The sequence below is a fragment of the Saccostrea cucullata genome, unplaced genomic scaffold, assembly GCF_032062105.1.
Source record: "Saccostrea cucullata isolate Sc308-1 unplaced genomic scaffold, CSIRO_AGI_Scuc_v1 ctg279, whole genome shotgun sequence".
NCBI classification, from domain to species: Eukaryota; Metazoa; Mollusca; class Bivalvia; order Ostreida; family Ostreidae; genus Saccostrea; species Saccostrea cuccullata.
In genome coordinates, this window is record NW_026933486.1 from 52,501 (window position 1) to 292,500 (window position 240,000).

The following is a 240,000-nucleotide window of genomic DNA, read 5'->3' on the forward strand; positions in this document are numbered from 1 at the left end:
TTATTAATTAACATTGTTCCGTGCAGCCATACAAAAAGGAAACTGTAAAAATCTATTCTTAAAGGATTTCCGCACTTACGGAAGGACCAGGACAAACGGGACCTATTCATACCAAGGGACATGCGCACTGACTGACTGAGGACCAGGACCAATTAACAAAGACATTTTCAATTTATTTCATTTTTGTACATTTTTTTTTTGGTTAAATTGTTTGTTAAAATTTCTGTTTACTTTGTTCTTTAATTTTTTTATTAAATTTTGTTAAAATTTTAAAGTTCATCTTTTGATTTTTGTAAGTTCATCAGGGTGTATAACCCACACCCTCACAAATGGTGGCAGCGGTGGGATACATCTGAGCTTGCATAAATCAAGAGTTTTTGTGTATTTCGAAATTTTGATTTTGATTTTGTTTATTTTGTATGTTTCAGTTCAAACTTTCACAATGTCGCACATGCCAAAGTGGATGTCCGAGCTTATCGAGAAAGGGTCAAGCGTCAAGGAGTGTTTAGAGATGTGGCGTCAGGAGCAGGAGGCAATGAGAGCTGAGAGAGATCAAGCTAGAGCTGAACGAGAGACAGTAAGAGCAGAAAAGGAAGCTGAACGAGAGCTTGAGAAAGTAAGGTTAGCTCATGAAAGAGAGGAGCGTCAGGCTAAGAGAGACAGGGATAAGTGGGAGGCTGAGAAAGAGATTAAGTTGAGAGAGTTAGCTCTTAAAGAGAAAGAGTTAGAGAAGAGTAAAATTGGTCCCTCCCCCCAAAGTATTCACACTCCTAGTGTAAAGTTGCCCAAATTTGAAGAAGGTCAAGACCCGGACGTTTTTCTAAAATCATTTGAGAAAATAGCGGGGTTACAAAAGTGGGATCAATCTCAATGGGCGGTTCGTTTAGTCCCAATGCTATCGGGTAAGGCTCTTGAAGCTTATTCTAGATTGTCAGATGAGGATAGCGATAATTACGATGCTATAAAAACTGCTATTCTTAAAAGGTATGAACTTACCTCAGAGGCCTATAGGGATAAGTTTAGGCAGTGTCGACAGTCTAGTGATGAATCGTTCAAAGATTTTGTGGTTAGGACAGAGAGGTTCTTTAATCATTGGTGTGAAAGGGAAGAAATTGGTTCAAACTTTCATAAGTTGTTTGATTTGATGTTGAGAGAACAGGTGATAAGAAGTTGTTCAAAAGAGTTGCAACTGTGGGTACTTGAACACAGTCCAAAGTCTATTAAAGAAGTTATAACTTTGTCAGAGTCATTTCAGGTTGCGCATAGAGGCAGTTATTCAGGCGTTGGTCGTGGTAATGCAGGGGAAAAACCGGGTGCAAGACCAAACAAGTTTGGTTCGGTTCAGTCCCAGAAAGGTAAGTTTATCTCGCCTTCAGATCAGAGGAGATGTTTTAAGTGTGACAAGGTCGGGCATATTGCTCCGAATTGTCCATTGCGTAAAGTTCAGTCAAAATCTCCTCTGAATCAGAAACCAGGTAACCACAAGTCTAATGAACAGTTTGGTTTGTGTCTTGATGAGACAATGACAGTATCTGAGGATTCTGATAGTGTTCATGAGAATAAAGTGGTGGTTAAGTTGTCTGGTGTATCGATTACTGATGATTCTGCTTTAGAATTAAGTTGTGAACAGGTTTAGATTTGGTGAGTGGAGAAGTCGGTGGACATGTTGTCTCAGTTTTAAGGGATACTGGTTGTTCAACGGTGTTTGTCAACAGTAAATTAGTTTCAGATGAGGATAAGACTGGGAAATCAAGGGTAATTACTCTAGCTGACGGTACAAGGACATCTTGCAATGAGGCAATAGTAAGTGTGAATACGCCATACATTTCAGGTAAGGTACACGCTTTATGTCTAGATTCTCCTTTTGCTGATGTTATTATTGGCAACAATGTGAGCATTGTAGTACCTAAGGAGGCAGACCCTTTACCCAGAAAGGAGAAGGTGGACACAGTCGAAGATGACACATGCGGAGCGGTCCAAACTAGATCAGAGCTAAGGAAACAAGAGAGGGCAGAAAAACCAAAACTGGATGATTTAAAAGCATCGAACACCGAGAATGAAGGTATGTGGTGTAACAGGGAGGAATTGATTGAGCATCAGAAAACTGATGAGATCTTGAAGTCAATTCTAGATATGGCACAAAATGGACCATATGAGGGTAAGTCATATTTCATCTTGAAAAATGATTTATTGTATAGAGTCTTTGAGAAGAATTCTGAAAAGGTCTTCCAGATTGTAGCTCCAAAGAAACTGCGCAATGGTATTATGTCATTGGCTCATGACACACCATTGGCTGGGCATCTTGGAAACAAGAAAACCAGAGAACGAATCCTGCAAAACTTCTTTTGGCCGGGTATGTATGTGGACATATCACGTTATTGTAAGTCATGCTCTATTTGTCAGAAGGGGATGCAGAAAGGGAGAACACCAAAAGCAAAACTGGTGCCAATTCCAAAGATAGACGTTCCATTTTCCAGAGTCGCCATCGACTTTGTGGGTCCATTACCAATGACAGAAAAGAAAAACAGATATATTTTGGTATGTATGGACTATGCTACTAGATTTCCGGAAGCATTTCCGATGAAAACTCAAGACGCAGAAAGTGTGGCAAATGCGCTTATGGAAATGTTCTCAAGAGTAGGCTTTCCTAAAGAACTTTTATCAGATCAGGGAACAAATTTCATGTCATCACTCATATCAAACCTGTGCAAAATGCTAAAAGTGCGTAAACTGTCAACTACTCCTTATCATCCTCAAGCTAACGGGCTAGTAGAACGATTTAATGGGACTCTTACGCAAATGTTGAAAGCATATGCAGTTGTAGAACCATTAAAATGGGATGTTCATTTACCATATGTACTCTTTGCCTACAGAGATGTCCCAAATGAAACGACAGGTTTTACTCCCTTCGAACTTCTTTATGCCAGACATGTCAGGGGTCCACTAGACATCTTAAAGGAGCAATGGGAAGAACCAACCGAGGAACAAGCATCAGTCCTTAGTTATCTCAGGGAGACACGGAAACGAATGGAGACGGTACGTAAGTTGGTAACAGAAGTGGAATCCCATGCAAAGAAGAAACAGAAGAGATATTATGACAAAAACGCCAGGAGCAGGAATTTTGAAGTAGGTCAGAAAGTTTTAGTGTTATTGCCAACCAGTACTTCGAAATTATTGGCGCAGTGGAAGGGTCCATATGAGGTGACAGAAAAGGTAAGTCCAGTTGATTTCAGAGTCAGGCTGTCCAAAAACAAAGAAACTGTTTATCACGTCAATATGCTGAAGGAATGGTTTGAGAGAGAGTCAGAGGAAAACAGGAAGTCTGAAATAATGGCATGCTTGAATGTTATTTCCAGTTTATCTAGCAATGATGTTCAGATAGAAGACGGTGTGGTATCGGATAAAGTCCCGGCCCTTCAGCAGACAGAATCGTCAGCCGACGTACTATATTCAAACGACCTCGCCACAGAGCAAAGGGATCAGATTCAGAGGTTAGTGGAAGAATTTGGTGATATTTTTACAGATGTTCCCAAGAAAACGCCTTTGACGAAACACTCAGTGAAAACGTCTACAGATGTGCCCATCCATATGAAACCATACCCAATTCCATATGCCTTACAAGACCAATTGAAGCTGGAGTTACAGCAAATGATGGATCTTGGTATCATTGAGGAAACAGACAGTCCATATTCAGCACCAGTCGTCCTCATTAAGAAGAGTGACAAATCATTGAGATTCTGCGTCGACTTCCGGGAGTTGAATAAGGTAACTGTATTTGACCCAAGACCAATGCCTCGAATAGATGACATTTTGATTAAGATCAGTAAAGCAAAATTCATAAGCAAATTGGACTTGACAAAAGGTTATTGGCAAGTGCCATTAGACGAGGATGCAAAACAGAAAAGTGCATTTGTAACTCCATTTGGACATTTCAGTTTTACAATCATGCCGTTCGGGATGGTAAATGCACCGGCCACCTTCGTTAGACTGGTAAGTAAAGTTCTTACAGGGCTGGAAAATTTCACAGAGGCTTTCATTGATGATATTGGTATCTATAGCAACAGCTGGGCCGAACACCTTGAGCATCTGAGAACAGTGTTTTCAGCGTTGAGGAAAGCGAACTTAGCAGCTCGACCTACAAAATGTGAGTTTGGTTTCAATGAACTTTGTTTTCTTGGTCACACTGTAGGAAGTGGAAAAATCAAGCCAACGATGTCAAAAGTAGAATCCATTCAGAACTTTCCCATTCCAACAACCAAGAAAAAGGTAAAGTCATTTTTAGGTATGATTGGGTTCTACCGGAAGTTCATTCCTAATTTTGCCACTTTAGCACTTCCGCTTACAGACCTGACGAGCAAGAAAACGCCTAGCAAAATCAAATGGACAAGCGAACTTGATCACTCTTTCCAAGAACTAAAAGGTACGTTACTTTCAGAACCAGTTCTTCGAAGTCCAGATTTCAATAGATCATTCATTTTGCGCACAGATGCAAGTGCATACGGAGCAGGCGCGGTGCTAGAGCAAGAGTTTGAAGACGGTAAGCATCCAATTTGTTTTCTTAGCAAAAAGTTCAGTCCTGCGGAGAGAAATTATGCTGTAGTAGAAAAAGAGTGCTTTGCTATTGTATGGGCGGTCCAGAGTCTCAGAGTCTATTTAGAAGGTAAACCATTCAAAATTGAGACTGATCATGCACCTTTGCAATGGTTACAAAGGTCAAAGTTATCAAATCAACGTTTGTTACGCTGGAGTCTTCTTTTGCAAGAGTTTGTGTTCTCGATTAGGTATATTCGTGGTACACAGAATACAGTAGCAGACTCACTATCAAGGTTATGTTCAGATGATGTGGTTGAGTAATTATCTGAGATTACTTTTGTTGCAGGTATATTGTATATATAATGCTTTGTTGTAAATAGTCTGAGTTTGTTTATTTTAATTTTCAGTTTGTAGGTTTGGTCGGACTAAATGGTCTTTAGTCTTATAAGGGGGAGGTATGTAACAAACTGAAATTTTTCATTACATTGTAAATAAATCCCCTGGGTTCACCCTTCCGGTAACTTGTGTAATAACCCTGTGGGGAGCCCCTAAATTCATTTAGTTCCCATAGTAACATAGCAGCCCTGTGGGGAGCTGCTCGTTTTACTTTAAATAGTAATGTTAAAGCATGCTCTGGGGAGTACCCGGGAAAAACATCAGCCGATAGACGTGTTCGTCTAGTGCTACCAGGGGGCCTGTCCATAGAAAACCACATGGGTCTTATGCCTTATTTTCATGCCTAAAGTCTCTCTACAGAGTGTTGCAGAGTATGTAAACTATCGGGTACTGAAATTCATTATTTGAGAGTAGCCATTTCCATGTTATGGTGTGTGACAGAGACCGTAGCGTGTGAGTGAACTATGGCGGCCCGTGCGACACATCTCTAAACCAGTTCTGTGAGTTACTATCATCGGGCGGTGACCCTCGTTGAACATTTCATTATCTGAATTAAAGTCTTTATATGAACGAAACATTGTGAAAGTTTGAGAATTATAACTATTGTGAATTTGGAAATAATTCTGAATATTTAGTTTCATTGAAAGACATTTCAAAGTGTTGAGCCTGGCGTCGGACCATTGTCTCTGGAACCCGAGAGGAACCCAGTGTGCCACGCAGCCCGTTATTAATTAACATTGTTCCGTGCAGCCATACAAAAAGGAAACTGTAAAAATCTATTCTTAAAGGATTTCCGCACTTACGGAAGGACCAGGACAAACGGGACCTATTCATACCAAGGGACATGCGCACTGACTGACTGAGGACCAGGACCAATTAACAAAGACATTTTCAATTTATTTCATTTTTGTACATTTTTTTTTTTTGGTTAAATTGTTTGTTAAAATTTCTGTTTACTTTGTTCTTTAATTTTTTTATAAAATTTTGTTTAAATTTTAAAGTTCATCTTTTGATTTTTGTAAGTTCATCAGGGTGTATAACCCACACCCTCACACCTATGTAAAACTCGGGTTGGCCATTTTGGCCCCACCCTTAACGCAGGGGTCATGATTTGAACAAACTTGAACCTACACTACCTGAGGATGATTCCACATGAGTTTCATCTTTCCTGGCCTAGTGGTTCGGGAGAAGAAGATTTTTTAAAAATGCCATTAATTTTTAACAAATTAATGATTATCTCCCTTTGGAAAAGGGCGTGGCCCTTCATTTGAACAAACTTGAATCCCCTTCACCCAAGGATACTTTGTGCCAAGTTTGGTTGAAATTGGCCCAGTTGTTCTTGAAAAGAAGATGAAAATGTGAAAAGTTTACAGACAGACAGACGGACAGACGGACGCCGGACAAAATGTGATCAGAAAAGCTCACTTCAGCCTTCAACTCAGGTGAGCTAAAAAGGCTTATGGTGGCAAAAATAAATGAGCAAGGCTTCAATCATTCATACAGTTTTTTGGGGGAGGGGGTAGAGAAAACTAGGAGGAAATTGAAAAATTTTAATCCATTGTCATTCCAAAGTTTATTGTTTAATTGTTCACCGTTTATGCTCTATTTTGCAGAAGAAACTGCATAAAACATACAACCCTTCTCTCACCTACCCTTGTAAATGAGATCAAAGGAATTAAATGTTACAGTTCTTAGGTCCCTGATCAATTGAAATATTACAAAACCACAAATATCACTTTCCTCTTGATGTTAAATGTATCTGTATTTCAGACAAATGCCTCAATAGCCTCATACAATGAAGAGCCCAAACCCTAGTCACCAAACAAGAACTGTTGAGTGAAGGGAAGTAACTCTCTATCAGACTCGTCATCAAGTGTCATCATCAATACACTAAACACAAGATTCATTTCTATGCTGCATCTTAGCTAGTCCAGTGTCCAATTCGTATCTCTCCCTTTGATAGACTAGATTTAGATGGTATAATAGTGTTGAAGGCATTTATAAAGAATCATTCTAGGCAAAAAAACCTGTTATATATATATATTCTTTTTCAAATAAAGACCCATGGGCAACATTGCTCACCTGAGCACTGTGGCTAGGATAGAAGCAAAAATCAATCAAGTATTGAAATCTTTAATGTATAAGTGGTCCTAACCTACCCCTAAAATAGGTGGGGGAAGATGTGATATGAATTAACTAGGAAGAAATTGAACATAATACATCATCATAGTAAATTTTATGAATTTTTGTTTGTTAACTATTTATGCTTTATTTTGCAAAAGAAACTACATAAATGTACAACCCTTCTCTTGTCTACCCTTGTAAATGTGATCAAAGGAATTAAATGCTACAGTTCCTGGACCACTGATTCATATATATTATTATAACAGTAACTTGATCCGAAGGGTCGTATCACATCGAGTTGACAGGCGCGGATCATCAGATCAAACGAGACGTGAAGCGTCGAGTTTGATCTGATGATTCGCCCCTGCGCCTGTCAACTAGACGTGATATGGCTCTTCGGATCAAGTTACTTATTTTATGATAAATTTATTATATACCCCCTTATGACTGGCTAAATATATCAAAATAATAAAATAAACCTATAGAGATAATATTAATCCATTAAAAAAGGCATAATAACAAGGGACTTTTTAATGCGCAAGAAAAATAACATCATTTTTCTGCGTACTGCCTCATCAAGCTTCAGAGAGTGGTGATATGGATTCAGAAAACAACATGTTGGTGATCCGGAAAATCAGATCACGACTCACGTGATAGTGTAAATTCAACAGTAAAATTGGGTGATACTCATTAGGTATATAATAAAATTAAATATTACTAAACCACAAATATCACTTTTCTCTTGAAGCTAAATGAATCTGTATTTCAGACAAATGCCTCAATAGCCTCATACAATGAAGAGCCCAAACCCTGGTCACCAAACAAGAACTGTTGAGTGAAGGGAAGTAACTCTCTATCAGACTCGTCATCAAGAGCCGTTATCACTCATAAGCTCCCTAGAAACAAGTCGAGTCGTCTATGGTTTCAAAGCAAAATAATCTAGCCGCTTTAGACTTATCTTTTGCAAGATATTTTTAATTGGTTTCGTAAATCTGAATTTAAAAAACAACTGTTTTGGCAATAAATACAACCATTCTAAAAATGCAGTGACGGATTTTATGTTAAAAAAGCAATGACTCCAGGATTATAGCAAACATCACAGAATCTGTTGTAACACAGAAAACATTTCCTAGGCTTAAAAACAATCAGAAATCATTAATAAACAACAAGATTGCCACTTTTCCTAAGGATTAAGAACAAAAGTAAAAAATTGTGAAAGTCCAAGGATGTGTCAATCAAACCCGCCAAAAAATTTAAAACTTTAATAACTTTTAAATAAAATAAGACTTTTAATTAATTTTTGTTTGAAATGCTATTAAAAATTCTTAGTCGTAATATTATTGAGAAAATAATAACTTCAAATCTGTGTACAATTACCTTTAAAGTTTTAAATTTTCGCGTTTTCAAAGATTATTTTAATTTAATTAGACTTGTGTATTTTCCTTCCATTATCTATCCTTTATGCATGAGCATTCTTGATATAAGAAACACTAAAGAAAGATAAAAGAAACACTAAAGAGAGATCAATTCATAACAATCCAATGTAAGGTTATCAGTCAGGCGGAAAAATCCTCAGTACTATTAATCACTTTTTATACGCGAGAACTTTATTTTTAGTGTAATTACGCGAGACGGTATGCTCGCAAAAAACTGATTCTCGCGTATAATAAAATTTCTTAAGATTATATACAGTACTTACCACAATTCGTGAAAATTTTGTTTCGCTTATAAAGAGTCAGTGACTATATCGCGAAAATAAGGTGTCGCGAAAATTAAGTGATCTACAGTATAAGCACGCTTTATCTGAGGACAAAAATAACGCACATGTCCTTTAGAAAAATATTATGCTTATTTTCTTTTCAAAACAATTACTTATTTTTTAATTGTCCTTTACCCTGAATTCGTCCATTGATCGAAAAATATTTTTTAACATTATAAAGACTTTAAGGACAGATGAAACAAACAAACTTTTGTCAAAAATTTTGAACATAGTAATTTGTGTCATGATTGAATGTATAAAATAATTAAATTTCACCGCGTAGTTTTTAAATTTTTATTCAAAATTGCACAAAAATGTAATTTGAAGTGGAAAATATTTGTATAGAATAATAAGGATGGTTTCAAAAGGATAGAATGTGAATGTCACAGAAGGTTTACAAATTATCTATATTCTAGACATTTATTATTTGCATCATTTGAAGTGAAATTTAGTCAAGAAATATATACCAATCCAGACATCCATTTTTTGTTTGTATCATCTGTCCTTAATATTAGAAAAAATTCACAGAGACTTTGCTCCAATTTCTACGTACGGCAAAGGTTTTAAATTACTGTTAACGAAATTCAATGACTTGAATGTAATAAAATTTACACACTGTAATATTCCTGCTACATCCAAACCGTGTTATCTGAAGAGATAAAACAGTATAAAAGGTTTTTTCCCTTAAATTTTAAATTTTCAGATTTATTTATTCAAAGAAATCAGATAAAATAAAAAAAAGTTTAAATGCTAAACTTTAAAAGTAGCATATACATGACTGTAATTGTTGGATTTAAAAAAAGAATAGTTCGTTATTATTCCAATCAGTTGTGTTTGGGAATTTTTTTTATCATATTTTAAGTAACTTCTTTTTTTTAACAAGTTTTATCTTTGTTTATTACAAAATATACACATATGTACATGTATACAAACGCTTTAATACAGGCAAAACTAAACTGCAATAATTATAACGGAAGCTAAGATAACTTTATTTCATGCACGATAGTTCAAAATATTTACAACTTTTATAATTATTCATACATTAAAGAACTCAAAGCAAATAAAACAAAGTACTCTTTTGAAATGGTGATAAAATAAAGAGAAGTAAATTTAAAAATAGGTAATTAGTTGAATATAGATAGACACATGTCTATTAAATAGATAATATATTCTCAATTAGCTATCAACTAAAAATATTGGTGTCTGCTACCTATTCCTACCTTTAAAAAAATCTCCCAATCCATCTATTCCCACTTGCAAATAACAATAAATGTTTTTATAATAATTTAATTACAGTTATTATTACATTCCATCTTGGATTTACCTTATTTTGTACATTTGAAGGCGGGAAATAAATAATAGAGAGGTTGAGATTTCAAACGTGTACGTGTACGGGTACGTCTAGTAGAGGAATAACCTAAATTCTGTGTGTATTACGTCATCACTTTTAGTGACGTCAAGATTGCTACACGTTCGTAAAACTTGTAAAATGGAATCTACACGTAAGTGAAAACGTGTAGCTTTAATAATAAAAATTATCCAATTTAAGTGTGAAAATGTGAATGTTATACATTATATAGGATGTTTAGTTTCATGAGCACTTATTTCCATCTGAAAACTTCTAAGTAGTTGAAACAGACACACCGATCGCGCTGTACATGTACACGTCACACGTCATAAAAATCTCAACAGACAAATTAAAAAACGTGTACGTGTACGTCTAAATGTTTACAAGTACACGTACGCGTACAAGTTAAAGATCTCAACCTCTCTAGTATTAGGAAAAAATGATTTATTGAATCAAATATATGCAATACAATACATATATAACAAATGCATAATATATTTAATTGTTTGCAAATCAAGGGTTACAAACCCCTCATATCTTGAATTTTAAACTTAAAATGAGAAGATTTATGAAATAATGCATTATAATGACTGAATTTTAGAAAATACAATGAATAAATAAACAGGAAAAATTATTTATTCCCTTTAAATATTAGTAAAAAGTCTTATTTAGAATTCAAAAAAAGCCAGTATTCATTAATCACTGTTATACAGCATTTATATGTTTTTAAGTTAATTATTTGTTTACTTAAAAATTCCACCTATCCCACATAAAATTTTACCTTTTCCTACCTGATTTTCAGAAAGTGGTTATAGGTAGAGTTTGTGTTTAATTTTACTGCGACTAATTCAAACAAAATATGTTGCGGTTAAAACTTCATTTTTCAAAAAAAAAATTACGATCAATTTAGAATGAACTTTTAAAAACGGAAGTTTACGTCATTGTGTGAGCTGTATCTTCCTGTCAATGACCTTCGGCAAGTCGATTTATTTAAGAGTTTAAAGCTGTGTTATTAATAAAAGATATTAGACGATATTCTGTTCCATATGTTAACAAGGATTTTTTCACGACAATAGGTTGATTTGGAGTGTTGTGTACGAGCCATTGTCTATTTCCTCGTCACCCTTGAGTCATAAGTATATACCAATTTGTTAAAATATTTATTTTGCTGATTTTTTAAGTTTTATTTTAGGCTGAAAGTTACGGAAGCCCAACAGTGCAAACCAAAAATAAATAAAGAAAAATGAAATTATTAGATAAAGAAAAACGAAATTATTAAATAAATCATTTCGTTTTTCTTTATTTAATAATTTCGTTTCATTTTATTTTATAATTTCGTTTTTCCTTATATATTAATTTCGTTTCTCTTTATATATTGATTTTGTTTTTCTTTATTTGATAATTTTGTTTTTCTTTATTTAATAATTTCGTTATCTTCATTCAATAATTTCGTTTTTCTCGCAAGGTCGTGCATTTGAACAGCCAACTTCTGCCAATATTCACCACTATAAGTTCAATAACCATATTTTATCAAGCTATTTTAACTCTGAAAGTGACAATAGGATGTAGAAAAAAGTTCTTATCGTCGTGTATCTACATTCCAAGGTATTTAGACCTGAAAAGCTTTTAAAAAGATGTTCGTTTTTCATTGTCTTAATATCTACGTTAATTATATTCCAATCAGTCAATTTGATCCTCGGTGCAGAAGCGAAGATGTACTTTTTGTGGATCCAATATTGCTTATACGAGTTTGGACAGATGATAGTCATAGTTATAGGATTGTGTGTGTTGTTCCTTTATCTACTGAAATGGACCATGTTCGATCAGGTCAGTTATTGACTAGTTTCACTTGGCACTTATTAATGATGTCTATGGAAACTTTGGAACTTTGGTCAATGTTATATTGCTTGTAAAGAAAGGATATAAATCAGATGTATTGTGTACCCCTACTTTAGAAAAATAGGTTCATGAAAAGAATACCCATGCCATGTTTTAATCCATCTTTCATACCATAGGTTTTCATATATTTCATTTTCTTTCTTTCCAGTTTGTTTATCCGTAGTTCAAAACCATAGCAGTTAGACTTAAAGCCTAACTCAACAATATATCAGACTTATTTAACACGATCTAATTTGTAGTAATGTATATGAATAAATAAAAAAGATCTTAGGGAGATATATTTTTTTACAATAAATGCTGTATTTACCAACATAAAAGTGATACATAAAAACAACAAAAGAATTTTTTTTTGGTTATTATTATGGTCAGTTTTGTGCTTTTACTGTTATTATAGGTATTGTTTAAAAATAATAAGATTCTGTTCATGTTCACTGTACACTGATACTTAGAAGTGAAAGACTTTCGTGGACTAAATGTATTGTATATAGGGTTATGTTTTTTTGTTTAAGAATTTATATGGTGTTCCTCGAATTCGCCCTGTTAAAATTCCCCCACTTGTGACAAGGACGAAAGGGGCGAAAATAAAACGGGGGCGAAAATGTCCCTGTATGCAGTATATGACTTTCTGACAATTTCCTTTACAGTTATTTCCAACGATGAGAAATGTCAACAAAACAACGTCATCAAAATACAAGTCTACTCTAGAAACAACAAACCTTGCCCGGGTAGCAAGACTTATCCTTGGTCCATGCACAGATCTGCTGCGTGATATTCTCAGAGTGAAAATCTCACCCTCAAATCTATCGAAAACTGTCAAAATCTGGATTGATGATCTCAAAAAGAACAAAATAAAGAATCCTCTAAATAAACAACAAATTGTTCTCATCTTTCCTATTCCAACCAAACAATATGGCGGGGATTATTCAGATTTTGATATTAGTTTCCTGTACATTCTTCTACGTAACGTGTGTAAAATAACTCCACACAATAATGGATGGGGAGAAGAACCCGATCCCACGGACAATAGTGTATCTGCCAACATTGAAAGAATCAGACTGACAAGAAACAGGTACTATGGACATGCAGCAGATTTCTCTCTTTCAGATGCAGATTTTAAACAGGAATGGCGAAACATTTACAATATTACCGTTGAGTTAGAACACCACTTTGGAACTTCCACTGTTTACCATGATGCTGTGAACGATATAAGAACATGTTCTATGGATCCAGAAATAGAAGCCAGATACATCGATAAACTTTTACTCATTGATGAATTGTGTGAAACGGTTAAAAGTCACACAGGTGAATTTACTTGCATGTCACCTGAATCACTCAGATCACCAATATCAATTTCTTGCGTCCTCTTCTTTCGATTTTTAAAATTTTTGTTCCTTTTACTTTTTTTCACCAGCAATACTTAACAGAACTCTGGTTTTGGTAGCTGTTTAGGCATGAGAGATGTGACCTAAAATATAAAAATAATCAAATACCAATTTTAGAAAATATCCTTTTTTACTCCTGAACATCATACAGACAATCTAATTTAATTACTACGATGAGCAGTCATACATAATTACATATCACTCAGATTTAAAGTTGAAATTAAAATTGACTTTTATGAGTTATTCAGATGTTTCAGTTGTTTGATAATTTAAATTAGATTGAATACTGACATCAACTATTTCAATCTTAACAATGAATTTAAAATTTTAATATCTCCAAATTTTTAATCTCCAATTTCAACATCAACTAGTCTCAGAAGGTCAAAACCTGAAAATCTTCCTCTTAAAATATTTTCTATTTATCATCTACTGAAAAAAAAATCAGGAATATGAAAGTTAGAAAAGAGAGGGTTCGTTTCACTTGCGTTTCAGACTACATGGGCTTGAGTCACCTAAGATGGAAATTTAAGTCTAATTTTGCAGCTCTGATCTTCAATTAACATAATGAATATAATGGTATTTCGACGAAATTTAATAACAAAAGTTACTTTTATTCATATATCGACTATATTGATCCCATTAAAATCAACATAAAAGGCACCATAAAATCGCTTTTATATTAGTCTTAATCAGTGAAATAGCCACTAACTTAAATCAAACTATTTGTTGGAACAAAAAAGTGAAATAGGAGATGTACAATGGTATTTTATAATTAAGACTCTCTGAAGGTTTCATCAAATTTCATCTAGTGATATAAGAGGAGTTCCTGATAAGAGATGGGTACATGTGTTCCCCCCAAAGCGTAAAGGCGGACGGACAAACGTACAGACAGACGGACGGACGAAAGGACATTCCCAATACTATATACCCTCCTGCTTTTTAAAGACCCTCTCTACACAAGTGCAAATATTTTTTGGACATGGAGAAAAATATATTATATAAGGGAGTTAATATTGAGCTTAATTATTTAATTTTCACCATATGGTGCGTGGCATTTACCCCCGGGAAAAATGTTCAAAACAACACTGTATAAGTGAATAGAAATCACTGTTAATTACTTCAATGGAGAAAATAGATGTTAACAACACGTTCAGTTAATTTATCTAGGCCGTTTAAAATGGTTAGACTACATGTACTTTAATTCATTACAAATTGAGTAATATAGTGTAAATTTTTATTTTTTAGAATTAATATCAAAGGGCAAATCACTCTAACTGCAGAAAAATACCTTAGAATCAGAACTATTTAGTGTGCAGTGTAGAGAGGGTTCTTAAGCGGGACTAAAATGAATTTCTGAATATATATTCAGTTTGTAATTTGAAGGAAATATGTACAACATTAAAATAATAACATGCCTTGGACATTATATTGCAAGTTAAAATAGTGAACCTCTCTCTCTCTCGCTCTCTCTCTCTCCGTCTCTCATTTTTTTTAAATTTTGCTTTTAATTCATAAGGTATCGTTCAAGCTTGGTATAATATATTTCAGGTCTTCATGAAGTACAATTAAAACAATGGAGAGAAGAAGATGAGGTTTACAGTAAAACTCACACTTTCCATGCCATGCTGAATAAAGTCAGAGGACAAACTTATATGACATTTGTTGGAGTCCCAGGGTCTGGAAAATCAGCAACGATTCATCACATAGCCCTGATCCTCCAGGAGGAAGGATATGAAGTTGTTCCTATTAAAGATATCAACAAGATTGAGGATTATTCTGACTTTCGTAAACCACAGGTTTTTGTCATTGATGATGTGGTAGGTGTGTTGGGTCTTCAAAAACAAAAGTTAGAGGCTTTAATTTACTATAAAAAACTTATTTCTGATCCCTTTAATAAAAGTACAAAGGTTTTGATGTCATGTCGGGAAGCAGTATTTAATGAATGTTACAAATCATTTTTCTTGAAAGAGGAATGTGTGATCAAAATGTGTAGTCTGAATGATGATGACAAAAAAAATATGCTTCAGACACACGGCTTAGATAAAGATTTGTTGGCCCCTACATTACTGAGAGAAGTATCTGCAATGTTTCCTCTGTTGTGTAAACTTTATTCAAAAGATGTGAAATTTAAACAAAATGTTGAAAGGTTCTTTACTTGTCCAACTGAGTACATTTTAGGGGAATTTGACAAAATGCTAGAACAAAATAAATTACAGTATGCTACGTTGGTCTTATGCCTGTTAAATGATAATAAATTATCCAAAAAAATATTAAAAGATACAGGGAATAAGGTTTTCTGCCAAATGAAATCAGACGTACTAGAAAGTTTAAAAGTTAAGAGTTGCACAGACGCGTTCAAATTTTATGATACATTATTAGTAATGGAGGGGACTTACACAAAAGTCTGCGGTACTGAGTATACATTTGTTCACGACTCAATGTTTGAAATCATAGCTTATCATTTTGGTTCCAAGTTCCCAGATCTCATTTTACAATTTATGAGTAGCAGTTATATTGCTAACTATGTAAAGCTCCAAAAAGATGAAATGATTAGATTAGAGAATGAAAATTATCAAGCGAGTGAAAATTTTGAAATCAATGGCGGGAGAAAACAGGAAATAAACGTCGCTTGTTCTCAAAATGGAGACAATGGAGCTTTTGATGGTGAAAACAGGGATGGCATGGAGACATTTGATCTCTATATAAGGTTAGGAGAGGATCTGTATTCCATGTTAGCAGAGCGTTTGTACAGGGATATAGAAAATATGGAGCTGTATGATGTTTTTATGAACAATATTTTAAAAGACCCCTGTGTTTGTCAGGCCTTTATTGAGGTGTTGGAGACAAAGTCTTACACAAAGTTAAGGTCTTTATTTCTGTCAGTGCAGAAGGATGTGTCTAAGGTAGTGAGTAAAGGGGAGCGTGTGAGTGAGGAGAGTGAGGAGAGGAATGACAGGAGATGGGAGTGGAGCAGACAGAAGGTCCTGGTGAATGAGAAGTGTGATAAAACAGAAATAACTTACAGTGTAAGGGTTATCAGTTGGGTAGTTTACTACGGACACAAAAAGATTTTACAATATATTTTAGAGCAAACTGAGTTACACAAAGAAACGCAGTCTGATCTCCTTTTGATTTTATTTAATCAGGATTTAATTTTTCCAACCAAACATGGGGAAAAGAACATTGAAGCAAACAATATAATAGAGAAATTTCAGTTCCACTGATAGCAGCGTGTAAAGGTGGATATATGAATATTGTGAAGGAGTTGCTCGGAGCAGGGGCAGATATTAATCATCAAGGTGTATCTAGTACACCAATGACAGCAGCATGTGTAGGTGGATATATAAGTTTGGTGAAGGAGCTGGTGAGGGCAGGTACTGATGCCAACATTTCAAGTCTTGGTGTTGAAGATACACCACTGACAGCAGCATGTAAGGGTGGATATATAGATATAATGAAGGAACTGGTAAAGTCAGGGCTAATGTCAACTTTAAAGGTACTAGTGTTTATGTTACACCACTGAAGCAGCATGTAACGGTGGATATAGAAATATAGTGAAGGAACTGGTTACGGTAGGGGCTGATATCAATCTACAAGGTAAGTATGATACACCACTGACAACAGCGGTTAAATATGGACATATTAGTATAGTAAAGAAATTACTTCAGAAAGGGTTAATGTTTATCAGTGTGTTGTCAACTACTCTGAAGATGTTTCTTATACACCCTTGACAGTAGCATGCAATGGTGGATATTTTATGTTACTGAAAAGCAAAGAAAAATTATCTTTCTTGAAATTATTACAGAACAGTGATTTAAAGGGCTGATGCCCTCCATTAACTGTAAAAAAGCAACCTTTTAATAAGCTAGGGTATTGATGGCCTTTCACCAGTAGCTAATGCCTCAGTTGTTTTAAAAAGAGTTACTGCCTATATTTTACGGATCTGATTTGAGTGTTTCAGTTTGGTGCAACAATATTTTCAAGAAGTGGTTTGAATCAGATGTAGATACTCACAAATTCCAAAGAACTTTTGGAAATTTTGAAATTACAAGATGTTACAGCTTAAAAACTTACGACGTTTCAACTTTATACACAAACATTCCTCACGATAAGTTAAAATCAAGGTTTTTTTTATATCATTGACAGCTACTTTTTCAATAAAAATAGAACTCGTTAATTTACATACATGGTCATTGGTCATTTGCAAAATTAATTTGTTAAAACACTATGATTGCAACACAAGTACTCTGAAGTTGACATCAAAACAATGCTTGAGTTTCTGATTGACAATATCTATGTCGTTTTTGAACACCAGATATTCCAACAATGTATTGGAATTGCTATGGGTACCAATTGCACTCCTTTATTAGCAGACTTATTTTTATATTCATATGAAGCAGAATTTGTGTAAACTCTTATGCATGAAAAGAAAAAAAACTCTTGCTGTGGCATCAACCCGACATTTACATGTGAATATATCGACGACGTATTGTATATTAACAATGGTAATTTCCATTCCTAGGTCGATACGATATATCCTAGTGAGCTTGAGATAAAAGATACCACAGAGTCTGAATCAATCGTCTGTTTCATACTTGGATATTTTACTTGAAAAAGACGTTAATAGTAATCTAATAACCAAGCTATAAGATACAAATGATGACTTGAACTTTGCTATCGTCAACTTTCCTTACTTATTCAGCAATATACCTTCATCACCTGTAAACGGAGTTTGTCTATCTCAGCTGATTCGATAGGTAAGCACATGCTCTACGTATGAACAATTTCTAAAACGAGGTAAATTATTAACAAGCAAGTTGATGAAACAAGAATATCAACAGTCTTATTTAAAGACATCATTTTGTAAGTTCTATGGTCGATACAGTGACCTTGTAACAATCACTATTGCACTTGCGTATATAATTTGTATTTCCCGCGTTTTGTCCCTATGCTTTTTATACCCATAAGTCCTTGCAAAATAGCTAGGCCGACCAGAACAATTGAGGCCTGGTCATTCCCGGCAGAGAAACGTAGCTGCAGACACGTTTTTTAAGCAGCTAGTATATGTTAATAGCCATACAAGCTTTATCTTGACACTGGCACGGAGACAGGTCCGTGGTAAGTATTTACTTATGATATTATGATATTATTTGTTTTGTATATAGTTTTTATTTTAAAGGCAAATTTATTATCGAGTACAATTTCGTTCTTATTTCTGAACTTGGCCAGCTCTCACCATTTTACCTGTTGTTCACTCAGGTGTGACGGTTAGCGAGAGTGTTCGAGTGGCTGTTGTATTATATCGATAACGTTTAAAGTTCTCATTGTTAAATGTTCGCTATTTCCTTGTACTCAGTTTTGTTACTTTGTGTAGAATATTTTGTCCATTTAAATTTTGGTTTAAATGTCTGGGCGAAAGTGAATGACCGGAAGTTGAAAGTAAGGTGCGCCATATTGGCAGTAATTTGTTTTGATTTATGTTAACTGGTAACCATTATACTTAATACTTTTTTGATTATTTTTATTTTGAGAATGAATAGCCAAACATATATAGTGGTATTGCCAAACATGTGTAGTGAAACATGTGATTTATAAATATGCATCATTGTAGCGTCATGGATATTGGTATGACCTGTGCTTGATACATATACTGAGCTGAGGGGATCATTGTGACGGCAAAAGGTTCCAGGGACTAAGGCCCGGAAGAATGCTGTGCGTGGATCCAAATATTTGTTGGTGAACGGATAACAGATAAGTCTATCCAAGAAACTTTGAGTTAGCGCTATATAAGAAAAGGCAAACTTTTGATTTCATACCTGCATCGAGGATGAGGATGATGTTGATGATGATGATCGTGATGATGACGGGGATAATCTATGATCTGTGATCATGTTTGGCATTAATAACTGAATTAGATACCCGGGGTGATTGGCTGATTAATGAATTTGTTAATTGGGTAATTGTTGATTACCAATTTTTTTTTCTTTGTTTAAATTGTTTAATAAGAGGGTGTGAATTTGTGTGTGGTAAGTTTGTGTGAGATCTTTGTTATTATTATTATTTTTTTTTTTTGTAAATAAATTTATTAAACTTATTGAACTTATGTGATTCTTGGAGATAGCCAGCTTGACCACGTGACAGACCTTGTCAGCAACTACAATTTTTCTTTTAGTCAAATGCTGACTGACGTTTTTCATACTAACTGTTAGTCCATTATTAATACACTGATTGACAATAAATTTTTCTGTTATTTCTGATTTTTACAAGGAGCATACGGTTAGTGCGACCGGTCGGCAGGGGGTGCTCACTCCTCCATGGTACCTGATCCAACCTCTAATGTTTTGGAGATCCATGTTTGCTCTGCTCCTACTTTGTATTGTTTATGGAGATTGAATATTATTATTGAATAATATCCATATCCTTCTTGATAAACGTGATGATAAACTGATGATAAACGTGATGACTTTAACTTTTCTATCGTCAACTTCCCTTACTTATGCAGCAATATACCTTCATCACCTGCATACGGAGTATAAATATCTCAGTTGATTCGATACGCAAGAGCATGCTCTACGTATGAACAATTTCTTAAACGAGGTAAATTATTGACAAGCAAGTTGATGAAACAAGAATATCAAAGTCTCGTTTAAAGTCATCATTTCGTAAATTCTATGGTCGATACAATGTCCTTGTAGGCAAATACAATTTATCATTGAATGGAATGCTGACTGACGTTTTTCATACCAATTGTTAGTCCATTATTTATACACTGAATTGACCACGGATTTTTTCCGTTATTTCCTGATTATGACAACGACCACACGGCGGGTGTGACCGGTCAGCAGGGGATGCTCACTCCTCCATGGAACCTGATCCCACCTCTGATGTTTCAGAGGTCTGTGTTTGCTCTGCTCTTATTTTGTATATTTGTTTAATGGACGTTGAGATTGAATACTGTTCGTTATTTCCATATCCTTCTTGATAAAGTTCCTCTGCCTAGAGTTTAGAGGTCTTGTTTGAATGTCTCAGTTGGTAAAGAGCCCCTCTGTAGAGATTAGGTATCAATCAGCTCAACATCTGCTAGAATTTAGAAAATATTACAGAAATCCAAATTGAAAATCTGGTCATTTTTTATGTGTTTTCTTAAAAAATGGCAGGGAAACTGAGTAAAACAGAGAGACAAATGAGGATATAATCTTTGCTTTCTTTTAATAGCTAAAATAAATCAAAGAAGTGATCGTACTTCTCAAAATAAAGACCCCATTGCAAACACGAATTACAAAATAAGTTTACGAATTTTTTACAAGCCATGTTTACAAATGACTATTCTAAAACTTTACGATTCCTTGATCTGAAGGCAGCGTGTGTCTGGGAAAATAATACTTCCCATTCTTTATCTGTTTAAATCATAAATAAAATTAATCAATACCATCTTAAAGCAATATCAAACGTTGCTAAAAATGGATCCATGTCATACAAAAATTTTAATTTGCACAAAAGAAATCTTAAAGTAGTGTAGATTTTAACAATAAACGCTTTGAATAAGCTCACTCAGGTAGAACATGTAACTTGGGTCGAACACGTTATCGGGAGTTGATCAAATGCATTCCACAGAATAACAGGAAAGGTATATCTGAAGACTAAGTTTAAAAACCAAGGTTCCTCCCAACAGAAAGAGAGGTTAAACACTAACGTACTGACTGCTTTGGAAATATTGAATATTAAGACATCCCAATCAATAGAAGAGACACTGAATGTTGAAAAATATCAGGTAGGTCCATACTACATTTCAAATTCACAAGGAAAATTAAATAGAAACTTGTACAAGGCAGTTTCTGTTTCATCGTATACAATGGATAACGCGTGGGTTATTTGTTTTGTGTAAATACATCTTATAAATACCGAAAAAAAAGACCTACATCTCTTCTGACTCCGAAGCGGTGAAAATCTAATCCCCCATACGTTGAAAACGACTCCCCAATCCTTCTTAGCGACTCCCCGCGTTACCCGTTGTATACGGTGTGTTTGCTGAATGTAAGCGTTCCATGTCATTAGAAGTGGAGTCTATTCTCTTTGGTAAATTGAGCGGTCCACGAATTCCTGTAAAATATCTCTTTATGTAAATTGCATGGGCCTAAACACGGCTTTGTTGACTTGTGAAAAGAACGGAAAATATCACACTTTTCTGTTTGACAATTATGAAAAATATCTAGAAAAAATACTTAAAAATATCAAACAGTAATCAAACCTAGATTAAATTTTATTATGATTAAATTAAAACCGTTATTTTCAAAATGATGGGATATAAAAATATACGAGGGGTTATCAAAAAGTTCGTAGACTAGCACCATACCATTAAAACCGCTTTAGTTACATCAGTGAGTTTAGCATCATCTCTCCTATCTAAAGAATAATACATGAATCATAGATTTTAATTTTCAAAAAATCAGTCATGTTTTTGTAAGCGGTGATATGTCCAGTCGGTGCAACCTCCAACACGATGTTTTTCCGACCTATGTGTGACTGAGAAAAACTCCATGATATGATCATTTGACATCCAGAAATCCCATTGATTCAGGTGTGTGTTGGGACACAATTGTTCAATAAGATAAAAAAAATTACTTCATTCTTAAAGTTGATGCACATGAACAAAATTTACCCGATTTCATCGAAATATTTACAAATCGGGGGCATATAAAAATTAAATGGAAATGTGAAAAGGAGGAGGAATGTATAAAAATTTATTGATGTATGCATATCCCATGTTTTATACTGATTTAGATAGATAATCGAGCGAAGTTTGAGCGTGGTGAGGCGGATGACTAGAAAGAGTTGCAAGCCTTCTCTCTTTATATGTATCAGTGGAAAACGGCACTTTTAAAAACATCTTGTAGAGACGAAAGAGATGCATTTTTGATAACATATAGTGCATATTAGAATAGAAAAAGAGGAAAGAGATGACTTGAATCCTGATTTAAAAAGAAAAAAAAATGGAAAAGGGGGGGGGGGTCCATACCCCAAGTGCCTATGGTCAACTCGGGGCAAATATTTTGGTATGTCGCCCTCGAAGCCATGTGATATATGTATAATAAACTCTGATATAAAGTAAACTATATAAGACAAGCCAAAAATTGTATGTAACACAAATAAAGAGGCTATAACCATTTTATGATATCTAAAGTATCGCTTACTAAATAGACAGTACAAATACTAAACAAAAACCCTAACAAATATTTGTCAAAACTCAACAAAAAAAAAGCGACGTCGGCCGTCCGCACGGGGCAGCGTCCGATTAGAAAATTAGTTTTTATATGGTTGAAACAATATTTGTTAAAACAACTCAAAATTATTGAAATATATTTAGTAAATTATATTTATTTATATACGATTTTTCAATGGTGTGTACAAATTCGAAGGCACTTCAAGAATTTAAAAACACATGTAATTTTCTGAAAATGGAGATTTCTATTTATGGCGTTGTTATAAATCTAGCGCAGCATCGGCTGTGTAGTTTATGTATTCAACCTGTTTTTCAGATGACGCTCGTAAATTTTTGTGCATTGTTTTAAATTTTAAAAATTAAACAAATTATAATATATACTTAATCATTATTGCTAACAATTGGATATGTGCGATGCGCCTTAAAAAGAACTGAGTCCATGAAAATGTGCTAAGTTAAAATCCAAATATTTGACGATATAATTAAATTAGCTTAACGTCAGACTGGTCCGTGCTCACAATCTGTGATCTTTAAAGATCTTTAAAGACCCCGATTTTTACAAAAAAAAAGTTTCCTAAATAAATATTTACCCATTCTGACTTTGTTTTTCATAACAAATATTTTCATATACAATAGATGCATAAAGAACCATTTATTTTTACAAACGTCATTGTCCACGAACTTTTTGGACAACTCTCGTGAGTGATGACGAAGAAGCAGACATTGTCAAACAATGACGTAGTCGTACGTCATGAAACTAAACGGTGATAGCGGCGGGTGATCATATAATGTCGTTTTTATTTTATTTTAATATAGCAAATACTGAACGTATCAAGCTAAAGAGTCATAGCTGCCTTACTGACGACACGGCCGACTGAAGTTACCTGTTTCTGTTTATAGATGATTGTACCTTTTCATATATGTATCAAGATCACACTGCATGTATGTAATCCATTGTGAACCAGTTATATTTTCATAGTTGCAATTTTGTTACATCACAATAATCTTACTTGTTCAATTCTCTCATTCTAAAAGAGATTTTTTTTTTAAATATATTGAAAATAAAACAAGATAGCAGGTATGAGTTGGGGTCATTAAAAAAGTTCAGGACTGTTTTTTCCTGAGATACTTTCAAACTGTAAATTAATGTATTATATAATAATCTCTTACATTATTTATGCATGTATAATAAAATATTAAAAGAAAAACATAAGAAAAATTCACAGAGAAAAAAAATAAAACCATACGTAAGACACACGCACACTCTGATATTCGAACCCACGATCATTATATCTACGAGGGCTGTTCAAAAAATAATGTCCTCGGTGCTCAGAAAGAAGCAAACGACGCTTTTCAATGATTTAGTCTTCATGATTTTACTTATTAATCTCTTTTAATTCAAACAAATGTCTCTACATTTTTGTATCCAATTTCGGATTGTTTTTAGAACTCATTTTTGGGTTTAACCCTTAGAATACTGGAAAATGGCAGACCCAATGTTTGACTTGTTTTTTTCCTTTCTGAAAGGTGTTTTTTTTCTAGTTTGGAAATAGAAACAAGTCAAAAGGTCAAAGATCTGGCAAATATTGTTAATGTCAAAAAATATTAACTCTCTGTTTATCCCGAAAACCCCTTTACTCTTTAGGGCATGCGGGTATGGACGCTGTCGTGAATTCAATGTAGTGGATTCCTGATTCCTGATTCTGGGTCCTTCCTCTTATAAACCTTTCGATTTTTTGCAAAAAATTGCTTTCTAGACTCTTCAAGATATCAAACCGTCTCCCTGAATACGAATTTGAACAAATATACCACTAATATTTAACAAAATTGCATATAAATCTGTCTTTGTGCTCTTGCATACCTTTGCTCTTGTCAGACCTTTACCGTTTTTATCAAGTACATCTTACGGTAAATTTAGTTTTGATGGTTTTAAGCAAAAGATTCATGTTCCAATATCTATTTGAATGTAAAACAAACGTGGATAACTACAATTACTGATATTTTAAAATAATTGTTTAGACTATCGTACACGCTGTCGTTTTCACTCATTTTTCAAAATATACGGTGACCTTTGAGTACTAAGCTTTTTTTACTGTCAAACGTTTCATAAAAACAGTATAAACTACTCCCAATATTATGTCTATAAAATTTGCTATGTGTCTTAAAGTCAATCATACATCATCAAATATTATTTGTTGAAATTTGGCAAACAGTACATAAATTGTTATAATTTTTGTTGGCAAGGACAGTACCCATCTTTGATGCCTATTATATATTTTTTTCACTGAAATCCACCTTCTCATTTGTCTATAATACAGGTATCGGTTGCTGTAAATGTCACATATTCCAGTGAATATTTCTTAGGGATTTTTAACAAGTTTCACAACAGCTTTAATGTAGCTTTTATTTTCACTCTAGTTTACTGATTCTTTACCATTCATTTGTAATGCAGTGTCTCGAATAGCCCTTGTTTCCCAGCTTCTCGCGATGAAACTATGTGATGAAAAGTGGTCACATAAACTGTTATAAATTCAGTAATTGAAAATCCGAAACTACATTAATACAGTGTGTAAATAATAGCAAAAAAATTTGTATGAAAAAGTAAGAAACTAAATACTGAAATCTGAGTACAGAGAAGTTGAAGTCATCAGGTTTATCATAAAGTTTGTTTATAAATTTCAATTAAAGTTTGATAACATAGATATGTTGAGAATTGTGCTGTGCTCAAAAGTTAAAAAGCAATGAACATACATGTATTGCTAGACTTATCCTTTTGTTTTCACCACAAAGGACGTGATAAAAAGAAAAAAGTACTTGACGATATGTTACGGTTCCAGACAGCTGATAAGGCTTGTAATTAAATCTTGTCTTAAACTCCACATATGTAAATCAAACTTATAATCCTGGATAAATTGATACCGGATTTCGGGTATTCTCTTCAACCTGATTAAAGCAAATACAATTAATCATTGAGTCAAAAATTGACTTCCGTGTTTCATACTAATTGTTTACCCAATATGTACACATTGAAGTGTCGACGGATTTTCCCGTTATTTGCTCATCTTGACGAGAATCACACTGCGGGTCAGCAGGGGATGTTCATTCCTTCATGGCAAGTAAATTTGGGAGTTTCATTTTTATGACCAAAAAAAGCTGTCAATGAGATCAAGCAACATTGACTTTAATCTATCGAAGGAACATTCATTTTATTTATTTTTATTTTCCTAAAGAACAATCTCGGTATAATTGATCAAGGCCTATATGTATATAACATATTAATATGGAAGACCAGTCTGATTCAAGATTTTTGTCTGCTTTCTGACTAGATAAAATATTTAAAGTACATTAGCGTACCTAAATAGATCTTATATATTTAGATGTAAGATATTTAGAAGATCATATTTTCTTTCCATATCACAACTTTGAATAGAACTGCTGATCTGAGTTCGAAATCTAGCATTGACTATATTTTTGCGGAATGGCGGTGAAAAGACAAATATTGTCCACCATAGAATATTGATCGGGGGTCATTTTTCGACATCGAAAAACGACTCTCGGTCATTATTCGACGTCGAAAAATGACCCTTTTGTCCGTAGAAAAAGTGACATCACCATAAAATTTTCATAACCAACGAGAAGTAAAATGACCCCCGTAGAATAATGACTCCCTTGTGGATTAAAGTTAAAAAAAATTAGGGGACAAAAAGGGACCTTTTGGCCCAAATACTCACCTGAACTTAATAGGGCATAGATTGGTGATATCTTGATCTCATTAAATTTCACAATTATTGTTATTTTAAGGTCAATGCATTGATTCTGAATCTAATGGAGTAAAATATTTATCGAGCCCAAAGCAGGCACGTAGAAAAGGGGGGCAATGAAAAAAGTTGAGGTCTAACCTCCACCCCCACCCCTACCCCATCCCCCCTCCCACGAAATAGGATTTTAGACTATGTGCAACTTTCCCTATTTTCTTTCATTTTTTGTCAACATTTCAGGTACGTGAAAAAATATTTCTCTGCAGATATTAACCCTGTATATTGTTTCTCTAGCCCTATTAATAAAAAAACATATAATAGTATTAAAACATCAACTTAAAACTGAGTTAAGTGTCTGACAAACAGATTCCAAGCACAAGTGAATGGTGCCAATTAAAAGCCTAACAAATGATGAGATTTCAACAGAAAAATTTTTAATTGCAGGAAAAAATGCACATGATAACAAACAATGGTACAAATGGTACCATAACATATACAATCTGCATGTACAATGACAAATTGGCAAATTATACAAACTGTCAGGTTCAAACATGCTAGCAGCAATGAATGACGAATGACCGTTCAAACCATGTACAAATGGAGGATGGTACAAAGAATGTGAAATTACTTTAAGGTCAAATAAAAATGTAGTTATTCAAACAAGTACAAATGATATTTTAGAAAATCTTTTATGTTCAATTTTTGGGAAAAATTCACGATAAACATTATGATTACAAAGTTCATACCTACCACATACCTTATTGCAGAAGTGTGTCTTGAACCTACTCTAGAATAATATTTCTTTAAGGTCCTAGCTACTGGGTTCTAATTTATGGAATTCATCACTTATTTTAAAATGTTCAAGAAGAGAGCATTACATACTCGTATAGTAGAAAATACTAGTAGGTATTTATACAATATACAGTTAGTTTCTTTTGACTAATCGATATCTCACACTTACACAATGTAATTTGGGCATTGAAAATAGAAATACATAATTTTTTTCTTTACCATACCTTTGATCAGGTCTGGGGGGCCTCCGTTTTTGGAGGATCGCTAAATTCAATATGGCAGCCACATTTTTTACCATATATGGAAACCACAATGCAATGTCGGATAGTTTATCTTCTGTTTTAAGAGGATATCACAGGTAATATTCAAACGCCTCGTGCCTACCTTTAATCAAAAAGTGCAAGCACGAGAGTACAATTAAATAAAAGTTCAAACATTAAACTATCGATTGTATGTGGCGATTTGAGATTCTATGTCTAGAATTTTTACAAAACGCTTTCAAAGTTGGCACTTCTTGCGATTCATTTCTACTTAATATTTCTTGTTATTGTCCCCCGCTTTCGCGAAAGCGAGGGGACATTAAATCTCATTCGTCTGTCCGTCTGTCCGTCAGTCTGTCAATCTGTCAGTCTGTCCGTCTGTCCGTCCGTCACAAAAACTTTAACCTTGCCCATAACTTTTGATTTAGTGGTGCTATGACTTTCATATTTCACAGATGTATTTCTTGTGATAAGACCTTTCTTTGGGTATCACCAAATTTGACCTTTTGACCTTGACCTTGGAGTTTGACCCACTTTTACACAAAAAAATTCATAATTTTACTTTGGCCATAACTTTTAAATCGTAGACACTAGGACTTTTATATTTCACATATGTATTCTTTGTGACAAGACCTTTCATTGGATACCAACAACTTTGAACTTTTGACCTTGACCTTGGAGATTTCCGAACTTATGAAAAAAACTTTAACAATGACCATAACATTTGAACAGTATGGGCTAGGGCTTTCATACTTCATATATGTAATCCTTGTGAGAAGGTCTTTCATTGGATACCAAGAACTTTTACCCTTTTACCTTGACCTTGGAAATTGACCTTCTTTTAAAAAACTATGACCTTTGCCACAACTCTTGAACAGTAGATACTTGGATTTTATTATTTCACATATTTATTCTTTGTGACAAGACCTTTCATTTGATATCAACAACTTTGACCTTTTGAAGTTGACCTTGGAGAATTTTTGTACTTATGAAAAAAACTTTAACCTTTACCTTAACATTTGAATGACAAGGGCTAGGGCTTTCATACTTCACATATGTAATCCTTGTGAGAAGAATGTTCATCATTTACCAAACACTTTAACCCTTTGGCCTTGACCTTGGAGTGCAGTGATGATTTCTAAATAAATGGTAGGGTGTTCATGATACACACAATATATCATTACAAATGACATCTCGCCCACAGAGACACCCAAAGCGGGGGACCACAATTCATTGAATTTGCTTGTTTTGTTTAATTTTTATGTTTTTTCCCTATACCCTTTTCCCTCTAAGACAAATAAACAGGCACTTAAATGGTTAAACAATACATACCGGTACATGATATTATTTTCATTTAATTCAAAAGTAGAGAAAAGGGAAACACAAAAGAAAACGTACTGTAAAGAAAAGATACACTCTGCCTGATAATTTCAGCAAATAAAACAATTTGAAGATAAAACTAGAGGTACTGTGAGCAATGAGCTCACTAAATAATACCCTCCGCCTCCCATATGTGTATAAATGACAGAGTCCATGTTTTTCTATGGGAAACTCAAAATATTTGTCGGATCAAAAAGTAAAATAGGAGGTGCACAATGGCAATATGTAATAAAGATTCTGTGAAAGTTTCATCAAATTTCATTCATTGGTATAAGAGGAGTTGCGGATAAGAGATGGGTACCCCAAAGCGTAACAGACGGACGGACGGACGGACGGACGGACAGACGGAATTAACGATTACTATATACCCTCCCGCTTTTCAAGCGGGGGTATAATAAGTATTATTTAGAGAAATCAAGAATAAGCACCGCCACCCACTTTAAAGCTGTGCAGCATCCAAATTCCTATATAAGGCCTCTATGGGGAGTATGCATCCGCAGCATATATATTTCCACGGACAACGTAAGTTTCAGTCAGATTAGTTTTGTCAACGTGATAGACGTGATTGAATTTTATTCAGTCTTAACTGATAAAAATGACGGTTTAACCGTGCTGTAGATGGAGATTGATCCTAATTTATTTCAGGGTTCTTTTAAAAATCTCAGTTTAATTAGATACAGATACAGAAAGTTCTTCGATGGGCTTTGATGTCACAGATTTTTATTGTGTTATTGAAATGCGACATTAAAAACAAAGTAAGAGATGTATGCACTGCTGTCTTCAGAGATAAAGATTTTTGAAAGATGATTAAAAAGGGGGTTAATAAGGTACTTGAATCAGTTTGCACGAGAAGAGAGGAAAATGGAGGGGTGCGGATTTCACCTAATGTATCCTGCATCCATGAACCCATGGGCTTTACTTTTATTTGAAAGGGACACAATAAAAGCAGGGAAAGCAAACATGTTTGCAGGAACTTATCCAACATATGATTTTTTCCGTAACTTTCAATTTTCGTTATCGTTTGGATCGAAATATAATGTGTGGATTCTGTTAGGAATAATATTAAAAAAAAATGATTGAGCAATTTTGACATAATACATAACTTGGAAAATATTTCTCCAAAATTTATAAAAAAAAAAAAAAGGGGGGGGGGGGGAATCAGCATTTGATTCATATTTGTACGTGCTTTTGATAAATTGAATCAGATTCATTTTTTGACCGTGCTGTATTTTATATGGCTAATACAACAGTATACAAGGCTAATACAAAACGGAATGTAGCTCTGCTCTCTGAGTCCCGTTGCAAACTTATACCTAGATTTAACCACCATCAAGGCTCCATCATCGTATGAAATTTAACATTTTATTTGTTTTGGTTGAAAAATCAGCGTAGACTGCCCTTTGTATTGAAAAGCCCAGTAGGTGGCGACACCTCTATCCTCTGTTTTTAGGGGATAAAAACTATCCTCCAAAAACAGAGGCCGTCTAGACCTGTTGATGTAGCAAAATAGATTTAAAGATAAATAGGGACAATTTTATTCGTGATGGGAGTTTCCATAATACTTATATATCATGCAATAATTTTTGAAGATTTTAATTGCAGACAAGGCTGTAGAAGCTGTTCATGTACCTCAGTTATGATCTGACCCTGTCATAATATTTTGCCAAGTCACTGAATTAAAAAAGCATCTTTTTTTAATATTCGATTTGTATTTTTGAAAGAGAAAGTTTTTTTTTAATCGGAGGAGTATTTGGGGGTTACATATGACTTATAAGTTTGTAATTGTGTAAAATAAAAATGCATAACTTGAAAACGTTGACTTATTTTTGATGCACCAGTTTATTCCTTCCATTGTGAATAATATCATTTTTTACACTTACCTCAAAGATTGTTACAAACCAGCATGTATTTTGTATAAAAGTCAGGGAAATTGCAGTATTATATGTAAGTAATAATGCAGAAATCTTAAATACCTATGTTATCTTAAACCCTATTTCTAGTTTTTTTCTGCAAGAAAGGCATTATGTAATTCCATTAAAAGACAATTCTAGTTTATGTGTTAATTGTTTTAAGAAATGAATTTCAATTTTTGAAGATTCATGAGGTTATGAACTACGACGCTTCACGCCGGTGTAAAGACGAATAATGACCCCCATCGAATAATGGGGGGGGGTCATTTTTCAACGACAAAAAATGACCCCCACCCGTAGAAAAAATCATTTTTTGTAGAAAAAGGGTCCTAGGGGGTCATTATTTTATATGTTAGTCCTATAAAATATTGACCCCCATTGAAAAATGACCCCCTTTAAAGTGATACAAAATATACACGCTTTGATATCTTTTTTACAGCGAAACTAATTTTTACATTTTCTGTAACCAGAAAAAAATACAAAAAGTCGTATGAAATAATTAAGAAATTCACGTAGTCTTTCAATGCTAAAATTGTGTTGAAAAGAGATTCTTTAATTCTTTAATTGTCAAGTAAATAAAATTTCTTTTTAATATTCCTCCTTATAATGTTTGCTTAAAGAATGATATTCCACTTGTTTTTAGAATCAAACCATGCAAAAATTAGAATTGAATACTCTTTAATATAAAGAATTAAATTTTTCGGCATTTTTACTTTGAGTTTGTTTAAGTTTAATTCAATCATGCCAACATAATCTTAATCTTAATTCAATTCATATATTTTTTGGTTTATAATGCTTAATGGCAATATATTTCTGGAATAAGAGAAAATATGTAGGCACCTTTTATTTACTAGATCTAGACCTGAACTTGACAAACCAAAGACTATCTAGTGTAATGAAATTAGAATGACTTGTACATACAACTTTCGTAATAATTTGAATGGTATGTAACCATTTTGAAGGAATGAATAAATGAATAAGAAATCTTTAGTTGCAAGCTATATGGTGTAATATCTTGTTGAAATGTGTCTAAGTCAAAGATGTACGTGTTGTAGATCGTATGATCGTGTGTACATTTTTGTGATATCTATAATGAAATGATGTGCATTCCTTTTAACAATTATTTGTTACCTATTCATATTCTTGGTGTTTGATTAGAATTTTTCTATTAAATATGATCTTTTTGAAGTAAAAGTACAATTTCTGATAAATAATTAATCTGAAAGTAACCCAAAACAGTCATTTAATTATTTTATACCGTGTAAGTGCAAAAAGGTCAAGAATATGAGTATCGGTAAATAGCCTATCTTTCATTAGTTAGAGGGGAAAGGTATATATTTTAATCCTTTTTGTAATCATTTGGTTATGTCCTTTCCTTCATCATATTGAAGATTGAAAACTTTGTGACAAAGACTTCAAAAAAAAATTTACAAATATAGGGTGAATAATTGACTAAAAATAATAGAGTTCATTTGACTATTTTTTTTTTAATGGTGGACTTATCTTTTATGTTAATTAAAAAAAAAGAAATTTATTATTTGATAAAATATTGTTTAATATTATTCTGTTTAAAAAGTTTATAAACGACGATGTTTGAAGAAGTATTGTTGTGATTTTTCATATTCCCTTGACAAGTACCCCTAAAAATATTTGAAGATGTGAAGTCGCAGTATGTAAATACCATACCAAGTTTCACAGCCTGTTCTAGATGAAGGATATGGAAATAACGAACAGTATTCAATCTCAACGTCCATTAAACAAATATACAAAATAAGAGCAGAGCAAACACGAACCTCCGAAACATCAGAGGTGGGATCAGGTGCCATGGAGGAGTGAGCATCCCCTGCCGACCGGTCACACCCGCCGTGTGCTCGTTGTCATAATCAGGAAATAACGGAAAAAATCCGTGGTCAATTCAGTGTATAAATAATGGACTAACAATTGGTATGAAAAACGTCAGTCAGCATTTCATTCAATGATAAATTGTATTTGCTGACAAGGTCATTGTATCGACCATAGAATTTACGAAATGATGACTTTAAACGAGACTGTTGATATTCTTGTTTCATCAACTTGCTTGTCAATAATTTACCTCGTTTAAGAAATTGGTCATACGTAGAGCATGCTCTTGCGTATCGAATCAACTGAGATATAAATACTCCGTATGCAGGTGATGAAGGTATATTGCTGCATAAGTAAGGGAAGTTGACGATAGAAAAGTTAAAGTCATCACGTTTATCATATAGCTTGGTTGTTAGATTACCATTTGTGTCTTTTTCAAGTAAAATATCCAAGTATGAAGCAGAAGTGTCGGACTCTGTGGTATCTTTTATCTCAAGCTCACCAGGATATATCGTATCGATGTAGGAATGGAAATTATCATTATTAATTGACAATACGTCGTCGATGTATCTAAATGTCGAGTTGATGTCCACAGCAAGTGTTTTTTTCTTTTCACGCAAAAGATTTTGCATAAATTCTGCTTCATATGAATATAAAAATAAGTCTGCTAATAACGGAGCGCAATTTGTACCCATGGGAATTCCAATAGATTGTTGGAATACCTGGTCTCCAAAAACCACATAGATATTGTCAATCAGAAACTCAAGCATCTTCTTGATGTCAACTTCAGAGTACTTATGTGTGCAATCAGAATCTGTTTTAACAAAATAATTTTTCAAATGACCAATGACGAGGTAAGTAAACTTACGAGTTCCTTTTTTTGTTGAAGAAGCAGCTGTCAATGATATCAAAAAGCCTGGATTTTAATTTGTCGTGCGGAATTGTTGTGTATAAAGTTGAAAAGTCGTAAGTTTTTATGCTGTTGATTTTTGTAAAGTCTTGTGATTTCAAATTTTCCAAAAGTTCTTTAGAATTTTTAAGTGTCCACATCTGATTTACACCACTTCTTGAATATATAGTTGTACAGTACTCTTGAAGTTTTTCCTTCACTACTGTCAATATTTTAGTGAGAAGTAACGAAAGAGGCTTGGTTGAACATTTACTGGAACCTGCAATGTATCTTTGTTTGTAAGGATTCTTATGAAGTTTCGGAATCCAATATACATAAGGTAGTTCAAATTCATTTTGGCTCTGTGGAATATTAAAAGTATTCAAAACTGACAGGTGATTTTGAAGAATTTCTTCCTTAGAAAGAGTAGTATATGTATAAGTAGGATTACCACTTGTAGAATTAAATCCAAGTTCTTCTAAAATGCAATTTATATAATGAGCCTTACAAACGAAGACAATGTTGTTACCTGCTTTGTCGGCAGGAACCAGTACGTACTGATCGTGTAATCTATCTAATTCTTTTTTCACTTCTGGTTTATTGAACACAGAAGGATAGATGGTTTTCATTTTGCCCCTCAGTCTTTTAATACGTGACTTTAACATGGATCTGATACATTTAATCCATTCTGACAAAATGTCAATGTCTTCTTTTTCATATCTAGCCCATCGTCTGGCGTAATTTTCAACAGAATCCATAATATTTATGAAATTCCGACGCCAGTTGAAGGATCCGGGTTCCCTATATTTAGGACCTTTTAAAATAAGTGATCTAAGGTCCTCATTACGAACTATATTTACGTCACATGTAATAACGTGTCCAGCAGGACTATAGTTATAGGGCGAAGAAAAACATGAACACGAAAGGGGATTATTTTTCAGATAGTCTATATCCAGGCCATGTAAAGTGTAAAGATAAAAAAAAAACAAGGAAACATATCATGATATCTTAACTGATTGATAAGCAAGTACTAATTAATCATTTTGAAAAGTTTGAAAATCTTTTGACAAAGTCTTTTCCGATATAGGTTCTACCTTAATTCTTGTTTTACTCCAACCTTTTACTCAGTTCTGAGAAATTTTTTTTTTTGAGAATTCAATATGAAAATCAGAACAAACATTTTCATTGTTGTAGCTTCTTCTTTATAATGTATATAAATATGAAAAGTTAATTGAAGACCATTTCTTTTTATGTCCCCGTAAACGAAGATTCGGGGTATATAGTTTTATCGTGTTTGTCTGTATGTCCGTCTGTCTATCTGGCGGTTTGTTTGTCCGCAAAAACCTTAACCTTTACCATAACTTTTCATTTATTTGAGCTATGACTTTCACATTTAATATGTATATTCCTTGTGACAAGGCCTTACTTTGGGTACCACCAAATTTGACCTTTTGACCTTTACCTTTAAGTTTGTCCCATTTTACACAAAAATGCCAAATTTTTACTTTGGCCATAACTTTTAAACTGTAGATACTAGTACTATCATACTTCAAATATTTAGTTTTTTGGCATAACCTTTAATTGGATACTAAAAACCTTGACCTTTTGACCTAGACCTTGGAGTTTTCCCTACTTATGATTTTTCTTTTTACCTTGGCGACTTTTGAACGGTAAGGGCAAAGGTATTCATACTTGACATATGTAATCCTTGTTACATAAAACATTTTCTAAAGAAATCATCAACTTTGACCTTTGAGTTTGACCTACCTTTCAAAAACTAATCCTTAGCCATTACTTTTGAACAAGTGGTGCTAGGGCTTTCCTATTTTGCAGTTGTATTTCTTGTGAGAAGACCCTACTTTGGGTAACAATATATTTAAGAAAAATTTGATATTTGCTTTGTTGCAATACAGGGGCATAGCTGTTTCACAAACATATCTTTTTATATAATATGAGGATTTGCGGATAAGAAATGGAAACCCAACGCGTAACAGACGGACGAACGGACATCCCGATCACTACATACCCTCCCGTTTTTCAAGCGGAGGATATAATAATATATAATACTGCTGATTTTTTCTGTCAGTTCGATGATTTCCACCATCAAGAACAATGTTTACCTAACCCTTAAAGGTACTTGGACACAGATTTGAAGTTATTTTCTCTATAATATTACGACTTATATATTTTAATAGCATTTCACACAAAAATTAATTAAAAATCTTATTTCGTTTAAAAGATATTGAAATTTCAAATTTTTAGGCGGGTTTGATTGACATATCCTTGCACTTTCACAAATTTAATTTTATTCTTAATCATTAGGAAAAGAGGCAATCTCGTTTTGTATAACTGAAAAATATTAATACTATAATCCAGAAAATTCAGAGTAGACACGTTCGAAAGCAAAACAAACACACAATATATTGTCAGTCTGTGCAGTTGTGGTAAGCAGACTGTGACGATTGAACTTACCCGGTGAATTCTCAATATAAACAATAACAGAACTCGAGCCCTGTTTACAAAAACTGTGTACATAACACGAGTGTGCTCGATTTGCAAAACTGTGTACGCATCTCTTAGATCGGAATGACGATACTTGTGAAGGTCTTTTGCCTTCTAACATTTCTACTCTGAATAAAATTATTTTTCTTGACAAAAGTTTAAATATTTCTCATTAAAACACATAAAAATTGCCACTATATAATTCGAGATATTATACAGAAAAAAATGAGAAAATATTAACTTCAAATCTGTGTCCAAGTACCTTTATGGCTTGATAAATCTTTTACTCCTTTAGAATCAGAATCATTGCATTTACCTTAAAATATAGCTATAATTGTATAATGTTATGAGATTAACATATCATCAGTTTATTCCCAATAAGCCCAGGTGAGCATTTTGGCCAATATGTTTCATTATCAAATTTTTTATTGCCCCCTAAAAATTTTAGCTTTAATCTACAGGGGGGTCATTTTTCTACGGGGGTCATTTTTCTTCAAGTGGGTTCTGCAAATTTTTAGGGAAGTGACACTTTTTCTACGGGCAAAAGGGTCAATTTTCTACGTCGAAAAATGACCGGGGTCATTTTTCGCTGTCGAAAAATGACCCCCGGTCATTATTCGTTTGGGGTCATTATTCGTCTTTACACCGGCATATTTCATGAAGCGCGTTAGCGCTTCATGATAAATATGCCGGCGTGAAGCGTTGTAGTTCATATACCTCATGAATCTTCAAAAAATTAAATTCATTTCTTATATTTACATTATTTTTCTGATGACTTGCAATAAATTTACACCGTTCAACTGTCATTTTTAAAACAAAACAGTGTGCACTATATTTTTTGACTTTTTGAAGTCAAGAGCGGTATCATGAAGTAACAATGGAGATATTCATGCTTATTCGTGATAGAAATCTAATGTAGTTCATGAGAAAATATACTGCATTTTATTTTGTAAAGAATCATTGGGGGAAATTATTGGAAATGTAAATATTAAACTTTGTTTTGTAATCATTTTTCAGAAAAGCAATAAAAGATTGTTATGGCCTCCTCGTCTTACGCCTCTACAGAGGAGACGACAAATGCCTGTAGAGCCTGTCGACTTCTCTTGGGTCCATGTACAGATGAGTTACGTGATGTTTTACTTCACCATGTACCACCGCCAACATTTCAACACGTCATTATAAACAAAAAGAGTAATCTTCCCCGTCTGACAGCTCAACAGATGAATCTTATTTTACCCAGAGGTAGTAGTTATACAGGAAACTGTGGTGATATGGACATTTCCTTATTGTACATACTACTGAGGAATATTTGTGGTATACCACCTCACAGCAAGGGCTGGGGATTTGATCCAGACCCTACAGATCGATCTCTCTCTGCCAACATTGAGAGAATCCGTATTGCAAGAAATCAATCTGTACATTCTTCTAGTCCCGTCCTCTCCAACGCTGAATTCAACACAATATGGTCCACTGTCAGATCAGCAGTTGTGGACCTTGATTCTTTCCTTAACAACGGGAACAAGTTTGAAAGAGATGTCGACTTTTTGAGACATGAGACAATGGACCCCGTCCATGACCGCCATTACATAGAAGAACTGAGGAAACAGGCTGAAAAAGATGCAGAAACTAGAGAAATTGTTGAAGGCCTGAAACGTAAATTTACATGTCCTCCACACAACGTCTCACATGAAACATTAGAGAACAAACATAATACAATATTTAAACATTTAAAACTAGGCAACAAAATAGGATCAAATATATGTACAATAGATACATGTAATATTATAATTATTATATCATTGCATAAATAATGCCTTGATCAGTATTTACTTAGTCTAATAAGAACATACATGTATATGTATATCAAGGTATTTATGAGATCAGGGAAAATATTAATTTTTCTGCTTTTTCATATATCTAGGGGTGAAAATTTCTAACTTTTCATTTGAAAGTAGTCATTTCGAGGTCCATCGGATGAGACGTTAAATGGTGCCCCGTGTCAAGGATTACAACCCCCTTGGCACGCAAAAGATCGTTTCCCTGATTTTCGAAAAAGAGAGGGCTCATTGGGGGCCGTTGTAACGTTGAATTTTGACCCGTGTTGAAAATTGACCCGGGGGTCATTTTTCAACGTTGAATAGTGAGACCAAAGGTGTTGAATTTAGACCCTAGTCCGTTGAAATCTGAGCCGGGTCGTGGAATTTTGATCATGAAACCGGTTCAAAGTTCAACAGCATAAAAACACATATTTATGACTTGGTTTTCACAACTGTGATTTAATTCCTAGGAACGAGGGAGAGGTTGGGGGGCTAAGGATGCTTACCCCCTTTTTTAGCAAAGATAAACACATATAGTCATTGAACAATGTAAAATTGGCTTAGTTTCTCCCCCCCCCCCTGCTTTCAACAGGCACGTTACAGTGTAGTCAAAAAAAGAAGAGTAAGTGGTAGTGTTAAAAAAAAATTGGATCCTACCCCCCCCCCCACCCTCTCCCATAGGATTTTCGGGTTTGGACTACTAGTTTGGATTATGGACAATTTTTTTCTTGTCATTTTTTTCAGATTTGAATTACTCTTTCTTTTTCAGTTAGACCCCCAGCACTTTCAATTTGCTTCCGACACCAATGTAATCAATGCACACTTTTTAATGTAATTCAGTTATATTCTAGGTATAAAATATTAACAAAAATATCTTATAATTTAAAGTTACATGTAGCTTAAAATCACAATATTTCGCGTAATATTTATTTAAAAAGTACATTTATCTATGTATATCCTGGATATTAGAAAACATAGTTACACAATATACAATTTAGTTCATTTATTTGTTTATTTAATTTTTTTTTTGCTGACAACACTTCATTTATTCTGATTTTAAAATTCCTAATATTAGTTTTTGGAAAATGGTGAGAATTTAACGCATGAAGCACGTACGTTTAAAGCTTATTTAGTTAAGCACATCATTGATAACTTATAATGTCCAACATGAAAAACGGATTTTTTCAAAATAAAAGGTTTAGTGATCTTTTTCGCATAGTTATTCAAGCAGTTCAAGAACGTTTTTCAACATTGGCTATTTTCCCTTTCCATTTTTTGTTTGCTTGTGTGTTTATTGCGATTCGTTTTTTTTTTTTTGTTTATGTTTTTGGTCACAATATTTCAGAGGGTTTTGACAATACCCCCGCCTCCGAGAAAAACTTAAGAATTCCCCCACCCCCCTCTCTCTCTGTTTCTATTCCCCCACCCCCCTCTCTCTCTGTTTCTATTCCCCCACCCCCCTCTCTCTCTGTTTCTATCCCCCCACCCCCCTCTCTCTCTGTTTCTATTCCCCCACCCCCCTCTCTCTCTGTTTCTATTCCCCCACCCCCCTCTCTCTCTCTGTTTCTTTGAAGAGGAATTCGCTTTTTAGTTGTTTAGATCAAAAGAAGTTGCAGGGACGGCGTTTTTTTTATTGTTGATATTAAACATGATGGGAAGAGCAGCTTCTAGTCCATCCCAGACTCTAACTTAGTTCTCGTCCTCAAGTTAATGCTCCGAAAAGGCTGTATCATTTCCGGAATTTTTGGTAATTTTCAACTTTTCATTTCCAACATTTTTAAGTTGTCATTTCCGACATTTTTTTGTTTTCATTCCCGACATTTTCAAATATAAACGTAGTACAAATAGTAACAAATTTGATAACTTTACTTATGAAAATTTTTAAGGAATAAATAATAAATAAATAAATCATTGAAATCTAATTTTGTAAATCTATCAGTGACTTGGAGATAAGAGTGGTGCTGTTACTGACATTTAATTTCGTGCACATTATATATGGTAAAAAAGTTTTATGCTCATTAAACTCTTTTACCTTGACTTAGTGCTACATGTATGCATATATGTAATATGTTGACGGTGCGACCGTTAGAGCGAGCGCAAACTCTTCCCTTGTTTTGATTTAGATCGGGCTCGTCAAACTTTGTGAAACCGCACGTGCGATTTGGAGCGTCTAGACTCTGACGTCAGATGACGTCGTATGTGAGTTTCAATTCCAAGAAAAAAGCCTTAACAGCGCTGAAAGATAATGAAGAACGTTTCGTTTTCTATTTATCTTCAATATATATCCATTAAATCAAGGCGGGTAAACTTTTTGTTGAACATTTGCCGGGATTCTCGCGAGAACGTAGCTAAAACAAGTGATGAATTGTGGGTCGAAATTACGGCATCAAAAAATTCTATCGAATGAATGTGCAATAGTCCGAATTTTTTTTCTCCGCACAGGCGTTGCTTTAAGAGCTCGCAATGACGAGCGCTATAAAATATTTTTTAAATTAATATTTTTGCATAAATACTTTTATATTCCATTTTCTTTTACTGAAAAAACATTGAATTGCCGCACAGGTAAATTCCGGAAATAAAAAAAAATTATGTCGGAAATAAGAACAACAAATGTCGAAATGAAATTTAAAAATGTTATGCATATTTCCGGAAATTAAATGAAATGCAGCGCCCGAAAACGGTCGGTTTTTAGGCCGAGGCAGGCTGCTGACAGATAAGTTTGGTACAGGGATTTCACCAACCTAGTTTAAAGTCAGCATTACTTTCATGTTATGGTCGCTATATTCATCTTTTCACAAATATAACCTAACATTGGATTCATTTTAAGCGATGTGTTTTATTCTAATTTTTAGGCTTTTAATTTTGTTAATTTTTATACTGAATTTGACTAGATGGGATGTTCTGCCTACCTGGCCCTGGAATCATGAAACAGACTTAGACTTAAGTCAAAATTTCAATTATCTATAAAATCTTTAAAACTTGTTAAAGGAAACTCATAATTTGCATGCAACAGCAGGCTGATGATACAAAATCGGAAAGCATTTTCATTTTGGGCTGCATGACCTCTAAAAAATTTCAGCATCTAACTAAAGGCATTTTTTGACTTAAGCTTAAGATGCTTCATGATCCCGGGGCCTGATCACTATAATACGGCTCACTTTCCCGACGGTTTCTAGACACCAGATTTCCAGGATTTTTGTTTTATGCCCTATTCATGGTTTTGTACTTGTAGTTATTTATGGATGTGGATTTTAGAAAGAAGATAACTGAAATCGTGTATCAAAATGTACATATATACATGGGATGATAGATTTATTTCTATTATTCTTGAAAAGGGGGAAATTTGAAACCGAAATATAAATATAGAGATACTGATAAATCCCGTAAAACAACTTCCCAGTTCAAAAAATGTTCAAACTCTGAGGTGGGGTCAATATTCAACAGGGTCCATTTTCAACTCGTTGAAGTCGGGGATAAGAAAAAAATATCAAGCTGTTGAAAAATGACCCCGGGTATGAATTCAACGACTTTTGGTCTCAATTTTCAACGTTGAAAAAACACCCTTGTTCAATATTCAACGTTGAAAAATGACCCCTGGGTCAATTTTCAACTGGGGTCAATATTCAACGTTACACCGTCAGTGAAACCCAAAACTTAAAAAAACTGGTCACATGATCTACTTTTAATCGCCGATATATGGCTGAAATATTGCCGATTCGGCGTAAAACATTAATCAATCAATAAATCAATCTTAAAGTAGGAACAATTAAACAAACACTTGAACTCATCATGTCTGTGCCTGTCTCCATGAAAAGTCACGAGATTATTGCTGTGAAACAAATGAAGTTAACAAACATTATTTAAGGTCAAGATCTAGTAAATAACTTTAGACTAATTTTTGGGTGCTAGATCCATTATGACGTCATAGTCAATTTCAACTTTCTTTTTCCCGTATTTTACCGGTTTAGCAGAATTATGAAGAAAATACGGTATTTTCATGACATTCATTTTGAAATAATATGAAAAGTAAACCGGATACCTATATTAAATTTGATATTGATTTAAAGAAGAGGCCATGAACATACTAATTACCGTTTTCTTAGAGACTGTAGGCAATCTGGGTACATTTCCTTTGTCGAATATGAAAAATACTCCCAAATTCATGACTGGTTTTCTTATTTTTTCGTTGAAAAAGACAGTTTGAAATACAGTTTTTCATCTTGTTTACCTACAAATTATAGCCCGAAACACCTTATTTGACCAAGCTAAAGTTGTATAGGATCAGTAAAGGAATTTATTTCTCAAGTTTGATAAATCTGTAGGCACCTTTCATTTACTAGATCTTGACCTTAAGATCAAAAGTTACGAAACAAAACTAACTAGGAACAGAGTAAACACGGACCTCCAAAACATCAGGCCGATCGGTCACACCCGCTAATACTCCTTGTTATCATCGGGAAATAACTGAAAAAATTTCGTCAATTCAATGCTTTAATAATGGAATAAGTTGTCAAATGATCAAGACAGGGAGCACACGGCGGGTGTGACCGGTCAGCAGGGGATTCTCACTCCCTCATGACATCTGATCCCACCTCTGATGTTCTGGACGTCCGTGTTTGCTCTGCTCCTATTTTGTATTGTTTCATGGACTTTGATATTGAATGTTCTTCGTTTACTTCATATCCTTGATTGTAAATTATTTTGGCTCGGCCAAGTGTTTCCCTCCATCCTATCCATCCATCCCTTTCCGGCGACCGAAATTCCTCCAACTTATTATCATCGATCTTCGAATTTGCTTATTGTGTCTTATTAGCATTGATTATCAATTTTCTCGAATAAAAATATTCCTAAACAACAATCTGTTCACTATTACTGATCACAAATGACCTTTCACAAAATATTCCATTAGAAATAAAATTCTTATCTTGATGAATTCGAAGCGTAACCGCCGTTCAAGCTGATTTACACTTTACGTCATTTTTCAAAATCTGCGACAGACGGTTAGTGCAATAATTTATTTCCGAAAATATTCAATTGTCTGTCACAAATGTATATACAGGTATATGGGCAGCGGAAAAGGCAAAAATTACAATAATAAGAAAACAAACAATTATTTTATTTCAATGACCATAATAACTGAACAAATGATATACAATGCATACTCAATAGACCTTTTCGCAGAACAAATATACATAAAAGCAAAACCAACGAACACGTACGTAACAAACATACATGAATGCAAAACCGACGACCATCTTTGCAGTACAAACGTACATAAAAACACGACAAACGAAAAGAACTTAACCAATGTGCACGCGGTAAATGTAGTCTTCCCGACTCTGGGTGGTCCCGTTTTTAGCTCACCTGAGCCGAAGGGTCAAGTGAGCTTTTCTGATTAAAATTTGTCCGTCGTCTGTCGTTGTCGTCGTTGTCGTTGTTGTCGTAAACTTTTCACATTTTCATCTTCTTCTCAAGAACCACTGGGCCGATTTCAACCAAACTTGGCACAAAGTATCCTTGGGTGAAGGGGATTCAAGTTTGTTCAAATGAAGGGCCACGCCATTTTTTCCAAGTGGAGATAATCATAAATTTGTAAAAAATTAATTGCATTTTTAAAAAATCTTCTTCTCCAAAACCGATGGGCCAGGAAAGATGAAACTCATGTGGAAGCATCCTCAGGTAGTGTAGATTCAAGTTTGTTCAAATTATGACCCCCGGGGCAAGAGTGGGGCCAAAATGGCCGACCCAAGTTTTACATAGGAATATATAGGAACTTTTTTTAAAAATTTTCTTCTCAAAAACCACTAGGACAGGAAAGATGAAACTCATGTAGAAGCATTCTCAGGTAGTGTAGATTCAAGTTTGTTCAAATCATGACCCCCAGGGCAAGGGCGGGGCCAAAATGGCCAACCCAAGTTTTACATAGGAATATATAGGAAAAATCTTTAAAAATCTTCTTCTCCAGAACCACTGGGCCAGGAAAGATGAAACTCATGTGGAGTCATTCTCAGGTAGTGTAAAATCAAGTTTGTTCAAATCATGACCCCCAGGGCAAGGGCGGGGCCAAAATGGCCAACCCAAGTTTTACATAGGAATATATAGGAAAAATCTTTTAAAATCTTCTTCTCCAGAACCACTGGGCCAGGAAAAATGAAACTCATGTGCAATCATCCTCAGATAGTGTAGATTCAAGTGTGTTCAAATCATGACCCCCGGGGTAAGGGTGGGGCCGGAATGGCCGACCCTAGTTTTACATAGGAATATATAGGAAAAATTTTTTTTTAATCTTCTTCTCAAAAACCACTACGACAGGAAAGATTGCCAACCCAAGTTTTACATAGGAATATATAGGGAAAATCTTTAAAAATCTTCTTCTCCAGAACCACTGGGCCAATGGCCGACCCTAGTTTTACATAGGAATATATAGGAAAATTTTTTTGAAATCTTCTTCTCAGAAACCACTACCACAGGAAAGATGAAACTCATGTCTAATCATCCTAAGGTAGTGTAGATTCAAGATTGTTCAAATCATGACCCCCGTGGCTAGGGTGAGGCCAAAATGACTGACCCAAGTTTTACATAGGGATATATAGGGAAACCTTTTAAAATCTTCTTTTCAAGTACTTCAAAGCTATGATGAGTGATATTTATATGGAATCATCCTCACACACACGCAATTTTCGAGTTTGGGCTATATCATTTAAATTTCCTTTTTGTTTTTGCTTGTTAAGTTTTTAAAACTTTTTTTTCAGCTAGATTGAATTTTTTTCTTTAGTTACCCCCTACTTTTAAAAACGATGCTACGTCAATGTATAACAATGCAGTACTTTCAATTTGCATTATTTTACCGTAAGTACAATGTTAGATTTAGCTATTTTTATGAAGATTTTGATAAAAATCTTTTTTGAAATCAAAGCATTTTGATGTTATGAATTTTTATAGAATTTAATTGTTTATTTTTTATTTACACCACCAATTTTCAGTTTTTCACTGAAATACTCATTCAATCTTTTTGAGAAGAAATATCTTCTCAATATCAATACCTTAAATATCTTTAAAGATACATGGACACAGATTTGAAGTTAATTTATTTCGTCTTAAAGTTATTGAAACAAAATTGCCTCTTTTGCTAAGTATTAAAAATAAAATTAAAATTTGTGAAAGTGCAAAGATGTGTCTATCAAACCCGTCTAAAAATTTGAAGTTTCAATATCTTTTAGATAAAATAAGTTTTTTAATATATTTTTTGTGTGAAATGCTATTAAAATAATAAGTCGTAATATTATACAGAAAATATTAACTTCAAATCTGTGCCCATGCACCTTTACTATTTACGACACTTACGTCTCTCTGTATCGATGTCCGTTTTTTGGTTTTCATATTTATAACGGAGTACTACATTTACCGCTTTTTGAAGGTGATACAGCTGATTCAGAAATAAACACCCAAATTTGTTTAAGTTTTTACATAATATTGAATTCATTTAAAAAGAAAATGTGCCTGAGAAGTTTGAAGAGTTCCTGTGCACCGACAAAAAAGAAATTAAAAAAATATTCGATACCGTCGGGAACCGGGAGTCGAGAAGGCTAGATTTACAACGTGCACGTTGGTTATGTTTTTTTTCGTTTGTCGTGTTTTTATGTACGTGTGTACTACAAAGATGGTCATTGGCTTTGCATTCATATATGTTTGTTACGTACGTTTTTTATGTTTTAATGTATACTTGTTCCGCGAAAAGGTCTGTTGATTATGCATTGTATATCATTTGTTCAGTTTTTATATTCATTGAAATGAATTAATTGTTTGTTTTCTCATTATGGTAATTTTTGCCCTTTCCGCTGCCCATACAGGTAATAAATAACAAATTTATAAACTTCTATGGAAATTGAACTGAAGTGGGTCAATACCTGATCAAATCTTCTAAGAAGACATTCGGCTCTCACAGGATTTGATCACGTGACCGACCCAATCAATTTCCATAATTTATAAACTTGTTATTTATTTCTTAAAATAAAAGCTCCGTTATTTGAATGTTAGATAATGACATATTGCTTGGTGACTTTGCAAACTGGTGTTGATAAAGAAGCCGATCAATAGACAACTAAAAATCTGATTTAATTTAATTTTTCAGATGAATTAAAGAAACTACAGCATGTCATCCCTCAGAATATTAAGGGTGTGTACAAATCTAGTATTTTGTTGTTTCATATGTTTGATAAATTGAATTTAAAAATATTTAAAATTTATATTTATTACATCTTGCATTTTAATTTCTGTCAAAAATTGTCATCTTCGTCTCCATATGAGTGAAAAATTCTCGAGTGGGACATTAAATAATATACACATATTTTCATATCATCTACACTTTTTTGCGTTTCATATTTCGGTGCTTGAATGATAGCTATTTAACAACAACTAAATCGTATGACAATCTGGATTACTAATGCTTTTCCATGGTAAACTTTTCTTATCAATAATCAAGAGAAGTAGTTTTGGAATTCAACATCATCCGCATATGGCAGCTTTTGTCTCCTAATGATTCCATTCGTAAAAACCATTAAGCACCGAGTACGATTGATTTTAAAATCTAGGCAAGCCACTTATAAAGACGTTGGGATTCACGGTTTACAACAATCAACAATTTCCTTATTAACAAAAGGTTAAGATAACGAACAAAAATTAATCGTATAATTCTAGTAAACAAAAAGAATAATGAACAGTTAATTTAGAATAGGAGGTGAACAAAATTATGTTATTTAAAAATTATACATCAAATAAATTTCATCAATACCCAGGTTGTAATTTGACATAAATCCATAGAATTACATCATTATAAACATTAAGCTGCAAATACACGTGTAAATTGAACAGTGAGAACATCTCTCTCTCTCTCTCTCTCTCTCTCTCTCTCTCTCTCTCTCCTATTATGTTTTGTTAAAATGCATGTATGTACTTTTGATTTGTGTAAAAGGACATTTTTTAATAAACCCATTAGAGTACAGTGACCATGAATGTCCGTGACCTTTTCGTCTACTTGAACGTATCTGTTTGCTTTTTCTTCACTGGTATCATTCAAGCTTGGTATAATAAATTTCAGATCTTCATGAAATACAATTACTACAATGGAGAGAAGAAGATGAGGTTTACAGTGAAAGTCACACTTTCCAGGAAATGCTAAACAAAGTCCGGGGACAACCTTATATGACATTTGTTGGAGTCCCAGGATCCGGGAAATCAGCAACGATTCATCACATAGCCCTGATACTCCAGGAGAAAGGTTACGAAATTGTACCAATAATTGATATTAGGAAAATTGAAGATTATTTTGATTCAAATAATCCTCAGGTATTTGTTATCGATGATGTGGTAGGTGTGTTGGGTCTTCAAAAACAAAAGTTGGAGACTTTAGTTGACTATGAAAAAATTATTTCAGATCCTTCCAGACACACAAAGGTACTGATGTCATGCAGAGAAGTAGTGTTTAATGAATGTTACAAGTCATTTTTCTCAAATAAGGAAAATGTAATCAAAATGTTAAGTTCAGAAAATGCATTGAATGATGATGACAAAAAAGCCATTCTTCAGAAGCACGGCTTGGATAAAGATTTATTGTCCCCTACATTACTGAGAGAAGCATCGGCGATGTTTCCTCTATTGTGTAAACTCTACTCAAAAGAGGAGAAATTTAGAAACGATGTTGAAAGATTTTTTACCTGTCCAGCTGGATACATTTTAGAGGAATTCGATAAAATGAAGGAACAAAATAGATTACAATATGCTACGTTGATATTATGCCTGTTAAATGACAATAAATTATCAACAGAAATATTAAAAGACACAGGGAATAAGGTTTTCTGTGAAATTAAATCAAAAGCATTAGAAAATTGTAAAGTTAAGAGTAATACCGACGCTTTTGAATTTGTTGATGCATTGTCAGTAATGGAGGGGACATACACAAAACTCTGTGGTTCTGAGTATACCTTTATTCATGACTCCATGTTTGAAATCATTGCCCATCATTTCGGCTCTCAGTTCCCAAATATCATGTTACAATTTATGAGTAGCAGTTATATTGCTAACTATGTAAAACTTCAAAAAGATGAAATGCTTAAATTAGAGAATGAAAATAAGCATGTGAGGGAAACTATTGTAGTCAATAGTGGGGGTAAAAATGAAATAAACACTGCTTGTGACAGTTTAAGAAACGGGAAGAAAGAGGCTTTGAGTGCTGAAAATAGTGATAGAATGGAGTCATTTGATCTCTGTATAAGGATAGGGGAGGATCAGTACTCTATGTTAGCAGAGCGTTTGTACAGGGATATAGAAAATATGGAGCTGTATGATGTTTTTATGAACAATATTTTGAAACACCCAAATGTTTGTCAGGCTTTTATTGAGGTGTTAAAGACAAAGTCCTACATAGAATTAAAGTCTTTATTTCTGTCAGTACAGAAAGATGTGTCGAAGGTAGTGAGTAAAGGAGAGCGTGTGAGGGAGGAGAGTGTGGAGAGGAGCAGGGAGTGGGACAGACAAGAGGTGTTGGTGAATGAGGAGTATGATGGTAAAGAAAAAACATACTGTGTGAGGGTTATCAGTTGGGTGGTTTACTACGGACACAATCAGATCCTACAATATATTTTAAAACAAACTGAATTACACAAAGAGACGCAGACTGAACTTTTTTTGAATTTTTTTAATCAGGATTTCATTTATTCAACAAAAGATGGGGAAAAGAACATTGAAGCAAACAATAAAGTGGATAAATTACGGTCATTTACATACCTGGACATTGATGGGTCTATTTCTGAACAGCAGCGCTTACTTCTGCTGAGTTGTTACAATGGGACAGTAGAAACTGTGAGAATATTTATTAAATATCTAAAAAGAAATACAATTTACACGACCTATCCAGATATAGATTTAAAGTTTGTGTTAGGTGACACAGCACTTCAAGCTGCTTGTATTGATGGACTTCTGAGTGTAGTGAAAGAGCTGATAGAGGCAGGGGCTGATCTTAATTCAGAAAGTAAATTTGAATTTGATACTCCACTGACAGCAGCATGTAAAGGTGGATATATGAATATTGTGAAGGAGTTGCTCGGAGCAGGGGCTGATATTAATCATCAAGGTTTTTCTAGTACACCACTGACAGCAGCATGTAAGAATGGATATATACGTTTAGTGAAGGAGCTGGTGAGGACAGGGGCTGATGTTAACATTCAAAGTCGTTGTATTGAAGATACACCAATGACAGCAGCATGTAAGGGTGGATATATAAATATAGTGAAGGAACTGGTAAAGGCAGGGGCTGGTGTCAATTTTAAAAGTACTCATGTTAGTGATACTCCACTGAGATCAGCATGTAAGGGTGGATATATAAATATAGTGGAGGAACTGGTAAGGGTAGGGGCTGATGTCAATCTACAAGGTAAGTATGATACACCACTTACAGCAGCGGTTAAATATGGACATATTAGTATAGTGAAGAATTTACTCCAAAAAGGGGTTAATGTTAATCAATGTGTTGTCAACTACTCTACAGGGGTTTCTGATACACCGCTGACAGTAGCATGCAATGGTGGATATAAAACTATAGTGAAGGAGTTGCTCGGGGCAGGGGCTGATGTAAATCAACAAGATGCTGATGATACACCACTATCAGCAGCGATTAAGGGGGGATGTATGAGTGTTGTGAAACAGCTGCTCAAGGCAGGGGCTGGTGTCAATCTGCGAGGTAAATCTAATAATTCACCACTGATATTTGCGTGTAATGATGGTAATATGAATGTAGTGAAGAAGTTGCTTGAATCAGGGGCTGATGTTAATCTAATAGGAAGGGATTGTACAGCACTGACGGCTGCATGTTGGGGTGGACATATAAATTTGGTGAAAAAACTCTTGGAGGCAGGGTCTTATGTCAATCCACAAAATACAAAAGCAATGCCTCTAAATGCAGCAATTGAGGGTGGAAATATGAGTATAGTGAAGGACTTGCTAAGAGCGGGAGCTGATGTCAATCCACAAGATACGTATGATTATACACCACTGACAACAGCATGTAGAATTGGACAAAGCAGTTTTGTAAAGGAGTTGCTAGATGCAGGGGCTGACGTTAATCTAGTAAGTAAACATGAAACACCACTGATAGCAGCATGTTTTGGTGGAAATTTGAGTATTGTTATGGAGCTGTTAAAGGCTGGAGCTGATGCCAATTTACAAGTTAGCGCATATACATCACTGACAGCAGCATGTTGCAGTGGACATGAAAATGTAGTAGAAGAGCTGCTAAAAGCAGGGGCTGATGTCAATTTACACGGTAAATATTATGAACTAATGAAAAGGACAGTATGCAGTGATGGAACGATGTCGGGGGTGTCCTGTTTTGAAGTTTTTACACCACTGACACTAGCATGTGATAGTGGATATCTGAATGTAGTTAAAACGCTTCTTAAGGCAAGAGCTGATATTAATCCTTTCGGTGAATATTTAACACCGTTAACAGCAGCAATTAAGAGTGAACATTTTAGTGTAGTGAAGGAGTTGCTTAAGGCAGGAGCTGATGTCAGTCTACAAGATGAGATTGATACACCACTGACTGCAGCATGCCGTCATGGACATGTGAGTGTAGTTAAAGAGTTACTACAGAAAGGGGCTGATGTCAATCTACAAGGTAAATATGCTACACCTCTAACAGCAGCATGTATAAAGGGACATACAAATATCGTTATAGAGCTGCTGAAGGCAGGGGCTGATGTCAATCTTCAAGAAAAATATTATACACCACTGACAGCAGCATGTAAGAATGGATTTATGAATATCGCCAAAAAGCTCCTAGAGGCAGGGAGTGATGTCAATATCCAGGATAAGGGAGGAAATACCCCTCTCAATAACGCGTTGATATGCATTAATAAAACTTACATTCCTGTTATAATACAAATGTTTAATTATTATGGTGCAGACTTAACTATTAATAATAACATAGGTATATCAGCATTCTATATTGCTTTAATTAGAAAGAAAATTGGTTCTGTCAAACAATTATTAGGAACCAAGAATGAAAGTCAGTTAGACAGACTGAAGTTACATTTGTTCGAGTGTTTGGTAAGCATAAGAAACAGTGATGTGATGACTGATAGTAAGGATGACGTGGTGGTGACACGGAGACAAGTGTGGCGTATGAAGAAATGGGGAGATTTATATGAGGCAATCATAGGAAGTGATTGTAAGGGTTTAAAGCATCTTGTATATTTGGGTCTGGATGTCAATCAGTGGATAGAGCTGTATGATAGTAATGAGTCTGACGTAAGACCTCTGCTGTTTACACTGATTGATGAGTATGATTTTGACAAAAGATTGGTGGATAAGGTAAGGTTCCTCCTGGAGGCGGGGTTGGATGTCAATGTCAGGGTGAGGTACAGAGAGTATGATTCTGTGTTAGACAGAGAGGGGGTGTCTGTTCTAGAGAGGATACGACGACTGGTGAGAAAGTTTAGAAAGGATAAGAGGAAAAGAGAAGTGTTTAAGTACACAAGAGTGATCAAGGAGTTGAAGAAACATGTAAGGCGATACTCTGTGTAGAAAATTTACAAAACTCCATATACTTCTAGTATAAAGTCTTAATTACTATGAACGTACACATTACCCTAACCCTAATGTAAAACTCTGAAGGGTATATTTTTGATAGGATTCAAATAACATATATCGGTGTATAAAACTGAGAACTATATACTACGACGTAATTGGGCTAAAATAATATATTCTGTTGATTCATGCTATTTGATTAGACTGGTAAACTTCAGTACACTAATATTAATAAACATGTATTTGAGTATTTAGATTTGTGAATGATATAGATTTATATTTGCTGTTTATCGTATTTTAATGTACATAAATATTTACATAAGAAATTTTAGTTTGCATGTTGTACATGTTGTTCAATGTTCATCCAATGTTTAACAAATTTTAATAAAATTAATCAATATAGTATAACCATTTGTTCAATTCTACTTGGCACTGGGTGAATACTTTGGTGTCACGTGTGTTTCCAATATTTACATTTGCAAATGTTTTCCTTTATATAACACTACTGAAAGCAAGCGTTTTTATGACTGTATAAAACAGGTACGGGGTAGAGAGGTCATAGATGCTCGTATGGATAAACGTTTGACGTAATTTCTCAGTGACGTCATAAAGGGTCGAAGCGTTACATACATGCGGTTTGGTTTGAAAAATAATGCATTTCACACGTTAAAAGTCACAATCAGGTAAATTTAAAGTATAAATAAGTCACAAATGTAAATATAAGTAATAAGGTATCATTTTTTTGTTTTATTGGGATGTAAAACGGGTTGGCACATGATCAAATCTTCCCTAAAGCCTGGGATTTGATCACGTGACCGAAATGTTTTACATCCAAATACTAGTAAAACTCAAAAAAAATGATACCTTATTTCTTAATCATTAATATCCCCGAAATCTTTATATACCAAAAAAATGAGATGGACCAATGAAATGCTTGTGTCATTTTTTCTAATTTTTTTTTTTTAATTAAGAATTAATTTTTTTTTCTAATTATTCGTATTTGAAAGTTTAAAATTTTATTTTAAACACTTTGTTTTATATATGTAAACTTTTGTATTATTCAAACCTTGAATTTGTTTTTTTTTTTTTTGTGTGTGTGTGTTTTTATGTGTTTTTTTGTTGCTGTTACTGTTATCTGCATTGAATATAAACGAGGGAAGTTCAAAAATTTTTACGGACATTGTCAATTTTTGATGCTTTTTATTTATCTCTTTTTTAAAATCAAAATAAGTACCTTATCAATGAAGCAAACTTGGCGACATATAAATCTTAAAAACATACCCCAAAAATCGAGTTCCTTGAAAAAGGTACCCCTAAAGTATTTATTCTGTATGGCCCAATATCCATACATCAAAAAATTTTCTTTCATCAAACATTTATTAGTATTTCGTTTACAACTAGTCTGGAATCATTTTTACACCAAGTTACATAGTTTCTATCTCTTTCCTTGATAGCACTAAGTCCAATAATTTGATAAGATTTTTACCAATACCTTGAACTGAGTATATCGACAAAATTATGAGGGGTCGCCCCCAACCCTTTCCCCCTCCCTGGGTCCTACAGCCATGCATAATTTCTAGTAATTGTTCTGACACATTTTTTTAATTATTAATATTCTGTTAAATTTAATAGTGATGTGCTATGAAGAGATCGAAGCATTTCCTTGAAGCCGTTTGATAAGGATATGGAGATAACGAACAGTATTCAATCTCAGAGTCCATAAAACAATACAAAATAGGAGCAGAGCAAACACGGACCTCCCGAAACATCAGAGGTGGGATTGGGTGCCATGGAGGAGTGAGCATCCCCTGCTGACCAGTCACATCCGGTATGTGCTCCATGTCAATATCATGAAATAAAACAAGAGACCCATGGGCCACATCGCTCACCTGAGAATCTTCTGTCATATTGTTCTTTACCAGATTTCCCCCTTGTAATACATATTGTGACCCCACCCTACCCCAATGATCATAATTTACACAATTTAAAATCTACACTACCCAGGGTGCTTCCACATAAGTTTCAGCTTTTCTGGTCCAGTGGTTCTTGAGAAGAAGATTTTCAAAGATTTTTCCTATATATTTCTATGTAAAATTTTGATTCCCCACTGTGGCCCCGCCCTATCCGCGGGGGTCATGATTTGAACAATTTAGAATCTACACTACCCAAGGGTGCTTCCACATAAGTTTCAGCGTTTCTGGTCCAGTGGTTCTTGAGAAGATTTTCAAAGAGTTTTCCTTTATATTTCTATGTAAAACTTTGATTCCCCATTGTGGCCCCGCCCTAACCCCGGGGGTCATGATTTGAACAATTTAGAATCTACACTATACCAGGATGCTTTCACATCAATTTCAGCTTTTCTGGCCCAGTGGTTATTGAGAAGAAGATTTTCAAAGATTTTTCCTATATATTTCTATATAAAATTTTGATTCCCCATTGTGGCCCCGCCCTTCCCCAGGGGTCATTATTTGAACAATTTAGAATCTACATTATACCAGAATGCTTCCACATAAGTTTCAGCTTTTCTGGCCCAGTGGTTCTTGAGAAGAAGATTTTCAAAGAATTTACCTATATATTTCTATGTAAAACATTGATTCTCTATTGTGGCCCCGCCCTACCCCCGGGGGTCATGATTTGAACAATTTAGAATCTACACTACCCTAGGGTGCTTTCACACCAGTTTCAGCTTTTCTGGCCCAGTGGTTCTTGAGAAGAAGATTGTCAAAGATTTTTCCTAAATATTTCTATGTAAAACATTGATTCCCCATTGTGGCCCCGCCCAACCCCCGGGGGTCATGATTTGAACAATTTGGAATCTAAACTACCCCACGATGCTTCCACATGAGTTTCAGCTTTTCTGGCCCAGTGGTTCTTGAGAAAAAGATTGTCAAAGATTTTTCCTAAATATTTCTATGTAAAACTTTGATTCCCCATTGTGGCCCCGCCCTACCCCCGGGGGTCATGATTTGAACAATTTAGAATCTACGCTATCCCAGGGTGCTTCCACATAAGTTTCAGCCTTATTGGCCCAGTGGTTCTTAAGAAGATTTATTAATGGCCCCATCCTATTTTTGTCTTTTCTTGATTATCTCCCCTTGTGAAGAGATTTGGCCCTTTTTTTACCAATTTAAATTCCCCTTTACCCAAGGATGCATTGTACTAAGTTTGGTCAAAATTGGCTCAGTGGTTTTTGAGAAGAAGTCGAAAATGTGAAAAGTTTACAGACGGACGGACAGACAGACAGACGGACTAAGTTTCGGAATCCAATATATATAAGGTAGTTCAAATTCATTTTGGCTCTGTGGAATAATGAATATTAAAAATATTTAAAACTGACATGATTTTGAAGAATTTCTTCCTTAGAAAAGGAAGTATGGGTATAAGAAGAGTACCACTTGTAGAATCAAATCCAAGCTCTTCTAAAATAATGAAACTTACGAACGAAGACCATGTTGTTACCTGCTTTGTCGACAGGGACCATTTAATACATACTGATCATGTAATCTAATTTTTTTTCACTTCTGGATTATTGAACACAGAAGGATAGACGGTTTACATATTGCCCCTCGATCTTTTAATACGCGACTTTAACATGGATCTGATTCATTTAATCCATTCTGACAAGGTGTAAACGTCTTCTTTTTCATTGACTAATAATATGTAAATGAAAAAGGCCATCCATAACTTTCAGGGATGCAATTCAAGATTAAAATCTGAACTGAATATCCACTCGGAATGTTCCGTCGACCTGACTAATACATAGGGCCCAGGGCGGGTGTGTGTTCCGTCGACCTGCCTAATACATAGGGCCCAGGGCGGGCGTGTGTTCCGTCAACCTGCCTAATACATAGGGCCCAGGGCGGGTGTGTGTTCCATCGACCTGATTAATACATAGGGCCCAGAACGAGCATGTGTTCCGTCGACCTGCCTAATATGTAGGGCCCAGGGCGGGTGTGTGTTCCATCGACCTGACTAATACATAGGGCCCATGGCGGGTTTGTGTTCTGTCGACCTGACCAATACATAAGGCCCAGGGCGAGCGTGTGTTCCGTCAACCTGACTAATACATAGGGCCCAGGGCGGGTGTGTGTTCCGTCGACCTGACTAATACAAAGGGCCCAGGGCGGGTGTGTGTTCCATCGACCTGACTAATACATAAGGCCCAGGACTGGTGTGTGTTCCGTCGACCTGATTAATACATAGGACCCAGGACGGGTGTGTATTCCGTCGACCTGACTAATATATAGGGCCCAGGGCGGGTGTGTGTTCCGTCGACATGACTAATATATAGGGCCCAGGGCGGGTGTGTGTTCATTCAACCTGACTTATACATAGGGCCCAGGGCAGAGGTGACCGATCGGGAGGGGAAGCTTACTCCTACAATGCATCTTATCCAATCTATAGAATTTTAAGGAGCAATGTTTACGTCCTCTTCACAAATCTGTATTGTTTGGAGATTTTTTATCCCGCAATGAACACCTTTGTTCACTTTTATCAAATCACAATGAAATCTCAGAAAGATTTTTTATCAACCCTCAAAGCACAATGCCCGGAGGAATGAATACAGATAGCATTATTTTACACAAATAATCTAAAAATTCAACCCTTGCAACAAGCTGCCATATCATTGTTTCACAAACACATCTAGTTAAAAAGGTTTTTAATACATGTATATATATTTCTACTAGGGATGTCAACGAATATTCGAATATTCGAATATTCATTCGATGAGTTGATATTCGAATATAAATTTATGATTCGAATATTCGTTTTTAAGTGTACGAGCATTAAAAGAGAGAAAAACCTGGCAAGTTTTATTAGAAATTGAATCAAGTTTGTACAAAATAAAAAAAAAAATCACACTCCTCTTGGATTACCTTTAAGGTGTGAAGAGTGTATCTATTAGAGTAATTTATTTATTTGTTCACTTAATTAGTAATATAAAAGTTTCCAGTACTTACAATCAGCTTGTATTGTTGTAAGGACATAGTTTTACAGTAAACACACAGACCCCCTTTTTATGTAAATATCATTAAAAATCATTATCAGGAAATCATAATTAATTTAGCAAAAAATTGCTTTAATATTTCACCGTTAGATAATTGTTCTGCTTGGTATATATTTTTAGAAGTTATCAGTGTAGAATTTAAAAAGACGATCAATTAATCTGGAACATACTAAAGAATCTTTTTAATTTTGTAAAAACAATCATTACTTTTGGGATGTATACTAATCAATATTTTTAAAAAAAATATAATTGCAGTGTATTTTCCTAACTCTACATGAGTTTTTATTCCAAAATATGGCAAAAATTCTAAACTACCTGACAGGAGAGTGAAGATACGATATATCTAATAATACAAGATGTATTTATTTTATCGAATATTCGAATATATTCGAATACTCCGATCGAATATTCGAATATCAATTATTGACAATTTTGACATCCCTAATTTCTACGTAAAAGTTTATTGCCTATTGAGCTTTATGGTCAGATAAGCTGAAAAAGTGTTTTGGCATACAAAACAAAATTTAGGGTTTTTTTAAATTTATTTTTTTCATTTGTACATATTTCTATATCCTTGATGGGTACAGCATCTAAAAATAAAAACAGAAACACAAGTCAGTATGGATGAACAACGTACAAAAAATACATGTCATTATAAAAAAGCAAAATATTTTAAAGGTTGTTTTACTTGTTGAAAGGTTTTGGTACAACAACAAATACTTGAAGAACAGTCATGGCATTATTTTCTTATTAAGAACAGATCTACTAAAACCAGGGAAAATCAAAGAAAGTTCCAAGAAGCAGTTAAATAACCATACTTAATTCTCTTGAAAGCTAAAAAAATGTGAGTGCTTCAGTTTATGGGAATTTATTGCAACGTCAATAAGATAGTTTGATCAATTTTAATGAGATTGAAAGCAACTCGAGAATAATGACGGTATGAAAATTCTAAGCCTTGGTTTCCACAAATGTAATTACATAGTCTTTCCCATAATGCATATTTCATTAAAAAAAATACTTTTTACCACTTAAAACATAATCCAAATTGTTATCATCATGACACAGAAAAAATACAAAAAGAAATTTTTATAAATTGAGTTCAATATTGTTGACTTGATAGAATCAGTTTATTTAATTAATAAAATGCTTTCTTAATGGTTGTTAGTTGGGGAATGAATGTCGCAGCTGTTGCAGAAAAATACATAACCCTCGGAAGTGGGTTATGTAAAATATTTTCTGCAATAGCTCCGACATTCATTCCCGTACTAACATCCAAAGAAAGACATTTTTATAATTCTGTAAATGATACATCCGTCTCTGTACATTTCATCGATGGAACAGCCATTGATCAAAAAATCAATAGAGTTGATATGCTTATAGTGTTGTTCATGCACTGATTAACAGTAATGGGTTTCTTAAGAAATAAAGGAGATATTCAGTGGATGTAAATATTATATTATATTCCAACTTTCTACATGGAATTGGCATTCAACGTCAACGTTTCTATTTTTTTTTTTACAATCTATCTAATAATATTCATTTCAGGCTGGCAGTGTCAAAAAGGCTTATGGTGGCAAAAATAAATGAGCACGGCTTAAATCATTCATACAGTTTTATTGGGGAGGGAGTAGAGAGAACTAGAAGGAAATTGAAAAATTTTAATCCATTGTCATTCCAAAGTTTATTGTTTAAATGTTTACCATTTATGCTCTTTTTTGCAGAAGAAACTGCAAAAAACATACCACCCTCCTCCAATCTACCCTTGTAAATGAGATCAAAGGAATTAAATTCTACAGTTCTTAGGTCATTGATCAATTGAAATATTACTAAACCACAAATATCACTTTTCTCTTGATGCTAAATGTATCTGTATTTCAGACAAATGCCTCAATAGCCTCATACAATGAAGAGCCCAAACCCTGGTCACCGAACAAGAACTGTTGAGTGAAGGGAAGCAACTCTCTATCAGACTCGTCATCAAGTGTCATCATCAATACACTAAATACAAGATTTATTTCTATGCTGCATTTTAGCTAGTCCAGTGTCCAATTTGTATCTCTCACTTTGGTAGATTAGATTTAGATGGTATAATAGTGTTGAAGGCATTTATAAAGAATCATTCTAGGCAACAAATCTTCGTATATATTTTCTTTAAAAAAAAAAGACCCATGGGCAACATTGCTCACCTGAGCACTGTGGCTAGGAAAGAAGCAAAAATCAATCAAGTATTAAAATCTTTAATGTATATTAAAATCTTTAATGCATATTAAAATCTTTAATGTATAAGTGGTCCTAACCTACCCCTAAAATAGGTGGGGGAAGATGTGATTTGAATTAACTAGGAAGAAATTGAACATAATACATCGTCATATCAAATTTTATGAATTTTTGTTTGTTAACTATGTATGCTTTATTTTGCAAAAGAAACTACATAAACGTACAAACCTTCTCTTGTCTACCCTTGTAAATGTGATCAAAGGAATTAAAAGCTACAATTCTTGGACCACTGATCCATATATATTATTATAACAGTAACTTGATCCGATGGGTCGTATCACATAGAGTTGACAGGCGCGGATCATCAGATCTAACAAGACGTGAAGCGTCGAGTTTGATCTGATGATTCGCCCCTGCGCCTGTCAACGAGACGTGATGCGGCTCTTCGGATCAAGTTACTGATATAATGATAAATTTATTATATACCCCCTTATAACTGGCTAAATATATCAAAATAATAAAATAAACCTTTAGAGATAAATTGGATAATATTAATCCATTAAAAAAGGCATAATAACAATGGACTTTTTAATGCGCAAGAAAAATAACATCATATTTCTGCCTACTGCCTCATCAAGCTTCAGAGAGTGGTGATATGGATTCAGAAAACAACATGTTGGTGATCCGGAAAATCAGATCACGACTCACGTGATAGTGTAAATTCAACAGTAAAATTGGGTGATACTCATTAGGTATATAATAAAATGAAATATTACAAAACCACAAATATCACTTTCCTCTTGATGTTAAATGTATCTGTATTTCAGACAAATGCCTCAATAGCCTCATACAATGAAGAGCCCAAACCCTGGTCACCAAACAAGAACTGTTGAGTGAAGGGAAGTAACTCTCTATCAGACTCGTCATCAAGTGTCATCATCAATACACTAAATACAAGATTTATTTCTATGCTGCATCTTAGCTAGTCCAGTGTCCAATTCGTATCTTCACATCTCTCGCCCCGGTAGACTAGATTTAGATGGTATAATAGTACTGTAGGCATTTATAAAGTTATCATTCTTGGCAACAAAAACTATGTACCAAAAAGAAAACAATTAAGTGGACAAAGAAGAAGGGTATAACAAGCTTCTGTGTCAGGCATTTTGAGTGGATGTCCTAGACCTTCAAAGCTTGAACTAAATCAGCCAAGGCTGAGAAAGGGGGATACATTGCAAATCCAACCTTAGCTAGCAAATATGCCAAAGCTGTTAAGACTTACGACTCTGACTCTTTTTCCCATGGCTGATGATGGCAGATTCTTCCTGAACTTAGCTCGTACAGCTCCGCTGTTTCCGTGAGATCGGATGACTTTACCCCAGATGACTCTGATACGGCTAGCTTTGTCGTGTCCAGGACATGCTGTCTTCCTGTAAACGTTAGAGATAAAAGGATCCTACAGACCAATTCTAATGAGATAATACTAGTGCTCTTATTATGCTACGTTTTCTGACCAAAAAGAACAAAACGTCTCAATGCCACTTTGCTTTAATATTTAAAATGAAAATCAATGTTCAGTCAATTTAAACATTTTCACAAGTTCAAATTTTGAGTTATTTCAGACAAATGCCTCAATTAGCCTCACATTAGCAGAGAACTCCTCTCTCAACAGACACAACAAGAACTGTTCTGTCCGTGAGTGAATCCCAAATGTCAGACTCGTCATCGATGTCATCATCAATACTCAATAAATATTAGTCTCCCCCCCCCCCCCCCTGAAAAAGTGTCCGCACCAAAAATATTGCAGAATATTTGTTAAGAGTTTTCTTTAAATCATATCAATATGATTTTCTCAGATATAATCATACTTTTTGAATGCTCTAACTCAATCTCAGTCAGAACTAACAAAACTACACACTCTGATCGAAGATTTTTCTTTTTACACTTGATTTTTATTTATCAATTCACCAAAATGAGAATGAAATGTAAATTTTTAAGCTTTAAACTCTGAGCAGAAAACGTTCATTTCAGAATCTAAACCCTTCGTTTCAGATCTGTACTCAGGATAATATAGAACTCTGTATTCCTTACCTATTAGCCGTGTACACGTACGCACAACTTTTGTCATAGCAGAATGGTGTGTCTTCCTTACAAGTGACTCCGTCGATTTTCAAAATATTGCAAAATATTTGTAAAGAGTTTTCTTTAAATCGTATCAATGATTTTCTCATATATAATTATACTTTTCAAAATGCTGATCAAAGATTTTACTCTTGATTTTCATTTATCAATTCACCAAAATAAGAATGAAATGTAATTTTTTAAGCTCTAGACTTTGAGAAGAAAACATATTCATTTCAGAATCTAAACCTTCCTTTTCATATCTGTACTCAGGATAATATAGAACTCTACATTCCATACACCTCAGTTTTTAACCCCAGTCACATTTCCAAAAACGACCAACGGCCGACGGTTTTTGAAGCACAACTTTGGGTAACAGTCGGCAGTTCATCGGCCGTTGTCTTGCTCGATTTTGACCTCTTTTTTTGTCGGCCGACCAATTTTGTGTCCATCGGTCCATTGAGTCATAATTTTTTCAGCGTCGGTGGGCGATTTCTTCAATTAAAGCAATCCGTCGACCAACCTTCGACCATTGCCCGACCATCGGCGGTCAGTCATCCGTCGTATGACAATAAGGGTGTCCAAAATTTCGGCCGACGGTAAAATCAAACTGTAGCTCACAGCTCGATGATCGGGCGGTGATTGTCCGACTTGTGAATATCTAACCTTTTTAGGATAACGTTAAATAACACAAACAAAATTTTGATGCATAGATTGATATATTCATGTGGCAAGGCACTTTGAAAAAATTACGCACTTTAAAAAAAATTTCAAAGTGCGTTAAAATTGGGACAAAATCAACGCACTTTGAAAAATTTTCAAAGTGCGTTATATTTGGGACCAACTCAACGCACTTTGAAAATTTTTTTCAAAGTGCGGTAAGAGTTTACATCATTATATTTTACCATGGAGACACTTAAACGCACTTTGAAAAAATATGCAAAGACAAAAATTCCGAAATCAGATTTTAGTAATGGAAAGATTTTATTTGTAATTTGTCTTTCAAAAAACTTTTGCATTGATTTACTCCCGTCAAGAAGAGGAAAAGACGGATAGAAGATCTATCAGTCCAAATCTTTATCATTCCAATACATAGGCGTCGGTACATGTTACAACTAAAACGGGGAAAGGGGAGTAATAAACCAAAAATAGGGTAAGGCGCATTTTCAATGCTTATATGATGTATATCTTTCCAAAATAAGTGGAGGGCTTAGCCTCCCCCCCCCCCCCTCTCCTTGCCCTTTACCCGGTTCTGATGCCTATGCTATACCCAAAACATGTATATATGTATTTACATAACTGTATGACGTTGAAAACTTTAAATAAATGAGTTAACTTAAAAGAGATGAAAACTATAAATTCTAGGTGTAGCAAAACGTATGAGAGAGAAAGAACTTGCAAAGTTTTAAAAAATCAAATTGTCACATTTTTCTACAGTTAAATTCAATGCTTTAAGTAATTCACTTTTAGCCCTCCCCCCTTTTTTTTATACATCTACTTATTACAGACTAAAAACGAAATTATGATATTAAACAATCATCTCTCTATTTTTCTAAAAGACCCATTTCCCTTTTATATATAACATATATCAAAACCTAAAATATTTAAATATTTAATATCTGATCATGTCCTGAAGTGACCTCATCATAAAAAAAGTTATCCAACCAGGGTCAATTATATATCATACCAATTATTTGTAAGAACATTGATCAAGTTTTTTTTTCAAAGTGCGTTAATAAGGTCGATATTAACGCACTTTGAAAAGAAATTTATTGTTTTCAAATTGCGTTAGCTTGGTCCCAAATTTAACGTACTTTGAAAAAAATTTTCAAAGTGCGTTGTCACCTATCTGAATATAGATCTATGAAAAATATTGCTGATTTCGAAAGAAAGAGTTTTTGTGTTATTTATCCAAGTCATCCGTGTTCCAAGGAATATTAATGTGACTGCTCCGTGTTGCCCGAAGACCAAGAAGTTTCAAGGTTTTATTTAAGACAAAAACCCCAACTGGGGTATATGAATACAAATGATACAAGATATACTTGTAAATGTAAAACAAGAATGCACGAAGGAATGAGTGGCACTAATGTTACATGTATTTAAAGTACGCAGAGTGTACACGGCGCGGATCTAAGAAGTCAGATTTTAATTAGATTGTATTAATACCAAAACTACTATGTTACAAATGTTTTAATACATATATTTTAGTTAGGCCTTCTATAGATAGTTTTCGATGGACCGAAATTTAGCAAAAGTTACCTCCCCAGAGGCGTAGTCACAAACTTAAAAGTGGGGGGGCTCCAGTCCAAAAATTCTTTGACAAGCAAAAAAAAAAAAAAAAAAAAAAAAAGAAAAAAAAAAAAAAAATAAAAAAACAAAAAAAAAAAAAAAAAATAAAAAAATAAAAAAAAAATAAAAAAAAAATGAAAGTTCCCCAAACTCGAAAATCCTATTTCGTGTGTGTGTGTGTGTGTGGGGGGGGGGGGGGGGGGGGGGGTAGTGGCCAACTTCTTTTTCAAAGGCAAGTTACTTTCAATTTCAATATTTCAATTTTTCTACACAATTTTATTATACAACTATGTATTAATATTATTTCAAAATACCTGTGATTTTCTTCTTCATTAAAAAGTGGGGGGAGGGGGGCACAGACATACTCTTGCCCCCCCAGATCTGAAAGTGGGGGGGCTAGTGCCCCCGCTGCCCCCCCTGTGACTACGCCTATGCTCCCGTTGGCCGCCATACTGGAGGTCCAAATGCTCATTGTTCAACCTATTTAAATTTTTATATTTTTATATTTGCGATTTTGAATTAGGAATCATTATATTTAGACTGAAGTATTTAAAGTTTTTGAAGCCACCTTTATTTTCAAAAAAATATTTGATAAAGATTTTCCAACAAACTAGAGGTACTGTGAGCGATGAGCTCACTAAATGATACCCCCGCCTCCCATATGTTTATAACTGGTGAAAAAGTCTATGTTTTCCTGTGGCCGGGAAACCCAAAATATGTGTCGGATCAAAAAGTAAAATAAGAGGTGCACAATGGCAATATGTAATAAAGATTCTGTGAAAGTTGCATCAAATTTCATTCAGTGGTATGAGAGGAGTTGCGGATAAGAGATGGGTACCCCAAAGCGTAACAGACGGACGGACAGACAGACGGACAGACGGACGGACGGACGGACGTACAGACGGACGGAATTAACGATTACTATATACCCTCCCGCTTTTCAAGCGGGGGGTATAAAAATATTTCTGCTATATTTTCTTAAACTTGGTAAGACAAAGAGGAAAACTCACCAAGTCAACCTCCAATATGGCGACCAACAGGAGGTATAACTTTTGCTAAATTTAGGTCCATCGAAAACTATCTATACTTTATTATTATTTGAACTATACATGTGAATTGTAAATTACACTCATTCTTTCATGCATTCTTGTTGATATGTTCTTGTATTATTTGTATTCATAAACCCCAGTTGGGGTCTTTGTCTTAAATAAAAACTTGAAACTAATGGGGCTAATAAAAGCAAAAGAAAGTTATATGAAGTATCCAAATCGGTTATTCCTAATTCTAAAAATATATTATATTAGGATTCTTCTCTTTTTATGCCCCCGTAAACGAAGTGTCGGGGGTATATAGTTTTTGTCGTGCCCGTCCGTCTAGCTGTCTGTTTGTCCGCAAAAACTTGAACCTTGCATGCTCATAACTTCTGATTTAGTGGAGCTATGACTTTTGATCATAATTCACATGTATATTCCTTGAGACAAGATCTTTCTTTGGGTACCACCAAATTTGACCTTTTGACAATGACCTTGGAGTTTGACCCACTTTTACACAAAAATTCCAAACTTTGACTCTGGCCATATCTTTTAAACGGTAGATACTAGGACATTTATACTTCACATATGTATTCTTTGTGGAAAGACCTTTCATTGGATACCAACAACCTTGACCTTTTGACCTTGGAGATTTCTGTACTTATGAAAAAACTTTAATCTTGGCCATAACTTTTGAACGGTAAGGGATAGCGCTTTCATACTTCACATATGTAATCCTTGTGAGAAGATGCTTTATTGGATACCAAGAACTTTGACCCTTTGATCTTGGAGTTTGGCCTACTTTAAAAAAGCAAACCTTGACTAGAACTTTTAGAGGGTTAAGACTAGTATTTCATACTTTACATATTTAATGCTTGTGACAAGATCTTTCATTTGATAGCAAGACCTTTTACCCTATGACCTTGACCTTGGAGTTTGACCTACTTATTTAATTTTTTAACCTTGGCCATAACTTATGAACGTTTACGACTTGGGCTTCCATACTTCACATACGTATTCCTTGTGGCAAGACCTTTCATTGGATACCAATTACCTTGACCTTTTGACTTTGGAGATCTTTGTACTTATGAAAAAACTTTAACCTTGGCCATAACTTTTGAATGCTAAGGGCTAATGATCTCATACTATACATATTTATCCTTGTGAAAAGACTCTTTATTGGAGACCAATATATCCAAACTGATGAAATTTTTTTACCCTGGCCTGATTTCATATTTCAGAGCTGTATTTCCAGTGAGTTTGCATTTAAGAAAAGTTTAATCTTCGCTAATTTGTTGCCATACGGGGGCATCAGTGTTTCACAAACACACCTTGTTCATTTAAAAATCATAGAAATAGTCCATAGATATGGTAATAGACTGATATTTAAAATATGTGAAATTGTAGCAAAGTATGGTATTTCAAAGTTAATTTACAACGTGTATATATTATTTCCCAAACTCAATATTTTAAATCAAAGTAGACCTTAGATCATTCTTTACGTAATAATAAATTTAATTTAATCTTAAACTTGGTCTTGAGAGAAACGAGCATCTAAAAATGGCTAAAAAAAATCACACCCATTGAATTACGGTCTTTAAATAGATGTGTAAAAAAATTTTAAAAATTCATTTGAATTAAGTTTTTCCTCATTGTGTAAATTGGACCATGACTTTGAAAATAAAACAAAATTTATAAATGAACTAATTATAATGACAGAAGCAGGTAACTTTTTGAATTGATGAATTTCATTTTGTATAGATTTTCCATTAATTTTTATGTGATTTTCGACAAATATGCAAATGAGCTGTTCGACATTTTTTGTGGATATTCTGACTTCTACCAATATGTAGAAAATTTTGAGCCACTAAAAACTCCCAAGTTGCAACCTTCCATAATTGGAATGATTTTGTTAATTTTGCATGTTTTTCTAGCAGACTGGCTCTTAAATAAACAAAGAAAATACTACAATTTCAATGATTTATATTTTTTATTATAGTTTACTGGTACACTTGTGTACAACATATTATGAACAATTTTTACCCTGTTCAAAAAAAAAAAAAGAAACATTTTGCAAGAGTTGTCTCTCTTTCCATACATAATGCTTTAACAGAAATGTCATTATACATTAACAAAACAATTATCAAAAACAATATAATGTAGTAAAAAAAAAAAACATATTTTACCCTTCCTAGGGTTAATGAAATTGGAAATATTTAAAATCTCAAATAATTTGATGAAAAGTTAAAGCCACCAGCAACATGTTGCTATATTTTGGAGAAATTTTCCTTTGACAGAACTGAGGAGATTTTTGCTGCCTTTTTTTTCAAAGTAGATTTATTTTTAACCAGATGTACACATATTTTCATTTCAGTAAGAGTAATCAAAATACTTCAAATTAACATACATTTCGGGGAAGGGAGGATTGCCAAAAATTATCAATTCTGTTTACATCATTTGGAAGGTAATGAAAATGTGTAGTACTGTGTCCTTATTTGATGATTTAAGAATTCATAATAAAAAAATTGTTGTACAGTATGAAATTAAAATTAATTTAACAAGTCCTTTATATTTTTAAAACATAAAAACAGAAAGCTGCAAAAGAAAATTTCAAATGAAAAGCCATGTCCAGAGTTAATTTGTCCAAAACAAAATTTACAACCCTCATAACTGACAAGAAGTTTAATAAAACATGAAGTCTTAAGTCAGCTGGGATTTTCTTGTACAATCTAAACTCAAAAGGAACAGTTGATAACTGTAAACCATGTATAAAGGTACAGATGAAATGTCATCATATATCAAGGTTTCTCTGTCAAAATTTCCAAAAATGACCCCATTCCAAAGCTAAGACATGAGAATCCCTTGTTATTTAAAAACAGAAATTCCAGGCATTATAGACAGAAACAAGATTTGTCTAGATACAAACAGGTAATATAGAGGGCTTGTAAATTGTAAACGAAGAGTAGAAATAATTACAGGTGTGTAGATTTGTGAGGTGTATAAAAAGAGCACTTAATTAGAGACACCTATGTACTGTATGTATTGTGTGTAGGGTCTCAGTTCTGTCCCATTACAAGATTAATTTGACAACAATCAGTTTGTAGAATATCTACAAAGAAACAATCTCCCATACACTAACAAGATCATTATGAATACAGATTGCACTCTTACAGGTAAAAGTCCTTATTTATGGACAGTCATTCTTTAACATAACATATAATACCTTACACAATCCAAACACACGCATACAACATCCAAACTAACTATCAAGTATCCATTTATACCACTTGCAAAACTGACAATCAAGTATCCAAAGTATCCATATATACAAAAAATTATCTATACAGCCGAACAAGTATCCACACATATACATCCAACTCTTTAGACAGCTGATCAATTATCCATACATACAACAATCACATCTTATACAGACTCCATTCACTCTCCTTTTATTCTCAGACTGGCACAATGCTTGATTGGACATCTGATTGAAGTTATTCACTTGCTTCATAGAAAAATGCAATGTCTGAAGTGTTTTTTTTTCTCAGGTCTACACCAAGACAGTGGGAATCTTTGGTAAACTTTCTCCTTTAATGGCCCTATCTTTTATCACAGAATGCAGTCTCAAGCATAGTATTGTGTCATATAGGTTTTTGTGTCAATTTCACATATCAGTTGGGTAGTTTTTATGGAGTACAATTTGTGCCCATTGTCATACCAAGTATTTCCACCCAAACACACCTGAGTAACAGCACCAGTTGGTCAGTGACTTGAAGTATGTATCACAGGTTTCTTTGTATCAATGAAATGTTTTATCCAATCACAGGTAGACTTCCATGACTGCAATGCTTTTCTCCACCAATCAGAATGACTCATTGTTCCACACAGAATACAAGATCCTGTGAGTTGTTTGTAGTCAAACAGAGGAAGTGAGGTATTTTTAGAACTCCTGACTGAGTTCAGGGTCCGTTATAGGAATACTGCTGCATGTGATGATGCGGATTATGATGACTCTGTGAAACGGACGAAATGTCTGTGTAAAAGTCTATACTCTGGCTATTTTTAGATAGCATTTCACGACTCGACACTATAAGATGGGGGCTAGGCACGCCCGCATATAAGTTTTTGTGTTGTGGTCCATGTATGGGGTTCACGTGAATGTTTGTTTTGACATCATTCGTGTGTGGGACCCCCAGATAGGGCTCGGGGTCCTGCGTTGGAACTCTGTTGAAATGAGGTCCGTTCACAACTGACCCCTGGTGGTACTGAGCTCGTCGTCTACGTTGGAAGAAAAGGAACGCAATGACTATAACGACGAGAAGAATCCCGCCCGGTACACCCACAACCAGAGGAATATTCAGGTTACTGCGGTCAATCGTGTAGGCATACTGGTTATGAGGATGATCTACAAATAGAATAAAGGACTGTGTCTTCAGATTTGTTAAATATGAAAATTGCTCAGCATTTTAATTCTGAAGTTTAGTTGGAGTTTTGTATTAAGCAGACCTCAGAAGGTTCATGCTTACTCAATTGAACAATAAGTTTGTACTCACTATATTAGATCAGATTTGTACTTACAAGAATACATTTGATTTGTACTTTCTATACTAGATTTATACTTACTAGATTGAACAATAAGATGTGCACTCCGCCAACTGAAGCCCATGGTGTTGGCAGCCAGACAGATGTACATTCCTCCGTCGGCCTCCGTCACGTGATGAATTACAAATTTGTTGAGGTACGTGCCATCGGATCCGCTCCCGATTTCACTCGTCTTCAGGATGATGAAGGGTTGCCCCTTTAGCTTTATAGAGTTGTTGGACATGAATTTAGGGTCGTCAACTCTCTTCAGCCACTGTTAAGGAAAATAATTTAAAAATTAGAGATAGACCAAATTATTAATATAAAATTATTGATATAAAATTGTACTATGATCAGAGGTTCAGAAATGTAGTTATTCTGGCAGACATTGCTCCATCTTATTTTATTAAAAGCATCATGTATATATTACTCACTACTTTATGTTTTAATCATAATTCCTCTGTCATAAAATTCAGTCTTAATTAACATTTAAAAATAACAACATATGATTATCTCTTATTTCATATTTTGACAAAATTAAACTATATTTTTGAGATGTATTTTGATCTTAAACATCTGTCTTGTTTTAAGACCTAGAGATATAGAAAATGAATTTATCTAAAACACAATAATGCCTGCAATAAAAGTATCATCTCTCCTAATCTAAACTACATCAGAAAATGTATGTTTATAATTAAACACAGAACAGATATTTTAACCTTTCGCTTCACCCTGCCCATCTGTTTGTGAGAGTGATCCCTTCTCTACGCTGCTCTGTTTTTACAGTTGTTAATTAGCTAGGATCACATTTCCCCATTATAAAGGTAAAAACAAATGGACATTCCATTAAGAAGTTTTCCTAAAGCTAAGTTTTAGATGTTCACGCTGAAAATGCAACACGGTTCAACAGATGGTTCGGTGTGGAAAATCTCTCTTGTAATTAATGTATCCCAGATCAACTCCGCCAGAGAATTTATGAATTTGATTTTAATTTTATCGTAATTGTAGTTGTCAACATTTCAAATTTTCAGAGCCCCGTTAAATGTGTATAGCCTGTTGACAAAGTAATGGAAGACCTAGCCGGCCTTTGATCAAAACACAAGGCATCAGTCCCGGCTTCAAGGCAATACAACTAAAAATAAGCTCAATTTCTATCCCGGTCTCACTTTTCCACCATATATATTACTCTTGTAAAAGTAAGACAGATCAAAATTGAGCTCTTTGAGGTCTTATAGCCCCGGAACCTGACCTAAACACCAAATTTCAGAGTGGTACACCAGTCAATATCTGAACACTGTTCTAATTTCGTACACTGATTGAGAGTCGTACACTGGTCAATATCTGAACACTGTTCTAGTTTCCTACACTGATTGAGAGTCGTACACTAGTCAATATCTGAATTTGTACATGGATTGAGAGCCGTACCTGAATATGTGGTTCCATCTCGCTGTTGATTCGACACTGTAGCTGAGCGCTCTCTCCAATCATCACCGTCGTGTTGAGGGGGTGGGGCGCCAGTAACTCGGGCTTGGCCATTATCTTATCTGTAAACATCAGTAATGCAGCTTTATATGACTTGGCTGAGTATAGTCAGGTAATGGACCCTAGGATAGCCTTCTCAAAGTCTCAGGATATAAATTTGGCAAACCAATTATCAAATTTTCGTTAAACTAGCTTGTGACCAACTTTCCTCACCATTAAAATTGACTTCTGTTAGTATCGTATTTATAGCACGCTATGTTCACATATTCTATTTTTAAAATGTAATATATTTTTAAAATAGTGTTAAAAACAATGAAATGTCCATTTGGTTCCAACTTCTGTATATCAATTATGCTTAGTGATTTTGGTGGCCCCTAAAGATGAATTCTAAACAAGTTTTTCTGCATTGTTTTTTTTTTTTGTACAAATCTTTTACAATTGAAGGGCAGTTTTCATTGAATTAATTTGAATATAAAATCAATCCATCACGCAGTATAAAACAAATCCGCCCGCAGGCAGAAATCCGTTTTTTTTTGTGATGGCTTGAGGCCACTACACATCACCCACTGCCAAGTTATTTGGAGTGAACAGAATTTCTATTACTCAAACCCATTATTTCGGGCTTCAAAATAATTTCTCAATTAATGCATTTTCTTAACCAGATTTCCGCTTAATTCTGAATATTTCACAATTTCTCATCTTTCAACTATCTTCAATTTGACACTGTTTTCAGACAAGAAACACAAGGTTTAATGGAACACTAAACAGGAATATAATACAAACCAATAAAGAATCAAATAAAACAAGAATAATTACAATGAAGTACCTTTATATAATATCAACCTGATGGCCATATCAAATATTATTGTAGGAATTTTTTAAAATTATTTTTTGCACAAAAAAGATTTCACCTCTCTTTCATCAAAAACAATACATTCAGCATTGGAGAATTTGGTATGGTTTAAATTCATTAACATTTGTGAGGATATTCTTACCAATGACTTCTATATGGTAGGTAAAGTTGATGGACCCGAGACGATTCCTGACCACACAGGTATAGAGTCCAGAGTCTGTCTGCTGTAAATCCGGCAGCCGTAGGATCCAGGAGGATTTCCGTCCGACGTCGTGGTGGTAAAGCTCGTGGTGGTCCTTCATCCACGTAATCTGGGGGCGCGGGTTTCCCGTGGCTTTACATCGGAGTCGCAGAGAACTGTTAACCGGCCTTGTAATCTTCTGCCTCTTCATCTTCTCAGGGTTGGTAAACCGAGGGGACGCTACAGAAAGACGAAAGTCAACTTGATGAAAACAATCATGGAAGCACTACAAGTTACCTGCATTTACCTATAAATTTCATATCATGTATATGAAGGAATTGGCTTTATGTTTTGTTTATTAAGCTGTAAGCTTCTAACACTCAGACAGGAATTCACAAGTTAACCAGGTGAAATAAACATTAGATAAAAATGTACATTTTAGTTGTAGTTTTAGTTTAGCATCATTGACCCTTCAATGAGGGAAGAGGGCAGAAAAAAATATTTTCTTAATCTTTACCCCCCCACCCCCACCCCCTGGATTTGGATTTAGCATTATGGTAAGATTTCTCCAATGACAGAGAGCCAAAGGGAACTGCTTGGGTCTGGAGGTTTCTGTTCTGGGGTACAGAAGCTTTGGGGATGGGGGGGTGGGGGTTAGTAATTGGGTCTTGTGACTCTTGTCAGCTGTGTCTGAGAACCATAGTATGACTGTGGTCCTTTTAAGTCCTGGAATCTCAGGGACAATGGCAGACAGCCTACCTCCTTCCTTGGTCAGGTCCTCTTCGTGAGACTTGGCGTAAACTTGCGTTCCATCCACAGATACCACGTCTTTTTCTTCATCTTAAAAATAACGTAAAAAGAGAAATAATGATCATAATCTGCTGCAAGACAGCCCTACTGATAATGTACGCTCCATTGATATTGGGTTGGGTTTCATAAACTGATAAACGAGAAATGTTTGGGAAAATAAAGCTGTCATTAGTTCAATGTACCTACACTGGGAAACATCCATTAAAACTCAATATTTACAACATTTCCGCAGAGCAGTGTATAAAAATGCACAAAAAAGCACGCCAACACAGCATCCTGGCATGTGCTTTTTACCCTCACGAAATGCATCACAAAAAACGTTTGGCAGACCTTTTTTTTTTTAATTTTTCCTGTTAAAATTTTAATTCAAAAAGTACACCAGCTTCCTGCCTGGCTCAGCTGGGCTTCCTCCATTATTCCCTCCCCAGGGACGCAACAACAATGTGCTGAGTGTGACGTCCCACAGCGAGGATAAAAGCTTTAAAACACTTAAAACTTTTTTTATCAACTAATTTTGAAATCAGATGATAATTTGTCGGTGCATAGCTCTAATCTAGTGACGACAGGAGGCCAGATAGGCAGCCGGTCGTGGAAGCAAGGAATTCTGGTCTTTCTGCCAACGGCCAGTAATTCCATGAAGAAATGGCGGGTCTTACGAGGAAACAACCATTAGGGTGCTGGGTTTTAAAAATTAACAGTTATTGGTGTGTCAGTGTGATTCTGAGTATAGACAGACTTTGTGGCACTTTTTTACTTGTCTGAAAATTTGGGTAGATTAAAAAAGAACTAGAAAAAATTACAAAAAAAAGGAACAAAGCAAAATTTCATCAAAATACAAAAAAAATATCTTGAAAAAAATAAGTCATGGAATTTAGGTCATATAAAATTTATTATAACTCCAAATGTCTTATCTACAAAATAAATTCTGAAAAATCTTGCTTTGCAACACTGGATTGAAAGAATTTTTTTTAATTCAAATTAAATTAAAATCTAAATTCTGAAAATAAATATACACAAGTACACACAGGCAAGCTAAAGAGTCCATGGGCCTATCATAATTAATGTAATTAATATCAGATGATTGTAATAAAGCTTATAACCATTTAACTGCTATCAATCAAATCTCTGGAGGGGGGCAGAAAGAGACACAATAGAGAAGTTGTTCTGAGAGGGAGGGATCAGTAGATAATGACAAAGAAAGTGTTTAATTAACCCTAAATGGGTCTCCCACACTGCTCATACCGACTCAACAGGACAGTACAAAAAGATCAAGTGTCAATTCATAAGAAACAATGATAACACTTTTTAAAAAAAACTGACTATTTTATGCAAAAAGAAAAGTAAAACATTAGCATTAAATTCATTCATCTTGTACTAGATGATGAATCCAGCTGAATTAGAATATTTTCATTGATATATATGGGAGTGATGGATGTTTTATTAACGTACATGCTATTATCAAATTTAAGGTAATTAGCCCTGAACTCCAGCGTGGATTTCCCTCCTTCTCGTTAATATCTTACTGATCAGAGAGGACTGTATAAAATTCAGCGTAACTTAATATCCTTGATTTTCAAAACAAACACGCACAACCCTCACTACTGAACACAGGTTTAAATTTTCTCTTGTGCGCTTTTTCTCTTTTTCTTATCAAACGTCTATCCACTTTCTTGTAAATCTCCCCTCAGCACCCCCCTCTGGTTTGGGTGGGCCACGAGATGATGTTTCAACCCGAACTTTTCTCCTATTACATGGGTACATTTTGAACATTAAAAAAAACCTTCACTTCCATTTTTATTTCTACCCTAAAATAAGCTGCATATGTATAGGATATAAAATATAACACATTATATCTCCTCTTTAAAAACTATTACACATTAAATATTCTTCACAGAGTTCTTTTACAATCCTTACAAGGGATCAGATTTCCTGTACATAAATCAAAAAAAAAGTCTTTAAAGGAAAATGAAATTCTACACAATTGGCCTTTTAAGCTTCTGATAATCTCTCGCACATTAAGGCTGTTGGATAAATCTGATCACAGCGTTGTTAACAGATCTTCATAACATTGTTAACATCACTAGAAGCAGTAAAAATGTGACTATTATCACCCTCGGAATCAGCCAGTCATATTTGCATACTCTACGCTCTCACAAAGACTGGACCACGGAATATGGAGAAATATGACCGAGCTATATCAGACTTCACTAGTCGAGATACGCACTCGTAGATAATCATCGACTCTGTACCCAAACAAAATACACCTATGAAATCGGAGAGAAAAGAAAAAAACTGGAGGAATCTTAATACCCTCATGAAATATTCACCGATCCTAAGGCGTAGTGACAGTCATGATTTACTTGACAATATTAGAACTCAGATGCTTGTCTTGTAACAACTTATTAAAAAGTCCCATGATGCTACTGAATGGTAGACATGTTGTTTAGGGTTTACTTCATTTATCTCCAAGCTCCTTCTAATTAAATCTAATAACATCGACCGCAGGCCCCTATATACAAAATATCAGGTCAAAAATATTAATTAAACACATTCTTTATAAAAAGTATTAGGGAAGAATGAAAATTTATAACAAGCTGAACTCAAAAACATATAATTAAAGTCAATTTATACTTTCAAGAAAATTCTTCACTGGTAATCTAATGAATATACGAGGGCTCGAAACCAGAAACTGAGAAATTGAATGTATGTGCAACAAGCACCTGCAAAACGTAGAAATTTCAGGAGAAACTAGGTTAATATCGACAGAATTGACAATTTATGCATCATATAGCAAAATAGAAAAAAGAAAACAAAGCCTGGCAGAGATGATGCAGTCCTGAACATTACAAGATAGGCTCAAGTCCAAGGCTGGATTTGTCGAGACGATGCGAGGATAATTATTGCATAATACACATCAACTATTAAATAACAAAGATGGTGTCACTAATAACTGTAAAATGCAGCAACTACTGAACGAGATTCTATCTCTGCAGTAAAACCATATATAGTGTGAGATGTGGAGTACAAACGACCTAGATGACATTAATTACTGTTAATTGAACATCAGAAAAATGATCTTAATGTATCTTTGTCTAAATCTGTGAGGGATTTAATCCCCCTACTGTTGTGTCACAAATTTTAAAGTTGGTGTCAAAAGCACAAAAAATCCAATGCTAAAATGGTATTTTTATTGAAGTTTTGGTTGAACAGTGAATTTTTAAGTGTGATAATTGTTATTGTGTGAAAGGAAAGTCTAATCCGGGTGATTTTTACTTTAGATTTGTATCCAAATTACGAGATTTACTTTGACAAGAAGAGCTCAGACCTGGACAGTAATAGGACGTCAGATTTTGTTCCGTTTCTTTGGCCCAGGTATGGATGATAATTAACGCTGGACTTGTAAATCCCCCGACTTACGCAGCCCTGACAATAAAACCAGGGTCAACAGGTCTCAGAACCTGACCCCTTGTGACTAACATAGTCAAATTCATTCAACATCTAACGCTGGAATTTCAGATGAATTTTTTTTCGTCATTCCTGAGGATTTTTTTTTTGTGGATTAATCATCAGATCAGAGAGAATTGTGAATTGGATATCCCTGATTGGTGTTGCTGTCTCTCAGCAGCTTACTGGGATATCAGCTCTGGTAGCTACGGAAAACTCAACTCCCCCTTCTCCGTACAATGTACATATGTCATCACCCCGAGGAATCCAATTTTCCGACTCCTTTTTGTATTTATATACATCCCTGATTAATGATGATTGTGATAGAAATCAGATCTCTGAGCCCGACAAATCTCAGGCCACCATTTCTCTACTCAAGTGGCTCTCAGAACCTTCCTTTTTTTCTAATGGTGTTGTTTTAGCTTTCACAATGACAATTCGTAAGAATGTGTACCACACTCTGAATGGGCTTGAATGACATGCCCTGTAGGTATGGGATAAAACTCTGCGGATTTTATCAGCCAGTTTCACTCAATAGTGCCAAAGAAATATTAAAAGTCAATATTTTGATAAGATGGCAGAACTGGGGACAAAGAGAGCTGAGCCTTTTGTGGTGGACTGAGGGCCAGAAGCCCTCAATGGAAAAGAATGTTTATTTATAATTATCCTTCTAAATCTGGCAGTCCATTGGACACAGACCAGGGGCTTCATTTCCTCCTCCTCCCCGCCATGTGTTTATAGAGAGACTTCACATTGACACCGTGTAAAATAAGATGACATGCATTTACATTTTCTCCGACCCTCTACCCCCCCCCCCCCCCAATACCACTGCACCTTCAATGAATAATTATTAAGTCTTCACAATGCCACCAAAATTTCTCATCACAGACAAATCAATACAGTGCGTAGCTTTTTTTTTACTAACTACCTCCATTATTTTTAATCTTGGTGTGAGGAATTTAGTTAAGGGCCACACTGTTGACAATGGGACCCAGTTTTCCAATCAAAGAAATGAGATTAGGCATTGATACAATGGGAGAAAGACTTGTTGATGCTGGACTCTCAAACTCTGTGGTTCAAGGAATGAAAAGGGGGCTAGTCAATATAAAGTTAATAATAAAAGAATAAGATTAGCAGCCACTTCTGATCTGGGCTGTGACACCTTATCATGATCATGTCTGGGCCTAAGAAAACACAGGTCTTAAATATGAGTTAGTTACCACATTTAGAAAACATTTATTGTACAAAAGACTCATGATGCACTTAAAAACTTTTTTTTTTTACATAATTAAAGAATATACATTAATATTATTTTGAAGTTTTCCAATATAAAGATATTAAAATTTCTTCTAAAATTAACAAAAATTATGAATCTAATTCAAATTTATATGCAGGTATACTTGACAGGTTTGATTTTAAAGCTAACAAAATTGACACCTAAATGTGACAATGCTAATTCATACTGAAAAAAGTTATGGCATTTAGATCTTTAATATCTCATGCTGTAAATCATGACATCCAAATAAATTAAGTTTTGAGAGGTGCGAGCAACACGGCTGCCATTTTATCACAAAAATAACGGCAAAAACAAAGGGTGTCGCAGGCGACTGACGATAACAGCTTATCAAGTGTGTTTGACTTTCTCAACTCGCGGACCCCTAAACGTCAACTCCACGTCTCAAAATGTACAAATAATTGTCCTTCAATTGAATGTGCAAATGTTCATTTTTGTTAAATTAGCAACTAGATGTTTGAAAAATACTTAATTTGGGCTGAGGAACAGAAATAGATTTGAGTTTTCGTCTTTCTGGCCCCTGACGTCGCAGGTATTGAGTGAGTCGTGTACGACAATCCTGGAATCCAGTGTCGCGAGAGGAAGATTTTGTTTACACACAAAAAACGGGGGATTTTCTTAAATCCAGCTTCATCTGTTACCAAATTTTTTTAAAATCCATGAAGAAATATTACTTTTTTCACAGAGTAATGAGTTAAGTATTTATAGCAATATTTTATTTTTAAAATCATTCGCAGGGTGGTTTTTCAGGGACCAATTAAAACATAGATGCAAATTCAAAATCAGCATTTTACTTAGTCAACTAAAAGATCAATAATAAAAGTTTAAAAACAAACTGATAAATTTATAAGAAAATAAGCTTGAACCTATTAATACAAAAAAACTAAATTTTTATGAAAATAAGCTTGAACCTTTAAATACAAAAAAAATGTCATTCTACATGATTGGCCTTCCTAACTGTTAACCATTACAATTCAGTCAAGGATAAACTGCTATCAGTTATGACAGAATTATGATGGGTCTCTGTTAATGACCCTGACATCCCAGCTGGCCAATAAAATCTCACCACAGTCCAGTCAGACTGATCAGACCAGACTAAAATGACCACCGAGAGAGAGGCCATAAATCTCGTAAATTATCACCTCTACAGCGGGTCAGCTAAGGAGAGAGGGGGGGGTTAAGTCAGGAAACTGTTAATGCCAACAAGACATTGGGAGCAGGGTTAAACCAAGGAAACTGTAAAACATTAACAAGACAGCAATAACAATAAATGATGCTCAGTGGTGGATCCAAAAATCTTGAAAAGGGGGGCCCAACCACTCTTGGGTCAGGGTAGGGGTCCACCGCCACACCATAAAAAACATTAATTTATCAAATCTTGTGTATATTTTCTTAATCCGCGAGTAGTTCTGATAGAGCAACCTTGGATAGGAATAGCTCCAAATGATGCTTCAATAGAGCAACTCTTGGAGATTTGGAGATTAAGTAATACCATTCATGGGGGCTAATTGAATGTGTAACAAAATGTCTTAATTAGAGCATTACTTTATCTAATAAAGTCTTTCAGTCTAAAAATTTCTTTTGGCTCTACTAATGTAGTAAATTTTGCTTCTCATTCATCAAAGAGCTCTCTCTATTTCTTTCTAGTATCAATATAAAGTTATTATGAACAGCTAGATTGACAAGAAATAAGTTTTTATCATTTTCGAACCCTAGGGTGCTCCCCTCCCACTTCCCCTGCACCAAACTCCACCCCTCAAATAAAGAAGACCCCTTCACTAAATGTGACCTCATTTCTATAATTTTCTAATCTTTATCCAAACTCCCGTATTTGTTTAATAAACAGGGAAATGGTAACACAATAACACTCCATCTGAATCAACAGACCCAGGATACAAGAATAATTACCCCCCAATCCCTCCACAAACCCCTCACGTCAAAAATCCGCATCAGCAGAATCTTATATCTAAAATAATGTTTGTTTTTCAGCCTAAAATTAGTCTCGTTAAAACGTTAACAATTTGTGAGAATAACGAGGCCCCATTTACTCCATTACTGTGATGGGGATGGATGAGGAATACGAGGGAGATGGACAGGAACTGACCGAGTCCAGAGGAAGGGCCGAGAATCGGGTCAAGTCTGAAATAATTGGTTCCAAATGCTCCAATCAGAGACTTGTAGACCGAACCTGGAAATATGTTCAGTGACTGTTTATGACACAAGAAATCTGCAATTTCCTTTCCATATGTAGTCCAGCAATTGATTTTCCATCTTCTACCATAATAACCTTAAAACCTTTCCTCAAGTCCTATTATCCGATGAACAAGTTGATTCCAGTCGATTTTTACAGGAAATGGACATACTGATGATGGGAATTTTCTCTGTGTGTGTAAGCCAATTAGGAACAAGAAAATGCGGACAAGAAATGTTTATCACCCGGCTTATAGCATCTTATTGCCACCACAAGCAGATTCAGTCCAATTTACCAATCTTTTCATTAATAAGAAAACCAAGAGGATTTCCCCTGGAAGACTCCGGTCAGAAGACTGATTCACTGTCACGTTTATACAATGACTAACACTCAGTTACTGCAAAGGATAGTTCTGGTCACTAACAGGTGTTAAAAATTAAATTCAAGTTTTCAATATGCAAAATATTTGACATTTTTACAAAAGCTAAGTGTGTGAATGTGTGCTGGGAGGGGGTGTCCAAATTTAATATGTACAATTTTCTCTTTTGTTTCAAAAAAACCTCAGACAAAAATAAAACCCAAGAACATATAGATTTTGAGGCATCAGCTTAGCTTACAAACCTAGGATTTCATTTTTACAAGACTAATTAGTAAAGGGAACCTTATTAGTCATTTCCAGATGAAGACTGAGACATTCCTGATAGATCAATTTCATCTGTTGTCCATTATAAAAATGGCCATCTAACTTATAGCTCTATATCCCCCATCCATCACTGCCCAGACAAACCCAGAACCACATCAGTTTTCTGAAGAACACTTCCTTTCTTTGTCAAACACATCAATAGAAAAACAAGACAGATGGACCCTAACAAAGATTTTGATACACACAGAATCCAGTTTTGCATAAGGCAGACTTTAAGATAATGGAGGTCATTTCCCCTTATTCACAAAGCACATTGGCTTATAAACATAAAATCCAAATTGATTCTTTTTGACATTCAATGAAGTCATCAAGTGAATTTCTGCCAATGAAGTTATCTATATGATCCTACAAGAGGTTGTTCCCCCTTTTAATTTAACATATAGGAGTTAGCTCCCTTCAATAAAAAATGTTAACTTACCAACAACGATTAGTGTATAGTTAACACTGATGCTGCCGAATCCGTTGGTCGCTTTACAGACGTATCTCCCAGCATTCTCTACTTCTATCTGTTTAATCCGTAAAGACCCGTCCTTTAGCACTTTATGATTTTCCCATAATTCATTTATACTTTCACCGTCTTTCTTCCATTCTATAAATGGAAACGGATCTCCTTCCACTTGACACAGTAATTTTTTCGTATGATTCACTTTCGCTATTTGTCTCCCTTTGCCGTCACCGACATATTTTGGAGGACCTGGAAAAATCAAAACAAAACATTTATAATCGAGATATTAGTCATAATACGCAGCATACCATGTCTTCTATAATGTCTACCTCAAGGCTTTATAAATGGCAGAAACTGGGTCAAACAGAATTAATAATTCTTGTACCATAAACCAAATCATTAGTGAAGAACAGGACAACTGACTTTCCTGTGATTATAAATCTGTGTTTTTGTATTGATTATAAAATATTTCTTCTCTTACTCACAAAAAAAGTCAACTTATTCATTTATGTAATGTCTGTTACATACGTAAACTCAAGGAAAGCTGATAATCTGATTGAGAAATGACAACAAAATAATTAGCCAGGCAGAAAAAGACCTAGCAGAAGAGGCCTATCATAGAGATGTCATGTGATACTTGATGACAATGTACATAAGCTTTTCTATCAATACGAGGACCAGGTCTTGTTCATTTTTGGGGGATGTTTTACAGAAGGTTAATGGTTTGAGTTACAACATTTCCCCATGTTTTTGTTATTGGACAATAGCAGGTGCCCCTTATTCAATCTCTAACAGACACCAGTCTTCATTTCTGTTTAATACCACACAACACATGTACACCTCCATTGTACTTTTATCAATTTAAAACTTTTTTTGTTACATTTTTTGCTCCGATACCGTAACACAGGCTATCTCTCTCATCAGTGTGCACACGTCTTACTCTAATTCTTTTCATTTTTACTCTCGAATTCCCAAGTTTTAGGATTTGGAGCCAAACCAGGCTTCGACGGTGTTAGTTTTTTGTATATGCTGGAGCCTTAAGTGGCCAGAAATGCCGATAATGTGTAAATAGCCAATTATCCTTTTCAAAAACTAAAATTAAAAAGTTGTGTAACATGATGGAGCATGTGCTATCTGAGAATTACAACACTTGAGAAGCTGCTAGTCCTTGTCAGGTGGTGTAATGGAAACATCCCTCCCGCTTCATAAAGCGCCGCTCACAAATCATAATTCTCACCAATAAATCCGAGGGGGATGGCAAATGCAGTTTTAATGTATCAAAAGTTTAACAGGTTTAAGTGCAGGCAGCAGGCATGGAATGCTAGCCTGGCTTCCAAGGAAAACAGATTTCCTTCACCCATGTCACGTCCCTGCCAAAGATAAAATGGTCGACCTTGTCAAGTATAATGGATCTGTCAAATGAAAAGCTTTAACATTCTAATACACAAAACCAATCAGTGACTGAAGTCATCCACTCTAAATGGGCCCTGTTCTGCAATTCATTGCTGCTGTTTTAATATTCAAACCTTTAGAAAGCTATTTACTGCTGATAGCTAATAGAGAATATTTCTAATTTATTCAAGGGTTTAATAGAGTTGCAGTGATTATCGGCCTGCCAATATTGCATGTTCTCAGCATGTAGACCTTTCTGGCATTTATACACAGCCTTAGCACCAGCTGTTCTGGGGGACCAGTCATTATTCCGGCTATGTTACCAGCTGTTCAGGGGACCAGTTGTTATTTTGGCTATGTTGCCAGGGCTGTCAGGGAAACTACTCCAATCAGTTTTAAGAATTTCTTGTAACTATTAAGATCTTAATGCAGTGGTAATGATTATAATGGGTAACTTGTGTTTTAGTTTTAATGGGGACAAGTCGCGGAATAAGGCTGGGAAGGCGGAAGATTTTTACATTGTCTGATGGAGAGAGGAGGGGAGGATATTCCAGGGAATTACGTTCATACAACTAATGGTGTCTCAACAATTGTCTGAGTTTAGTTTTGAAAAGCATAAATGCATTTCAATTAATGCCTTCTTTATTGCTGATTTACAACTGAATGACGGAAATATCTAATTTATGATAAAATGTGATGGACAACAAAAAGAATTTTAAAAAATTTTTGAAAAAAAATATTTTAAAAAGGTAAATCTTCAATTGTTAAGATACGTAAAGCTTAGATAAAGAAGAAAAATAGGGAAGAAAACAGTTATCATTCAATAATTTAATGATTTCAGAAAACTTCCTGCCTCACACAGAACAAGGAGGAAAAAAAATCACTTAGGATATCAAAGATGGCAGAACTTGATACCTTACTCAGAGCAGTTATTGTTTGGAGTTTCTAGACTTGAGCTAATGGCTCCTAAATGATATTTAGTAATTAATACCACACATCTCCCCACTTCATACAGATAGCCCCCCCATCAAAGTAAATCTGGGCTGTTATTATTTGATTGGGGGACCCCTCACCAGCGCTTTCTCTGCTGATAAAGATGCCTCCTATACTGTTAACAGAGCAGTGCTTTCTATGATAAAAAGATGTACAGATTCTTCCACTAAGTTTTCATATAAATTGCTTTCTAATAGTAAATATGTGTAACTACTGTTTGGGATGTGAGCATGGTTTCTCCAGAATTTTGATAAGATTTTATGGTTACACAGCGCTGTTTCTGGGGGGAACGTGATATTGCTGCCTTACATGACCAGCGGCCATTACGGACTTGAGTCATTTACTAATTGGGGTCCAGTGACTGGTCAATGAGTGGTCACCGTGAGTAATTAACCCTTATAAGCCTCCAATATTTCCTCTGTTTAATTAATCCCCTGGTCTCAGATTCCCTTCCCTGATGTACTAGCTGCCAGGAATTATGTCAATATACTTTTCTCAGTAGTTTTATGAACCAGCAAGAATTAAAAACCTATCTTTCCTTTAACATACTAATGCTGACTAGTAAATTCTTCCATGTGAAAAACCCTTTTCAATTGTAAAATGATACCTTTGGAGAATGATAATATTTTGCAGCTGCATTTATATACTACTATTAGATTATAAAAATTGCAGATTTATTTTTTCCTGCACATTAATTTTACTGTAAACAGTGTCACATTTTAAGATTCCTATCTTGGTGTAGCGATACATGTCTGTTCCCATAATTCCCTGGTGTCTATACCCCGTACCCAGTATTTATCACAATTATACACCAGTCTACAGCCCTAGCTTTGATATGGCTTTCCTGGCATATTGAGCTACTTTTTTCTTCATCAGAGTCTGCAGCTAAGTATGTGTAACTGTGGGTATCCCCCTAATTCGATTACCCAAGCCTCCTATCCCCTTAATTCATAGCTATATCAACGTAATTCAATTACCAGAAGAACCGTAATTTTTTTCTTCGTTTTTTACTGCTACATTTATCACAACATAACATTCAGATCATAAACATGCTAATCAAATTTCTTGCGATTCGATTACTGGAAATTATTTCTGTACCAGGCAGACATTTCAAGAAAATTAAATGAAAACAATAGCTTCTAAAAAACATCACAGGAAAAATCGGGAGAAAATTGGTAATAGTGCAGAATGGCACAGCTATATAACAATGCCGATTATTTGTCTAAATTATTTGTCTGCACTTTGATTATTGCTATATACCCACACATTTCATTCTGCTAAAGTTAGATCATAAAATACCAGTTATCTGTAAACTTTGGCATCTCTTAGTACTAAATGCTACACCAACACAAAACCAAACATCCCTTAGAACAACATAATAACAAAAAAACATGACAAGTTACACAAGAACTGCATTTATAGCTCGTTAAAAACACCACTTATTAATAGAGCCTAAACAGAGCCATTTATCCCCAATACCAATATTTTTATGAAATAAAAATGTCTCAAGAACTTAAAAATAACACTGGGGACCTGTGCTGGCCATAAATAATGCATTAATCAGCTTCCTGAGAAGTAAAAACCCCAAACAATTAACGGGATGTAGCTGTGTTTGCTTCACCCCCCACTGCTCCGCGAAAGCTCTACAACATCCAGAGTGTATAAATTTGTCAGTTTCTGTTTCCCTGTACAGATCTTGATGTTTAACCCTCGTCTGTCATTCCAGGCCAGGTCTCGGGAGTTCTGTTTCTGACCAACCAATGACAAACGGCCTTAGCAATCGCAGGGTGATGAAAAAGATCGACCAACGAGGAGGTGATGAAAAAAGTTCTTGTAACTCGTGAACAAAAGCATGGTCCTCCTAAAGATCAGAGGAATTCATGTAGAAAAACACACACCTAGCCGGAGAATCAACGCTTCTCGCAGGTGCTTAAACTTAAACACCTAGATGAATGAGCTAAAACACCAAAGGCCAATTCCTGGAGAAATTACAGTAATTTTCTACCTTAATAAGATAATTTTTACATCAAGAATTGCGTGAAGATAAATGCGCATTTCCAGGCCGTTACACACATTCTGTTTAACTCTGTGGTAGTCTTTGCTAGAGCAAGCATTTCATCCCATGTTTGTCACAGTATGACCTTGACCTTTGACCTTGGTTCCCATCACCATACTGCTTATTCCCACCCAGGTAGAAACTGACAATGGGGCGCGATCACGACTCACTGTCACTACAATTACACCATCTGCTAAGCATCCAGAATTCCTTCTCTTTTTTTAAATTTCATTTGTCATCCATCAAATAACTTGTTTGAAAAAAAATAGACCAGGCGGAATTGATAATCCTATTTCCACAGCTGCAAAAGTTGCATTTTAATTAAAAGAAATAAATTAACAAGCCTAAAATAATTAACTTTTATATACTGCCCACATCTGAGAAAATATAAAATTTTCAGATTAACTTTTTTGAGAAATTAAAAATAAATTAATTTCTACATCCTGCATGGTGACTCATAAGTACTAATTAGTCACTAAATTATACCCACATTTCTCATTAGCAGGATTAGTTCTAACATTTACCATTATATTTGAAAAATCTAAATTGTTTGGTTATGAGTGTAGAATTTAAGAGCTTTAATTTTGTAATTAATTTGTTTCAGTTGTTGATGAGAATATCCAAAAAGGGGGCTAAATATTGTCAAGTTTTAGAGAAAAAAATACATGTACATCTTACTGAACAAATACCCTCAATGAAATTTTGACCAAGAGTCCTCTCTCTCTATTTTTTTAATTAGTTAAGAAACACTTCAAGGAGACCATGCAAGCTAGATTTAGAACAGCAAACCATAAATTACCCATTGAAACAGGAAGATGGGAAGGTATTGAAAGAATTAATAGAATATGTCTTTTATGTAAAAATGATCTTGGTGATGAATTCCACTATATTTTATGTTGTGAAAAATTAAAAGATGAAAGAAAATTGTACATTCCGAAATATTATTTTACAAGACCAAATATTATCAAATTTAATGAATTGTTTTCTTCAAAAAATGTTGGACTATTGAGTAAACTCTGTTCTTTTATTAAAATTTTAAACGAGAGAGTCAAACCTCCAGGTTAACATCAGTGTAAACATATATGGAAATACTTGATTATAAGCACACTTTGTATATCATATATATGCTCACGCATGTATGTATATATGTTATGATAATATGTATTGATCTCTGTGTTGTTAAATAACAACCAAAGAGATGTTAATAAACTGGTAAACTGGTTATTTGCCTAAGGACAGTAAGTTTTTTTATTGAAGGATTTTTTTCTGTAGATAAATAGATCCACTTTTCAGATTTTAAAATATTTTATTTATAAGCAACAAACTTTAACATTTCTTTTTACCTGAAAAATAAAGTTTAAAACAAGATGTTCATTGTTTTATGAAACATACTGTTCTGAAAGTGTTTTCACTAGTCATTAGTAAAAAGACAAGAGATGGGCACACAATATTTCTCCCGTGTATAATTGTAACAAACAAGAGATGAGATATATAGGTGTTGATGCAGTGTAAATCAGCTGTAATGGGTGTCGCCCCGCGCTGTCCTACAAACGGAGCAACAGTAGCCCCCAGACACCACAAACATTCCTCTGTCGTCCATAATCATTACGTCTTTTTAATTTGATTAGACATCATCATAAATATCCCCCTGCCACATCTTAAATCTACTGCAGGCCAGTGTACAACTTTTCTCATTCTCTCATATATCTTACATAATTCTCTACAAAAAAACACAGCTCTGGATTTATCAACTTTTTCGCGGCAAACTTTCAGTGATTCATGACTCAAAAAGATACAATTTTCCTATCTAATATTTGCTTGAGAACATTTTGAATGCTGTACAATTATATACAATTGACAATTTTTTGGAGGATTTTTTTGCTCTGGGTTCGAGACCTGACAGATACACCATAGATACGGTTCCTAAATATCCCCCCACCACTGGTTCCGATCAGGAACATCTGCCATCAGAACAAGAAATGAAACATCTGTCCCAACCTAAGAATGTTTACATTAACTACAATATTGCCTCCATTTATTACAATCTGACATATCCAGTTTATATATACTTTTTATCTACGGCAACTTTACGCGGCATAGCTGACGATCTATGTAGATATCCCAGGACCCCTTTTATTCGGACATAAGGCGACCATAATTTGATTTTTAGTTTTACGGATTTTTTTTCAAGAAAGGTCAAGTTGGAGGACGAAAAAAAAAAAAAAAAAAAAAAGACAAAAATCATGCTAGCAACGACCTTTTTCACAAATAAAAAGTCACACATTTCACTGTAGCATAAAACAAAACAAAAAAACAACTTACAAGATATGTTTTTTTTAATATTAATACACATTACATGTATAAATGTTGTTATTTATAAAAATTACAACTTTTAATTCAAACATTGTTTAATATGAGTACCATGTAATATTTGAAATTATAAAAATTTAATTATGTTCTTCACTGTATAGTTTGCACATTCATTTGAGTGTCATTTGAATAATATTCAGGGTAAATATCGAAGTTTAACTAGGCAATTAAACGAATTAATAATATTCTGCAGACGGTCTGAGTTTCCAGCTTTTAACTGATGGATGAATGGATTTTTCTCATTATGAGGAGCAAGAGAATTGTTTCCTGGATTTAATAAAGATCTGAAATTGAAGAATTGGAAACCTGTTAGCCAAACTTAAAACTTAACACATTTTTTTTATGAATTTGATGGATTCTGAATGTGCATTCTTTTTTTTTTTACTCTTAGTACATATGATATCAATAATCAAAGCATTAAGTCCTGTTCCAATCTGCTAATATTATATTTTGAAATTATTGTTTAGCTACATAAATTCGAAGAAGTCTTCATAGAGGTACTGTCAAGTTGCTCTGCAGTTTCAAGGGCTTTTATATGCTGGTGTTGATGTAGGATTTGCTAAACTGAATCTCATAATCCGCGGTGTTCCCTCTGCAGACTCTTTATTAGTTACCTGTACTTGCTTTCATTTCCTCTTTAAATTAATAATAAAGTACTGGTCCTGATCACCGTATTATTTATGGAGGAATTGTTTTGTTTTAGGCGCATATAAACTTGTTTGCAGCAAAGTATCAAGTAAATTCAATCGTTATTTACCGTCCTTTTTTGCAAAATTTCCACAATCTCTGTCTTTGATAAAAAACACTTTTTATGAGGAATGAGCAATTCTGCATTACATCTGGTAGCAGTTGACACCTTGATTATCACCTGTTATCAGTGGCAATAAGGGATCATGACCGCCATTTTTTTTTTGACTTGTCGGTATTTTACAAATAAATTTTAGCAATTAAAAAAATAGAGAGAGACATGCAATGGGGAGGGTTCAGAATTGGTAGACTCTCGATAAAATCAAAGTTGACAGCTCACCTTCTTCTACCATTCTGCACATGTGTTTTTTTTACGTTTCTGAAATTTTGAAAAGAAAAATTCCGATTTTAATTATTTTACTGCTAAGCTGGTTCTCAAGAATATTCTGTGAATTGAAATAATTAATATTATTTATAATATTCAATAGATGTTTTTATATGGTCTTCAAAGAATTTTTATATAATGTTCCTTCACACAATGTCATTATAATTCCACAATCTTATGGTAATTAATAAATGTGTGATTCAAAGAATAAAATTCAGATTTATGCATGTTTTAAGGCAGCGTCAAAAGAATATAATTAACCACAAAATGCAAATTTCCAAGATATACATGATTCATGTTGAAATCTCTGACATTTTCCTTCTCTGCTTTGCCTATTTCCGACCAAAGTCAAATTTTTCATCTGCCAAATCAAAAAGAAGGCCTGACGTCTCCTTAGATTTTAATCTTATACATTAAGACAAATATCCATGCAAATTAATATTGCAGAAATTATTATTCCTAGTCAGGCCTCTTAGAAAATTAAGGTGGCATAGGACAGGAAGTTTGAATCATCTGTTACCATGGTAACTAATGAATTTACTCATCACTTGACCAGCGGTCACCTGAGAAATCTAAGGTGACAATTATCGTTTGTTCTCTTCATCCCCTTCATAAACTCTGGACAGGATTACAAGAAATCCTGATGAAAAATTAATCTGCCTGTCGCTGTCCGCTGGTGAAAGCTTGAACCTTGTAAATGGCCGTCAGGGGGAGAACATTGTTATAAATATGTGTAAAAATCTCTGGCCTTTATATCAACCAACAAAAAACCTCCTCACAGATCTAGTGCAAGTCAATTAAATAGAAGAATATATGTACAGCTAATTATTCACAATTTAGCACAACTAAGGCTTGAAAGGGAAAATCTGTGTACAGAACAAATATTTGGACATAAAAGTTCTCCTAATTTTATGACAGAATTTGTTTTATTTTGACATAATCCATTGACCAGTCAGATATTATAAATGACATATCTCCACAAACGTTAATACAAAGAAACTACGCCCCAACCTTTAAACTTTCACCACAGTTGTATAAATATAATGCACTGAACAAACTACAGTGAACGACAAAAAAAAGGAGGAAAATCTTACTCTCGGAGCCTATGGGCTGTAGTAGGTGCTTAAATGAATGATAGTCACATTAAAAGGAGTCATTACCATCTACCACAAAAATATCAACCATTTACAAGCTTTCTCTTTTCTTTCTTTTTTTTTTTTTGTAAGAAATTCTGAATTGTTTCATAAATTCAATGAAAGCTGAATTAGGCTTTCTATATAAATAAAACTGTGAAAAATGTTTTTTCGTGATTCTTTTTAAAACTCTCTCTTTTGTAGTAGGATTTTTAACGGAAAATTGAACCTTGACTTTGTAAGAATGTGCTTTACGACCTGCACTGATCTATGCCATGTTATCTTATTTTGATGTTACCCTAATCTTTTACTTGAAATAAACTTGATCAAGACAACTTGTTTGACCAATCATTCGAAAAAACAGAACTAAATACAGAGATTGTCTGATGAAGAAAAAGACAACAAAAGTATGCACTTATTCTACTTTCCCTCCGACAAGTAGAAAAAAAAATTGTCCTAGGCTTGAGAGCTGCTAGAAATGGAGGCTGGAGTGTCCATTATGTTTCATTACCTCGAGAGCTCTGTGAGAGCCTGAAGTATTGACAGCACCAGAGAGAAAGTCTCAAGTACTCCTAACGCTGATTCTAAAGTGTTCATAATGCAATAAGGATATACCGCAACAGTCATCTCAGTATTTTACAAGCTTCAAATGTACTTCAAATTGATTTCCTAGTACTTCCTAAATGCTTAATGTAAAAGATGTATTGGTGCTGACTTTCCTTATACTATTCTATGGATGTGAGTAATACTTATAAAAAAATCTCTTAATTTTGTCTTCCTGTACAAATTATCCATGCTGGTATTTTTTATCCCAAAGTTTGGTGGCCCTGTCCCTGTTATCGCGAGGCTTTACAGCTCGTGGCAGATTCATGACTTTTTCCGAAGATTTTTAAAGTAAAATATGTGGTGGTTAAGTGCCGCATTTGACAGTACCAAGACGCAGATTGCTCGCCATGACAAAACACAGTGTCCAGAACTGCCCTGAGAAGCTTTACATTGTATAGCTATGATATTATATCAGTAAAACACTCGAAAGAGCCAGATCTGCACTCTGTCACTGCCGATTTAATTGGCTAAATATGAAATATAGACTAACCAGCTGCTAATTACTACAACTAAAAAAAACACGGATGTTAAAGTGATCGAGGAATATGGGAAAATATTTACCATCTAAACAGCCTGAAAATTCTGACCAAAAATTGCACACAACAAAGTTAAACTAACAAAACTTTCTTTTTGATAAATTAGTCTTTCTACTTTACTTTCATCCAAGTTTCTACTAAAAAAATTATCTGATGTTTAAACTTAATTTATGGTCATTTAATAATTTTACTAAATGACATAAAACATGTCCACAAAAATCTGTGTTCCTTGTCATTTGTCAAAATTTATCAGCAGAACCTTTTGAGATGGAATGAAAATGCTTGTTATTTCTGTATATTACAATCTACAACACATTTAAGGGCAGTATCTATCTTATCAAAGTAAAGCAATAATGAAATTTTTTTTAAAAAATTCATGTTTCTTCAGTTGTATAGTATAGCCTTGGGCAATATTTATTAATCATCCAAATATTTTGAATTGTGTCTCAAATGTACTTATCAGAAAATGACTTATTAAAACATATCAAAAATTTAAAACGAAATTCACAAATACTAACACAAGATTTTTTTCATCTTTTTTAGAATTCAAAGTTTTTTGGATGCCTTGAAATACTACAACAATGGCAATGGTATTAAATGATTGTCATGTCAAACTTAATTAACTTATATCTTGAGGGCATTATACACCGATCACATGTCATGAAGTTTCACAGTTTTACTGAAAACTACAGGAAAAGAAAAATTCAATCTGACACAAATTAAAGTAATTATAGCCTATTTATTCACATGTCAGGGAGGAAATCACACCGAACGATCAGTATCAGCTAAAAAATATATATTGATTTTGTGGCATGAAAATTTATACTCTGATTTTAGACTTTTAATTTAAAACTCTTAATTATAAGAGGGTATAGCAATGACACACACAACCTCCAAGGTCACAGTTTCAGGCCCCTATATTCTCTACCTTTCATCCACCAACTGACATGTTAAGGCACTTTTTTTCTTTCATATTTTTCAATGAATAATTTTCCCTAATCGCATTAAATATTCTAATACTAGGTTTTGCATATTTTTTCATTTGGTATTCACAGAGAACAAGTCCTCCAATTTAATCCTGTATCTTGAGTTTGCAGGGACAAAAATTTGCCTCAAACAGTTAAAACTTGTACTCTTTGGAACCACATTGATTTTGTTTAAAAGTTAATTCAAAAAGTTAATCTCATTTACTGCACTAACAACAGGCATTCAGGGGAAACTCAACAGCGTATGAAGCGACAACGGGATAGAACGAGAATCAATAGCACTGCCCGAAAGAGAGGGACCAAATACAATTAAAAACAGTCCCCCCAACAAAAACTAGCCCAGGGTCATCTAGTGAACTCATCTCACTACAAATTAACAAATTCCCAGAGAAAAAAAAACCAAATCAAATAAACACAAACTGCCCTCGTTCCTAAAGCTGAAAGAAGTTATAACTTACAGCACAAAATCTCATTTACCAATAACACAGTCTACTTAAATTTTGGTTTCTTCAATTATTTAATATTTGTTATATTACGGTTGGATTCCTAACAAAAAATCTAGAGCAATCCCCCTGGTTTCTCTCATTAAATCCCCCATCTGCTATTTACAACATTCTGGGCCTATCACAAAATACCTGTAGGATGCAAGAACTGAAAAAGGTAAAAATTATACCTAGAATAAATTGTGATGTCCCTTGATATACCTTTAGATATTCGCTGAATTAATTAGAACCTGTTGGAGAATGCACACCTGTGATGTGGGTCCAATTGATAATTTAAGAACAAATGGCGGAAATTAGATCGTAAATTAAAGCAAGGAAAAGACCAGGAAAGGTCAAGCGAGGTCAGGCACGCTCAAACAAGAAGAAATGGTATACTTTTTTTACCTGCGAAATTGACACGTTTTTATCATGACGAATGCCTATCTAATGTCAACAAACTAACAACTATCATTCATTACTGCAATTAAAACAATACAATTTTAGGGGATCGCAAAATTAAATGAACAGTCGGGGGACATATTCCAGGGACAACTTACCTAGTGCAGAGATCGTCACCACAGTGGATACCAAGACAGCCAAAATCAGCATCCTCTCGAATTTATCTAAAACAGAAACACAAATTTTATAACTTAATATTGCTTTCAAGGAATATTGTGTAGCAAAATATACTACTAATAAATAGACAATTCTACAAGTAAACACACTATCTAGAACGTGTGACCACCTTGTCCGCGCGGTACTCATGCCCGGAAGCTGAGTATTTCCCGCCAAATTGTCAGCGGGTGTTGATAGAAAACTTTTTTTTTTTATTTTTGACTAATGTCATCATCGTGTTATTCTAAACTTCAACATTTCCACTCAAACTGACAAAAACAAACGTTATGGCCACAATGCGTTAATTCAGCACTTTAATGGATTATTGTAATATATTATAACGGACGCTAAACGTTATCGCTGTGTTCAGAACTATGTTCGCTACATTAAACGAACATTATTTCCGTCAAATCGATTTTCCCTTCTGCAAATTAAAAATCGGCATTTGATTCTAGCGATGTAAATTCACATGTCAAAAATCTGCCCAAGGCAAAATAAGTCAACATTTTTGTGTAAAAAGAAATCTGCGACAAAATGAAGCAGCAACTGCATTTTTAATAATACCATGATTGAGTTTTGAATGTGGTGAATTTGACGGACTTTGAATTTGACTGACCAGGTTTAATTATTATTGCCAATCACGGCCGTGCCGCGGACAATAATGTACCTGTATTATTCGCCATCCTCCAATGACGTTGTATCGCCGTCCGTGCCTTTCTAGAGTCTGTTCACTTGTTATTATCATATAAATTAGATTTTGGCCAACAGAATATTTGGATTGATTGACCCTCTAATGGAAAAATTCGCTCGTCTAATCAAAATATATACATGTTAAAAGATACTACAGAAAGAGAAAGAAAGAAAGAGATTCGAATACTCAAGAAATCAGCATGGAACATATATTCTTTCGTTCAAATCGATAAAAATATTTTCTTGGCGGCGAAAAACTTACTTGAATTTGAACACTTGTCGATTTCCATGGTAAATCTGACATAAGGAGGGATCATATTAGAAGATAAATCAAAGCCAGGGTTTCATCACTATCCCAAACAGTGTCAATTTCCACATGCTTCCCTAAACTCGATAAGACATAAATCGTGTTCCTGCACCCGTTAAAATCCGACAAATGTCACCTATAATTTTCCTCTAACACCAAATTAACAGACTGTTGATAAACAATAAAAACTCTCCACCTCAGTTCTCCATCAAGATTTAACTGCCAATGTCGCGTGCGGCTTCAGTCTATCTCATTCACAAGGGGGAGGTACTTCTGTTGAATCCAGCATCGGTGTTAAAAGGAAATCTTCACAAAAGAGTTATGATAACCCACTATCAAACACTGTTATTTGGTTGGAAACGTTTACCATTTATAATTATTCTTTTTTTTTCTTTAAGCGTTCTAAGCTGTCGATTTCCAGCGTTTCGCTTCCTAGTCACTTGACAAATAACATTCAGAATGTCGCTAACCGTCACTCAAAAGAAACGAATTTTTCTTAGTTGTACAGAGCGAAAAAGTGGGCGGGCCCAAATGCAATGTGTACACATGCTCCCCGTGAGAAGAATACTCCCTCCCAAATGAATATTAAATCTTTATGTTTATGTTACGGATATGGACTGTTATTTTGTACCCAGTGTATCAATAGGAAGTTTATCTACAATTCTGTCGAGTGTAAATGTAAAGATGTTTTTTTCAGTGCGCTCTTTGACACCCGTTGTTCCGTGAACCTATTGTCCATTACGGTGTTTATCTACATTGCCCTCTGATCCTAGGTCGTTATTTTTGTAAACATTATTAAGATGGCCCCGATTACTTCATTAGTTAATCTGATTAGAAGGGCATTTGATATACCCACGTCGAAGGCTTGTTCCATGTTTTACGTGCTGTGCAAGTTTATTTTAAGCTCCAAAATGATAATAAATAGTAGGCCACTGGGTGCGAGAGAGACTCAGAGAGAAAGGGGGAGAGTGTGGAAGGGCTGAGGGTTCCAGTATAACTGAGAGGGAACAACTTTACAAAATACAGAGAATAAATAGTTCTGGTAAACTTTAAAAAAGTTAAACAAGAAGAGATGGCAAATTAAACCACAGTCCAGAAAAAGTTAAAGAATAGCATCTAATTCCTTATTTGACTGCGGCTCAATATATACCCAATTATTACTTAACCCCTGAAAGTGGCATTTCCTCTAGTAGATTACAGAAAGGCGTTTCGTCAACACTTCAAATGAATTTCAGAGTAAATATTGTCCTTTCCTCGCAGACCAGTATCAAAGCTTGGTAAACCCTGTTACATCACACTCACTGTATATACACAGTGACCATTCTCTGGGATTGACCACGGATTCCTTCACAGACCAGCTCCTGATGACTATTCTTGTAGGGAAAAACAGTCCGCGTCTATTTTTGGACACAACAGTTGTTTGAGAGACTTTAAAAATTTTAAGAATTAAGAAAAATATTGAACATGTTGCTGCTTTTATTGACAGAATGGAGAAGTGGTCAATTAGAGAATGGTTTTCAATGACAGGAGCAAGAAAACTTACCTATGTCGGTAAATCCTAAATGTCAATACAAGACAATCAGGGCAGACTCCAGAAGTCCCTTCAACTTATGTTAGTCATCTGTTATTATTAAGTTTTTAATATCTAGATATTTTCTAAGTAAATGTGCATTTAATCTTTTTCCTGTTTGACAAATTGCATTACATGATCGTTGGACAAATTCATGCCAAAAACATGTCCAAAATGATGTAAAAATAATTTCAGTGCGCGCCTGTGGGATGTCAAAAGATTAACTTGTTATATCAGGTATAGAGTTTTTACGACAAAGGAAACAAATCTATTATCTCCACTGACAAATAACATCATATTTTGACAGATAAAACGAATTACAAAGTCTTCTGGGTATTTTCATCTACAACTAAAGCCAGGCCAGTGCTCGCTGAACTTGATTGGTTGTCACATCAGCCCAGCCCGGGGGACATGATGATCCGAATGACAACAGGGACAACAAAGTTCGGGGAAGTCTTATGTAACACGAACGTAAATATTGATACAATTAATTGATTTACTCGGGTTCGGAAACAATACAGAGAAAACAGGAAATGCTTCTTGTTTTGAATAAAGGGAGATAACGCGATCAACGCTTCCAGATAAAGGGAGATTATCTAACGACACAATCGCCTATCACAGTAATAATACTCTTTTATATACACAACAACTTTAAGGGATAATCTAACATGTTTCTTTTATCAAAAGAAAGAGAGTTTTAGAGAGAGTAGATTTAGTTTTGGTGAAATAATAGTAAAGATTCTTTTATGGATGTCAAATATTTTCGCTCGTGTGTAGAAGTTTATCAGGAAATGTTTTCGCGTGGTTGTATCGTGACCTTTGTTTGACACAACAGGACAGTTATTCTAAATTACGCTAACATGAAATAAATGTGATTTTCATGTTCATCGTTCGCTAACAAGCGGAGTTTGACATTAAACACGTCTGTTGGTAGTAGTCAGGGCGAGCGACTAGCGCCAAGCTTTTTTTAAATGATAAAAACATACAAAAAATCCTAGAAATATTGTTATAAGATAAATATGTACAGATGTATGTAGATTTTCTAAGTCATGTGACTTCAGTGCATGTATAAAAATATAAAATATAAAACAATATGACAGACCAATACTTATTTAAATATAAACCCTCCATTTAGATGTAGTATTCATTAATGCTGGATATTTCCAATTTATTATTTTTTATTTATTTTATTTTTTTCGAGTACAGATGTACACGAATTGAATTCTTCTGTGATACTGCCCATGCGTGCTCTTATAACATTCTTAAACTGGTAAAGTGTGTTTCTGACCGTTTTATACCCTTACATTATCAGAATTAATCAATTACAATCAATTCACTTCATCATTGCCTATACCATTATAACTTGTCATTCCTAATAGCCCAGTTAGCTTTTTTAAAACCCTATTTAACATTTTAGTTTATCAATGACACATCTATAGAACTGTCAAAATTTAACTGAAACCTAAATTGGCATTTTTTTCTTTTTTAAACGCAAATAAAAGCCACAAAACTATTGATAAATATATACACTAACCGTTATCGTGCTTATAATCCATGATCTGCTTTCTAAGTATAGTGTATTCAGACCCAAAGAAATAAAACTAATAAAGGCAGTGCCCGGGTACCTGTGTGTTTTTTATCTCCCCTTGACCCCCATCAAAGTGACATTAGTCAAATATGAACATGTCATCTAAAAATCGAATTTCAATAGACGCTGATTAAAAACTGTTCTGGTGTCATATACCGTTATACCAATCAAGGCTGGTTATAGCGTAATTAACCTTCGTTCATTAACACCCTATCTCCATTGGCGTAATTAGGTGACCAGTTGTTATATACCGTTATTTCCCAGGTATAACGGTTTTCTTTAACGGAAATTAATCATAAGTGTGAAAAACTACAGAAATTTATTGGAGAATTTTACCGATCTGTTTCATTTTTCTCCTATAAGGAAGTCTGCATCTATTTCAATTTTAATTTGAAATAATAATTTAGAGAGAAGTTTTTACTCACCACTTTCATCATTTTATATTTCTATTAAAGTTAAGAGTTCGTATATTTTTTAAAAAATTGTGACAAGAGACATCTTTTCCTTTCTCCTGTCATTTATAAAAAAAAAATTCAATTAACCTGGGACAGGATTTAATTTTTTCAATAAATCAAAATCCTAAGAAATCTGTGTAGTTTTTTGGCTTACGACAGGTAATTTCCGCGTACCAGCGTACCAGAGGATGAAGGATATAAATCTAGCTCTGTCGTAACTCACGCTTCGCCCCCCGCCTATCAAGACCTGTTTGTTTAGCTTTTAAGTTCGCGGACTTTTTACAAAGGTTTACAGTCTCTAATAGCTCCATTAAGATAGCTCTATAGAAGCATGTTTACCTTGCGGACAGCCGATCCAATATAGCCAGAATTTACTCCGTTACAATGTGTAGAAGACTCTCAATACACTCTACCTATTGCAAACTTCCTGGCACCCTATAAGTCACTGTTTTCCCGAACAGCTGCGCGGTCTGTCCGTTAGATATATTGGTACAGGTATTTTTTCAACAGGTGAGTTGAACGGAATTCCTGATAAAACGATTTCAAAACTGAAGTTCCATTCACATTCGCTAGGGCCTGCTCACGTATTAAATATCCATTATACAAATAAAGAACAAACAAAATTAATTATGTCACCCCAAGGTTGTTTCTCCGTGAAAAATAAAATCCCTGGGCACAATCAAGTCTAAAGTTAAAATCTCCATAGACTCCGGGATTTCTTCTTCTTGGTCAACTGAAAAATAGCAAAGTCCAGAGCGATGACAACAAAGCTCTCATGGCCGTTAGAAGTTTCCACGTGATAACCAAATACCAAGTTAGTTTAGATGTGGCCAGGACTAGCGGCTTTACCAGTGAAGAAAATTATCAATAGCTGGCCTAGATTAGCTATCGGGACCCTATCTACCCCAGCCTGCCGTGTAATGTAGAGGACCGTCAATACATGCACGTCATTTCCAGGCGCAATATTTTTTCGACGGGTGATAAATTAAAAAAATTGGAGATAAGTTTCAAGGTTTTTATTTATAGCAAAGCCAAGGTGTTTTGACTGAGATCCGTATTTTGCAAACAGTCCATGGTCTTCGGACTTTTGCGGAATTCGTATTCCAACGGCTAGACGGCATCAGGCCTGTGACATCCCACTTATCAACAGTACACAGTGTTTCACGTTTTTTCTTCATTATTAAACTCTTCAGTCTTTGCTTTATTAAAATATTTCCGTCTGTTACATCATAGAGTTGTTTAATATTATCCTTTCCTAGACAATGTTCCCTTCTTAATACCTGTGGTATCAGAGCAGGCGCCTCGGTACCCAGACACAAGGCATCAACTTTTTCTTTAAAAATTAATACGTCCCTGTTTAACTTACAATTTTTTAAATAAAAGAGAGAAGGGGGCCGTGGGAGGAATACACATCATACCGATGTATCAGGGCAGAGTAAGAAGTAATTACATACATGTTATGATGAAGGAGGGAACGATCTCAACAGAGGTACACGGGGGTGACTCTAATAACATAGCAAGGCTTTAAATAATATACATTACATGTGCCTGTTTTGAGATCCGCGCCTCGTACGAAGCTGATAATTAATTTATCTGCTTTGAGATCCGCTCGCCTGCATGGAGATAAATGCAGATATTGCTTTGACAACGATATTTCATAAATGTCATAAATGTGCTTTCAGTCCCTTGCCCAAAATGGATTTAACATGAAGTACTTTGTTAAAACTGAGCTCGTCATTCAACACTACTGGATTGAGTCATCATTTTATTATCACAATATAATGTAATATATAGACATATTGACACATTCAAATCATCAACATATCTAATGTAAACAATTTTAAATATGCTATCTCCTACAAAGAGATACTTATTCAATGAATTGATATCATCATACACTTTCTAATGTCCTTAAAGTGTCTACTAGTTCTAAGAAAGTCGAAGCTGTAGGGGGTTATGGGTTCGAAAACATTCTACCGCAATTTATTAAAGCCCTGCATTCCTAAAGGTAAAAAGTACAAAAACCAAATTATCGCCCTGCTTAGATGATATATCTCATTTACATTCGTTCTTATTCGGGTGTGATCGACTGAGGTGACATCTCATTAATAATCGTATATACTCGGGTGTGATCGAGAGAGGTGACATTTCAATGTTATTTGTTAATACTCGGGTGTGATCGAGTGAGGAGACTTTTCAATGTTATTTGTTAATACTCGGGTGTGGTCGAGTGAAGAGACTTTTCAATGTTATTTGTAATACTCGGGAGTGATAGAGTGAAGAGACTTTTCAATGTTATTTGTAATGCTCGGGAGTGATAGAGTGAAGAGACTTTTCAATGTTATTTGTAATACTCGGGAGTAATAGAGTGAAGACTGAAGAGACTTTTCAATGTTATTTGTAATACTCGGGTGTGATCGAGTGAAGAGACTTTTCAATGTTATTTGTAATACTCGGGAGTGATAGAGTGAAGAGACTTTTCAATGTTATTTGTAATACTCGGGTGTGATCGAGTGAAGAGACTTTTCAATGTTATTTGTTAATACTCGAGTGTGATCGAGTGAGGTGACATTTCAGTATCATTTGTTAATACTCGGGTGTGATCGAGTGAGGTGACATTTCAATGTTATTTGTTAATACTCGGGTGTGATCGAGTGAAGTGACATTTCATTGTTATTTGTTAATACTCGGGTGTTATCAAGTGAGGAGACATTTCAATGTTATTTGTTTATACTCGGGCGTGATCGAGTGAGGTGAGTATAAACAAATGATATTGAAATGTCATTGTTATTTGTTAATACTCGGGTGTGATCGAGTGAGGTGACATTTCAATATCATTTGTTTATACTCGGGTGTGATCGAGTGAGGTGACATTTCAATATCATTTGTTTATACTCGGGTGTGATCGAGAGAGTTGACATTTCACTCTTAGAGAATCAGATATACCCTGGTAACACCAGGCTTCTGCAAGATATCCAAATCTTACAGGAGTACAAGATTGCGGTTAAAAACAAATACTAAGCCGTACAGGAAATAGGTGAACTAACAACAGTTGAAGATCATTGGAAAGTGATAAAAGAGACCATCACAACAAGCTGCTATGAAATACTAGAAGTAAAGAACCGTTATAAAGAGTGGATCACAATTGACACACTTAGGAAAGTAGAGGATAGCACCTAAAGCAGAACAAACTGCAAAAGCAGGAAACATGAAATACCTGTATGACATCACCAAGAAACTAGCTGGGAAGCGAATAGATAAGAACGACCAGTGAAAGACAAAGCAGGGAAACAACTAGTAGGGGAGGAAGAACAAAGAAAGAGATGGAAAGATGAAACATATGGAGATAGCAAACAGCACAAGATAAAAAGTCCATAAAACAATACAAAACAGGAGCAGAGCAATCATGGACCTCCAAAACATCAGAGGTTGGATCACCTGCCGACCGGTCCCCACCGCCGTGTGCTCCTTGTCATGATCGGGAAATAACGGGAAAATCCGTCGTCAATTCAGTGTACATGTATAAATAATGGGAGTAACAATTAGTATGAAAACGTCAGTCATCATTTGACTCAATGATGAATTGTGTTTGATGACAAGGTATTTGTATCAACCATAGAACTCACGAAATGATGAATTTAAACGAGACTGCTGGTATTCTTGTTTCATCAACTTGTTTGTCAATAATTTACCACTTTTTAAAAATTGTTCGTGTGTATCGAATCAAATGAGATATACCGAGGTATAAATTCTGTATGTAGGTGATGAAGATATACTGCTGAATAATAAGGGAAGTTGACGATAGAAAAATTGAAGTCATCACAATTATCATAGAGTTTGGTTGTTAGATTACCATTGATGTCTTTTTCAAGTAAAATATCCAAATACGGAACAGATGTGTCAGACTCTGTGGTGTCTTTTATCTCAAGCCCACCACGAATCGATATGTCATATCGACTTAAGAATGGAAATTATCATTGTTAATTGACAAATACGTCGTTGATTTTATCTAAATGTTGAGTTGAAAGCCACAACAAGTGTTTTCCTCTTTTGAAAAATTATTGAATAGGCCAGTTGCATCTAACCTCCCAAAAATACACCAGCAAAAATAGCAATAAACAGATGAGGAATGGCAAGTCATCAGGGCCTGATATCACCCCTTTCGAGGCACTTAAAGCTGATTTTGACAAGTCAGCTGTCTTTTTTTTTTTTTAAAATATGGGAGGTAAAAAGCTTCCAGATAAATATTGAAAGAAGGATACCCCATTAAACTTCCAAAAAAGGAGACCCCAGCGATTGTGCCAACTATAGTGGAATAACACTGTTGGATGTTCCAGTAAAGGTATTTAACAGGATCAGACTGAACAGAATGAAAGAAGAAGTGGATGATAAGCTACGTGACCAACAAGCTGGATTTCGTAAAAATAGATCTTGTACAGACCAGATAGCAACATAGCTTCATAGATTTTGAGAAAGCCTTTGACAGCATTGACAGAGAGACAATATGGAAGCTTCTGCAACATTATGGTAAATTGGTTAATATCATCCGCAACTCTTATGAACACCATGTCGCAGAAGTTTCCATTGTAAACTGGTATAAATTTCAACCGCAACTCTTATGAACACCTGACATGCAGGGTCATACGTGGAGGACAAGTGACAGAGTCATTCGAAGTAAGAACAGGAGTTCGTCAGGGATGTCTACTGTCACCATTTCTGTTTCTTCTTGCAATAGACTGGATAATGAAATCATCCACAGAAACAGAGAAATGAATATAGTGGACACCATGGTTACATAGTGACAACAAAACAATTTTAACATTTTCATACAAAACTGCAGTATAGTTCGAATTATTTTGCCACTTCAAATGGAAAAGTTTTGGATGATCTAATTTCAGGCACAGAAGGGCTAATAGATTATACAAGGTTTGTTAGGAATGTTTTGTTGTGGTAGTAGTAAAATAATATGTAAGGAATACAGGTTCCCTATATTTTGAGATGACAGCTTAAGAATATGCGCTCCTCAGCTAGGAAGAATAATTTCTAAAAGCCTTATCTGGTTTTAAAATCTCAAAGAAAGCTTGAAAAATGATATCTTTTCTTGCAACATTTTCCATTTCATATATCTCATTATGATTAAAGGTTCTTTGAAGATCTTATACAGTTTTAAAGGAATATAATTTTATATTAGCAAACGTATTATTATATTTTTTTCTAAATACAAAGCAGATTTATTCAAAATCACATACAGGAGAAAATACGTGAGTTTCTGATTGACAATCTGAATTACCGAAAGGATTTATTATAAATTTCCTGATGACTTCAACTTTTCAATCGGCAACCTCCCTAACCTGTATACATAGCAATATATATAATAGTACCCCCATCATCTATATTTTGGGATATATTTCTCTCAGTTGATTTGATACAAATGAACATGTTCTATGTAGAACCAATTTCTAAAACCAGGCAATTGACAAAAGTTGATGAAGCAAGATTATCATCAGTCCCGTTTAAAGTCATAACTTGGAAGTTCTATGGTAGAATAATTGCCTTGTCAGCAAATGCAGTAGTATCATTAAGTCAAATGCAGACTAATTTTTTTTCATTCTAATTGTTTAACCATATATTTACACGTTAGTCAACATTTGACCGAAAGAAAGATTGTAAACTTGCGAAATGATGACCTCAAATAAGGCGGTCGCTTAAACTTTAAAAAATTTTGAATCCATTTGAAAGTGGAAATGCTTTTTGAAAAATTGAAATGCATAAAATGAAAATTGTTGCACGAAAATGTTTCATTTTCAAGCTCCATTTTAAGACTTTCTAAATGAACTAATATGAAAAGCCATCCTTCCTGGCTGAAGAGGGGGTATCCTTAAACATACGAAGACAGCTCACTCTTTTGTGCCCAATGAATATATACTTTTTTAAATGGATTGCTCTCTGGTCTCGTCGATCCAGCCAAAATTCTCTTAGACAACTGAGGCACTCTGTAAGTCTGGTTAAAGTCATACTCACACTTAGGTCTCAAGTGACTGGACCAACAAGAATTTGAATTTTGAGAACGTTAAAAATGTTTCTATTTGAAACCACCTGGGGCTCTATTCATCTTTTTTTTTCACACGAAGGGCCACCAAGATTGCAAACCTATTACATAAGCTTATATCATGGAAGGATTGCCACGCCACCGAAGACATACAAGATAAACAGTAGCCCTGGCTGAGGCCAAGCTAGGTCACAAATATTTAATGTGATATTCTAATTGTACCAACTCCGCCATTAACGCGTCACTTCCTGTCAGAGTTACGTAAACAATCAGCGTCTAATTCAGGCTACTTTGACTTCAAGATAGATTGTATTTATGAAAATCGCCCATTTCCAATTACTGATAACACATGTTGCCAAAAAAAAAACTGCAACATAACACGAGCAAGTTTGAAACCTTGCAAACAAGAGATTTTTTGTATTCGGTAAATGTATTAATAGATATTCCCCATTTAAGGAATTGAGAATTTCAGGCTTTAAAGACTTCCTCATGTAACGTGCTTAAAGTTACATTACATAATTTAACCATGGCTATCACTTTTAGGATAAGTTTAGTAACATAACCAATATCATTTTTTCTCAAAGAACGCCGGCTCAAGGTTGTGGTCATTATACTTTACAAAATTATAAGTGTTGTGTTAAGGGATTTAGATTTCTTCTTTGTGGCAAAGATCACTAAAACGTTTGTTGAATTCAGTTTGAAAGAAGCGACACGTACCTACTCATGTTGGGCGACAACGAAAAAATGATGAAAACGAGGCAGTTCGGAAACTCCTCATTGGGAATGACTAGGATTAAACACCTGGAACAGAGAGCGGACCGGATGGACCAGAGTTAGACTTCCCCGGAAGTCATAGGTACTATTCTGTATCGAGACGTACAAAACAAAACCCTGACATGACCGACAAACATCTACCACTATACACTATAGTAGTACTATATCTATGTGTATATGTATGAAGACTGATAATACACACAGTGGAGATGATTTTAATCAAACAATCTCTGTCATTCGAATGTTTATATTGACCGATAATCCCCCTGTATGGAAATGTATGGAATGCAAATCCTATACACGAACACGCCACTTTGTTTCCATTGCAGGGCGTGCTTTTTGTTTCCATGCCAGAACGTGCGGATGTTCTCGATGATTACTTGCCGCTTTTGTTTGGCCTCCAATCAAATCTGTCATATTTATTGATAACTGCTTAGATTAGAGTCTGTCCACTGACCACTTATAGCAACACTAGAACAAACGTTCGTGGGACTTAGGTTCTCCTATGGATTACGTACCATGCACCCTGGAGTCTAATCTCGTGTTGTCTCGCGTTATCTCATTTCAAATTTGTTATCACCAAATTTTGACGCGCAATACAGAAGTGTCAACCAATTTTCACTTAGATTTATTTATTTTTTTATTTGCTGATTAAACATGTCAAAGTTGTGTATACTTGTCACTCATATGACGTCACATCAGACAATTTGTCGTCTGCTCACCTGCGCCAAATTCAGCAAGGTCACCAGTATCAACAATATGAAACGTACACGGTGGCCATTTTTAAAACTTTACTTCAAATAATAATTTACAATAAAATTCACTGCCTTGCATTACTTTTCCTATCAACTTTGACACATAATTAATTGGCTGGGATGTCGTGCATTTCAAGCATGTCACAATTTGTGACTTCAAAGCCAAAACTGACATATGAAATACCAATCTCAACAAAGCGATGTTGTGCGACTAGCATTTAAACGTTCTCCCTCTCTGTTTATAATGATTCTCTGCGTCCGTAGCCAAAAATTAATCAACTAAAAGGGAAACTTGTAGTGTTTACCTGGCTGACGCTGGTCCCTCTAAATCAGATTAATAAGGGTGTAGCAGGTTATGGGGACGTGATGAATTCATTTTACATAGCATACAGGTAACACCGCGGGCACCTGTTGCCAGGACGGCGGAATTTTTAATATTTACTAACATTGTACATAAGAATTTACTGAGAAGCATAATGTAAGACAAACGTTATTTTGGCTAATGCCTAAATACTGAAGCTAGACATACTTCGATATTTTCTTTTTTTTTTTTCTGGTCTATTTAATAAAACAAATTGATTCTAAAACATTGTATCATTTATTTAAAGGAATATGATGGAATGTAAAAATTACACTACTCAATATTTTCCATTTGTATTGCATGTTTTTTACCCATTTTTGTCGTATAGTTTTTTTATTTTACTGTATTCAGTATTTACTTGTATATACTTTGAATTTTTAATATTCCATTTGCGTTGTATCATTTTCAGATTTGTATTAAAATAAATAAAAATAATTAAAAAATTAAATAATAAAAAATTTAAACTCTAATTATTCTGTTATTTCTATTTGTTTACATAATTTTCTTCTATTATTTCCATTTCTGTAGTTTAATCTTCATTTTCCCTTTTGAATTCTATAATTTTCTAGATGGAAAAGATGCAATAAATACATGCAAAGTAATACCATACAAGTAGGAAAATTATATAAAAAAGTATACCATTCGAATGGAAAATTATTCAAAACAAATTGAAAATTATAATATACAAATGGAACATTGTAATACAAATGGTAAAAAAAGAGCCATAAACTTTCATATAAAATAGTAAAGAAAGCAAAACTTATGCGAACATAATGCAGCTAAAATATACTTATACAGAGATTTTTTCTTCAGGAGGTTAAAAGATTCACATTTTCACATAGTCTAATTTTGTAAAAATTAGACTATTAGACTAAATCAGAACAACAACTACGCCACTTTATGATCAAGGATGTTACCTGCAAAACAAAAAGAATGACTGATTGATTGATTGATTGATTGATTGATTGATTGATTGGAAATAAAGAAATTGAGGCTTAAAAACAAAAAAGAAAAGAAATAACGAACAGTAAAAGTCTAATGAAACAATTCAAATCAGGAGCAGACCAATCACGTACCTCTAAAACCAATGATAGGATGAGGGGCTATGGAGGAGTGAGCATCCCCTGACAGCCGATCACATTCGCCATGTGCTACTTGTCATAATAGATCAAACTGAAAAATTCGTAGATTTAGCTATATGTAGTAAAACGTCAGCCAGCATTCGACTTTATGATATATTGTATATACTTGATGACAATGATATTTTATTGACCATAGAGTTTGCGAAATGTTGACATCGAGATTGTTGATATCCTAGATTCATCCATTGGTTTATCCCTAATTAGTTTCTTTATAAAAATGGTCCTAGACGTAGGTAGAATATAATCTTGCGTATGAAATCAGAATATCGGCAGTCTAGTTTAAAGTCATCAATTCTAAAGTTCTATGGTCGATACAATGACCTTGTCGGCAAATACAATTTATCATTGAGTCAAATGCTGACTGACGTTTTCTTTTTCATAATAATTTTAGTCCATTATTTATACACTGAATTGACGACGAATTTTTCCGTTATTTCCCGATCATGACAAGGAGCACACGGCGGATGTGACCGGTCGGCAAAGGATGCTCACTACTCCATGGAACCTGATCCCACCTCTGATGTTTTGGAGGTCTGTGTTTGCTCTGCTCCTATTTTGTTTTGCTTTATGGACTTTAGATTTTGAATACTGTTCGTTATCTCCATTATTATGTTTTATCAACTCATTAACTACTTATGATAAGCATTGTTGTAAGATTACCAACGCCCTTTACTAGCAAAATATCCAAATATAAAATGTTTCAGACTCTGTGGTATCTTTTATTTTAAGATCATTGGGATATATCTTGTTGACATATGATGAAAATATTGATAATTGATGATACGTCATATTGTTAATTGATAATACGTGGTTGATATACTAGTATCTACATGTTGAGTTGAAGACAACAGCAAGTGTTTTCTTTTTTACGTATGTCTTTGAATATATTCTGCACATAAGGATACAAAAAATAGGCCTGCTTATATTACGGAGAACAAAGAAACTACATAGATATCTTCAACAGAAATTCAAGCATCATTTTTACATAAATCCCAAGTACTTCTTTGTACAATCAAATGAATATTTTTTTTCAAAATTATTTAGGAAATGACTAATAAAAAGGGAAATTTACGAGCTGCATTTTTATTTGAAATAGCGGCTGTCAAAGATGTCAACATCGTTGGAAACCTATGGTGTCGGTCTCACGAGATCGACCGAGGGTTTCCGAAGATGAGATGTCAAAGCCTGGGCTAATTTATCGTGGGAATAGTATATAGAGTTGATAATGAATAGTCCCATGTTTTGATGTATTGGTTTTGGTAAGAGTTTTTAATTTCAAATTTTCTAAACGGTCCTTGTTTTAAATGCCTAGGATCCATATCTGATTTACAGTAGTCTTGAAGTTTCTCCTTCACTGCTGTTAATATACGTATTTTGAGGAGCAAAGAAAGAGGCTTGGTAGAACATTTACTGCATGGATGTTAAAATGCATTCCTCGTAAAAATACAATGTACATGTATTAGTGAGCTGACATTCTTCGGATTAGATAGAATGTTCTATCGTTAAAATGATATTGTCCTACGGACCCGGTTTAACGAAGACCGTGTATTCGTAATGTAGCAGAAAGAAACACGGGCGATAACTGCATAGTGCATTTACTAGGAACAATCTTGAGAGTTCCGAATGTAAACATGGAGGTAATTTGAATCGAGAGAATAACGTTGAGAAAATGAATGGGATTTTCGTATTTATATGGATTGTTTTTTTGGGATAAAAGGCATAAGCAATCTCAAAAAGGTTTGTTATGATTAATTTGCAAGTTATTTTCAGTGCAAATCCGTTTGTATCCTTCAAAATCGTTTCGGTGCGATTCTGCAATTTTTTGCTACATTACGAGTATATAGGCGGTATTCTAACTGTGGTGAGGGCTTGTACCGAGACACAGTTAGATTATTCTAACTATCTTCGGATAAAAAAAGAGCTAAGCTAGAAGACAGGTACATGTACTATGCTCCAGTCGGTCCTTGTATAAATATCATGAAATATTTAAAACATTAAACAACAAACAAACAAACCCACTGGGATTGAACTCTCTGGGATTGTAACAAAGTAATAAAGTAAATCGAGCTTTTAATTTTAAATGTTTTCTTAAAAGAATTTCACATTCAATTGCTTTCATTTATAAGTATCTAGAAAATAACTAAGTAAATCAAGTACATTTTGAAAGTGTTTTATTTAAAAGAAAATGAAATTGTATTCAATTGCTTTCCTTTATTTTTGTGCAGAAAGAAAAATAGATTCCATGAGAATTGTAAAGTAGGAAAACGGGGTGGCCATATTGCATTATCAAAGTTATTTATGAATGATGAAAGCCAAACATTTCATTGATATTAAATTATCTAGACAAGTAGATTGAAACCTCTAAACATAAGTACGATTCACCCGATTTAAATAAATTCTGAATCCAATAAATTCAATCTTTTGATACGACTGGGAACCCCGGAAGGCATCAGAGAGAATCATTTGTTTCAATTCTATGACGAGTCGGATTAACAGTGGAAATAATAGAATAAAAGTGAAATTAAACATCCAAGGTTTGAAACGCATCGGCGGAGGAAATCACGCGATATCTACATTAGAAATGATTCTGCTTCCTGATAAATCTCCGCCGTACAAAATAAACCCATTGTTGATCTATCAAAATGATTCGATTTTGTTTTATATTCACATATCTACTTATGGTACAAAGGGCGCCTTGAAGTCTACATAAAAACCTTTTTCCCATGTAAGGTATTGATAGAGGGCAATGGGTATTATGAAATAGAAATTTCTCTTCATCTTAAGCGCAATAAGGCTCTTTATGTTTAGTTATTGAAATCTGTAAATTCATATCTACTAAGCAGCGAAGATCCGTATTGATAAGAAACCAAAGCATACTAAACAAAACGATGCTGAAAAGCAGTTCAATGTAAATGCTTTATAAGAAATATACCAATTATTGGAAATGTCTATCTTTAAGGAAATACTAAATTCAAGATAAAGCACTTTTTTCGTGTTGACATTACAAATCAAATCCTTTTAGAGTAATATTTTTTTTTAATTAATGTAAAAAAAAAATCAATTCAAGATTTTAAAAGGCTTAAAATTTTTTCAAAATTCATTATTTTGTTGAAGGAAAAGATATAATTTGGTCAAAGCAAGAGGCAATATTGATTCTGTAAATTTTTAAAGGTAGCAAGGTTTCAGCTAAACTTTATTGCGACTATATAGTGAGAAAATTGAGATTTAACGAAAATTTTTACCGATTCCTTTGATAAACAGTGTGATTTGGGGTTCAAACACAACAACACACGCACACACTCAAATAAACTGGATTTGGATGAGTTCAATTCAATTTGTTCTTTTGATTTTGTCATCTTTTTCCAGTTTTAAAATTGATCTTATGAAACAATTTTTGTCTTAAAACTAAATAAAGTTTCCGAATCATGGATGTACGTGTGACTTTTATTCTGAGGGAGGACATTATCAAATCAAAGATATGAAAATGACATTAAAATATGTGGAATATTACTTAAAATAGCTGTTAACGGAAGTCACATGCATGGCTGATAGTTGTTTCACAGACTAGCAGTACCAAAGTGCAATGAGGTCGTGTTTATATTAGATACGACAAAACCAAGTCTGTTAGATGTAGATTTTTTCATTTAATGAGCGTCAACTCCTCCAGTCTGCTTTAACGGTATCTGGAAAACAAATATCCTAATATCAGCATAATTTTCTTCTCCATTAGTGACGGCAAGCGTCACGTGGTGCGCGGCTCGAGCTCTCCATGACAACAATAACAGACTCACGCAGCAGGTATGATTCAAAATGGCGTCCATTCGAATCCCACCCATCGCTCCCTAATGGAGGCTGCAGTTTTGCACCGATATCTACAAGAATTAAGCTAAAAAAGAGATGGAATTTGACGGATTCAATGAAAGGTTTTTCCTACTTTACCAGCGTGGCCTCTGTATATCATACCTGAAAACAGAATGTTATCAACGGAAATTCCGGGAAAAAAGAAAACGTTTGAAACATGATTCATATTTTGAAAGGTTTTCTTTAATTTTATTTAGTCATTAACCAATTTTTATCCATTCATAATTATTCGTTTTCTTTTCAGTCAAGGACTATTAATTCAAGATTCCATTCTGGTTGGTAAATTTTAGAGACAAACATTCATTTTTAATATCTCTGGTTTGGCATGTCAAAAATCGCTCAGTTTCCTTGATTTCATTGTTCTTTCCTCTCTCTGCTGTTTCTGGGGTCGTTCTTTGTTCCGGACCCAGCTTTATATATATAGTTCTGATGGACTTTTGAGCTTCAATACTGTTCATCATCTTATTACTGGTATTTCATCTCAAGTCCTTACTTACAGAAAAATAACAAAGCCTATCTGCAAAACACATCTAGTACAGCAATATCCGAAATAGTATTTATGGAGGTCTTCCAAAATGTTTTTTTTTAACCTTCCATGGGAACCAATTGTGTCCCCCTATAGGCAAACCTGTTTTTGTTCCTCCATGAAGAAATGAAAATAATCAGTTTCTTGCGAAAGACACCAACTGACATAACCGTTTCTATCGTCATCCCCTCGTACTAATGTAGCAATATACCTTTATAACCTGTACATGGGGCTTGTGTCACCCATTAACTTCCAAGTTGATTCGATTTAAACGTAGCAAACTATGGACAAAAAATATTTGATGAAACAAGAAGACTAGTATCAGCAGTCTCGTTTAAAGTCATCATTTCGTTAAGTTCTATGGTCGATACAATGTCCTTGTCAACAAATACAACTTATCATTGAGTCGAATGTTGACCGACGCTTCCATACTATTTATTAGGTCATTGCTTACACATTTAATTGTCTAAGAATTTTTTCGTTTTCTCAACAATGACAAGAACACGGCGGACATGGCCTGTCGGAGCTGGATGCTTACTCCTCAATGACACCTGATTCCACATCTGATTTCTTTAAAAGTTCCGTGTTTGCTTTGCTCTCGCTGTGTATTGTTTTGATGAACCTTTGAGTTGGATTACCGTTTGTTTTCTTCATATCTACTTCTATATATCGCTTACCTTTAATATCATGACCAATATATTTAAATATTTTCAGTCATGCGATGATTCATTGTATTTCATTAAACCTTAAAATGAAACGACAGAAATTGAAACCTGTTTCATTTTTTGACGTCTAACAATAAAAAGGCATTGATGGCAAAGAAGTATCCTTTTTTTACTAATATTAAATAAAACGAAAACTAATTAAATTTCTATAGCCAATTTCACTCACACAATTATTACAACTATATACATTGACATGCTAGAACATATTAAGAATATTAACTATCGGTATTTCTAAACGGATAGAAGCTCTTGCCAAACAAGATAGGGATACAAGGGTATAAACAACCTCGTTATAAATCAGTCGAAAAATCTGTGGTTGCATGATACAATGACAAATTTTGCAAATACAATCAAAATTTAGAATCCCAACCACCGATATCTTGGATACCATGGATGAAATATGTAGAAATAACGAACGGTATATTTAAACAATAAAATACTTTCTTTGGTTGTTAGTAAGGTAGTAAGCGTTGCAGCTCTTGCATAAAAAATACATATCCTTTTTCTGACGTAGCTGCGACGTTATTACCTTACTAACAACCGAAGAAAGACATTTACTTTTTTATATTTATATCTGTATAGATAATCGTTAAAAGTAGGATTAAAAAAGATTAATTATTGTATTATTGAAATGTACGTTGTAGTACGTTTCATTGATAGAACAGCCATAGATCATAATTATCTATACAGTTGATAGCCTATTCGCCATTCATGAACTGATAAACGTCAATGGTTTTGCAAAGAAATAAAGGATGATAAATATTCAGTGAATGTATATATTTTGGCATTGCCATAACGATCAAGATATTTTCGAAATGTTGACTTTAAATGAGAATAAATCTGTTTAATCAACTTATTAGTCACTAGCTTGCCTCGTTTTTTTTAAATTGTTCGTATCAAATCAACTGAGAGACATAATCTCCATATGCTGGTGAAATGGGTATTTTGCTACATACAAAATGGAAGTTGACGATAGATAAGATCTGGATGTTAAGCTACCAATGACGTTTTTTTCTTTTAAAATACTCAAATAAAGAGGTGCATGTGTCAGACTCTGTGGTAATTTTTATTTCTAGTTTTCTGAGATACTGTATATGGAGTCGACATATGCATATGATTAATTATTGTTTTGATACGTCATCGATATAACAAAATAAATAGTTTAAGGTCACAGCAAATGTTATCTCCTCATGTAGAGAAAAATCCACTGTAAGAGTAAGTACATGCATGACATATATTCACAAACAAACTGGACAAATGTGAAAAATTATGCAAAAACTTTGAACACGTATACGACTTATATTCACAATTATTGTGGTGTCGTAAAGACTAGAGTTGAACTGAATTTGAATGGTCAAATTAATTTTAAAGTATCGTGCAGGTACAAACGTTTATTTTTAATTCAAAATGGAAAAATATCTAAAATAATTAAACTCTCAATCTTTATTAAGTGTAAGATAAAGATACCATAAATTCCATACATATTCGGGAAAAGTAACCACATTGCTCTAACGCGAATATATTTTATACATATTCGCGTAGTCATCACGCCAATATTGGCTAAATTAATCCACCGCGTATAATTGCATTGTGGAGTGTGCATAAGTGTACACTGCTCAGATATCTTGTTATGTACAGGTGTGATATGTCGGTGTTAAAAGTGATCAAACATTCGTATGATGCCACCCCCCGTTATCTGGAGGTCGTGACCCCGCGTGGATCACATTCCTCGTCAGCAAATATTGACTAGTCAATGGAATGTGTACATCATTGTCAACTGATGGTAAAATACGTGGGCGGATCTAAAAATACAAGTACAAAACAAGCAGTTAATCACCTTTAACTTTCGACCGTTTATTGCAGAAATAGACGAAGAAATCGCCATAATGTAAAAGGAAAAGTTAGTAGAAAATTGAGACACTGGTTTGTAATACATACAATGTACAGTATTAAGTTCATAAAACAATAAAAGAAATTGAAATACATAATCTCTTGATCATTTTTTATCTGTAAAGAAATGGTGTTTGTTAGTATTCCATAAAATGTAAATATAAAAGATAAAACAGTATATTGGATTATTTATTCAAATTTATTACAGTAGTTGCTCTATGATATGTGAATCACACGTTCCGTATTGTCGATTTACCGATACAATCGCTTTATGTGTTTCCTGATATGAATTGTACTGTAACTTTGTAAATAACTTGCTATAAAATGTTTTATACGAGTTACACTGTGTATTGTCCATGTGTTGTTATGTGTAGGACCTATTGATTCTTGCTTGAGCTCACAGCAGAGAATGTATCTGAAGCACCCTCTTTTAAAATTTTTAACGATTGTTTATACATATGTTGAACAAAACTTCATATCGTCAGTAAATGCTGTGCAAAGCAGGCAATAGTATGCTCTGAAATTATTAAATAAAGATGGATATAAGTAAAATACGATATATAATTTCAATGTGAAAAGTGTATTTTGTATCTCTTGGTTAAATTTAAGAAATAATCAATAACACTTAACAGACACGCCCAGTAGATTGTGGCAAAGATATAATCAACCATTCATGTTCAGCTCCTGCATCATTCAAATAATTATACGTTTAAGGATAGGTACAAGAAGAAGTCCCATATTATAGAAAAAAAGAATAGAGAGGCCATAGATACAATCACTAGTTTGGGTGCTGATGATGGCACTTGAGTTTAAGATGGTGGTGCGGGGTGGACAAGAAACCATAACATGGTCCCTGGACAGAAATGGAAACCAGACCACCTTCAAGTGCACACTTGCGATTGACGAAAAACAAGATCATTTCTCCCGACCAACTCTTAATGATCACTTCTTTTTTTCAGACAAATAAATGTAAACAAAGATCAAACTTCAATTTAGTTCCATTAACCGGTCTCCTAGACGGGGGACCTTCTCAAGTGCGATCGAAATACGACGCAGACGACTGAGAGAAAGCGCGGGATCCCTGTCAAGTGTCATTGACAGAAAAAAGACGGATAGAAATGATAAACCTCGAGGAGCAACCCGATCTACTGCTCTTGTGTACAGAGGAAATTCCAGACCCATTTGTTGAGAGGATATATATTCTAAAGAACTCTTGGAGACTCACAATGAAATACTTATCTCCTAGGTTCTATAATTACAAAGCTATCGATATAGACCCTCCAATATGATATTCCTTAATTTACACGTTCTCAAATCACAGTGAAAAGACTTTGATATGAAAATGGTTTTCAGAATGCATCAATATGCTTATAATTCAAACTCACAGAGGATCAAATTCACTACAAAAAGTGACAGAGATTGGTTTGAGGAGTGACACCCCCTTCTTCCCGCGCGTTCTTTTATTCGGTAGCTGTCGATCTGCCATTTGTTTTCGCCTCTTAGCAGACATGTATCAAGAAGAAGATGAAACATAAGAGCCAATTACAGCTATATAATAAGTTAAAAGAGGGATTGATTAGACAGGCCCGCCTGCTTTTTGTTAAGTCGGGGTTTGTTTTAGTCGAAGTAGCCAGGTGCAGGAATCCTATAACGAGCGGGGTATAACAGAATCAAAATTCTCATTTTCCCAATCAAAATGTTTGCAGAGTATCAAGGTCTGCAGTTTCCAGGATATAGTTACTCCTCAATGGCAGCTTCGTAAATGTTTTTTTTTTCTTTTTTTTTTTTTTTTGCTCTCCATTCTAACTTTACTTCCAATATTTTCAGGGTATATATGTATGGTCGAGATAATGACCTTGTCAACAAAAACAATTTATCATTAAGTCAAATGCTGAATAGTTATGCCATTATTTACACGCTGAATAGTCGACGGATTTTTACAATTATTTACCGATCATGATAAGGAGCACACGGCAAGTGTGACCGGTCGGCAGAGGATTCTCACTTCTCCGTGGTACCTGATCCCACCTCTGATGTTTTAGGGGGTCTGCTCCAAAATTTGTTTTGTTTGAATGGACTTTTTTTAAGCCTAAATACTGTTTTTATCACCATATATCGTGCCTGAATTTAGGTTTACATGAAGAGATTGGTGTTTTGGTTTGACACCCGTCTTCCTCAATTTACGACAAAATTAATTTGTTGGAGATGTAAATAAAGATAAATGTGTTCTTAATAAGCTATACAAAATTGCAAAAATCACATTTTAAAAACATTCTGCAAGTATGCCATAAATAAATACAGCTGTTTGAAAATAGAAATGCTTTTATTGTTGTGTGCTAATTGCAAATGGGAAACAGGACCCCGCTTTGTAATACTGTCTTTTTTATAAATATAGAAAATTTGGGTGTTATGACTATTTTTTCAGTCATAACACAACATTTTCTATTTTAATAAAAAAGAATATGGGAAGACAATAACCTTTGCTTTCTTTAGTTATAGGTCTTTGGACGGTTTACATTTGACCATTCTTGAAAAAACACTAATTTGCATGTAATAGAATAGCGTAATATTTCTTAATTTCGAATATAAATTAAGACAGTTAAAAATCTTAAAGAGTAAAGCAAGTACAAATATACTTATTCAATCAATATGACTCAAGATTTTACTTTATAACGCAGATTCTGACAGGGGTTATTTGGCTAAAATCCCCATCCCTTTTTTTCAATGATGATTGTCTAATATATGGTAGGGACCTGGCTGATGGAGTCTGAAGTTGGGTGGTAGTTTTGGTGTCGGTAAAGTTGTTAGTTATCGCAGTTTCCTATCATTTTTGAGGAGTGCCATGTTGTTTATTTTAGGATAGATTTCACCGATTTCTTAGTCTCCCAAACTCTTGTCACAAATTCTGAAATTAGCCAATTATAATCCGTCAAGGCAGTGAAGTCTCATGCTGAGATGAATTCTCGCAAATCCTCGCGGAACAGATGTCACGATTAGAGGTTGATAAGTAGCTATATTATTTTACATAACAAAGATAAACATACTTGTGGGTCAATTTGTACAACTCGATGAAAAGAAAAATAATCTTAAAATAAATAAAAAGTCACACAGCTGATTTTATTTAAATTTTGCATTAAATACTGCGGAAACTTCCCTCTGTAAAAAACAAATTATATCCAGCCAAGTTATTTCTTTCGTCAGGGAAATTTTCTACTCAAAGCTCAGTTGCTTTCAAATTGATTACTTATAAAATATGTATTTACAATTTTCTTAAAATATTTATACTGATCTAGCCATGGCCATTTCTTTGTAATGTACTGAATTGAAAAATATCATAAGTTTTTTAAAAAAGAGTTATATATGGTTATAAATGAAAAAATTGTGATAATTTTGCAGTCCACTCATCCGATACAAGGGGAAACGTAAAGAGACGAACAGTATTGAAGCTCAAAGGTCCTAAAAATAGATCAAACACGGACCTCTAAAAGGTCAGAGATGGGATCAAGTGCCATGGAGGAGTGAGCATCCTCTGCCGACCGGTCACACCCGCCCTGTGCTCCTTGTCATGATCGGGAAATAACGGAAAAATCCGTCATCAATTCAGTGTGTAATTAATGGACCAACAATTACTATGAAAGACGTCAGTCAGTATTTGACTCAATGAAAAACTGTGCTTGCAGACAAGGTCATTGTATCGACCGTAGAACTAACCAAATCATGATTTTCAACGAGACTGCTAATATTTCTGTTTCATCAGTTTGTTTGTCAATAATTTGCCTTGTTTTAGAAATTGCTCATACGTAGAGCGCATGCTCTTGTGTATATAACCAACTAAGATTTATAAACTCTCTATGCATGTGATGAAGGTACTGCATAATTAAGGCATATTCGCGATTTTAAAGTTAAAGTCATCACGTTTATCATAGAGCTTCCATTGGTTGTATATAATCATTAATGTCTTTTTCAAGTAAAATATTCAAATATGAAACAGATGTGTCAGACTCTGTGGTATCTTTTCTCTCAAGCTCACCGGGATATATCGAATCAACATAAAATGGAAGTTACCATTGTTAATTAAAAATACGTCGTCGATATATGTCTAAATGTTCAGTTGAAGGCTTCAGCAAACTTGTGTTTTCTTCTTTTTACATATAAGATTTTGAATAAAATCTCTGCTTCATGTGAATACAAAATAGGCCTGCTAATAACGGGGCACAATTGGTAACCAGGAGTATTCTAATAGACTGTTGGAAGACCTGGTCTCCAAACACCACATAGATATATTGTCAAACAGAAACTCAAGCATATTTTTGATGTCGAATTCAGAGTACTTAATTTGTGTGTAATCAGTATGTGTTTTAACAAAATAATTTTGCAAAGGAGCAATGACAGAGTCAGTAAATTTACAAGTTCGATTTTAATGAAAAAGCAGCTGTTAATAAAGTCTGAACTGTGACTTACCGTTCGCAATATAAATAGTTGTATATAAAATAAAATAGTTGTTAGTTTTCATGTTGTTGATTTTGGTAAATTTTTGTGATCTCAAATTTTTCGAATATATTGTTGAACAGTACTCCCAAAGTTTCTCTTTACCACTGTTACTATCTTAGTAGAGGAAAATGCTTGGTATAACATTTACTGGAACCCGCTATAATATCTCTTTGTTTGTAAGGATTTTTTATGTAGTTTCGAAATACAAATATACTAGTAGATATGGTAATCCCACAAAATTTTTATGATAAATGTAATCATTTCTTTTTTTTTTTTACTAATCATCAACCTCCCTTACATATTGGATTCCAAAACTTCATAAAAAATCCTTTCAAGCAAAGATACATAGCGGGTTCCAGTAAATGCTCAACCAAACCTCTTTCTTTACTTCACACTAAGATATTAACAGTGGTGAAGGGAACAATATTTTCAAGAAGTAGACAGTGTATATCAGATGTGGATACTTAAAAAAGTAGACCATGAACAATTTCAAATTAAAAACCTACGACTTTTTTAACTTTATGCGCAACCAGCCCACACGATTAATTAAAGTTTTATACTGATGCTTTTCTGTATAATTGACAGCTGCTTTTTCTGTAAAAATGGAACTCGTAAATGTACTGGTCATTTGCAAAATTATTTTGTTAGAAAACATTCTGATTGTACATTTAAATGAATTTTGCTTCATATGAATTCAAAAGTAGTTTTGATGATAACTAACCTCGACTGATTTCAAAACTTTTGATTCCAAAATAATTTGATGAAAGGCGTTAGATATCAAAATCTACCTCCAAAGATGACACTTGTAAAATCTTGATAGTAAGGAAAGGATATATTCGTAGATCAGAAAAAAAAGTAACCCAACAAAAGACACAAATAGTCGACAGTATCAACAAAAGGGGAAAAACTCTTAATCAACTCGGCAATAGAAAACATGATGCAAATAGAGTTATCTTTCTTTGATAGATCTTGTCGCCAGCAAGGTGAGTTATTATCAGAGCGGGTTTTTTTTCCTTTTCTTAATTAACAACTTTCAAATGCCGTTCACAATTAACAAGGCACATTAATATCACACCTTAAAACGTCTTAAACCATTTCCAAAAAGTAAATGATGTTTAAATTTTAAAAATTAAACTCAAGCTCGACTGAATGATGATATTTGAACAAAATAACTGAATGATCCATCTCTTCTGGTATTCTTTGTGTATAAGACCACCTTCAAATAATGCATCCAGGGACTCGATTCTACAAAGCCGACCTACATACATGTAAGAGTTTCCTGATTCAAACGGGTGTTTATCTTTTTTCTTAATGTATTTATTGAGATAATGAACAGTAATAGATCTCCAAAAAAATGAAATATATGGAGATAACGAACAGTATTCAAACTCAAAAGTCCATTCAACAAAAAAAAACAAGAGCAGGGAAAACATAGACTCTGATACATCAGAGGTGGGATCAGGTGTCATATGGAGGAGTGAGCATCCCCTGCTTCCCGGGCACACACGCTCTGTCCTCCTTGTCATGCTCAGGAAATAACGGGAAAATCCGTCGTAAATTCAGTGTATCAGTAATGTACTAACAATAAGTATTACGTATGAAAAAGGTCTGTCAGCATTTTACTCAATGATAAATTGATACAGTTGACAGGCGCAGATCATCAGAAGCGATGATCCGCGCCTGTCAACAAGACGTGATACAGCTCTTCAGATCAATTTACTGGTATAATGATAAATTTATTATATACCCCCTCATAACTAGCCAAATATAGCAGCCGAGTAATAATATCCATAAAACAAAGCATAATTACAAGGGGCTTTTTAACGCGCAAGAAAAATAACGTCATGTTTCTGCATCCTATCTATCAGAAAGTGGTGATCCGGAAAGTCGGATCACGACGTCACTTGATAGCATATAATCAACAGTAAAATAATGATACACATTAGGTATATAATAAATATGGTGTATGCATCTTTCGAATTTGATCATGGTTTTCCGAGGGGTATGAAATCACTACATCCTTACCCATGATAATAATATTAACAGTCCATTAATTGTTGGAAAATTGAAGTTCATGGAACAAACGGATTCTTGACCAATATTATTCTTCTAAGATGCGACGGATTAAGAAGCCAATGATTTGTAATATCAGTTAGTACAAGCCTGTATTCTACTGAAAGATTGCCATCATTTTTGACATTGCTACAATATGAAAAAGTCGTGCCTGGTTTCATTCCAGTATTCCTGTCTTTGTCTATGGATAGGTATACTCAATGATAAATCTTTTCTAGTAATCTTACTTTCATTGACAAAGTAGAAAGATTACGGGGAAGGCAATTGCACAGAAGCTTCTTTTATTAAGTGAATCTTGGCTTCGCCAACATAAATAAGACAACAAATGGTGCATTCTATTCCGAAGACAGTTTGTAATCAATATATGAATTTTTTTAAAGTCTTTGGCAGATCAATAGCAAAGAGGCGACATGGGATAAGTAAAAGATTCTTCAAATACATGTTTTTCTGAAAGAAACTTCACATTCCTTCAATTTAATGAAGGATATGGAGATAACGAACAGTATTCAATATCAAAGTTCATAAAACAGTACAAAATAGAAGCATAGCAAACACTGACCTCCGAAACATCAGACGACTGATATTCTTGTTTCATCAACTTGCTTTCTAATAACTTACCTCGTTTTAGAAATTGTTCATACGTAGAGCATGATCTTGCGTATCGAATCAACTGAGATATATACAAACCGTATGCAGGTGGAGAAGGTATATTGCTGCATAAGTAAGGGAAGTTGAGGATTGGAAAGTTAAAGTCATCACTTTTATCATATAGCTTGGTTGATATATTACCATTAACGTCTTTTCAAGTAAAATATCCAAGTATGAAACAGATGTGTCAGACTCTGTAGTATCTTTTATCTCAAGCTCACCGGGTATATCGTATCTACGTAGGAATGGAAATTACTCTTGTTAATTGACAATACGTCGTCGACATATCTAAATGTCGAGTAGAAGGCCACAGCAAGTGTTTTCTTCTTTTCACGCATAAGATTTTGCACAAATTCTGTTTCTTTGGAAATAAAAATAGGTCTGCTAAAAACGGAGAACAATTGGTACCCATGGAAATTCCAACAGATTGTTGGAATACCTGGTCTCCAAAAACCACATAGATATTGTCAATCAGAAACTCAAGCATCTCTTTGATTTCAACTTCAGAGTACTTGTGTGTGCAATCAGAATGTGTTTTAACAAAATAATTTTGCTAATGACCAATGACCAGGTAAGTAAATTTATGAGTTTCATTTTTATTTAAAAAGCAGCTGTCGATGATATCAAAAAAACCTGCACTTTAATTCATTGTGGGGAATTGTTGTGTATAAAGTTGAAAAGTCGTAAGTTTTAAGCTGTTGATTTTGGTAAAATCTTCTGATTTCAAATTGTCTAAAAGTTTTTTGGAATTTTTGAGTATCCACATCTGATTCACACCACTTCTTGAATATATTGTTGCACAGTACTCTTCAAGTTTTTCCTTCACTGGTGTCAATATCTTAGTGAGGAGTAACGAAAGAGGCTTGGCTGAACATTTACTGGAGCCTGCAATGTATCTTTGTTTGTAAAGATTTTCATGAAGTTTCGGAATCCAATATATGTATGGTAATTCAAATTCATTTTGGCTCTGTGGAATATTAAAAATATTTAAAATTGACATATGATTTTGAAGAATCTCTTCCTTAGAAAGGGAAGTATAAGTAGGATTGCCACTTGTAGAATTAAATCTTCTGAAATACAATTTATATAATGAGCCTTTCAAACGAAGACAACGTTGTTACCTGCTTTGTCGGCAGGGACCAGAACGTACTGATTATGTTAACTATGTAATTCTTTTTTCACTTCTGGATTATTGACCACGAACACAGAAGGATACATGGTTTCCACATTGTCCCTCAATCTTTTAATACGCGACTTTAACATGGATCTGATACATTTAATCCATTCTGACAAGGTGTCAACGTCTTCTTTTTCATATCTGGCCCATCGTCTGGCGTAATTTACAACAGAATCTATAATATTTATGCGATTCCGACGCCGGTTGAAGGATCGGGGTTCCCTATAATTAGGACTTTTATCGAATTCGAACTGTAAGTTTTATACCAGAACTGAAAATTAGAAGTCGGTACATATGACAACATATCCCTTATGATTATCCTAGGGGCACTGATTAAAATCATTGAGTCTGTGTCCTTTACAGACTCGCAGAAGTCACCCCTTTTAATATGGGTGATGGGTCTGCCAGTTTCAGGAAAACTAATAATCTTATGTTCTACTGAGGAAACTATGCCAAGAAATAAGGAAATTCTGTCCGGTCTATATAAATATGTTGGATTCAATATAAGTGCAATTTACATTAATCACAATTATAACCTTTAGAAATATGAGACAAAATTAATTACAACAGTTATATTAGTGCATCCAAAATTTCATAGATGAACTTAAATGAATTAATGAGTTATTTTACATCAAAAATCAATAACTTTCCTATTTATAAAGAAACTTTTTTTCTTCATTTTTCTGTTTTCTTCCTGGTCTCATGTCTTTATACTTGTACTTTGAAAGAGGGGGGGGGTGTCATTTAACCTCAAATTCAAAATATGAATGTGTAACACAAATAATAAACATCTTAAGAATTACCAAAACATGAAAAGGATCAATCTAGGGGAAACTTAACGTAATGAACTAGTGTTGAACATTGATTCCGCTTATTCATCTAATTCTAATGCACCTTTAAATGGTTACATTAATAAAGCATAGGCCTAAAGTCTTACATGAGTGAACATGATCTATCTCATGCTAAAAATAAAACACAGGTGTCTTGAGGACATTCTGAAAGTAGATAAGCTTTGATTTTCACTTTCTGTCTCGCGAACATGTATTGATTTTCATGTAGAACAAAATATTGACATAGACGGGTTATAGATCATGGCGGATAGTTTGTTGCCAACCTGTGGAAACGAAACTGAGGAAGATTGTGAAGAGAATTTACTTGAGATTGAGAGAGACTCAGATGAGATGGAAGATTTCTTTCAATACATTCTTGATAACAACGTAGAGGGAATTAAACTGAAACTGGAAGATGGGTACAATGCTTTGTCGGTGAGTGTACATGGTGATATGGCTCTTCATTTTGCAGCTTTGAACAGTAAAGTGGACGTGTTACGTGTTTTTGAAAATCAGTTGCGGAACAAGTCAGCAATAAACACTGTGCATGTTAAAGATATTGACGAATGTGGCACGGCTCTTCACACAGCTATGGACGGCCAAGTGTCTGTGGAAACTGTGCTATTTCTCGTAGAATGGGGTGCTGATGTTAACGCAAAGGATATCCGTGGAGGATCCGTTCTCCATGAATTGATAGACATGGCATGGACGGATTTCGAAGAAGACTTTGATAGGGAGAAATACCTAGCATCAAATCCCCAGGACGGACAGAGTTATCTGACAAAATTATCCATTCTTCATCAGCATGGAGCAGACATGAATGCAAATCATGAGTTGACAAGTCTTACCCCACTTCAAAAATGGTGCCAGCAATCCTTTTGGTGCACAGAAAAATGTGAACATACGGGATGTATTCCAGACTGGTGTTTCATGTTCTTAAACAAAATGCTTGAATATGGATGCGATGGGAAATCTGTGAATGATCGAGGAGAGAACCATCTGTATTATTTCGCACAGAGGCGCTACAAAGAGACAGACCATCGCTTTATGGTAGATTATGGGAGAATGTGTGAACTTCTAGTTAAGTGTTGTGATCTTAAGCAGAAAAATATCAACGACCACACCATTCTTCATGCTGCAGCAGAATTTTCAAATGTCGTGATCATAAGAGAACTTCTCAAACATGACATAGACGTAAATGTGAGGGATAAATTTGGACTAACAGCGGTTCATCTAATCACACACAATATAACAGACGATGAGAAAGGGTTGGTGACGGGAATTCTTGACTTGCTTCTTCAACATAATGGTGATATAAACGCTACCGACAATCATGGATCTACGCCAATTCACCATGCAATAAGCATGCAGAACTCTACGGCAGTCTCTTATCTTATTCAACATGGTGCTAATCTGAAGCTGAGAGATAACAATGGACTTGACGCATTAGAACTAGCAGCTATAACTGGTAAAAGTGAAATACAGAAACACTTAGGAATATTATACCAAAGGTCCCAGCCGGAAGTTGTTCCTGGGGTCACCGACTTTGATACTGGTTATTACTACCCTCGGTGTTGTCGGTGGACCGGAAGCGAAACCTCATTCAACGAACAGGCGGACATTATCAAGAATCACAAATTCTTGTCTTATCTGAAAAGCTTTTGTTTTTGTCCACATAATACAAAGTTCATTATTCAAAACTGTCTGCCGTTTTATGACAAAAAACAAAAACACTATTTCATGAAAGATTTCAATAAACTTCAAGAGGAATTGATGGATGTTATGGAAAGAGTTGTTACCGCAATGAATACCGAAAATAAATTATTTCATTGTGATTTCATTCTTGGGGGCAGTAACGCTGAAGGGACAAAAGTAGGGGCCCCTGATGAATTTGACTTTTTGTTTATTTTGAAGACCTTAAGCAAAGTTCTTGTACCCGAAGAAAATGAAGAATTCCGAGGATTTGTCAAACTGAAAGTTAAAGATGGAGACCCTATTGCGTTAAATCCATCAATTACGAATGAAAATGGATACGTCAAAAGAGAAGCATTGAGTTGCCATTTTCATAAGCTGCTAGAAAAGGTGCTTCGAAGGAAGGAAATATTTGAAAACACATGTTTTGAATCCCACAATGGAACGGTAAATGCTGAAGGTGAATGTTGGGACATAGGACAACTAAATCTGAAGTGGTATGGTCCATTTAGAAAGAGGCAAATGGTCAAAATTGATATTGTACCAGTATTGCAGATACCTAATTGGCGATCAATGTTCTTAAACAAAAATATTAGCATTATAGATTCACAAACGATGCAGTCCGTAGAATGTTTTCTTGTAATGAAAGATGTCAGACGGGAAATATCCAACCTTACTTCAGCAGATATTGAGGACAATGATTTAATTGAAACGGAGAATCAATTATTTCAAATATCATTTTCTCAGTTAGAACATGCAGTTATCTTTCAATTGCCAGAGGAAGTGAGAGATGGTTTGAAAGTCGCGAAGACAATACTTCTGCAAAGTCCAAGGATAGCCTGTGAACGGGTAGAGTTTAACGAACACGGAATCTGTGACCAGGTTTTACAAACAGCAGACGGATCGCTATTTGTGACCAATGTCCATCACTATTTGACCAGCTATAAGATCAAAACAGCTTTACTTCACGTGTTGGATGATTTGAAACATAGGATAACTCTTTCTAAAGAAGATTTGCAGCCAGCTTGCTGGAATAAAGTAGTGACGGATGCAAACACACTTGAACCAAGAGAGAGCAACCTGTGTGAAGCTTTAAAGTGGACAAAAAGAATCTACGAAAAACTTCACCATCTTGCAAAACGCAAGGGACACGTTCCGGATTATTTTTTATCTCGTCAGAAAATGACAGGAAACAGTGTTACTGCTCAAAACGAATCCAGTGTATTGGCGGAGTATTGTGAGGTCATGTTACGACTGACTGAAAAATTCAAAGTACCCGATCACATCACCTCATTTACTGATTAAATCTATCAATACGTTCGGGAAATGTAGAAATACGCCTTTGAATTGATTACCATTCCTTGTTGTGATATTTATATTGTAAAACTGAATATTTCTTATATTAAGTTCACACATTGTATAAAATGTGTGGAGGCAACGATCAGTATTAATCTCAGAAGTACATTAATCAACACAAATTTTTGAGCAGAGCATACAAGGACCTCTAAAACACTGTTAATTAAAGTCCAGGCTTCTTGATACCAATGACAGCTGGGGTTTTTTTTCAATACAAATGAAACTCATTAATTTACTTACCTTGTCATTTGTCATTTGCAAATATATTTTATCAAAGACCATTTTTATTGTACACAAGTACTCTGAAGTTGATATTAAAAAGGTGCTTGAGTTTCTGATTGACAATATTTATGCGGTCTTTGGAGACCAGTTCTTCCGACAGTCTGTTGAAATTTCCATGGGTACGGTCGCACCCTTTGATTATTATTGTCAGCAAGACATCTATCATTAAGTCAAATGCCGACTTACGTTATTTTATACCAATTGTTCAATTATTCATTATTCACATACTTAACCATCTACGATTTTTCCCGATCATATCAAGGAGCACACGTGGGTGTGACGGTCGACAGGGGATGCTTACTCCTCCATAAAACCTGATCCCACCTTTGATATTTTAGGTCCATGTTTCCTCTGCTCAAAATTTGCATTGCTTCAATGGATCTTGAGATTGAATGCTAGTAAGTATTTCCATATTTCTTTGAGTACAACAGTGAGATATTTTGAAAAACGATGGGATGAACATAGCCATTGTTACAATGTATTTGAAACATTTTGATTGTACACACATGTACTCTGAAGTTGATATTTAAAATGATGCTTGAGTTTCTGATTCACAATATTTATGTGGTTTTTGGAGACCAGGTTTTCAACAATCCATTGAAATCACCATGTGTACCTATTGCGCCCCGTTATGAGCAGATCTATTTTTGTATTCATATGAAACGGAAATAGTTCAAAATCTTATAGGTATGCAAGAGCATGCTCTACATGAGAAAAATTTCTAAAACGAGGTAAAGTATTGACAAACAAATTGATGAAACAAGGATATCATCAGTCTCGTTGAAAGTCATCATTTCGTAAGCTCTATGGTCGATACAATAACCCTCTCAGCAAATGCAATATATCATTAAGGTTTCGTCAAAGGTCAACTTGACTAAAAAATTATTTTTACAATAGCTCCAAAACTATGTGTGGTATAAAGTCAAAACGTTTATAGTTTATAAATATATCATTGATTAATAGATAGAAAGTATCGCTTGATAACAAATATTTTTAAAAAGATATTTTTTGAGAAAAATTGTATCAGAAAATGTGCATATTTAAAGAAAAATGCACCTGCTTAATTATGTCTTTTTTGTGAAAACCATTATTGCAGAAATAAAATATGTTTATCATTGAAGGGCAAGTTGGACGTGAATGGTCTCTGAAAGGCTGTTATTGAAAGCATGACATGTATAAAGACAAGACCCCTATAAAATACGCCATTTGCAATGTACTTTCAAGTCTTAACATTTGGACAAAATAAACAGGGAAACAACTTTCTAGAGGTTATCCAAGTCCAACTTGCCCTTTATTGATAAACATATTTTGTTTCTGAAATAATGGTTTTCACTAAGAGCACGGAATTAATTAGGTGTATTTTTGGAAAATATATGCATTTTTAAGAAGAATTTTTCTCAATAAATATTTTTTCCAAGTATTTTTTATCAAGTGATACTTTCTATCTATTAATCAACGATATATTTATAAACTGTAAAAGTTTTAACTTTATACCCCACATAGTTTTGGGGTTATTGTAAAAATAAATTTTTGGACATGTTGACCTTTGACGAAACCGGCCACCTTTAGTGCAGTGAGAACAAAATGTAAACATTTCTTCAAATGGCTAAAATACATTATATTTTGATCAAATTTTAAGTCGTTATGATAACGATACAATAAATATGCATAGCTGAATGCATGTTGTGCATATATAATTTAATTTTAGTTGTAACACGTCATTTGATTGGTTAAACGGTTTTATCCATTTTGTATAATATGACTTGCCTATGTCACAGTGAGTTACGTCAAAAACGTATTACTCTGCTTGACGTTAACTTTTAAAATATGCGATATTTGAAGCCTTCTTCCGAAGGACAAAATGGAAAAAATTGTCTCATTGTCTACATTGAAATCAAATTATAAGGAATGAAGCTTATTTCAACTTATGTTATACGATATAACATAACTTGGGGCAGTTTACGCTTTTTTATAAACCGCTTTGCGGTTTATAAACGTAAACTGCCCCAAGTTATGTTATATCGTATAACAAGAGTTGAAATAAGCTTCATTCCTTAAATAATCTATACTTTTACAGAAAAATGCATTTGATATGCTCCTTAGAATTGCGCAGCTACAGAATTCAGCAGAGCGTTAAAAAACCCAAAAAATATGCAAACTGTGCGTTAATGTTCTGTCTACAACCATTTGTTGAGAAAATGTCTAAATTTTGCACTTTTAGATGATAATTTCAAGTTCAAAACAAGGTACCGTTGACTTCAAAAAGAGTGTAAAGAACCATGAAAGTAGTTCATGGATAGCAGCACGTGGTCTATTTTTAGCACAGAATTTTGTTTTCCAGACCTCTTCTTAATATGGAGGGACATAACAATCTTTAAATGTAGAAGAGAATTACAGTTGCAAAATATTTCAAATAATATGAACACTTTTAAAAGAGGAAATGTATTATAGTGTAGCTTGAAGTAATTTATTTAGTATTATCTTGGACAGGCGCAATAAATGAAACAAAAATTCTTATGGGTTTTATATTTATTTGGCGCTATTGGGCACGGCTGAATTACACAAAATATTATTTCGGGCCTCCAAAGCAACGGGTAGGCCCAGCAACAACAACAACATTTCATTTCAACAACAACAACAACATTTCAGTACAACATCAACATACAACATATCAGGTGACCTTGACCCTGGGAGATGCAGAGGTCAAGGTCACATAATAAAAACTTGCAATGCAAGAATAATATTCACACATCCATGACTCTGGGAGGTGCAGAAGTCAAGGAAGCAAATAAACATAGTTTTGTTTACACTGTCACAATATTTACATGGTATTCAACTTTGACCCTGGGTGGTGCAGCGGTCCAATAATGAACAAATATTATATGATAGTTAAATTGATGTATGCCGCTCAGTTCACAAGTTCACAGACAATCTTCAAAATGACAGCCGTGCCGGATATTTAGGTAAAGATGACCTCTTGCCTTGTATTTTCCACTGAAAAGAAATAACAGAAACACCAGCAGTATCTATTCAACAATGTATATTTGGGGGATTAAGGGGAGGGAGGGATTTTAAATCTCTATACTTAGTCGTTTTCTAAAATTTGAATAACACCAACCTTGCAACTAGCGTGTAGCCGGCAAAGAGAGAGTTTGCCGCATGAGTGCTTTCTTTATATATAACTGAAGGTTTGATAACTCGTGCCAAAATAAGGAGAGGTAACTGCGCCAAAAAAATTGCGCTGCCAAGATAAAAGCATCTTATTCGCATATAGGCGAGATAGATGCCATATTATTATCGAACAGTTGTTAAATAGTGTACGTATTGATATTAAAAAAAAATCTTAAACTCTTTGATTCCAGGTAAGGAAAAATGAGCACCATCAAAGTTAAAAATTAAGAGTTTGTAAGTTTGCCACAGACAACTTATATTATCTATCAAAATTTTAATTATCACTAGTGAAACACAAAGACACATAAAATCGATATAAATGACCTTGTTTTAGTATACCTACTGTACGAGGGGTGATCAAAAAGTTCGCGAACTATCTCTATATCTACAAGACCAGAATTCAGATTAGAAACAAATTTGATGCACACATAGCCAAACACAAGTTCTATAAATAGCATATGCTGAATAAAGTTTTGCTCCTTGTTTGTGACGTCACAATGTGAAAATTACGTCATTATGCAGGTACTTGTGACGAAAAATGGTTGTGGAACTCGTTCAACAAACGACTATAATATTTATGGTATATCTAAGAAATGCCTTTGAAGTAGCGTATAAGAATTTGTTCACAGTTTATTAAGACAAATGACTTCCTATAATTTCAATCAATGATTGGATAGATCGTTTTAGTGAAGGAAGGCAGATGGTTAAATATGATACTTGTTATGTTGCCCGGTGAAAGCAAGTTTGAAAAGGGATGTGATTTGAAAAGCAATATGCTATGATAATCAAAGACCTAAAATTTACACTTTAAAAGATACTTGAATATTTCAACAATAATATAACTATCAAATACCTAAGATATCGTTTACTTTTTGATTAACCCTCGTATATTGTGTCAAATACTAGTAAACATTTACAATTTTCATTACCGCGGAGCAACATTTGAAAAGGAATAAAATCATTCAGGAGTGGGTTAGGAGATTTAATGAATATCGCAGTTTTAACATGATTAATTTCCTCCTAATTAAAACAAAATAAACTTAATTATTTACTAATTTTGGTCTCTAACAGTAGGTAATTAGTGCATTAGCATTTTGAGTAACTTTGGGCTAGTTTTGTAGAGTATTAAGCGCATTCTTGGTATTTCTTAATTTACACCAGACTAGATCCAATATGGCTCGTACATCCCCCTTAAGTCAAATGCTGACTTGTGTTATACGGTAATTATTGACCATTATGTACCTACTGTATTGTCGACGGATCGTTCCGTTATTTCCCAATCATTACAGGGAGCACACGACGGGGGTGACCGGTCGGCAGGGGAAGCTTACCTCTCCATGGCACCTAATCATACCTCTGATGTTTAGAGGTCCACGTTTACTCTGCTCCTGATTTGTATTGTTTAATGGAATTTTGAACTCGAATACTGTTCGTTGTGTCTTTCCTGATATACTTTATTTTATCAAATAAGGGGGAAGATAGTCATGTTGTATATTTTATTTGATAAAATAAAGTATATCAGGAAAGACAGTTATGATTAATGACTATGTATGTGTACCGGTATATGTGTCCTTATTAGGTATTAACATAGTGTAGAATAATGAAGTAGTATTGTAGATTTTCTTGTTTAAGTAATATTTTTTTATTATTATTTTTTCTTGTATATAGTACAGCAGTATTTCATGTATTTTCCGGGTTATATGAGATTAAGTATGAAAGATTTATATAAAATAATTTTTACACTTACGTACATAAATTAATGTCAATTCAGTTTGCCAAAAAAAAAAAATGTGTTATTCAAGACAAATAATTCAATCTGTTCAATTTACTTATCAAAACTTCATCAGTTAGAAATGTTTGGTAACAATGGCACAAAAATGTATAATGATGTAATTTGTTATTCAGAGGTTAGAGTGAATTTGCAGTTAGGTGTTAAGTTGTTTGCAATTGTCCTTTAGGGTTTCCTTTCATCTTTTTTTACCTAGTGTCAAAGTCAAGATATACTCAGGTGTCAGTAGATTTTTCTTTGTTAGGGGATTACCTGTGTTAGAGTCAATTAATTGATAATGGTCAGTGTCCGGAGATCACGGTCACGTGATCTACTTAATAGCGATTTCAATTAACAAAACTATTCGAGAACAAAGAAACTAAATTTTGATTGGCCGAAATTGACCAGGGAAGCCCGGGTCTCCGATTTAGATTGCGTACCCTTTTTTTGGTCATTCTTATCGGAGACCTGAATAAAGCAGTATATTTTACTTAGCACTTCCCTGTGTCTAATTTCAGGTAAAATGGTTTATATATTTTTTTTTCTTTTCTTTTAAAAGTAACTGCAAATTATTATTATGTTTTTTAAAGTTAGTTAAAGTATTTGATTTTGTTTTTGAGAAATTTGAGCTTTCATTCAAAATAAAATTCTGTTTTAAATAATTAATTACAAACAAAAACTAGTTATTCAGTTTTAAGGTTTATTGTTTAAACTTTTTATAAAACTAGTTCTCAGTCAATATTCATGGCTTATTGTTATTATTTTGGTTCAAACCAGCAAAGTTCGGAAATAATTTGTTCAGTTTAGGTTTTGGGTTTTACTATTTATTAAACGGGTTTTCACTTTTCACAATGTTGAACAAACAAACCATGCGGCGAGTGAATTTTATATTGTAAGTTCTTTTAAGTATTTCTTTGATTGATCAAGTAGTAGGATGTTTTTGATAAAATAATGGTTTTTATAATTCTTCTTATTTTGGGTTAAAGTTATTTATTTTGATAATGTTAGCTTAAACTTGTTTACATTTTGTCAGTTCGAATTTCCTTAGCCAATGTTTACCTTCACTACTTATTTAGTTAAATGACTTTGTTTCGATTTTTTTATACAGAGTGAGTATTTTCATATTGTTTGATCACTCTATTAGTCACCAGAGTTAAGTAAGTTAGGGCACCAACCTTTGTAATGCGTTATGCAGATAGAAATATAATTTTTATTGTACCTGGTGACTATATATATTGTGCATTCTTATCGGAGACCTGAATAAAGCAGTATATTTTACTTAGCACTTCCCTGTGTCTAATTTCAGAGTAATTGTCCCAAACCTATTTGGACTGGACATTACGTCATTAAGGGTCCTCTACACTGCCAGCGAGCCAAGTTCCCCAACTATTCAAATCGTACAAAAACACGACACGATAACTATAGTCATGTTGTATATTTTATTTGATAAAATAAAGTATATCAGGAAAGACAGTTGTCTCCTTATATTTCATATTTACGTCTTTGATATATCTTAATGTTGAATTAAAGACCACAGAGAGATATTTCTTTTAATGTGAAAGTGTATTGATAAATTCTGTTTCATATGACTGCAGATATAGGTCTGCTATTAATAGGGCAAAATTGGGCTTAAAGGCTGTCATTTGCAATTTGTATATAACTTCTAAGTGGACGGACTCAGTATGTTCAATAAGAGGGAACCACACCAGGTACAACTGTAGCGCAATCCTTTAACCACTCCTATTTTTTCTATTTATTTCTGATTTGTTGGAGTATGTGTCCAAGCATTCAACTGTCGGACAGTTTGCGGATGACTGAGCTAGCTCTGTATAGAGACTTCAAAATGAGGATAATGTCATATAGCACAAGAAAGACATAGACGAGCATCAAAGATGAGGAAAAATGTGGATGATGGAATTCCATCTTGGAAAAGGTCAGATCTTCGAAAATCACATGTACCAAGAAAGGGTAGGTGGTCTATGAACCATAAGTGATCCATGGTCAATGTTATCAAGGTGTGATGTGGAACAACCACATTTACACCAATGCAAAGACTGTCAATTCCACCGTCGCCATTTTGAGACGTAACTTGCATTGCAGACATTGCAATTTACGTCAGACTGAGTGTCCATCAGAAACAAAGGGCGTTATGCTATCTGAGCTTAGTCAGGTCCCTCCCCTCTTGAATATGGAGTCTGGGCTCCCTACACCTGGGACGGTATTGGCAAACTAAAAATGGCCTTCAACTAAATATTTAGATATATCGACGACGTATTGTCAATCAACAATGGTAATTTCCGTTTCTTATGTCGATACTATATATATTCTGATGAGCTTGAGATAAAAGATACCACAGAGTCTGACACATCTGTTTCATATTTGGATATTTTATTTGAAAACGACGTTAATGATAATTTAACAACCAAGTTCTATGATAAACGTAATTACTTTAACTTTTCTATCGTCAACTTCCCTTACTTATGCAGCAATATACCTTCATCACCTGCATACAGAGTTTATATATCTCAGTTGATTCGATACACAAGAGCATGCTCTACGTACGAACAATTTCTAAAACGAGGTAAATTATTGACAAACAAGTTGATGAAAAAAGAATTTCAGCAGTGTCGTTTAAAGTCACCATTTCTTAAGTTCTGTGGTCGGTACAATGACCTTGTCAGCAAATACAATTGATCACTGAGTCAAATTTTTATACTTATTGATATTCCATTATTTATACACTGAATTGACGATGGATTTTTCCGTTATTTCCCAATCATGACATGGAGCACACAGCGATGTGTCGGCAAGGGATGTTCACTCCTCCATGGCACCTGATCCCACCCCTGATGTTTTGGAGGCTGGCGTGTTTGATCTGCTCCTATTTTTTTGTATTGTTTTATCGACTTTGAATCTTGAATACTGTTCGAAACCTTAACAGTTTAAGGACATACGCCTCGTATTTTTAACTTTTTTTTGTCTTTTTCCACAGAGTTGAAGAGTTCCAATACTTGTAAGAATTGTGTGCTGTTTTTAATGCCTGTATATATGGTGTTGTACACTTTTAAAGCAATTAAGGATAAAAGAAACATCTAGAATATACGTTTAGTATTTTTTTTATTTATATTTTCTTGTTCAAATCATCCAAGTCGGAATTTTCATCAAAGTTCTGATATCTCTCAAAAAACCCTGATGCATGCTGATTTTTTTTTTTTTTTTTTTTTTTGTGTGTGTCTATGAACATCACATTCTGATGACACTATAATCTTAAATTAAGAATATCATGAAAAATGACCGGTAGGTAAGCACCTTGCGTACATGACATGTATATGTCCTTAATTCAATTGGAAGATCTAAGAATTAAGCCTAATCAAATATCAATAAACCGGTGAATTCCGCTTAACAGATTCTTAAACTTTTTCAAGGTTTAAACTTTTTTGTAAATAAAAGAATTTTAATTGTCTGTACATCTTCATTTTTATTGCTGTTTAGTGTTTATACAGTGTAAATGCATAGTAGGAGCAAAGTATCTAATAGAACAGTGCATTCGGATATCGCTAAGTTTCGTTTATCATTTTGGAACTTATAATTTCTATTGAACTTCCGGAGACTGTGAGAGTGAAGTAAACACGGGCACTGGAAGTTAATGTAAATATATAGTATATGTATGTATATAAAAAAGAAGGGTAGGACACTCTTTTTGAGGCAAATTCGGGTTTGACGTATTGTGGGCCTTTCTCAGAAGACTTGACGCGATTAATCGTTCACATATAACTTACTATCAATATATATACCGTTTCGTTCCGCTCCAATGCCGTCCCTTCGAGGAAAAAGATGTTTTTATAACTCCAAGTGCCTAAGAATTTCGCTAGACTGTCTTATTTCCGGTTTATCCAAACTGAATAAAAAGCTAAGTTCTGATTGGTCAATAACAAAATAAAATTTAGACAGCTGGATAGACGTGAAGCGAGAACAATTTGTTTTTCATGGTATGTTCAACGTTTGTTAAACAGTTAGTTGCAGTTTATATATTTTAGCCTTTTCAAAATAAATTTCTACGAGTAATAATGAATATTAAGAAAAAGTTACGTTGTGTATGTGTATGACATTGACCAATCAGAACTTGTTTTTTTATTCAGTTTGGATAAACCGGAAGTAAGACAGTCTAGCGAAATTCTTAGGCACTTGGAGGTATAAAAACATCTTTTTCTTCGAAGGGACGGCATTGGAGCGGAACGAAACGGTACATATATTGATAGTAAGTTATATGTGAACGATTAATCGCGTCAAATCCTCTGAGAAAGGCTCACAATACGTCAAACCCGAATTTGCCTCAAAAAGAGTGTCCTACCCTTCTTTTTTATATACATACATATACTATATATTTACATTAACTTCCAGTGCCCGTGGAAGTAAAAAGAAAAGTTTCGCCGGCAATTCTAGGTATGGACTCTTTTTATTTTCAAATTAAGAATCAGTTTTATATGCAAATACAAATAGTGCAAAATATTTTATTCTGTAAATGTTAAAACGTTGAAGATTGTTTAACTCGAATTTCCTCAGTACTCTGACCTAGTGATAGTTACGTCCCTGCTTCTAGATGTAAAACATCAAACAAAAATCAAAATTTAACAGAATTTGTTATTAGTGTAATTTTTATAATTACATCGAAGGGTGATGGCTGACACGCGATGATGAACATTTCCTGAAAATCCTCCCTACAAGAGATACTGACTAACAGGTCTGATCTTCCCTTTCCTGTCTATCATAATACACTGTGTACATTAAGTCGGCTGCATTTCACATGTTTGGAGCCATTTACATCCCTTAGTATAATGACTGATTCTCGTAAGTTTTATATAGTGTTGTCAAATCGGTTGAAACTCAGAATCCATTGGCGGATCCAGAGGGGGGGTTCCGGGGGTTGGAACCCCCCCTTTATTTTTTGCCAAGTGGAGAAATAGAGAGAAAGAAGGGGGATAAAACGTTTCCCGAGAACAAGTATTTGTACGTCTAACTTAAATATGCATGGAATAGATAGATTCTCACACATTTAGGTTTTTCCATTCACCTTCACCATTACTTTTTATGAGTGAATGGTAGAAAATATTCTACTTATTTTTATATATCTTATATATGAAATGTAACATGCGAGGTTAAATTTAAAATTAGATTCCCGCGATCTTAATTTGGCTGTGTTGGCTACAAGAAGGTGCCATTTTTTTAAACTAAATCTTATGAAGGAACTAAAATTTAATTCAATGTTTTATACCCAACCCAAAAAAAGGATTTTCAAATTCTTTAAGAAAATTCATTCTACTCTTCGGAAATGCTGCAAATCCATTCAGTTATAAGGCTTCAGTAGTTTTTTAAATGTGTTGATTTTTTTTATACGGACTGGGGGTACCTTTTCAAAGAAAAAAAGGACGTAGAACAAAGACATAATTATTTTCCACAATCTTATATTTTTCCATACATGTGTGTGTGAATCTTTGTCTGAGAGTGTGTAAGGGGGGGGGGGGGTTTAGAGGGACACAACCCTGGAACCCTCCCTTTCAAAAATTGCTGGATCCGCCCCTGGAATCGATTAATCGGTAACATCGGTTGACCCTAACTGAGTGATCATCGGCCAATAATCGAATCGGTAACCCTTTGTATAAAATAGGCATTAGATTTTATAAAAATTAGAATTTTATTGTTAAATAATCTAAGTAAAGGTGCATTGTACAGATCGAAATTCTAAAAACAGTATATATGCAGTTTGATTAACTATTTCAGTAATACAGATTTTTGCATGATTAGGAATTACTTGGCCTGGGGCCTGGGAAAAGTAAGCATTGACAGATCAGGTTTTAATTTACATGATCATCTAAAATGTATATGGAATTAATTTTTTAAACTGTTATAAGACATTTAATATTGCAAATTCCTTGTGATTCCGTATGAAATGACAGGTGAATTCCCCCAAATACTGAAAATTAATACATGTATATTTTATTTAAACAAGTAGTTTAGTTTCTTCAGTTTAGAAATACAAATTTCATTATCTTTTGATTTATTTTAAACAGATTTTAAGTACAGTGTATTCTAAAATAGTAAAGGACAACTCTTGAAAGATATATATTTTGATAACAAGAGCCTGTTCTTGAAATAAAAGTGAGAAAACTGTAAAAAAGATATGTGCTGAAATAAACCATTAATCGATTGTTAAAATCTCCAATCGATTGTTTAAAATCGACAGCCTTTCCGACCGATCATCGATTATAAATCGATCATCGTGACAACATCATTACATGCCACAAACATTAAGCTAATTAAATTATTTAGGGATGGACTGTATCCTGTGTGAGTTTAGTACATGTACCTTAATTATGAGTAAATAAATGCTGTAACATTGTCACAAGGCTGCAAGGTTATTCATAAGAAGACACAAGGGACGTGAGAAGGGGCCACACCATTCGCCATATCGCTATAAAAGTCATGTAATGCAATAATGGTGCCTTGCGCCATGCGGTGCATGCTGTAAAATGCAGGCACATAGGGTATTTTGTAGTTTGTGTGTGCATCACACTCTGTGCTAATGATATTTTTCATTGAAGTTAGATGGAATCTGTGATGTATCATACAAGTATAATAAAATTAGAGTCACCATATAAAATATTGACATCCACTGGCAAAGAAACAGACTTTTCCTCCCATTCCATGTGACAGTTTGTAAGTGTCAAGTTAATTTTTACAGCTGACTACAGCTTTATGAAAGTCACACACAAATAAAACATTATTTTACAATAAGATATCTTTTTTAATGAACTCTCCTCATCTTTTCCTGCCCCCTGTCGATGTAAAAATGTAAAAAATGAAACTTCTTTTTTTTTTTGGGAAAAAATATTGATGATTTTGGTAAGTCACATAATTTATACATATTAAAAAACATTCAATCCCTCTAGTTTTTGTCTCATGATTTGTCTTTTTTTTTTTAGATTATATTGTCCGCAGTGCCAATTGTTCCTAACGTTAATTTAACATGAAAATAACGTTAATTTAACGTTAAATATTTAACGTTAAATTAACGTCAATCGAGCTTATACATGAATTTAACGTTAAAAAATTAACGTTAAATTAACATTATTTTCATGTTAAATTAACGTTAAGCGTTAAATTAACGTTAATTAGTTCACACTAATTTAATGTTAAAATGCATAAAAATTGTGTGCATATTTTTGGAATTTTCCTTCCTATTCTTCCAGAAAAATACGTGTTCTTGCATCATAGCAGAAGCTTAACTGATACTACATGTAATCATTATTATTTCTCTAAAGGTACACCAGAAGCTCATCAATTTTGCACTTTTCCTTGTAGCACTGCAGAAAGCTAGGCTTGCATGTTGACTTCATCCCTGATGTCACTTTCTTTTCAATTTGAATATATCCAAAAGGATAAAGGGACCCATCAGCTCTTTCAACAAAATCTCTAAAATTCTGAACATTGCCTCCGATTTCAAATTTTCTGAAGAAAAGAGAAAAACACCAATTCATCCATTAATACTTTTAATCAGGCATATTCAATACAATGCTACAAATCTTCTTTCTTTTTCCAATCTGAAAAAGAAGAGAGGCAAACACATATATTATAATAATTATATGAAAATAAAATACTTCAGCAATACATTAACATCTCAAATTTGTCTAAAATATAATGAATGAAACAAGAGGTCCATTGGCCACATCCCTCACCTGAGCACATGGGCTAGCTAAAAACACAGATCAGTTAAGTATTGAGAAGCTTACTTTATACTTAATGGGGGAGGAGGATTTGAATTTTCCATTACTTGAAAATGTCACTATTACAATAAGCATACATGTATTATTTTGCCATACTTGAAAAGAAGATTTTTAAAGATTTTTCCAACACATTTACCTGATCTCCCATTGTGACCCCTCGCTAACCCCCAATCCCCGGGGCATTATTTGAATAAATTTAAATTTTTACTACTTGCAGATCATGTCAATTTGACAAAACAATTTTTTTCTGTTCTGGAGAAGATTCTTTTACCTATGTATTCTTATGCAAGTCTGTGATCCCTCATTGTGGCCACACCTTAACCCCGGGGGTCATGATTTGAACAAATTGAATCTACATTTAGTAACTATGGATGCTTCCACATCACGTCATGAGATTAATCATTCCTGTCCTAATGGTTCTGAAGAAGATCTTTAAAAGGTTTTTCCTATGCATTCCTATATAAAATTTTGGTCGGCCATTGTGGCCCCATCCTACCCCCGGGGGTCAGGATTTGATCAAACTTGAATCTACACTACCTGAGGATGATTCCACATAAGTTCGTCGAAGATTTTAAAAAGGTTTTTCCTATGCATTCCTATGTAAAACTTGGAAACAAATTTGAATCTACACTACAGGGGTCAAGAGGTCATAGATGTGCATATCGATAAATGTTCAACAGAATTTCACAGTGACATCATAAAGGGTTGACACGCATTCAGTGTCTTGTATTCATGCCATTGGTTTTGAAAAATAATGCATTTCGCATGTTAAAAGCCACAAACAGCGTGATCAGGCAAATATAAAGTATGAATAAGTCACAAATGAAAATATAAGTAATATGGTATCATTTTACATCATCCCACGGGCTATAAATACGGGTTGTACGAAGCAATTAAATTCATTATAAAGCCCTTCAGGCTTTATGGAATTTAATCTTGTAAGTCATGACCAACCAATATTTATGTCCGGAGAGAGCTTTAAAAATACCTCAAATATAAGTAAGACTGAAAGTCCATTGTGCCCCCCCCCCCCCCCTTGGCTTGAAGAGGCTTGAAAGTACACTAACTGAGGATACTTCCATTTAAGTTCCATCTTTCCTGGCCCAGTGGTTCTTGAGAAGAAGTTGAAAATGTGAACATGTGAAAAGTTAACAAATGGACAGACAGACGCCGATCAAAATTTGATCTGAAAAGTTCACTTGAGCTTTCAGCTCAGGTGAACTAAAAAGCTACTAGTATTTAAAAACTATATACTTCCATATACATTACTATACAGAGAGACTGGCAAACAGACATTGTGTTTCCAGTATATTTTCAAAAAAATTTAGGGGTGACATATTAAATGGGTTTAAATATTTGATATGTGTTCAGAATAAATGCACTTTACCTGGTATTTTGAAGATTGCTTAAGGTGATGAAATATATTCACTTTCTTGTGATTAGCATGTTCATGTCAGCAAGACTTTATACTGAGTTAACCTACAATTAAAAAAAAAAATAATTAAAAATTTATTTGAAATGTAATATCTTCAACATATATGATCATAGATAGAAACCAAATTTTATGTGCAGCGTCTGATTCAAAGCAAACTTTTAGTACAGTGAAAGCAACTTGGCTTTAAATTTGTCTCTTTAGCATAAACTCTAGATCAATTTATAAAATTTTTCTAAATGAAAATTATGGATACACTATGTATTATTAGTTACATAGTCTTTTAGTGACAGGGTATGGGATGATACCTGGTTAGTAAATTTCATACCTGGCGAGGCGGAGCCGAGTGCAGGTATAAAAGCCACAAACAGGTGATCATCCCATACCCAAATATAAAGACTGTGTAAGTCACAAATGACCCCACCGATGTAACATTTACGTTTTATCTGTAGTTTATAAATGGTTTTCTCTGCTAAATCCTTCATCACGCTTATACTGTGCCTATTATGACGTCACGTTTATGTTTGTGACGTAATACATCGACCGGGTATAGATTACAACTGACCGGGTATGGATTTACAACTGACCGGGTATAAGTAATCCACCGCCTTCACGTGACAGACTTCAACCAATCATAAGCCAGGATTTCACGGAAAAATCGACAGAGGTGGGGTAAATAATATTTTATAAATAACCTTTATTCCTCCATGGTTATCCTGAAAAACATCAATTCAAGGAGGCACCAAGGAATGGTATATAGAGGCTGTAGTCTGCTCTTTTCTCCATGTCTTGCATACAAGTATCTTTTCTGTATTATGCATGCAGTAAAAGAAAAAATCTTGATTTAAAAATGCTTATAAAATGTTTCTGAACAAAATATTGACAAGTGTCAAGTTGTGACATGTAATTAACTGGTATTTTAAAAAAAATCAGTTGGGGTGTGTGAATGTAAAGAACGAGTGCACTTATGGGCCCCGGTAAAATGTGAAAAAATAAACATTCAAATTAAGCAAAAATTTTCATCCCAAATCATTAATTGATATCTAAACTGTAAGATTCAACAAATTTTACCGCTGAAATTCACGTATATACAAAGAACAAAACCATAGAATGCGGCAGGGGTCAACCGACATTTGTGATTTTCTATAGTAAATCGAGAACGGTCATTCATTTCAAAGCTTTTGTTTACTATGAGCCTAACTTTGTACAAACTTGTGCGAATGACAAAAAACGCATAATACATTTACAAAACTTGTGTGAAAGTAGGAAATTTGTACACGATTAGGCTGGTAGTTAAAATATTAAAAATGTACAAAAAGTACAATGTTTTTCCTATAGCAAGTGAGAGGTATTTACCTGTATGACCCATGTTGAACCCACTTGTGGAATAAATTATTTAAAATACTGAAAGTCACGTGAGTTCTACCCAGGTAAACATTCCTCAAAGGTGCTCACTGTAAAACATAGACAGGTTTTTTATCATTTAGTCAAATTCGCGCCGCTTAGATAATATTTCTATGTATCTATATTTAAGATTACGGTAGGGTAAAGAGAGTTAACGCCACTCATAAAAGTGTCAGACATTTTAACATTTATGCAAGACAATGAAACAGGTATTGAAAGCCACCTAAACACTCCTCTTAGATTTTAAATTCATTTTATTGTATATATTTTTTCAAATGCAAGAGTACAGATTTCTTAGTTTGATTATTATGGCTACAGGCAACTACACAACTTCTTTCAATTTTTTTAAAACAGATATAGCACAAAAAAGTTACATTCCACAAACGCGCCCGACTATGATCCACCATCAGATTGTTCAAGATCGATTCGCCTTGATTTACATAAACGAAACTAAAAGAAGGTTCGGTACGACTTTTCCGGATTTTTAAGGTGTCCATATAGGCATTTAAAAATAGCCAATTGTTTCAAATCCATGCTGATTTGGGTGATGATTATCGTGCTTTTTAATTAGAAATATACACTAGTATATAACTATTTCCAAAAGAGAACGATTTGGTTATATATTCTAAAGTAAAATGGTACATAAAAAGGGCCCATTAAGCATTGCTTAAGTGCACTTGTCCTTTCACTGTCATTACATTTACTCTGGGAATTGTTTACATTTTCTTCCACTTTCAATACCTGTTTTGAGTTCCACTGGCATTATAATTTAGGCAGCTGGATTCTTCCGAGTCTCGACGACAAAGTCCGATTTGATCCATTTCAGAAGTGCGAGTCAGATGTGATACCGAGTTCCAGCTGTTTAAAATACAATAAAAATAAATATCAAATCGGGTTTTTTTCTCGATAATGATGAAACCAATTAAGATGAACTGTTAGAATCAGGGAAAACATCGCTCACATTGCGTGTATAACTTCAACTTCGAGATGGTTATTGTTAACTTGTACACAATTTCTACTTTCACTTTCGAATTTTCTCCGTATCGTACGTAGGGCGGCAGTACAGCTGTACCGGTAGGCTTCAGTGTTCAAAGTGAAACAAATCTAACCAACTGAACAATAAATAGACCTAATAAAAATATCAATGCTGATATACAAATATCCAACATAGCAGAGATCTGGCACGTCGTTCACAGCCTACGACACAATACCGTAGTGAAAAAAGCCTATATCGGATACTACAACGTATCTCTATACAGATAGCCTGCAAGGACTGTTGAGTAATTATGCGTTATGTTGCTGTACATAAAGTTCAAACATTTAGGGACCTCTGAAATTATGAAACTCTCAAAAACGTAATATTACAAAGACTACAAAATACTTGCTTTTAACAGAGACTTGATAAATCCTTTTTCCTCGATCCTCTGTGTTTTCAATTTCTGTTACAGCTGATGACGTCAAGCATGACGTACAGTTTCGTCCGATAAAAACAAAACCGATCCTGAAAAAAGCTACGGACCATTTTTAGCCGGAAAAAAAATCCAAATCCAAGTTGACATTTTGAAAGATAGACATAGAGCTTCAGGGTTATAATTTAAGTCTAGATAAATTACTTTTTTAAGAATGTATGAAAAAAAAAGTGGACGAGGTGAAGAGGGTGCTAACAGCTAGTTAGAGCACCCCCCCCCTTTCCCAAATCCACACGTGTAACACACCCTTACACAAACACAAAGGCACTTGTGTCGGAAATAAATTGTATCGGAAATACTTTTTGAACCTATGGTATAATACTAACACAACTGTTATCTTTATATATTGGGGTTAAAAATTTATTTCCGACACAAGTGCCAATACCGCCCCCACCCTCCACCGCCAACCCCCAACCCCGGCTTTTGAGTATCCACATATGGACATCTTAATAATTAATTAAATGTCACTAAAATGATTAGAAAGTATTGTTTAAAGTAAGGTCTAAAATTTGAATAATAACATTAATCTCGGGTTATTCTAATTAACATGAAATTAACATTAAAGAATTAACGTTAAATTCACATTAACATGAAATTAACATGAAATTAACATTAACTAATTAACGTTAATCTAATGTTAATATTTTGGTTCTAGTTTTTTAAGACAGAACCCAAGCTCAATTAACATGAAATTAATGTTAAGTTAAATTAACGTTAAAAATTAACATGAAATTAATGTTAAGTTAAATTAACGTTAAAAATTAACGTTAATTCAATGTTAACTTTTTTAATGTTAACTTAACACGAAAGTAACATTAAACTAACATCAAGCTAACGTTAATTTAATGTTAATTGAGATTAACACTAAATTAACGTTAGGCACAATTGGCTGTGATATATGCATTATGAAAGCCTTAATAAGGCTGCATTATATGGAGAATAATACATACCCTTTTCCATATCACATCCTGTATCAGCCCGAGACACCAATATCAGCCAGAGGGCCTTCGGCCCTCTGGCTGATATTGGTCGAGGGCTGATACAGGATGTGATGTGGAAAAGGGTATGTTTTATTATATTTATTACATACTTAGTAATAACATACAGCTGAGAAGAAAATAAGTAAATAATCATGCATGGACTTCTTACATACATGTACATAGTCTAATGTCTCATAAGATTTGGGTTTGTTTCTATTTCTATTTCAATGCACTTGATCCGTAATTTGAAAATATTCTATAGTATTACATGTATTTGTAAATTAAGATTAACCTTATTTTCAAAAAGTTAAAATTAAGAGAATATGAACCCACCAAAAATTGTGTATGAGTACATGTACTGTTATTGTGGTTTAATTTACTAAGGGTGTGATATTGACGTCACAATAGCCGTATCAGCCCTGCAGGGCTGATATGGATTTGCAGGGCTGATACGGATATCAGCCCCGCAAATCCATATCAGCCCTGCAGGGTTGATACGGCTATTGTGACGTCAGTCATATCGCATATGCAAAAAACCTGTATTTATTACTAAGTGTGTAATAAATTTTGATATAACTTAGAATTCCCAAATATATTTTCCTTTGGCTTGTCCTGTTAAATCTCAAAATGGTCCCATCATTTCTTGAAAACTGAGGCCATCATGGCTCCACCTTTTGTATGACCTTTTCAGGGCAGGCATTGTTTTATGCTTGAAAAGATTTCTTTATGATTGCTGATTTTATTCCACACAAAAAAGATAGATGTTAAGACATGACTTACTGTTATCAAAGATTTAAAATACTCTCGTAAAGTTACTGGCATTACCTTCACCCCAAAAGATGTACACTTACAGTACAATTGAGTGACATACATTTTTAGTTTTAAGAGGTAGACTAGATTCTAGATGTGAAGGTATATAATATGTTATGGACAAGAAACATTAATACCTCCAGCAATCTTAGAATGAAAGCTTTTACTTTCTTTGGATCTTATCTGACCCATATTTTCTAGGTGATTGACCAGATAAACGTTTTTGGGTGAGTTTCCTTATAAGTCCTATGTTGACTATCTTTGCAAGTCAAGGATTTCTGATACGCTACTCTCCTCATAAACCCTTGGCATGCTGTGTTAAAAAAAGTTGGGATTTTTTTCTCAAATTGTGATTGGAGTCGATGGTTACTGTTTGACCAATCAGCAATTGTTTTTTGTATATGACGATATCTGCTCTCGAGATATATCTTGACTCTTTAAAGCAATATGAGCTGCATGTTTGACATCGGGAAAAAATGTTACAAATTTGTAATTAACTATTTCAATGACAGAAAAATAGAACATTTATAAACTTCTGTTGTTCATATTTGCTATGAAAGAACTTTTTATACGCGTTGATTGAAGCAAAATTGAATTATTGTCGTCCTGTACAATAATGATTTCTTATATAATACTGTATATTCAGTTGTACAGAAATATTTTTTCTGAAACATTTAAAACTTTATTTTGGTTTTATTGATCATAAGGGTTTAGATTACATACAGATTAATCATAATAACACATTTTACCAGCAAAATAAAATTCTCAAAAATGCAGCTCATATTGCTTTAATCTCAGGAATGAAAAACACTAGTAAACAAAGATAACGCCCCATTCTATGAATAGATATGCCATCATATGGTGTCATCTAATATCTTCAAAATATGTGATTAAGAACCTATATTGAAGCTGTAGATTTGTACTTTAAATGATAAATAAACATAACTCAATTATTGCATCTTAATTATTCATTAAAAATCCTGATTTTATCTTTTTTAAAATACACTTCTTTATTTCTGTCGATGACATAATCTGTGCATACCTGGTAGATTTGAGATCATGTGACAAAAACAATCCTGTCTTTTGATTTCACCTGTATGCCAAGGGTTTATGAGGAGAGTAGCATATCAGAAACCCTTGGCTAGCAAAGATGTATGCTGACCAACTTGCATTGATGATGCATTTCGTTATACAGACTTGTCTCAAATGGTGAATGTTACATTCCAATTCCTGGGATCATGAACATTGAACAGAAAAATTATTTTGAATTCAGAGCAGGTCTCTTTCCATGTAAATTCCTAGTCCTACCCTGATCAAAATTCCATAAATTCTGCATAATGACATACATGTAGTCATGTACCAAACTTTGCAGTTCAGAAGGTCGTTGTCCTGGTTTTGACCTCTTGACGAGGCTGTTAGTTAATTACTGTAATGAAAAAAGCATTCCTAACAGTAATGGAGATTTTGTGAGGAATCAGCAGAACTTTTATGTAATTGTATATTGGTACGTAAAAGTCATTCATTCTTTAATCAATGTAGATATCAATAATATTGTCAACAAATGCAGTTTGTAACATGTTATAGTTAATGAATTCTTGATAATAAAATCATTTAGTTCATGATATGAATTATAAAATTGTGAATGCAAGGTATCATAATGTATAAACTGTGAATACACAGTTTAACCCTTTGCAGACCTCATCAGTATAACCCCTGGTAGGCCCCTCTTTTCAAAAAACAGATAAACAAGGATAAACTGAAAAATAAAAATACAAACAGTAATCAAACCATTCCCCACAGAGCGAGCTCAGATTGATAAGGCTGGTAAAGTCTGGTTTCTGTGTTAGTGCGACTTCATGGAAAAGCCAAATATATAAGCAAGACTCAAAGGTGTACAATCTCTATACCTGGAAATTATTCATTGTTGTTTTTATAAATACAGGTATGTTGACTGTAATTATATTCACAAATGCCATGATGTGAGAGTTCTTTGTATGTACATTGTGTACAATTTGTAAATAACCAGTGCTTGTGAGGCTGTTTTATTTATGTACCTGTTAACTTCAGAGTCGGACGGTTTTAATGATTGAGAGGCAGATTCTGATCATATGTAGGAGTGACCTCCTATTAGGGGTCAATTTACATTCAAAGTTTGACCAGTAAAAAAGAAGACACCTTGGGTTGGAGTAGTTCTATAGGTCAGATATTTCTGCTTACTCGGGAGTTTTTTTTACAGAGGTAGTCAAATGTGCATGATGACGTTAATTTGAAAAATCATTCATGCACAAGTTCTGAGAAAAACTGCTACTCTATTTATTTGGTATTACAAATGTAGTTTCATGGATACAGCTTTATGCTGGTGGGATTTTAGAAGGTAGAGACAGCGGTAATTTATGAAATGAATATATATTAATTTTTTTTATTCTAGTCATTAATCAATTGGAGGTCAAGTTTTGATGAAATTTATAAAGTGATGTCAAGATAATCTTGTTTTTTGTATGTCCATGCATGTTTGGTTAACTCTTAAATTGAGTCTTAAGTTTGAATTACCAATATAAACTTGAGTTACAAGTACTGGTATATTAACAAGTATTGTAACTTTTATGCTGTATAGACTGTTGAATTTATCATAATTAAGAGTTGCATCCTCTGTTCTTATTGAGATGTTCTCTGTTTAATCCTTGCCTTTTCAGAAGATTTACATTGATTTATTTCTGGCTTATTTAATTAATGTGTGTCAGGTTTTTTTTTCTGAGGAAAAAAAATCCAAGCAGTTTTTAAAGATTTTGTAAGAACTCAGGAAACATGCATCCTATTAGAGTGCTAGCTTTGATTATAAACTTTTTTATCTCACAGCTACTGGAAGATAGAGGCAGTAAAATGCTTTCTTAATCAAAACTTGCTGGTGTAATGGAGGAGATTATATAAGCAGGAAGATATGACACAATGTTTTTTAGAAATAAACTGAAAAATCATCTGTCACCGTCTGTCCCCAGTCCGTCTGTAAACTTTTACATTTTCATTCAAGAACCACTGGGCCAATTTTGACCAAACTTGGTACAAAGCATCCTTGGGTAATGGGGAATTTAAATTGTTAAAATTTCACCCTCCCACAAAAATACATTAAAAAATCTTCTTCTCAAGAACCACTTGTGTGTCTTATGTGGAAATGTGTAAGTAAGTGATCATGACCCCCGGGGGGAGGGCGGGGCCACAATGGGGGACAAAGTTTTATATAGAAATATATAGGAAAAATCTTTGAAAATCTTCTTTCAAGAACCACTGGGCCAGAAAACAAACTTATGTGGAATAATCAGCTATAGTGTAGATTTAACTTTTAAGGCCACAATGGGGGTGAGTTTTATATAGAAATATATAGGAAAAATCTTTGAAAATCTTCTTTTCAAGAACCAGTGGGCCAAAAATGAAACTTATGTGGAAGCATCCTGGTATAGTGTAGATTCTAAATTGTAAAAATCATGCATAGGATATCAAAGTTTTACAGGAAAAATCTATTGAAAATATTCCATATACCACTGGGCCACAAAAGTCTGAAATTATTGAAAGCTTCCTGGTAAATGTAGATTCTAAATTGTTCCAGAAATATATATTAACAGGCCACAATGGGGAATCAAAGTTTTATATAGAAATATATAGGAAAAATTTTTGTTTTTATGAACCACTGGGCACAAAAAGCTGAAATTATTATATCCTGGGGTAGTGTAGATTCTAAATTGTTCACTCCATGACCCCCAAAAGGGCGGGGCCAAAATTTCAAAGTTTTATATAGAAATATATAAGAAAAATCTTTGAAAATCTTCTTCTCAAGAACCACTGGGCCAGAAAAGCTGAAACTTATTTGGAAGCATCCTGGTATAATTTAGATTCTAAATTGATAATTATGGAGGAATTCTGGGGAATCAAAGTTTTATATAGAAAGATATAGGAAAAATCTTTGAAAATCTTCTTCTCATATGTGCCCATGGAAGGATCATGGGGTAGTGTAGATTTCAAAATGTCTAAATTATGATCAGTGGGGTAAATATGTATAACAAGGGGGAAATATGTAAAGAACAGAATTCAAAGCTTCTCAGGTGAGCGATGTGGCCCATGGGCCTCTTGTTAGAAATAAACTGAAAAATCATCTGTCACCCCAGACAGGATATAATCATTACTGGGTCCTATGTAAATCTCTGTGGTTTTCTGTCTTTTCACACCCATGATACACAATCTTTGTGTACAATCCCTGTGTGTCTATTTAGTGTCTGAGTAAGTGATAATACAGGAGGTCCTTGACAAAGATGAGCATTTAACTTATTGCTTTATAGGAGACAAACAGGACTATCAGCTTTGGGTAAGGTAATGTGATTTGATTCAATATTGCTTTCTTTCTTTTCCTTGCAGAAATAAGCAATCTCCCTTTAAGTGTTTAAACAGTTCTGCATTAAAGTTGACAAATTTCTAGGTTGAATGATAGGCTACTTATATCCTGGAATAGAATTTTGTTAACTGATGTCAATGTCCTGGGTTCTTTTTTAAAATGAAAATTTTGGTATAAAATAAGTTTTCTTTTTGAAATATGAATATATAGGAACTATTATTGCATAAACTGCACACATTTTCAATTGATTCTTTATGCAATCAATTGCATGACATAATGTGTAAATATTTTTCCATGCAGTAAGCAAATATTTTTTTTTTTATGAAGCAGTTCAGTTTGTCTTAATTAATACCTGCTTGGTGCTGAAGTCAGTTTTACGTGTACACAATGTATATACAGTTGTAACCTTTGTATGATAAGATCACATCATTCCTCAGCAGTCTGTACATGTGAGGTACATGTTGAAATGTAATCATTGGCAATCGTTGTTCCCCCTCCATTAGTTCTGTAGGTACCACTAGTTCTGTAGGTACCACTACCTGTTTGTTGATGTGTTCCCCCTCCATTAGTTCTATAGGTACCACTACCTGTTTGTTGATGTGTTCCCCCTCCATTAGTTCTGTAGGTACCACTACCTGTTTGTTGATGTGTTCCCCCTCCATTAGTTCTGTAGATACCACTACCTGTTTGTTGATGTGTTCCCCCTCCATTAGTTCTGTAGATACCACTACCTGTTTGTTGATGTGTTCCCCCTCCATTAGTTCTGTAGATACCACTACCTGTTTGTTGATGTGTTCCCCCTCCATTAGTTCTGTAGGTACCACTACCTGTTTGTTGATGTGTTCCCCCTCCATTAGTTCTATAGGTACCACTACCTGTTTGTTGATGTGTTCCCCCTCCATTAGTTCTATAGGTACCACTACCTGTTTGTTGATGTGTTCCCCCTCCATTAGTTCTATAGGTACCACTACCTGTTTGTTGATGTGTTCCCCCTCCATTAGTTCTATAGGTACCACTACCTGTTTGTTGATGTGTTCCCCCTCCATTAGTTCTGTAGATACCACTACCTGTTTGTTGATGTGTTCCCCCTCCATTAGTTCTGTAGATACCACTACCTGTTTGTTGATGTGTTCCCCCTCCATTAGTTCTGTAGGTACCACTACCTGTTTGTTGATGTGTTCCCCCTCCATTAGTTCTGTAGATACCACTACCTGTTTGTTGATGTGTTCCCCCTCCATTAGTTCTGTAGGTACCACTACCTGTTTGTTGATGTGTTCCCCCTCCATTAGTTCTGTAGGTACCACTACCTGTTTGTTGATGTGTTCCCCCTCCATTAGTTCTTTAGGTACCACTACCTGTTTGTTGATGTGTTCCCCCTCCATTAGTTCTGTAACCACTACCTGTTTGTTGATGTGTTCCCCCTCCATTAGTTCTGTAGGTACCACTACCTGTTTGTTATGTGTTCCCCCTCCATTAGTTCTGTAGGTACCACTACCTGTTTGTTGATGTGTTCCCCCTCCATTAGTTCTATAGGTACCACTACCTGTTTGTTGATGTGTTCCCCCTCCATTAATTCTGTAGGTACCACTACCTGTTTGTTGATGTGTTCCCCCTCCATTAGTTCTGTAGATACCACTACCTGTTTGTTGATGTGTTCCCCCTCCATTAGTTCTGTAGGTACCACTACCTGTTTGTTGATGTGTTCCCCCTCCATTAGTTCTGTAGGTACCACTACCTGTTTGTTGATGTGTTCCCCCTCCATTAGTTCTGTAGGTACCACTACCTGTTTGTTGATGTGTTCCCCCTCCATTAGTTCTGTAGGTACCACTACCTGTTTGTTGATGTGTTCCCCCTCCATTAGTTCTATAGGTACCACTACCTGTTTGTTGATGTGTTCCCCTCCATTAGTTCTGTAGGTACCACTACCTGTTTGTTGATGTGTTCCCCTCCATTAGTTCTGTAGGTACCACTACCTGTTTGTTGATGTGTTCCCCCTCCATTAGTTCTATAGGTACCACTACCTGTTTGTTGATGTGTTCCCCCTCCATTAATTCTGTAGGTACCACTACCTGTTTGTTGGAGTGTTCCCCCTCCATTAGTTCTGTAGGTACCACTACCTGTTTGTTGATGTGTTCCCCCTCCATTAGTTCTGTAGGTACCACTGATGTGTTCCCCCTCCATTAGTTCTGTAGGTACCACTACCTGTTTATATGTGTTCCCCCTCCATTAGTTCTGTAGGTACCACTACCTGTTTGTTGATGTGTTCCCCCTCCATTAGTTCTGTAGGTACCACTACCTGTTTGTTGATGTGTTCCCCCTCCATTAGTTCTGTAGGTACCACTACCTGTTTGTTGATGTGTTCCCCCTCCATTAGTTCTGTAGGTACCACTACCTGTTTGTTGATGTGTTCCCCCTCCATTAGTTCTGTAGGTACCACTACCTGTTTGTTGATGTGTTCCCCCTCCATTAGTTCTGTAGGTACCACTACCTGTTTGTTGATGTGTTCCCCCTCCATTAGTTCTATAGGTACCACTACCTGTTTGTTGATGTGTTCCCCCTCCATTAGTTCTGTAGGTACCACTACCTGTTTGTTGATGTGTTCCCCCTCCATTAGTTCTGTAGGTACCACTACCTGTTTGTTGATGTGTTCCCCCTCCATTAGTTCTATAGGTACCACTACCTGTTTGTTGATGTGTTCCCCCTCCATTAGTTCTATAGGTACCACTACCTGTTTGTTGATGTGTTCCCCCTCCATTAGTTCTGTAGGTACCACTACCTGTTTGTTGATGTGTTCCCCCTCCATTAGTTCTGTAGGTACCACTACCTGTTTGTTGATGTGTTCCCCCTCCATTAGTTCTGTAGGTACCACTACCTGTTTGTTGATGTGTTCCCCCTCCATTAGTTCTGTAGGTACCACTACCTGTTTGTTGATGTGTTCCCCCTCCATTAGTTCTGTAGGTACCACTACCTGTTTGTTGATGTGTTCCCCCTCCATTAGTTCTGTAGGTACCACTACCTGTTTGTTGATGTGTTCCCCCTCCATTAGTTCTATAGGTACCACTACCTGTTTGTTGATGTGTTCCCCCTCCATTAGTTCTGTAGGTACCACTACCTGTTTGATGTGTTCCCCCTCCATTAGTTCTGTAGGTACCACTACCTGTTTGTTGATGTGTTCCCCCTCCATTAGTTCTATAGGTACCACTACCTGTTTGTTGATGTGTTCCCCCTCCATTAGTTCTGTAGGTACCACTACCTGTTTGTTGATGTGTTCCCCCTCCATTAGTTCTATAGGTACCACTACCTGTTTGTTGATGTGTTCCCCCTCCATTAGTTCTGTAGGTACCACTACCTGTTTGTTGATGTGTTCCCCCTCCATTAGTTCTATAGGTATCACTACCTGTTTGTTGATGTGTTCCCCCTCCATTAGTTCTGTAGGTACCACTACCTGTTTGTTGATGTGTTGGCAGTTCAAGGAGAGGAGTTCTATCAGACTCCAGGGCAGCCTTCGTTAGGAGATTCGTTAATGTTCACATCAAGATATTGTCATTAACCACACAGAGTTTTTTACTTGGCTGGGGATTTATGTGTGTGTGTTTTGATTGGGAGAAAGTTTTACATATTGATGTTTGTTTTTGTGGGGGATATATACTACAGTGAACCTATCTTGTGTTTGTGTTATGTTGGATTATGATAATATTGTACCTCAATACCAGGAGGAAAGATTGTATTGTGTAGAGCGCTAGCAGGTGCTTGTGTGGGATTCTAACTATTGTGCAAGTTTTAATCAAGGAAAGGGGAAAGTACATATTTCTCTTGAGTGTACACATAAATATCTGATTTCTTTGGTTTATAACTGGAATACAGGTTTATATGGTATGTTCATGATGTTAGATTAGTATATCTCTTGATCTCTTATGATCATTAAATCCTAAAATAATAAAATGATCAATTTTTTTAGGTCCAGTGTTACTTATTATAGATTTGTATATCTTTATAAAAGAAGATAAATTAATTATTTAATTCAGGACTATTTTCTTAAATTGTTAAGACTGTATTTTATTTCTTTCAGATGAATGCCTATGAATGTTTTGACCTTTGACCTTGTCGTGATCATTTCCTGGATGAATATCCTCCATGCCGTGACGTCCGCTAAGCGGGAGGCAGCTCCGCAGATAAAGAAGTTAAAATCTACATGTAGCAGCGGATCCGAGTGTCCGGTCAGCTTTCCTAAGGCGGAGCTTAAGAAACGCCTCACACCGCTCGAGTACCATGTAACGCAGGAAAAGGGGACCGAAAGGTATAATACTCCCCCCCCACCTGTATCTTAATTACCAGCTATATATATGGTACACATTGTATCTAATGTATGTAGGCATGAACGATTCAAAGCCATTTGTCTCACATGGGAATAGATACGTATGATGTGTAAATTGAAATGATCAGTGGATATTTTCAAACTTATACATTAATAAACAATGTATTAATTCATGTAAAATAATGACAGAGAAGTTGAATTGTTTCGCAAACCATACTTTCTGCAGCAATGCATAATTTTTACTTTAAATTACTTTTCTAAAAGTTGAAAATTAAAATGAATGTCTGTATTGCCAAGTTTTTTTTATTGATTTACAATGAATTAAGTTTGATGTCTTGTTTAGGGCCTTTTCTGGTAAATATGAATGCCTGTATTTCCGAGTTTTTATATGGGTTTATAATAAATTAAGTTTGATGTAATGTTTATAGGGCCTTTTCTGGTAAATATGTGAACAATAAGGAGGAGGGGGTTTACACGTGTGTTGTGTGTGGGAATCAGCTGTTCTCATCTGACTCCAAGTTTGACTCCAAATCTGGCTGGCCCTCCTTCTACGATGTCACGAATAAAAAACAGATCACTGTTAAAGACGATAACTCGCATGGTATGGTATTGTAAATCACTTAACACCTGAAAATAAATACCACCTGTTCTCAAAAACATAAATGGGATTATGTTTTCAGCCATGTCTGTCTGTCTTGACCTTATTTACCTCAGAATCAAAAGGTACATGTACCATCATTATGCCACAGGAAGTTGTGATAAAATATTTCATCGCAAAATCTCAAAGACATCTTGAGATATGGCACGGAAATGAATATGTTACACGCAGACAGAATGTATGAATTAAAATCCATGACCTTTGACCTAAAACAATGGGAGTCTTATTCAGGTCATAGGAAGTTGTTAAATAAAATTTCATGGCAAAAGCTCAAAGGCTTCTTAAGATACCAAGTGTTACAGATAGCCAGATATACAGACAGACAGCTGGACATACTGACTTGCGGTCAGACAGACAGACCCAAATTAATATCCCCCTACTTTTTAGTAAAAGGGGGAACAAAAATTTAGGTCAAATTCTAGGTCAGGTTCATGATGTCATTTATTCCTCTGAATACTTGTACTTAATACAGTAAAACTCGGTTATAGCGAAGTCCTGGGGACCTGTGAATTTAATTCGCTATATCCGTAATTCGTTATATCCGTATAACAAATTCGTATAACCATTATAGCAAATTCGCTCTATGCATGTTTTTCTTCAAGTATTACTACCAACTATGTTAGCAGGGCTCCCACTGGACAGAAAATTTTTTTGCCACTTATCGCGACAAAAGGAAAGGCATTATTACATCTGATTTCTCGAAAATGCAATGCACTTTATGTTATTCCTTTTTTATTATGTTTATCACAGACATTGTTTAAAATTGTTATGTTTAAAGCTTATGGTAGTGTCCATTTAAAAAAAATAAATAAAGTTGTAATTATACAATTAATTTGATATTGAATTGATATCAGCCAACCCTTGACAGATAATGTCCTCGTTTATAACTTTTTGTTTGCCTGGGGAAGGGGGGGGGGGGCTACAGACGTAGTAAAAATATATTACATTTTTTGAAAATGTAAATTTTCATCATTTCATAAATTAATTGGGAAAAGAGGTAATTAACAAGATGTGTTTGTGAAACACTATGCGCCCGGCGGCAACAAAATTCGAAAAAAGCTATTTTTAGCATATAGGTCACAGTCAAGGTCACAAGGTCATTGACCTTGGTGTCATTTCGAAGAACTTGATTAGTAGAATATGCATACCAAATATGAAGTCTCTATCTTTTATGGTTCAAAAGTTATGGCGAAGGTTAAATTTTGCAGAAAAAACTATTTTTAGCAGATAGGCCACAGTCCAGGTCACAAGGTCATTGACCTTGGTGTCATTTGAAAGAGCTTAATCAGTGAAGTATGCCTACCAAATATGAAGTCTCTATCTTTCATGGTTCAAAAGTTATGGCGAAGGTTAAAGTTTGCGGACAAACAAACAGACAGACAGACAGACAGGTCAAAAACAATATACGCCTCGGATCTATCGATCCGGGCGCATAAAAAGTAATGAGAATTAGATTTAAACTTGACTTTATTTTAACAACTTGGAGACTCCAGAGTATATAATATGCAAGCTCATGTCATTGTAAATAATTCAGTGTAATTTACTAAGATAATTCTGTTTCCAAACCAATTTCTTTTTCACTATTTGTCAGTTTATGGTATAATGTACATATTTTTCAATTTTCATTAGGTAAAATTTGAAGCCATTCTTTACAATTTTCGTCATGTTTCCTTACTTTCGGTTTTAAAAAAACAATCTCCATAGATCCAGATTTTGTTGATAATTTTTTTTTTAGCTCTACTGGTCAGAGACCAGAAGAGCTTATGCGATAGTAATGCGTCTGTCCGTCCGTCTGTCTGTCTGTCTGTCTGTAAACAATTTTTCAAAATGCTACTCCTCCTACAGTTTTGGTCCGATTTCAATATAACCTGGCACACAAGTAGACTACACCAAGATACATAATTTTGTGCATCGGCTTATGATTTTGAAGAATGGTGTTGCCGTGGTTACTAAAAATAGAAATTTCTGTGAAATTCTTTCGAAATGCTACTCCTCCTACAGTTTTGGTCCGATTTCAGTATAACTTGGCACACAAGTAGACAACACTAAGATACATAATTCTGTGCATCAGTTTTTGATTTCGATGAACGGTGTTGCCGTGGTTACTAAAAATAGAAATTTCTGTGAAATTCTTTCGAAATGCTACTCCTCCTACAGTTTTGGTCCAATTTCAATATTACTTGGGACACAAGTAGACTACACTAAGATACATAATTCTGTGCATCGGTTTTTTATTTCGATGAATGGTGTTGCCGTGGTTACTAAAAATAGAAATTTCTGTGAAATTCTTTCGAAATGCTACTCCTCCCACAGTTTTGGTCTAATTTCAATATTACTTGGCACACAAGTAGACTACACTAAGATACATAATTCTGTGCGTTGGTTTTCGCTTTCGATGAACGGTGTTGCCATGGTTACTAAAAATAGAAATTTCTGAGAAATTCTTTTAAAATGCTACGCCTCCTACAGTTTTGGTCCGATTACAATATAATTTGGCACACAAGTAGACTATACTAAGATACATAATTCTGTGCATCGGTTTTTAGCTCTACTGGTCAGAGACCAGAAGAGCTTATGCAATAGTAAGGTGTCTGTCGTCCGTCCGTCTGTCTGTCTGTAAACAATTTTTCAAAATGCTACTCCTCCTACAGTTTTGGTCCGATTTCAGTGTAACTTGGCACACAAGTAGACTACACTAAGACACATAATTCTGTGCATCGGTTTTTGATTTCGATGAATGGTGTTGCCGTGGTTATTAAAAATAGAATTTTCTGTGAAATTCATTTAAAACACTACTCCTTCTACAGTTTTGGTCTGATTTCAATTTAACTTGGCACACAAGTAGACTACACTAAGATACATTAAATAGTGCATCGGTTTTTGATTTTGATGAATGATGTTGCCATTGGTACTAAAAATAGAAATGTCCGTGAAATTCCTTTAAAACATCACTCCTTCTACAGTTTTGGTCTGATTGCAATGGCTTCTTTTCTTATCCTTTGTTATAAGTACAAACCAGTATGAATTGAATCTTATACATATACATATACAAATGCTAAAAGGAAATAAAGTAAGTTCAATTTATCATTTTTCATAATCTGTGGAAGTTCTTTATAAAAGATGTAAATTTCACTATATTTAACCACAACGGGACTCAAAATCAGTTCTCTATATCCGTAAATTCATTATATCAGAGTTCGTTATAACCATAAAATTTTACAAAGATTTGTTACGAATTTTGACGGGGACCCAGAAAAACTTCGCTATATTCATGTTCGTACTAAACGATTTTTACTGTACTCAGCTCTCTGACCCACTATTCCATTCCTAACCCTCTGGTTTCTATTGACAGGAATGCGTAGGAAGGAGGTGGTGTGTTCTAAGTGTGGGGCCCATTTGGGTCACGTTTTCAATGACGGACCTAACCCCACGGGTTTACGCTACTGCATCAATTCTGCCGCTCTCCTCTTCCAGCCCAAAATAAACAACAAAATCAAGTCTGAACTGTGATTGTTTCAATTAATGAAATCGAGTCTGAACTATGATTGTTTGAAGAATTTTACTCACAGACAATAAGCAGACTAAATGCTTCTTCAAATTTGTGAAATTCACTTGATGAAATTACATGTGCTTGTAAATGAGATAAAGCTTTAATAAAAATAAGACTGATCATGCATAGTTCTGCTTGTCTTGTTTTCCTAAAATATTTAATAGACCGTTCACTTCCTCTATCTCATGTTTAATAAAATGAATAAGGGAGGGGGGGTGTAGAAATTTTGTGAAGACAGTTTTTAATAGTTTTTAATTTCCACAAAATATTCTGTATTACTGTTAGTTGATATGGCGTTCCAGTTTCTTCATGAAGGAACAAATATTTTTGACATAACAATCGCCTGATATATAAACATGAACTGAATGTGAGGTACTTTTGACTTGGGGCAGGGTAACCTCCAGCATGTACATATAAGGAGCTTAGGGACATTAACCAAGGCTCTAACTTTTAGGACCTGGTATAGAATCAAATACAGCTATTACTGCAGCTGTTATCAGGTTTTTAGTCTACTGGTTAAAATTCTCATGTGAAAATATATTGTGACCTGTCTGTCTTCCTGTCTGTAAATAAAAATTTAAAATGCAAATATTCTGTCATTTTTTGTGTAATTTCAATAAAAATTGTTACAAAGGTAAACATTATCTTAAGCAATTAAATACTCTAATATCAATAAAACATAATAGAACATTTTCCTGATTACATGCATCTCCATTTGGGTCAAATGTGCAAAGCTCAAGTTTGAAAATGTTGCATAAACATGTACATGTATTACGTCGTATAATTTGGGGAAAAGAGAATTAACAACTTTTTCAAAAAAAAAGTTACCTCATTCTTTTTTCTACAATCTATATTGATTAGTAACAATATGTGAGGAATCAATTTTATGATTCTATGATCCTGAGGAATTATTTACATTTCTGTTAATTTACTTCTAGGTATGCAGCGATTGGAGGCAAAATGTGCCGATTGTAACTCACATATAGGTCACGTCTTTGACGATGGTCCAAAACCAACAGGACTACGATACTGTGTCAATTCAGCTGCACTCAGCTTCAAAAAACAAACCACAGTTTGACGGTGTGACAGTAATGGCGTGTCATCTACAACAAGAGTTTCTCTCTCCTGAGTGGAATAGCTGTGGAATGCGCAAACAAAGCTCGTTTGTTTATTATAAATCACTTGTTTGTTAGAAAGTATTTTTATGATTAATTTGGATAGCGTTTTGATCTCTTTTTTTGATAGGTGCTGTTTTTAGGGAAACACTTTAAAAAGGCTTAAAATGTGTCTATAAATTGCAACTTAAGCAACTTTGTATATTAAATACATATGATTGCAATTTTACATGCTTTAATTTTTTTCTTATTTGCATTGAAATAAAAAATGTGTCTATAAATAAAATCTATTGCTAAACTTTAATTTTAGGTTTTCTTTATAAATTCTTTTGTAAAATCTAAGGCCTTAATGTATCTGCTTTTCTCAAATCATTATTATTCTGTTATGACTTTTATTATGTCATTCAATTCAATAAATTAGTAAATTACATGTATTTATCAATGAATGTATGGGGTCAAACATATACAAAAATATAACATATATTAGCTAAATATATATTTACTATTTTATAAGTATGGTGCTATAATAGAAATTAAGTTTTAGATGTGATAAGAAAAGAGTTGTCTCTCTTTATATATAGTGCTTGCACTGCTTTATACTGGTTTTTGTCACAGAGCTGTGGGATTTTTAATAAAATGGCAATCCTGACTTCATGTTGTCTTCATGATTATGTTTGTGTATTATATGACTTTATTGCAGAAAATAGTAAGCATTTGTCTCCTATAATACCTTTTTTTTCATATAATGAAATGCAACCTAAGGTCATTTTGATTTAATTTATTTACACGTATGTTTTATACACTGTACCTAGCTTTTATAGATTTTTTGTTTTAAAACTATTTACTCGTTTTATAGAATTGAGTCATTGTTTATTTGCAAGTTTATCGATGCTAATCTCAGAGTTGTATATGGACATGTCTATTTTGTGTATTTGTTTACAAAAAATAATGTAGCTTTTAAGGCCCCATTTTGTCTTACTTTGTCATGGACATAGAATCGAATACAAGTATTTCTTTTTTAATCTTCATTAATTTTATAACTTAGATATTAAGAACCCTCTCTACACAACACACTAAAGAGTTCTGATTCTATAGTATTTTTGCAGTTAGAGTTATCTCTCCTTACATCTACATTCTACAAACAAAAAAATTAAATTTATAGTATTTGTCTCAATTTCTAATAAATTCAAGTATTCTTAACATTATAAAAGGCCAAGGTAAAATAATTGATCTTTTTATTTACAAATAGTTTCTCTATGGAAGTAAACAACAGTGATTTCTATTTATTGATACTGTGTAAAGTCTGTGTTGTGTTTGAACATTTTTTCCTTTAGGTAAATGCTAAGTACCATATACTGAAAATTAAATAGATAAGCACAGTATTAACACCTTTATAAATATATTTCTCTCAATTTCCAAAAAACATTTTACACTGGTGTAGAGATGGTGATGGTCCTTAAGTAATTTTGCTTCAGAAAAATTTTAAATACAGGATACATTGTATTTTTTTTTTTCTTTTTTGCAAAATTGCATTTTTATATACATAAGTACAGATAAATACTGAGAATGTCTTATCTTGATTGTGTACAATATTTGGTGGAAATTGATATTCAAACAAGTTAGCTTAGATTTGAATTAACAGTTTCCAAAGCAAAATGATGAAAAATGGTATGAAATTGATTAAAATTCAGCATTTTATTTTTATCTTTGTCTTCCTGGCAGTGAAAAGGTAGAAAAAGTGGTTTGAATCATATTACTTTAGGGTATTTTATGTCAGACTCTGATTTGCTCATTTCTTTAATAATTCAATTAGAAGTGTGAGATTTTGTTTCCATGTCTTTTATTTAATTTAATTCATATGTATATATATATATCAAAATATGATTATATTGTTGTTAACATATGCAGATACAAAAAAAAAACTTTTCAGGGCTTTTTTTTTGCATGGGAATATTAGTGCAATAAGTTACTTTTCATTATTTTATTGTTTTATAACAAAACGTCTAAATACAAGTATCTCTTAGACAATACAATCCACAAACCTTAGCCTGTGCAAAGATTTATGCTGGATTAATTGATTACTTCTGGACTAATTGCAAAACCAGCCGTATTCTTGTAGCCATGAATTTTAATTTTTTTTTTCATCTAATGATGAATATGACAAAAGATGTTATTATATGTTTACTATGTTTTGCTTTGCCACAATTTCCGCATTAAAAAATGCTTGCTTCTTGCTTGTTTTGTTTTTGAAATTGGTGTTTAATATTTGCTTAAATTGGAAAAAACATAGTCGTATCATTCTCATTACATATTGGAATGTTCTTAAACAAAGTTTGAAGTGCTTTACATTTTCTCAACTAATTTATATGTGTTTGGTTTCACTGCATTCTGGGATTTGTTTAATGTGTATATGCTACTCTTTGCATTCAATTCAAACTTTTCTCTATAGCAATGGCTTTTTTTTTTATTCGATTTTAATTTTTTTCTATGAAAGGTATATTTTATAGAGTGGTTATCTGGTTATCTTTTCTTCAAGATATACTTGATCTATGTCGGGAAAACATTTTAGCTCAGGATGGCAACAATGTGATTGTATTTCTTAATCAGCTCAACTACTCAGAAAAAATGTTCAAAAAGGGGGGGGGGGGCATTTTCAAATTGCTCTCTTTAAATATACTTTATTGATGATAAATGAATTTTTTTTTAGGTTTCACAAAAACATTTTACAATGCATTATATCTGTTTTATTCTTTCATTTCTTTCTCCAAATAATTCATTTGAGATGTTTTTGTGAAGCATGTTCTTTTTTAAAATAACTTTTTTATATTTTCTGACAAAACAGAGTGAACTTTAAACTTCACTTGTATCAGAATCTCATACCAAACAAACAATCTAGGTAAGGTTCATCCACCGGGAATGGCCTGTCTCTCAGAATTGGCATTTTACATTTTTTGATGCCATTTTGAATTGAGTACTTGAAAATTGAGAGTTTTTCATTTAATCTGAAGAATGGCCTCTATCATTGAAGTGTACTTTAAATCTGTTATAAATTTATGTAAATGTAGAATTTCTAGTTTTTAAATAATAGATGTGGCCACATCCTAAGATAGAAATTACATAATAATTAAGAGATTTTAAAGCTTATTGATAATTTTTTTTTTGAAATGTCATATGAACACATTTGTATATGTTAATTTATAATTAGTGTGTTTATGTGGAATTGAGTTAATTTAATCAGATATTAAAGACAACATATTTAAGATCAGTTTACGACTGTGATATAGTTTTATTTTAGTAGTTTTGAACTTTATACTTGTTTTTTGTTGTTGGTGGTTTTAAACTTCTTGGTTTAGTAAAATTGTTTATTATTAAGCATGTATGTACATTGCATTTTTGAACAATCGCGATAATTGTATTTCAATTTATGTTTGTTTGTTTGTTTGTTTTTTAAATTTAAAGCTGCTGAGAACAAATGCAGTCTCACTACTGTCTTCTCTTACAGGGATATCAGATTTATTCACCCCCAAATGATTTCTCTCAGTGTGTCATGTCTTATCAGCAATATAAAGCCTTATTTTTGTTTTTTCGGCAATAAACTGCTTGTTATATCTCAAGTTCGTTTGTTTTGAGCTCTAGTATCTGAGTGAGCAGTAGTGCATGTTGTAAATTCCACGTGGAGATTACCCCCCCTATTCGTGAGGTAATATCCTTTGCTTGTTGTAATTCTTGAATTATAACATGCTAGTTACAAATTACTTTCTCAGATGTTTTTCTATTTAAATAATTTTGTACTCTTATTTAATACTCCTGAAATTGATCACATTTTTATTGAGGATAAAATAATGTAAAAGTCCAAAAATTAACTTGAATTTTGCATGAAGCAGATATATTTATTAGCTGCGAGACATACTGAGGTCGTTAAGCATTGGACCGAATTTCGCTCATCATCAGATGAGTTCATGAAAACAAATAGCGAGGAGTGGAATCGTTTTACAGTAGGATGCCGTCCCTCTATTTTCTGAGACAGTAACCTCCCACCTTGTACAGGAGAGTGGATTTCATGAACTACAACCCTTTTAACAAAAGAACACGAGATAGTACTAAAATAAGGAAATTTAATAACATGAAACTTCTGTTAATGACTTTTAAGTGTTGTGATATCTTTTTAAAGAATTTCCATTTTTAGTTTTACATAAAATTCTAAAACATAATTTGGGATTTTGTCTATAAATAGCTATATTTGATTGTAGAACACGAAATATTAGAAAGGAGTCACTTTAAAAATCCACTTTATTTAAAATATGCTTGTCATCGGAAGAACAAAGGCCTGGAATGGGGGATGCATGTCTTGAGTCATTGACATTTATAGAATACAATTTATACATGTTAATGGGAGGAGATAGTGACCTCTGAAACCAAAACTATCAACACCCAGTGATTCAAAGGCGTACCCTGAAAGGAAATGCTAAACATTGAAGATGATTATTTGAGAATTTTTTTATTTTTGAATTTTAATTCTGTTTTAAATGATGCAATGAGCCACTTGTTAAAATCAACAGCGAGTAACATTACTTATAAACACAATACGCATGACTTCAAGACATAAAATCATTTGCAGATTTTATGGTACATGCTATTGATCCTTAAAATCTTCTTGAAATAAAACTGGCGAAATAAATTCTGTGACTTATCAACGCCCACCACTGAAAGGAAAATATATTAATACGTGAATAAGAAATTAATAGAAAGCGAGCAGTTTAATAACATAAAAAGAAGTACGTATTAACTTTTAACCTTGTCTACCCGAGAAAGAACTCTAGTACAAGGTCCCGATTATTGAGTGGTGACGTTAAATATTTTGATGGATTTTTAATTGATTTTAATAAGGCTTTTTTTATAATTAGTGACTGGAATGTCAGAAGTTCCTTTATAGACCTGGGTTCCATTCTGTCTGTATCTCTGTGTTACCATGTAATGGTCCAAATTAAGAACAAGAGGCCCATGGGCCACATCGCTCACCTGAGTAACTTGGGTGATGCAGTTATTCACCAGATTCCCCCTCTTGCTATACCTATCATGCCCCACTACCCCCTTCCCTTTTATGATTTTAAAACTTTAGAATCTACACTACCCCAGGATGCTTCCACATAAGTTTCAGCTTTCCTGGCCCAGTGGTTCATGAGAAGAAGATTTTTAAAGATTTGTTCTATATATAATTTCTATGTAAAACTTAGATTCCCTATTGTGGCCCCGCCCTACCCCGGGGGTCATGATTTTAACAATTTAATATCTACAGTACCCAAGGATGCTTCCACATAAGTTTCAGCTTTACTGGCTCAGTGGTTATTGAGAAGAAGATTTATAAAGATTTGTTCTATATATTTCTATAAAACTTGGATTCCCTATTGTAGCCCCAACCTACCCCCGGGGCTCATGATTTTAACAATTTTATATCTAAACAACCCAAGGATGCTTCCACATAAGTTTCAGCTTTACTAGCCCACTTGTTCTTGAGAAGAAAATTTTTAAAGATTTGTTCTATATATTTCTATGTAAAACTTGGATTCCCTATTGTGGCCCCGCCCTACCCCGGGGGTCATGATTTTAACAATTTAATATCTACACTACCCAAGAATGCTTCCACATAAGTTTCAGCTTTCCTGGCCCAGTGGTTCTTGAGAAGAAGATTTTTAAAGATTTGTTCTATATATTTCTATGTAAAACTTGGATTCCCTATTGTGGCTTTCCCCCTCTCTATATACCCCCTATTGTAGCCCCAACCTACCCACGGGGTCATGATATTAACAATTCAATATCTACACTACCCAAGGATGCTTCCACATAAGTTTCAGCTTTTCTGGCCCAGTGGTTCTTGAGAAGAAGATTTTTAAAGATTTGTTCTATATATTTCTATGTAATACTTGGATTCCCTATTGTGGCCTCGTCCAAACCCTGGGGGTCATGATTTTAAAGATTCAAAATCTACACTACCCAAGGATGCTTCCACATAAGTTTCAGCTTTCCTGGCCCAGTGGTTCTTGAGAAGGAGATTTTTAAGTATCTGTTCTATATATTTCTATGTAAAACTTGGATTCCCTATTGTGGCCCCGCCCTACCCCCGGAGGTCATGATTTTAAAATTTTAATATCTGCACTACCCAAGGATGCTTCCACATAAGTTTTAGCTTTCCTGGCCCAGTGATTCTTGAGAAAAAGATTTTTAAAGATTTATTCTATATATTTCTATGTAAAATTTGGATTCCCTACTGTGCCCCCGCCCTACCCCGTGGGTCATGATTTTAACAATTTTATATCTACACTATCCAAGGATGCTTCCACATAAGTTTCAGCTTTCCTGGCCCAGTGAATCTTGAGAAGAAGATTTTTAAAGATTTGTTCTATATATTTCTATGTAAAACTTGGATTCCCTATTGTGGCCCCGCCCTACCCCCGGGGGTCATGATTTTAACAATTTTACATCTACACTACCCAAGGATGCTTCCACATAAGTTTCAGCTTTACTAGCCCAGTGGTTCTTGAAAAGAAGATTTTTAAAGATTTGTTCTATATATTTCTATGTAAAACTTGGATTCCCTATTGTGGCCCCGCCCTACCCCGGGGGGTCATCATTTTAACAATTTTATATCTACACTACCCAAGGATGCTTCCACATAAGTTTCAGCTTTCCTGGCCCGGTGGTTCTTGAGAAGAAGATTTTTTAGTGATCCCACCCTATTTTTGTCTTTTCTTGATTATCTCCCCTTGTAAAGGGATTTGGCCCTTCATTTTAACAATTTAAACTCCCCTTTACCCAAGGATGCTTTATACCAAGTTTGGTTAAAATTGGCCAATTGGTTCTTGAGAAGAAGTCGAAAATGTGAAAAGTTTACAGACGGACGGACAGACAGTCAGACGGACGGACAGACAGACGGACGGACGACGGACAAAATGTGATCAGAAAAGCTCACTTGAGCCTTCGGCTCAGGTGAGCTAATAATGGTCAAACCTTCGCAAGTGAATGATGCCGAAATTCTGTAAAGCGTGGAAACTGGATTTATAGAACCACCCCCACCCCCCAACACGTACATAAAATACGTTAAATATATTTTACCATCCCTATACGTAGTCCTTAATATTTTCGTTTTCCAGGCTTTTAACGATTTTGAAAGTCTGGAAAACGTGAAATTTCGGATCACTCCATATGGTGTCTTCTACGAGACTATACTGAATTGTCCGGAGTTAGGTACACTGTATTGTTAAGCTCCTCTGACAGAGAATTCCAAGCACGGGGTCAACGGCTGTCTGTCTGTCTGTAAATATTTCATTTGTAAATGAAGGATATGGAGATAACAAACATGCAGTACCCAATGTCAAAGTCCATGAAACAATACAAAATAGGAGCAGAGCAAACACGGACCTCCGAAACATTAGAGGTGGGATCAAGTCCCATGGAGGAGTGAGCATCCCCTGCTGACCGATCACACCCGCCGTGTTATCCTTGTCATGATCGGGAAACAACGGAAAAATCCGCCGTCAATTCAGTGCACAAACAATGGACTAATAATTTGTATGAATAACGTCAGTCAGCATTTGACTCAATGATTAATTGTATTTGCTGACAAGGTCGTTGTATCGACCATAGAACTTACGAAATTATGACTTTAAACGAGACAGCTGATATTCTTGTTTCATCAATTCGCTTGTCAATAATTTGCCTCGTTTTAGAAATTCTTCATACGTAGAGCATGATCTTGCGTATCGAATCAACTGAGATATATATACTCCGTATGCAGGTGATGAAGGTATATTGTTGCATGAGTAAAGGAAGTTGACGATAGAAAAGTTAGTCATCATGTTTATCATATAGCTTGCTTGTTAGATTACCATTAACGTATTTTTCAAGTAAAATATCCAAGTAGGAAACAGATGTGTCAAACTCTAGTATCTTTTATCTCAAGCTCACCAGGATATATCGTATCGACGTAGGAATGGAAATGACCATTGTTAATAGACAATACTTCGTCGATATATCTAAATGTCGAGTTGGAGACCACAGCAAGTGTTTTCTTCTTTTCACGCATAGGATTTTACACAAATTCTGCTTCATATGAATTTAAAAATTGGTCTGCTTATAATTGGTACCCATGGGAATTCCAATAGATTGTTGGAATACCTGGTCTCCAAAAACCACATAGATATTGTCAATCAGAAACTCAAACATCTCTTTGATGTCAATTTCAGAGTACTTGTATGTGCAAACAGAATATGTTTTAATGAAATAATTTTGCAAATGACCAATGACCACGTAAGTGAATTTATGAGTTCCATTTTTATTGAAAAATCAGCTGTCAATGATATCAAAAAGCCTGGACTTTAATTTATCGTGGGGAATGGTCGTGTATGAAGTTGAAAAGTCGTAAGTTTTTAAGCTGTTGATTTTGGTAAAATCTTGTGATTTCAAATTGTCCAAAAGTTTTTTGGAATTTTTGAGTCTCCACATCTGAATCACACCACTTCTTGAATATATTGTTGCAAAGTACTCTTGAAGTTTTTCCTTCACTACTGTCAATATCTTAGTGAGGAGTAACGAAAGAGACTTGGTTGAACATTTACTGAAACCCGCAATGTATCTTTGTTTGTAAGGATTTTTATGAAGTTTCGGAATCCAATATATGTATATATATAGGGTAGTTCAAATTCATTTAGGCTGTGTGGAATATTAAAAATATTCTTTCTTCTTTTAGATTTTGTCCTTTTACTTATAACTCTGAGCACAGTAAGCATTTTTTATCAAGCAAATTGTATATTTTTTTATATTAGATTTTTTTCAAGAAATCCTTTTTTCTGAATTTTAAGGATGAAAAGTATTGTCATGGTTCTTGAAAAAAGAATGCATGTATATATTTGATTTCTTTAAAACACAGTCTAGTCCGATGTATATTTTTGAAGGACTTTATCTTCAAATTCGACTTTTACTTCTTTTAAATATACCTACAGTACGCTCATTGCGTGTTCAGATTAATTTATCAGGCCTAGTTAATCTAAGTTAAAGAAATCGTGAAACTAAAGGGGATCTTTAACGATAATAATCGTGATGTTATTTGAATTACATGGTATAATTTCAAAATTATTCTCCGTAGATTTTTTATTGACATTACGAGAAGCAAACCCAGTCTTACGAGTGTGTGTAAAAATAAAACTTGTTCCAAGTATGTGTGAATTCCACATACTAGTATTCTGATTTCAGTTTATATCTGGTCTATATATTGGAAAAAATAATTAATGTTTTGCTTAATATCGAACTTTAAATTTATATGTGTATATACCCGTACATAGTTTGCAAGCGCTTGAAAAAATTACAGGTAATGTTTAAATTGAAATCTATAATTTCTTTAATTTCACTTTTTATATTTCATGTCAACTTGAGAAGATTTTCATTTAGGGAAAAAAAAATCATCTTTTAACCCTCTTGGAAATCACAGCTTTAAAAAAAGGATAAGGGTATAATTTGAAAAAAAATAGAAGGAATGGTTTCCTTGACAGGATTCTGGGTAGGATTACCATACTAGGAAGTTAGGATTAGCGGGCACCTGTTATTAAAGTTAGTCACAAATAGGAAAGGTAAAAAAAAATCTAAATTATAACAGAGAAATTCTGTCGTTATTTCCTTAACGCTCAATGCCTAATTAAACGTAAATAAAACATAAAAGAAGGGGTAGATTTAATTATATACAAACACCGAGTATTCTAATTTGTTATATGAATGTATTAAGGGAAAGGTTTAATTATATACTATAATTTGTCATACGAATGTTAGTCTCTGCTACGAGAAGAATTTTTTTTTTCTTGTAAGAATTCTGTTTTATAATTTGATACCAAGATCTTATCTCGAACTTCGAAAGTATCCCAAGCAAATTGTCACGTAATTTTTACAAAAAACTGAATAATCATAAAAAGAAAGACTATCATCTTAAGAGATAAGATTCCGTTCCTAGGTATTACAGTTTTATATAATGACCTGGATGACAAGATGATTATTAATAACAAGATAAAATAACAATAGACGAGGAACTGAAAACTGCGCATCAAATCACAGTCATTCGGAAGGTAAAATTAAACGTCTGACCCGAGTAAGACTGGCCGCGTTATGTTGAAGTGGTAAGAAGACAGCTAGCGGCAGACCCTTGAAGATTTTTCTCTATATATGGAGATACATGTATACATAGATCTACAAGCGCGGTGACTTCATTAGCATAGTCATTGTGAGTCAAAATCATAAGACAATTCGCTGTTAACCTGCTTACAACAATTGAACTTTTACCTCTTCATTCATCACTAAATTTAATTTTTAGAAACACTATATAGACTTTTTAAATACGAATCATTTCATACGATATGTCAATATGTATGTTGTTATAATTATAATACAACTTATGCTTGTATGTTGCTTTGATCTGTATGTTGTTAAATAACAACCAAAGAGATACTAATAAACTGGAAAAACTGATATGCCCATAAATCCCGACTTTCAAATAACGAAATATTTATTTTAAATGCATTATTGATATAATTCTAATGTAAGAAAATATTTCTATGGCTTTCTTCATATCTCTCAATATAAGTTTGCATTTAGCAATTAAAATTCTCTTAACTCTTAATTCAAAATAAAGTTACTCCCTCACAGAGTAAAAGTATATAATAAAAACTATTCATAATCTGACATCCATACTATGTACGAATTAATTCAGTGACCGTAAAAAGGAATTAAATGTCAAAACATCTTTAGAACTTAATTCTAACCAACAAGCTTTCATCTTGTTTTGAGATTTCTATCCTTAAACAATTTAGTGTTTTCCTGAATGCTTTAAATGAAATGGAATTTGTTGTTTTTCGATTTTTTTTTTACTTCGCCAATTTTACGTTTCTCTGACCAAAATCTAAAGAAATTGATCTGATAAACGTTTTACCACGAGGAAGGGTTATAGAAGGTGTGGTTAAATATTTACTCATAAAATTTGATAATGTGAGGAAATATATTTACAGACAATTACAGAATTATTATATTTAAAAAGCAACTACATGTATCCTTGGGATCCTAAGGAATAAAATTCTTATATTTTCATTATCTTTCCTGAAGTATTAACACATATACTTGGGATGTTCGTAAAATTTAGATTTCGAAAAAAGTTAAAAATCCTTTTCAATTTTTTTTTCTGTAGGGTTAAATATCTGATAAAATATAAGTTAAGATCTTTTATCATCAGCATCTTGTAGATTTTGATAATCGTCGGCTGAGGTGCAGAATCTGATTAGATCTTTTGGTACAAAGTTCAATTTCTCTTGGGAATATTAATTTCGTCAATCAGCTGGTTGAGGTTTCCTTTGATTTTTCCATCCTTTAAATTCGCGTACCCTTTATGACTCTGATTCAAGAGGTCGATATCTTCGGTACATTTCCGGACGGCAGTGCACACTTTGAAAATAAACAACAAACTTATTTTTGGGGGAGCAGCCCCTCACCAATAGGGAAAAGTTACGTCATGATTAACTCGTTAATAGCTGACCCGTGTCTGACACGTAGTGCCATAGAAAACAAAAATGGTAGACACTTTACTAATTGAACTTCGAGTCTAAGACTAGAATTAGTACCACTGTCTATACCTGCTTAATTTCTTAAGAATTTTTAAAGGAATTCAAGAATTAGCTCTTGCATACCTATGTATAAATAAGAATATCGTCACCTTTTATCATTTTTAGCTTGACCAAAAGAAATTACTATACACGCATGAAGCTTTACGTGTATATGTGATTTCATAGTATCAGTAGAACCTATCTATTGGATAGAAGTTAATTCATTACTATGTGCGTTTCACCTAATAACCAATCAACGCACTCGATCATTGCAGGTCAAACAATTAACATTCTATCGGTATGTTTGCTTCGCACGTTCATTCACAAAAAAAGTAGAAAGTGTTATGGTCCATTTGTTGAGCAATGGTATAAATAAAACGATGTTATGAGTAAGCGAGCCAGTACCTAGCCTGGAGTACTACCGTGCTATATTACCCCTCCATTACTTAACTGTTCACGCGGTGTAGGCGACTGACTCAGCACTGTATACCCCGGGGCCATCATCCAATAGCAGAAAAACTACCGGATATCTATTGGACATTTCAGTCGTTGTTTTTATCCGTAAAGAAAAAAAGATAAAGAGTATACAGCCTTCTTTATTATTAAACAAAAAATTATCAGTTGTGTCTGCTCATATTACAAGCCTACCTGTCGTCTGGTTTTTGACTAAATGGCGGACATTAATGCATCATGCAGACGATGTGTTTCGATTCGCAAAAGGCCCATTTTGGTGGCAATTATTGGAATTTTATACTTTAATTTGTTTGTGGAGTTGACCAGAGCTACCCAGAACGACGTTCAGCAGATGTCTGAAGGAGCTGTAAGTACTACTTACATATTCTACTGAATTCTGTATTAAGTGTCTGCGTTCTGTTTAGAAATACCTTTATATTACAAATATGAAAAATGCAATCCTACTTAATAACCCGAAAAAATTATATCACACCTAACTGTTATTTATTCTTTATGGGTATTCTTTAATAAAAGGTTAGAATCATATTTATCCTATAAAATTCTTGTTTTGAAAATTCTTTATGTTGAAGAAATATAATACTTTTTAAACTGCCGGTGTAAGCATTTTATCAAGTTTCCGGTATAATTTACTTCAGAATCTATTCACCTTGCAATTAGTGGTGATTGATCGCTGCGTATACCAGAGTTACAAAGCTTTGAAAAGGTATTCGTATCTATCAAGTTCAATTAAGCTTCAGTAACTGATGTAGTATGAATAAAAACCCAGCGAACTTTGAGAAATGATAAATTAACACAAGTGTGAGATGCAACAATTTGCTTCATCTAAGATAAGTTACTGCCCTGATATTTTCGCTACTCTGGAAACACATTTATAAACGTCCATAGAAGTCTTGACTTTGGCCTAGGTGCCCGATTGAGTTATTACTGAGTGGTCTAGTCTCTACTGTTTTGACAGCCTGTCTACATAAACCCTTTGTATCGATCTCCGAGAGAATCCAAACTATGAATTTTTTATTGTTCAGACCAATCAATGTAATAATAACTAGGGCTAATTGTAACGGGAACCGTTACAGATGTTCCCCAAACGCTCCCCAACTCCCTTTTGGTGCCTTATTCCCTGTAAGCTTTATTAAATAAGACGAACTCTATGCCTTTTAGACTATAACAATGTTTTCCCAGAAGTATATTAATATCTTCAAATTTATGCATTGCACGCATGCGCATTTGAATGCATGTGCGTAATGACCATATCATCTTGTCTACACTATTTATATACTAGAAATTACAGCGTTTTATCCAAAAGTATTAAAAAATACGTTTTAATCTAGTGTTTTTGTAATTTTACTCATTTCACGTGCACGCACGTGCATTTATGTGCATGTCGACTATATCTTCTTGTAGGAGTCTGTTATGTGTGTCTATGTTCTAACTCCCATCCTGTTTGGTTGAAAAACAAGGAAGTTATAGCCATTTTAAGTTTAAGCCAATCAGATTGCAGCGCACGTGAATGCGCATGTTTTCACGACAACTGTTATATATCATATTGTAGGACATCCTAATGCATGACTATGTTTAAAAAATTTCAAAGCATTTCGTCAAAAATTAAAAAAGATATTGCGATTTTTGTTTCAGCCAATCACAGCAAAGCACACGTGCACGCACGTGCATGCATGTGCATAACGACCAAACCTCCTTGTGCGAGTCCATTATGTGTGTCTATGTTCTAAATCCCATACTGTTTGGTTGAAAAACAAATGAGTTATAGCCATTTAAAGTTTAAGCCAATCAGATTGCAGCGCACGTGCATGCGCGTGTTTACATGACAATTGTTATATATCATATTGTAGTACATCCCAAAGTATGCCTATATTTAAAATTTCACAGCATTTCGTCAAAAAACAGAAAAGATATTGAGATTTTTGTTTCAGCCAATCAGAGCGAAGCACACGTGCATGTGCGTGAGTTCGTGCTAATTTGACAGTGTCACATTATCTACACTGTTAATATATCCATATATAATGAGTTTTAAAGTATTTCATCAAAAAATGTTAAAGTTATGGCTATATAAAGTATATCCGTCATTTCACTCATTTCACGCGCCCGCACGTGCATGCGTATGCGCGCAAAATGACCTTCGTTCCGCACACCTACACTACACACCTATTAACCCTAAAAAGGTTTTAGCTCAGTTGGGTGAACAGTTTCTGAGAACACTCGCGGACAAAAAAGTACCGGAGAACAAAGACAAAAAGAAAAAAAAAGAATAACTAGTGCTAATTGTAACGGGGAACGTTACAGATGTTCCCCAAACGCTCCCCAACTCCCTTTTGGTGCCATATTCCCTGTAAGCTTCATTAAATAAGACAAACTCTATGCATTTAAGACTTCAACAACGTTTACCCAGAAGTGTACCAAGTTCATTCTAATTTTAGCATTGCACGCGTGCACATGTGAATGCATGTGCGTAATGACCATATTATCTTGTCTACACAATCTATATATTCTACTATACTAAATATTAAAGTATTTAATCAAAAAGTATTAAAAAATACGCTCATTCAAGTGTATTTTTAATTTTACTCATTTCACGTGCACGCACGTGCATACATGAGCATGGTGACGATACTTTCTTGTAGAATTCTATTACACCTATCTATGTTCTAAATCCCACCCCGTTTGGCTGAAAACCGACGGAGTTATAGCTGTTCAAAGTTTCAGCCAATCAGATTGCATCGCACGCACACGCACGTGTATGCATGTGCAGGTGACCATACCTTCTTGTAGAAGTTCATTATATCCATCTATGTTCCAAATCCCACCCCGTTTGGTTGTAAACCAAGGGAGTTATAGCTACTTAAAGTTTCAGCCAATCAGATTGCAGCGCACGTGCATGCACGTGTTTTTATGATAATTGCTATATATTATGTTGTAGGATATCCTAATGCATGGCTATGTTCAAAATTTCAAAGGATTTTGTCAAAAAACAAGAAAGATATTGAGACTTTAGTTTCAGCCAATCAGAGCGAAGCGCACGTGCATGCGCGTGAGATCTTGCTATTTTGATCATGTGATATTGCCTATGCTACTAATATATCCTTATATTATAAGTTTTAAAGCATTTCATCAAAAATGTAAAAAGTTACGCCTATATCAATTAAATCGGTCATTTCACGTGTTGCACGTGCACGCTCTTGCAAGCACGTGCGCGCAAAATCACCTTCGTTCCGCAAATCTACATAACATGTCTACTGACCCTAAAAACATTTCACCTAAATCGGATGTGTAGTTTACAAGATCATTCGCGGACAAAATTTTCCCGAGAAGAAAAATAATAATAATAACTAGAGCAAAGCTCGTTGCAAAGCAACGAGTAGGTCTTCCGTCCCGTTTGACCGGAAGTTACTTTTATCTTTTACAAAAATGAGTAATAACGCCGAAAAATGGTTTAAATCCTCTAAATCTATGTTAATAAATGCAAAAATAAGCCAGTTTTTACTACTTCCGGTTTGACCGGAAGTGATAACGACGGACGAAAGATTAAGTTTTATACTCTCAGTGACAAATGTTACCCAAAATCTTGTCAAGAACGGCAAAAATATGCGTTTTCTGACTACTTCCGGTTTGGCCGGAAGTGACGTCGCCGGACGTATTTTGACGACTTCAATAGATGAAACTTGACATTTTAAACAATTTTTCTTCTTTGACGTATTACAAATTCTCAATACTTTTTGAGATATAAAAGATAAACTTTCGACCCCGCTAGGCCCTTCATTTTAGGGTCCAGCCCTTTTTTCAAGATATCGTTTGAAAGATCATAGAATTCTAAACTTCTTTTGTTATAAATGTTTTAACAAAATGTTTCCAGGTAAGAAGTTATCGTTGAAAAGGTGTCAAAATTTTTGAAATTCGCGACAGCACTATTTTCTGGCCATAACGAGCTTCCGTTCTTAGCAATTTCGGTGAATATGAAATACGTTCCGCACAACTACATTTATTGCTCTATTATTACTGAAAATCTCAAGTTTCTATCTTAAGCCGTTTTCGAGAAAACTCGCGGACAAACTAACCCTCTAAAATCCACTAAAATGCTAAAAACTCGAAACCGGAAGTGACGTCATCAAAATGAAAAAATATATGTCTAGATTTTTTCATGTTCCACCACCCCGGAAAGTTTCATGAAAATCGAGCAAGCCGTTTCCGAGAACTCGCGTGCACAAAATCGGTAAGAAAAAAAAGAAAAAAACTGTGGAAAAGAAACCTAAGAATAATAAATGAAGGTCTTCCGTTGGAAACGGAAGACCTTAATAAGAAACAGAGTAAAAACAATATGTTCCCCAACTTCGTTTGGGGAACATAATAAATAAAAAAGGCCCTCACTCCGGCGTACCGGGTGAGAGCCATTTTTAACTAAATAAAAAAAGGCCCTCACTCCGGCGTACCGGGCGAGAGCCATTTTTAATAGATAAAAAAAAAGCACCCATTCCGGCGTACCGGGTGAGAGCAATTTTTAATAAATAAAAAAGGCCCCACTCCGGCGTACCGGGTGAGAGCCATTTTAAATGACAAAGTCCCTGTTTTGCTCTTGAAGATCCGAAATAAGTGTCAGATCAAAAAGTAAAATAGGAGGTGCATAATGGTATTATGTAATAAAGAATCTGTGAAAGTATTATTAAATTTTATTCAGTGGTATAGGAGAAGTTGCGGGTAAGAGGTGTGTACCTTTCAATATCACAGAAAAATTCAGTGTCGATAATTGCTCTAGAAAATCCAAAATGTGTGTCCGATCAAAAAGTAAAATATGAGGTGCACAATTACAATATATAACAAAGATTTTGTGAAAGTCTCATTTTTGTTTAAATTTCAATTAGTGGTAACTGAAAAGATGAGTTGCAGATAAGAGATAGGTACCCCAAAGTGTAACAGTCGGACGGACCTACAGAAAGACATTCCGATTATTATATATCCTCCCGCTTTTCAAGCGGGGGTATGATAAATAAAAAAGCCCCCACTCCGGCGTACCGGGTGAGAGCCATTGAAATGCCTTGAGTGTAATTTTTTTCAAGCTTGCATAAATTGAATTAGGCGAAAGTATTCAAAGTGTGGTAGAGTTGAAGAGAAAAATTGATATTTGAATGGAGATGCTAAGAACACTGTTTCGCCCTGTAAGGGCTCATCAGGTCGCCTGGCAGACGACGACAGTGTTTTTTCTTTTTTTTTTTTTTTTTTTTTTTTTTTTTTTTTTTTTAGTAAAAATATATACAAGTACAATAAAATATACACATACATATACAGTCTTTTTTAACATTCGGTTAAATGGACATGGTAAGGTTGATTATGAGTATATATTACACACATAGCATGTTCATATCAATTTACAATAGCATTTTAAGTAACATCATCTTTTCTACTTTATTCAATTTGTTAAAATTAAAAAACGTATTTACAGCATTGCAATGGACAATTGTTTCAGATTTAACTTATAATGTACATTAATTTATATGTTCACTCAAATGCATATTAAGTCAACAGTGATTATGTTTTACATTCAATGTAGATAACATCATGAAAACTATAAAAAATGGGTTTCACAGTAACTTTTGGAAGGTCATCAAAACCTTTGACAAGTGCCAAATCGAGGCATGTCCCAGACTCTGTTGTTGGTGATTTTACAAGCTGTTGGTAACCATATTTGGTAAATATTTGCTGCAAACATGGCGTTGTGTTGAGTGCGTTATCATTAAAGTCCCCAAGAATGATAACTGGTGAAGATATGTCTGCAGCGATCCGGAGAAGAAGACTCTCTAGGCTTTCTTTAAATTTAGTTAAAGGGTATATTGGAGGACGGTAGATAACCAGCACTGCTACACTGATTGGTTTCTTTATCATAACCGCTACGCACTCTAAATGTTCAGTACGGGTATCGTATAATGTACTTTCCACATCCCTTGTAAATATTGCAACACCTCCTCTTTCCATTGTCGCTAATTGTCGAAATGTTTGGTCAGCAGAAGAGTAGGCTTCTTTTCGAGGCATTGAGTATACCATCGAGTTTGGGAAGATTGATTTTGGGATATAATCATCCTTTTTCAACCAGGTTTCGGTGAAGCATATCACGTGTGTATCATTAAGAATCTGTGCGCTTTCAATGTCCCTTTTGTGAATAAGAAGACCTTCTGTATTATGCAACGCTATCTTCATCGAGCCACTTTCAATGTTTGGATCGTTCTGGGGAAGAAAGTCTGGCATATTTTCTAAAGCCTTTTTTATATCCCCAGATGCAAATATGCTATTGATATCAAAGTTTATTATACGCAATCCTTCAAGGGCAGTTGCTCTGCTTAGTGCAACATATGCCATGCCAGGCTGAAATACTCTGTTAAGTGAAACAATTACACGATTGGAAGTCATTCCTTGTACTTTGTGTATTGTTGCAGCCCAGCCAAGTTTGAGAGGAAATTGCCTTCTAACTGCATTTTTACCAGCAAGAGAATCTTCAAATAGTGTGATTCTGACTGCACCTTCTGATCCTGGTATGTCTGAGACTGCTTTGGATTTTGCTTTTCTTCCTATTGTGTTGTTGTCAAATTTAACGTAAACAGCTCTAACATTATTTTCCTGAGGTTGGTCTATAGCAGTAATAGTTCCAAATGCGCCATTCACAAGACCGTCTTCGGTGTCGATATTTCGAGTTAACATCACCCTTGCATTCAGTCCTAATTTTAGTACTTCTGGGAGGTCTTCTTGTGATGAGGAGCTGTAAGGTTGGTACCTTAAGACCAAGTTTCCAGTTACACTACTCCTTGTATAGTCCTTTGCTGTGGATAAAATACAAGGATGACAAATTGCATCGACCATAGCCTCATTATGCGTTGCGACATCTTTATTTAGAGAAAAAATATGCAATGCATCTTGCATCTCTTTAGGTACGGAATCGCATGATACTGATTGCAGCATTTCAATATCTTGTTGAAGCAACGATTCTCCTCGACCTCGGATGCGTAAGCGATTCAACATCTCTGCAAATTTAGCATCGTCTTTCTGTCGCATAATCTCTGTCAATGTAGCTTTACAGAACAAGGGGTTCCAGAGATCCACCATAACGGAATCCTTAACCTTGTAGAGTGGCGATGCTTTCACTGGTGGCAGTTGATAAAAATCTCCAAAGGCTAACACTGCAACATTCCCAAAAACGTTCTTTGACTTCTTAATTTGAGCCAATCTGCCATGGACGTAGGTGAGAAGTTTATGGTCCACCATTGATATTTCATCAATAATGACAAGTTTCAAATTCTCATACTTTGCTCTTAATGTGTTTAAAATATTTTCTCCCAAAGGTGTGTAAGGAAGTTTGATGTTTTTGCTGATACCAAATGCCGAATGGAGAGTCATGCCTCGAATGTTGAAAGCAGCTGTACCTGTTGGAGCTGCTACAAGAGCTGTGGTTGAATCAGGATTTTCTACTGTTTTAGAAAGAATTCTGGTTGTCTCATGGTAAATGCATTTAATAAGATGTGATTTTCCTGTTCCAGCACCCCCAGTTACAAATACATGGAGAGGTTCGGGATGCTGATTCCATGAGACTTTTAGAACCCATTCTCTAATTTGATAGAATATTCTTCGTTGCATTTCATTCATGTTTCTCAGAGAATCATGAATTTCTTTGTGGGAGAGTTTTGGCCTCTGATATTGTGTAACACATTTAGTCATACTTTTTTCTTTTTCAGAAGATGCCAAAAGTTCAATATCTGGCGAAATTTCTTCGTCGTCCTCTTTTTCTGGAGAAAGCTGCTTGTTTTCCTCTTGGATGTTCAGTCTTTCTGCCTCACACTCTGGGGCAACTGCTGACCAGGCATCTTCTCCAATGCGGCCCTCTTGAACATCTTCCCAAGCTCGTTCCAGGTCCTGTACATCCTTCTCAAAGAAACCTCTGTTTTGGTTAACAATATCTAAAACATTTTTGTCCCCAAGTTTTGCATGCTGAATATATTCTTGTAAGTCTGTAGACGTTAAGACGATCGGTTTTCTGTGAGGCAAGTATAGTTGTAACAGAGACAAGTAAAATTCGTTTGGATTTTTAAGGCGATTGAATCTTGGGTACCGAATTATAGCTTCTTTTCCCTCCTTTCTTCTTTTAATATATCCTAATCCTTTCTGGAGTTCATAAATTGAGGAAATGTCTTTATGTTTGGATGCCTTTGGAGGTCTTGACTTTGGATAGAAGCAATAGTTGGAACAGAACTCTGCCAGACATTGATCATTGAAGTCCTCTCTTTGAGGGCGAGCGTAATACTTATCAATGATAGATGGCATCCATATATCCTCGCTGCTTCCTTCTTTTGAATGAAGAGCACTCAAAGGAAGACTCATTCTAAAAGCATCATTTCCTGTAGGGATAAACAGAACTTGTCTTGAACATTCTTTCAGATGCATACTGCAAATTCTGTATACAGCTTCTTGGGCCGACACCTCTCTGTTTTGTATGTAAACGTGTGATATTTGTTTCATTGCAGAAGCTGCGTCTTTATTTCCCTCCCTGGCTTCTTTTTGTGCATCTGCTAGCAGTTCTCCGATTTCTGCTTCTGCTTTGCTGATGTAAGATAGAATGTATGCAACGCATGAGTACGGATCCATTATATATTGTATATCCATGTTGGCGTTCCAGGCTCTGAGTAGGGTTTGATTGTAATTATTTACCCAGGTGTCAGATAGACTTCTTTTATGATATATACAGTTTCTTTTGGTGGTTTTCTTCAAACTCTCTACAAATGCTGAGTAGGAGACATTGCAAGACTGTAGGATGTTATCTATTGTTGATTCTTCTACATTTTCTGTTGAGCTAATGATACTCCATACATCTCTTACTATTTGTTTTGGTGATCTTTCAGTTGTTGCTTTGCACATTTTGTTTATTTCCTCTATGGTTGGCATATCTGAGCCTCCCTCTTTGAAGTTTATTGTATCGTTGTCTTCAGGTAGTTTTGCGATAAAAGTCTCCAAAATTGGAGGTCTTGGGAAGTTGAATCTGCACGTTGTAGAATGTTTCTTACAGGACTTTGTATGTGATTTATTGTGCATTTGAACTGCTTTTACAACGTCATTAAGATCAGAATCTTTTTCAGGATCCGGCAGAGAACAGGTGATGTATTTATCGACAAAAGAGCAAATTTCTTTGTCTGTGTTTTTGCCTAGTCTTGGAGCGTTCTTTACCCACAACAGACAGTGTATGTGGGGGGAACCACGCTGTTGGAATTCTGTTCTGTAGAAAAAGTCTGTGACATCTCCGATTGGTTGCGCAGGAGACATGATGAGATCGGTAAAAAGTCTTTGTACCCGATGATTAAATAGCCTTGCACACATAACTGGATTTTCTCGAATAAGTTGACATTTCTCTGTCCATTCAATATCTTGTATAGGTCGTATATCATTTTTGTTCTTAAGTGCATCCATTGTCTCTTCCCATCGCATTTCACCTGCAGAGAAAGTCACAAACCATGTTGGAATTCCCAGTTGACGAATCATTGCATATAGATCCTTCATGGTCCTTTGCCAGTATGGTGGCGATCCTCTTACAGGTTGTAGAAAGCGAAATCCTGCGTCTGTCTTTAATATCTGCTGTAAATTTTCTGAATTGGTAAGCATTGAGGCTGTTATTTTTTTCCCATCATCTGTTTTTGCCTTTCCTTTTCGCAGAGCAATAGATAAGTTTGATTTTATGTTACTCATCTCTACCATGAATTGTGCGAAGAAAATGAATTTATTGTCTTTTGCAAAACGCGTGTCAGCACAAAAGAGGCGTGAATTGAAATATTTTGAGGGTGAAAGTTTAATTGGTCTTTCTTCTGAGAACCCAAATTTTCCATTTGGGAAAAGGGCTGGAAATGCCATTGCCTCTGCCCCCTTTTCTTGAAAAATACTTTGAGGCGTTTGCCCTTCACCAGGTGCTACACAGAAAATTTTGTTATCTGTGTCAAGAAATTCCTGTCCTAGATCCAGAGGTTCTGAGCAAGTCTCTATTGGATGAATTTGTGCATCTTTGTCTTGAGAATCTGAGTTTGCACTTTGTGTATCGAGAGGGTTTTCATCATCTGAACTCTCCTGAATATTCTCCTCCCGTACTAAGTCCGAGTCATTGTTTGTGTCAAACCAATTGTCGTTTAAGGTAATGTTAGAGTACCAACAGTTATTTTCCACAAGGTATTTGACAGCCTCTGTGACTTTTGTAGGACGTATCCACTCATACTGTTGATATCCTTTGTATGCTAGTTTTCGTTTAAGTTTCACTTTAACCATCTGGGCATCTTGTATGCTTCTAGGGAGTGAAGACGTTACACTATTAATATTTGACGGAACATTCACAACTTGGCCTTTCACACCCCGTTGTCCACCACGGGGTAGAGATAAAATTTTCATAAATGGAATACGAAGTGCGACCAGTTGCCTTTCAAGACTGTTCAGGCTACTCAGTTCCTCCGGCATCGGATCGAGATGCATTCCATTGGCAAGAGCTTGAGGGGGAATGTTGCCACAGCTCAAATGTTTGTCACAGGTTATGCATATCCATTCTTTTGAGTCACATACAAAATTTCCTATCAAGCAGCTCTTAGCATTTTCTGCATACTTGCTTTCTAAGTATTTGGATTTCTTGCACAGCTTTACTTGGTCTTTGAATAATATTCGTGCACAAACTGTACAAGTGTATTTAGGAGTTTTTCTAATATTTCTCACGAATGTCTGCAAGGCTATGTCCAAGGATTTTCTTCTTTGTCTGACAGTTTCTTTCTTCTTTAGTTTTATATTGTTATCACCGTGATATTGATGGTAGAGGTACTTCTTCAGCTTGTATCGAAATAATGGTCTTGATGCGTATCGTTTCAAGGACGAGGCTCTGACGCATTGCCTGAATTCTGCGTTTACTTTATATTTCATTTTGGAGTAAGACATTACACGTTGTCTAAAGTCTTTGTTTTCTCTGTACTTTTGTTTGGAAACGTTTTTCACACTTTGACGAAAGGCTGAATTGATCTTGTATTTCTTTTTGGATGCCTCTTTCACACTTTGACGAAAGTCTAGATTGGCTTTGTACTTCTTTTTCGACAATTCTTTCACACGTTGACGAAAGTCTAAATTGCCTTTGTACTTCTTTTTCGACGATTCTTTCACACGTTGACGAAAGTCTAAATTGGCTTGGTACTTCTCTTTTGACGATTTTTTCACATGTTGACGAAAGTCTACATTGGCTTGGTACTTCTTTTTCGACGATTCTTTCACACGTCGACGAAAGACTGGATTATCCTTGTACTTCTTCTTAGATGCCTTTTTCACAAGAAACCGAAAACTTGGATCATCTTTGTACTTTTTGCTGCTAACATATTTCTTTTGCGTTTGAAATTTTTTGTTTTGTGCATATTTCTTTTTAGATGCTAGTTTAGATGCAGTTTTTGTCCTCTTCTGAAAGGCTGGGTCTTCACTGTACCGCTTTCTAGCAATTTTTAAAATGGTTTGCCTTAACACTGCGTTTGACAGATATTTCATTCGTGACAGCATGAGTTTACAGTTCCTGTAGTGATTGGAAGTTTCATATTCGTGTTTAACACGCTTTTTTTGTTTCAGTCTAAATGCAGTGTTGGAGTTGTACTTCATCTTTTGCCTTTCATTGTTTGTTTGTATGACATGTTCTCTGTTTTTAATATCCATATGGTATTTACATTTCTGCTTAAGTTTCTTTGCTTCACGTGAAGTAGAGTCATTGACATATTTTGTTCGTTTGCGATTCCTCTCATTTTCTCTATTCGAAAAATAATGTTCTTGATTTTTTAGATTCTTCGAGTTTTGTTTACCGACATCAAGAACAACTTCGTAGTGATTAAGTTCATGATGATACAAGTAAATACCCATGGTGTTTGCAGGTTGAGGGGGGCTATGTCGTAGCCACTTCCATTGCCATCCATGTTTTGTGTAGACGTAAATTTCTGTATTTAACATGTAAGCAGCTGCAAAAATTTCTGTCTCTGACGCCCAAGTACCTATCACTCTCATCGACGAATCATTTAAATATTTCTTTCCATCTCCATGACAGGTTTCCGGTAAATATGCCTGTAAGTCTGTTGAGTGGGCAGAAATAAATTCGCATACATTTGCCCTAAGTTGACTGTGAAACCTTTCTGTTCCGGTTAGGACAAATGATAATGCATTAAAAAAACAGTTTCCATCTGGTGAAATTCGCTGAAGCTTAGATGGATGACCTAATTCTGTTGATGAGGCACGTGCATTAAGATGATGATCATTTTCTAAAGTCAGTTTTTGTTCTTCTCGTTTTTTAGCAGCCCATGCTTTAGTAATTTGACTATGTGTAAGAGTTGATGATGTTTCTTTTCGTTTTGTCCTTTTTCGGGCTTTATCTTTGGCTCTTTTCTGTCTTTCATTATACGATCGTTTCCTTTTGGACATTGTTTACTCTGTATACCAAGACAGGTCCATCTGAAAAAAAATCTTTATTGAAAATCTATATCTTTCTGGAGACACTTTTACACATGTCTAAGTGTCTCTTGAAGAGCTGTTCTGAAATCTTGTTTCTTATCAAATATATGATTGCTTATATCTTTCAATTCAAGGAAAACTAAGGGACTTCAGAAAAGCTCTTTTAAGCAGATTATAAATTCTTGTGCTCAAAAGTAAGGCAGAAAATACATTTTTTAAAAAAGAAAAATGATGAATAAGGACTACTAAGAAATAGACCTGTCACGTCGACGTATTAAATATTAAAAAACTTGGTTTAAAAAAAAATCTGTATTTGCAGGTAATGTACATGCGTGAAACGTTGTTTTACAAACAGTTACTCCACTACAAGATATTGTTTAATTAAATACATCAACAGTTACAGTCATCATGCAAGACAAAATGAATGAAACAGTCTAAACAATAATTGTTATTTTTTTTTATTGTTTTTGTTTTCGTGAATGTGTGCAGTTTCCTCTGCTATTCGTTGGTTTATACAGTATGGTCAGTTTTCTCCTCTTTGTGTTCAAGTGTTATCTTTGGTGATTCATTGGAGTCAATCTCCAGCTCTACATTTTCAATCCAACTAGAATCTAGATCCTTTTCTAAATCTGAACATTTTGCTTTTAGTTCTGTTGCCGTTTTCTCTAATTTTTGATTTTTTATTCTGAGGGTCTCAACTTCTGCATGTAGTGCATTTAGTTTTCTCTTTAATGATGCTTCTTGCTTTTTGGACTCTATTGTTCTTTTTTCCATTTCTTGAAAGTCTGTCTTTATTTTTGAAACTTCTTCGCTCACTTTATTGGTCAGAGTATTGAACATTTTCAGTTGTTCTTTGGATATTGATTCACTTTGTTGGATCTTAAAACTCAAACCAAGCACCTGAAGCAGTGTTCCGTCGATTGTATCCATGACCTGGGGAAAAAAAAAACAATAACAATACTCTGCATGAGAAATATGTTATTTAAAAGATGTTTTAATACGCAGAGCTACCGAAGAGATTTTATTGCTTTTGTTCGTCTTTATCCCCTCCCCCTTTTATTGGAAAGTTCAACAAATTTTAATCATCTACAAAATGGGCCTGCGCTTCGTACTAAAGCACCTTTTTATCACATTTTATTATTACTGTACATAGTTTTTCTTGTCCACCGGGACAAAACGGCTATTTGCCATCACACATTCACACTTTAAAATAGGAATGAGTGCATAAACCCCTCCCCCTTGCCGAAATTTATTCAATTACATCTATTTTAAATGAAAAAAAAATTCTTTCATTTCAATAAATCTGTGCGAAGGTGTGACGCCCAGCACCGCGACGGGGACGCTAGCCATTTTAAGCCATGTGTAATTTTAAAAATATATGTTTCGAAAATGCATGTCATAGAAATTAATGAAGGTTTTAAAATGTTATGATTAGACATAAAATTTTTATTACACATGACTTAAACGGTGCCATGATTGGTGTTCCCGGTGGCACTTACAACAAAAATTGGTAAAGTAAATACATAAGTCATCTTTTGATGTAATATACAATGGAATACAATTGGCGAAAACTGATTTAACAATATATAAAAATAAGTGAATCGAAAACATTAGAATAGGCAAGGTATGGCAAAAGAAATTATATATTTTCTTAGGCTGCACTTCATAAAGGGAATAAGTAAAGATACATACATCAGTGACCATAAAAGTTAGCCCGTATCGCAGACAGGCTCATTTTTTACTCAAATCATCAAAATAAATACAATACAAAAAATACAATACAAAACAACTCGCAAACGATTCACAATAAATCGGTTGAGCAGGGAGGAATCTTTATCGTGCCACACCTGCTGTGACACGGGGCCTCTTTTTATACGGTCTCATCCGAAGGACCTCCCCATTTAGTCGCCTTTTACGACAAGCAAGGGGGTACTGAGGACCTATTCTAACCCGGATCCCCACGGGGCCACGTACACAATAAATCGGGTTTTTTGAATATGGTCCCGAAAACCATAACATTTGCATTACCAAACAGGTAATAAATAGCAAATAGTGACCACATTATCAACCCGGGTCGCGGTCGGGTTTTTATTTTATTTTGCAATATTTGTTAGCGACCACATTATCAACCCGGGCCGCGGTCGGGTTTATTTCTTCAATATTTGTTAGCGACCACATTATCAACCCGGGTCGCGGTCGGGTTTATTATTTGTCCTGCAATGCTAGTAAGTGACCACATTATGAACCCGGGTCACAATCGGGTTTTTTCGTCAATATTTGTTAGCGACCACATTATCAACCCGGGTCGCGGTCGGGTTTTTATTTTATTTTGCTTGGCTTTTTTTGCTTGTGACCACAGTTTTAGGCCTGGGTCGCAGTCGAGCTCATGCTGCATGTATTTTTCTCTTGATAAAGCTTGCAGTGACAATGAATCTGTTTGTCCTTATATCCGCCCCTCTGGTAACCGTGACCAATGTGTGCTCTTAACTAAGCACAGGCCGTCTAGTCTGAGAGTTAAACTTACCAACAGTCAAACTCTCCCCAGGCGAACCCTCGCAAACACAATGTAGTGCATGCGGCAGAGAAAGCTCCTTGGTACTTTCTCTGGATGAAAACAATCAGGAGCTCGAGGGGGGGTTGAGCGTGCACTGAATGTCTTCACTGTGTGGCCTGAACACCAGCGTTAATTGCCCGTTCCGTTTACCAATTTCCTCTATAAAAGGATTGTGACTTTTTTGCTTGTCTTTTGATGACCACAGCTTTAAATGCCGTCAGTCGACTTATCAACTCTAATGTGCTTGTATTTTTCTAGTTTCTTGATAAAGCTTCCATGACAATGAATCTCCGGGATTTGACGTTATTTCCGCCCCTCCGGTAGACCGTGACCAATGTGTGCTCTTAATGTTACGAAGCACAGGCCCGTCGCCTTTGCCCTGAGATTCTAAACTTACCAACAGTTCAAACTCTCCCCATGTTTTGTTAAAAAATTTTCGCAAACACAATGTAGTGCATGCGGCAGAGAAAGTTTATTTCTTGGTATTTCTCTGGATGAAAACAACCAGGAGCTCGCGGGGGGTTTATTTGTCGTGCAACTGTAATGTCTTCACTGTGTGCCCTGAACACCAGCGTTAATTGCTCGTTCAACTTTCCAACAGAGAATAGCCTGCCAAATGATAGACCATAGGTCTACGTGATCCAGTTCTGCTTCTAAATGCCGTCAGTCGACTTGTCGACCATAATTGCCTTAGCATTAGTTCGCCCCTCGTAATCAATGTGTGCTCCATACTATAGGAAATGGCGTCCGGGAGTTAAATACCGACAGTAACGATTTCGAACGCAAACACAATGTAGTGCATGCGGCAGAGAAAGCTCCTTGGTACTTTCTCTGGATGAAAACAATACATTGGGCGTGCCTGAATGTCTTCACTGTGTGGCCTGAACACCAGCGTTAATTGCCCGTTCCGTTTACCAATTTCCTCTTTCCAACAGAGGATAGTCAAATGATAGACCAAAGGTCTTTGTGATCCAGTTCTGCTTCTAAATGCCGTCAGTTGACTTGTCAACTCTAATTGTCTTAGCAGCAGTTCGTTACTCGAATCAACCTGCTCCATGCTATAGGAAATGGCGTCCGGGATATACCGACGTAACGGCTGAGATTAATGTCAATGTTACGAACATGCAGGACCCTTGTCGCCTTTGCCCTGATTCTAACCTAGTTAGTTTGGAGTTCGTGATACGTGTATGTTTAGTTGAAAAATTTTTGCGCCCACGGCAGGACTCGAACCCGGCCTGCCTCAGCCTAGCGTTAAAAGCCAACGCGTTACTGACTGAGCCACGCAGACCTTAGTAAATAACGCCGTCTGATAGTTTATATAAATGATCAACGATTTTGTTTACATCTGTTTGAAAGTAATATTGAGTGATAATAGATTGTTTAAAAGATTTGCAATTGAATTATTTTATTCATAATATAAGACGTGAATTCTTTTTCGGACAGAATTTACATTTCACAGGTCGATATTTCTTAAATTGTTATTTTTAGAATATCGTGCATCGGGTTCTAGCATAGCTAAAACCAATGCTAACCAGAGTCCCGATTTGCAGAAGTAAAAATGTTTGAGTAACCATTCCTAACAGACGCTTGTAAGTTATAGTTTAATTAATATTGTTTTGAACAGAGCCATGCAGGGAATTTCGGGGTATGTTCTCCAGGCGTGCCTGTTTATGTTCACAAAACAACAACAAACAAATTAAGAGAGTAAAAATACTCGACTTGTGATAATTTTTATTTGGCATGTGACAATAATAAATGTGTTAACTGAATGTTCTCCACTATTGAATTGTCTGTATCTGTGCATATGGTTATAAATGCGACAAAAAGGGAAACCGAGAAAAACAATATTACAGGCGCGGATCCAGAAATTTTTCCCAGGGGGGGGGTCCACCACAGTCCAAAAAAAATTCAACCCAAAGTCCAAATTAACTTTTTCCTTCATTTTGTATGTAAATTCGTATGTAAATTTAATAACCTGGAAATTCCAGGGGGGAAACCTAGAAAAATGATATTAATCTTTATTTCGTCGGATTAAATGATTGTTTTATAGCATTTTGTTATTCTGTTAAGAAATTGCAATTGTGTAATATGTAACATACTCAAAAAATAGTAAATGTGTAATACTCTCTCTCTCTCTTTCGTGATCTTTTTATGAATTCAATGTTAATATTACAGAGTACATAGTGTAGTAACAAGTAACATCACATCATTTTCAATATAAAGATAATCTATAACTCTTCATTTCGTCGTGTGACGTATCTTTATTGCTTCTGTATCAAATCATCATTCAGATCTATATATGTCTGCATTTTACTGCACAATCATTAAAAAAAAGCAGCACTGGCTAGAACCCCCAGTTTTCACGGTACTTGAAGTGACTGGTTAATGATCCATACGCTAATAATACCATTCGTTCACCATGTAGTTATGTTACATGCTAGCCAGCATACTACAGAAGGTGATTAAGGATCAAAGGGTACATATACTAAAGAAACAAATTTTATTCATATTATCCAGCAGATAGTACAGGTTGCACGCGTGGCACAGTGGTTTGAGTGTCTGCTCTAGAGTCAAGCTCGAGGAGTAAGAAGTTGGCCCTTACGTCGCGCGTTCGAATACCACTTTGGGACGTGGAGACCGGTCCCACGGAGAGACCGTATAAACCGAGGTCCCGTGTCGCAGTAATTGCTGGCATGGAAAAGATCTCTCACTAGTATGGGATAAAATTTGCAGCTCTCCAACAGCAAGTGGCAGCGTCTCCTGTGAAAAATTCTTGAGAGGAACGTCAACCAACATACAATTATAAGAGAGAGATAGAGAGAAAGAGAGAGAGAGAGTTACAGGTAATGAGGCATTGTAGTTCAATAGTTCAGTTTGTATATGGATTTGAATCATTTATAGCAAAATGAGTGTAGGTCAATAAAATTTCAGAGGATGGAAAGTTACTATAGTTATTATTGACTTGTTTCAAAACTGAATACTACTGCAATCGGAATATAACAAGAATATTAACCAATCAGAATTCAGCATACGCTCTTCTATGTTCTTGTCTTTACTTCGGATCAAATTATGCCATAATTTCGAGCTTCAGTTTAGATGGTGAGTTAATTTGAATGAAAATTATATGTTACGCTTATATCAAGAAAATCATCTATTTCACTTATTGCGCACTCGCGTATGGATTGCTGACAATGTATCTATATCTGAATATGTACTGTAAGTTCGAAAGTATTTCTTAAGGAGATATACCATTGAATTTAAAAGAATCAAAATACGCTTAATGAAGTGTAGTTGTAATTCTACTCATTTCACGTGCGTGCATGTGCATAATGACCATACGTTCTTGTAGGAGTCTATTATATTTATGTATGTTCAAATTCCTATTCCTATTCTGTACGGTTTAAAGCCAAGGAAATTATAGCCATTTAAGTTTAGGCCAATCAGATTGTAGCACACGTGCATGCGCATGTTTTTATGTAATTGCTATATATAATATTGTAGGATATCTTAATGCAAGACAATTTTTTTAAATTTCAAAGCATTTTGTTAAAAACTAAAAAGATATTGAGATTTTCTTTTCAGCCAATCAAAGCAAAGCACACGACCATGCGCTTGAGTACATGTGCATGGTGACCATACCTTCATGTAGGAGTTCATTATGTCTTTCTAAGTTTTAAATTCCAGGCTGTTTGGATGAACACTAGGGGAATTATAACTATTTAAAGTTTAAACCAGTCAGATTGCAGCGCAAGTGCATGCACGTGATTTCATGAAATTATGGTGAATCATTCTGTAACACATCCTAATGCATGACTATGTTTTAAATTTCAAAGCATTTCGTCGAAAATGAAAAAAAAAATGTTGAGAATTTTGTTTCAGCCAATCAGAGCGAAGAGCATGACTATGCGCATGAGTACATGTGCATGATGACCATACCTTCTTGCAGCAGTTTATTTTGTCTACCTATGTTCTAAATCTCAACTTGTTTAGATTTGAAACAAAGGGAGTTATAGCCCTTTAAATTTTAAGCCAATCAGGTTGCAGCACTCGTGCATGCGCGTGATTTCATGAAAATTATGATATATCATTTTGTAAGACATCGTAATGCATGACTATGTTTTAAAATCAAAGCATTTCGTCGAAAAACAAAAAGGATATTGAAATTTTTGTTTTGGCCAATCAGAGCGAAGTGCACGTGCATGCGCGTGAGTTCGTGAAAACTTGACACTGTCACATTATCTACACTATTTATTTAGCCATACATCATGAGTTTCAATGCATCTGATTTGAAAATGTAAAAGTTATGGCTTTATTAAGTAAATCAATCATTTTACTCAGTTCACGCGCCCGCAAGGGCTTTCGTATGCGCGCAAAATGACCTGTATGTGCATCTTCATGTCTACACTATCTATATATTTTTATACACTATATATATTAAAGCATTTAGTCCAAAAGTATTAGAAATCACTCATTCATGTGTATTTTTCATTTCACTTGTTCCAAATGCACGCACGTGTGTGCACGTGCATCATGACCATACCTTCTTATAGGAGTTCATTATATCTATCTATGTTCTAAATCCCATCCTGTTTGGTTGAAAACCAAGGGAGTTATAGCTATTTCAAGTTTCAGCCAATCAGATTTTAGCACACGTGCATGTGCGTGATTTCATGAAATTTTTTCTATATCGTATTGTAGGATATCATAATCCATGACTATGTTTTAAATTTCAAAGCATTTCGTCAAGAAGTTGAGAAGATATAGCCGTTTAAAGTTTCAGTCAATCAGATTGCAGCACACGCGCATGCACGTCATTTCATGAAATTTCTTCTATAACACATTGTAGGATATTCTAATGCATGACTATGTTTAAAATTTCAAAGGGTTTCGTAAAAAAACAAAAGAGATATTGAGATTTTAGTTTCATCCAATCAGAGCAGAGCGCACGTGCACGCGCGTGAGTTCGTGCTTATTTGACAGTGTCTTTATATTAACACTATGAATATATCCTCATGTAATGAGTTTCAAAGTATTTCATCAAAAAATGTAAAAGTTATGGCTATATTAAGTATATCAGTCATTTCACTCACTTCACGCGCCCGCACGTGCATGCGTATGCGCGCAAAATGACCTTCGTTCCGCACACCTACACTTGACACCTATTAACCCTAAAAAGGTTTTAACTTAGTTGGGTGAACAGTTTCTGAGAACACTCGCGGACAAAAAAGTACCGGAGAAGAAATAAGAAGAAAAAAGAATAATAATAATAATAAGAAACAGAGTAAAAACAATATGTTCCCAAACTCCGTTTGGGGAACATAATAATAATAATAACTAGTGCTAATTGTAACGGGAACCGTTACAGATGTTCCCCAAACGCTCCTCAACTCCCTTCTCGTGCCATATTTCCTGTAAGTTTCATTAAAGAAGGCAAAATCTATGCATTTAAGACGTAAACAACGTTTTCCCAAAAGTATACCAAGTATTTCAAATTTAAGCAATGCAGGCGTGCGCATGTGATTGCATGAGCGTAATGACGATATCATCTTGTCTACACTATTTTACTCATATGCACGTGCACGCACGTGCATGATGACAATACCTTCTTGTAGGAGTCCATTATGTCTGTCTATGTTCTTTATCCCATCTTGTTTGGTTGAAAAACAAGGGAGTTATAGCCATTTAAAGTTTAAGCCAATCAGATTGCAGCGCACGTGTATGCGCGTGCTTTTATGACAATTATTATATATCTTAATGTAGGACATCTTAAGGTATGCCTATGTTTTAAATTTCAAAGCATTTTGTAAAAAAACAGAAAAGATATTGAGATTTTTGTTTCAGCCAATCAGAGCAAAGCGCACGTGCACGCACGTGCATGCATGTGAATGGTGACCATACCATCTTGTAGGAGTCCTTTATGTCTATCTATGTTCTAAATCCCATGCTGTTTGGTTGAAAACCAAGGGAGTTTTAGTCATTTAAAATTTCAGCCAATCAGATTGCAATGCACGTGCATGCGCGTGATTTCATGAAAAATTTTGTATATCATATTGTAGTACATCCTAATACATGTCTGTGTTATAAATTTCAAAGCATTTCATCATAAAACAAAAAAGATATTAAGATTTCTGTTTCAGCCAATCAGAGCAAAGCGCACGTGCATGCGCGTGAGTTCATGCAAATTTGACCATGTCTTCTTATCTACACAACTTATATATCTTTATATAATGAGTTTCAAAACATTTTATCAAAAAATATAAAAGTTACAACCATATTTAATATATCAGTCAGTTTACTCATTGCACGCGCCCGCACGTGCATGCAAATGCGCGCAAAATGACCTTCGTTCGGCACATCTACACAACATGCCTACTAACCCTAAAAAGGTTTTAACTTAGTTTGGTGAACAGTTTCTGAGAACACTTCCGGACAAAAAAGTACCGGAGAAGAAATAAGAAGAAAAAAGAATAATAATAATAAGAAACAGAGTAAAAACAATATGTTCCCCAACTTCGTTTGGGGAACATAATAAGAAACCGAGTAAAAACAATATGTTCCCAAACTCCGTTTGGGGAACATAATAATAATGTAATAATCGGACTATCGACTAAAAAAAAGTTGACACATATATAAAAGTTTTTACAAACGAAAGATATCGTGTTCAGACCTGTCAGAATTGTCCATACATTGTATTCAGTAAATAGATCTTACGATATTTGATGTCAATATAGCAATGTTCTCTTTTCAGAACTATTTGATGAAGTATGGATATATTTCCGCCGACGACGAGCGATCTGGGTCGCTCCGATCTCCTGACTCCATTAAACAGGCCGTGCGGCAGTTCCAGAGGTTCGCAGGACTTCCCATGACGGGTAGGGTCACGTGCCATTTACTGCATTACACAATTTGAAAACAGCACCCCACCCAACTGAACCTTTACTCTGTCAAAGACCTCCACCTAGAAAAATGTACAAACTAAAAATTGAGTTTCGTGGAGAAAGCCCTTATTCGGAGCAAACGTACAAGGATCACAAACAAGACTGTATGTTCAAAAGTTGCTGCAATCTTTGAGCTACGATATATTCATGCTATTAATGGTTGCAGTAATGGCTTCAAATTGGCCTAATTAGCCAAATATGCAAGAGTACACAACCAAAGCAGGTTAACTTTCACAATATTCCCACGCATTTGACATGCATTTCGTTTCCTCTGATATTTTTATAGAAAAACAGTTTGGCGCGAAACTTCATGGTTCTGTCGGGAAAACCCACTTCCAATTACTGTCAGTACGGGGTGATGAGGTTCTGGCATCCTATAGAGAAGCACGTAGCCGTGGGGTCAGGTTTCTAAGACACGCTTCCTATATCTATTTTATGAGCTCTCAATTTACTAACATCATGAATCACTCTTCAGTAGGAAAAAAAGTGTCAAAACATAAAAAATTCAACGAACATGTGTAGTGCGAAGGACGTCACCTGCTAATTTTACTCTCAGTTCGGTTGTACCAATTACGCGCGCAATTTGCACCTCGTGACCAAGGTCTGGCATTTAGAAAATTAACTTATGTCTTGATAATGAGCCATTTTACAAGAAATGGAAATACTCTTATCATTAGTGATATATTTTTAATTTCATGTTAAAGCAATGTTCAAATCATCTGGAACAGAATTTGAACAAGAGCTAGGTGTATGGGTCACATTGCTCACCTAAGAATACTCTCTCTCTCTCTCTCTCTCTCTCTCTCTCTCTGACCAAAACCCAATAGAACTACAACCAAATCAAAGATCATACGTCATACATAATGATTATTCCCTGGATCAAATACTATCCATTTTTTGTAGGGATCCTGGACAAGGCAACAGTTGAAATGATGGGCAAGCCTCGTTGTGGTGTCAAAGACAATGTAGGAAACGCCAACAGAGCGCGCAGGCGCCGCTATGCTTTACATGGAAGTAAATGGTCAGAGAAAGATCTCACGTTCCGGATTTCTAAATATAGCGACAAAATATCGAAAGAGGAAGTGGATAGAGATCTCCAACGCGCATTTGACGTAAGATTTTGACTCTCTTAATTGAAAATAAACACAGTAAATCGTTTTATTAAGAACTTTCAATTCAAATTTTGTTTTCAAGGTAAATAAATGCTTTCCTTTTTAGGAATGGGCCAAAGTCACGCCCCTGACGTTTACCAAGGTAACGGGTAAAGCTGACATCGACGTAAGATTTGAGAAAAGATGGCATGGAGACAATAACCCTTTTGACGGAAGGGGTCAAACTTTGGCGCATGCGTATTTCCCACGGTATGGTGGTGACGCCCACTTTGATGATGATGAGAGATGGACAGTCAATATTCGTAGTGGTAAGTTATTTAAACTATATCAGTATATTACCTACAATTTTAATATTCCATCCATTCAAGTTTTGAGAGTTTTTCCACTTTCTTTTTAGGTGTGAACTTCTTTCAAGTAGCTGTTCATGAAATCGGCCACTCCCTAGGCTTGGCCCACTCGGACGACTACAAGGCTTTAATGGCGCCCTTCTATAAGGGCTACACACCGAATTTCCGGCTGGACAACGATGACGTGGAGGCAATACAGACGCTGTATGGTCAGTACCGCAACAGTTATCTATAAATGGACATCTGTATTTTCCTGTGTTTATAGTAAACGGTCAAATTTGATATTTATATTTGAGGATAAAGTATAAAATTGTGTTGAATCTCCCGAGTGGGGTAATGGTTAAACGTTGTCTCTAGAGTTGCGGAGTAAGTCGCGGGTTCAGGATGTTGAAACCATTCCATCTGAGGAGACTGCATAAACCGATGTCCTGTGTCGCATTTTATATAGCTGTTGGCGAAAAGGATATCCGTCATTGTTAAATGGTCCTGAGTGCCAAATATAGATCTTAATTTGCCGACCTTCATCGTTAAAAGATAGCGTCTCCATATGACTGGAAAATTCTAGAGAGAGACGTTAAACAATTAACAAAATTATGTTTAAAGCGCAATAGTGTTTCCATTTATATATTTTTTCCTATACAGCTTTCTGGACTCTCCGGTGAACAAAAATCTCAACATCAGCAGATGTCGTGTTGAATTCTTGCGTGCCAACTTTTATCACATAGTTATCTACTTTCTTCCTCGCATTTTGTCATGCTATTCTACCTTAATGGCGGCCCTGACACAATGCGGATAACAATACAATTCATTTTTAACCTTTATCTCATACAGGGACACCTGCATTAAGACGGAAACCCAAACCCAAGCCGACTAAACAGGTCATTGTAGCCAAACCAACCAAAGGAACAGTCTCAAAAATCCCGGAGATCTGTCGAGATCCATCCATCGACGCTATTACCCGAACCAAAGACGGCAACACATACGTATTCAAAGGTACAAACGAAATTCACTAAAGCATTTAATGAAATTGATGAAAATTAACAAGTATATACCCTTATTTTCTATAAACAAAGCATTGGGGATGATCAGAAAAATTTGTTATTTCCTGTCTTTAACCAAAATAAAATCTATATAGCTGGACAAATCTTAAGGTATGAGTAGAGTAGCTAGGGTCCTAAAGATAAACAAATTTTTTGTGTTTTAGGAAATTATCACTACAGGCTGAATAATGCCGGTATAGATAAGGGTTACCCCCGACCTATCTCCTGGGACTGGAAGGGTGTGGACGGACCGGTAGACGCCGTACTCACATGGGAGAACGGATACACCTACATATTCAAGGTAAAAATAGCAATATAATATTTTTCAATATGAATTTCAGGATTGAAGATCATTAATTTAAATTGCACTTCTTGATTTGTACCAGTGGGATTGCATTTTGATTTTTAATAACAGGGTACGAAATATTGGAAATTCTTCAATACGAGACGCATTTATGGACCCAACAAGATAAAGGACGGTTTTAGAGGTGTTCCCGATAACGTGGAAGCTGCCATGGTTTGGGGAGGGAACGGCAAGACCTATTTTTTCAAAGGTATAAACATGATATAAAAACATTTATGTAAAATATTTGAATTGTTTTGATACCCCATTGGCCTTCTTGATGAGAAAGAAAAATTTATAATTAACAGCACATATATAAAAATATTTCATCAGGTATTGCGGAAAAAAGTTAAGGTTCATAAACCCTCCGCTCACTCATATAAAATGTTGCTTAAACCTTAATGATTTTCCAAGAGAAATGTATAATATTTTCTTAAGTAAAATACAAACAATTATAGTATAGCTTGCGGGGCAAATTTGGTCAAAAAGGATACTTCAACTTGGCAAATCTATAAAGGAATAATAGAAATTTATGTCATTAAGAGTTATCTCTCTTATCAGAGTATCAATGAACCTTAATATGTATTCCCAGACACATAGCGTGAAATTCCATGCATGTTGTTAAGTAATTATTATCTGTGCATTTTCACATAGATCATGTAGATAGTAAATGTGTTTCACAGATTATTTCGCCTTAACGCCGTGTTTCATAGTTTGATTACAACTACTTTCTACTCTTTATCTGCTCAGCATTTATCACTGTAATGACCTTGAAAAAGGTCATCTAAATTGAAAATTTAGAAAAAATGTCTTAATAATTACTTTTAATTTCCCGTGTAAAGGAGGTCAGTACTGGAGATACTCCGGGAGGAAGGTGGACTTTGGTTACCCCAGACCCACAACCCACTGGAGGGGACTGCCCAAAAAAGTCACAGCGGCATTTAGGTGGAAAAATGGAAGGACCTATTTCTTTAGCGACAGAAAATATTATCGCTTCAATGATCAGCTGTTTATGGTATGTTGTCAATGATTTATTGAATTATTGGTAGTTATTTTAAGCTCTGTAATACTGTCACGTCTGACCGATGACGAGAGTTTTTACGTCAGAGACCCAATAATAAGTGGTCAAGCATCATTGAGTCACGTGGTTTTGTGGGTGATACCGAAAAGCGAATGTGGGAGCGACACCCAATCATTTTATTGCATAATAAAGACGTAGCCCTCATATTGTGGTGTTTTTGGAACTGACGTTATTGTATTATTTAACAAAAGCACATTTTGCACAGAAGCATTTATAACTTTATTTTTGTTTTTAGCTCTAACAATTTTCAAGTGCAAATAAGTACATTACTCTTTTTTAGTCATGTACACATTGAAAATTGAATATGTTCACCTGTGAAAAACAGTAAAAATTACATTTCATTTTTTTTTAACCTAAACATAATCAACGTTGTATCTGATTTAAAAATTAAATTTCTGTTTGCAGACGGATACGTCATACCCCAGAGAGGTAGCAACATGGTGGCTAGGCTGCCCAGACCAAGGTACTAACGCGGACATCAAAGACCCGTATGTCCGACTGGAGACCAATCGTCCGGACGAACAGTGGATCATGATAGATGACACGAACGTCAGTCCTCCCCAGCCACAAACCAATCAGTCAAGCCGTCTGTTTGATCCACTGTCATCTGTCTATACCATTGTTATATGTTTTGTACTTTTCCATTTAAATCGAAGGCGATTTCCTTGATGAATTGCAAAGAATAGTGGCTTTCTGCCTTCTTTGAGGAGAGAAAAACACATCATGTGAATGCTGGGGTCTGTTTAAGACAGAAGAAAAGAAGTTGATTCTTCTGTAAGAGATAGATTCGCCCTGACTTGGAGACGACCGGGGGACCGAGACTGAGTACATTCCCTTGGAGCTTTTCCGTGGGGAAAGTCCTATACTTAAGGCATCTGATTCCGTCCAAGTTATAACTGAACACGCTGTGATAACAATATAGTGCTGAACTCACACTTCCTTAAACTCATTTATAGATGCATGTTACCGAGCTGTTATTCCAATATTAAATGTTATCAATTTAGTAAAAAAAAAAACAATGATCAATTTATCATTCCATTACCGGTATTTTGAAAGAAAAGAGAGAATTATAATAGAATTATAACAATTACACTGCAATAGAAATGATTGCTTTGTATGTGGGATGGATGGTTGAGTTTGAAGTTGAATACGCAGAATGTGTTTCAATATTTTAAGTTCTTCATGTGCAACATGAAGGTGAAGATGTATTCTAGTCAGTGACAAGAATGGAATCAAGATTTTCCATTTCTATTTACTATTACTGCAGTGATGAACAACTCGGTACTACGTTTAGCAATATTTAAACACACTCACCGTGTGAGTGTGGAGATGTGAGAAGGGTGTGTCTGAGAGTGCGTGTGTTGATTGCAGGTTGAGATTTTTTGTATTAATTTATATCAATGTTTGTATATAACAATTTTTATACATGTATGTAATAAAAATGTACAACTAAAATCCATTCCTGTTATGTTTTATTACAGTGGATAAGCTTTGTTGATTAATTGTAAACTATAACTTACGGACCGTTAACTAAAATACACCATGTAAAATCTGTATCTTTTACGAACTTTTATCTTTGATAATGGTTGTTAACTATAGATATTAGTCAATCCTTCAGGCAGAATGATAAGATTTTGATATGCAACGATTCTGTTCGACTTCCGTGTCTGTTTAAAAAATATTTCTTGTTGACATCAAAAAAAATTTCTTATAATTTTTAGCAAATCTAGTATAAAATAAAAAACAAGAGGCCCAGGGGCCACAGCGCTCACCTGAGCACATCCGCTAGGAAAAAGCACAGATCAGATCAGAACTGAAAGTTTACTGAGGTGGGGGGGGGGCTTGAATTTTAAACCCACCCCCAGGGGTTCATGATTTGAACAAACTAGAATCAACACTACCTGAGGATGATTCCATATGAATATCACTAATCATGGATTTGAAGTACTTGAAAAGAAGATTTTAAAGGGTATCCCTATATATCCCTATGTAAAACTTGGGTCGACCATTTTGGCCCCACCCTACCCCTGGGGGTCATGATTTGAACAAACTTGAATCTACACTAACTGAGGATGATTCCACATGAGTTTCATCTTTCCTGGCCCAGTGTTTCTTGAGAAGAAGGTTTTTTAATAATGCCATTATTTTTTCTCTAATTCATAATTATCTCCCCTTGGAAAAGGGCGTGACCCTTCATTTGAACAAATTTGAATCCCCTTTACCCAAGGATACTTTTTAGCAAGTTTGGTTGAAATTGGCCCAGTGGTTCTTGAGGAGAAGATGAAAATGTAAAAGTTTACGACGACGACGACAACGACAGACAACGGACAAATTTTGATCAGAAAAGCTCACTTGAGCCTTCGGCTCAGGTGAGCTAATAACAGAACAATCAACACCTTTTTAAAAGAGAACGATAGATACGATACATGTTGAGGCTTAACAGAAAATTTCTCTTCACCAGCAATGAAGTGAACTTTGCTGTCGCACTATTTGAGTTGTTCTTAAAAAGTAGACTGCATGGTCATTGCTGATATCGAAAAATTTGTTGAAAGCTTGTTAAAGATTATCAAAAAGAGAAACCATTACTGGTTATTCTGTTTAAATGCTACAACATTTTCATCAGATTGAATCTACAGTAATGAGAGACGTTTAGCATTGCCTCTCGAGAAATTCCGCGGGATTTTGAATTCATAAACTCTTAACTATATTTACAAGTGTGAATAATACTTTATTAAAATCAAGTTTGAGGGATGTTAAAATTTCTATTTTCCTTTGTCGAGCATTCGATTGCATTATTCGAACGATAGTCGACTTTTCGGAACATTTTCTGAAAAATAAAATCTCATTGCTACTTAGAGTATTTACAACTCAAAAACCCTTCACATCTGTGACATACAACACATATATCATATGACAATACGTTTGACTTTCTCTCACGATTGAATCTTTAATGAATTTATATCAGAAGGATATGGAGATAACCAACAGTATTCAATATCAAAGTCCATAAAACAATACAATATAGGAGCACGGAACCCCCAAACATCAGAGGTGGGATCAGGTGCCATGGAGGAGTGAGTATCCCCTGCTGACCGGTCACAGCTGCCGTGTGCTCTTTGTCATGATAAGGAAATAACGGGAAAATCTGTTGTCAATTCAGTGTATAAATAATGGACTAACAGTTAGTATGAAAAACGTCAGTCGGTATTTGACTCAATGATAAATTGTATTTGCCACAATGTCACTGTATCGACCATAGAACTTACGAAATGATGACTTTAAACGAGAGAGCTGATATTCTTGTTTCATCAACTTGCTTTTTTTGTATTCATATGAAGCAGAATATATGCAAAATCTTGTGCGTGAAAAGAAGAAATCACATGCTGTGGCCTTCAACTCGACCATCAGATATATCGACGACGTATTGTCAATTAACAATGGTAATTTCCATTCCTACGTCGATACGATATATCCAGGAGAGCTTGAGATAAAGGATACCACAGAGTCTGACACATCTGTTTCATACTTGGATATTTTACTTGAAAAAAGACGTTAATGGTAACCTAACAACCAAGTTATGATAAACGTGACGACTTTAACTTTTCTATCGTCAACTTCCCTTACGTATGCAGCAATATACCTTCATCACCTGCATACGGAGTGTATATATCTCAGTTGATTCGATACGCAAAAGCATGTTCATGTATGAACAATTTCTAAAACGAGGTAAATTATTGACAAGCAAGTTGATGAAACAAGAATATCAGCAGTCTCGTTTTAGGTCACCATTTCGTAAGTTCTATGGTCGACACAATGACCTTGTCAGCAAATACAATTTATCATTGAGTCAAATGCTGACTGTCGTATTTCATACCAATTGTTAGTCCATTATTTATACACTGCATTGACGGCGGATTTTTCCGTTATTTCACGATCATGACAATGAGCACACGGCGGGTGTGACTGGTCAGCAGGGGATGCTCACTCCTCCATGGCACCTGATACCACCTCTGATGTTTCGGAGGTCCGTGTTTGCTCTGCTCCTATTTTGTATTGTTTTTTGGACTTTGATATTGAATACTGTTCGTTATCTCCATATCCTTCATCAACTTGCTTGTCAATAATTTACCGGTACCTCGTTTTAGAGATTGTTCATACGTAGAGCATGCTCTTGCGTATCGAATCAACTGAGATATATATATATACTCCGTATGCAGGTGATGAAGGTATATTGCTGCATAAATAAGGGAAGTTGACGATAATGTGACCACTTTTCATCTCACACATTCATTGTGAGAAGCTGGAAAACAGGGGCAATTTGAGACACTGCATTAAAAATGAATGATAAAGAATCAGAAACGCTTCATTTAGGCTGCTGTAAAACTTGATAAGAATCCCAAAGAAATTTTCATTGAAACTCGTGAAATTTTCAGCAACCAATGCCTGTTTTATAGACACATGTGCAGGTGAATTTCAATGAATAATAATGTTATAATTGGCATCAAAAATGGGTACCGTCCTTGTCGACAAGGACTTAAAACAACAAATGTTCTGTTTGCCAAATTTCAATAAATGAACATTTATGATGTTTGACTTTAAAATACTTAGCAAATTTGATAGGCATCAATCTGGGGGAAGTTCACACTATTTTAAAGAAACATTTGACAGTTAAAAAAAAAAGCTAAGAACTCATATTGTCACCCTTTCTTTTGAAAAACGAGTGAAAATAATTATTTTTTAAAAATCAGAAATTTTAGTTATTCTAAAATGTGTCTGAAATTCAAACAGATAATGAAACACGAATCCATTGTTTTGTTACCCTCAAAATGTTTTTATAAATAGAAGCACTTGCCAAAAACAGCAAAGGTCTGAAAAGAGCAAAGAATTGCAAGAGGACAAAGACAGTTTAATATACCATTTTCTCAAATATTAGAATAGTGGTCTTGTTGTTCAATTTCTTATTCGGGAAGGCAGCTCAATTATTTGAGGAGTCTAGAATTCAAAGCAATTTTTGTGCAAAAAAGAATCGAAAGGTTTTTTGACCTTAAGGAACTATAACCAGGAATCCACTACATTAAATTTCTTCACGTCCAAATCAATACGCCATGAAGAGTAAAGGAGTTTTGAGGATAAACAGAAAGGTAATATTTTGCCACACAATAATATTAGCCTAATCTGTCACCCGTTTACTTGGTTCATTTTCCACCACTTGAAAATGACATCTTTCAGGAAAAAGAAAGAAGTCCAGGTAAATATATAGGATCTGCCATAATCCAGTATACGAAGGGCCATACTCAAAAATGAGTTCTTAAAACAATCAAACATTTGATAAAAATGTTACGGACATGTATTATAGTTCAAAGAGAATATTTAAGTTAAATCATTAAAACTTAATCATTGAAAAGTGTCTTTTGCTTCTTTATGAGCACCGACGACAGTATTTATTTAACAGCCCTCGTATTGACATGAAATAGATATACACCGTCAATTCTCTAAAATGTATTATTTTCCGTAAATAGCATTCATAAATAGTACTGTACAGCAGTTTTTATTCTGGAAGTCCATAGCCTTTCGAGAAATTCCGAACTCTTAACTATATTTACAAGTGTGAATTATACTTTATTGAAATCAAGTTGAATTTTATAAACTAAAATATTATTGACCTCTATGAGTCACAGTTTATCTCTCAAAATTATAATTTACGTTCTTAAAGTAGAATTTTACTTTTTTTAATATACAGTAGTGTGAGTATAAATGACACTTCTATTTAGTTTACGACCAAAATCTATGATTGACGAATGTAAAATAGATTGTCTTTTTTTACAATTTCTGAAGCTATAATTAACAACTCATGACTGTTGTAAACGAATGTAAATTAAAGTTTACAAGCGAGAATATATCTTTATTAGCAAAATATGTTGTAAATCTTTATTGATAGGCAAATAAATTTTGTGAGAAGATGATCGGCATTTGTAAACTACAGATGGTTATCAAATATCGTTTTACCAATGAAAAGTATAGTAAATAAATTGATTAAATTAATAAATTGTTAACTATAGTTTTCTGTTCGAAATGCTTTAATTTAGAATTGATAAATCTATTTTTTGTAAATTTGGCTGGCCATACCTGTCCATGGCAGTGTTAAGTAAGGGACATCAATCGTACGGTTATTGCAGTTTAGTACTATCTGTAGCGGAAGAGTTGCGTTCCTTTTTAGTACAACTCAGAGTCATCATATGAAAATACTAGTATCTATCTGTCATAAAAATACTTTGTACCACTCGTGAATACCAGAAGAGTTCAAATTACAAAGAAAATGCATTGAGAAAATACGAATACTTTTAACATTATAAAGTCCCTCGCTGCAGAAAATACAACACGTTTCATTGTTAATTTTCTGTATTACAGAGTCTTTCACAGGAGAAGATTTGATTTACTTTGTCTCCATATTCAGTTCTAGTGTATGAGTTTGATTAACATTAAGTCCAAGGTTAGAAAGTTGTATTATCTGAAATCAGTAATATTAGTACAATTAGTATAAAGCTACATTTTGTTAAAATGGTTGTTAGAAAGATCTTCAGCAGAGTTTCTGGTGCATTTAAAGTTTATAAAGGAACAAAATTAATACTGGGATTTCTTACTATTATAGAAATAAAACAAAGAAGGACTTACGCTAAAATGTGATGTAACTCCTTGATTTGCATTTACGGGACTTCCATCAACCTTGACGGTTTTGGGATGTCTGTTCTGTCCGTAGATGTCAATTGTTTCAAACTTTAAGTCAACCAGAAGACCCAGGGGATTCAATCGACTACAAACATCAAAAACATTATTTATTTATTTATTTCTGTGTCATAAATGTTAGGATTTGAATAGAGACAGACCTTGTTTTAGTCGTATTTCCTGGATCTTGCACTGGAATAACAATTCCCCCGCGAAGATGGAGGTTCAAGGTCGACAGAGGGGCCTCCAAGGTCACGTTCCGGCCTGTTCCGGACCCCTGAATTTCCGTTCCCTGACAAATTTTAAATCGACAATTAATCTCATGTTCAACGAAATAAAAAATTCTAATACATTCATGGCCATCTAAAATTACCTTATAGTAGTCGAACCAACGTCCTTTGGGGAAATAAGCATTCACCTTTCTGACATTCTGTGTAAAAATATTGTTGCATATGTTCAAACTCATTGAACAAGCATTTCAAAACAAAATCATAAGTTCAAATTCTGTGATTATTACAGATTTGGTAAACTCACTTCATCCAACACTGGTGAAATTAATATTAAGTAAGTTAAAATTCTTATTAGAATATTTGTTACAGATTTTATTACTCACATTCTCCAAAACTGGTGAAATTAAGATAGAAGATCCCAGTAAAAACTGTCTATCTATTGCCCACGTCCGGTTATCCGACGGGAATCTGAAAGATCAATGTCATGTTAAACAATTTTCACAGCTTTGCATCATTTTATTCTGTTGCCTCCTGAAATGAACTAAAATCTTGAAATAAGATTTTTTAATGAGTGGCTCTTTGTAATAAGAATCGGTACTTACTCGAACATGACAGGCCGTACGACCGTCTTCCCCAGGGTATGGGCGTCCTTGAACAGCGTGTACATGTAAGGTAAGAGCTTGTAACGTAAGCGGAGGTGACGACGTACGTTAGAAATAAACGCGCCACCCCAGGCTGCTGGGTCTTGTGACTACAACCAAAAATCAAATTTGTTTTTAATCATTTCCAAAGTATGAAATATATGGAGATACGAACAGTTGTCAATCTCAAAAGTCCATTAAACATTACAAAAAAGGAGCAGGGCAAACCTCCAAAACATCAGAAGTGTGATCAGGTGCCATGGAGAAGTAAGCATCCCCTGCCTACCGATTTCACCCGCCGCGTTCTCCTTATCATATGCATTACATTTTATGAAGAAATCGGTAAAAATCTTTATTAAGTTTATTATGTCTTTGACAACATATGTACCTTTTTGTTAATTGCATTGTGGTTCCTAGAGAATGGGTAGAATGCGCCTAATTGATGCCATCTAATACACATCTCATACTGGGCCTGACCACCAAACCCACAAATATCAGCCCCTATCTTGAGATACAAAAAAAAGATTTATTTTACAGCAATATATATCAAAAAAGTTAAATACAGGACAAGGAATGGAAAATTGAATCATTTACCATTGGAAATCCAAAGATACTGAATTCCAAAAGACCTGTGATTAAAAAAAAACATTAGATATACATATGTGGTTTTTAAAAATGAAACTTCATATATCACTGCACCCTACATAAATGCAGTCATGCTTATTTTGCTTTATTGAACCACTGATACAACTGCTTACGGCGTTCATAATGTAGATGTTTGTTTTCTTTCAAAAAAATTCAACACTCCAAATTAAAGATATCGAGAATTATTGATCGCATAGTATACTTAAAATTTAAAAAAGGGTGATATACCAACGATAGACCAATGCATGTCCACCCACTGACTCCGATTATCGCCCAGCCATTTAGCGGCATGTTTAGACGTCCCAGAAAAGGTGGAGCGCGACAAAACGAACGGTCTCTTTGTGGGAATCAATTCCTGTAATGCCCTACAATAAATAAATATTGAAATGTAAGTGTGACTGATTTAATATTATACAGTGAGACAGTATGGGTTATAAGTAAAGTTATGTATACTTGTTGGTGACCATGCTCTCGCTGTGTCCGTATAGATTATGTACGTCATAATGACGTCCCCAGTGTTGTGTGGCGTCCATACAGATGGTCTTATAATAGAGGCTTCCATTATCCTTCTCTCCTTCCAAAATAGCTGAAAACAAATCATCACAGGGCATCAATTAAGTCATTGCTATTCAAATTCTATATTCTTATTTCATTATGAAATATGGAGATATCACATTTCTTTCAATTAATACTTATTGAAGTTAAAAATGCGCTAAAATAGCGGAAAATAAATAAATGATATCTCCAATTATCAATTTACATTTGTAAAGAGTTTCCAGTTTATGAAAGAGTGTTTTTCTTTTCTGAAAATTGAAATAGCTCTAGATAATTTTATCTAAAGAATACATTTTTATATTGAATTTTAAATGATATTTACGCATCACGTAGGGTGGGTTGTTCCACTGGTTTCTTTGACAACCTCTTATTGAGCCTGGGACGAAGTTAGCGGGCTCATTCATGTCCTATCCAGTCAAATAAAAACAAATATCTATATTTTTCCTCTTGATACAAACTTGCCATTGCCATGAAGGAAACATCTATCACTGAGACAAACTCAAAGTCATTAAAAGAAAAGAATTTGTCATATATCAGTAAGTAAAGGGGGCTCACAATCCAAAGACCATCCACTGGTATGGATTCATTCTTCATGAAGTAATTAATCCACGTCTTCCAGAACTCTGTAGTTTTATTGACATTTGTAAAGTCTGGAAACACGGTCAGTCCAGGCCAAACCTACAGAAACAAATTTTAAAGAAAGTGCAATGAAATCTTTTCAAAATAAAATGGAGGGGACGTGAGGAAACAAAAACTTCATGTATACATGAAGCTCCCTTCTATACCTTCCCTTGGAGTTCTGTTCCATTCATTTTGACGTAGATGTCTTTGTTATGTCCGTCTGTATACATGTTGTATCCTTTACTGTTATTTTGAGCCTCCTTATAGATCGTTTGATTGGCTTCCACTCCTGGGTCCTGGGACAAAAAGAAAGATTTTAAAAATCAAATTAAAATACTGATATTTACTGAACAGCATCAATTCAGAATATCACATCTTTAATTCACTTTTTTCATAATTAAATTAATTATATTGTACATTACCACGATGACGACCAATCTTTGTCCACTGTTGTGGAGATCATTTACAAAATCTGGAAAACCCTCAAAATTGACTTTGTCATATGTAAAGTCGAATTCCTTGTACATATAATCAATGTCCGCCCATTGGGTGTCCTGTAGAAACAAAAGAACGATAAGCTTTCAGTTCTACACCTTTGATGAGTATCTCTCTCCCGCTACATTTTCTTGATATTTTATTCATTTCAACTGAAAACTCAAAATTCAAGAGAATAAAATGTAAGTTGGTTTACACACGTGAATCAGAGTTAAAAATGAAGAAATTTTTTGCATTTCTACTTCTACTTTCTTGTAACATAATAAACATCTCTACCATTGGTATTCCGGCAGCCACATTCCTGTCACGGACTTTTTTCATCTCCGTTAAGTTTCCGTATCCCCATCTACACAGATGAAACCCTAACGCCCAGTATGGCGGCATGGCTGGGAGTCCAACAGTCTACAAAATAAGAAAAAAGAATAAAAAGAAACCCTAACTCCAAGTGATTTGACCAAATCTTTTGTTTCTGAAATTGAAGATAAACCATTCAGCTACATTTGGCAAAGATGACTTGGTGTCGCTTCTCCAACTTTTTTGTGATTACCTGTACATACAGGTAAGACTTATTTTACCTGCACATACTGCTGGACTGCCTCCCCTGGGGTGGGTCCCAGGAACACAAAGAAATCCAGGATTCCGCCGATGACGCGATAAGTTACCGCTGGGAAGGGAGCTGGTTGTACTTGTATATCTGTAAGTAATAAACAAAATAGACAAACTATTTATTTTGATTTAATAACGGGAAGATTTTTCTATTTCTTAAATTGTGATTGTAAAAGTTTGGGCCTCATGGTGATTAGAATATTTTGATAAAACGAAACATTTATTTTTCATTTCTCTCATGGTTATTTAAGGTATTATATCTATGTTTTACCCATTCCATTGCTGTTTCTTAGGAACACCATGTTGGAATTTCCATCGTTTTCCAGGTTCATATACACCGGGTGGGACCCATACAAATTCCAGCGCTACAAATAGACGGCAGTCTGGTAAGATATTGGAGCCTTAACACCGAACGGTTTTAAATAATTACAGCGGCAGCTACCATAGCATAAGAAATTGAACTACAAGTAGAGAATTTAACCAATAATTATCTTACGAGCTGGGGTTAGTTAATTTCCAAGAGATCATGATTTTTTCGATCACAGATAATTATCTTTTTCATTGGATAATACGATTTCAACTAACCAGTAATTATCAGTTTCATTATATATATTTTATAACATGGAATTAAAATTCACATATCTAAAAAATTAATTTTTATATATGATGATGTGCTGATCTTAAATTCCTTGAATATAATGTAACGAAGATTTTTGTTGTCGATGAACATTTCTCAAAGCAGACCTTTGTTACTTGGTTGAATTTTTTTTGTCTCTTTTACATCATAAAAATAGAAATTTGATCTTTTTTTTTCCTAATTTGTTACTTGTGATGTACTCTTATAAAATCTAATTATTTTAAAAGGTTTTTTTATTTAAATCAAAATTTCTTTAAAATAAATGAGTGATAAGAATGGTCATTTTTATGTTTAAAGAAAAGGCTGTTGTTCCTGATTAATATTATAAAAAATACACTTGTTAAGATATATTCTTCATCAAAAATGCATTCCAAGGCTACATTTTTATAAAAGAAATGAACTATTTTTCTTCGGAGAATATTAAAACCAAAGCGAGGCTTACGTCAGTGGGTGACGTGTCACGTGTGAACATCGGCCATGTTTTCCAGTTCATGTCGTGTTTGAACTGTTGGTGGTTGTGTTCACCGAAGCCATACAGATTCTCTGAGGGTAATCGGTTCGTGAGCTGAAGGAACTGTTCAGAAAAGGTTAAACCAGGAACAGAAGAGTTAAACCTACAAAAGATTTACCGGGTAATGTATGTTTCAATTGCCAGAATTGACAAAATGAATTGCAGAATTTTCATTTGATGCCCAAGTATCTTTATAATACAGAGAAAAATGTTAAATTATATGCTAGTATTGTATTAAGTATGTTGTAAAAGTACAGAGGAATAACATCACATCTTGGTAAGTTAAATAAGGAAAAGTTTTTTTTTCACATTTATCACTGTCATTTATTAAAACAGTAAAAAAAAATTATAGGTAAAGTTACATAATTTTAGACAAAATATAAATATTCAGAGCGAATTACACGACAGCTCCAGTGGAGATCCGGGTGACAACAATACCAAATATGGGCTTGTGTTGAATGGTGACGTTATACAGTCTCTGTCCTGATTGGTTCGTGGTGTCCAATGGTAAGGCTTCTTCTGGTATCTCATAAGGCTTTGGTTTCACGTGTGGCATAAACTGCTCCGTGAAATGGTCAAGACATGTCAACATTATATATGGAATCATTAAGATCACTAAATTATACAAAAATAAAATTAGCTCTAGTATTTCTCTTTCCTGTTGAAATGGAACGTTGTCTCAATATGAAAAAATAAAGATAAGGAACTGAATGTAACAATGTAGATAATTATTGATATTTTGGTTCACAATCTTGTATTTTATTGCTTTAAACTCAAAAATTCATACAACTTAAGTAATTCTAAGCATGTGCTCTTTAATTGAAATATCTAAAAAAAAAAATAGTTCTGCCTAGCTATTTATCTAATCGTACATTCTTTCTTTAAAATTACCAACATGTTTTACTGAACATCAAATGGGCAATCGAATGTCTTTTAAAATGTATTACAAATAAAATCGGGGAAAACTGAAAAAAAAAATATCAGATTATTTGCTCAAGGATTTCATTATTTCTTTCTTTTTTTTGTACATGACAAAAACATAATGAAAAGGGAGGGGACTTTATCTAGAATGATGATATAAAGAGAATAACCCACCTTTATTCTTAGTGCCTTAGGGTTATACATATCTATGGTAACATTAATCAGCTTGTGAATATCTGTGTTGAAAATCGTTTTGTTTAAATTCTGCCGAATCGTAAATTTTATGGTCTGGTCAGTAGTTTGCATGTCCCCCTCCAAAGCGTAGGTGTGTTGTTTTGGATAAATGCACCTTGGGGCTCGTGTGTTCCTTGGTGTTAGCCATAAGCACCTAAAATCGTTTATATATATTTAGATATATGCATACTGTTATTAGAAATATTTATCAATAAATAAATGAAAATTATTTATTGAAAATAGTCATTATAAATATGTAATATGTAATGATCATATTTCTTTTATTATATATGATTCAAAGTCAATGATGCCTGTTGTTTTTTTTATTATCTGTTGACAGACAACACCCGGATTTATTAACACCTTTAGATATCTGTATTCATTTACAACTTATCTTTAAGAAATAATCTTATATAAATGCTACAGATAACATTTGTCTTAAGGTCTCTCAATTGTACATCTACAAATGACAATAATATACGATGTTTTGTAGAGCAACTTTTATGTTACATTAAAAACAGGTGCCGACTTAATGGGTACGTATGTATTGAAAACACAGTATTTGCCAAACCTCATTTTGATAAGTGTGTTAAAATGATTAACAACAGATTTTACATGCTGAAAAATGCAAATCAGAGATACTGAAAAATGACAAACTATCCCGATGTTTATCATTACTTTTAAACTGTCGATGTATCATATTTTTGAGTTAAGTGTAAATTGACCTTAATAAGATAGGGACATTATTTATTTTTTAATCAAAAAAACATGTGATAAATAAAATTATTATACTTCTGTTGAAATGTTTCCTATATAAAGTTCAGAGGGTAAAATAACTATCCTGTATAGTCCATGCATAGCAAAGCTATACCCCGGGGTATAGTTTTTGCTATCCACCCTCGGAAAATTTTCATGCAATTGTTGCCGATAATTTTGATTTCCAGCAATAAATCTTTCAACTGATGATGTCATAATGACTTCAGTTGCATTGTGACGTCATCTGGATTTCAGATTATTCTTGCAGAATTACCTTACTCCAAAAAGTTCAAACCTCAGAAATTATATTATACATCAGTATAATAAAACGCTTATCCACTGGGTGTGAGTGGGATAGCTCTTTTATCAGCGGGTTTGATAAAAGAGCTATCCCACTCACACCCAGTGGATAAGTGTATAATGGAGAAGGTTTGCTTAAAATGAAGAGTTCGAATGGACTGACTTTCCAAAAGCTTATATTTAGCATTCGAGGGTACGATATTTGACTTATAACTAACATAATACGAAGTAAACATTTTATACAGAGTGTTTGATTCAATTGATTGAATCGAACACTCTGTATAAATTGTTTATGATAAAAGGGCATAAAATTTTTCCAACAAACCCCGTCTGTTTACACTCTGCTTCAGTTCCTTCCCTGCCGGTACAGTCCACAATGACGTCATCCTGTACGTAAAACTTCTTCTGTGGCGGTACAATAATATCTTGTTTGTGGTACTGATACTGCGGCTTTGATTGGCTGATTGCTATCGGTGCTGCTATGGCAACCACTAAAACCACAATAACAAAGACGAAAGCTAACACCTTCTTCCATCTTTTCCCAGATTTTTCTCCGTCTGTACTCATGGTGGCTGATTTTAACGGATGCGCTGCGTACTGTGATGTTGTGACACGTTATCTGTCCCACTTGAAAATTGTGCAATGTCTTCATGATAACAAGATGTACAAAAAGACTACACGATAACAGTGTAAATTACTATTTTATCCAATGACCCATTATCTAAAAACCTAGAAAACGTTTATAAAATCTGCTTTCCGATTGGAAACAATATTTTTAACTCAACGTGATAGAAATAAGAAACCGGTGTGGCAACGCACTTTGAAAAAATTACGCACTTTGAAAAACTTTTTCAAAGTGCGTTAAAATTGGGACAATATCAACGCACTTTGAAAAAAATTTTCAAAGTGCGTTAAATTTGGGACCAACTCAACGCACTTAGAAAAAATTTTTCAAAGTGCGTTAAGATTCTACATCAATATATTTTACCATGGAGACACTTAACGCACTTTGGAAAAAAAAATCATATTTTAGTCATGGAAAGATTTTATTTGTTATTTTACTTATTTATCTTTCAAAAATCTAAGCCTAACCCTAACCTCAAAAATGAATTGATTTACTCCCGTCGAAAAGAGGAGAGGACGGGTATAAGATCCCTCACTACAGTCCAAATCTTTATCTTTCCAATACATAGGTGTCGGTAACAAACGGGGGAGAGGAGCAATAAACCTTAAAAGGGTACGCTGCATTTTTTCAATGCTTATACGATGTATATATCTTTCCGAAAAAAACATTAATCCCCTCCCCTGGCCCTTCGCCCAGTCTCGATGTCTATGCTATACTCAAAGCATTCATATAATTATGTATTTACCTAACTGGTATGACGTTGAAAGCTTTCAATAATAAATGAGTTAATTAAAACAGATGAAAACAAGAAACTTTTAAGTACAGTAAAACGTATGAGAGAGAAAGAATTTTCATAGTTTTGAACAATCAAATTGGCCCCTTTTTATTATGATAAATGCTAAGTTCCTTGAAGCTGTCCTCTGTTAGTGCCCCCTATACACCTTTACATCTACTTATCAAAGACTAGAATTTAAAAAAAAGAAGAAACGAATTAATGAACTTAAACAATCGTCACTATTTTTTTCAAGACCCTTTAATTTTCCCTTTTATTTTATCAAAACCTAAAATATTTAAAACGTCAATATCTCAGGTCCTACTGTGACTTTATCATAAAAAAGTTATCAAACCAGAATCTGTTTTATATCATACCGATTATTTGAAGAAATATTGATCAACCTTTACATTTTTTTCAAAGTGCGTTAATATGGTCGATATTAACGCACTTTGAAAAAAAATATTTTTTTCAAAGTGCGTTAGCTTGGTCCCAAATTTTAACGCACTTTGAAAAAAAATTTTCAAAGTGCGTTGTAACAAACCGGTTACTAGTATATATATTCATTCATGTACTGTAAGGTCAATATTGGACATACTGTATAGTTATTTTAAATGTGAATCCTCTTCAAAATCTTTAACCTGACCACACACTTGGAAAATAAAGGTCAGATCCAGCATTCTATGAAAGCTATGTAGTGTACATCCTAAGTTGTATCCTCCGGGCAAAGTTTGGTCAATATTGACTTTAAAGTTGGTCATTCTTTAGCTAAATATACAAAATCTGAAACATTGACTGGTATAATGAAACCAACGAATCATACTTAAAGCATCATCCATGTATATCAGATTAATATAGGGCAAGGAATAAAATTAAAAGAAATCTGGTCCAAAAAGTTTGACCTAGAACACCAACACCAATTTTATCAAACAAGCTCCCCCAAACTTAGTTGAGATGAACTATAAACTCAGGCAGATAACAACAGCGAAAAAGCTCAAGCCACATACGGTAAAAAAAATTACAGAAAAAGTCAACCTTAGATGCTATCTATCATTCACATCGAATTTTATTTGGAATTTAACAGTTTGATGTTTATCTAGTCAATACATAGGTTTCACGAAGGGTGCGACCAATAAACTTGGGATGCTTATTCCTCCTGAGCACCTGATCCCACCTCTGGAATTTCCTAGGGTCCATGGTATATGTCCTGTTTATATATTTGAACTGTTTCTAGATTTTTTTCTGGGCCTTTCGGATGAGCCATGAAAAACCGAGACCCTTTGTCACGAAATCGCAACGCATTGGCACGATAGAAATCACCCACTGCTCAAGGGGTAGGGTATAGAGCTAACTGTTGTAACTCATTGTGTTGACTTTGCAGAGTAAAAGCCAAAATTTGAAGCCTTTCGCAGGTGTATGATGACGTCTGTGTGAAACATGCCCCAACCGGACGTAAAACAACATACACTCAATCAATGTTTCCTTTTCTGCCAAACTTCAAATGTTTAATGGCTTTAGTATTTTAACAAAACTGGGTAACAATAAATAAGGCTAACAATTTATTAATTCATTTTATTTATTGATATACCGATACAAGTTTTAATTGTGTAGAGGTATCAAGACGGTTTGAGTGTAAACAGATATAAAACAATCGAAATATCATCTTTGAGTACTCACGAAGTAACATAAAAAGCTACTCATATAGGTTCTAAAAGTATTCTGGACTATTTAGAAACTTTAATTATATACATTAATAAAAAGAACTACATGTTTAAAAAGGATTATTAATGCATTCATATTATTATACTGTGTTCCATCTTAATGTGTGGTTTCTCGTCACATCCAAATTGATATCAACAATTTGTACAATCTGAAAAAAATAATATGATGATAAAGTGTATCAATTCAAGATTTGATTACACTTTTTTTTTCAGAAACACTCAGTAAAACTAGTTAAATAATAATTGAATTTCTGATGACATTTTGAGGTAAGTTTTCTTTCTTATATCATTGGTGACATAATTTTTTTTCTATTTCAAATTACATCCCACATTACATCAAATGATTTTGAAAGATTTAATTCTGAACTGTGCTGATGTTAAATGAAATATCATTTTAAAAAGGCAAAGGTATTAATCTAAACTGTTATTCCTATTCGCTTTTTATCTGCGAATTAAAGAAACATCTTTTATTTATAATTATTTACTTATCAAAGATTTATCAATATATCACATTGAAACATCTGTATACATATGTCACTTACGTTTCTCTTCATTCTTATATGACTAGCTCCTTTCCTTGCACTATCGACGTATAAGAAAGAGGGAAAACCCCCGAGACCCGAGATCTCTATTACCGTAAACTCCAAGTTTCCTGGAGGTGTATATCCGTTATGTAGGATCGTTATATCTAGTTGTGTACCCTAAAATATCCAATGTATTTAAACATTTTTCAAAAGCATTTCAACTTGATCAACTCATATTGTCTTTATCATAAGTTGATGGTAATGTCAAGATAGTATACTCTAATCATGTTTAAAAGACACATTAACAATACAATTTTTATCTGAATAAACTTGGAGGTATAAAAACAGAGGTGGGATCAGGGGGCATAGTGAAGAGAACACCTTTCACGTACCTTATTTAAAGAAAATTTCAGTTCCAAATAATTACCACTGGTTATAGAATCTGTGAAAAAAAAAGAACCATGAATTTTGAAATACAACTGCAAGATTAATGAAACATAGCCATTTTTAGTTCCACACCCTCTACAGAATCCAATTTGTCTCATTTTTGACTTATTATTGCCGCTAACTTACCTATACTTTTACCGTCGTCCATAAATAAAGTACCAGTCGCGCTATAACTATTGTCTAAAGCACACCAGAGGCTCAGGGGATTCAGGCGACTACAGAGAAACAAATCTAATGATATATGATTAGGATAACAAAACAACAGTCTCTTTTTAGTCCATAATAACATTATCAGTGATATCAATAACATAATCAATAACATAATCATAATATTGATTGATTAATTAATAAGTCGACAACCGACCTTCTCCATAGAAATTGTTAGATTATTAACACACTTTTTTTTTAAAACGAGTTAAATTATTGACGCACAATTTGATGAAACAAGAATATTAGCAGTCTCGTTTAAAATCATCATTTCGTAAGTTCGATGGTCCATATCTTGTCAACAAATACAATTTATCAATTAGTTAATGCTGACTGATGTGTTAAATACACTAATTGTTAGTCCATTATTTATACACTGAATTGACGAGTCAACAGTGGTTGCTTTCTCCTCCCTTAAGAGGTCCGTGTTTTATTTCCTCCAAATTTGTTTCAAAGGTGTTTCCACGGGCGTTGGAGCTTGATTCTGGTTATTACAATATTTCAACCAAAATCTCCTTTCTAATATGTTAAAAAAAAAAGTGATAAAGCGCAGTCGTCGGTCTCAAAATCCTACAAATAACGCCTAAAACTCGAACCTCCTTGACCTCCCGGTCTTGTGATCAGGTAAACGGGAGAAACAGATAGCCCCTGTTTACCGGTTGTACTGACTATAAGCTATTTGCATTGTTCAGTTAATTTTTTGTGGAGAAATGTAAAATAAATCAAAGGCCTAAATATTTGAAAGATATGTTCCAGTCAAAATATGACTCAATGATAGGTTATACATAAACATTTACAAACCACACCGAGATTAAATAAGGACGAATAATCAATTTATCATCTCTGATACACCCAAGTTTCACCATACTGATATACCTTGGTGTAGCAGAGTATGTATCTGAGTATGCATGTACCTGTAGAAGGTAGAATTACTAGGGTCTTGTAGAGGTATGATATATCCGCCCCAGAGTGTACCTGAATATGCAAGTACCTGTAGTATGTAGAATTACTTGTATCTAGTAAAGGTATGATAGATCCGCCCCAGAGTGTACCTGAGTATACATGTACCTGTAGTAGGTAGAATTACTTGTATCTTGTAAAGGTATGATAGATTCTCCCCAGAGTGTACCTGAGTATACAAGTACCTGTAATAGGTAGAATTACTGGGGCCTTGTAGAGGTATGATAGATCCGTCTCTGAGTATACAAGTACCTGTAGTAGGTAGAATTACTGGGGCCTTGTGGAGGTATGATAGATCCGTCTCTGAGTATACAAGTACCTGTAGTAGGTAGAATTACTCGGGTCTTGTAGAGGTATGATAGATCCGCCCCTGGCATGGAAATTCAGTAAATGGAGAGGCGCGTCAAGTGAGCGATGTTGTCCATTCCATGAATTGATTTCTTCATCCTGGAGAAGGATAGTTCATACACGTAAGACAATTCTATGTCTGATGACTCAGAATACTAAAATTAGGACCATGCAGATATGGCTGAGATTTGTGATTACTTTGGTTAAATTATATTTAAATCCTTTATTTAATTTTCGTTACCCCTGTGTAAGTGTGCCACCTTCCTTTTGGAAAATATGCATCTACGGTCGTCTTATTCTGAAAGGAGAACGATCATAACTACTTCACTTTTTAAAGTTTAATCATGTTTGTTGCACAAACATTGTCACTTTGAAATGTGATCTTTTTATACAAGGTTTATTAAACTAATTCAGACAAAGTTTTTTTTAAAGATTGCTTGAAATTGCAGATTTCTTTAAAAGAAAGGAGTTTTTGGAAATGGTAAGAAAATTAAGCTTTACTTACGTTTTCTAATGCTGGTGAAACAAGAATAGCGTGTCCAAACATGAATTGCTGATCAACCGACCACGTGTTTGGATCATCAGGAAACCTAAACAAAAAATGCTCACTTAAAAATCGTTTTATTTAGTTTTAGTGTATATATTGATCAGGTTGTTTTTAACGTAAACCTAGACCATTTACAATGTCGAATGATGTTAAATAGTACCTACTCAAACATCAGGGACCGCAGTACCATTCTGCCCTCAGTGTGGGCCTCTTTGAATAATGTATACATATACGGTAAAAATTTGTATCGTAGCAACAGATGATGTCGGACAATACCAATGAAATCGGCGTCCCACGCAGCTGGGTCTTGATCCTGCAAGAAGAGGATAAAGAGGACCATCAGCTTTACTAAATAAATGTATTTGGTAAGTAACTTTATTTTAATTGAATGTCTCATTTGAACTTTTTAGCCAAACCTCTACAAAGTTTTTATTGGTGGGGCTGTAAATGCCGTTATGACTTCTGGCAAATGGGTAGAAGGTTCCCAGCTGGTACCATCTCAGACAGAGGTCACGTGTATCAGCCCCAAAAAATCCACAAATGTCTGCACCCACCTGTCCAGAGGTAAAATAACACAACTCGGCTATAAGTTTTATTATTAGGTACAAGAAGTTGATCTTCGTGTTCCCATTTAACCTTGCAATGCTTTTTCTGTTTTTATTTTAATATTTTACCAAAGACATAAGTCCCATATTTTATGGAAAACCTAAAATTAATTTCCCATGCTTTGACGTTTATCTTGATCTTTCTTTTGTCTCCGATTTTCGAGAGAGACTGTAGATTTATACTTTAAACTTAAATCTTCATATTTTTGTCACACGCTTAACTTTACTTTTAGCCGAGATGAGACTTTTTACAACTTCTTAAAAAAATGAATGAAACAAGAAAAATAAAAATACTTGACGAAAACCATTATGCATTATACATACCATAGGAAATCCAAATATTTGATATTCCAGCATCCCTGTGTGTAATATAATAGTATATAGATTAATCGGAATACTTGTGATAGGCAATACGAGAAATTATTCCGGAATTGGATTTTAACAGAACCCTTACCCACTATGGAGTCGTGCATGTGTTTCCATTGGCTGTCGTTGTCACCCAACCATGTGGAGGCATAATGGCCCGTCCCCACGAAGGAGGACCGTGTCACGATAAAAGGTCTCTGATTGGGTCGTAACTGGGTCAGTGCCCTTAAAAAACACAAAGGTTTAGATTATATCTTACAGTGACAAAATATGCAGCTCTCCATCGACAAGTGGTGGCATCTCTGTATGAGCGAAAAATTCTCGAGAGGGACGTTAAACAACATATAAAAAAGTTAAAACAAGTACGGATTAATGTGTAAAAGACAAATGTATTTTCTATCTTAATGAATCAATTTTTATTTTTTCATTTAAATACATGCTGAACCAATGGCATAAGTATAGTACCTATGCGTGACCATGCTCTCGCTGTGACCATACATGCTGTGTACGTCATAATGACGACCCCAGTGTTGTTTAGCGTCCATACATAAAGTCTTGTAATACAAATTACCGCCATCTTTCTCCCCGTCTTTTATCTCTGAATCGAATCCACCCAGCATTTAGATTCATTGCAAATCATAAGCCATTATAAAAAAGAAATTAAGTTAATTTTAGACCAGAGTAACTTTGAATACTTGTACATGTATTCCCAAAAAGTATTTCTATCTGACGTACTAGGTATGAATGGAGGGCTGTTCCAATCATTTTTCTCACACCCACTCTCTGAACCTGGGATAAAGCTTGCTGGTTCGTCCATATCCTACATCGTACAATGAAATAAATATTATCACTTCTTATACTTTTCTTTCATTAAATATATAAGATTAAGGAAAAATCTTACAATCCATAAACCGTCTGCATCGATGGATTCGTTCTTTATGAAGAAATCTATCCAACGCGCCCAGAACTGTGTGGTTTTATTAACGTTTGTAAAGTCTGGAAACACAGACTGCCCTGGCCATACCTATAATGAAAACAGAAATACATGTATATAATCAAATCATATCCAATTATTAAGATACAGCTGGTTCGGATAATATCTGAGACCAAAAAGTGTTATAGAATATTTTTTTCATACTTTTATTGAAGAAAACAAAGAAATCAAACCTTCCCGATTAAGATGTTATCTTTTCCATCCTTTACCAAGATGTTGCTCTGTACTGCGTCATCGTACATTCTGTACCCAGGACTGTTTACTTTAGCTTCATTATAGAGTGTCTGATTGGCACCAATACCCGAGTCCTATTTTATACAATCCAACAATGTTAAACCACATTTAAAATTTCAAAAAGAAGGAAAAAGAAATATTATTGATGATATATTGATATTGACACAAATAAAAACAAAATGATAAAAGTAATGTAGAACGAAAGTTTTTTTCAAGATATACCACAATGACCACGAATCTCTTCTTCCTGTCGTGGACCTGATTAACAAACCGTGGAAGACCTCTGAAGGCGCTCCTGTCGTAAGTGAAGTCAAACTTTTTGTACATATAGTCGATGTCTCCCCATTGTGTATCCTGCAAACAACACAAAAATATCAAAACGATTTCTGTATATTGATATCACCATTTCATGTTTCAGTACCGGTTCTATACGAAAGCATAGATGTAAGTCAATACTTACAAAGGGTATTTCTGCGTCAATATTCCTTTGGTGAACTTTCTCCATTTCTGTCAAAGTTCCATATCCCCATCTACAGATGTGAAAACCCAGAGACCAGTACGGTGGCATAGGGGGTTTGCCAATAGCCTGATATCTCAGAAAATAGAATGGTTTAAATTCACTGTAAATTAAAAAATTCAATCTTTTCATTGAAAATTTTTCAGTTATCTAATCACCTGAATATACTGCTGTAGGGCATGATTGGGGTTCTCTCCCAGAAACACATAGAAATCCAGGACTCCTCCAATGGTTCTGTAGGTAACGGCAGGGTAGGGGGAGGGCTGCAACGTCACCTCTGAATGAAGAATTATTATCTGTAAGCAGCTGTTTCTATTTTCGACATGCTTATTTAAATCTTTTCCTCACATTTTATTCTAACTTATGATGTCTGGTACATATCTGTCAAACCTTTTTGTACCTACCCATGGCATTACTGTTTTTGAGAAACACCATATTTGCTCGACCATCCTTCTCAAGATTCATATAAACAGGGTGAGCGCTGTACAAATTCCAAGGTTCCTTTTGGAAATTGAAAAGTTTTTAACAGATAAGTTTAAGGAACTGATATTGTCCTCTCTCAAATTTATTCCTCTGCGTGATTTTCATTCTTAAATTTTACAAGTATCACTTTAAAATTTGAAAACGCTTCTAAATAATTACAATCTTTTAATTTAAATCATTTGCATTCATGTATCATATGTTCAATATAAATCAACAATTATTTCCTCACAAAACTTTAAATACCTGTAGTACAGAGCAATGTGGAAAAAAAGAAACCGTTGCTTACGTCATTGGGTGCATAATCCCTCGTGAAGATTCCCCAAGTCATCCAGTTCATATCATGGCGGTACCGTCGATGGTTGTGCTCACCAAATCCATACAAATTGTCTGTGGGTAGGCGGGTACTGATTTGCAGGAACTGGTCTGAGATTGTCATCCCGGGTAAACTACTGTCAAAGCTACATGCACAAAACCAGAAATATACATCTATTTTTTTCGACAGCATTTTTCATGATACTTTTAACAAATTTTAAAACAATAATAAAAAAGAAGTGTGACTAAGATGAACATACATGACGGTTTTCGTGCTCTTCCTTGTTATTTTGATGCCAAACGATGGTTCCTTCACAAACTCAACTTCGTATCGTTTATTGGTTGATGGAGAAGGTCGGGCTATTTTAAGCGCTTCATCTGGTATTTCATAAGGGTTTGAATTTGTTGGGCGAAACTTAAAAGAAAACAAAGTTTTTTATACCAAAAAGACGTTTATCAATTGTATTTGGTAAATTTGTTTGAAATTTTGAAATAACCTTTTTGTGTATTTCATGTAATAATACATGTATTGGTATTTGACATCTCGTTTTTCAAAAAAAATTACAGTCAAAATGTTTATAGTTTTTCTTACGTATATTCTGAGGGCATTATCTCCATATTCGTCCACTATGACGTCCACCTGACTGTGGACAGGTTTACTGTACACAGTTAGCGGACCCTTCCTCACGATCTGGGCTGTAGTCTGGGAATTCCCAATCAACTGGATGTCTCCAGTCATCCTGTACCCAACAGCGGCTGTGAAGATACACCGGGGAGCTCTTTTGTGGGAATGGGTAATCCACTGACATCTTGATAGTAAATTTACAGTAGAGTGAACAAAAACTAAAAAGTTAATTTTGAATCATTGAAAGATAAACATCTCATCCATATTTTACAAAAAGACGCAAGACTAAGTCTACAAATTTTACATAGTTTTACAACTGTTGCAGACTCTATAAGTTTGTGAAATGATAATTATAAAATAAAATGAGATAATATTTAAGTAATTATTCTCTTCTTATTCTTATAAAATCATACTTAATTCGTTTTTAAAAAATCAAAATTAAACTTTGGCTTTTGTTAGTTAGACTGTATCTTGATAACTTCGGAACTAATCTTTTTGGAGGGCAAATTGGTATAATTTAGAGAAATGTGACGTTATTGTTTAATAAACTGCCATCATAAATAAATTGTTATCAATATCCTAGATGCAAAATAACAGTTCTGCAGTTCCCGTGAAAGGACTTTAATCAGGTAAAGAAAATAACATCATATAACAAGAGTATCTAAACCTGAGTCCCCGTACTAGTATTTTGAAATACGACGCGTGCAGAACTGAACTTACTGTTTTTGTTGACATTCATTCCTGTCAGCGCGGACAAGGTTCTTACTGTTAGGGGGATCACAGTCCACTACCGCCTGAGTCCGGAAGTCTGGTTCTGGGGTGGATCCATGTGAAGGCGCAGGGGTGGAGAAGTTCTGATTCTGCTGGGCCTCCTTCGGAGACGAGGTTGAGCTGGGTGTTTTGTCGTCCTTTAACATCCGATTAAACGCTATAGCGGACATGGTTATCGCTGCCGCCGATATAAGGAATAAAACACACATAAAAAATGTGTGCCTTCCGGAATTTGAGCGCTGGTTCGACATTTTTATTTTGAATTGTCCATCCAAGAACCAAAAGTTGATAATTTAAGAATAATTTGCATAAAGACGCAGAGGTCCAAGAGTCGACCGATAGAAGAATTTACTTAAGAATTAACTGACAAGTACAACAGAGTCCCAGACGATAAAGGAATTTAAAAGATGGGTACGATATATCGGTACCTTTCTGACTTTTCTGAAGAGACCTGACTTCAAAAGACCTAGAATTCCGCTAGATTTTTAGCGAATATTTCGGTAATAATTAAGATTTTTTGGAATTAACAGGGAAGCATGAATTGTTGGAAAGGTTTCAGGCATGGAATAAATAGTGACGATTCCTTATTTACTTTACGAGTTAATTCAAGAGACATTATTAAGACTATGACAGTTCTACTGGACCTTCGAAATCGATATTTTTTGAACGAGATGAGGACAGATTTTATTATTTTTTTACCTTTATGAAATATGTTTGGACACATTGCTTTCAAAGCTATTGTTACTGAAATCGAAAATTCAAAATTTAAAATTCAAAAAAAGGAAAATTAATAACTTATATAACGTTTTTGTTTTCATAGCCGTGTGCTCCTTATCATGATCGTGAAATAACAGGAAAATTCGTCGACATTTCTGTGGAAAATAATGGCCTAATAATAAGGATAAAAGATCGTTAGTCAGCATTTCATTTAATGATGAATTGTATTTGCTTACATGGTCATTGTATCAAGCACAGAACTTTTGAAATTATGACTTAAATGAAACTGTTGATATTCTTGTTTCAAAACTTCCATAAAAGCAACTTTACTTCCAGTTGTTTAAAAAAAAATTTTGCGAATATTAAAAACAAACGAATAAGTTGTGTAAATATAATATATTTTATATATAAATAGTATAACATGTTATATATTACATGTACATTTATTTTCTTTGATTTTTTCACATTGACAATAATTTCAAATTAATACTTTTCTTTACAATAATTTATATAATTGTATTTCATTTATGATATACAATATTCATATTGAATACCCTATTAAAAAAGATCAATAACTATTTTTTTGACAATGTCGGTCATTATTAATATGTTTTAATGTAAAAACATGTTTTTGTCAATGTTACAAGAATGAAAGACAGTGTTATACCAGCTTCATCTTTTAAAGTACACTGCTGTTTCATCTAAATATTTTATTATGGTGCAGACAGGTTAATACATTTTACATTTCATTAAGCTATACAGAATATCTTAATGTTTTATTTGTGTTAGTAAATAGCCCATTTTATTGTATGGTTTTTTGTTATGTCCAAATTTATGTCTATCAGCTGTACAATCTGAAAAACAATAAAAATAATACAAGGGGTGTTAAGAAATATATAAAAGCATTAAATATTTTCATTAATTCACGTTAGCTTTACATGCATTGCTAAATCTTAAAAATTTGGTCAATTCTCCGATATAAATGTATATATTCAATAGCTTTTCAGAATTTCTAAAAAACATTCTTTCTGAAATGTGTATCCTAATGAAATCATATCCATGATGTTTTGTACATTTTTTACTTACATTAAATTTGTGTCTTATATGTCTTGCTTCTTGTGTTTCTCCATTAATTGAAAGAGTGGCGGGAAAACTAATCATGCCGTAAAACTCTATCATCGTAAAACTAAGGTTTCCGGGCGGTGTGTACCCATGGTGAATTACTGATATGTCTAACCGCTCGCCCTAGATAGAAACAGGAACCGGAAGTAATATAATTAAACACTTACCACGTGACTTTATCATCCTCACTAACTTTATACATAAGTTATACAAACCCTTGTTAATACAAACTTCAGTTCCAAATACTTTCCAGAAGAAAATGAATCTGTCAAAAAAAAGAAGGAAAATAAATTTAATGATAGGCCTATATACAATTTCTGGATTTTTAATGTTATATGGCAGTTACATACAGTTATGTTAACAAACAAAGAAACCTCAGTAAATAATACCTAGGCTTTCCCCGTCGTCCATGTACAGAGTACCGTTAGCACTATTACTCTCATCCAGGGCACACCAGAGACCCATTGGATTCAGGCGGCTAGGAAATAACAAGAAGCTCAATATCATGTAGAATACATGGCATCTAATCCAACATCTTATTTTTAATTTGAAGGACCGTTTTTGCTCTGTTCCCGATTAATATCGTTTCAATGAACTATTGGGTTTGATTACTGTTACTATTACCTTCATATTTCACTATTCTATGTAAATTTCCTCTCCTCATTTAATATTTATTATCAAGCTTTTTCAGTTTAACCTTAGTTTGAAGAGTGCACACAGATCTTTCAAATGATCACTTCTCATGCTTTTTTAAAGTTTATGGCTTTTTAATTATTATGTACCTGAATTGCGTTGAGTTCGCCACATTCTGAACAGGGATTATAGATCCGCCCCTGGCGTGGAATGGTAGGAAAGACAAAGGAGTGTGAAGAGAGACAAACTTTCCACTTTGTGAACTGATCTCGCTTCCCTTATCAATCATGAAACACTTATTAAATATTCTTTTCAATTTAACTATTAAAAATCCTTTGTTAAGAACAAGGTACAGTTTCAATACAAATTAAGCCCTGTATTTTTCTAAAATATGAAAGTGATATAAGAAATTAAAATTCGTTCTTTCTGAGCTGAGTCATATGAATTCCATAAAGTAAGAATCATAACTCGTTTTTCCCATATGACCTCTTAAATGCTAATTGTGACGTCATTAACTTGTGTATGTTCCCATATTTTCTTAAAAAGTTGCAGAAGACATAAATTTTCAGTGGAATTTTCTTTCAGAAAACATACCTTGCCACCGTCGCCCACAAATATTTTGATGATTTTTCAAAGCAGTTTACACATGATATCCAAAAATTGAAGTGGGCGACAGTGGCAGGCACTATTTTCTAAAGGAAAATAAGCACAGAAAGAGTCATTCTGAGGCTTTTCTGCATTAAACTTTAAATGTACCAAATAAATGACGTCATATTTCCAGAAAGGTCTTCCTTCATGCCATATACTTTAATTATTTATCATATTCATCTGCTCAACTATTGTTAAAGCCAATTTCAAAACTTTTTTAGAACATAAAATTTTTAGAGCACAATAAAGCCAAAACTGTACCTTCTTTTAAATTGAAAAACACCTATGCGTTTATTTTTATTCTCAAGACACAATTTCACAAAATAACTGTACATTTTACTTCCTCGCTTTTCACTATTGATATTCATGATTTCAACAAAAATAATGCCAAAACATAAATCAACAATAACTTAATGTTAAAGCATTAATTGGTTTGATAAATATTTTATAATTGTTATATTAATATTTCATTCAAAAACAAACCTCATAAAAATCATGCCATCTTCCCTTCGGAAAGTAAGCGTTAACAGATCTTTGACCCTGGAAATAAAAGTTTATTGCATAATTTTTTTGTAAAAACTAAAATTGAAGTCATTACTTATAGCCATTTCCCATGTATTACTTTGATTACCAAACAATGCATGCATCCAGAAAACATTTTTTCGTATTTTTTAATAGTTAGATATTTTTAACAAAAATATGTTCAATAATCAAACAATAACAAATTAAGAGTTGGAGTATTAATTCAAAACAGCGTACTCACAGCCTCTAATGCTGGAGAGATGAGCAATGCTGGACCAAACATAAACTGTTTGTCTATTGACCAGGTATTCTTATCTTCTGGAAATCTAGCAAACCAAAAATATTGCTTTACTCACATACCATTTTCTTAGTTGATAAGAAGAATGGATTATATAATTTAATTTATCAAAATTGTAGAATATATATCTAAAAACGAATTTAGGGTTAAACTTTAATCTACAACAAAATTTTATACATTTAGTTTGCGTGATGGCTTTCCAATCATATTTAAAATTATTGTATTTATTTTTAAGGTTAAGGCATCAATTTTTGAGCCATGAAGACTTTCAAATTCCAAAAAAAATATTATGAAATTAAATCCGTTCAAACATCAAACTCTATTTTATTGTGCAGATAAAGATCATTTAAATGGCTGGAAAACCATATTATTATGTTGTAAATTCATGTTAAGGGTTTACTTGATGGAGGTTGAAACAAATTTTAAAACTAATGCTAAAATAAATACATTTTATGTTATCAACTACCATAAATAATATTATTCAAATTTTTTCATGCAAGTATGATAATATAATTCAATAATTTTAGCTGTAACACCTCATTTGATTGGGTTCAAGATTTCATCCAATTTGTATAACATAACTTGCCTACGTCATATTGAGTTACGTCAAAAACGTATTACTCCGCTTGACGTTACTTTTAAAATATGCTATATTTGATGCCTTTTTCCGGAGGAAAAAATGTTTCATTGTCTACAGTGAAATTAAATTATAAGGAATGAAGCTTATTTCAACTTATATTATATAACATAACTTGGGGCAGTTTATGCTTTATAAACCGCTTTGCATATGTTGTATCGTATAACAAAAGTTGAAATAAGCTTCATTCCTTAAATAAAATAGAACTTGAAAAAAGAGACATACAATATGTTTATTTTTCAAACGAACATTTAAAAGAAAAAAACGAAAGCCTCAGTAAACAAGTCCTTTATCTGAAAGTACATTAAGTTTGTAGTTGAATTTCTACTGAACTTACTCAAACATCAAGGACCGGAGCACCATTTTCCCCTCCGTGTGAGCTTCTTTAAACAGAGTGTACATGTAGGGTAAGAACTTGTAGCGGATCATTATGTAGTGACGTACGATGTCTGTAAAAGTCGAGTTCCAGGCCGTGGGGTCCTGATCCTAACGTACAAAATTATATTTTTTTGGTTATTTTTGATTTTTTAAAGATTAATTTTACCCATTCTGATCAGAAATTGTATTTCTAACTTTAGATAAGAAAAAACATTTGTACTTTTGATACAGAAAAATATCTTGTCATTGTACTTTACATGTGTACGTAGTTTATGTCAATGTTATCTGATTAATAAAATTGAAATCAAATCCTTTGATGTGTAGATGTTATGCCATCTTTAGCAATATTCTTGAACGTGTTTAAGACCTGATTGTAATAAAATATTAAAATGACAAAGAATTACCCTGGCAAAGTTAACACCGTCATTTTTATAAATGTTATGACTTCTAGCAAAAGGGTAGAATGTGCCCAGCTGGTACCATCTCAAGCACATTTCATACTCTGCCTGTGCCCAAAAACCGCAAATATCGGCTCCGATCTGGAAAAAAATATGAAAATTTAATATAATTTTATGAAATCCAAATTTTATTTAGAAAGTAAACCTTACCAGTGGAAATTTGTCAAAATCTGTAATTATAACAATAAAAATCATAACATTCGTGTTTGAATAGGAAAACACAATTTTTACCAGCGGAAATCCAGAAAAGTGGAATTATTTCCTGTTAATTAAAAAAATCTCAACTCTTAAATTCATTTTTACTATAAAATAATACTTTAAATACATGTATTGCATACACGACATAAATGCTAACGTACCGCCAAAATATATTACAAACGAATTAATACTTTCCAAAGCTCTTTCCATACAATAAGTTTGCCATTATCTACCTACTGAATTGCCAAAGAATTTTTTCATTAAACCCATCATAACAATTTTTTTTGCATGAAAATTATTTGAGGGTCTTTTTAAGACACCAAGTCATTTGTCTATTCAGTGGTTTATGTTGAAAAGGTAAATGTTCCGTGAAAGAACAAGAGTTACCGGTGGTGCGTTAGTTGTTTAGTGTATACATTTTTATACCCCCATCTCTTTCAAGATTCTCAGCCTCTCACCAATGATAGACCAGTGAAGTTGCCGCCACTGACTGCCATTATCCCCCAGCCACTTGAAGGCGTACTTAGAGGTCCCAGCAAAAGAGGAGCGGGTCATCACGAACGGTCTCTTGTTAGGACTAATGTTCAGCAGAGCTCTGATAATGAAAAGGATGAAGATAACAGACAATGAACGTTCTCAAAAAGGTTTAAGCTTATAAGCAATGCAATTCTGTGAACATTGAATAAAAAACCTATAATTCTGAGGTCGCATTAGAAGTGGACTTCAACTCGGCATTTAGATATAATGATGTATTGTCAACTGACTATGATTAATAACATTCTTGTTTCGATACGATATATCACAGTGGAATAAAAGATACCGCGGAGTCTGATGCATCTGTTTCATATTTTTGGATATTTTACTAGAAAAAGATGTTAATCAGGGGCGGATCCAGCCATTTTTGAAAGGATTCATTATCATACCCCCCCCCCTTACACACTCTCAAGCAGAGATTCACACACACGTATGGAAATCCAAGGTTGTGATAAATAATATCTATGTTTTAAGTCCCATTTTCCTTTGAAAAGGTACCCCCAGTCAGAATAAAATAAGAAACACATTTCAAAATTAAAACTACTGAAGCCTAAAAATTATATGGATTTGCAGCATTTCCTTAGATTAAAGAATTTTCTTCCAGAATTTGAAAAACTTTTTCGTGGTGGGATGCGGTTGAGGTTTAAAATAAAGAGTTACATGTTAGTTCCTTCGAAAGATATGGTAAAAAAAAACCCCGGTACATTAGATAGCCAAGACATGCTGATGCAGCTAAAAATCGCGGGAATCTAATATCAAATCAAATTTCGCATGTTACATATTTATAAGATATATAAAAATAAGTAAAATGTTTCTACCATTCTTTCATTAAAAAAAGTAATGGTGAATGTGAATGGAGGAAACTAAATGTATGAGAATATATCTATTCAATACATAAGTAAGACCTAATGGCTATAAATATTTATTCTCTGAAAATGTTTACCCTCTCTATCTCTCTCTCTCTCTCTCTCTCTCTCTCTCTCTCTCTCTCTCTCGGCAAAAAAAAGGGGGGTTTCAACCCCCGGAACCCCCCCTCTGGATCCGCCAATGATTAATGGTAATCTAACAACAAAGCTTTATGATAAACGTGATGACTCTAAATTCACTTTATGGCCAATTTTTAAAATGAGGTGAATTATTGACAAACAAGTTGATGAAACAAGAATATCAGCAGTCTCGTTTAAAGTCATCATTTCTTTTACTTCTACAGTTTACACAATAACCTTGTTAAATACAATTTATCATTGAGTCAAATGCTGACTGACGTTTTTCATACTGATTCTTAGTCCATTATTTACAGACTGAATTGTCGCGGATTTCTCCGTTATTTCCCGACCCTGACAAGGAGAGAACGGAGGGTGTGACCGGTCTCTGTGTATATTCCTTGATACCTGATCTCACCTCTGATGTTTTGGAGGTCCCTGTCAGCCCAGCTCCTATTTTGTATTGTTTAATGGACTTTTGAGCTTGAATACTTTTCGCATCTCTATATGTTTCATATTTTATGTTTCAGAAGAGTAAGCATCCCCTGTTGACCGGTTACTCCAACTGTGGCCTCCATGTTTTGAGCAGGTTAACAAACGAGAAAATGTCGCATTTGTAGATGATATATATGGAGATAATGAATAATTTTCAAGTTTAAAACGCAATACAAATCAGGATCAGAGCAAACAAGGACCTTCAAATCATGAGGTGGGATTAGGTGCATGGAGGAGTAAGCATCCCCTGCCAGGACCCCTGCCAACCTGACAAACCAACTGTGTGCTTGTTGTCATGATTGGAAAATAAAGGAAAAATCTGTTGACAATTCAGTGTGTAAATATTGGTTTAGGTATAAAAACGTCAGTCAGTATTTGACTTAGTGATATATTGTGTTTGCTGACAAGGTCATTGAATCAACAAAAGATCTTATGAAATGATTACTTTAAACGTTTTTGTAACAATATTTGTCAATAAATAACCTCGTTTTAGAAATTGTACATACAAGTTCTTGTGTTACTAACTTTTCAATCATCAATCCCCTTTACTTATGCAGCTATATACCCTTTACACCTGCATATGGGCTTTATGGATCTTAGTTGATTTTATACGCGAAAACATGCTCTATGTATGATACATTTCTAAAATTTGTTTGCAAACAAGTTCAAGAAACAAGGATATGGATAGCTTTGTTTGAAATCATCATTTCGGTAGTCAAATGCTGACTGAATTGTTAGTACATTATTTTCATACTCAATTATCTAAGGTTTTTTTGTGTGTTTTTTTTTTTACCCTAACAATGAAACATATGGAGATAACGAACAGTATTTAAGATCAAAAGTCCATTAAACAATACAAAATAGGAACAAACTTGTCAAACATCAGATTTAGGTGCCATGGAGGAGTGAGCATCCCCTGCCGACCGGTCACATATGCTGTGTGATCCTTATCATGATCGGGAATTAACAGAAAAATCCGTGTTTAAATAATGGACTAACAATTGGTATGAAAAACGTCAGTCAGTATTTGACTCAATGTTTTATTGTATTTGCTAACAAGGTCACTGTATCGACCATAGAACTAACGAAATGATGACTTTAATCGAAACTGCTGATATTCTTGTTTCATCAACTTGTTTGTCAATAACTTACCTCGTTTTAGAAAATGGTTATTATGTAGAGCATGCTCTTGTGTATCGAAGTAACTAAGAAATGACGATACTTTGTTACATTGATTTACTTGTAAGTGATGATACTTTGTTATATTGACCTACTTGTAAGTGATATTATGCTATATTGACCTACTTGTAAGTGACGATACTCTTGCTGTGTCCATACAGACTATGTACGTCGTAGTGTTTCCCCCAGGACTGTTGTCCGTCCATACACAGCGTCTTGTAATATAAACTACCGTTATCCCGGTCACCTTCAAAGATCTCTGGAAGAAAGATTTTATAATCATCATATCATTCCTTATTTCAGCTGAAAAAATTATAATGTAATTAGAATTTTTAACAATCTATTTCAGTTGTTTGATTGACAGTTGCTTTACTTTTAAAATGATTTCTTTTTTTACCATATCTTACAAAATATTAATTTTTCTTTGGTCGCTTACGAGGAACAAAAGGTGGATGGTTCCATTTATTAACCGGACACCCGGACTTTGACCCTTGGACAAAATTGGCCGGTTCATCCATGTCCTATGGCGATATTAGATTTATTTCAATTAAACCAAGGTTTTGTTAAAATTCATGGTCCCTCTGGTCATTCATAAAAAAGTTTGATTTGATGCTTACCTTTCTTTTAGCATAGCGAATAACGCAAAATTTAACAACGTCTTTTCAATTCAACAAAAAAAAATAAAAATAGCGAGAGTTATTTTCCTTATCAGAGGGTCAATGAACCTTAATTTTACCACAGAAAAATGCAGTTTTAAGACATGGAATATTCAAAGTATCAAAACTTACAATCCACAGTCCATCAGCTTTAATGGATTCATTGTAAAAGAAATATCGGATCCATTTCTCCCAGAACATGGTTGTATTCTTGACGTTTGTAAAATCCGGGAAAACAGAATCTCCTGGCCATACCTATAATGACATTCCATTAACGGATTATTTATATGGACCTCCAACAAATGGAATGATGAACAAATTTTGGATTACTTATTAAATAGTTACATCGTCATTTATTTCATATATACTTTTTATAATGTTATTTAAACATATATCATTACATCCTCAAGAAAATCAATAGCCCGACATGTTTTCATACAATCGACCTCCACATGTTCTGCATCACTCAATGATTGGAAGTTTTACATGCAGTCTTAGAAGTTATAAATGAATATGCCCCATTATCTTTTATACCTGGCCAACAAGCACCTGTCCGCTGGCGTTCTTCACAAAGATGTCTTTCTCTATTCCATCCTCGTACATCCTGTAACCAGCGCTGTTATTTTTAGCTTCTGCATAAAGCTGAGGATCAGAACCGATACCAGAGTCCTGGAATTCACCAATCCTCACAATATAATACTAGTATTAGGTAGTCATCCTGCAACCCATGTCTACTTTCGAGACTAATCATACTAATGCAGTAACTTGAAGATATTTTAATTCTGATCATGAAGTCAAAGCTTTCCATTTTTCAAATGTGGGATCATACTTTTTTTTTATTTATCATTCCCCTTTGACCACGTTTAAAGTGTGAAAATTATTATTAAATGAGTATATTCATTTCTTTATTTTTATTTTATTTTATGGTTTTTTTTAATTTCATTAAATTGAAGTTCTTACCACTATAACGACAAACTTTTTTCCTTCGCCATGAACCTTATCTACAAACTCAGGTAGTCCTTTAAATGTTTTCTTGTCATAAGTAAAATCAAACTTCTTATACATGTAGTCAATGTCACCCCACTGTGCATCCTACAAATAATAACAAGGAAATGAAAGTATTCCAATAAAATTATTTGTCTTAAAAAATAAAATTACTGGTGTTCTATAATCTAAGAAAAACTAGTAAAACAAACTGGGTCACCCTTTGTTTTTTTTTCAGGTAACATTTGTCAAATTGAAGAAATTAAAGTGGGAAATTTATGTCAAACAAACATTATTTGATTAATTAATATTTACAAATGTACTCACAAATGGAATATCAGCATCAACGTTCCTTTGATGGATAAATTTCATACGAGTCAAGTTTTCATATCCCCATCTTAAAATATGGAACCCTAATGTCCAGTAAGGCGGCAAAGCAGGTCTCCCTATAGCCTGATGAAGAAACAAGAGTATCAATAATCTCATTTAAAGCCATTATTAAAGTTCAATGGTCGATATATTGCTTTTTTCAACAAATACATTTTATCATCAAGTCGTACGCTGACCGACGTTTGTCAGACTAATTATTTAACGAGATTGTCGACGGATTTTTCCGTTATTTCCCGATCATGAAAAGAAGCACACGGCGGGTGTGACCAGTCGGGAGGGGATGCTCACTCCTCCATAGACCTGATCTATCCTCTTATACTTTAGAGGTCCGTGTTTGCTCTGCTCTTAATTTGTGTTGTTTAAATGGAGTTTTGATTTGAATACTGTTCGTTTTCTCCATAAATTTCATGGTGAAGATCACGACCAGTGATTGATCTCATTAAAAACAAAAACCTCAAACAATACAAATATGTGGGCAGGGCATGAACAAGGACTCTTCAAATTCCAGAGGCGGGATCTGGTGCCCTGAAGGAGTAAGCATCCCCTGTTCGCCGGTTACATTCGTAGTGAACTCTATGTATTGATAAGTATACAAATAATCAAACTCAAACAGAAAAATTATGGAATATTATATTGTTTTGGCCATTTGGAAAAATGAAAATTATTGCACGATGTTAACATAGTGTCTACATACATGTAGATACTGCTGTAGGGCATGATTAGGGTTCTCTCCCAGAAACACGTAGAAATCCAGGACTCCTCCAATGGTTCTGTAGGTAACGGCAGGGTAGGGGGAGGGCTGCAACGTCACCTCTGAATAAAGATAAAAATCAGTTTTATTGTAAAAACATTTCAAATTATCACACTGAACTTTTGTGTTTTTTGTATAAAATTATAAAAATTCGCTATTTGATTGATCAGAAACAAGGCCAATAAATCATGTCAACGCACGAAAAAAATTCTGATTGCCTTATTTTACAAGCACCCACGTTAATAACAAAACATTTAAAAGTTTCTCATTTTTATTTTTATGTTGCTGAAAAATGAAAACATTTTCTGTAACGTTTAACTATGTACAATTGATTTTTGATTGAGTCCGCTTAGGTTTTCTTCATACGAATTACGCTTATAATGTAGACTCAAACTTCCAATAATACCAGTGGCACAAAAAGAACAACCAACTGTCTGAAATCAACTACGAGGGGCGTTCAATAAATAATGTCATTAGGGCTCGAAAAGAAACAAAAAACGCTTTTCTATGATTTAGTCTTAATGATTTAACTAAAATATTCTCTTTTAATTAAAACACATGTCCGTAACATTTTCATTCAATTTCTAATTGTTTTAAGAACACATTTTTGAGTATAACCCTTCGTATACTGGAATATGGCAGATCCTGTGATTTGCTGTACTTATTTTTTTCTTTCTGATAGATGTTTTTCTAAGTTTAGGAAATGAAACAAATCAAAAGTTGAAAGATCTGGCAAATTTTGTTGGTGTGACAAAACATTAACTTTTTGTTTATCCCCAAAACTCCTTTACTCTTCATGGCCTGTGGGTTTGGACGCTGTCAAGAAGAAATTTTATATAGTGAATTCCTCATTCTCTTACCTTCCTCTCATAAGCCTTTCATTTTTTTGCTAAAATTTTGTTTTTTAGACTCCTCCAGAAATTAAACTTCCTCCCCGAATATGAATTTGAACAAAGACCGCTAACATTTAAGAAAATAGCATATAAAACTGTTTTTGTGCTCTTGCAATTCTTTGCTCCTCTTAGGCCTTTGCAGTTTTGTCAAGTGCATCTTATTGTAAATTTGTTTGAGGGTTTAAAGCAAAATGGATTCAAGTTTCATTATCTGTTGAAGTGCGGACAAACGTGGATAAGTACAATTTTTGATTTTTAAAATTAATTGTTTAGATTTCCCTGCACGCTGTCGTTTTCATTCTTTTTTCAAAATATAGGGTGACCTTTGACTATTAAACTTTTTTACTATCAAATGTTCCTTTAAAACATTATGAACTACCCCCAAAGTGATTTTTATCAATTTTGCTATATGTCTTAAAGTCAATAAAACATAATCAGTGATAATTTGTTGAATTTTCGCAAATTTACATTGGTTGTTGTAAATCTTTGTTGCAAGGACGGTACCCATTTTTGATGCCCATCATATAATTTTTGTTGATTGAAATCTACTTGTTCATGTGTCTATAAAACAGAAATTGGTTGCTGTAAATTTCACATATTTTAGTTAATATATGTTTGGGATATTAACAAGTTTTACAGCTGCATTAATGAAGCGTTCAATTTTACTCGTTTACTGATTCTTGACCATTCATTTTTAATGCAGTGTCTCGAATAGCCCGTGTTTTCCAGCTTCTCACAATGAAACTATGTAATGACAAGTGATCACATAAACTGTTATCAATTCATTAAAGATTCAACAATGAGAGAAAGGCAAGCTGAATGCCATATGACTTCTATGTTGTATGTCATCGAGCTTATGACATTATTTATTGAACGTCCCTTGTATAGATACTTTTTCCTTGATCCTATCTGGATAATGATTGTTATACTATGCGATAATGAACTATAAGAAGAGAATCTCCTATAACCTAAAAAAAATGCTAACCTTACTATAAACTTATAGCTGCAGACTAAGTGGTTTGTCCAACAAGACTGTTGTTTTCCAACACAGTTTGCAATTACCAGTACTTAAAACACCCTATCACAAAAGTCATAGACCTTGAAGTCAAGAGACACAAGCTTAAGTCATCATGACACAATAGCCAGACACCAGGAGACTGTTTTACTTTTGGTTACAGACACAAGTCAAAGTCACCGAGGCACCACAGCTATCACCAGTACACTGTATTATATTTTGGTTACAGACACAAGTCAAAGTCACCAAGACACCATATTTCGTCACAAAGACACAAGGGAACCAAGTCCCTGGGCTGAGTGGTCTAACTAACAATTCTGTTGTTGCCCGACACAGCCCAAGAACTTAATCCAAGTTTCCAAACTCCAACAATGAGTTAAACCAAAGGTAGATCCCCATAGTTATATTTTTTACATCTGTGCCTGGAGTATTGATTGGTGAATGATTCTAATCATTTGGTTGGCTGGAATGTCAACTCTGATTGGTTACATATAAAATAATTTGATTGGTTAATTCAAAACGTATTTCAATCCACTTAATCTACCATCCTAATACTATTTCATTAGATTTGTTTTCTCGCGATTTGATTTTCAAAAGCATTTTGCAATAGTAAAATCTCGGTTATAAATTAGGAACTTAAAGTAAGGACACTTATTTACGTAATCCTTGCTTATTTTCACGATTTTTTCGATCAGCAAGCAATATTATCATATACTTGTAAACATTGAAATATTTTTTATTATACTGGAAAAATAAAGCAAGCGAAAATCCATTCTTTTACAGAATACTTACCCATGGCGTTACTGTTTTTCAGAAACACCATATTTGCTTTGCCCTTGTCTTCTAGGTTCATATAAACAGGGTGAGCCCCGTACAGATTCCAGTCCTGAAATAACGGCATTTTCCAGTAAATTCCTATATCTTCAGACCGTGCATTGTGGATAATAATCATAAAGAAATTATATGTTTGAAAATATCTTTACAAAAAGTGTAATATTTTGAAAAAGGCGCGCGTGAAATCTTCACTTCTCCAACTATTTATTGTGCAAATACGGTGGAATTATCATTGTTCATTTGGAGACCAATATTTACGTCCCTACAAATTTTCTGGCCCATGAACATTCAATCCACTCAAATAAAATGATGTCAAAATGTGTTGGGTTTCTTATTATTAATTAAGGTTACAAAGTCAAATACAGTTGAATTTAAGTTTCTCGAACTTCGATATTTCGAATTTTATGGATAGTAGAAATAAATTGGTAATCATACCAACTCATTCTTGATCTATTCAAACTCAAGACTTACAAAAGCCTTCGAATTTTAAACGTAACGCCAAGCGGATTGATACGTTTTTGAACGTAAGTCATTGTGACGTAGGCAACCCATGTTATACAATATAGATTGATTTTTTATCCAATCAAATAATGCGTTACAACCAAAATTAAATTATATGAGTTTAAAAGACAAATAGATGTAGTTGGCCTACATCTACTGGCGCCATGTCCCTGGTAAAGATGGTCCAAGTCCTCCAGTTCATATCATGGCGGTACCGCCGGTGGTTGTGTTCACCAAATCCGTACAAATTGTCTGTGGGTAGGCGGGTACTGATCTGCAGGAACTGGTCAGAGAAGGTTAACCCGGGTAAACTACTGTCAAATCTAGAGGTACAAAACACAGAAAAGGTTAACCCGGGTAAACTACTGTCAAATCTAGAGGTACAAAACACAGAAAAGGTTAACCCGGGTAAACTGCTGTCAAAGCTATAGGTACAAAACAAGAAATATGGAGATCCGTCTACTGCAGAACAAAGGGGGAAACGCCAAAAAAATGCTTATAAAAACTGTTTTTTGGTTTAATAATTCGGGGATATACGTACACAACAGACTTGGTACTTTTTCTGATGACTTTTACACCAAATGTAGGTTTCTTGACAATCTCTACCGTGTACCGTTTATCAGTGGGTGGTGAGGGTCTGTTGATTTTCAGAGCCTCGTCTGGGATTTCAAATGGTTGTGAATTCGTAGGACGAAACTTGAAATAAAAAGTTAATAATTGTTACCGTCTCAGAATCATTAAAGAATCTTTCAAAAGACGAAATTTCCAACAACAAAAAAAAGTGAACAAAAATGTCTTTTCTATTACGTCACTAATTGTAACATACGTAGATCCTCAGCGCATTATCGCCATACTCGTCCACCGTGACGTCAATCACGTTGTTTACCGGCATACCGTACACTGTTCCGGGACCGCTCCTGTTTATTTTGACATGTTTGGTGTTCCCGTTCTCCGATATCGAATGGAACTCGTAACCAATCGTGTCTGGGAAAATACATTTTGGCGCCTTACTGTTGGAAGCCTCTCTCCATACACATCTGTAAAGCAGACATAATGTTAGAAAGAAAAAAAATGGCCACAGCTTTCCGGCGTCTTCTGTCCAATGAAACATGTGGAGAAAACGAACAGTTTCAAGCACAGGCATTTGTTTCGGAAATAATTTTTAACCCATAGCTAGTATAATAATAACACAGGGTGTTGTTATTATTATACTATGCGTTTAAAAATTATTTCCGAAACAAGTGCCTGTGGTTTCAAGATCAAAAGTCCATCAAACAATACAAAATAGGAGCAGAGCAAACATGAGAAAAATTGTACCAGAAAGAACTTTTAACCTAACTTTATTATTATGATTTAACTTCTGCTTGATAACTTCCCACTGTAGGATTAGGTGCTATGAGACTGTTACTAAATGAAGCAGGCCAGTTTTGTTTTTTTTTTCAGAAAGAGCTAGAAAAGCTTATTATGCTATTAAAACCAATCTTCCAGCTAATACAAATTTTTCTGTCAAGACAATGCTTAAACTTTATAGATCTATGATTACTCCAATCTTAACTTGTGGTTCCGAAGTTTGGCTAGCAGACTACAAATGTGATTTATTATCCTCAGATCATTTCCCATTTGAAAAAATACAACTCCAGATTTTTAAAGACATTTTGGGTGTTCATAGAAAATCATCTAATATTGCTGTTCTATATGAGTTGGGACAGTTCCCACTATTTTATTTGTGTTATGAAAATATGTATAAATTTTATTTAAGACTGAAAACGTAGAGAGAGAAAATGATCATAATGACCAATTAGTGGTGTCTGCATTTAAGGAAGATAAAACACTGGGGTCTAGAATATCTTGGCAAAGAAAACTTTATACTCTACAACAGAAATTGTCTTTATCTTCATTGGACATATCACATAAAACTTTAAAATATAAATTAGAGGAACAGTATAGAAACAAAATCAGTGAACAATTAAAGAACATTTCTAAATCAAATTCTGGGAAATTAACTTTTTATAGTAATATAATTGATTTAAATGAATATAAATTACAAAACTATCTAGAATTACCTTTGAAGAAATCTGAAAGAACAATCCTAACAAAACTAAGAATTAGTGCTCATACCCTACATATTGAAATGGGGAGATACTCAAGGCCACCTATTCCTAGAGAAAAACGTTTATGTCATTTTTGTAAATTTTTTATTGAAAATGAAAACCATTTTGTACTTTATTGTCCTAGTTATGATCAATGTAGATTACAATATTACGATATATTTAATGCACAATGTTACATGAAGGAAAACCCTATTAATGACATTATCAATCCTACAAGTATTAGAACTGCTAGGAGAGTTTGTAACTTTTTGAAAAAGTGCTTTGATATTAGGAAAGAAAACCTTCAACAAACCTGATATGCTTTCTTTGATATTTTATTTTATTTATGTTAATTGTTGTATTCATGACTATATGCCAATGTATGATGGTGTTGTAAATAAATGAATTGAATTGAATAATGTAGGTTGAAAAATTTGGGTTGATAGCTAGGTTAGGATAGTTTTTTCCATAGAAAATTTCAACATCAATGCTGATTTGTTTAAATCTACTTTTCAAAACGCATAAAAAATCAAAAAAATCATATAAAAAAAGTTTTGATTCAGACCATTTTTTTCCAATCGGTTTTGAAAAAGGCAAAAAAACATTTTTTGAGATGACCTCATTGATTTTTATTTTAATTTTTAAATTGCAGACACGATTTAACAATTTCAAGGGATATATATTAGATAATCTAGAAAACACCTTATTTATTGTTAAAACTTTACCAAAACCCAGTTAACACGAAGTACTAATTTCATTAAAAAAAAATAATTCCTACTGTGGGAAGGTTATTTACGAGAAAGATATTGCATAATCCCCTGCATGTATTATGTGGTTGTGATGAAGAATGCGCAGTATTTTGTGACAAAGCCCCCATAATAAATGCCATATCATCACGTTTTGTTGCATATTTACTACTTTTTTTTTTCATTCATTGTACATTATTATTCAAGCCATGGTCTAAGAAATTCCGATAGTTTGCCAAATTATTAAAGAATTGCACTGCGTAGAAAATGTCTAAACAGGTGCCCGTTGTTGAGAATGACTGTCTATATATAAATATACTCACTGCCTCTGCTCGCACGCCTCTTTTGTAACAATTTTATCCTTCTCTTTGAGATTTTTAGGGTAGCAATCTACCACTGCGCCACGGCGGGAATCCGGGAGAGGCGTGGATCCGGGGGTGGTAGGCGGGGCGGATCCCTTTTCTGCGTCTGACGCCGGCGTCACAACAGATGGCGCGTCGTCATCGTCGTTAAGCATGCGATGTAAAGCGATGGCCGACATGGTAATAGCAGCAGCCGCCATCAAAAACAAGACACACATGAAAAAAGTATGTCTCCCCGAATTGCTTTTTGTTGCCATTTTGTTTACGGTTCAGTTATTGCACAAAATATTGCGCTTGTATACCAGATACCGTCCCAGTCATAAATTTGTTTCCATTCAACACGTCTTTGGTAAGTGCGTATTTTAGTGACCTTTTTTAAGATAACTGCGAATACAATTATAGGAATATATTTGCACAGCAACGGGTGGCTTAGTTATCCAAGTCGACACGATCGGTGATCGGAACAATCGAGGAATTTTCTGTTTGTTCAGAGAATTTCACAGAACACACGTACCGACTGGATACTGGCGAGAAGGTCCCATTCTCCATAAAGAAAATAAGTAACTGAGTATTTTTGCCTAGGTTTAGTGTAAAACAACAATATTTATTAAAAAAAACATAAATATCTTAAAACTTGCACCCCAACTGATAGGTTAGATCCACCATTGCTTTGACAATTGGAAAAGGTAAC

General features: G+C 34.5%; 10 protein-coding genes and 1 long non-coding RNA gene across 18 annotated transcripts; 6 read left to right on the top strand and 5 right to left on the bottom strand.

The window, feature by feature from the left end:
• The first annotated feature begins 442 nt into the window (after positions 1 to 442).
• On the top strand, positions 443 to 4,854 carry LOC134238479 (uncharacterized). The gene is made up of 2 exons (XM_062720606.1): positions 443 to 1,622; positions 1,832 to 4,854. The coding sequence occupies exons 1-2, from the start codon at positions 443 to 445 to the stop codon at positions 4,852 to 4,854; spliced, it is 4,203 nt and encodes a 1,400-aa protein (XP_062576590.1).
• A 6,367-nt stretch (positions 4,855 to 11,221) lies between these two features.
• Positions 11,222 to 16,967, top strand: LOC134238480 (uncharacterized). The gene is made up of 4 exons (XM_062720608.1): positions 11,222 to 11,296; positions 11,845 to 11,987; positions 12,704 to 13,373; positions 14,990 to 16,967. The coding sequence occupies exons 2-4, from the start codon at positions 11,874 to 11,876 to the stop codon at positions 16,663 to 16,665; spliced, it is 2,460 nt and encodes an 819-aa protein (XP_062576592.1). The 5' UTR covers positions 11,222 to 11,296; positions 11,845 to 11,873; the 3' UTR covers positions 16,666 to 16,967.
• A 4,130-nt stretch (positions 16,968 to 21,097) lies between these two features.
• LOC134238481 (uncharacterized) lies at positions 21,098 to 38,584 on the top strand. Its single transcript, XM_062720609.1, has 3 exons — positions 21,098 to 21,212; positions 37,012 to 37,755; positions 38,556 to 38,584. The coding sequence occupies exons 2-3, from the start codon at positions 37,032 to 37,034 to the stop codon at positions 38,582 to 38,584; spliced, it is 753 nt and encodes a 250-aa protein (XP_062576593.1). The 5' UTR covers positions 21,098 to 21,212; positions 37,012 to 37,031.
• A 7,354-nt stretch (positions 38,585 to 45,938) lies between these two features.
• Positions 45,939 to 51,594, top strand: LOC134238482 (uncharacterized). The gene is made up of 2 exons (XM_062720610.1): positions 45,939 to 45,987; positions 46,909 to 51,594. The coding sequence occupies exon 2, from the start codon at positions 46,983 to 46,985 to the stop codon at positions 51,387 to 51,389; it is 4,407 nt and encodes a 1,468-aa protein (XP_062576594.1). The 5' UTR covers positions 45,939 to 45,987; positions 46,909 to 46,982; the 3' UTR covers positions 51,390 to 51,594.
• Positions 48,309 to 158,469, top strand: LOC134238456 (peptide methionine sulfoxide reductase MsrB-like). 7 transcript variants are annotated; one of them, XM_062720583.1, is made up of 5 exons: positions 48,309 to 48,320; positions 134,873 to 134,904; positions 152,788 to 153,015; positions 153,462 to 153,634; positions 157,044 to 157,363. In XM_062720583.1, the coding sequence occupies exons 3-5, from the start codon at positions 152,792 to 152,794 to the stop codon at positions 157,199 to 157,201; spliced, it is 555 nt and encodes a 184-aa protein (XP_062576567.1). In that variant the 5' UTR covers positions 48,309 to 48,320; positions 134,873 to 134,904; positions 152,788 to 152,791; the 3' UTR covers positions 157,202 to 157,363. The 7 variants fall into 7 exon arrangements, with proteins under 7 accessions (XP_062576567.1, XP_062576566.1, XP_062576571.1 ...); XM_062720582.1 differs by lacking the exon at positions 48,309 to 48,320 and adding an exon at positions 134,065 to 134,079 and having other exon boundaries at positions 134,863 to 134,904; XM_062720587.1 differs by lacking the exons at positions 48,309 to 48,320; positions 157,044 to 157,363 and adding an exon at positions 158,180 to 158,469 and having other exon boundaries at positions 134,868 to 134,904.
• On the bottom strand, positions 56,924 to 60,845 carry LOC134238483 (large ribosomal subunit protein eL33-like). The gene is made up of 3 exons (XM_062720611.1): positions 60,706 to 60,845; positions 59,897 to 60,044; positions 56,924 to 56,990 (listed from the first exon to the last, which is right to left on the bottom strand). The coding sequence occupies exons 1-3, from the start codon at positions 60,843 to 60,845 to the stop codon at positions 56,967 to 56,969; spliced, it is 312 nt and encodes a 103-aa protein (XP_062576595.1). The 3' UTR covers positions 56,924 to 56,966.
• On the bottom strand, positions 66,027 to 97,692 carry LOC134238455 (fibroblast growth factor receptor-like 1). Of its 2 annotated transcripts, none has more exons than XM_062720580.1 (8): positions 97,230 to 97,692; positions 92,223 to 92,288; positions 80,013 to 80,288; positions 71,912 to 71,992; positions 71,114 to 71,392; positions 70,062 to 70,180; positions 68,679 to 68,910; positions 66,027 to 68,460 (listed from the first exon to the last, which is right to left on the bottom strand). In XM_062720580.1, the coding sequence occupies exons 2-8, from the start codon at positions 92,272 to 92,274 to the stop codon at positions 68,015 to 68,017; spliced, it is 1,485 nt and encodes a 494-aa protein (XP_062576564.1). In that variant the 5' UTR covers positions 92,275 to 92,288; positions 97,230 to 97,692; the 3' UTR covers positions 66,027 to 68,014. The 2 variants fall into 2 exon arrangements, with proteins under 2 accessions (XP_062576564.1, XP_062576563.1); XM_062720579.1 differs by lacking the exon at positions 97,230 to 97,692 and adding an exon at positions 93,233 to 93,758.
• LOC134238473 (uncharacterized) lies at positions 137,992 to 142,295 on the bottom strand. Its single transcript, XR_009986026.1, has 4 exons — positions 141,820 to 142,295; positions 140,370 to 140,482; positions 139,630 to 139,721; positions 137,992 to 138,059 (listed from the first exon to the last, which is right to left on the bottom strand). It is a non-coding gene; the product is annotated as an uncharacterized LOC134238473 (long non-coding RNA).
• LOC134238484 (uncharacterized) lies at positions 150,163 to 150,576 on the bottom strand. Its single transcript, XM_062720612.1, has one exon. It carries the CDS (start codon positions 150,574 to 150,576, stop codon positions 150,163 to 150,165), a length of 414 nt encoding a protein of 137 aa, XP_062576596.1.
• An 11,897-nt stretch (positions 158,470 to 170,366) lies between the features above and the next one.
• On the top strand, positions 170,367 to 197,807 carry LOC134238458 (matrix metalloproteinase-16-like). The gene is made up of 10 exons (XM_062720588.1): positions 170,367 to 170,806; positions 192,240 to 192,363; positions 193,333 to 193,541; positions 193,648 to 193,849; positions 193,939 to 194,097; positions 194,720 to 194,881; positions 195,093 to 195,229; positions 195,344 to 195,482; positions 196,114 to 196,286; positions 196,758 to 197,807. Exons 1-10 carry the CDS (start codon positions 170,657 to 170,659, stop codon positions 197,019 to 197,021), a joined length of 1,719 nt encoding a protein of 572 aa, XP_062576572.1. The 5' UTR covers positions 170,367 to 170,656; the 3' UTR covers positions 197,022 to 197,807.
• Positions 197,808 to 202,677: 4,870 nt separating this feature from the next.
• Positions 202,678 to 239,871, bottom strand: LOC134238485 (sucrase-isomaltase, intestinal-like). The gene is made up of 65 exons (XM_062720613.1): positions 239,271 to 239,871; positions 236,938 to 237,148; positions 236,653 to 236,807; positions 236,263 to 236,434; positions 235,569 to 235,662; positions 232,812 to 232,930; positions 232,055 to 232,180; positions 231,704 to 231,835; positions 231,278 to 231,412; positions 230,876 to 230,998; positions 230,524 to 230,608; positions 230,214 to 230,346; positions 227,323 to 227,491; positions 226,645 to 226,785; positions 226,200 to 226,348; positions 225,169 to 225,253; positions 224,889 to 224,945; positions 223,907 to 224,034; positions 223,514 to 223,602; positions 223,340 to 223,389; positions 223,089 to 223,247; positions 221,235 to 221,575; positions 220,482 to 220,698; positions 220,150 to 220,304; positions 219,864 to 220,035; positions 219,499 to 219,595; positions 219,253 to 219,371; positions 219,038 to 219,163; positions 218,800 to 218,931; positions 218,517 to 218,651; positions 218,251 to 218,373; positions 218,085 to 218,169; positions 217,815 to 217,947; positions 217,438 to 217,574; positions 217,308 to 217,342; positions 216,795 to 216,932; positions 216,543 to 216,691; positions 216,337 to 216,421; positions 216,073 to 216,129; positions 215,803 to 215,930; positions 214,443 to 214,531; positions 214,262 to 214,311; positions 213,888 to 214,046; positions 213,432 to 213,494; positions 210,553 to 210,842; positions 209,112 to 209,325; positions 208,418 to 208,575; positions 207,948 to 208,119; positions 207,140 to 207,233; positions 206,838 to 206,956; positions 206,539 to 206,664; positions 206,190 to 206,321; positions 205,932 to 206,063; positions 205,702 to 205,824; positions 205,469 to 205,553; positions 205,045 to 205,177; positions 204,820 to 204,956; positions 204,541 to 204,575; positions 204,335 to 204,451; positions 203,908 to 204,056; positions 203,689 to 203,773; positions 203,449 to 203,505; positions 203,237 to 203,367; positions 203,025 to 203,163; positions 202,678 to 202,860 (listed from the first exon to the last, which is right to left on the bottom strand). Exons 1-65 carry the CDS (start codon positions 239,564 to 239,566, stop codon positions 202,786 to 202,788), a joined length of 8,436 nt encoding a protein of 2,811 aa, XP_062576597.1. The 5' UTR covers positions 239,567 to 239,871; the 3' UTR covers positions 202,678 to 202,785.
• Between the last annotated feature and the right edge of the window lie 129 nt (positions 239,872 to 240,000).

Coding starts and splice junctions, on each gene's coding strand:
- LOC134238483 (XM_062720611.1), bottom strand. CDS start 60,845: ATGAGAAAATCATTGATACGATTTAAAGAAAACTCTTTACAAATATTT. Junction 60,045..60,705: donor TACGTGTACACGGCTAATAG/GTAAGGAATACA, acceptor TAACGTTTACAG/GAAGACAGCATGTCCTGGAC. Junction 56,991..59,896: donor TGGGAAAAAGAGTCAGAGTC/GTAAGTCTTAAC, acceptor TTTTATTTTTAG/ATGCTGTACCCATCAAGGAT.
- LOC134238484 (XM_062720612.1), bottom strand. CDS start 150,576: ATGGAGGGGGAACACATCAACAAACAGGTAGTGGTACCTACAGAACTA.
- LOC134238482 (XM_062720610.1), top strand. CDS start 46,983: ATGCTAAACAAAGTCCGGGGACAACCTTATATGACATTTGTTGGAGTC.
- LOC134238481 (XM_062720609.1), top strand. CDS start 37,032: ATGGCCTCCTCGTCTTACGCCTCTACAGAGGAGACGACAAATGCCTGT. Junction 37,756..38,555: donor CAAAATAGGATCAAATATAT/GTACAATAGATA, acceptor CATTTTTTTCAG/ATTTGAATTACTCTTTCTTT.
- LOC134238485 (XM_062720613.1), bottom strand. CDS start 239,566: ATGGCAACAAAAAGCAATTCGGGGAGACATACTTTTTTCATGTGTGTC. Junction 230,347..230,523: donor CCATCCACCTTTTGTTCCTC/GTAAGCGACCAA, acceptor TCTTTCTTCCAG/AGATCTTTGAAGGTGACCGG. Junction 216,692..216,794: donor CCAATAAAAACTTTGTAGAG/GTTTGGCTAAAA, acceptor CTCTTCTTGCAG/GATCAAGACCCAGCTGCGTG.
- LOC134238456 (XM_062720583.1), top strand. CDS start 152,792: ATGCCTATGAATGTTTTGACCTTTGACCTTGTCGTGATCATTTCCTGG. Junction 153,016..153,461: donor CAGGAAAAGGGGACCGAAAG/GTATAATACTCC, acceptor TAATGTTTATAG/GGCCTTTTCTGGTAAATATG. Junction 153,635..157,043: donor TAAAGACGATAACTCGCATG/GTATGGTATTGT, acceptor TTCTATTGACAG/GAATGCGTAGGAAGGAGGTG.
- LOC134238458 (XM_062720588.1), top strand. CDS start 170,657: ATGGCGGACATTAATGCATCATGCAGACGATGTGTTTCGATTCGCAAA. Junction 193,542..193,647: donor ATCTCCAACGCGCATTTGAC/GTAAGATTTTGA, acceptor TTTCCTTTTTAG/GAATGGGCCAAAGTCACGCC. Junction 195,483..196,113: donor CAAGACCTATTTTTTCAAAG/GTATAAACATGA, acceptor TCCCGTGTAAAG/GAGGTCAGTACTGGAGATAC.
- LOC134238479 (XM_062720606.1), top strand. CDS start 443: ATGTCGCACATGCCAAAGTGGATGTCCGAGCTTATCGAGAAAGGGTCA. Junction 1,623..1,831: donor TTCTGCTTTAGAATTAAGTT/GTGAACAGGTTT, acceptor CATACATTTCAG/GTAAGGTACACGCTTTATGT.
- LOC134238455 (XM_062720579.1), bottom strand. CDS start 93,287: ATGATCCCTCCTTATGTCAGATTTACCATGGAAATCGACAAGTGTTCA. Junction 92,289..93,232: donor CGACAAGTGTTCAAATTCAA/GTAAGTTTTTCG, acceptor TTTCTGTTTTAG/ATAAATTCGAGAGGATGCTG. Junction 70,181..71,113: donor CTACCATATAGAAGTCATTG/GTAAGAATATCC, acceptor TGATGTTTACAG/ATAAGATAATGGCCAAGCCC.
- LOC134238480 (XM_062720608.1), top strand. CDS start 11,874: ATGTACTTTTTGTGGATCCAATATTGCTTATACGAGTTTGGACAGATG. Junction 11,988..12,703: donor AATGGACCATGTTCGATCAG/GTCAGTTATTGA, acceptor TTTCCTTTACAG/TTATTTCCAACGATGAGAAA. Junction 13,374..14,989: donor TCACACAGGTGAATTTACTT/GCATGTCACCTG, acceptor AATATATTTCAG/GTCTTCATGAAGTACAATTA.